The 287,130-nt window shown below is 42.0% G+C and overlaps 2 protein-coding genes across 5 annotated transcripts; both read left to right on the plus strand.

The window, feature by feature from the left end:
• Nucleotides 1-7,239: 7,239 nt before the first annotated feature.
• FRMPD4 (FERM and PDZ domain containing 4) lies at nt 7,240-184,237 on the plus strand. 2 transcript variants are annotated; one of them, XM_036839955.1, is made up of 16 exons: nt 7,240-7,355; nt 88,898-89,058; nt 93,578-93,680; nt 138,004-138,049; nt 146,355-146,459; nt 149,023-149,130; nt 153,763-153,894; nt 158,489-158,608; nt 164,563-164,699; nt 168,058-168,184; nt 170,650-170,739; nt 171,447-171,629; nt 173,674-173,812; nt 178,215-179,282; nt 179,645-180,934; nt 182,543-184,237. In XM_036839955.1, the coding sequence occupies exons 1-16, from the start codon at nt 7,318-7,320 to the stop codon at nt 183,865-183,867; spliced, it is 5,172 nt and encodes a 1,723-aa protein (XP_036695850.1). In that variant the 5' UTR covers nt 7,240-7,317; the 3' UTR covers nt 183,868-184,237. The 2 variants fall into 2 exon arrangements, with proteins under 2 accessions (XP_036695850.1, XP_036695849.1); XM_036839954.1 differs by having other exon boundaries at nt 182,538-182,621.
• Nucleotides 184,238-238,309: 54,072 nt separating this feature from the next.
• Nucleotides 238,310-276,528, plus strand: PRPS2 (phosphoribosyl pyrophosphate synthetase 2). 3 transcript variants are annotated; one of them, XM_036839900.1, is made up of 8 exons: nt 238,310-238,550; nt 243,825-244,008; nt 251,798-251,896; nt 252,916-253,040; nt 259,010-259,183; nt 260,108-260,267; nt 261,917-262,023; nt 276,510-276,528. In XM_036839900.1, the coding sequence occupies exons 1-7, from the start codon at nt 238,429-238,431 to the stop codon at nt 262,007-262,009; spliced, it is 957 nt and encodes a 318-aa protein (XP_036695795.1). In that variant the 5' UTR covers nt 238,310-238,428; the 3' UTR covers nt 262,010-262,023; nt 276,510-276,528. The 3 variants fall into 3 exon arrangements, with proteins under 3 accessions (XP_036695795.1, XP_036695794.1, XP_036695793.1); XM_036839899.1 differs by lacking the exon at nt 276,510-276,528 and adding an exon at nt 264,043-264,512; XM_036839898.1 differs by lacking the exon at nt 276,510-276,528 and having other exon boundaries at nt 261,917-262,993.
• The last annotated feature ends 10,602 nt before the right edge of the window (nt 276,529-287,130 follow it).

Here is a 287,130-nt window from a genome sequence, read left to right on the forward strand (position 1 = left end):
CGGCATGATTAACTGGAACCAAAAGGCTGGGGGGCGGGATGATGTCAGTCTGTTCCTCACTGATCCATGGGGACAAGAAACCTTGAAGAGCAGGAACCCCTCCAGCCCCCGTGGGGCCCACCAGGTAGGTCACCAAAGGAACAAGGCTGCCACCAAATTTGGAGTTTTTAAAATTCATCCAAAATCATCTTTTGTTCATTTTTCTCGCTCCCTCTCTGCTTCCTTTACCTCAACCCACATTGCACGTCAACCTTGAAGGTCACCTGCTTGCATCATGCTCTGTGAAGTTCGGAATTCTGTAGGTTTTCGGGTACTGTAACCCTGCCACCATTTAGAGCAAAATAAATGAGGAAGTGCTTAAAGTCTTGTAATACCATATTTAGCACTCTATAACTTGGGTTATTCTGAAAATCATCTTTGTGAGTCCAAAGAGATAAGGATAATCAAATTCTGGGTCACATTTTATTTTACTGGATTTGTATAGAGTCATTCTATATCGGGGATGAATAACTGAATAGCTGTGGCTTAGGTTTTCTCATACATGAAACGGACCTGAAAATTCATTTCTCAACACCAAGTTCAGAGGACGCAGTTTCATCCTGGCTACTGGTCCTAAGTATTACCAGGTATACGAGGAAGCCCATGAGTTGAAGTTACACTTAATTATGGTACCGTGTGACTTAGAGGGAATTTGAATCAGGAAGCCTCGGGGTTCAGTCCTGGATACCCTTTGCATCAGACGAGTTTGGGTGGCCTCTGCCCTTGTCTGCCCGTTTCCATCCCTCGTACATTCTATGTGAAACACGGTGTTTGTCTCCCAACAAGATCACGGTGCCTATTTCCCCCAGTGAAGAAAAGCTGGTAACTCCACCAAACGCTGGGCAAGTTATACCTTCTCTCTACGCCTTAGTTTCTTCCTCTTTATAATGGAAACACTAATGCTTTATCAGGCATTCTGTTGCATGCTGAGACAGGCTTGTGAATATCTAAAGAAATAATGTATATAGAAGTGCTGTTTAAACTATTTGGTCAAATACAAAAGTTATTTCCATTACTATTATGACTGCCACTTATAACACAACATACCATTTGATGAGACTATTCTAGATGAGTCAAGCACTGCAGGACTTTACGTATCTCATCTATGCATAACATCACCGTGCGGTGGGTGTTACTATTTCCATTTCACATGGAAAACCAAAACCCGGAAAGGCCAAGTAATTCACCCAAAGCCATGAAGCTATTAAGTGACTGTGAATTCTGATGTAAAGATGGATTCTCTCCGATGTAAAGATGCATTCTACTTATCGTAATTAGGCTTTAAGTGGAAACATTGAGAAGGCTTTTTTTTCCCCGCTGAAGTGTATTGAGCACCTACATATGTCAAGAACCGTGCTAAGATCTGTACATTCATCACTTTGTTTATTCTTGACGACAACTCTATGAGCTAAGCAGGGGCACATTTGTCATTTGTGACGGGGCCGTCCTGTGCATTGTAGGCCTCTACCCACTAGATACCAGGAGTACCGCTTCCCCTGGTTATGACGACCAAAAGTGTCTCCAGATGTTGCCACGTGTCTCGGGAGGGAATCATTGAGTGAGACCAATTCTATTTTACATGTGAAGACAATAAGACCCAAAGAATTGAGAGTCCAGAGTCACAAAGCTAGTAAATGGCAGCATTTGAGTCTGTCTGACTTGGGAGTTGGGAACCGGGCCTCGCATTCCTTCTCCCCTAGCATCCCGTTTTCTGATACTGAGGTGTGTTCCTAGCGGCCTGCAGGTGGTTTCTAATAAACTGCCACTCCTAGAGAAGATTTGCCGTCAAGATTTGGCCCAGGATTTAGAGGCATGCACACAGGAAGTGACCATGGGTTGCTTCCTCAAACGGTCTCAGTATAAATAGTTCTGCACCTTTGCCTGTGACCTTCATAGCTGCTCTCACTTCTTATGAAATATAAAGATCTTTTTTGTCCAAGACAGTTTCAGTCTGTTGCAAATATAACAGAAAGTTGCAAACCAGTTCAGTCAGTTGTTGGGAGTTTCTGGAGTGACTTAAATAGCCCTGCCAATGTAGGTCGCTATTTTTAAGGCTGAGCTAAGCGTTTGAAAGTGGTTCACACAGCCATGATCTCAGGTTGAAGTCACAGAACATGAGAGTTGCAAGGAATCTCAAAGCCTGGCCTGAGACACGTGGAAATTGACCCTCGGCACCATGGATCCACACACAGGATTCCTGGTTAAAAAACACAACAAAACAAAACAAATTTCTGATATTTTCTTCTACTTCTGCTGAACTCATCCACTTCTTAACTTACAGGAAGGTGTAACTGTTTGTTGCTTCAGCCCCTTCCTACCCTGCTCTGGCCAGACTGGAAAAAAGTAGATGACTGAGCCTTTCACCCTTCTGCTGTTTTGAGAATGGATGAAGCTATTTATACTTGTGTAACCACCCCAAGTCTTATATTCTCTTGAGGGTTAGGTAGAGATTTACTTAGCAAAGAATTTATAGCACATACTATAATACTCTGAGCCGGGCAGCATACTGAAATCTTTACAAAATGCATTTTGTCACCCCAAGATGCGGTCCTCTTACCACCATTTTACAGAGGAGGAGCTGGATTGAGGGGTTTAGAGAGGTTGAGTAACTCACTGGAGATTATGAAAAATAAATGCCTGAATTGAAGAGAGTCTGATTGCAACTCGGTGCTTCTCAAACTCAAGTGGGCACCGGCATAGCCTGGAGGCTGGTTAAACACAAACTGCTGAGTCAGCCCCACCCCCAGAATTTCGGGTTTAGTAGGTCTTGGATGGTGCCCAAGAATTTGCATTTCTAACAAATTCACGGGTGATGCCGCTAGTGGCCCACAGACCACGCTTGGCAAACCTCCTGCTCCAGCCTGCGTGCTCTTGACCGCCACACCCTGCCTCTCCTACCTCTAGTGAGCTAAAAAAAATGGTAGAATGACTGAGCCGTAGCAGCCATCTCGGGGTATAAAATCCTGATGCCTGGGCCTCATCCGCAGATATTCTGACTCGAATGGCTTGGCCTTGGTCCCAGGCATCTGTCGTTTACAAGTTCCCCCATGTGGTTCCAATGTGTGGTGAGGCTTCACAAACTTTGCTGATTTAGGCAGCACTTAGCAAACTTTAGTGGGTATATGAATCACCTAGGGCTGTTGACTGAATGCAGATTTTACATTTCACACAGACACCCAGGAGAAACCCATGCTGCTGGACTTCAGCCCAAACTTTGAGTAGCAAGGACTAGTATTTCCCACACCTCATGCTTGCCAGGTAAAATATAGGATGCCTGGTTCAATTTGAATTTTCGATAAATAGCAAATAATTATTTTTTAGTATAACTATGTCCCAAATGTTGCATAGGATGTACTTATACTAAAAATTATTTGAAATTCAATTTAAGTGTGCATTCTATATTTTGTTTTGCTTTTTGCTGAATCTAGCAACCCTACTTTAAGGTAAGAGTCATCGGGACTACTTGTTTCAACACACACACACACACACACACACACTCACACACTCACACACACACACACACACACACTCACTCATGGATTCCTGGTTGTAATTCAGACCTGCTGAATCATAATTTCTAGAGCCTGGTAGTCGTTAACAAAAACTGCAAGATGGGTTCTTGTCAGCTCAATTTGGGAAATACAGAAAATGCTGGATTTTGACCACTTGTAATCCTCATGCACCCCTAGACATATATTAGGAGGTTGTTGTTTGGTTTGAATCTAGTCAAGTAGCTGAGGGTACTTCTTTTCACATTTTAGACTCATTGGTAGCAGTATTCAGTCCTGCTACTAAGGTAAAGGCAAATCAGAAAGATTCTAGGCTGTGATATTTTAGCCTCTTAGATACTCTCAGAGAATCTGGGTGCTCGTTTATTTGAGGGGCTGGAGTAGGGTTTGCAGATAAAATACGGGATACCCCGTTAAATTTGAATTTCAGATAAATGATGAATAATTTTTTTAGTGTAAGTATTCCTCAATATTATATGAGATACACTGATACTAAAAAATTGATATTTGTGTGAAATTCACATTTAACTGGGTGTCCCGTGTTTGTAGTTGCTAAATCTGGTAAACCCTAGGCTAGAGGGGTCCTTTCAAATAATCTCCATGGGGCCAACCTGCATGCCGGCAGCTGAGCAGAGCTGCAGGGTTCCTATTTACAGGACAGTCTTCAGCCTCCACAGAGGGAGTCAAGAGAACCTTTGAGGCTAATAGGTCTTTGGACAAGAAAAGTAAGACCTCATTCAAAGAGGAGAAACTTGAAGAGGCCTCAGCCCCTGGGAAGGATGCCCAGGAACTCAGAGTGGACTCTTTCTGAAATGGGAAATAAAGGGCATGCATCTCACACTGGGACACAGGGTCAGTGTTACAGCCAGAAGTGAGGAGTTCTGCACAGGACTGTATTTTTATAGCAGCACCTGGTCCATCCTGAGGATAATCTCTGCATCTGAGGAGGCTCTAAAGCAAAAGGCCCAGAAGACTCTACATTTATGTGCACTGGCCCTGCCGCTGCTCTCCAGGGGCCAGCTCTTTGCACTCCTGGTAGAAAAAAACTCTCTTTCAGTAGCACTGGGGTGGGGGGCAATTGGGAGTGGTAGACCCTTTGGTGCAGCCACAGAGGTGGGAGCCAGGAAAGGAGGTCCCCGGAGCATCTTCCCAGTGGAGAGCAACTGCCTGCTTCCAAGGTTGTATATTGGGGTGGACTTCCAGTAACCACACCACACAGACATAGGAGCCAAACCCCTCCTTAATTTTGACCTTCGTCTTTGATTTGAGGATGTATGGTTAGATACTTAGAAAAGAGGTTTTTTGTTTTTTGTTTTCCTACTGGCACTTTAATTTGCTTTTAATTTTAATTTGCTAAGTTCTACGAATGTCATTCCGACCCATGTATTTTATGTCAACATATTAACAGGCAAACATGTAGTCGTGTCTGATTCTAATTATTCAATGATTTGTTTTATAGCAGTTGATGTCCCTTGCCCCGAATTAACTCAGTGAGTGTTTTTTCCAGTATTAGCACTGTATTTGGTGTTTTATGACAAAAGGCTTTATTTGAAAACATCTCGCTGAACTGTTGTTTTTTTACTATTTCCTGAACATACCTTACGGGACAATGTAGTTTATAATAAAATTCAGGCTCCCTCTTGCTCATTATTATAACCCTGTATTTTACATGTAAATTATATTAGGAGGCCAGCATATTTCTTTTAGTGATTTAGACTTCAGGGGGAAAAAAGAGAATGAAAGGAAAGAAAAGAGAAAAGAAAAGCAGACAGTTTATTTGTTTTTAATAAGTTCGCCCCCTCTGGGAAAGATGAACATTCTGATACTGGACGTAATTTACTAATCCGGAATAAATTGTTGCATTCTCTATATAGGCCTCCTTTCACTTACAGGAATATTCTGTGCGTCACCTCTTACTGTACTTTCGCTTTTGCTTTTGCAAAACTTTTTAACAACAGTATACACTGTGTTCATACCTCGAAGGGCTTGGTCCAAATGCGTCCTCTGCTGCTGTGGAGAAATTGGCGGGCTTTTTGTAGAACCTCAGGGGGACCAAGCCATGGGCTCTCACTGAAGGCAAGCAGCTCGCTCTTCAAACACCACCAGAGGAAACTGCCACTGCTGGCTTGGGTGCAGAGAAGAGGAACAAAAACTTGGCATGTCTGTTCGTGTAATAGTCCACGGGTGGGAATTAGCCCTGTGGTGGGCCTCTAAGTTGGCGGGACCTGTGTTAAATTTGTGAACTCTTTTGCTCCCCACGCTTTCTGAAGGATGTGGGAAAACTGAAAGGAAGTTAAAGAAAGGCAACGGAGGTCATTAAAATTCTGCAAACTAGTTCCTCTCCAGGAAACTTACAGGAAATGGGGCTGGTTTCCGTTGAGGAGAAGCATCGGTTCATGGTCAGCTGTGTGAGTTGGGTGAGGGTGGAGGTCGGGGGTGAGATGCCCTGCATCCTGGGAAGTTAAAAGCCTCCCCTCCTCACAGACAGGTTGACACCCCTGATTTGGATGTTTGCTGCAGGAGGGCTGCCATGGACAGTTGTATAAGCTGTGCATGTTATGCCTGGTGCAGGGGGAGGGGCGCCTCTTTCTAAGGGCTCCCAGGTTCACTATTGAGATGCTGACTGAGGCCCTAGAAGTGTCCTCACTGCTCCCCGAACACACACATACACACTTTGGTTCCTGTCTGCAATTTGGAACCACCTAGAACATCTAACAGGCCATCCGGATTGGGGAGCTTCACTTGGAGCCAAAGGACAAATGATGAAGGATGTTGGTTGATCCTAAAATGGTAGCATGTATTTCCTTCCCACGGTTGAGCTTTAAAGGAGTCTTTGGTGCTCATGAGAGGACAGTGGAATTTCTGCAGGTCCCAGGCAGCAGAGCAGCGGCCAAGATTCAACAATGTTCCAGAAACTGGGCTTAGGCCTCTGGATGGGAATTGTCACTGTGCAATGCTGCCCATCACAGCTGCTTGTCACGTGAAGTCACTTCCTTTTTCCTCTTGCTCTTGGAAAGGCAGGCTTCTAGAAAATTCTCCTTAACCTACTCTTTCATTTTGCTGACGAGTCACATTTCAGGTATGGACTAGAAACTGTAAAAGTTAATGTGTGGATTTTCATTGCAACATAAATGGAGAGTTTGTCTAAGGTTTTATGACCAGTCACCTTGACTGGAGTGTGGTTAATATGAGTGGAAATTTTGTATTTTGGTCACAGGAGTCCAGAAAACTGAGGCTTGGGGTTATTTGTTTAAGATCCATAAAAACAGGAATTTATTTTCATTTGTGCATTTATATTGTGGTGTGATATCTGTTTATATGCCAAACCGTCCTAATGTCTGGTCCCAGGAATGCCTAGTGCCATGGGAAGTGTGCTAAACGTTTGTTCAGAATTGGCTTGTGTGTCCTCAGGAAAGTTACTTAAGCTTTGTGAGCCATTCATTGTTTCCTCATCTGTAAAACAAGATGAGTATACTTAGCTCACAGGGCAGCTGGGAACAGCTAGCAAGATACTATAAAGAAAGATACTGAGCGTGGTACCTGACACAAAAACATTCTAATCGTTCATTTTGTCAGCTGAGGACACAGCCCGTAATGGAGAGGGGCAAGTCCTGTGCCCCTTCTGGGGTTTGTCTCAGAAGAAGTGTTCCAGAGTCAGGTGTAATGATGCTTTGCTTTTCTTTTTTCCAGCCACAGGACAAAGTCTTCAGGCTGGCCACCTCCCTCGGGAACCTGGGGCTTGAACCAGGTGCCGCCCTATGGATGGGAGATGACGGCAAACCGGGATGGACGAGACTGCTTCATCAAGTAGGTTGAACACATGGCATGAACAGTTTAATCTTTGGCTTTGGGGATGTCTCTGTTTTGACCCTTGGCCCAGGAGAATTAGCATACTTAAACTGGGGACTCCTAGGCACTTGGAGGCCATGACTCAAGCAGGTGATCCCCTGGGCCTTCCATATCTTGTGACATGAGGTTGCTTTGTTCTTGGACACGCGCCATCTTAGGCTAACAATTCCCAGGGTATCAGGTACTCCTGGGCCAGAACAAACATGTATGTTACTGAGTCCGAGGCCAGTTGTACTGATTGTCTGAGGCTAGTAACTAAAGTTTGACATGGAGGAGGGTCATTTGGAAAGCCTTGTAGAAATGATTAAGACAGGAATGTTACTGGCTCATCTGCAACTAGAAAAATCAGCTGAAAGGATTATGTGCATTACAGGTTGTACTATAAATTGGTCCCACTAACATTGGCTGAGGTTTTGGATTTTTTGTGGTGCTCTGTTTTTTTTTAAATTGTGGTAAAATATATATTACATAATGGTTATGTTATTTATGTTATATATATAATGGTTATGTTATCTATAACATAATGGTAAATTTTATGTACCATCTTAACTGCCTTTAGGTGTACAATTCAGTGACATTAACTACATTCACAATGGTTTTTTTTTGTTTTGTTTTGTTTTTTAATTTTATTTATTTATTTATTTATTTATTTATGGCTGTGTTGGGTCTTCGTCTCTGTGCGAGGGCTTTCTCTAGTTGTGGCAAGTGGGGGCCACTCCTCATCGCGGTGCATGGGCCTCTCACTATCACGGCCCCTCCTGTTGCGGAGCACAGGCTCCAGACATGCAGGCTCAGTAATTGTGGCTCACGGGCACAGCCGCTCCGCGGCATGTGGGATCTTCCCAGACCAGGGCTCGAACCCGTGTCCCCTGCATTGGCAGGCAGATTCTCAACCACTGCGCCACCAGGGAAGCCCCCATTCACAATGTTTTGCAACTCTCACCACTTTCATCTTCCAGACCTTTTTCATCTTCTGCAACAGAAACTCTGTCTCCATTAAACAACAGTTTCCCACTCCCCCTCCCTCCAGCCCCTGGTACATCATATAAGTGAAATCATACAGTATTTGTACTTTTTTATCTGGCTTATTTTACTTAGCATAATGTCCTCAAGGTTCACCCATGTTGTAGAACATATATGAATTTCATTCCTTTTAAGGCTGAATAATATTTCATTGTGTGGATAGATCACTTTTTTTAATCCATTTATCTGTCAGGGGACGTTTGAGTTGTTTCCACCTTTTTGCTCTTGTGAATAATGCTGCTGTGAACGTTGGTATACAAGTATCTGTTTGCATCCCTGCTTTTAATTCTTTTGGGTATATACCTGGCAGTGGAATTGCTGGATCATATGGTACTTTGATGTTTACTTTTTTCAAGAATGACCAAACTGTTTTTCACAGAGGCTGTAGTGCTCTGGTTTTTTGCAGTTGTATGAAAAAAGTGCTTATATCGCACCTCTCAAAACAGCAAGAGTTCACTCTGTTTGCTTCTCCAAAGTGAAATGTTCTTAATTATGAGAAGTTAGTGAAATAGGTTTGAAATCAGGAAGCATGGTTGGCCTACCCTAATACAAGTGAGCAGAGGTTGGAGGCCAAGGGGGGAGAAATCTTTCAATACCTTTGTTGGAATATTCTTTGTTCCAACCAGGCTGACTATGGACTGATTAGCAAATATAGGATCTACGTGATGTAGGGTATCATTTTTATAAAAATAGAAATATCTGCCAAGATTGATTTTTGAGTATTTGGTCTTTTGGACAGCCCAGCACCTCTAAGTTAGGACTGTTGGAAAGTAGCTAGGGAAAAAAAAAACTCAACGTGAGGGTTCTCAGTGGTTTCCTAGTCTCTGCAGCCGAGATCTCTCCCCTTCCTAGATTTGCAGAGGGGAGAGGACCTCTCTTAAGAGTACAGTTGGTGGCTGAGGGGCTTGTTTCCTGGGTCCATCCTGGAAAGATTAAAGTTGACCTTGAATCTGATCCACTCCAGGGAGCCTGTGCGAAGTGACGCTCTGGCTCTTCAAGGCTTTCCTGGGGATGTGCTCATAGAGAAACTATGGTGGAAATCTTGGCAGTGGGGACGGAATCTCTCAGAAAGCTCAAAGACACGAAAAGGCCAACGGTTTGTTTACATCCTAGATTCTGATTCGTTAATTTTACTTTATTATTGTTATTTTTAAATTAATTAATTAATTAATTTTTAGCTGTGTTGGATCTTCGTTGCTGTGTGCGGGCTTTCTCTAGTTGCGGTGAGCAGGGGCTACTCTTCATTGCGGTGCGTGGGCTTTTCATGTCGTGGCTTCTCTTGTTGCAGAGCACGGGCTCTAGGCATGCAGGCTTCAGTAGTTGTGGCACGTGGGCTCAGTAGTTGTGGCTCGCGGGCTCTAGAGCGCAGGCTCAGTAGTTGTGGCGCACGGGCTTAGTTGCTCCGTGGCATGTGGGATCTTCCTGGGCCAGGGCTTGAACCTGTGTCCCTTGCATTGGCAGGCGGATTCTTAACCAATGCGCCACCAGGGAAGCCCTGATTCATTAATTTTAATAGTTTGCCTAAGTCCCTCATAATGGTAGAAAGATGATATTATTTGATATTATATTGTGCCATCTATTTTGTAACATGGTTATGAATTTACGTAATTGGCACAGTTGAGGTGGCCTAGATGTTTTAACTCAAAACAATAAAAATTTCTGCCAAAGAAATGTAGTTTTGAAAGACATGGATTATGAACTTAGGAAGGTACAGCTCAGACTTCTCTGATTAAGATGGATTTTTCCTTGTCCTTGGTTGGATTGAGGTTCCTGTGTATTCCAAGCCATTTGATCAATAGCCAGAAACCCAAACTATGGCCTATTGTTTAGAGATTCGGGGATCCCCAGCTAGCTCTACAGATACGCATTTCCATCAATGTCATTGACATTTTTAAGGGCCAGCCCAGGTGTCAATTTAACATTTACACTGGCCCGATGCCAGCTGTTGCAACATGAAAGAGCAGATCAGCAACTTAATAGAGAAACCTGCACTGATTACTAAACAGCAAGTTTTAAAACAAAGTCACTGGTGTCACTTTTTAAAATCCGTGGAGCTTTTTTACTTGAAAAGTAAATTTCCACAGTCCTCTCAGAGACACTGTTTTAAGATGTCAAGAATGGTACTTCTTTTGAAAGTGCTTATTGTTTCTTTGTCACTAATGAGTTTTATAAATAATTGAGAATCATTCTGATTTTTTCTCTTACCTACTGAGCGATGTCCGTTACAAAGAGATACTCTAATTACCAAAGTTTCCAGGGAGCCTGGTTTGCAGTATGGAGTATATCTCTACTCATTAGTTTTAGAAGTTAAAAGAACAATTTGAAAATTAATCTGTGGTTAGTAATTAGCACCTTTGCATTTAATTTCCCACTCTTTTACATTTTCTCTTTGAAAGAGATGTCTTCTTTTTTTATTTTGTCTTAAGATCTAAATGATAACTCACATCAGACAATTCTTTCTGATGGAGGTACAACTACTTTTAAGTGATGGACGAAGCTATGGGAGGAACCAGGGTTCGCCTATTCAGAGTTAGAGTCTCAGAGTTGATAATGAGATAATTCTATTGTTATGAATCTTTCAGAATACGGCCCAGGGTAGTTCAAAATGTGTTCAAATTTCATCTTTCCTCTCCTATCCACAGTTATTCAGAGTAGGGCTGGATAACCTGTCTTCTATTGAGTTACTAATCCATAGGGTTAAAAAAAATTTAAATGCCATCATGCACGTGTTAATGTACATTTGTATAATTTTGTATAGTCTGCAGACTAGTGGTTCTCAACCTTGGCTACACATTGGAATAGCCCAAGGAGCAGTAAAATATCCCGATGGCTGGGTGTCTCAGTCCATTTGGGCTGCTATAATAAAATACCAGAGACTGGTGGCTTAAACACAGAAATTTATTTCTCATAGTTCTGGAGGATGTGAAGTCCAAGATCACGGTGCTCTCGTGGTCGGGTTCTTGGTGAGGGCCCTCTTCCTGGTTTGGAGAGAGCTGCCTTCTTGCTTTATCCTCACATAAAGAGAGGATAGGAGAAAGAGAAATCAGCTCTCTATGTCTCTTCTTATAAAAATACTAATCTCATTATGAGGGCTCCACTCTCATGACCTAATTACCTCCCAAAAGGCCCCACCTCCTAATACCATCACATTGGGGATTAGGGTTTTAACATAAGAATTTGGTGGAACACAAACATTCGGTCCATAGCACTGGATCTGGGATAGAGCCTAGGAATAGAGTTTCAGAGACTTCTCAGCTGATTCTAATGAACAGCTACGGCGGCTGCTCTAAAGCACTTTTTTTGCATTAATGTGGAATAATTACCCCATTTTCTAGACGCTAAAACTGAATCTCGGACTAATCAAAAGGCTTTCCCAAAGTTTACACACGTGTACCAAGTCGCAAACTACTGCTTGTTCAAATACACTGGATTCTCCATTAAGAAAGGACAAGTTTTGTTGGTATTCTTAGAGAAATACAAATTACAGTTTTCTGAGGAGCAAAGAACATTGTGTAAGAAACATGACAGATGCAAAATAAAAATTTCTCGGTCCTTGTTATTACCAGTTAAGAGAGCAGAAGAGGGGAAGGGAGAGAAGCAGATGGGAAGAGAGAAACTACCAAGAGAAGAGTCTCGGGAAAGAGTGTCCTGGTGAGAAATGGCTAATAGAGGGAGCAATGGATGGCCAGAGAAATTAAGAGAAATAGAGAAAGTGAGGTACTCTGAGATGGTTCTTATAATAATAGCATCAATAAATAATAGATGTAGGTGGATATAGATATAGTTGTAGATATGAGTAGAGATACAGATGTAGATAAAGTTATGGAGTATAATTACATAGATATTGATACAGATATAGATGGCTATAAATATACAGAGTTGTAGATATAGATATCAATGGATATAGAATACAGATAGAGATGGATAGACAGACCAGTGACCATACAACCAGCTTTGCCCAGGAGGGTCCTGGTTTATGGGTATTGTTCTCACATAATTACTCATGGCACCTCCCTTTGCTCTCAGAGTGTTCTGATTTAGACAACATAAGGTAACTCTATATATCACACTACCAACGTTTAGAAAATTCTTGCAAGACGTAAGGTTGCATTTAATCTTGATAACTGTCCTGTGAGGTAGTTAAAGCACATAGAGGAATCTCCTTCTTGCAGAAGAAGCTGAGGTTCACAGGGGTTGGTATCTCCACGTCCTTATGGCTAGTCAGACCCATGTTTGCATCACACCGTCAGACTCAGGCCTCGGTTCTTTTGGCTCTATTATGGAGCTTAATCCATAGTAAGCTTTGATCACCACCCCTAGGATTCCCCAGCCCAATCAATGTATGCTCAGCTCGGCTCATCTCCACCTGTGTCTGCCATACCCTCCCCCCTCAGCATCCTTAGAAATGGCCTGGGCAGCCTGGTTGTCTGGCCATCGCAAAAGCACTCCTTGGTTACACCTAACGTGTGTTCCCCCCAACATTTATTGAGCACTGCTAAATGATGAAGTTACCAAAATGAGCAAGATACAGTCTTACCTTCCAGGATCTTAGAGTGTGGTGGAAGTGATGTATGAAATAATACAGTATGCTGTAGATACAGGGGAAGGCCCCAAGGAGGAGACAATCCTATCCTTTGGGAGTGGGCGTGAGGATGCAGGCCGTTGCCATGGGCCTCACACTACAGAGAGGCCAACCATTATTCTCAACCAAGCGATGTCTCTTTTAAGCTCTTTATAGACACGTAGTATGTTTCATAGTCAGAGAATAGGGAGCGCTGTGAGTTCCTTATTTTCCATTTTTGAGTTAAATGGAGTAATACATGCTTATTTAACTGTGGAGGTGGGTAGAGTTAATGCAAAAATAATGTGCTTTGTAAATCTGGAAATTCGGTTTTTGTAAATTGAAGAAAAATTTAAACGTGAGCAAAATAAATATCAAAACACTAGCTGGCAAGATACATGATTAAGATGAGCCACGTTGGAGTCTGGGGAAAGGGATGGGGATGGGTAGTGGGAGAGGAGGCTGGAGGGTCATTTCCAAACCACATGTCCTCATTTTTCAAGTTCTAAAATTAAGAGGCTTTTTTGTTTATTTTCTTTTTTGGCCTGCTGGTTTTCTGGCTACTTTCACCCTGTAAGTCCACAAATGTAGTCCTGCGTGCGTATTGGACAAGACACACTGTTCTATTATTCTACCAGCAATTCCCATGGGGGGCAATTAAACCAAGTCACTGTCTTCTTAATGCAGAAGAATTCAGTTCTGAAACCTGAATATTGGGGATTAGTAATGAGATGTGGAAACTTCCACTTTGTTTTCCAGTATGGCCTTGGCCCAACTTGGGAGATGTTTAGCCATTGCTATCTGCCAGTCAATTCAGTGGCAGATTCAGTCAATGTGAAATGTGTTTTTGGCTCATCTATCTCCAGAAAAGAATAATCTGAAGAAATACAAGCACTGTATGTGCCTTTTTATTAACCAGAAGATAGTCAAGTCAGCGTGACAGGATTCTGTCATCATGAAAATTACAAATGACAAAACCTTACCTCATCCTAAAATGTGAGCCTCTAAGTATTCCCTCCAGGCTTTATCTAGTCCAATTGAAATGTCCCAAAGAGGAAAGAAGCAATTGATTATTTTCAAATATTGTTTGGTAGTTCTAGGGCTAGTCTTTGCTACTTTTTTCTTGATTTTTACCCCAAAATTTCATAAGAGAGTCTTACTGTTATTCTGTGGATGAGTCCAGTAATCAGTTATTCTGTGATGACTGCCCTTGAACTTTTCCTTCTTTAAAAATTAAAAAAAAGTAAGTCAAGAAGAGTTAAGTTGTAAAGTTGGATGTGGATATTGTGATTGTACCACCCAACCCCTGGGTTAATTTCATATTTGAAGCAGATGTCAATTTCCTGCTTTATCAAGCTTACATTTTTAATTTAAATTCAACAAAGGACAAACGAATCTGAGAGATGACTCAAATTGTTACCCTTTGTTTCTGGTAATAAAATGCAGAGCCACGTTGTAGAAATCAACAGTTGTGACAATAAAGGCAATAGGAGAGATCTATTTGAGGTGGGTTGCTTTGTTATTTTGTGTGGTTTTAAATATCCAAAGAGTTAAGAACTAGCATTAGATTAGAGAAGAGGCAGTCTGCCTCATTTTTTGTGTTTTTGATGAAGAATTCTTAGATAAAATGTTTTGCTTCCAAGTGCACACAGTGAATTCTGCATAAAATGCAAATAATTGCCTCATTGCAAGAGCAAATGCCATTTAGGTAAATGAGTTCCTTAGGATCCCAAGCATCCAGTCAAGGGAGGGAGGTATATTATAATTTTGGAATTGGAGGAACAAAGTAAATGTGATAGTATCATTACATGAAATGAAAGGTAATTATGTCATGTCAACGCAAAAGCTTCCCAGGCTGAACATTAGGGGCTGTTTATTCCCTTCATTGAAGCAGATTTGTTTTCTTTCAAATCTGACAAAGCACCTCTCCGCTGAGTTAATAATCACTGCTCCCAGCTGGAAGGTAAGTTTGCAGAGCTGATGGAAGGGCTTTTAACAGGAAAGCTCTGAAATGACACCATCATTCCAGATCTAACTTAGCATATGGCACACAGAGCTGTGCTCAGCAGACTTCTCCCTTATTGGAGGTGGTTTCATTTTCCCTGCACATTTGTTTTTGAAACTTTGCTGGTGGACTTAATCTGGCCATCGTTCTAGGACAAATCCCTAATACACTTGGCTTATTTGTCCAGCAGGCCAAGGTATCTGAAGGGATTGTAATTATCTGAAGTTCCTTGGGCCACTTGATTCCGGCGGATTTGGGACATGCACATTCAGGCGGAGCTGTAGACAGCAGGTTAGCTGCTGGACGGGGTGGGTTCTGTCTTCTCCTGAGCTTTTATGTAGCCCCTGGGGATGTACATGAGGTGGGTCACAGAGTCCATTTGGAATCACAGGAACAGCCAGCCTGTGAAAATGAGAAGCACCTGGATGACCAGGTTTCCATCACAGCCTGTAATTAAAATACTAGCTTGGGGCTGCCTACCACCCCTTGGTTCCTTTGAGTGGCCTTTGCATGTCTTCCTTCTGGATTGAGCCAGCCCTTGCAGAGAGCAATTTTGATATGATCACCTAAGGCTGGGGCACAGGCAGGAAATTCTGGCCTGTCCCAAATGCCAAGTGGGGCCTGTGGGTATTACTGCCAAGTAAATTGGCTGAACTGAAGAAGACAAGGAATCACCTTTGTGGCAGGTGTCTTTTCATTACTGTCTGCACTGCTACCTAAGAGGAGTCGCAGAGGGCTGTGACAGAGCGCCTTACTGTGGTCCAGCAGGGGGTAGGAGACAGCAGTTCCCTCCCAAGCCCTGTCCTCTGTTCCCTTGCAAAGCTTGAGTACAACCTTGCTATCAATAGCCACTTTCTAGGGAAGAGTCTCTTCAATTGCAAGGATGAGGGATGGTGGTACTTTCTGTGTCAGTGGACGCTCAGATGAGCATGAGTCAAGAGTAGCCGTGTCCCATAGCTGTGTCACAGGCTGCACCACTCAGTCGTTGCCGGAATGCAGGTTTGGTGGTAGCAGTTCCAATGTGGAAGGCCGGGAGAGACTCTCAAATCTGTTGGATATTAAAGGATACGGCTAAATATGCAGGGCCAGCTACTGAATTTTTGGTACCCATTCCAGAATGAAAATGCAGGCCCCTTGTTCAAAAAGCAGGATAAAAGTGCTCATAAAGGTACTAAAATGTAAAGATTTTCCCTTTCTTCTTGTCTCTCTGTCAACATGTCATAGTCTTTTATATGTTATTGAATGCCATTCTAAGTAATGAAAAACTAAATTTTTCAATTATTAGCATGAATGTTACCAATCATTTATATATTGTGCAACGTGGGTTTTAGATGCAAATATAAGAGCATGTAACTCATATGAGGGATTGCCGAAATTACACAATTGTGTTTCATAGGTTACACATGTATATGTATTTCATTCTGAACAGAAAAGTAGAAAAGAGGAAAACAGAAAACAGAAAAGAGGAAAATTTGCCTCTAGCTATTGGGTCCCCCAAAAGCAATCTCCATGCCCTGTCAAGGATGGCTTTTGTCACCCTAAGATATACACTTCCCCCCCTCCCCTACCCCCAGCCCTTACTTCTCTAGGCCAGATCAGCAAACCTTTTCTATAAGAGGTCAAACAGCAAATTATTTTAGTCTTTGGAGGCCGTGTGGTTTCTCTTGCAAATCAACACAATGCAGCTCTGCCACTGTAGTGAGAAAGAAGCCACAGGAAATGTGTAAACGAATGGACATGGTTGTGTTCCAATAAAACTTTACTTACAAAAATTGCCTGGGGGCTGGATTTGGCTTGTGGGCTGTAATAGTTTGCCAAACCTTGCTCTAGAGCATCATGCGTTTGACCCCATTCTCATGTTTTTAATTCAATAATTAATAAATTTTCAAAACCCTCCCGTGGAATGGGGAGCTGCCACTTATTTCATATATGAAAGAAATTAGAAAAGAAGCCTTTTCTGAGGTTGCACTCTGAGTCATGCAGGGAGTTAAAAAAGGACTCCAGAGCCCCATTTTTTCCCTAGCTCTTGCCAGAAAGCTCTATGATGTATCTGTTGTCAGTAAGAGTTCTTGTACCGCTCTGACATTCATGACCTACCTCTAAAAGGTATTCTAGGAATAGCATTGTTAAAATCTATGAGAAAAGTAGAACTTTTATTATGTGAGTATCACGATTCCCCGCCCCCCACCTTCAGCCAACACCTTCGTGGGAGGAGGATGGAGGGACAGGAAATGACAGCATTATGAAGCCCAGTCACAATGGAATGCTAAATGCAAGTACAAATAATTATTAGGGAGGTGAAAATTACATAGCAACTTGCTCATACTAATGGTCTACGGAGAAACAGCCCCATTGTACTTTCAAAACGTTAATTGTCCATAATGTTTTAAAGAAATTCTACTCATTATCTTTTTGGAATTTTATAAAGCTCCCATATAAAGGTCCCCAATTTATTTTTGTTCTGTTCTACGCGGTTCTCTTGGCTTCCATGACATCATCCCCCTTCCTTTGTTCCAAACTCACTGAAGATTCCTTCTCATGTCTCCTCAGCTGGTTCTTTTTTAGCTCAACATTCAAACTTCAGTTTCTCACATATTCAAGCCTATATTTCTACGTAGAACCCACAAAAGATAAAAAAGGATTCATGAACTTAAATATGTTGATACCATTTGGTTTGAATCCAAAAATTGCTGGAGATGCATGACTGTTCCACTACAGGAGATAAAAGAGGTCAACAGGGGTTGCTGTGCACTGCCCAGAGTATTGTCTGGGCAATAGCAGGTGGTCAATAAATGTTTGTTCAATAAATATTTAGATGTGTGTATGTATGAGTAGGTGGATAGATGCATTATTGGATGGATGAATAGACCTTTTCCTAAAGCATTATATATTCAGTACATTGTTAGGAAAGATGCTGATATACAAGTCAGTGAGTGAAAATTATTTCTCTTTAACTTATTGATATAGAAATTTCACTACCAAAATTTGGTCTTATTCTAAAGTTCATCAAGGCCTTGTCAATGATCCATATCTTAGTGTGGCTGTTTATAAGAGCTCCAAAATTCAGGATATAATGAAGGTACCTTTCTGGGGTAGTTTGATTGCAGTGTTTCCCAGCAACAGGTGGCACAGAATCATAAAGCACAGAAATTAAAGAGTAAAACCACTTGGGCTAGGATTCTAGCTCTTAGTACTAGCTGTGTGATGCTGGGTAATCATTTGGACACTATGGGCCTCACTTTTCTCATTATAAAATGATCTATACTAGAAAACTGTGTCAGCTGGGAATCTTGTGAGTTACAAGAAACAGAACATTCTTAACCAGTTTATCTTAAACAATAAAAAGAATATCTTTTTGGTTTATGTACCTAAAAAATAGTGGTAAAACTGTCATAGCATAAGGAGACATGACAACATTATAATCAATGTGACAAATAGGATTATAGGATTGGATAACCCAGAAGTAGATAAATTCCTAAAAACATACAAACTTACCAAGACTGAATCATGAAGAAATAGAAAATCTAAACAGAGCAATAACTAGTAAGGAAATTGAATCAGTAATCAGAAACCTCCTCAAAGTGAAAAGCCCGGGACTAAATGGCTTTACTGGAGAGTGCTACCAAACATGTAAAGAATTAATCCTCCTCAAAGTCTTCCAGAAAATTAAAGAGGAGGTAACAATTCCCAGCTCATTCTATAGAGAATTCCTGCAACTCAACAACAAAAAAATCAAATAACTAAATTTTTTAAATGGACAAAGGACTTGAGTAGACATTTCTCCAAAGATGATATACAAATGGCCAACAAGCATATTAAAAGATGTTCAACATTACTAATCATCAAGGAAATGCAAATCAAAGCCACTATGAGATAATTAGGATGCCTACTCTCAAAAAATGGTGGCCTCATAGACTGTGGAGAAAAGGGAACTTTTATGCATTTCTGGCAGTATTGTAAAATAATACAACCACTATGGAGAACAGCATGATGGTTTCTCCAAAAGCTAAACATAAAACTACCATATGATCCACCAATCCCATGTCTGGATATGTATCCAAAAGAATTGAAAGTAGAGTCTCAAAGAGCTATTTGCCCACCCATGTTCATAGCAGCAGTATTCACAATAGCCAAGAGATGGAAACAACCCAAATGTGCATTGACAGGTAGATGGATAAACAAAATATGGTAAATAAATACAATGGAATACTAGGCAGCCTTAAAAAGGATGGTAGTCCTGTGACATGCTACAACATGGATGAACCTTGAGAAAATACTCTATGTGAAGTGAGCCAGTCACCAAAGGATAGATACTGTATGATTCTATTTATATGAGGTATGCAGAGTAGTCAAATTCATAGATATAGGAAGTAGAATGGTGGTTACCAAGGTCTTGGGGGAGGGGACAAAGGAGAGTTGTTGTTTAATGAGTATAAAGTTTTAGTTTTGCAGGGTTAAAAGGTCCTAGAGATTTGTTTCACAACAATGTAAGCATATAAAACACTAGTGAACTGTAGACTTCAAAATGGTTAAGATGGTAAATTATATGTGTTTTTTACCACCATTTTATAAATACACAGAATGCCAGGGCCAGCTTCAAAAGAGGTTTAAAGAGCGTCTCAGAGTCGTCAGAGCTCTGCTCCATCTCTCTGGGCTCCCTCTGTTCTGCCTTCCTCCTCAAGTTTCGTTCTTCATGGCTGCAGCCCTTCCCATCCTCACACTCACCATCCAGAAGAGAGAGAAGCTGTGTCCCAGCATTCTCAGATTCAGCCCCTGGGTTCTCACTGAATAGACTGGAGGCCACACAACCACACCTGAACCAATCGTAATGGCCAGGGGGCATGGGAGGTGCTGATTGGCTTACACCAAACAGAGCCTACCCCCAAAGTGTGAGTTGAATCATTTTCATTCCTACCTGGACCACTTGGGAGAGAGATGGTTTCCCAACAGGACTAGGAGTCAACAAAGTTTTTTTGTAAAGGGGCCATATAGGAAATAGTTTCGGCTTGATGGGTCATATGGCTTCCATTGCGACTATTCAACTCTGGCATCATGGCATAAAAGCAGCCATAGACTTTATTTTTTATTGTGTGTGTGTGTGTGTGTGTGTGTGTGTGTGTGTGTGTGTGTGTGTGTGTGTATTTATTAGTTTATTGTCTGGGTCCCCAGTTGGGTGGCAAATTTCATGACAGTAAGGAAAGCGTCTGTCTTGCTCCCTGATGTATTCCCAGCATCTAGCCCAGGACCCAAATGGAGTAGGTGCTCAGTTGACACATGTGGAATGAGTGAATAAAGGAGATTTATTCATCCACTCTGTGAGGCTGATGCCATTAGCTCAGAGTAGTTTGGTGACTTACCAAGCAGTCATAGACGTTAAATGAATGAGCATGGCTGTGTTCCAATAAAACTTCGCAGACACTGAAACTTGAATTTCATATAATTTTCATGTATCATGAAATATTATATTTATGTTGATTTTTTTTTATTTTTTTGATGTGGACCATTTTTAAAGTCTTTATTGAATTTGTTACAATATTGCTTCTGTTTTATGTTTTGGTTTTTTGGCCCCAAGGCATATGGGATCTTAGCTCCCCGACCAGGGATCGAACCCGCACCCACTGCGTTGGAAGGCAAAGTCTTAACCACTGGACCGCCGGGGAAGTCCCTGTTGATTTTTTTAAATCATTTAAAAACATAAAATCATCTTAGCTCACAGAGGCTGGTAGGATTTGGCCCACAGGCTGTAGTTTGCAGGTGTTGTTCAAAATAATCTCTCTTAGCTCAGTGATGATTTTTCTTCATAATTTTACCTGGGTCACCTTCACTCCTCTTTTCTGTAATACCTGTAATGAGATGACCCTCGGCTCAAAATCCTCAACCTGTCTTGCAAAAAGGCATTTGGAAAGCCATGCAGTCTCTTTTTCTTTTTCTGTGGGTCCTAGTGGTCATAATACCTTGCTTGCCATAGAATACTTGGGACATACAGGACAGTATACTGTTAAATATTCAAGATAATTACCCTTTCCCTCCACCATTATTAGAAATTAAAGATGCCTTCACATCTGCAGTACAATTTGTAGAGTTGGGTTAAAACTCCGTCATGTTGCTAAGCAATTATTTTCCTATTTTTATTCACCTTTAGCTCTGCCTCTTTTTTTCTAGGTTAAATATTTATTAGACTAGAACTGTCTCCAGGATGATGTATTTCTTAAAGGCTTTATTTTCTAGTCATTGGTCAGAGTGCTATTATGTAAATTATTGAAGTAAGTATTAAAAATGTGGGTTTGAAGATCTCCAGGGTCAGAGGGTGACCCTGGGGAGGGAGGGATGGGAAATAGAACTGAACAATAAGGGAGCAAAGGGAAGATAAAGTCAAGGAAGCTTTTAAATTCCTACAAGGAGAGGGTTTGACTGGATCTCTGGAGGAAGATGAAAAGAAAACAGGCTTGGGAGAAAGTAAAATGCATTGGAATAGCACGGGGCTGTAGGAAGGCAGTGATCTGTTTTATAACTAAAATGGGCAACTATGGAATGATCTGTTCAAATGTATTTTGGCAGCCTTTGAATTATAGTCCAAATACCTTTAGCGCATATAATAACTTTTAAAATGTGTTCATTGTTTGCTTGTGATCTGCCTACTTCTAAAAAAAACGTCTGAGCCTCATATAGCCTGTGCAGCTCTTGTGTGAATAACAAATGGTACCCGCTTCGGGCTGTTGTTTCCCGGCCAGTGGCATCTTTGTGCTGGGTTTCAAGGGTCTCAGAGCTCCGTGAGGCAGCTAAGTTTCAACCCCCATTTGGCGCTTTCACCAGGTCCCCCCTACAGCCATTTGCAGTGGCCTGGGTCTGAAGTGGTTTTTGATAAAAGACACCTGATTGGGTGGCAGTGCATTTGAATAATTGTTCCCCAGGTGGAATTTCCAAACACGGTCTAAGGACGATTTAGGAGAGAGGGCTGTGAGGGACCAGGGTAATTCACCTGCATTGACACTAATGCATACATCAAATTCAGGGCTCATTTGTCTAATTCTTCACAAAACGAAATTATTCTAATACTGGCAGGCTAAAATTATAAACTCTAGAATTTTATTGTAGCCATTGGTTTAATGGAAGGATTTCCAAATGTACAATTCCCTCCTTTTATGCTGTCTTGAGCCACACTCAAGGTTCAGAAGGGAGGGTTCCCTTTGGTCCTCCTTCCGAGCGGGTCCATTTTGCCTTTGCTGTTTGTTTGTTTTCTCTAGGGTCTTGTTGTTGTTTTGTTTCTTTTCCTTTCTTTTGTTTTCTAAATTGGAGGACTACCACATGGCAAACTGCTCACACAGCTTTGAGCTTTAAATCTGCCTTCTAATAATAGCAGCCCCTTCCCCAAATATCTTACTTCCTTATTCCCTTTTAATTCATAGTTTATAATCTGCTCATGACCAGGAAACCAGTTTACTGGGGGAGTTTATCCCAGTTTACTGAGATAAAAGTTAATCAACTCTAAGCAAGGGCCTCATGTTCTCTCATGAAACATACGAACCTAAGTTTTAGTGCTCAGGTTGTGTGATACCTCCTTGAGATGCTCAAACACTCTTTTGGTTAAGATTACCCATATCCCTTCTAACACTTGATTGTTGTGTTCCGTATGGGTGCGTTTACAGGAAAGTGTCCTCCAAATAATGTTATAATGGAGGGTTTTTATTACCTGTAGAATAAAAGCTAAGGTACAGGAAAGCCAGGTGGTTAAGAGTGTGAGCTCTGGATCTACGCTGCCTAGAGTTGAATCTTCTGTGTCATTCCCCAGTCACATGATGGAGGGCAAGATGCCTAACCTTTTGTGCCTTCTTTTACTCATCTGTAAAATGAGCACAAGAGTAGCACCTACTCCATTGAATTGAACAAGGGTTAAATGATTTATTCATGTAAAGTGCTGAGAACAGGAAGTACTTAAGTTAATTATTTTATTTATTATTATTATTATAATTATTAGGAAGAGAAGGAGGAGGAGAACAAGTTCGGAAGCAAGCTCTCCAAACAGACTTCAAATTAAATATCATCAGTGGGACTGGTGCATAGAAACAGATGTATATTTTCCATCCCTCATACCTGTCACTTTGAAATGTACAAAGTTCTAGGTGTGGCAGTGTATTAGGTGTATTAGTCAGGGTTCTACAGAGAAACAGAACCAATAGGGTATATAGAGTAATATGTAAGAAGAGATTTATTACAAGGAATTGACTCACAGAATTATGGAGGCTGTCCGAGGACAGGAGAAGAAATGGATATTCCCTCTCAAGCAGAAAGAGCAAATTCACCCCTTCTCTTCCTGTTTGTTCTGTTCAGACCCTCAATGGATTGAATGTTGCCCACATTCATTGGTGATGGTGATTGATTTTACTGGGTCTGCCAATTCAAATGCTAATATCTTCTGGAAACGCCTCCACAGACACACCCAGAAATAATGTTTTACCAACTATGTGACCATCCCTTAGACTCGTCAAGTTGACACATAAAATGAACAGAGCTGAGAGGAGAAATGGACAGCAATTCAATGTTAGTAGGGAGCTACAATGCCCCACCTTCATCAGTGAATGGATCATCCAGACAGGATCACTGGGGAAAACAACAGACTTAACTAACACCGTGAACCACATGGACCTAGCAGACACGTGCAGAGTGTTCCGTCCAGCAGCATCAGAGCGCGTGTTCTTCTCGGGCACACATGGAGCATTCTCTAGGATAGGTCATATGGTGGCCTGTGGAACAGGTCTTGACAAATTTGGGAAGATTGAAAACATATCAAATGTCTTTTCCAACCACATTGGTATGAAATCAGTAGCAGTAGAAAAATGGGAAAATTCACGTATGTGTGGAAATTGGACAACATGTTCCTGGACAGCCAATGAGGGAGGAAATAAAGAAGATCAGGGAGTATAGTGAGCATGGATATATACAACTATAAGAGATGTTTTTATTCTACTTTGTTGAGGTGTAACTTACACACCATGAAAGTCACTTGTTTTGAGTGTACAATTCAGTGCCTTTTAGTAAATTCACAGTTGTGTAACTGTCACCAGTATCTTTTTCTAGAACATTTTTATCACTCCCAGCATAATTTTGTGCCCATTTGCAGTCGCTCCCTGTTCTCACCCCCCAACCCTGGGTATCTACTAATCTGCTTTCTGTCTCTATGGATTTGCTTATTCTGGACACATCATATAAGTGAAATCATATAATATTTGGTCTCTTGCAGCTGGATTCTTTTACTCAGCATAATGTTTTCAAGTTTCATCTATATTGTAGCATGTATCAGTAGTTCACGCCTTTTATGGTTGAATCCCATTTCATCGTATGGATATATCACATTTTAGTTATCTGTTCATCAGATGGTCGACATTTGCGTTATTTCCACTGCTTGAACACTCCTGTGAAAATCTTTCTGTGTGAACATATGATTTTATTTCTCCTGGGTAGATACTCAGGGGTGGCATTACTGGATCATATGGTAACTCTGCGTTTAACTTTTAAAGAAATTGCCAACTGTTTTCCATTTTCCATTCCCACCAGCAATGTATAAGTGTTCCAGTTTCTCCGCATCCTCATCAATACTTGTGATTATCTGTCTTTAATTGCATTCCCCTAATGGCTAATGATATTGAGGGTCTTTCCATATGCTTATTGACCACGTATCTATCTTGTCTGGAGAAATATCTATTCAAATCTTTTGCCCATTTTTAAATGGCATCATTTATCTTCTTAATAATTTGTAAGAGTTATATATTCTGGATAAAACATCCCTTATTTATTTCCTGAAACATTTTGTAGTACATGTTTTTCTGTCTGAGAGTGCTACAGAAGAGGTAGTTTAATGTTCTGGGGCCTTCGAGGTGCCTTGTCGCAGAAGCAGCCCTGATTAGCAATTCCCACAAGCATATAGCCCTCTGCAGGCTACCCTGCTGGGTCACTTCCCTCTGTGTGACCAATTCATCAAAGTGTAGTTTGTCTGTGTCAGTCTCCCAACAGCGAGAGCTGGGTCTGACATTAGCAGTCATGTGCCCTGAATTGTAATTTTGAGCACCTTTGGTCTTAATGTTTGCTCCTGAAATCTAGAGCAGCCAGAGTGAGTGACAGGAGCCTATACTGAGATCCTATCCTGGTGTATGATTCTTCATACAATCCCAAGTTTGCCTCTTGGTTCACAAAGAGCCCCTTGGGGCAAGTGGCAGTGTTAGCTGTTGAGGTGAGGTGTGCAGAAACTGCTGACTCAGAGAAGTCCATTTCGAAAGGGCTTGAGCGTAACCCTAATGTCACTCACACTCCTCTTGAGCGTAACCCTAATGTCACTCACACGCCTCAGATGTCTCCCTCTGGACCCTTTTCCCTGGCCCTCCAGCGCCAACCTTCATAACACACTCTCTGTATCTTCCTCCTGCGTGAGCAGCAGCCGTATGGTGGTCAAATGAGCCTTAGACGTGCCTTTGACAACATTGTGGAAATTGTAACCAATGAAGCACCTTGTGTTTTCAAGAGAGATCATCTATGGGTGACAATAGAAAGGTTTTAAATTTCCAGGAGAGGTTATCATATGAGAAAGCAGTCTAATTTTCTGTTGAGCCAAAAAGATTTCTTATGCTTTAAAATAATATTGTTGCCTTGTACATCAGCATACATATTAAGAAGAATTACTCACAGGTGGCACTTCTAAAATTCTTCATCTTTCACAACACATTAGGTTGTTAGTGCAGCTCCTGAGATTCAGTCCTAGAATTAGATGTCAAAAAATATGGAAGAATGGTTTTTCTGATCTACAGTCTGTCTTCATCTGCTACATCCAGTCAGCTTCATGCGTTATCATATAACCAAGATCAAATTTTGGAAAGCTGGGAAGAAATAGTCAAGCAAACCCTGAAGAAAAGACTGGCCTTAGTTGATCATTTTGTCTTTTAAATTGTAAACTCATAATTGGTACATCTCTTGAGGGATTAATATCCGTTGAATAACTACAGTGGTCCTGGATACCTCATGGTGCTTTATTAAAGCTGTTAGTGATTTTTCACTTGCTGGAAGATGACATGCTAGTGGCACCTCTCTGGCTGAGTCCTCGCCTAGAGAACTCACTAGAGGTGTTTCCACTTATGTCACCTTGTGTTTAGCTTCATTTCTTCCTTTGTTAATGTTTACCTTAATGGTACTACTTCTGTTACTGTAAATGATCCTTGTTAATCCTTGGGCTTAGGACTTGCAATATTAATTGGCCCTTACCCAACATCAGAGATCTGAGTTACAGTTTGGTTTTTGTCTTCCTTCTTTGTGAAGTACAAGGAAAACACCATGCCCTTGGAATCTGAGTGTTGTTTTGTTTGTAGTTAGTTGGTTGAATTTCCCTTGCATTTCTGAGAACTCTTCCACTCAAGAAAAATAGCCTTCTCCCATTTTAACTATCTCCTGTAGGACAGTCAGATGTAGATGAAAGCCTAATCTTCACTGGGTCAATACACCTGGAATACCTATGCAAAGATTGGTTCCAAACTGTCTAGAATGTATCACCACAATGCTTTGCTATATTTATTTGTTCTACTGGTCAACTTTCTTACAGGGTTGAGATGCCATGGTTGGGATTTTTCCTAAGGTGTTAGATGAGGCTTCTCAAATTTTCATTCCAAAGAAATTTTAAAGCATAGGAAATCTCTTTGTCTTAGTGGGAAAATCAAAATGTTTTCTCATGTTATAACTTGTGGCATTTAACAACTTTTCGTTGTTACCCATCAACCTATCAGTCAACAGGAATTTATTGGGCAATTACCATATGCCAAAGGATGTGTTAGGTACCTCAAGAAGTAGGAAAAAATACAAAATGTGGCGCTGGTTTCAAGGAGCTTAAATTTGTTCATCTCTTTACTTATTCATTCATTCAACTAATGTTTACTAAACACCTAGCGTGTGCCAGACACATAATCTAGTTGAGGCAAAATAATCACAGCAATTATATCTAAGAGCAGTGCAGGAGGGTATCAGAGAGAGGACAGAGCCTCCAGGAGGAAGTAGCGGACAGAGCTAAGATGTCTCATCTCCCTCACAGTAATAAATCTTCTGGTGGCTTCTTTCACTTCTGATATGATTGCAAAGCCTCCATGACCTGACCCAGACTGCACTGGGCTCCTCATATTAGAAACACTTACCAAGGTGAGAAGAAAGATAGCAAGTGTTTCTAAGTGGAAGATTCCTCTTTGAAGTATCCTGACCTTTGTTCCAAGGGATTATTCTTTATAGCATGGATGCATTATGTATAAAAATCCAGCATTAGGAGTCCTTAACTAATCTCACCTTAAAAAGACTCTTTTTCATACTCATTTTTAACCGAGCATCCAGGATCATCCATAAGTATTCTTTCTTTTTTTTTTTAAAAAATTTATTTATTTTATTTATTTTATTTTTGACTGTGTTGGGTCTTCGTTGCTGCACGTGGGCTTTCTCTAACTGTGGCGAGCGGGGGCTACTCTTCGTTGCGGTGCCCGGGCTTCTCATTGCAGTGGCTTCTCTTGTTGCGGAGCACAGGCTCTAGATGTACAGGCTTCAGTAGTTGTGGCTCGCGGGTTCTAGAGTGCAGACTCAGTAGTTGTGGTCCACGGGCTTAGTTGCTCCGCGGCATGTGGGATCTTCCCGGACCAGGGCTCGAACCCGTGTCCCCTGCATTGGCAGGTGGATTCTTAATCACTGCGCCACCAGGGAAGCCCTTCGTAAGTATTCTTGAGTCATTATTATTTATCAACCCACCCAGCTCACTGTATTAGTTATCTATTGCTACAGTAACAAATTACCCCAAAACTTAGTGGCTTAAAACAACACGCATTTCTTATCTCACAATTTCTGTGGGTCAGGAATTTAAACATGACTAAGGTAGGTCCTCTGCCCCAGAATCTCTCAAAAGGCTGCAGTCAAAGGGTTGGCTGGGGCTAGGGGTCTCATTTGAAAGTTAGACTGGGGAAGGATGCACTTCCAAGCTCGTTCAGTGGTTATTGGCAGGATTCAGCTCCTCCAGGTTTGATGGACTGAAGGTTTCAGTTCCTCATTGGCTGTTTGCCTGAGACTATCCTCAGCTCCTTGCCATGTGGGCCTCCCTAGCAGAGCTGCTCACTTCATCAAAACAGGCAATCCAAGAAGTCCATAGAGACAGTCTGCTAGCAAGATGGAAACCATACTTTTTACAAGCTAATCACAAAAGTGATATCTCCTCAGCATTGCCATATTCTATCAGTTACAAGCAAGTTGCCCAAAGGGAGATTACACAAGGCAGCTAATATCAGGAGACAGGGATCATTGGGGGCCATCTTAGAAGCTGGATTCATAATTATTTTATTCATCAAACATTTATCAGTTATCATGTTTTCACTAGAGTACAACTGTGTTGATAAGTGGCCCTTGTCTTTCAGGTGCTCACAATGAGCTTGGGAACATGAGTACATCAACCTTTAACTCTAATTTGACATAGAAAATCTTATAGTACAGTCAGATTCAAAACCCAATGAGAATATGGAAAAGAGGGATGTCTTTGTTCATGATGGATCCCCCAATGGGAATGCCACTTTCTCTCACAGTTAAAAATAAACATAATGTCACTTCTTCTCTGGAACTTTCTCTGACGCTCAGAGAAAGTTCTTTTTCCCCAACTTAATTCCCAGAAAAGGTGACATTTGAGTTGAATCTTAAGAAAAGAAGTAAGTAGGAGTGGCTTTCCAAGTGTAAAACACAGCGTAATGAAAAGCATAGGGATGTGATGCTGTGTGATATATTCCAGGAGCTATGGCTAGAATGTTGGAGATGTGGTCAGGGATGGGGAATCGTCGTGGGAGGAAATGAGTCTAGAAAGATGAATTGGAGTCATATTAGGCAAAGGAATTTGAATGCTATACCACAGAGCTTGGGCTTTACCATTTGGTAATTAGAGAGCCACTGAAGATCTCTGATTAGTACAGTAATGTGGTGAAATACATGCCTTAGAAAGGAACTATGGAAGCAGGTAGAGAATTTGCTGGAGATATTAGATAGAGGCTAAGATAATATTTCAAGGAGAGTTGATAATGATGTAAAATAAGATATAGGGAAAAGAAGGCCATGGTGATGGAAAGTTCAAAATCAAGATGTTTTCGGGGTAGAATTGACAGGATTATCAGAGCCAGGTAAGATCTGAGAAATGAGGGAGGGATATGGAAGAGCCAAGGATTTCTCTGTAATTTCTATCTCAAGAGAATAAAAGCCTCTTAATAGAGGGACAATGTCTTATTTAACTTTAGAATCTCAATATTTTAATGGTGCCAGGTACTTGATGGTTGGCCCTTAATGGATTGACGAATGAGTGAATGGATGGATGGATGGATGGATGGAAGGATGGTAGGTGGATGTGTGGGTGTGGGTGGATAGGTGGATGAGCGGTTGGATATGTGGATGGTGTTGTTAAACATGCAAGGGAATGCAGGATAGAAATCAGTTTGGGACAGAGGAGAGAATGGGTAGAAGGAAGTCATAAGACCCTCAGATGGCTAAGGTGACAGTACAAAGAGGAAAGCAAGTAGAAAATTCACTCGGGTTTTTTTAATGATAATCCACGGCTTTGATGGTTTTTGTCAGCAGTTTGTTATTCCACCTGCTTTAACAAATTTTAGGAAAGAATAGTTTCTTTAGAGAACAGAACTCGTTGTGCAAGTCATATCAACATTTTGGAAACCTATTAGATTTCTCAGCGTTTTATCCTAAAACATTGTGCAAAGCAACTACTAGTCTGGCTATTGAAGCCATTTAGCATCCCTTCAATTGTAGTAAGGGATGTGGGAATATTTAAAAAAAAGTTCCCAGAAACTCAAATCAAAAAGTAACTTCTTTTCAGATCCTACATTAACCTTACCTTTAACTTTCTATCAATGGTACAATCATACTTCTTGGCAATTCTCAGGTTTCTTGGACTTCAGATTTTCTGAAGCAGTGCTTCTCAAACTTTAAAGCGGACCACCTGGAGATCTAGTTAAAATGTGGATTCTGACTGAGGCCTGGGGTGGGGCTTGAGAGTCTCTATTTCTAATGAGGTTCCAGGCAATTCTGCTGACCCATGGACCACACTTTGAATGGCAAGGCTGTTCAGGTGTCATTCAGTATCGGTGACTTGGCTGATATCTCTGTTGTTGACACAGTCACGTTGTCAGCCGCCTATCAATCCAGAATTTCATTTACCTCCTGCCCTTGTTCGTGGCACCCCGGGTGACGTTTTATTGCCTTTCCCTTCCATAATGCTTCCAACTCCTCCGACTCAGTAGTAGTATGGGAGGAGAGGCCAGCCTGCTGTCCCCCCTCCTCCAGACCCCTGATGAAACCATCAGAGCTGGCCTGCTCACCGCGCCCCTGCGTCCCTCTCCCTCCTTAGCTCAGTGCTTTAGTTACATCCTCAGATTTAATCTTTAGTCTCGGGTTCCTTAAAGCCTTCAAACGTCCACCATCAGTAAAGGTTCACAGGTCAGGGATCAAGTCCAATTTTTGAGTAGGAACTTCAGATCTGATAATCGGCAGTGTGTGGGAGGGCAGCAATGTATGTAACAAAAACAAATGAGAAAAGCAGTCAACGTGGGTCACTGGGGGATGATGGCTTAGCTAGAAACAAGGCGACCCAAATCCCAAGCCTTCTGCTAAGCAACTGCCTCACCTTGAGGAAACCGCTTACCCTACCTGAGTCACCGTTTGCTGTAATATAGTACATTAAATTAAATGATCTCTATCATCTGTTAAAATTAATTATGTACAGGCTGACTTATTAGTGTCATTTCTTCATTATATGTCTCAACTAGAAGACAGGTTCCCAACACAAGGTTCATGGATCTCCAAGAACTCTGTGGCCAGAATTCACACACTCCATGAACCTTCACTGGGGCGAGGGGCTGGGGATGGCAAGGGGTGGAATTACGTTTTTACTTTCACTGACCTCTGACTGTCAGTGAGCATTTTCTTCAGTCAGGAATATAAACAGACTAGAGTAGTATTTGCAGTGCCTGTGACTTGGTCACCAATAGAAACCACAAATATATCTGATGTCACATTAGAGTTTTTGTAAATATCAAAATGTCATGATGCTCACCACTGCTTCAAAGTTTGGGTGCTTCTTAGACCCTCCAGTATATCTTCTCATTGAACCTGCTAACGAAGAAGCACATCTATTAATAGGGCAGTGGTTGTCTGTAAGGGAAGATCTTGCCCCACAGGGCACATCTGACAATATATGGAGACACTTTTGGTTGTCGCAACTGGGAGGGGACCTGCTAAACGTCCTAGAGTGCACAGGACAGTCCCCTCCCCCAAGAAAGAATTCTCCAGTTCAAAATTTAAATAGTGCTGAGACTGAGACTGAGAAGCCTGCTACAGCCATTTTTTAAATATATTTTTGATAGCCATATTTTAGTATAATTAATTTCCTTTGTAATTTTGTATATTTTATGTATTTACAAACTTTGTTCTTAGAAGGGATCCCATAGCCTTGCTAGACTGTCAGAGGGGTCCATGGCCAAAAAACGTGTTTAAAAATTCCAGTATGAGGAAGAGGTAGTAAAGGTGATCGGAACTGAGATCTTTTGGTTTGTAGACCAGGAAACTGAAGTCAACTACCTGACCCCCCCAAGGCAACATGACATCATGGAATCAGACAAGGGTCAAGTGCCTGTTCCACCCTTAATGCTTATAGGACTTTGGCCAGATCATTTACCTTTTCCTTGTCTTATTACATTTGGTCTTCTATGAAAAGTACCAGAGATTTGGTGGCTTGAACAACGGAAATGTATAATCTCACAGAGCCGGAGACTGGGAAGTCCACGATCAAGGTACTGGCAGATTCGGTGTCTGGTGAGGACCTATTTTCTGGTTCATACACAGCACCTTCTCACTGTGTCCTCACATAGTGGAAGGAAGGAGTCAGCTCTCTGGGGTCTCTTTTATAAGAGCACGAATCCCAATCATGAGGGCAATACCTTCCTGACCTAATCGCCTCCCAAAGGCCCTGTCTCCTAATACCATCACCTTGGCGGTTAGGATTTCAACATATGAATTTTGGGGAACACAAACATTCAGACCATAGCAACTTGAAATCAGTTTTCTCAACTGCAAGATGGGTAAAATTGTCCTTCACCTACAGCAGGAGTCAGCAAACTGTGGCCCAAGGGCCCAGTCCAGCCTGTAGCCTCTTTTTGGCAGTAAAAGTTATCTTGCAACACAGCCATGCCCATTTGTTTACACATTGTCCATCTCTGCTTTCGCTGTATAATGGCCAGATTTTGGTTACAACATGGCCATACAGCCCACAATGTCCAAAATATTTACTCTCCGGCCTTTCACAGAAAACGTTTGTTGAATCCTGACTCAGAGTGTACCTGTGAGGATAAGAGACACAAAGTGTGAAGATTTAGCTCATTGCCTGGTCCAGGCTGAGCCACCTGATAGGATCGTTGTCCCCTTTCACTTCTCGGTATAAGGCCTCTGTGCCTCTAAGGGCATCATCTTTTATTTCCAGAAAAGACTCTTTAGGGGGTTGTTTTGTTTAAATAATTATCATTCAGTGCTTTACAGTTTAAACTTCAAACTAATTTCCCTCTGGCTTTTGAGTTGAGTTTCTAAGTAGAGTATAGGATATTTGAGCAATCAGTTTTTAGCAGCCTTTAAACAATATTGGTCCAATTTATTCACTTCGGTATTTAAATATCTTCAATAAGTTAAGGAATTTAATTTTACATATACTTATATATATATTTATATATATTAATTATATATATATTCTATTTACTCTTTAAATACATGCATTATCTGAATTTATTAACAAAACCTTCCTGGGTTCAAAATAAATCTTACAAAGCTAATAAACTAAACTTATCAATATGGTGAAACAGAGGTGTTTTTTTAAAAATTTTGAATATGCATATAAATTTATTTAGATTTCAACCTAAAATAAAAAAGCTAAACCAGTCATTCAATTGTATACTTTAGCTGGGAGTTACAACTATCAGCTTAATAAGCCAAATTCTCTTAACTATTACAAGACCAGACAATACCACATGCGTCCAGATGCCTTAACCAAGAAATAGTGATAATATGGTGGTTTCGAATCTCTCAGTTATTTCTGCTCTCAATTCTAAAGCCTCTCAGGGCTGAAAGATGCTCAGGCACTCAGGAAGTCAAATGCAGTGTCAGTTACTGAGATGACTTTTGACCAGAGATTCTAACTGGGGTGTTGAAACTTGGAATAGACATCCAAGGTGATTTTTCTCACACTCACTGTCATTTTAGCCCTTGAGATCTGGGGGTGGCCTTCTCAGCATGCTGGAGGTTTTGGACCGCCAGCAGTATCAGCCAGGAACTCACCAAGTCCTTCTCAGGAGCCTTAATGGGTTGCCCCGCGCTATACGGCGAGCTGCCGTTGGTTGCTAGCGTGCGGTCAGGTAGCCCAGCTCCCTGCAGTTGAGTTATATAAGATAACTAGTCCTTTCTTCAGAAACACTGCAACCACCGCCCCCTCCCCCGACCCATCGTTCATCACATGACTGGATTTTGCATAGTTTTGCCTCTATGGAAGTATAAATACCCTTTCTGTGTAATTTTAACGTTTTTGAACTTGGTAAAATATTGCTTCTTTCATATTCTCAGGACACAGCCTGTTCTTGGATATTGAAATCTGATCCGATTGAATTCTCTGCCTACCTGTCTGGCCTGTCACCACAAGTTGTAAGGCTCTTTTATTAGCACACAAAATCACAGACTTTTGTTGATTCTAGAGGTGTTCTCCCCAGATCCTTCAAACTCAGCCATTCCCCCTGGTTCAGCTGCAGAATAAGTGCTTTTTCTCATTTCTGTCTCCCTGTCATCAGGACCAAAGTATAAGATACATCAAAGCCTTCCTGGATGGTGGGTGCCCTAGGGCAGTCGCAGTGAACAACATTCAAAAACCCCTGAGATTTCCAAGATTAATTCAAATGGGCCTAACTCCCTTGGAAACTGTGTGGCATGAGTTGCCCTGCCGGGGAGGAGGGAGGAGTGGTGGGGGGAGGAGCGAGGAGCGGTGGGGGGAGGAGTGGGGGGGGAGAGCGGTGGGGGGAGGAGTGGGGGGGGAGTGAGTGATAATGAAAGAGTTGTCCAAATTTTGGCATATCGTTTCCTAATGAAGTTTAGTTGTATCGTAGTCATCATTTACTGAAATATATTGTATCCCAAACTGTGAGAGTTTTATTTCTTCCCAACTGTCTTTATTCCTGTTCTCTCAGTAGCCCACAAGGCAGCTCTGTTGTAGTCTGTTCTTATGGCTAGAATGTTTCCCAGTTATTGGTTTGTAAGCCAGAAGGTGGAATATGGAATGTACTTTGCCATAGAAATAATGTTAAAAGTGGTGGCAAAATTCCAGACTAGCCCACAAAAAGTATTTGGTTACCATATAATTTAGCTGCAGTTGGGAATACAGGGATTTTTCCCCATTTTTCCCATGCAACAGTATGTTATGATCCATTAATTTCAACTCTGCTACCCCAGGGGGGAGAAGTGGCAGATGGGTCCACCCAGCAAACGCCATGGAGCTGGGTCCAGCTGAACCTTGACCTGCCCCTGACCACGTCCTCCACTAAAACACTGGTACCTGACTTGTATGATCGTGGTGGAGTTTACATGTAAATATGGCAAGACCAGTGATTAAAAACAGTTCATATTCTTCAATTAAAAAAAAAAAACAAACAGTTAGGGGCTTCCCTGGTTGCGCAGTGGTTAAAAATCTGCCTGCCAATGCAGGGGACACGGGTTCGAGCCCGGGAAGATCCCACATGCTGCGGAGCAACTAAGCCCGTGAGCCACAACTACTGAGCCTGCACTCTAGAGCCCGCGAGCCACAACTACTGAGCCCACGTGCCACAACTGAAGCCCACACGCCTAGAGCCCGTGCTCCGCAGCAAGGGAAGCCACCACAATGAGAAGCCCGCGCACTGCAACGGAGAGTAGCCCCCGCTCGCCGCAACTAGAGAAAGCCCGTGTGCAGCAACGAAGACACAACACAGCCAAAAATAAAAATAAATTTTAAAAAAAGTTAATATTTATTAAATGTTTATTTCGTATCCTTCATTGATCAAGTCACCCTCACAACAGTCCTCCAAAGTAGTGATACTTCCCCAGTGATGGTAAGTGGCTTGCCCAAGGTCATACAGCTTGCAAATGGCAGAACTAATTCAAACCCAGGTCGTCTGATTGCAGAAGCCGTGCTCTGGATCCCTGCAGTGCAGGGGCCTACAAACGACATCCCACCATCTGTTACTGTAGGTGTGCAAGCTAAGAATGGTTTTACCATTTTTAAAGGGTTGGGAGGGAGTGAAGAAGAATATTTTGATAAGAAATTTAAATTCCAGCGTCTATAAATAAGGTCTTACGGGAACACAGCCACACCTGTTTGTGTGCTTATTGTCTATAGCTGCTTTGGGGCCAGGATGACAGAGTTGAGTGGTTGTGACCCTATGCTCCGCAAAGCTTAAAATACTTACAATCTGGCCCTTTTCAGGAAGTTGGCTGATCTCCGCTTTAGTGCTCAAAAAGCTGTCAGGTCCAGTGTCTATCTTACTGTAAATCCTCAGTAAATGTTGGCATTTGGAAAAACAAATTCGTCTTCCTCCCAGTGCTGGGGCTGGTGCTATAACTCCGGGGTTCCTGCTGCAAAGTCAAGGTTCTCCCATTCAGAGGATGCCAGACAGCCCAGTCTCCAATTTCAGGACCCCTGTGACAGTGCTTGCTTATAAGCCCCCAGCAGCCAGCTAGGTCAGGGCTCTATCAAAGGCTTTGTCCTGGGGGCTTTGCTTGTGTACACGCGGAGGCCAGAATGGCAGCAGTTCCCAAGGTATTCACTAGTGACATGTCAGTGATGAGGACTCCAGATAGACCAACAGCATCTTCCTGGGACACTGGAAGGGCTCGAAATCCAGCAGCCTGGAGGGGCTGAAGGTATCAACGGCAAGGGACACTTGGGACCCATTCCTAACCAGAGTGTTCCTCCCCAGCCTGTAGGGATTGCTTCTCTACAATCGAGGAATTTGACATCTAGCAGAAGAGGTATGTACAGGTGAGAGGCTCTTGCACAGGTGTACTAGGAGATTGCACAAAAATATTCAGAGCAGTGTTCCCATAGCAAAAACCTGGGGACCACCCAAATGCTGATGGGCGGGAGAATAAATCAATAAATAAATGAGGCTAATTCCGTTGTCTTCTTCAAATCTTTACTCAAGTGATACATTACCAAAGAGACCTACCCTGTCACACACACACACACACACACACACACACACACACAGAAAGAGGGAAAGGAACTAGCTAAAGGTGCACTATCAAATACATGACTCCTGTGCTCATTCCCTCTGGAGGCCTCTGGAGCCAGGGGAGAACAAACCTCACAGTTGTCCAACCAAGGGGCAGGCATGCAGGGCTTTTGTCATTGATTGAAGGTTGACTCCCAGGGAGCATTAACACTTTGACACCTTTTTGTACTGTTCTCAGGCCAAGGTGCCCCTGTTTCCAAAATAAAAGCCCTCCGGCAGAAAGCTTTAGGTGTGTAGGGTGAGTGCCCAGGGACCCTGGGTGGCGCATCAACAGTGATGGCCACCTTCCAGCCTGAGGCCGTGTTGACTGCCCCCTTCACCTCTGTTCAACAAGCTCTCTGAAATGTAACACACGAAGATTTCATGGCAGATGTAACTTGCCTCAACCAAAAATATCTTGATGAAATAACACTAACTGCCTGAGCTTTGTGTATTGCCACTCTCTGCTGGGCTCCCCCTCTTCCCAGATAAACTTTTTCAAAGTGCTAATCAAATAAATGGTTGAAGTCACTTACATAGAGTAAGCCGATTATCAAGGGTTTTGAAAATTTTGTGGCCTAAAATTATTGTTCTGATATTATATGAATAAAATATATAAAATATTACAACTAAAAGAAAAAATAATTCATTCCCTTTGGCCCAGTAGTACTACTCCAAGGGATATATCCTCTCGGTATAATCAAGAATGTAAAAATGATTTATGTATAAAACTAAATTATTGGAATATTTTTAATAATAGAGAAAACTGAAAGCAAACTTAATACCTAACTTTATAGTAAACATTAAATAGTGTGGTAGACCTGTTACAAGCTGGTTTTCAACCATTGAAATTATTCTTATAAAGAATTTTAAATTTTGTGACAAAATACTTATGACATTAGGAAGTATGATCCCACTAATTTATACAAAATGTTTAAACAGAGAAAATAATGGGAAAATACTCTAACAAATTTTAATTAGGCTGTAGGAAAATGAGTGATTTTTTTTTTTAAATCTATATTTTCTACCTTCTCTGCAATGGTCAAGTACAGTTTTTGCGATAACAAAGCCAACTCTAAAAATTAAGTAAGTTGGCACAGGATAGGCTAATTTGTCAAAAAATAAATAGACCTTTAATGAAAGATTTTAGGATCAGAGGTTCTGACTGCATTATGTCCATTTTAATGACTTCTGGATGTAAATCACTGTTGAGTACTTAAAAATAAGACCCATAATTATGATCTTCATATATTTCTCAGCATCTTTATTTTCCATATATTTGTGAATTCTAAAATAGGGGAAAATACAGACCTTAAAATTCTGTTTGTTGTATCACTAATTGCTTCTCAATGTGTATATCCTCAAGTGAAAGTTTGCCCCATGGGTTATACTGCCCTACTACATTACTCTTATTGAAATGCAAGGTGTCTGCAAGGTATCGCTTTACTAAATTGTAACTAAAGATGAAGGGATCTCATTGATATCTGGGCATTGTAAGATGGGGAAAAAATGAGTTTAAATGGAAAGGGTGCTTTATAACCTTTAAAATGATTACAACGAGGGCCTTCTTTTTCTAGTGTACAAATCCAGCTTTCTGCATTATGCTTTCACACCTTAACGCCAGTCAATCATTGCAACCTGGTGGTTTAACACTTTCTGAATCTGAGGCTCAGAAAAGCTTACTTGTTCAAAGTCATGTAGCTGCTAAATGCTAGAGTCTGGCATTATATCTCATTCTATGGAAAACGTGATTCTCAACATGCCAATATGGTGATCAGACAGAATTCTACCCACTCCTGTCTCTTGGTTCTCATTAGAGGTTGTCACTAATTCATGACATCCCTGTCAGCTTTTTCTCCACCTCTCTGTGGCCTGCTTGAATGAGAAATAATATACTGGTAACTAGTAAGGAGCTAGGCAACTAGTCTAGAGCATGGCAGTCAACAATTGAAGGCATGGTAGACAAGCTTAGGTCTTTTGTCTGTTTGGGCCAGGCAGAAGGTGTATGCTTTAATTGTGTCAGGCCAGGCATGGGTTGGGGAAGGCTGGTTTAAAAAAAAAAAAAAAAAAAAAAAGGCAAATAAGGCCTAGACAGCTAGGGGGCTTGACCCTTCATCATGATTTTTCAAGGAGACAGCTCAGAACCATGGACAGTTCCCACAAGAGTAAATGTTTCTGAAGCACACTTTGGCTCCTTCAGAGTCCCAGGTTGATTTTTTTGCAGCACTTGTACTTCTTTGAAAAACTTCCTGTTCTCTCCTGTGTCCTCAGGGATCTTCTGTGCAGCATTGGGAGAATGCTGTCACCAGCAAAATAAGCTTTCTTCTGAAGATGTCCACACACATAAGATTTCCCAGATTATTAGATAGAAAAGCCATCACTTCTAGCCAGTACAACAAAGGATTCCATCAGTTGGGATGGGGGGATGGCATATGGTCCCCCCAGAGCTCTCCTCCCCTGGGTCAGCTCAGAAGTACTAACAACCCAGCCTAATTCCAAGTTTTTGAGAAGAAAAACTGTGATTTATTTCACAAATCTGATTCCTACAATATGCACATTCAAAAATTCTCTACTTCTTATATCAATATTAATTGTTTTTAATTTCCCATAAAATTAGATTACTCAAATTGTAGATACTTTTCATTTATCTTGTATTGCTGATATTAATGTGCCTTTTCTCAATTCTTAAAATGAGTGTATATTTTGTATAAGGTTTCTAAGACAAAAGCCCAGAGTGTATCTTCATAAATGGATTTATTTTTTACTCTAAATTTGCCAACTTTTGCATCTGGTTCAGAAAATGGAAGTTCTGAATCGGAGCTACAAAAAGATTTAATGTGCATCATGCTGCTGAATCTAATTACCTGTCGTTGGCAGTATCCAGGCACCAACAGACCAGCATTATCCTAAATGTTTTACTGAACACTAGTCCAACAAAAAACTGTGAAAGGAAATGATTCCAAGGAAGACAAGTTTGGAAAACTCTGCCTTACTTTTTGCCTTTTTTTTTTTTTTTTTTGAGAATGACAGTGCTCATTAGCATGATATATTCTGAGTGAAGAAGGCATTTTCATGCTGTTCAGCCCATCATTTTCCAAATTCTTTGAACCACAGAACCCCTGCCTTTATTTTAGAAGTAATCTCCCTGATATATTATTTACTATAGAACACTTCTAGATGTAGTCCATTTACAGGGGCCACCACTGAGGGGACTAATGCATCTCATACATAAAATTAGTTAGTGAGATTTATATCTCCGAACCTGAGGAGCTATGATTTTTTTTTGTTATCATAGCTTAAATATTTACACATGTGATAGGGCAATTTTAGTGAGAATCAAAAGATATAATTTATGTCTTTCTTAAATAGAGCACTTTGGACCTTGGAGAAATGCTTTTCTAACAGGAAAGTAACAAGCTATAACTACATATTGGACAGTGGCTGGCGTGTAGTAGAGGCTTCAGATTCATGCGTTTTTCAAACCATAATTAAAACCTATAAAATTGATAAACAGTAAGTTCTGTTAATATTCTAGAGTAGAGTTCTATGTTAGGTGTGGGAAATAACCAAGCCAAAGTGTTAAAAAAAATTCCTGTACTGAAATGATGTGTAATGACCTAAAGGTTTTAGCATCTTCTCTGAAGAATAAAAGTCTCATGAATATTTAAAAAACTGAAGAAGAGCATTATATCTGATATCTTTCCCCAGAAAAGAGGGGAATGATTTATTTTGCATTCACTGAGGTGTACTATTGAATATTTCAGAGTAGCATGTCAAGTGCAAGATCCATAGTACCGTGTTAGCAGCTTCAACTTTGAAAGCAGTTTTCCAACTCATTTATTAAAGAGGATTCATTTTCTAAGGCAAATGATGTAGCAAAAACAACTGTTCTCTGTATATACACAGCACTTTTTTTCCTTTGGGACTTTGGGTGCAGAAGATTGATTTAATAATATTCCTCATCTCATAGAACATTAATCATTTTTGATCCATATAAGTCTCCCTCCTGATACAAATATATATCTGTGTTTATATTCTCTCTTTGAAAGCTTAAGTATATATGAATATAGTACATATATTCTAATACATTAATATATTCCCTTTTATATTATATCAATATATGAATATATATATGGTACACCTATATCTCATGTACATATGTATTTATGTGAATATATGTATATATATACATATTTCATTTTATTCTGTCCTAGGAAAACACTAGAAATGTTTAGTCAAATTTCTGTGCTTTAAATTTACTTGAAATGTTTCCTTTCTTTGCACATATGCCACCAACTTAATTCGCAGATTCCTTTGTTTCATTTTGCTTTTATTTATAAAAATTCCTTTTTAAGTGTAATCTTGTTCTATAACTGTTTAAAATGTTTACCTGGTTCCAAAGTGATATCTACAAAATAAGATGTATACAGAGACGATGAAATCTCCTCCCTGTTCTCTCCACCTTGTTTAGCCTCTTCCTCATAGGTCCTATTTTACTTTATTTTTTTTCTAGTTTTTATTCTATCCTCCCGTTGTTTTTAAACATAAGCGGACATATGTATTCGTATGTCTATATGAAAATACATAGAGTGTACAAAGGATGCTTTGCTCCACCATGTTTTTCACTTCGCAATATATTCTGGAGATCACTTTCTAGAGATCTCTAGGCACAGTCCTCACTCCATTTTGCAGCTACAGAGAATACTGATGTACATTTGGGTTGTCTCTTGTCTCATGCTACTACAAATAGTGCCGTGCAACCCTAACTTTGTGAGATCCATCCATATTCAAAGGTATATCTAGTCCACTGCTTTTAACTGCAGCAACGTACTCCATGTAGTGTAGACACCACGTTTTGCCTCTCCTCCGGTCCCTTCCCCTCAACACTAGCCTTCAACCCCCTGCCACTTACCCAGGTCCCCAGGTCCGCACCCTAACCCTCCAAAGCTGTAGGTGGCATTTGTCTGTACAGGCCCAGGTCCTGCTAGATCGTATAAAAGACCAGCTCCATTAAAACTGGAGTCTTAGTTGTGTCTATAATCTTGCCCAGCTTCCTCATGAAGAAGCATTTCAGGAGAAACTTCTGTGTAATTAAAGTGTTCAAAGTAGCTGCTCGTCTCATAAATGGTCTGAGTTTATCTTATAGACAACGTGAGTTATGTACATAGCTAGATTTCCCTCAGCATTTGCTTCCAGAAAGTTTAGTACCTAATTTATGACGCACTTATAGCAAGTATATAAACCTACATGTTATACTTTTTTCTTGTTTTTTTAAAATGATTTTTGAAAAAGATCAACATTATGGTAGATATCTTTTTTTTATTATTATTAAAGATCAAGTCATTCTAGTTCTACAAAGCTGAAGTCTTGCTGCCACACACCTATTTTGTATCTATTCTATGTCAGCATTCTAGAAGGACACATGCAAACACACCATGTTATTTCACTTAACAGGATGTTTACAAACATCAGTGCCTTTGAAAAATGTTTCTGACTGCAGCTTTCCAACAGTCTCTAAAGCATATTCTTTACCGTGATGACATATTGAGGGGATTCCAGAAATAGTGACCTGACCCAAGAAGCTCTGGGTTCAGGGGTTTGATATGGGAAGATATGAGCCACGGAAGGCAGAGCCTTGCTTTGTAACTTTATATCTCAGGGGGGCAATAAAACAGAAGTAGTTATCTTTGGGTTTCTTTCTTTATTGTGAGTATGTGCTTACATTTGTATATTTGTAAATCAAAAGACATATTAAGAGACATATAAACAGATTTCAAAATTTGGCAAGGAGTCAACTCTGCTATAAAGAATGCATTCCTTGTAAGAGAAAAACATTATTTATATGTACGTGTATGTATATTTATATTTAATATTATGCTTTGTGTTTATTTTCATATCAAAAATATGATAGAGGAAAATCTGTCTATGTGTAATATAGTGTTTTATACAGACTTTTGTCATATACAAACATTATCTAGCATCATTGCTAAAATACCATATCTATGGAAGATTTCCAAAGGCTGTCTAGGTCATCATTTTTTTCAGATCATCATTTTTTTCAGAAGGTAGCCATGACCTGTTTGTGACTCATGAAATCAATTCATTAAGTCACAACCGGCCTTTAAAAACATGACTTAGATTAAAATAGAAAAAAAAAAAATAGAGTACATTGTTCGTAGTATCAATATTGTTTTGGAAAACTTTTGTTTCACTATAAATAAATATATACGGATACATGCATACTAGGTCAGAAAAGAAAATGTATTTCTTCTTGTGTTCTTGAGAGTGGCAATCAGGAAAGTCAGGAGGCCCCCCACTCTGGGTGGCTGTGTGAGTCCCACCCACCCCACTCCCTGACAGGCATGCTCTGCTTCGTCTCAGTGTGGGCTGTTTTCTCTCAGGACCAGAGCTCCATCCAAAATATCCAACATCCTCTTCCCTCTTCTTCTTACTACTTTTCCTCTTTCTTTCAAAAGTTGTGACTTACCACTCTTGATTTGGGGTAAGAACAGATGATCTTCTCATCCTGTCAATGAGCCTTCACCTCCATCTTCAACTCCCATATAACTGGTGAGTCATAGAGGTCAGAGTGGATTTGGGGCCCTTTGGGTCTTTTCTACTGTGTTTATCAGTCCACACAACAAAAAGCTCCTTTTTCCGCCTTCTGTTACGGAACTCAGGTTCAACTACTCATCACTCAAAAGCCAATAAATCTAGAGGCAAGTGTCAATAGAAAGGAAAATTGCTTTAATCAGAAAAGCCAGCAATCTGGGGAGAAGGTAGACTCATGTCCCTAGAGCAACTCCTAACATTCTGCTCAGCCAGGACAGTTTTTAAAAGGAAAAAGGGGGAAAGAATCTCAGTGAATCATCAAGGCAGGAGGTTGGATTCTGCATCGTTCTCCATTGCGTGCAGACTGGCTGACTCTTTCTTCAGATGTTATCTTGCCTGCGTGATCTGCCTGCAGGATTGCTAAGGGGACTGTTGTGGGTAGAGATCTAATCATTCTTTAACTACTTAATTCTTCATTCTTACTTCTTTTAATCTATGAAAAGAAATGGCAAGGCATGGTGTGCATTCAGGAGAACATAAGTCAGGAGTTTAAATTGCCTAGTGATCTCTTTCCTATAATTAGGTTCTTTCAAGGGTAGAGGGGAACAGAAATGGGCAAACAGGAAAGGGGCAAAAGAGCTGCTTTTACTTTCTGATTTAAATCCGGTTTTATGGTATTATGAATGTCAGGAGACTTCATTATAATATTATATATTTTTTGAGATTGGATATACAACTTCAGTAAAATATATATCACTCCTTTCTTAAAAGTCAATTTGAAATATATTGGAAAAATATGTTGTGTATGGCTTCAGACAAACTGATAGATTCAGAGGCATTCCTCTCGTAGGGGAGGAAATATCATGTTCCCTGTACCCTCCTAGGTCCTTGGCTGAGACCCCCTGTGATAAAACACAGATTTACAGGAGAAAAACAGAAGTTTAGTAACATGTATATCTCCTGTATACATGGGAAATACCCAGGAAAACTGAGTAGAACTCCCCAAGTAGCCCAAGCCATCACCTTCCATGCCATCTAAAGATAAAGACCAAAAAAAAAAAAAAAAAAAAGTTGAGGATGGGGGAAGGCCAGTTGTGGGAGGTGACCAGGAAGAGCACAGTAAACATGGGTAAGATTGTTATGCAGACTGAAGTCCTAGCCTTCTGGTTCAGGAGTTCCTGTGATTTAGAGTCACCCTGTTCATCCTGGTACAGAGAGGCGGGCAAGCTTACAAGTGGAGATTTCCCTTTTAAAGGTAAATGTCTCTTACAAAAGAGTAACTTCTGCTCTGTTTTCAGAGCTTTTCTTTGTCTGCTCTTTCTCAAAAATAATCCTTATGCCAAAGAAGCATATTTTGGGGTGGCATATTCTGCTCCCCTTTGTTAAAAGTTAAACTGAGGCATATTAAAATTTTTAAGAGTCCGTTTGAGCAAAACTCAATTCAAATCGGGCAACGCCAGGTCAGAAGTTCCTAGGAGCGCGCCATAGCCAGGAGCCAGGGTCAAAACTTACATAGAGAACATCCAAAAGCAGAGCAAGGAAATTATTGATTGGCTATAGCTTAAAGACTAGGTGACTGTTTGTGATTGGTTGTCCTTAGGTTTTGATTTTGTAAACTTGAGGCATTTACAGGCTTAGATTTTGCTTTGCCTACATTGGCCTCTACCTCATTAGAGCCACTTCCGTCTAATGGCCTCCTTGTTTCATTAATTTAACACCTTCTAGGGACTTCCCTGGTGGTCCAGTGGTTAAGACTTCACCTTCCAATGCAGGGGTACGGGTTTAATCCCTGGTCGGGGAGCTAAGATCCCACATGCCTCACGGCCAAAAAACCAAAACATAAAAAACAGAAGCAATATTGTAACAAATTCAATAAAGACTTCAAAAATGGTCCACGTCAAAAAAAAAAATTTAACACCTTCTATCTCATGAACCAGGCATTTTACCTGTTTAGCAGGCTAGACTTGGGAGGAGAAGACAGTAAATAGTTACTGTAAGTCTTCTGTAGATCCAGTTCTATAACACAGAGTGAACTCATCTAATTTTAACAGCATCTTCTGGGTTAGGCATCATTTGTGCCCCCCCCCTTTTTTTAAATTAATTAATTAATTTATTTATTTTTGGCTGTGTTGGGTCTTCATTTCTGTGTGAGGGATTTCTCTAGTTGCGGCGAGCGGGGTCCACTCTTCATCGCGGTGCGCGGGCCTCTCACTATCGTGGCCTCTCCTGTTGCGGAGCACAGGCTCCGGACGCACAGGCTCAGTAGTTGTGGCTCACGGGCTTAGTTGCTCCGCGGCATGTGGGATCTTCCCAGACCAGGGCTCGAACCCGTGTCCCCTGCATTAGCAGGCAGATTCTCAGCCACTGCGCCACCAGGGAAGCCCCCCCCCCTTTTTTTTAAGGAATGAGACAACAGGACTCAGAGATGAAGTCAGTTGAAGTCTCATATGGTTAGTATATGGTAAAAACAAGATTTGATTCTAAGTCTGAAGGATTCCAAAATTCCAGTCTCTTGCAATTAGAGATGAACAGTACATCAGGCTTTGCACATTCTTCCCCAAAGTCACCAACTAAACCATTCGTGCATGATAATAACGGCCACCATTTGTACATCCCTTTATGGGATGCAATGAACCTGTTTGTCTTTCATTTGATATTCACAAGGTTGATTGCTCATGCAAAGCTGTCATATGCTTTCCCCTTATAAAAAGTTGGGGGTACATTATGTGGAATTGAAAAAGAATAGGGTCCTGCCAAACAAGTCATTGATAAAAAAGGAACAAGAAAAGAAAACGACCTAGAGACATCTAGATGACTGAAGGTGTTCTTTTGTAAACAACACACTAACAGTGCGTATTATCTATCTCTGCAACTGTAAGGTTATAGTGAAAACCAGATATTGTGTGCTTTTCATTTAAGACATATCCTCAGGAAAAGTGCTCTGTCTTTAAAATATAAACTGTATTTGCTAAATGATATCTATTATAGCACAATAGATACCAACTTTTTTCAAAAGTCATTTTGTTTTAAAAAGGAGATAGCAGAGAAAAAGCACAGAACTGTTTGTCCCTACACATAAGAAGGCTGAGCAAGAGCAGTGTCTTTCAGTAAATAGCAGCCTTAGTGACTAAATGGGCTTATTCGCAGAAGGAAAACATTAAAATAGCCTCCAAGAATAAAAAGGCCAAGTTCAGGGCATGGTACTATTTTATAGGTGTTATGCTTGAATCTTATACTTGCATCCAGATTTGAACAAGGAGGAATCAGTTAAATGTCAGAATTTCCAATTTTGAAACTGCCCAAAATGGCCTATCCATTACCCAAGATAATTCTTAAGCACAGAAAGGTTATTTGGGCTCCACATCCTCTACCGTGCCACACTTAGGCTGAGAAATCTTTTATTGGTTAATTGGCTCATTAATAAGCATACCTTCTAGCAAATCCATAGTGCTTCTGAGAAAACAAAAGCACAAGAGAACTATTGGAGGAAGGGAAAGAATTATTATAGAAAGGATTATTTAATTGGGAAAAGTTAACCAGAAAATGGGAGATTTGGGAAAGCAGCGAAAGAACTTTTTAGTTAGGGCACAATGGTACACTATGTCGAAGTCTTCATGTAACTCATTTAAGAAAGACTGTACCTTCCTCAAATAAGCATTTAGTTATAGAAACTTGTATGGTGTGGGGGGCTTGTGACTTGCTCGGTCATGTTACCGAGTCCAAGTTCGCTCTGCTTCCTGCACAACAGGCCAATGAAGTGGAGACGAGGGGTCGATGCAAGGAAGACGACTTTAATCCGGAAAGCTGGCAGACCGAGAAGATGGCAGACTAGAGTTTCTGAAAAACCATCTTATCAGGGTTTGGATGCCAGTTTCTTTTATAGCACAGAGAGGGGAAGGAGATGAGGAAGTAAAGTAAAAAGTCCATAAATCTTGCAAATATCCCCAGGAACGGCCAGCCTCGGGGAGGGGATGTGTTAATTTCTTCCTTCTTGCAGTCATCCACAGGTGGGCAGAGTCCGGATATACAAAGGCACTTGGTTTAACATTCAGGGGCAGGGTTCCCTGAGGCAGGCCATTATGTATGATTATAATAACAAAAGCAACGAAAAGCAAAGGTTAAAGTCAAAGAAACAGATCGAACATGGAGTCCGATTTAGCTCTTCCCTGTTACAGTTGAGCAATTATTTTAAATTGTAAATTTAAGGAAGAGAAAATTGATGTCTACAAATTAGGTTTTGTTCTCTGAAGAGTAAAAATGTCTACTCTGTTTTCAATACGCCCTCCCTGTTTCAGTCCAGGAAAAATCCAATATATACTTGAGAAAAAAAAAAGAAGAGTTTTCTTTTGCAAAATGCTTTGCAGTTACAGAGTGCATTCAAATTTATTGAGTTTAAGAAATGACAGAATTTATTTAGTAATAATTCATGATACTTTTTTCAAAATCTACTGAAGAAAATATCGATTTAACTCTCACGGTAAAATTTCAGACTGTACACACACAATTGGGAACTGTTCCCCTTTGAATATAGAAGTCTATGACTCCATAATTAATATTTTTCCCCTTGTCAAAACCTATATTCAAATATATATGTCTGTTTTCTTATCTGAAGTTCATTTCTCTTAGAAATACCAAAACCACAGAGTTGCAAACCCAGAGGTTTGCAAAAATGAATAGCCTTGATTGATGGAGGGAAAAGGAAATCAGAAAGAGAGAATTTAGAAGGTAGCCAAAAAAAAAAAAAAACAGTCACCTGAGGGACCTCAAAGGAGGGTACTTTTTATTTTTTTATTTACTTTTTTTTTTTCTTGAAGTATATTTGATTTACACTGTTGTGTCAAAAGAGGGTTATTGACAAGGCTTTATAGCAATTTGACTCCATAACGACTCAATTCTAAGAAAAAAAAGTAAATAGTTCATGATTTCTTTAAAAATACAAAAGAGCAATGGTATACCGTTTGGAAATTACTACTAGCAAAACAGGAAAATAAAATGAAAATTTGGAGCTAAATAAATTGTTTCATTAGCTGCAAATGTTGATTATGTCCAGTGAGTCTCAGTAGATTATTGTTGCAACTTTATAAACCTGGCATGGCATGTGTCTGAACAATAATTGGTGTGTATATATATTTTTGCCACTTCTTAGCATCTGAGAGTAGGTGTTTTCCCTAGTGTTTGCATCTTCCCTCATCTTTTTAAACAGCTTTAAAATTAATTTCTCAGTCAAATGGAAATTGTGAATATTACTCACCTACTTTTCACGGGCCTTGAGGAAGTCAGCAAGTATGAATATCTAAAAATCTCTTTAAATATTTCTACTTTTTCAATGAATTGAAGACTGAAAAAATTCAATATATCATTCACAATTGAAACAATTTTTTAAAAATACATCAATCGGTTAAAACATATTTTCCCATTGAATCCCATGTTCCCCTTGGATGTATATCTTTAGAAAAGTTTTTTAGCTACAAGTCATAATAAATTACAAACTACAAAAATCTTGTATTTCAGCTCAGAGAATTTTCTGCCTCTGTGAAGTTATATTATATATTGTCAACACATTTATCTGTATTTAATTTTCTTGCAGGGTGCTGAATGAGCAATCAGTTCACATGATATTTTTGACACAATCATGTGCTATTCTAGGTCCTATGAAATATATTTTTAAATAACCTTTGGGGACTTCCCTGGTGGCGCGGTGGTTAAGAATCTGCCTGCCAATGCAGGGGACACGGGTTCGAGTCCTGGTCTGGGAAGATCCCACATGTCACGGAGCAACTAAGCCCGTGCGCCACAACTACTGAGCCTGCGCTCTAGAGCCCATGAGTCACAACTACTGAGCCTGTGCTCTAGAGCCCGCGAGCCACAACTACTGAGCCCTCATTCCACAACTTCTGAGCCCGCGTGCCTAGAGCCCGTGCTCCCCGACAAGAGAAGCCACCGCAATGAAGAGTAGCCCCTGCTCGCCGCAACTAGAGAAAGCCCGCGCGCAGCAACGAAGACCCAACTCAGCCAAAAATAAATAAATAAAATGTTTTTTTAATTTCTAAAAAAAATAATAAAAATAACCTTTGTTCTCAAAATGCTTAAAATCTAGTTATCCTAAACATAAATTAGCAACGTAAAGTAGTGTGTGATGCATACCAAGTGAAGAAGATTGGCAAAGTGTTATGGGAGTTTGAAGAAAAGATAATATTTATCTGTTCCAGGGCCCATCCTCCCAACAACCCTGAAACGTAATTTTGTTAGTCAAGACTCTTCTGGTTGCAAGTGACGGAAACTCCAACTCAAACTGGTTTGAGAACAAAGATGGCTTTGTTGGCTTATATTCAGGGGTAGAGCTGCATCCAAGGACTCCAACATGTTCTGCTCTCAAAATTCAGTCATTTCTTGCTCTTTCTCATAGGCCTGTTTTCCTCTGGGCTGGCTTCATTTTCAGGCAGATTCTCTTGGCCACCAGCAGTCTCAGGCTCACCTCTTACAAGCTTTCGGACTGGTAGCAAGAGTGCTTATCTTTCCTAGTAGTCCCTCCCACACAAAGTACAGGTCTAACAGTCATCTCTATTGCTTGTGTGTCTGTTCCTGAACCATTCACTGTGGCTGGAAGTATGAGATGTAGGGCTAGCTTCATGGGTGTGTGATCTGCGCAATCTCACAGGACCCTGCACATAGAAGGCTCCCATGCTTGTTTTAATCCTCTGCTGCCGTCACTTTGAAATTCCTAATTTTTGAACAAGGGGTCCTGCATTTTCATTTTTCACTGCATCCCACAAATTAGGTAGCCAGTCCTGATGGAATATGATCATTGGCCAGACCTAAGTCATATGTCTACCACAGGAGCCAGGTTATTGGGGCCACCTCAGTATGGACATGGGCTGGGGGGCGAGGTGAATGGCTGGCTCCTCAAAAGAAAACTGAGAAGGAGAAGTGTCCCTGGCAAAATCAGTAGCTATTTACTGCATAAACATTATTGTTATCGCCATTGCTCAAAATCATATATCTCCTCATGGCGGGGTCTAAGCAAACCCACCATCTACTCCAAAGAATGGACTCCTAAAAATCATGCCATGCTACTAGTTTATATTTGCCTGAAGTGTGTCATGGAAGAAAAGGAGAGTTCCAAGGGGAAAAAACTACCACGCCAAAGCTGACGATGCTATGAATAAGCTGCTGAGATAGAAATGCCTTGAGATAGCTCGAGGAACAGTGAGTGCAAGAGTCTAATATCAACTTCATAGCATTGCTGGAGTTTATGGTTGTGGCGGTGACTTTGAGGCCGGAACATTGGGCAATGTCCCTGATAAACTGCCAGCTTGGGTAGGATTAGAGCTGGAGTGAGCGGAGCCTGCAGGCACTGGGACAAGGCAGAGGGAATTTGGTTGTGACCCTGCAGACCATGTACTTTCAGCGGAGGCTGATGTCACCCCTAACTGGGCAAAAATTGCTTCGTAGGGGACAAGTTTCGTTTTACTCTTTATGTATGAAGCATATATATAACTATAGTACATAAGCATCTATATGGTAAATCTTTGATGTTGAAATTTCATGGCATATGGGGGGGGTTCTATTAGGAAAAAAGGTCTAAAAGTCTCCTTAGGGATGATAATGAAATTAAGGTTGGAAAACATTGCCTTAGAGCACAAGTTATTAATTTGGGTCTGATACCCTTTTGGAGAATCTGATGGCAGTACTGAACCTGCCCCTAGACTGTGCATACGTAGAATTTTGCATATTACTGTATAGGCTCATGCACTCGCCACTAAGGCTATAGGCGCTGGGTTGGTTTGAGGTTAAGCCTGGTGAACCTCAAAGTCTTTGAGCAGAAAGTGGCGCTTTCATGGTTCTCACAGCATTCCCTTGCAGCACGGTTTTTGAACCTGAGGAAGTGGTGTTTGAAAGATGAACATTGGGGTGATCCACAGTACAGATCAAAAGTAAGGGGAAGCTAGGAGGACTTGCTAAATGGCACATTATATTTGAAAAGAAAAATCAAGACATAATGCCATAGGTCTGTGAAGGTCTCTTACACTAAAAGCTCTCGTTGACTCTATGACGATTAGATGTTAAGTAGCCGTCAAGCCAGAGGTTGAGTAGACATCCCCAGTTGTAGTAAGTATGTAGAAACTGGGGAGATATATTTTTCTCTGATAGACATCAACCAACTCACGTCTACAGATCCCAGTCCCACATTCATTTATCAAATATCCAGTTCAGTCTCTTTAGGTAAGCGAAACAAAGTTGTTCACGGGACTCCACTTCATTTTCCATTAATTTAATATATGTGATTTAGGCTTAAAAACCTACCTCCTGCTTAGATGAACCTGTGTATGGGGGCAGAGTGGGCTGCTTGGAATATAAATCTTTCTGTAACCTGAAAATATTATTTTCTTACGGTTCTTTCTACTAACTCAAATGATGCAGTGAACCCTTCTGAATGTTCTCCATTGTGATATCCAGGAAATTGACCCATATTGCTGGTTTCTGATACTGGCCATAGGCAAACATATCTCTGGCCCCGTTTTCTTCATCTGGACAATTATGAAAATACTTGAAGTCTAACTACCTCAGAGACTTCTTTCTTGATCTCTGAGGAACTCAGTGTGAAGTCATTTTAACTCCTTGGGAGGAAAAAATGTGCAAAAGAAGTACAAAGTGTTATGATTAAATCCTTCATTCTTTTCAGATGGTGTTAGTTGAAAGAGGAAACAAAATGAAACACAGGAAATTGAGTTGAAAATTCACATAAACACACGCCCCATGAACTGCCCTTGCATGCTGAGACCCAGAGCAAAGCCCCATTGAAAGAACAGATTTGACTAAAAGCTGTCATGAGGCTTGTCTGGGCAGAAGTAAATCTTGATCTCTTTTCTCTTTGCATTCAATAAGGAAAAGACATTTCCCAGGTGAAACCTTGGAGCTTAGTATGTTTGGTGTTTCTCATCAGGGGTGAGATCCAAAATATTTTAACAACGTTCATAGTATGGGCACAGACAAATCAGGGAGATAACAGCCAAAAATAACAGGTATCACCAAACCAGTGGGTGCTTATGGAAACATAGCCCTGGTTTCCTTGGAGTCTTGGTGCTCAGGGTTGAGTCTGAAATTGTGAAAGGTCTGAAATGTTTCTCTCAGTCTAACACATCAGCCTGTTATAGTTGGATGTATGTAAGTGTACACACACACACACACACACGCCAGACCTCTGAATCAGAGACAGACTGCTCACAGAGAAGCTTTTCCCAAAGCCCCACTTCTTTCCAGGGCAAACCAGTGCAAGCCAGATGTGCCTACCTGTATATCCGGGCTTTGCATCACAGGAGAGGACCTCCACAATTATGAAACCCAGAGCTTATATAGGACCTTCTGCCACATGTATCCAATCCTGCCCTCTGGAGAGAGAGAGGATGACATTGCTTTGAAATGGGAACAAGTCCTCTCTGGGGAGGAGAGGGGAAGGTCTCTACCTCAGCACCCTGGAATGTAGGCACAGGGCTCCAGGGAGACACAAGACTCTATCACCACCAAGGCCTCAGTCTTGAAGGTTGCTATTCTGTCATCCTTTAACCCAGGTGCCAGTGCTGACCATGGGGAAACATGGAAATATTCATGGAGCATTATTTGTTGGCACACAAATTTAGCTGTCCAATGGAAATCTCGGGGAACTTGGCTTTCTCCTAAATGCTGTCTGGTCTGGAATACTTCCCCAGTAATTCTGACCCCATCGTGTCCCGACAATGGTGTTGTGAACCACTGCTGCAAACTGCATTTTTAAGTAACGTTAGATGTGGTTAAGATCTGAGTTGTAATACGGAGGTATCTTCAAGATGCTTGTTGGATGATACTGTGTTGTCTGGGCATCACACTTGCCCTACATGAGATTTACTCTCCAGATTCGAGTAAGTGTGCTGCTTCAAACATTTACAAAACCGGAGATTAATTGGATGATAGTTTTTTGAAATCTAAATGGCTCAGATTTCTATTTTATGGTAACACAACGACAAATGATGGAACATGGGCTGGTAGAGTTTATTCCATCTGACAAAAAGGAATTCTTCAGCCAGATGTTACTGTGTGCAGACACTGTTTAATTCTAAGTATTCATGCTATATAAGTACAAAATTTTTCCCCAACAGGCTCGTCTCAGAACCTGCAGTTGCACAATTTAGTATTCATTTTCACTAAGTAGGTACTTACGGAATATATTAAGTGAGTTTTGTATTTAATAAGTCATTGTACTTGGAATCAGTAAGTAAGATCAACTTTCAGGTTAAGGCACATGACTCCTATTAAGGTCCCTCTTATACTGAGTTATCCCATTTTCCAATAAAAGGAAGCAGGGCTCCTTGGAGAAATGGCTGGTTTGGGGATCAGAATGGGAAAGTACAGCCTATAGAATCTTGTAGTGCTAGAAAGTAAGAAAATGTTAAAAGAGAAAAAAAAAAAAATAAGGACAAGTCAGAGGGACACAGAAGCCAACCTAAAAGAGCACCCATTGGCCAAACCTGGAAAATTTGAGCAACAGAATAATCACATGGTATTGGGTTTTGTTTTAGTGGGGGGGTTTCTTTGTTTTAACTTTACTGATGTAGAGTTGACTTACAATGTTGTGTTAATTTCTGCTGGACAGCAAACTGACTCAGTTATACACATATATATTATTTTTCATATTCTTTTCCATTATTGGATATATCAGGATATTGAATTTAGTTCCCTGTGCTATACAGTAGGACCTTGTTGTTTATCCAATCACATAGTACTGTGTTACAACCCAATGTAAATCTCGAATAGATGTGAGTCCATTTATTTATTTAATAAATAAATTAATGAGAGAGAGGAGACAAATCTTCCTTACAGAAGAATTCCAAATAATTGATGGAAATACTTCTTCCCTCCAGGAGGGAGAGCTTAGCGGCCACCCCCTCTTCCTTGAGTGTCAGCTCAAAGAATAGAGTACGTGAAGGGGTAAAAAATAATAATAACTTGCCAGCGGAGAAAGTTGGCAAGCACCACCTTGGCCAGGTGATCAAGGTTAACGTCACCAGTGATAAGCCATTTTGAGAGCATGTACTGCTGATATAACGTAATAAGAGAGGCACATCACCTCAGTGACATTCTTTCCCCAAATCTATAACCTAGTCTCATCATGAGGAACATGTCAGACGAGCCCAGTTTGAGAGACATTCTATCAAATACCCAACCAGTACTCCTCACAGCTGTCAAGGTCATGAAAAATAAGGACAGACTGGGAAACTGTCACATATAAGAGAAGAGTAAAGAGACATGACAACTGAAATGCATCCTAACCAGAAAGAGGACGTTAATGGAAAAACTGATGAAATCCAAATACGATCTGGGGTTTAGTTCATGCGTATGTACCGTTGTTGGGTTTTTACTTCGGGAAAACTGGGTGAGTGGTAAACAGAAACTCTGTTATCCTTGTGACTTTTCTACAAATCTAAAACATTTCCAAAATTAAAAATGTATTAAAAGAATGAAGTGAAGCTTTGCCCCATTAATTCTGAAACACAGTTTTCTTCATCATATCAGTCATTCCACGGGCAGAGCACTGAGCAGTTGGAGGCAATGAGGGTGTATGAACCGCGGGGGCCTCGGAAACAGTTCCAAATGTAGAGCCATCAACAGAGGAGGAGCTCTGGACCACCTAGAAGGCAGGGACTGAAAACTGTGTCTTCTGTAGCACGACCCAGTGTCTTACACTATAGAACTCAATTATCGTCCAGTAAGGGGTAATATGAATACAGTGGGCCCTTGAAAAGGGAAGGGAATGGAATGCGGCAAAAGCAGGAAAAGATTTGTCACTGGCTTCAGGTTTGAGTCTTTGCTGGTCCTAGACCACCTCCAACCTCCAGCAAACCCTAGGGATGACTCAGGCCTCCCAAACAATTTGAAAATTCTTGATACCATGCATTTTGTTTTCTGTTTATGATTTCTAATCTTACTGTTACCGGAAAACTGAGTTCGCCTCTTGGTGGGTTATCAAGCCAAAAGATTCAACCAAGCCAAAGATCGGAAGAAGTAAGGGTTTATTACTTGCAGCAAGTAAGGAGAACACCAGGGATCTTTCCCAAAGCTGTGTCTCCCCAAACAGCAAAATTAGGGAAGTTTTAAGCTAAGGGTACATGCATATTCATGAAGGGGCTTGAGCAGAGCAGAATTCAGCATAGAATTGGGGCAAAGGTTGACAGAGTCCAAGCTTTAGTTGATTGAAGTCACAAGGGTCAGAAAAGGTCAACATCATCATTCCTTAGGTGATCTGGTGGTTGAGCCCTAGAAGGGGGGTTGAATTCTGCAAAACTCTGTCAATAAAGTGCTTCAGGCTAATCTTTACCATTGAAACAGAGCTGGGAGTCTTTACAGCTGATTCATTATCTTTGCTGTTGTTACTTCTCTTGCCTGGTAGCAGTGTTCATTCCTGCATTCTTTTGTTTTCTTAAGACCATTAATTAGACCTGTTCAAGGACTAGCATTGTGGCCAGGCTTAGATCACAAAATGGCTTAGGCCAAAAATGGCTTCTCTTATGTCAAGAACGCCATGCCTGCTTCTCTTTCTCTGGGGGACCCCTAGCCTATCTGCTTACATTGCCACCGTGACTGCCTCCTGAATACTTAATATGCTTGAATTGTTCTTACAAAAGAGTTCACTTCATAATATCACAAACAACACAATATCATAATTTTAAATATATGGATTTTCTAGTGTACGATTATTTTCATCAAGCTGACAGGAATGAAATGACGGAAAAATAAATATTTTCCCATTTAACTTAAAGAAATCAAACAAAAATGGAGCACTGAAATGAACTGCCTTGAATTTCTAAAACTTGGAGATTAAAATGGGTAAGAAATTGTATATCCAAAGTCTTTCACCTTTCTCTTGAGGTGGAGGGTGGGATTTTTACATAGCAGATGGTATCAATAACTGCCCACTGTTCTTTGGATTTAGGAATTATGATTCTTTGGGCAACACTTTTGTTTGAGGAGTGTTTGGGGATCATTTAGAAAGTAGCAAAAAATAGTTTCCCCAAGATCTCACACACCAGACTGGCCCTCACAACTTAGCTCTGAGTGATGAGCAAGCCACCTTTCTTTTCACACTTGCAATATAAGCATACTCTATTCTTATCTTCGCTATAACCCAAAGATCAGTGATGGAAAATAGGAATTAATGCTGATTTTCTTCATTCTGTTTCAGTATATTCTTCCCGCAAAGATAGGTAAGCCATTATCCATTTCCTTCTTTGTCCTAGTTTTAAAAGGAAGTACTTTTTTTTTTTCCTCTTCCCTCAGCTGGTTTCCATCATGCACAGCTAAATTCTGAACTGCCACAGATTTCCATTGTCTGAGCTATTACAGTAAATCACTGTGTTCTTACCGTTCTGGATTTCTGAGGAAGGTGGACTTATACTACTGCCGCCTTCAAGGGCAACAGATTTGCACAATACCAACCAGGAGCCCTCCACTACTGGCTGTCCCAGAGCCATTTGGGTTTAAGATAAGATAAGGGTTTTATTTGAAGGGAAATACCTATGTCCCCTTGTGATGTTTCTGTGACATAGAATTGATTTTTCTGAGAAAATAATACCTCAAAATCCTAGCTCTCTTTAACCATTCATTCATGCACACGTGCATTCATCCATTCTTTAAACATTTAGGGGCTACTGTGTGCTAGGTAGTAGGATTAAAAAATCCAGTAGGATTTTCCAGGGTAGAGGAAACCCTACCCTGAAGACGGTAAGTGGAAAAGAATAGCTTTATTGCTTTGCCAGGCAAAGGCGGACACAGCGGGCTCCTACCCTGAAAAACTGTGTGTCCCAGCCCGGGAGAATTTGGTGAGGAGTTTTATAGCAATGGTTCAAGGGCAGGGTTGCTCTTAAGGATCAGGGTGTGTGCAGGGGCTGCGCTCCTTTCATCTGGCCTCAGGTGGTCTCCTGATGAGCTTCTTGAGGCTATCAAACCATGACCTTCTCTCTGGAATGAAGAATGGGAACATCTTCCATTTGTTGGAAGTTTTAGTTTGTTGGGTTTTAGTTCTGTAGAAGAGCTTAAAGATATTGTTATGTGCATCCCTTGAGGTGGAACCAGGACCCTGCCCCAAGGGTGCACTATTGTTTCTTGACTACTCCTCTCTTGTCTCTGCAGCTCCTCCCTTCCCTGATTAGCAACTGTTTGTAAGGCTTCCTTGCCCAGGAGCCCCATAGGGTTCTGCTTAGTTTCACCATGACAGGGCTTAGGTGTTCCCTGTGCTAGGATTGGTGGCCCCTTTGGGACAGTTCTGAAGGGCCTACTTTGCTACACAGAAGACACTGGACTTTTTATCCTCTGTGGCTTGTGAAAGATCGGACACTTTTAACCAGTAATGTTACATGGAGAGTCTCAGTTTATAATAATATCTGCCTACTCTTGACTGTTTCAAGAATGACCTAATTATGTATATTTTAAGTTATCAACATTGCTAGAAAGATTGTCTAAAAATCTAGTCATGACAGCCACAAAATTGAGAGGCTTCTTTGCTGCCCCCCAGAGACCACCAGGACATAGTGGTTTTGAAAAAATAGCCTTGAATCTGCACACACACTTTATTTTTGTTTAGCAAGAAAATATTAGCAGTAGGAAAAGTTGAAGATAAGCACACCAGTGTATAGCAACTAAAATGATAAATGGTTACAGAAAGGTACTATATGATATTGGTAATTCCTTGCATCTCGAAGTCTTTTAACTTTTAGTTCTGTAGTTCAATAATTTTTCAGCATGCTTCATTTACCTAAGAGACTCGGCATGCTTTATAAGCCTTAAGCTAGCAATAACTATTGTGAATAACAATCAAATAGATTAAGGCTCAATACCAAAAGAATCCCTCCTACTAAATGGCATAAAATAATCTCTCTCCCTTCCCCACATCCTTTCCTTTCCTCATCTAAATCCAACAACTCGTATGTAGTTCTGTGGTTTTGCCCCCCCACCCCAAGCTGACAGGTTAAAACCAGGTATCTTTTAAAAACAGTAAGTTTAAATTGCTTTAGTTACCCTCTGTTTTGAGTGTTTGCCTTATACTCTTAATTCATGTTTATGTTTTGTATCACTTTAAAAATTGAATAGCACTTTGTAGTTGGCCAAGCATTTTTACATTGTTATCTCATTTGGGTACATGTAAATTTCCCAAGCGTTGCCTGGAGGTGAAGCCACTTGCCCTAAGATTTTAGCCCAGGGCCTCTCCCATACAAATCCCCCACACACACACCCTTCCCACCAGCCCCTTAGGGCAGCGTCCATTTGGTAATCTCTTTGAAAAGGTACAACTCCTCTCTCTCTCTGAGCTTTACAGATTAAACAGGTTCCTACTTTTCAGCTTTTTCTCCCCAGAACCACAGTACAAAACATAGAAGTACTGTTATCTCAGTAAATAAAAATAAGCACCATTTGTGTTTTCCATGTCTCTAAGTAATCTATTATATATCCAAACCTCAACTTTGAGTACAAGATTCTCTACCCAGCGGTTAAGCCTGACCTTAATTTATTGAACTATTGAGCTCTCTTCTCCCACAATGAATAATTCAGTCTTCAGCCAGGCAATGCTCTGTGAAATAATTAAATGAAAACTACACAAATGATCACAACAAGAAAACCCTTGCACAGAAAACATATTTATGCTAGTTGCCGATAGGTGTTGCTACGGCAACGGTTTTTTTTTTTTAATTTTTGAACCTTTAGCACACTAAGTGAAATATGGACTGTGTGTAATTTTTTTAAGTGTGCATTTACATGAAATTGAACTTGACAATGGCTTAATGGGAACGAAACAAGGGTGGGTTTTCTTCTCTCCTTTTCTGACTGTTTCTCCTTCCTCCTGAGAGCCATTTCAGGCTTCGTATTGTGATGAACTGTGTCTTAGTGATTGGAGACTATAGCTCAGAACAGCAATTCTGTGCCATAATTATAGCTGATAAATTTTAATTCCACTTTGTAATTGCCCATAATCAGGCCATGTTCTGGCTTTTCTGGAGTGCTCCATTAGAGGCCCATGGCCTTCTCTTTCTTACCTTTCCAGCAGAAGCTTCTATTCCTGACTCATCACCATCTGAACAATTGTGTGTATAGTTACATGATTTGATACGTATTCCTAGATTTGGAGGACTTTGAAAAGGGATTGCCTAATTACTATTGTTCACTCGATGAAAAATTTTGAAGCTCTAAAGCTATGGTCTGTTCATCATGAGGTCACCGAAGCTTTAATTTGCTTCAAAAAGAGTTATTTTGTGTGGTCAGCAGTGAACATTGGTATAAAATAATCGTGATTCTATTTCTATTTCTTTTCAACAAAGGGGATATTTTATAAATTGAAGAAAATAGCAAGAAAAAATCGATATGATTTATTGGATTTTTCACTTGACATATATAAAATTCTGAAGTGACGTGCTTTGCCTTAAAAAGACAGGGTTTCTCCAGGTGTGTTCCTCAAGTACTCCTGCTCAAAGGGCTCCCTAAAGAAAGGAGTCCCTGGTCCCCAAGTGCCAGGCATTGCATTTGAAAATGGTTGAGGGAAGTATCAATTGATATTGACCATTGCATGCCTACAGTTTGGTCTAGATTTTTAAAACCTCTGGTGACTTTTGCAACAACAAGGAAACACTCTGTGCGGTTTACTTTTACTTTTTTCAAGCTTGGTTAACCCATGGCCTCCCAGATAACGGGAGTCCCTCTTTTCAAGTGACATATGTTAAACTGAGCGTATAATTCCCTCAACCATTTTCAAATCTTATTATAAACACATTAAGATAATCATGTTAGGGTTCTAAAAACTCCTTAAGAGATATGATTGAAGGAGAAGTGATTAGGGTCCCATTTAGAATAGATGCTGCCTTTAGAAAAAGACACATTCTAAGATCTGAAAATTAATGTCATTCTTTAGAGCAGGGGTTTTCAGCTGCGACACTATTTTTTTTAAATATTTATTTATTTATTTATGGCTGCGTCGGGTCTCAGTTGCGGTACGCGGGATCTTTCATTGAGGCGTGTGGGCTTCTCTCTAGTTGCAGCGTGTGAGCTTCTCTCTAGTTGCGGTGCGTGGGCTTCTCTCTAGTTGTGGCGTGCGGGTTTTCTCTCTCTAGTTGTGGCACGTGGACTCCAGAGCACGTGGGCTCTGTAGTTTTGCAACATGCGGCTCTCTAGTTGAGGCGCGAGGGCTCAGTAGTTGTGGCGTGCAGGCTTAGTTGCCCCGCGGCATGTGGGATCTTAGTTCCCCAACCAGGGATCGAACCCGCATCCCCTGCATTGGAAGGCGGATTCTTTACCACTGGACCACCAGGGAAGTCCCAGCTGCGACACTATTGACACCTGAGGCCAGATGTTTCTGCCGTGGGCTCTGTCCAGCAGCATCTGTGACCTCTACCCACTAGATGCCGGTAGCATTCCCCACCCCCAGTGTGACAACCAGAAATGTCTCCAGACATTGCCAAAGGTCTTCTAGGGAGCAAAATTACTCCCTTTGAGAACCATTGTGTTCAAGCTTCCTAACAGTGAGTAGCTAACAATTCATTTTCTACATGAAATATTAAAAGTTGTTCAAAATTTGACTCCCAGCAGCATCTGATATTCAAGGTGGAACAAAATAAGACATTTGAAATTAGTTGCTTAATACAGTTGAATGGCAAGGCCAGGAAACTTTCAAGGCAGACACTGATGAAGTGCTTTGACTTTGTACCTTTAAAGCGTAATAGCGCTCTCCCTGTTTTACTTATTAAAAGGGACCTTAAAAGGAAATTGGCTTTTATTCCTAGGTCACTAGTTAATCACTGCTTAAAAACTCTTCTAGCTTGAAAACTCTCAGAACAAAATGAAGGATAAGAAGGAGACCAGACCCATGTAGAAGGAATCGTGGGGAGAGAAGGCAGAACAGACAGAGACTGCCTGGGAGACCAGAGCCCCCAAACTGTTGCTGCCTCTTACTATATATTTCAAAGACTAAATTCACTTAAAGTGGTAATATTTTGGAATCATAGAATAAAACTTCACTTTTTCTCTGGCTTCAGCCCCAGCACACATTCTCTGCAGCCCATTAGTTTATTTGTCATTTATCAAGGGACCATCTAGTACTAACTCCCTGATGAAACATGTATTCGAGCAGCTGTCCTCAAAGTGAGGACCCCAGGGAGTGCCGAAGGCCCATCATGGGGTGCGTGATATCAAAACTGTTTTTGTAGTACTACTAAGACATTAGTAGCCCTTTTCAGTCTCATCCTGTCACAAGGATACAGAGGCATTTTCTGGATGTGTGATCTCACAAGAGATTGAATGCAGAAGCAGATATGAGAATCCAGCCATCTTCTGTAAGCCAGGCATTAAAGAGATTTGTGAAAATGGAAAGCAATACCACTCTCCTCATGAATTGTTCTTGTTTGGGAAAATATAGTTATATTTTATAAATGTGTTGTTTGTGTTACAATATAATGGGTATATTATTATTCTTTTATTGAATTAATAAGTAGTTTTTTAATTTCTCAGTTTTTATTTCCAACGTGGTCAACATCAATTGACATTAACCCATCGAAACAAAAGCTTTTTGAGGTTGCCAATAATTCTGAAGCATGTAAAGGGGTCCTGAGACCAAGAGTTTAAGAAGTGCTGTAGTAGAGATGAGAATATTCTGTTGGGTGCGCTGGGACGTGGAAAGATCAGACTAAACTCAAAGAAACCTACAGCACAGAGGAGCATTTTAAATACACATTGAAAGGTAGCTAGAAGTCTCAGAGCCGGGATTCATTAACATCTTCAACCCAATAAAATGCCACATTAAAAATTAGGTTTCTCTTCTGACACCCTTCTATCTCCTGAGGGTACTCATTAAACAGGAAAATCTATCAAGACAAGTCTCCCTTTCTGACAGCTTTTATATCAATATTCACTTTCTAATAACTCATAAGAGTTATAAAGAGAAGCTCTGATTTCACAAGAGCTCGGCTGTCTGGCTCTCCTCCCGACCAGATCCATCGTTCCCTGCTGGAAACGACATATCAAGGGGGTCCCTCCAGGGGTGCCCTTCATCGAGAACCTAATTAATGTGCATGATTATTTGAATGCTGAAAGCGTACTGGTTCATCAGAATTGCCTCTCAGTCTTCCATGAATCTGGCAGGTCAGCTATCCTCTTGTTTTCCTCATTTGTTGAGTCAGTTGTAAAAGCCATCCAAGACACTTTCTCTTGATGGGCCAAAAAAAAGCAATTAATTTTTCTAAGTAAAGACCTATTTTTTCAGAACCATAGCTCATCTCTCTGTGCCCCTCTTTATTACTCAGTCCGGATAAAGTTGAGGCCCAGGTAGATGAGCTTAAATCCTTTACCTTGGAGCATGTCAATAACATTCGTAGAATCAAACTATGTTAGAGTTTCAAGAAACCTTTTAACATGGAATCCAGTGGTTCTTAACTTCCCCCTTGGGAATCCATTGACAGCAAGTAACCCCTTCCCCCCAGGAAGATGCATTAGATTAGCTGTCCAAAGAAGTCCCTGCCCTAATCCCCCAGAACATGTAAATATGTTACATGAAATGAGAAAGGGGAATTCAGGTTGCAGATAGAATTGAGGGTGCTGATGAGCTGACCTGGAGACAGGGAGAATAGCCTGGGTCACCCAGGTATGTCCAATGTAACCACAAGACTCCTTAAATGTGCAAGAGGGAAGCAGAAGGGTTAGTGATACAATGTGAAGACGACTTGACCAGCCATTTTCAGCTTTGAAGATGGAAGGAGGCCACAAGCCAAGGAATGCAGGCAGTTTCTAGAAGCTGGAAAAGACAAGGAAACAGATTGTCCCCTAGCCTTCAGAAAGGAACCAGCACTGCAGACCCTTTGATTTTAGCCCAGTGGGATGCATTTCAGACTTCTGACATCCAGAAGTATAAAATAACAAGTATGTGTGACTTTAAGCCACTAAATTTATGGCAGTTTGTCACGGCAGCAGTAGGAAACTAAACAGTGCACATCTATGCTTATAGACCCAGCTTCGTGCCGAATTCTGGGGAGAACTGACCCCAGATATGTTCCCAAATCTCATTTAATGGATGGCAGTAGACCCCAAACCCCTAACTTCCAGTCACCAATGCTCTTTCTTTCTAAAAGTAAAACATTTACCTTCTCACTCACCGCCAAGTTCAGAGTGAAAATGAGGGCTTTGACTTCAACTTGGATGGAGTTTTTTTCTTTTTTTTTTTTTTTTTTTTTTTTTCTTTTTTTTTTTTTTTTTTTTTTTTTTTAAAGCTTTTTGTTTTTTTTTTTTTTTTACTTTTTTTTGGGGGTTTATTTAATTTATTTATTTATTTATGGCTGTGTTGGGTCTTCGTTTCTGTGCGAGGGCTTCCTCTAGTTGTGGCAAGCGGGGGGGCCACTCTTCATCGCGGTGCGCGGGCCTCTCACTATCGTGGCCTCTCTTGTTGCGGAGCACAGGCTCCAGACGCGCAGGCTCAGTAGTTGTGGCTCACGGGCCCAGCTGCTCCGCGGCATGTGGGATCTTCCCAGACCAGGGCTCGAACCCGTGTCCCCTGCATTGGCAGGCAGATTCTCAACCACTGCGCCACCAGGGAAGCCCTGGAGTTTTTTCTTAATGCAATCAAAATAAGGAAAGGAGAGTCAATCCACACATCTAATTAATCATTCTTAAGTTGAGGAAGAAAAGCAAAACAAGATTCTTGCTCTGAACAGAGCCCCCCATTAATGCAGATTCCTGGTACGTGTCTGGGTCTGCGAGGTGACAGGAGGCGGTCCGTCTGTCTGGGGGAATCTCTGTTTATACCACGCCACATCCTCAGCTGCTTAAGGCCTTCAGGCTAAATCTGTGAAACTAGAAACCTGTCAGTCCCTTCCTGCACTTTGGTGGCACCCTCAGGCTCTCTTCCTTGGGAAGTCAAGCAAGAAAAACAAATCCGTTGTCCGGGTTATAGGATGAAGTGATTGGAGGGCGCCTTCTCCGTGGTGTCCATGGGACCCTGTGATGGAGCTCTTTCCATACCCTGGCTCTCTCCAACCCACTGCTATGGGTGTTGGGTCTGAAAGTTTAGAAATCAGCTTCAGCGCATTGTTTGGAAACTGAGAAGGAAACTAAGATCGTTTCATTTGGTGAATTCACCACTTTGTAGCCACTTTCTGTCTGTAGTAGGTAAATGTGTAGGAGTGGGCATTCACTCTGAGGCCAGTTTAATGAGCTCTGTCTGTCACCTGGACTGGCCAGAGGTCTCTGAGGGGCCAAGGATGGCCTGAATTCCATGGTAGCTGTCACTTTAAGCCTCTGATCCTTGTGAAATCGTCAATCCTTAGCCTTGTCTTAAGACACCTACTGAACTCTAAACCCCTTGGAGAACAGAACCACATCTCGGTCATCATCCTTCTCTTCCCACAGAAGCAGAAGCCTCATACTTAGTGCGTGCTCAGTAGGTGTTTATTAGCTACTGGGGAGAGATGACAGTTTGGTTTTAATGCACAACAGTTTATTCATTCCAGGCATTGTGGTAGGTGCTCTGGATTTCTAAAATAAATCACCAAAAAACAACCTTCTCTTCCAGAGAGGCCTACACTTCAGTGGAAGAGAGAAGACCTTTATTCAGACAGCTGTCATGTGAGCAAAATATGCTAAGTGCAAAATATGCTAAGTGCAGTGGGAGAAGTAGAAACAAAGTGAGGGGGGCTTGCGGAGTGGGGAGGCATTCTTTTTAGAGTGAGGCTTAGGAAGGCTTTGGGGAAGAGGCTCCGTTTGAGATGGGTGTTGGCGGTCTGTGGGAGTTTATTTCAGATGAAGATGGTGGAAGAGACGTTCCACAAGAGGGCTGTGTGGACAGAGAGATGAGAGAGTATGGAGAGCCTGAAACCATCAAATTTCACCAAAGCTGAGGCGCTAGGATGGGCGAGGAAGAGGGAGTCATTAGTCATTTAAACCCAGTACCACATAGGAGAGCTGCTTGGGTGGGAGTGAGGGCTACCCACTCTCTGGCATTGCTGATGAGATGAGATTGCGTTGAGATCCGCCCAGGATGTGCCTTAGTGGCTCGTGTTGTGTGGTTTTATCCACTGCGTGAAGTGGGTAATTAGCAGATCTAAGTTGGGGCATAGCTTTTTGAGATGATCATCATATTGAACTGACAGAATCACACAAAATCCCAAACTGATATAAAAATAGTTATAGATATAAAATCTCTATGTATCTATGAGTTGATCATATAATTGTAAATATGTTTATACCTAGTATGTATTCAGAAATTCAGAAATACATACATACATACATACATACATATAGAGAGTGTGTATGTTTGTTGTCACTGTTTCTTGATTTTTTTTTTTTTTCTATTATCTCCCCCACCGAAGGGAGCCTTTTTAGACAATTTTTCCCTAATTGCCCCTCAATGAAATTTTAATACCATGGACACTTATACTTTATATAAGTTTATATACTACATGTATATTGGTGCTTTATATATAAAAAGAGTAAGGTTTTTGTGCCTTTTCCCCCCAAGAACCAGTTTTCACCCTCTTGGAAGTGATATCACCCCTACGGAGAATTCATGATATATATGTATATGGCCATGTGTCTATGCATACGTGTGTCACCTTGCTGCACGAAAGAATTAGGATGTCAAATCAGATGTTATTTATTCATTCACAATGAATTCCACCTTCCAAGGAATGAATATCCCCAGCTTTCATCCAGGTACCAGGAAAACTGAAGTAATAGATAGGGGGAGAAAAACTGCTTGAAGAGTATTGACTCAAGTAAAATAAAATAAATTGGATAGTCATGGAAATATTTTATCTAATGTATAGAAATGCCTGATGAGCTATCCCTCAGTCTAACACATAAAACCTTACTTTAGTGAAAAAATATATCTAACTCTATAATAGATAAAATATTGCCGTCTCTTTGGCAATGCTGAATGAAGTCTCAAAATCTGTTTTTTCCATCCTGCTTTATTTAAACACCCTTCAGACCACCCTTCCACCCTTTTACGATAATACAAAAATTGTCTCATACTTGCTACAGTGCACTTGAGTAGTTGATAGCCCTTGAGAAGCATCTTAGTTTTCTTAATTGGATTAGACTGCAGAACCTAGTCTCATCAGGGATACATTTCAAAGCCATCTACTAAGGAGAGTTACTTCAGCAGATCTATTATGTGTTGTTTCAAGTAGTTCCAGCTTCAGGAGCGACCTCTTTCTGACCTTGCCTCCAAATCCTTGTGGTCCCCCAGTGGAGCCCAGGTGCAGTGATGGTGAGTCGGGGAGTAGAATGGGCATGCTCTGTCCCACCTGGCAGCTGAGGTTTAGCTCTACGTCTTCATCCTTATATAACGATGCTTTTGATATTTCATTTTTTAAATTTCATGGATTTTGTAGACAGAAATCAGTTTTCAACCCATCAAGCCCCCTCACACTGCAGGCTGTGACCGTCCTCCTCTTCTAGGTTGCCAGAGCCAAGAGTTGACGAAAAACTGGAGAACCAGCTTTGGCCAGATACTCAAAGAGCTAAAAATCCACTTGGAAGCTAAGCCCAGTCACTTAGAACCTCTGCCAACCAGCTGGTTCCAGGCAGTCATCTTTCAGTCTCAACCTCTCCTAAAGCTTGGTCTTTGCTGTCATTTAACCCAGGAAGTATGGATCCAATGCCAAGGAGATAGTTTCCTATGGTTCCTCACATAAAGTGACATCTTTGGGATCTGACATTTGCATCTTGGTCTCTTACCATGCCCTTAGTATTTACTGCAGAGTTGAACGTTCATCAGTGCTGGGTGGTGCCTGCAAGTTTGATCTGGATCAGTGGCCAATCTTTTTTAATTGAGCTATTGAAACTATTAAACAGACCTTGTAGACATAGACTTTAGCTGTCACTTGCTGTCTCAATGATACAAAGAACTACAAGGACGAAAAGCTAATTCCACAGCAAGGAGTCCGCTGCTCAGAATCACAAACATGATTTATCAGGCCAGGAACCTGCCCAAACATTATTGCAAAACCTTCCACTACCAGGTCGCACTCATTATATCGTCTTTTCTTTCGGATTCTTCCTTCATAGATACCCTACTCCCTCCTTCTTCTCCCACTCCCTTCCTTGGGAAAGATCATGTGCATAATGGTTCAGGAAATTTAATGCTTGTACGTTGCAAGGGAGCTGTCATTTCTTTTTAATATTATCCTTCCTCCCAGGCAAAGCCCCATAGGAGCCCAGAAGGGAAATTAAGGGAGAAAATTAGTCCCTCAAAAGGAAATATTTCAATGCATTTTTTTTTTATTGTCGTAAAATACGCATAACCTAAAATTTACCATTAGTGACATTTAGTACATTCATAACGTGTACAACTAAGATTCTGCACCGCGTTCCACTGTGTGGGAGTTCTCCCCGCACAGCGAGTAATTCTCCGACACCAGCTGGATATTTCATTTGAACCTTTTGTTGTCTAGTGATAATATTTGTGAAATTGGGCAGCGCAGTTATCTTTCCAGAGATCAAGCCACCATCCACTCAGCAGCTCCTTCCCGAATTCTCAGAATTCCAGGAAAACCCTGTGGGGACAGAAGCCCAGGCACACAGGTGTGAACAATCTCAGGTTTTAATATATCTGAACTTGAATACAGAAAGGGTTGCGTTCCGCTTTGCAGTAATAGTCACACACAGAAAATATTTATCTTTTCACGCAGCATAGGTAAGCTAAAAAGTATTAGCAATTATATTATTATTATCTATAAACCCCTAAATTCAATATGAGCCGAGAACAAGTGCTCAAACCCTTTGCCTACCCAAGCTCCATTTTTGTGCAATTTTACCCCATGAAACCCTTTCCGAGACATGGCTATCAAAAGTGAGTCATGGCCTTTTCATGCTTAATTTGCTTCTTAATTGTGCATGATTTTATGCTCATAAAAGAATACTGATAGGCGTTAACATTTCAAAGGCAACACTTTTCAGAAAAGGAGAGGTAGAATGATCTCCAGATATTTCTACCAAACCCACAGTTTTCAGGGCTCAATTTGAGACATAATGAAAGTCTACTTTGCATAATTATCATATGAAACGATCTATAATTAAATGATGAGATGTGGTTGTGCTCCAGTGTGTAGACCGGGCTTTATGTGAACTGAAAGCATAGAGGTTTATTTCTTTGCTTTAACTTTGATCTGGTGTTTGTAGGGGTTATACAAACAAGCAATTCATTTCCGACAGTTTAAATTCCCATGGGAATTTTTTTTTTTTTTTTTTAATTTCAGGAGAGAAGGCAATGTCTTGAAGAGTAACAGGAAACTTTAATATGATTGCCTCTTCCATGGTCATAGACAGTGCTCACAAACTTTCAAAAGTGCCAATTATCAACAATTACATTTTGAGTTTTGTCTTAAAAATATTTTTAACAGCTTTTTAAATATTTTTAATAGCTTTTCGCAGACCTGTATGAAAAGACCTGTTATTCATCATGAAATTCTAAAGCCTGAAAGGAGCCTTGCAAAAATTTCTAACCTTAATTCATAATCTTGATGGATAGCTTCTCTATTCTTCTAACTAGATAAAACCAAGTTGACTATACCAAGTTTAAAACTAAAACCATGGTTCTAAAATTTCAAATGGGGCATGACATCTCTGGAGTTCTTTGTGAAACCCCATGAAACATTGGTACATGAAACTTAAAATAACTGAACAGATATGTTGGGCTACATTATATTTGTATTTTCCAAGTATTCTTTGCACACCAACTCTATGCTCTCTACTGTGGCAGAGACTGAAAATGAAGAGATATTACACAGTCTTCCAGGGGTTCAGAATTCAGCAGTATTCGATTCTAAAATTGCCAAAAGGAGGCACTTATCAGTGATTCACCTGGAGAGATACTGGATTAAAGCTTCAATTTTAAGTGCATTTCATCCATTGACCTTTCCTGTCCTAAGGATTGGGAAAAGGCTACCATTGTTTAATCTTAGTGGAGCATTTGTGCTTTTGACATGACTTTGAGAATCAAGAGAGAGGATTCCTTCTAGGTGCTAAATGAAGGAAGTGTTCATCTTTAAGGTGTCCCTAATGATAGTTTGGAAAATTATGCTCTATTGTCTTTGTAAATGTGGTGATTTCCCATGTATATCTAGATCTAGGCCCAGCAAACTATGGCCCATAGGCCAAATCTGACCCTCTGCCTGTTTTTATAAATAAAGTATTATTGAAACACAGTCATACACATTCTTTATACATTTGTCCCTGGCTGTTTTTGTGCTCTGGTGGCAGAGTTGAGTAGTTGTGATGGAGACTATATGACCTGCAAAGTCTAAAATATTTACTCTCTGGGGCTTTACAGAAAAAATCTGCCAACTCCTGATCTAAATAATATGCTTATACAGGTATTTGTAGGATTACCAACTTCAGACCCTATCTGCTGTTGCATACTCTGCCAGAGAAGAGCTAGGTCACACTGTCCCCCACCTCTTCACACACCTCTTTTTCCAGTGTAGTTCTACCACTGATTTTAAGTGATTGATTATACTTTTATTTCTTTTTCCTTCTACTGAAAACAGCATGTTCTGATGCTAGTAATTTTCATTTAGTAGATGAAAATAGAATCCATGCACTCTTCCTGCTTACTTCTCCTAGCCCTCCCTTTTGTCTTCCATATTTTGTCTTTAATAATACAAAGGTTGGAAACATTTACAATTGTCCTGTAACCATTAATGAGTCTTTTGGGCCTTATCTATAGGTTGATTCTAAATTTTAAAACTCAGTGAAGAGTTTTAGGGCTTCCCTGGTGGCGCAGTGGTTAAGAATCCACCTGCCAACGCAGGGGACATGGGTTCGAGCCCTGGTCCGGGAAGATCCCACATGCCGCGGAGCAACTAAGCCCGTGTGCCACAACTACTGAGCCTGCGCTCTAGAGCCCGTGAGCCACAACTACTGAGCCCGCGAGCCACAGCTGCTGAAGCCCGCGCGCCTAGAGCCCGTGCTTCTCAACAAGAGAAGCCACCGCAATGAGAAGCCTGTGCACGGCAACGCAAAGTAGCCCCCGCTCACCACAACTAGAGAAAGCCTGCGCGCAGCAACAAAGACCCAATGCAGCCAAAAATAAATAATAAATAAATAAATTTTTTTAAAAACTCAATGAAGAGTTTTAATTTTTATCACTAAGAAAATATTATTCATTGTTTAGCTAATTATTGCAGGTTATATTGCAACTATTTTACAATTTTTTGTTTTTCTAGCAGTCTCTGACTTTTTTTCATTTCCCCTCTTGCATGTCCTGCCTTAAATACTTTGTCCTTCTCAAGAGTAGAGTCAGATCTCTGAAACCACCTTCTTTCCCATTCAACTCCTTCCTCAGTTTCTCCTCCTGCTCTAATCTGGATTGGTGACTTCCTAGGCCATTACAGAACGTCATTCTATGACTTTTCTTCTTTCTTATCCCATGTAGCAGCCATGGTTTCCTTGATCCCATGTCTTTCTCTCTCTCGATTTTGTTGGAGCACATCTTCAGATAACTTGCTTAGAAAAGATGTGTGGGAAGTAAACTTCCTAAATCTTAGCATGTCTGGAAATATCTTTATTTTGCCTTCTCACTTGACATAGAAATCTAGGTTGAAAATGATTTTCCCACCGAAGATTTAAGTCAGGTTACATTGCCTTCACGCCTCCAGTCCTGCAGTCAGATAATGATCTGGTTCTCATTCCATTATCCTCAATGTGTCTTTTCTCTCTGTGGCTCTAAAGATAATTTTTTTATCCTTGGTATATTAAAATTTCATTGTGATGCATCCAGCTGTGAAGGTGCTTTTATTGTCAGGCTAAGGGCTCTCAGGCTAAATGAACTATTCAGATTCATTTATTCGATAATTCCTTTCTCCCATTTGTCTTTTCTATTTTGGAATTTCTTTTTTTTTTTTTAACATTTAGAGAAGAGTTAACACCTATTTTCGAAATTCTTATCATTCGTATATTGCATCTTCTGAATTGATCATCTGTAATTTTTTTCTTCTCTCTTCTATTTCCAACACTTTGTCATTTTGTTCCATTTTCTGTAAGATTTTTTAAAAAAATTCATCCTTCAAGCTTTCTATTGAATTGACTATGAAATTACATATTCAATTTCTAAGAAAACTCCTTTATTCTCATGTTTCTTTCTATTTTTTCTCCCCAGTGAAGTGCTGCAGTGCATATCCTTGGGCACATAGCTCTACCCAGTTACTGTATAGGATACAGGCCTAGAAATGAGATTGCTAAGACACATATTATATGCATTTAAATTTTGAAAGCTTATGATGGCCCTTCAGAAACAGGTTGTACCACCTTACAGTTTACTTCAGGGGGGAAAAAAGTGGTATATCATTATTTTACTTTGCATTTATTGGTGAGAATGAGTGTCTTTCAGAACCTTATTGGCCATTTACATTATTTTTATCTATGTGCCTGTTCATATACTTCACCATTTTTTAAAATTGGGTTATTATCTTTTCTTTTTGAATTGTACAAGCTCTTTTTCTATTATGTATATTATATATTTTTCTGTCCTATATGTTGCAAATGTTTTCTTCCAGTGCATTGTCTTATAAATTTGCTTATGTTTTTACCTTTTTAAATTACAATGTAGTTGAACCTGTTTGTCTTTTCCTCTGTAGCTTCTAGATTTCACGTTTTTTACTTAGAAACGCCCTTCCTACCCCGACTCTAAATGTGTTCTTTAGTATTTTCTTCTAGTACTTTCATAGCTTAAATGTTACTGCTCTGTTCCTCAGTGTCCTCAACTATGATTGATAAGAATACTCCACATCTGGTAGGTTTGTTGTGAAAATAAATGTGCTAATACATATATATAATCGAGAACGGTGTTTGGCAAGCTCAGTGCATGTTAGCAGCACGTGCTGCTGTAATGGTACTGGTTCTCTTCTTCAGGGCCTAGCACAGTGCCTGATTTTAAAAATAATGACTTAAAAGTTAGATAAATAATTGTAAATTATTGAAGAGAATGGAAACCACTTGCGAGGAAGAGAGAAGAGCATAAAGTTTTAATGCCCTTTTTTAAAAGCAGAGAGGGATTGGGGCAAAATCTCCCAGAGTTTTATCCTGGGTCTTTGATTTCTTTCCCCTATGGCTTGTGTGGCCCAGAGAATAAGTGTCACACTAATAAAGGTTGAAAGTAGTTTTCAGTTAAATTGAATTAAATGAATACTATTGTGACAATTAGGCATGCATAAAATTGCTAAATATATGTCATTGAAAATGCCTATGTTCCATATTTTGTTAAACATCAATTATGATCATAAGAAATCTGCATCTGGTAAAATGGATACTGCTGACACATGTTAATTATTCTGGAAAGTAATTGAGCTCTTTAAAAATTTCAATATGCCATTAAGCATGCATGGCCTCTGAAAGCTTGAGATATTTTGAGCTTATTCCAATGAATCTAACAACATAAAATGAAGTAAAATTTTCCCAGAAGTTCTCTTAGTGAGACAAAAGGCAAACGCAAATGGCCACAGCGAAAGGTCTATAAAGTAAACTTGGCTTGGACTCCAGTTGTTCAGGTAGGAATGTTCCCAAGTCCCAGCAGCTCCAGTCTGTGTGGGAGCAACACAGGAAATTAAAATAAAGCAATGAAGAGCTGTTTCCTTTGTCCACAAGATGTTGGTACATCAGTTATCAACAGTGCAACAGAAGAGTTTTAAAACATGTGCCTCTAATCTATATGTTTTCCAGTCCTTGAAAGAGGTCTGGATTCATACCCACGTAATGGCAAATGTCTATTCAAGTCATCAAATTGTTTGTCATCAAGAATTGCTATTGCCTCCCATAAATGCTTCTCCATCTGGGAACTCAGGTTCTCAAGAAAGTCACTGGGAATCAAGATAATATAACAGAGGCCGGCATTCCCGCCATCTGCGCAGTGAGTGGGGAGCTGCAAGGTACAAGATATATGGAGGTTGGCTGGCTGTTTCATCTCTTGAGCTCTCTTCCTGGATGTCTCCCACTAAGCCAGGGCTTTTCTTTTTTTTTTTAAATTAATTTATATTTATTTATTTTTTTTGGTTGCATTGGGTCTTTATTGCTGCGCGTGGGCTTTCTCTAGTTGCGGCGAGCGCGAGCTACTCTTCGTTGCGGTGCGCAGGCTTCTCATTGCGGTGGCTTCTCTTGTTGTGGAGCACAGGCTCTAGGCACGTGGACTTCAGTAGTTGTGGCATGCAGGCTCAGTCCTTGTGGCTCACGGGCTGTAGAGCGCAGGCTCAGTCGTTGTGGCGCACGGGCTTAGTTGCTCCACGGCATGTGGGATCTTCCTGGACCAGGGCTCAAACCCTTGTCCCCTGCATTGGCAGGCGGGTTCTTAACCACTGCGCCACCAGGGAAGCCCCAAGCCAGGCCTTTTCAAAGTGTAATCCTAAACCGTGCACCAGAATCACCTGGAGTGCCTTTTAAAAACACAGATTCCTGTGTGATACTAGATTTTAAAGTATGATTTAGGTTATCATCTAAGTTGGGTCCGAAAACTAAAATATTTTTAAGCAAATAGCATCAAAGTAGATATCATGGAAAATATCAGAACATTGTTACACTTTCTTTAATTATTTTAACTTTAATGTTTTTGTTTCCAAATGGAGACAGGTGGTGGGAAATTCATTATCTTGGAAGATAGTGATCATTCTACTCTCAGTGACTATTGTCTTCCACCTACTGAAATGGAAGGGCTTCCCTGCTTGAATGGGGTCTGAGCAATGAAATACTCTGGTTTCCTCCCAGCGCTTTTCCCTGAGGTTGAACTTGCTCACCGGCACTTCTAGTCTAGCTGGAGTGCTCTCTTGAAACCACAGGACTACCTAACAAATGTCATGGGAGGACCATTGACATGATCTGAAGATCCATGTGCCTGGGTCCTACCCAATAGCTCCAAAGTCAGGGTTGAGAATAAAAAAGCTTGGGCTTACTGCTAAATTGTTTTCTAATGTGGTTGTACCAATGAATTCTCCAGAAATTTCCCTAGTGGTATTTGAAGTACTCTATAGCCTTCTCTCGAATTCAATTCCCATTAACTTACACTCACCCAGATCTCACACTGTTCATATTGATTATTGCCAAACAGAGCATATGATTCCGAATGTTTATTATGTGGCTACCTGCCTAGATTACCTGTCTTTTAAATTTTTAATCAGCAGTAAATCTCAATCTAAGGTTGAGTGTTCTTGGGAATAATGCATATCTAGAGTTGTCGGTGAGAGGCGAGGTTGAGAGCTACAGGCTCTGCTCAGCATCTCAATCAACCCAAGGATGTGACTTGACTATTATTGCCTCTGACACATTAGAGTGTCATTAACATAAAAGTCATCTCTTAAACACATTGAATTGAACTCAATTAATGTAATTGATTACCAGCCTAGCTGTAGGGATTTTGCAGCTTTAAGGAAACTGACAAACATTTTGCCCTTTTAGATCCTACAATTAGATTCACGAGGCACAGTCAATAAGCATCTTGCAGGCGCTAAATTCATCATCTAACGCAGACAAAAATCTCTCTGAGTAGATGAACTGGATGAAAGACTAATTGTTGAAATGGTTTTCATTGGTGGTATTGACAAATATTACTGAGTCCTTGAAGGATAAATTTGATCATGAATTAGTGGAATCTATTTTGGATGTTAATTTATACAAGCCCTAATAGATCCTTGATTTATTGTATCTCATTTGCTAAAACTGAAAGCATGACTGGAAAAATGTATCAGTCTGGGTTCTGTTTAAACTCTGTGGTCCTTTGAACTATAACCTTCAAAGTGAATAATAGTCTGATTCATAAATAAAATTAATAATATGTGGGTTCAAGTTAATATTTAAGGACTATGTTTACCTTTTTCTCTAAGATATCCTACTCTTCGTCTTCTAGACTATGGAGAGAATTTCAGGATTTTTTTTTTTTTTTTTTTTTTTTTGAATTTCAAGATTTTTATTCCCTCAACTCATTGCATACTAGATGCTAATCATATGATAGATTTTAGAGCCTCTGACCTTTCCAGGAAGGATGTGCTCTTGTGTACATAAAGGGTGTATGGCTGATATTGGACAGCATTCCAACACGGCTAGTAGTTTTCCTCTCTAACCTCCTTTCTCCTTGATACTGTGCTCTCTCCTAAACACTCTGCCCCATTACCCAACAAGCAACACTTAACAGTTGTCCCAACACCAGATTCTTTTATGCGTCTATGGCTTTGCTTACTCTTCCCTTGGATTGGAGTATAACTCCCTTCCCTTTGGTAGTTACCGCTTCACATCTCTAGACTCACGTCATGGGCATCTTCTGTGTGAAGTCTTTCCTGGTCCCCATTCACTGCCCTTGGGTTAGACTGACGACCCCCATGGATTGTACCCTCACAGTATGGGGTGAACCCTTCCATCACATTTGCCTCTAGCAATCTGTTATACTCAGATGTTTATATATCTGGCACCTCTTAGGGGTTTGGAGTTTCTTTGAGGGTGGGGAATTTCTCTGAAGGCATAGAACCAAGGAGAACTTCACAGTTCTCCTTGCTCACTAAAGCTTCCTTGAATAAAGGAACGAATGCGTGATTAAAACGATGGCCTGGAGACTCCTCTCTCAAGGTCGTTATACATCTGTTTATTCTGCCTGGGATGTTTTTCTTATGGGTATCCCCCCAGCTTAGTTTCTCACTTCATTCAGATCTCAAAAATAGCCTCCTTAGAGAGGCCTCCACTCCCATCTTGTTAAAACAATCCACTCCCTCTTTCACTCTCTATCCTGCTGTATTTTTCTTCATAAAAACTACCAGGCCCTGACAATATGTGAAATAGTTCATGTTTATTTGATTTTTATTGTATCAATCCTTCCATTAGAAGAGGGGTTAACAATTTTTTTCTGAAAAGGACCAGATAGTAAATATTTTAGACTTTGTGGGCCAGTCTCTCTCATAACTACTGAACTCTGTCATTATAGCATGGAAACAGCTGCAGTGCATAAATAAATGGGTGTGGCTGTGTTCCAATAAAACTTTATTTACAAAAGCAGGCAGAGATCAGATTTGGCCCATGGGCTATTGTTTGCCGATACCTGAACTATAATATAAGCTTGTTGGGCTGAAACATAGCCACATCCTGGGCACGAGGCAGATAGAAAGCTTTTATTAAATAGTTGTTGAATAAATGGTCGATACATTTGATCCACCATAAATAACAAAAGGGACTGATTTTGACTGAATTTGAAAAGTCGGTTTCTGCCAACTTGAAAGAAAATGGTACACGAAATCTTCAAATGAGCATGTCAACTCTTCTAAAACATAAAAGCATTAGCCAAGATCTCATCCAGCTCTCAAATTCAGTGATATTCTCTTCTTGCAAATTTGACTGTATGTAATGTCAACCAAAGATAAAAGTTTACTAAGAATACTTTGACAGAGAGACAAAGAAAGCATGCCTCAATTAAGATAAAAAGAGTTCGCATCTCATTTAAATTAGGCAAATAGAAATGGATTCCACAGTGGTCAATACATGAATTCAAAGTCTTCACTGTCTTTAAAGGTTTATATGTGGAAAATATGTTTCATTCAGAAAGAAATGTTTTTTTCATAGGTATTTTGGGGAGGGTTTTTGTTGTTTTTGTTTGTTTTTGAGAACCATTGGTGTAAATTTAAGTATGGTTGATGCATTATAAATAAATATTAGTTGGATAATTGATCTCAATGCTGCTCTCAGTGCAGACGTATTTATTATCTCTTGGCTAAGAATCAAAAAAGAAGCTAGAATTATATTTTTCACTGGAAGCCAGCTCAAGGAGACTCCATCTGTGCCGTCCAAGGGGCAGGGTTTGTTTCCTGGGACTTACAAGGTTGCTTCATGGAAGAGAGAGGCACGGTGCCTGGCTCTGGCAGGAAATGGATGAGTGTGGGCTCAGACAGGGAAAGCAGCAAGTCCCGTGGAGGCACCCAGGCACTAGCAGCAGCTGGGACCCGTTAGCACCACTAGGCTCAAGGGGCCTGATGTGACTGGAACGGTGATCAGTGGATGAAGTCACTTCAGACCTGCACCAAACCAAGGAGGGAGTCGGAGGATGAAATACCCTGATCTCTTTCTCCTCCTCACCTCACATTCCCCTGCCAGCACCTCCCATTGGTTGAACCCAATGGAAGCCAGAGGGCAGCGGGCCCACATGTTGCCACCCACAGGATCAAAGCTCCCAACATACAGGACACGTAGAAAAGGAGCCAGGCGTGGATCTAGGGGGTGCGGAAGTGAGGTTCAGTTCTCTTGTTATGGGGCTTAGAACAAGGGAAACATAAGCAAACAAAACCAACCCAAAACAGAAAAGATGTGTAACCTTGGGCAGTTATGTAGTTTTATGTCTAAGAAAACTAAATACTCTAGGTAGGGGGTAGGAATAATTATTTTAATGAAGAAAAGATTAAGAGATCACAAGTTTTTAATTAACACAGGACTGTTAGCTTAAACCTTTGATACTGTGATTTCCTTACCAATGCCATTTAACTTCCATCAGAAGTTCTTAGTCGTCAAAGTGAGCCCTTACCACTTAATCACTTTTTGAAATCTTTTGTGTAAAGATTAGAAGATCATGAAATTTATAAAGTGCGCCTAATCGTCTCTCTAAAAATACCTCTTTTATAAAGATCAATTCATGTTTTAAAATATTATCTTAGATTAGGGTTTCTGTAACACACACTCTTAGAGTTTGAATTTATAAGAACCATGGGATTGTTTTCACTTTCTAAGTATAAAATTATAATATAAATTTTCAAAGAATATGCGTAGATCACAGGGATATACAACAGCCCCTTGGGATGGGGAGGAGACCTCCTGTGTCTTCACCCCTCCCCCCTCCAAGTACTGCACTAAAATATGGGTAGAATCCAATTTGATGGAAAAAAACTCTCAGACCTAAAGTGATAATTTTAACATGTTTGAGAAAGGCTTTGCTCATTGTTATCAAGTCTTTTGTTCAAAAATATATTTTCCTATAGGTCCAAAAAAAAAAAAAAAAAAAAGGGTAATCAATCAAGAAGAAAAAGTCTGCCCAGCCATGCAATACTTTATGCTCTGTAAGCAACAGATATCCATGAAATCTTAGATGTGTGGTGGTTGGATTTCCAAACCCCAGAGGGTTCAGTCTAGTGGAGCCCACAGCAAGAGCACATGTAAGAACCATCAATTTGTCTGTCCCTTAGTCACTCAAACCTGGGGCCACTCTCTCATCTTGGTGGCTGGGGTAGGATGAGATAAGCAGGATGGAAAGGCACCATTTCCCATCAGCAGCACTCTAACTTCATTTTTAGGTTTCTGAAAATGCCACTGAATATTTCTAAATGTGAAAGCTGGACTTTTCAAGTGTTGTGATGAGCTCTGTGATATCAGCGACTCTGTCCATCATGTTTGAGTGTATAAAACATCCTTTGGGCCCACACCATAAGTCAGGAACCCCCTAGATCATACAGAACAGAAATGTCCACATTTGGTGCTTTTGTATGCCTATTAGTAAAAAAATTTTAAACACGTGCCCCCTTAATATATATTCACTTATTCATACTATATATATATAAAATATATGTGGCTGTAAAGAATAGATGTTAAAATGAGTTGAAGGTGAAATATACATTTTAATCACTTGTAAACATTTTTGCTATCACTGCTGCATTAACAATTATATGATATTTTAAGTGACAGCAGAGTTATTGAGGGTGCTTATTTATTTTTGAGCATCTTGGTTTACCACTTCATGGATAAATTTTGAAGGTCTGGTTGCAAGTTCATCTTATTTCTTTACTTGGTTTCAGTCATTGTCGTTGGAGAAAAAGGGAACTGCAGAAACATATGAAGAGGCAAATGGACAAAGTGTTTCACCAGCTTGCTTTATTAGATCAGGAAATACTGTTTTTCAATTCCATCCATGCAAGGGATTTTGTTGAAATTCAGCTGGAGAGTTTCCGTATTCCTTGATGTCCTTCAACTGTTCTCACAAACCAAATCGAAGATGTTGCCATTTATCATATTTAACGAATGAGTCCACAATTCGCTGAAATGCTTTATTTGCAGGTTTTTTAAAACAGGTTAGAAAAATTCACTTTCAAGTTTTCAAAGGCTGCTGTTTTGATAGATACAGATTTGTATAATTTTCAGTAAAACAAGCACATAATGGTAGAATCATTTCCAAACATCTGTTTCCCTATATTCTTACCACAATCCAAGTTTCTTTTACAAAATAAGTTACTTTCTCATTCATTATTATAATATCTCCTTTACTCTGAAGAGAGGACTCTTTTAGTTCATTGTTACCAGGTAGCCAACAACCCCTGTGTAGGACAAAAGATTGTCATAGTCACTCTACTGTACTTTAATGGTTTTGTTTCGAAAGCAGCCATGTTGTTGACATGCTAAAGCACTTCACTTTCTTTGGTGCCAAAGCTTGCATTGAATTCTTTCAAGCGGGCACTCATCTCTAAATTTACCCTGGAACCTTGTTTTGTTGTAGTCAAAGCTGCTACTCCATCATTTTATACTTTTCTATGTTTGTCCCAGTATCTCAGTATCTTGTAGGGCTCGACAACCAGAGTGTTGTTCTTGTTCAGAGTGTTCTTTTATATTATCATATAAAATTTAGAATTCTCTTTGTTGGATTCTTTAAAAGGACTGTTGATATATCTTTATTAGATGGCATTAAATCTATATATTAATTTGAAAAGAACTGAAAATTTTTATATTTAGTCTACCCATTAAGGAAAAATTCCATTTCTTTCAAGTCCTCCTAAAATTCTCTAACAGGATTCCTCCAAACATTTTGTGGTTTCTAAGTTTAAGCATTCTGGATTATCTTGGCTTTTTAAGTACTATGTAAGTTTCCAAGCTTGACTAAACAGTTCTTAATTTTTAAATGCTCCTGACATGTTGTGGGAATTGACTGACAATGGCCTGTGGAATTGATTAGTGAAGGTTAAGTTCCTCTGAACCCATAACCTGCATATTCACGAAGGCAAAAAGCCTGAGACTCACTGTGTTATGTGACCTGGAAACACATCATGTCCAGTTATCTATGTTTATATTAAATTTAACTCATCTTCAGTGGTGGGATTTGGTTGGGCTCTTTTGATCCTAAAGGACAGAGGCTTGCTGGGATTTGTTTAAAAAAAAAGGAGCGGGGAGGGGGAAGGGGGGAGTTGAGTATAAAAATACATACTTTAGATCCTAAGAGAGATGGAATCTCCTGGACGTATGAGAATGGAAATGCCGCGTGGCTGAGCCTCCTAGCCTCATGGGAAGCAGCTCTAGGAGGTAGTTCGAGATTCAGAGAAGCTTCAGGACCCTCATTAGCAGGACTTCCTGGATCTCCTTGCGTGACGTCACTCCACAGTATGGTTTCTCTCCAAGTGGCGTCACTTCTCTTCCAGCTCCCTTTTCTCCTTTCCTTCAAAGACGCTGTTTATTCAGAGTTTCTGTTTTCTCACAGAGCCAATATAAATCTTACCCTTAAACTCGTGTGTGAGTGTCATCATATTACATTTCAGCTGTTTGGCAATTGGAATATAATCATGTCGAATATTCAGAAGTCCTCGGAATCTCTGCAGAACAGAAATTCAAACAGGCCTTTGTGTTCTTCAGTCCTAAGATACCGGAGTCTGAGCCTGCATGGTCCCCTGAAGTTCACTGACTTTGCCATTTCTTTAGGTTCAGCCTGTGCATCTTGCTGCTTTGCTAGACTTACCACCAAGCTCTCTCTCCTGAACTTTCTGCCACCTCACAGGGGTCCTCTGCCCTTGACTCCTAAGCCAAGTTGCTCAGATTTTCACGAAACAAGTCAGGAGAGAGGCTTTCTGCCATCAGCTTTTTCTCTGGGCCCTGGTAAATGCATCTTCCCTGAGGCAAGGGTCTGAACGAAGCCTGTCTACCTTACTAGACCTGGGAGAGGAAGAAACTCAATGAGAACAAAGCAAAAATTCTTTTCAATATGTTATTTTGTCACACACATCATTGTAATTTTGACTTGCTGGAAACCTATCTTGGGGTCTAATCTACCTCATGATCCCTCTCAGTTGTGACCTATCAACCTCAGTAATTCACACTTCCGCTTTCTTTTTCCTTCCTACTTACATTCTTATTCTGGGGAGCTCTAGTTTGTCTCGCTCAGCACTTTTGCTCAGAGCCTCTTTCTTTCTTTTTTTTTTAAAAATAAATTTATTTATTTATTTATTTTTGGCTGTGTTGGGTCTTCGTTTCTGCACGTGGGCTTTCTCTAGCTGCTGCGAGCAGGAGCTACTCTTCGTTGCGGTACGCAGGCTTCTCATTGCCGTGGCTTCTCTTGTTGCGGAGCACAGGCTCTAGGCACGCAGGCTTCAGTAGTTGCGGCATGCGGGCTCAGTAGTTGCGGCACGCGGGCTCAGTAGTTGTGGCACACGGGCTTAGTTGCTCCATGGCATGTGGGATCTTCCCGGACCAGGGCTCAAACCCGTGTCCCCTTCATTGGCAGGTGGATTCTTAACTACTGTGCCACCAGGGAAGTCCAGAGCCTTTCTTATTAAGCCCCCTCACAGGCCACAACAGGGCTTTTGAATTGTTGGCTTGGGAGCCACGACTACCTAAGTCCAGTTCAGAGATATGAGAAAGTCATGAAGAATAGGTCATGAGGTGCCTGTGGCTGCCATGTCAACGGGGATAATAAGGGGAGAAGTTTCCTTTGGAAGTGTCGATAGTGTTTTTGTAAAATGTAGCACATTTAGCCATAAATGGTGTAGAGAATAGGGGTGGTAGAGAGAATCCTTTGGGGATGTGGCATTTCAGGGTTTTTAAGTACTATTGAAAACACTAATTACAGATTGTATGAGTGAGCTTTTGGTGCATAACAAACATCCCCCAAATTCAGTGTCATGAAACAATCATCATTTGTTACCCCTCGTTCAGCTGGCTCATCTAGGCTGAGGTGCTGGACAGCTCTGCTCCACTTGGCTCCTCACTGAGTTGCCGGCTCTGGTCTGTTCTGCATGTGTCCATTCCAGAGCCCAAGCTGAAAGGGTGGCAGCTGCCTTGGGAAGGTCTTCTCATGGTGACAAGAGAAAAGCAAGAGCTCGTGCCCAGCTAAACAAGTGTGTTTTGCTTGTCACATCTGGGCTCAGCCATGTCACATGCTTTGGGCAATGAGATGTTAGCAGAGTCAAGGGGTGGAGAAGTACGTACTGTGTCCAGTGGGAAGGCACTGAAAAGCAGGGTGGTGTCCAGTGGCAAATCACATCCTGGGAAGCAAACGAAGAATAACTTAGTCTGTGACCCACACCAGGGCTACCAAGATGAGGCTATTATATATTGATGCTTAATGCTCTCATGGAATCACAGCTGCCCATCCCTGAAAGATCACACCAACAATGACCTTCTCAAGCAGAACTGAGGCATGTATGTTTATTTATACTCCTTTTCATTCCAGTCTTAACTACCCAGGGGTCCCACCTGCCACCATCTTCCTAGATTCTTTAACTCCACACCAAAGGGAATGGCTTCTAAATTTGGTTCTTCCTTCCAGAATCTTTCTACTCAGCACATATTCCAAAAAAGGACCTCACTGGCTCTAATGAGTGCATGGTAAACTGAAATTACTTTAGGTTTTCTTACAGGGCACATTTCACTAGTCAAAGTAATTCTTTGTGATACATTGGATGTATCAGTCTTTTATTTCTGCTGAGGAAGAAAGGCTCCCAGAGTTCAAAGAAAGCCCTTTCCTTTTGTCGTGGGGAGTTAGGCAGCAGGGTTCCCATCATTCCTTTTGAAATGAATCTTTCAGAAATAGCAAGATTGCTCATTCGATCTCAATGGACACATTTTCCATCTCAATTAATGCACTCTGGATTTTTAGGTCAGAGATTTCTGGCCGATCTATGTGTATTTGTTGGAGGAGGTTGGGGCAGGGGCTGAAAGTTTGTGTAGTTCATCAGCTGTATTCTTCAAGGCTCAGCATCAGAATTCACTGAAGCATGTTCAGCAGGTAAAAAGATGTTGCTTTTTCAGCTCATTATAAAAGTACTCAAATCTTTATAAAAAATATTGCAAGGAGAGAGCCAAAAGGTACTTGCCTAACACAAAGAACAGAATGATGTTTCATGGGGGAACATTTTAGTGTGGATCCTTTCTTACTGGAAAAGAGACAGGGGTTGATTATTATTAGATAATGTATTCTGAAAATATAACCTGTTTAGCAAGAATATGATAATGCCCTTGGAAGGTTATCCTCAAAGTGCAAGCAAAACAAAAAGAATTTAAAAATCATAAACAAAAAAGAAAATACTAGAACAGGCAACAACCACATCATATGCACGTGCTTGTAAGTTTCAGACCTTGTTGGGGTGGGAAAGTGACATGGACCAAGGGCAGATTCTCTGTTGACACAGAGGACGGCAGCATCTGAGGTGAAAGGGCCTGCTCCTGGGTCTCACTCCCTAAAACGGATTTAGTGCTTCTCACTTTCCCCATGACCCAGGCTCATTCCCCAGCCCTAGACTCCAAGGTCACTTAATAGTCTTTGAAACGTGGCGGAGGAAAACTTACTAACCGTGATTCAGTTGCTAGAGAAGCCTAGATTTTATTCTTCTGTATTCTGGTACTGTTTTGCCTCGTGCATATCAATATATATTTGTGTTTCCTGTGTCATTGCATTTGACGTGATTCTTCAGATTGAAGTCTCAGAGCTTACCCAGGATTTGTGAGGCATCTCACCGAGAGTTGGGCTATAGGCAATTGAAACGTTGAGTTTGTCTTCATATTTTAAGATTGAATGAGTTCATAATGTCTGAAACATATGCCTTTCTGTTCATTGCCCTCAAGAGATGAAAATAACAGCTAATGCTTTTTGAGTGCTTCCTACATGCCAGAGAGTTTGCTACGTGCTTGACATTTATTCATTCATTTAATTTTCACAATGATCTTATGAGGTTGTTTCCATTATTATCACCACTTTGCAGATGAGGAAACTGAGGTGCAGGATGATGAAGTTATTTGTCCACATCACACTGCTGGGAAGTGGTGGGACCAGGATTCGAACCCAGAGAGTCTGGCTTCACAGTCTCATTCCAGACTACCACACCAGTTCTCGTGTTGGCCCCATACCTGGGCATTTGTGTGTTTCCTGTACAAACCGTGAAGCATTAGCTCCAGAGAAAATGTCTCCTGCAATTTGGATCCATCGGGACACGGGACTTGCATTAGATAATGTGCTTAAAGGTCCATCTCCCTGGGACCATCCTGTGTGTGCAGGAAGAAGGTTCCAGAGTAGGAGTCCCACCCCTGCTCTGTCAGAGTGGCTTCCAAATATGTTAAAAGCCCAATGATTTCTTGCCATATCTGCCCTCACCCTGGTCCAAGCCACCATGATATTTTGTCAGGATTGATGCAGTGGGCCCTGAAATGCCCTCCCTGCTTACCAGTGCTCCCTCCTGTCTGTTCTCAGTATGGCAGCTATCACATCACTTCTCCACTCAGAACCTTCAAACAGCTTCCTGTTTCACTCACAACAAAACACAAAGTCCTTCTAAGAGCCTGGGTCATCTTCAGCCCCTCATCACTTCTTTACCACTCCCCTCACTGTCTCCACCCTCCCGCCACCACCGGCTGCCCGGCCGTCCCTTAGGCATGCTCTCACAGGCATAGCTCACCTCAGGACCTTTGCACTGCCGAAATGCCCCTCCCCCCAGACATTTCCTGACCCCTAGCATGATCTCACAGTTCCCTCGCCTGGCAGCTCTCCAGCCTTCCTCCCTGCATTGTATTTCTCCTTAGTACTTAAAATGACCTGATATGCCATACGTTTTACCAATTCATTAGGTTATTCCCTGCCTCTGCACACTGGAGTGAATATTTTATTTTTTTATTCTGCTTTCGTTCCTGTTGTACCCCCAGAACTGAGAAGCCAGTGGGCGTTCAATAAACATTTGTTGACTAAATGAATAAATGAATGCATTATAGAGTTGTTTTGGAGAATTAAATGAACTAACATATGGATAGCATCTCGAAAAAGGCTTAGCATGAAGTTAGTGTTCAATAAATGTCAGGTATTAATAAAATAATATTGTAATACTCATTAAGTGAATGATGAATTAAAAATTGGAGACTATTACTTTATCATGTAGTGGAAAGAGGATAATCTATCTAGAGATACTTTAAATATTTTAACTTACATTTGCAATGGATGCTAGGGGAGGTAGTCAGGGACATCAGTCAAGTCCCCTTTTCCTATTGTCCAGAAGGCACTAGAACACACCCTTCCCTGGGCAGGTGAATGATCCCCAAACATTGCTGCACTTTGGAATCACCTGGGAAGTCTTTTTAAAAAATTGATCCAGGGGCCCCTCTGGTGGCGCAGTGGTTAAGAATCCGCCTACCAATGCAAGGGACACGGGTTTGAGCCCTGGTCCAGGAAGATCCCACATGCTGCGGAGCAACTAAGCCTGTGCGCCACAACTACTGAGCCTGCGCTCTAGAGCCCGCGAGCCACAACTGCTGAAGCCCACGTGCCACGACTACTGAAGCCCGCACTCCTAGAGCCTGTGCTCTGCAACAAGAGAAGCCACCGCAGTGAGAAGCCCTGGCTCGCCGCAACTAGAGAAAGCCCGCGCGCAGCAACGAAGACCCATGCAGCCTAAAATTAATTAATTAATTAATTTTTTAAAAAATTGATCCTGGCTCCCACCCCTAGATAGTCTCATGTGATTGGTCTAGGATGAAACCTGGGCGTTAGGGCTTTTTAAAGCTCTCCAGGTGATTCTAATATGCAGTAAAGTTTGGGAACCACTCCTGGAAGCTTTTCACAGTATTGGCAGCAGCATGGGGACTCATCTTCCCAGTCCCGCTCTACAGCTGGAACTGAGAGTTTGATTCTCTGTAAGGCAACTCCTACTACCATTAGCAAGTCACGTCACCTCTACAACCTTCATCATTCAGAATGCCTTCTGTGGATTCTGGTGCAAACTCAGAGCTCAAGGCCAAAAACATGTGGATTTCCCCTCCCTTTTTTCCTTTGTTCGCTCTGGGGATAAAAGGAGAGACTCATTTCCAAATGCAGCTAGAGTACAGCACACTCTTGTTACTGAGTCCAAGCTCGCACTGCTCGCCACACGACAGGCCAGTAGATCAAGAGAGGAGTTGCTGAGGCAGGGAATAGCAACTTTATCTGGAAAGCCAGCAGACCGAGGAGATGGTGGACTACTGTCCCAAAGAACTATCTTACTGGAGTTAGAATTCTTTTGTACGAAAGGCGGAGGGGGTGTGTCTGGTTATTGCAAACTTCTTGGTGCCGGAATCCTTTGTTCTTATATTGGTCTGGTCACAATGTTCCTATAAACCTCCAACAAGGCATTTGTTGTTTTCTGTTCTGCAACTTTTAATCTGTATATAAAGGGGAAAGTGTTGTACCTTTAAAGGTCAGAGCCTTGAGAATGGGCTATCCTGTATATTTCAGGCTGTAGGCAGCATTCTTTTACAAAGGCGCAGAGGCAGCATGACTAAGCACAGACAACAGAGCACAAGGGTTAGAGCTGAAGGAATAGCTCCAACATAGAGTCAGCTTGTTCTTCTCTGTTACACGCTGAGATGGAGCCGTCTTACAGAGGACACAAGAGAACCGAACAGTGGCCACAACCCCCCAGGTAGCCCCACTCTCTCCCAGGCACACACAGCCGGGCCTGTTTCAGGCCTGTGAGAGATCAATGTGGAGGGTCAAGTTCCACACAGCAGGGCCCGCCGTAGGAGTATGAGAGGTCCTCCTGGTGTCCTAGTTCCCAGCCCTGACTTCCCCACCCGTTCCCTGTGTCTCAGTCCCTCCCGCCCAGGGCCCCATGTGCAGCTCCTACCCTGGACACTGGGGCTCACCCTATATAGGTTCTGCTGGTTTAATCAGGGTTTTGAATTCTTTCCTTCAGACTGCCAGGCCTCTCCATGTGACCTTCTGCCCACCTGAGGTCTGCCCACCTGCCTTCGTCCCAAGTGCGTGCCCCACCATGGTAGCCATGTCTACTCTCTGGGTCCAGACAAACGTCTACAGTTTCACAGAAGACAGCCCCTGCCCCCTTGGCCCTATAACACCACCACTCTGAACCTGGATGTTTCTAGAATGGTGGTGAGACATTGGGGATACCACCCTACCAAGGCCAGCTTCATGGGCTTGTGACCCATGCAGTCACAGAAGGCCCTGGGCTGGGTTTCACCTTCTGCCGTCTTGAAGTTCTTAATCATGTTGGAAGGAGGGCCCCTGCATTCTCATTTTGTACTGTCCTTGCAAATTATGTAGCTGGTCAAGCACGTGACACAGAATCAGAAGACCTGGTGTGAATCGCACCTGGCTTACACCTGAGAAGCGTGTGACCTTGGCCCAGTTATTCTTCCTCTCTGGGCATTTACAAAGAGGAGGTGGGCGGGGTCAAACTCCCTCTATCTCAGCGGCTGTGAAGATGAAACACGATAACAGATGAGTGTCAGCACGTGGCGCACAATGGGTTCCTTAGCAACTAACACTTCTCTTTTTCCTAGTGTTCCAGATCACAAACTGCTAAATCAAAAAGACATTTCCTTCCTTTCTGTTTCAAAGGGATTTTAAACTTTTATTTTCCTAGCCAGCGATATATGCCAAAAGGACAGATTTAGCGGGTTTTCAATTATTTTTCTTAACTCTTACTCATTACACTGAAGGACAGTAGGATTCCTCCTTCTCTGTCCTTCTTGATTACATTTGAACGATACGTTGTCCAGATGGCATATGGAGTAGCATCTTTCAAGGTATTTTAAAATGATCTTCTTTTACTTATTGAAGAAGATTAGTGGGAAAAAATTGAATTAAGGCCGTGTCATTGAAATAATCTTGGCTTACATATTTAAGGAGATTTCTAGTGTTCAAACTAATAACTCTTCCCCAAAAGAAGTCTGCCTTGGGTGATGTGCATGAGTGAAGACTTCATTGAGAGTCACCGAAGTTGATTTTCAACCCAACTCTCTGGCATACCAACCATGGGCCCTGAGTAACAATAAGCCACTGTTTTGATCTCAGTTTCCTCCTTGGCAAAATGCAGATAATAATACCTGCTCCGCTCCTTCATTCTCAAGGTTGTTTTGTGGATCAAATGAGCTATTCGTGGAAGCATTTTGAAAATTTTTGAATGCTGTACATTTTTCAAGTTTGATTATCGATAAGACTTCTGAAGTTTAAGTGTTAACAAAAAGATTCATTTAAATCATTTGAAAGTCTCTCTGGAACAGAAATGCCAAGAGTTAGTTCTTCAACTTCTTTGGAAAGGGGGACTGTATTTGACACCAGGATAACCTATTGCCACCAAAACGATCCCCATCACTTCAATTTCACTGGAGCCAAAAGCCGTATGCATTACCCACTAAATGTCCAGAACCCTCTGAGGTTCTTTCTCAGCACATCAGTTATAATTTGATAGTTTTCCACAAAGAAATATCTTTTTCTCTATTTAATTCAATTATTTATTGAGAATCCACTACATGCCAGGCACTGTTCTAGGCACCTGGGATAAATCAGTGAATCAAACAAAATTCCTTGCCATCACAGAGCTTACATTCTAGTATGGAGAGCAGAACAATGAAAATAAGCATCAAAATAAGTAGGTTCCACAGCTCTTTGGCAAGTGATTAGTTCTATGGGAAAAAAAAAAGTAGACGAGGGTGAAGGGATCTGGTTGTGGGGAGGCAAGGCTGTGATTTTAAAGTGTGTGACCAGAATAGTCCTCTTTCAGAAGCTCGCATTTGAGCAAAGACTTGAGAGAGGTGAGGGTGGGTCATACACACATCTGCAGGACAAGCATTTCAGGTTGGGGGAACAGCCAGTACGAAGGCCTCAAGCAGAAGTGGGCCTAGACTTTTCAAGGAAGAAGGCAGCCATGTGAGAAGCCTGACAGTGGGTCTCCCCACATCCTCCCCACTCTCTACCAAACAGAGAATAGAAGGTTTTACAACTAGAGAGGATGCGGTCGCCGGGCCATTGCCAAACACGTACACTGATGCCGAGTTTCTCTTTTGTGTGCTTTTCCCACAGTCACATGACACAGGCAATCGCATTTGACGACCCTCGGTTGGAGAGCTGCCAAATCATCCCTCCGGCTCCTCGGAGGGTGGAGATGAGGAGGGACCCTGTGCTGGGGTTTGGTTTCGTGGCAGGGAGTGAAAAGCCAGTGGTCGTCCGCTCAGTAACACCAGGTAAGCGCCCAACCCCAAGGCTCCGTCTCCGGGACCACCCACCACGCCCTGCCAGCATGACCACTGTTCCATTTCACAAGCTTAATACTGTTCTGTTTCAGGCTATGAAGTCTAATTGAGTTTTCCCATCACCTGGGTAGAGCCAGACCACCAGAGGGACAGAAATGGCTCTGCAAACGAGGTTTTAAACTTCCAAATCCATCATATCGCCAGACTTAGGAAAACACTGACCCATCATTCGTAACCATGGAAATGACCCACTTCTTAATGTATGAATGCACACGTTAAGAGGCAGGCACGGTGCTGTTTTCAGTAAGCTCCCGACGAGCTCCTTATGAAAAAGCAGAAGGTTGTGTTTAAGTTTCTCTAGGATTTAGATCAGCGGTCCCCAACCTTTTTGGCACCAGGGACTGGTTTCGTGGAAGGCAGTTTTTCCACGGACGGGGCGGGGGATGGTTCAGGCGGTCATGTGAGCCATGCTTCAGGCGGTAACGCGAGCGATGGGGAGCGATGCGGAGTGGCAGATGACGCTTCACTCGCTAGCCCGCCGCTCACCTCCTACTGTGCGGCCCGGTTCCTAACAGGCCGCGGACCGGTACCAGTCTGCAGCCCGGGGCTTGGGGACCCCTGATTTAGATCATTGGGGTGGTTGAATTCTTTTACAAAGAGGTGCTCCCCTCCCTTCCCACTAGAGGTAGAATGTATTTCGCCACCCCATTGCTCTTGGGCCGGACCCGGTGACTGACTTTGGCCCATGGCATATTAGCAAAGATGACATGAGCAAAGGCTTGTAATATGCTTGTGGAGTTGAGCTCCTTTCTTGGGTTTCTGCCACGGCCATAAGAAGAGTTTCCCTGAAGTGGCTGTTACCCCTTCACAGCCCGAGCCCCAAAATGAACACGTGGGGCAACCAGCCTGCAGCCTAGAGCTAAGTACAGGCTGACCCTCAGTGTACAGCACAACTGCCCAGCCAAGCCTGCCTTGATCAGCCAATCCACAGTCATTCCAAAGACCCAGAAGCATGAGAGGAAACCCTACTGGGTTTTGGGGGTGTCTTGTTATACAGTAAATGCTGCCTGTTACAGTGTGTGGCAAATCTCTTAAATTCTACCATACGGTCAGGTAATTAATGCACTTGGTCTCAGTCATTCTCAGTATATAAATGTTCCACTATCCACACAGCTGAATATACTGGACTATGGTGCCATTGCCTGACGTGGGCCACCTTTGCCTTCCAGAAACAATGCTCTAATATTTATTCATTATATGTATTTATATACTTATTTTAATGGACTTGTACTGGATTTTTTTTCAGACAAAAGGAAAGTATCTTCTGTGCTGTCTTTCTCCAGGATTTTGCAAATCAGTAACAGAGTTCAAAAGTAAAATGCTGTAGTCAAGAGCGCAGACTATGGCATCAGACCTCCTGGGTTTGATGGACTTGAATCGTGCCTCTGCTCCTTATTAGGTTTTTTTTAGCTTCCGCGATAACCCCCTACATGTCAGTTTGATGTAACTTCTCTATAGCCTTTGGATAATGAGGATCATAGTGTCTACCTTCTAGGGCTAAGGGAGGGAATGAAATGCATTGGAAGGGTGCCAGGTACATAGTTAGTCCAGGAATGTTTATTATTATTATTATTATTATTATTATTATTATTATTATTATTAAACTCTAAAATATTTGGCCAGTTGAGTCTGTCAATTAAGGGAAATGAAAGCCAACTAGTGAGCTAGTATAGATTATTAAAGTTGATTCCATTTTTCCTCATTTTGACACACTCTGCCCCAAGGCAAGCACTGCAAATACAGTCAACCCCTTTAGACTTGTGCAGAAAAGAATAACTTCCCTGTTCACTCCTACCACTGCCTCACCACACAACTTCTTACTTTGTCTGCTGAGCTTTTTATTTCATTAGCTATAGATCATAGTTGTTGAACTCAATGCAACTGAGAATTTTATTCTCAAAAATAAAAGAGATTTGTTGTTTTTTATAACAATGAAATAATCCATATGCTTTCCTGAAAAAGGAAAAGAATGTAGACAGTATAGAGGATAGAGTTTTTAAAAAAATCACCTGAGTTCCTACTATTGAGAGTTAACCATTATTAACATATATAGAGAGAGCATATATATAGTGGACAATTCTGTGCATACATTTGCATATATTATGTATCATATATATATATAATGTATTACATGTATATATATGTATATGTGTGCGTACACGTATTTTTTTCCTAAATGGTGTCCCATTTAGCATGCAGTTTTGTAACAGTGGGACACTTTAACGTCTCTGGTTATGGGATTCTCCAAAGTGTGTGTCCTCCCCAGAGCTAACTGGAGATTTGGGTCTGGTTTTTCGCTTTCTTGTATTTATCGCCTTACTGTTCCTTCATCCTTTTCCCTTCCTTGCCCTCAACTTTCCTTAGAGTCAGACTCTCTCACCTACTGTTCGACAATTTTGAGAAGAATAGAAAAAGTGCAAACTAAGGTCAAAGAGCACTGTTTCCAGTCATGTTTATGAGTGAAAATGCTGGTCACATAAACTGTGTCTATCATAAAATGACTCTACTGAGTGATTCCAATGATAAGTGATTCCAATGGTAAGACCAGATTTTTCTATAGTAGACAAGCCAGCTTTCAGAGTAAAGGGCATGGGCGTTCTCTGAAGTGTGCCCCTGTTTCATGTTCTGGAAGGAACTGTGTGTTGCTTCCTCCCATAATTCTTGCTCAAACGAGAGTATTTCCATTTGATCAGAAGCATAGGTCAAATGTAAGACTAAGCCCTGTTCATCTGCACATGGTTTTCTCATCAGAGTACTAGTTAACGTCAGTCTCCAAACAGTTAGTTCAGAGATTTTTCTGTATTTGACTAGCATCTGACGTCTAACCATTTCTTTGACTGAATTTGAGTCATTGCTCATATGTAATCCAATCGTCATCAAAACTCCCTCAAGTGATTTTCAGAATTCCTTATGTGTGCAAACACTGAATCTCAGTTCCCTCATCTTGAAATGAATATGAGTTCCATATTCTGGCTGTGAAGTGTTCGTTTCAATTACTAAATGAAGTAAAAGTGATAATATTTGAAAGATAACATTTCAACTGCACCTATTATCCAGATAGACCTCTGGAAATAAAATTAAAATCCCAGTACCGTATAGCACCAGATCAATATTTGGGGAGTAATTCCATTAGACATGTGAAGATAATCAGTATTATCGAAGTATTTGTTTTTAGGTCTTATTTAATATAGATGTGTGCTTCATGCAGCTGTGTCTTTATGTGTCAAGAGACCTGGCAGTGACCAGTTTTTGAGTTACAGGAGCAAGTTCAAAAGAGATGTTGGCCACCTTGAACTTGGAAGTGTCCACAGACCTAAGCTGACATCCAGTTCAACCCTTCCAGGCAATTCTTGCCCCTGTGTGAGCCTCAGCTATGTCATTATATGGAAGGGATTATAGCATTTAGAGAGGTTACTAGTTAGAACACTTAGCCTGTTGCCTGGTACACAATAAGTGCTCAACAAATATTCGTTCTCTACCTCCTCCTTGGAAAAACATTTGGAAGAGGCTGTGACGGATCAAGACAAAAACATGAGTCCTCTGTGGTCACACATGAGCCCCGCCACAAACATCCCAGCACGGTCCAAACCACAGAAATGACCAAACGCCCTCATCTCCTAGCTGACACAGGGGACTGCTGCTTCTTTACCAATGCCAGCTTCCTTCCTCCCACCTTTTAGGCAAGAATTATTAAGATGCTCATGATAGAATTACCCCCACTTGCTGAGAGCAAAGCCCCACTTTCTTGAACCCTCCTCCCAAAGCATGTAACTCAAGACCCAATCCTACAAGTCCTTCCTAGCACCCTCGTGTTCAGCTGCCTTACGGGCCGCCACAGAGTGCCATTTCCCTCGTTGTACAGAGTAAGTAAATACAACTGTGTGCAAATCCAGGTGTGCTCAGGTGGTCGCGACTCTGGCTGCCGGGGATCAACCCAACTGACTGGCTACCTGTCGGGGGAATACCTTCTTCTAAGGGTCCCGATACTCAGGGTGTGGTCAGCTGGCTGGCAGCCTCAGCAGCCCCTGGGATCTTGTGAGACATGCAACATGTCACCCCGCACCCCTCCTCACCTACGGAATCAGTCTGCAGGGCAACAGGGTCCCAGGTGATTGATTCATAAGCCTGTTAAAGTATGGGAAGCATTGCCAGTCTCAACCTTACCTGAGAAGTTTGAGAGGAATGTTGATGCCTGAGTCCTACCTCCGGAGCTTCTGATGTCATTGGCCAGGGTGCAGCCTGGGCCCCAGGAGCTTCTCCAAAGCTCGCCCCTCCCCGGTTCTGTCTAGCGTCGAGAAGGACGATGGAGAGAACACCCATTCTCTGGGTGGCTTTTGCTTTTGCTGATAGCGCCCATTGCTCACAAGGAATCACGACAGGGAGAGGAGGCTACAGATGGATGGATGACCAGTGGTCTTCTCACCTGCTCTTCGCTCTCATTTGTCTCCAGGTGGCCCCTCCGAAGGCAAGCTGATCCCGGGAGATCAGATTGTAATGATCAACGATGAGCCAGTTAGTGCCGCGCCGAGGGAACGGGTCATCGACCTGGTCAGGTAGGCGACTCACTCACCGGGGCCCCGTCCGGCGGCTGCGCAGCTCTGAGACCTCACCCCACAGAGGAAGGGCTTCCCATGGGCCACTTCGGGGCAGGAACCCCAGCTGACACGTTCACCTTGAAAATGCTGTTGGCACTGCCCTCTGATGTAAAAATCCAGGCTAAGTAAACAGAGACACCCACTTGCCCGCTCTGTTAACATTCCAGGTGCATAGGCTGAATGAAATAGTCCAATTTCCATTGCTCCATCCAAGGGTTGCGTTTTGGTTTCCTTCCAAAATTACTAACACATTGATATTCCATAATCAAGGAGATCAGCATGCAGTACTTTTCTAAACATTATCCCATGGATACACAAACATACAGTTCACCGATTTTTCATACTTGACTGATTCATTACTGAATTTTGAAATCTTCAACAAAGGAAAAAGGATCGTCAGGTCAAAAGTAGGACAGTTTTGAAAATGTGCTTGGTTTATTGGTTTAGTTTCAGCATAGATGCACATCATTTGTTATGTGATATTCTTACGAGGGCGCCAGAAATGTATTTTATGTGATGGTAAAATATTGGTCAAGAATCTTCTTCGAAGCCCACCAGAGTTATACCCCCATGGTGAATTGAGGGCAAAAGGGGTCTTTAGAAGTTTTCCAAATGAAGCTGTGTCTGTTAGATGAGTGGACCCCCTCGTGCTGCGGGGCACTGGGGGATACTGACTGGCTTGCGTGACATTTGTCTTTTATAAACGGATCTTTTGAGGCGAGATGGAATCAGAAGTTAAGGCTCTCAGAACACTTCAAACCGAGAACGGGATCTTCGAACATTTATGCTCTCTCATAACAAAAGGTACATCTGTACCCTGAGAGATGCAAAAAGTAGAGTATTTCTGGGGTTTTCTGGAGAAAGTTGCTTTCCCAAGCCTAGTTCAGCTTCTGCTTTACACTGAAGTGCTGGATGGTCACACCTCTTGGGAAGAGCTGGGACGAGGGTGAGAAGACAGAGAAGTAGAAATAGAGAAGGCTTATTTTTAGGGTAACCGACCATCCCAGTTTTAGCAGGGAAGGGCCCACATCCTGAGACGGCCCTCCGTCCCCAGATGGTTGGCCTGGTCACCCTACTTTAGTGTAGGCTCCAGAGAGTGGAGCCTTCGCAGCTGGCTGGCAAAGTGCCTGTCCTCACTGGGGCGTCCAAATCTCTAAAGGAAGTGCCTACATGGGAGCGGGTACTGCGCCTCGTGTTGGGCACCCGGGGGCACTCACTGCCATTCTTCCTGGGGACCAGGAAGACCAGGGTCAGGAGCGATGCCGCATTTTGTGCCCTTGGGAGGGAGCTGCAGTGCGACCATTTGGAACCACTTCTCTCTTGAGATGCGTGTGGATGTCAGCGGGAACGCACCTTGTGTGGGCGGGCTCTGAGCCTTATGTGGGCTTGCATCCTGGAGCGCCACGCTGGGGCTGATGACAGGTTGCACGGTCATCGTGTTGTCCCCTAGGCGCGCACTTCTGTGATCAGTCCTGTTGATTTCTGTGCTCAGAGGATGACAGAAGAAATAAACTATCTCTGTTTGTGTTTGCTGTGACTGAATTGCTGGCTGCAGGGCAGAAATGGAGAAAAAGCCATCTAAGCATGTGATCATGTCCTAGCCATCCTTCCAGGGCATTTAGAAAGATTTTTTTTTCCAAAAAAGATTTTCCCTTCTGGTTTAATGCATCGTGGAAGAAAATGGCATCTCTGTAAACAAAAGTCTCTATCGGACGTTTTATGTAATGGAGCTCAATGAAGATTTGTTGGATAGATGAACCAATTAAAAGAAGGGAGAGTAGACAACAGCTTGTGGTCCAAATCCAGCCTGCCTGCCACCTGTTTCGGACAGCCCAGGAGCTAAGAATGGTTTTTGCAATTTTTAAAGAGTTGGGCAAAAAATAAGAGAATATTTTGTGACACAGAGAAATCATATGAAATTCAAATTTCAGAGCCCATAAATAAAATTTTCTTGGAATCCAGCCACACCTGTTCATTTACATATGATCTAAGAAGGCCTTCTCCCTGCCGTAGCAGAGCTGCGTACTCCCGGCAGAGAACTGGGGCCCGCAGAGATGAAAATATTGACTATCTGGCCTTGCCTGAAAAGGTATGCTAACCCCCGCTTTAGGAAATATTAAGGTAACCAATCACATTTTCTTTGGTTAAGTCAGATTTAGATTAAAACCCCAAATCATATACGCAGAGAATTTCTCTCCGGATGGGGTTGTGATTAAAACAAGATTCCCACATACTTGATGACAGGGTTGTGTTTGAAATGGGTTGGCGTGGAAATCATGCATCGTTTTTAAGCGGGTACAGAAAACCCTCTTGCCCTTGTCACAACCCATCCCCTCCCCATCCCCGGAGTGGGGGAGAGAGAGCTGAGCTCTCTCTGGGTGAACTGTGGCTTCTCTGATTAGCATTGGCTGTCGCCTCCCTTCACGTCCCCAGTACCTACATGCTGGCTCTTCTGTGAGGCTCATCTGTGGGTTCTTTGGTGGCAGGAGAGGAGGGCACCCTCTTGGCACTAGCTTTCCTACAAGACCTCTTGGGTACGGCACCAGCCAGACCGGCTATTCTTCAAGATGTCTACTTGACCTCATCCTGGAGGGGAGGACGTGAACTCTCACGGCCTTGCGGCCTTCTCACAGCTCCATGGTTCTCCCCAACCCTTTCCAGAAGGAGAGGGGGAGAGGAGGAGGTGGCTGGCAGTAGCTCACCACTTTGGGCCTCCTCTTGGAAAGTTCTGGCGAATCCCATGTGTTTGCAGTTGACTTTAGAATGTGGTCTGAGTGTCCCTTGGCTGGTGGCTCACTGCTGGATGACAAGGACACAGTTTGAATCAGGAATGACGCTTGATGTTGTAGAATCAGGTGACCTGGATCCCGAGTTCCGTGAGAGCAGAGACCTTGTCTGTGTTGTCCTCTGCCATGTCCCCACAGCCTGGCCCAACGCCAGGCCCATAGCAGGTGCCCACTAGCGATGTGCTGGGAGGGAGTGTGCTCTGAAGAGCGCTCTTCGGAAACGACCGGTTTAGATGGTTTTCCCCAAGCCCTCCTGCAGCTCTTCTGTGAGCTTGAACGTCAGCTAATGAATCCATCCCTCCGAAAAACATTCATTTTATTCACCGATTTATCACACGTTCTCCGGCACCTACTATAGATGCAGGCCACCAAGCTAGGCACCCCATCCACGGGGACAGGTGAGCCAAAGCCTTCAGGGAGCTTACGTGACACCTGTTCAGGTGGGACCTCTCAAGACAGACAAGCCCCCCATTGGCCACTTGAGGGAATTGTCAGATTTGAAAGGATTTTGCTGGTGATAAAAACACATCGGCCCAGATGCTACTGAGATGGTGAACACGTCATCCTAAAACTTACTCCCTTTTAATCTCAAGGCAATAAATTTATCTTTACAAAAGTAACAGGGTACTTTATTTAACCAAATAAATCTAAGCCCAGTGATACAGTGCAATTCACAGAGGTGAAATGCAGCTGGTTGTGGAGTTATTGTGTTGAAGAGCAGATACCTTCAAATTCATTAAACCAGAATTTTGAAATAATGTATTTCTTCTCACTAATGAAAAAGTTCATCCATTAGAAAATTTTCCTGTGCCTTCCCATCAGTTTAGTCATCTATCTGCCATATGTATGCTAACCTGAAAATTCAGCTCTTGTAAAATAATCTCTTTTTTATTAGGCTTCTCAGCCAATATTAACATCTGTATCTTACACAAGATAAATTCCCTTTCTGTTTGATAAAATATCTCATTTTCTTAGCCACTGAGGAAATTTGGGAAAACACTCATCATTTTAATAACACTATAAAATTCTCTCTTTAAAAATTGGCATCCATTTACTTGCCTACGTGGTTTGGTCTTATTTTGTTCTTTTTTTTTCCCATTGCCACATTTGCTCATGGATCATTTTTTGTTTCCAGATACATTTATGTTTCTTTGTGGATTATTTTTCTTATCATTTGGCTGCTCTATTGTAAAATTTTTTTTTTCTTGAGAAAATGAAAGAGTTTCTTGGAGACCAATTTACTGCTATAGTAACCACATTTGGGTTTTTTCATGTATCCTCAAAAAGAGCTATAATTGCTGCACTGAAATTAGATGAGTTCCGTTCATTTCATAGTTTTCTAGATTTTTAACTCTAACTCATACTTTGTAGTGGTGGAGGAGTGAAATCTTTGAAGAATTCATGCCCTTTGCAAATTACCATATCTTTCTTCTTTAGAAGTATCCAGGGATAATTTCCCGTGGCTTTTCACAACTAGACAAATTAACTTAAAACAGTCTCCAAAATTTTATTTTTAAAAACAATGGCGTATAATTGCTCATAGACATTATGAATCACGCTCCATCCCCCAAGGCTAGCCAATCCAATTAAATTCATTTTTTATATTAATTTCTTTAATTAATTTACAGTGCTCACAATTAGTGAGCATTAACAAGTAGCAAGTGTCATGTAGAGTACTGGGAATGTATAAATACCTAAAACATGATTCCTGCCCTCAAGGAGGAGACTTCCAGTTAATTGCACCATATTTGGGGGGCGGGTGGTGTTGGGTGGGAATGTTTGGTAGGGGTGGGCAAGAGCGCGCAGGGATGTAGTGATGTGGTAAAGGGTAGCCGTTGGCCCAGCGTGGAAGGGCAGGTTTATGCATGGAGAGAGGCTCGTAAAATAGATCTTCCCCTTGTCTCTGGGAGCCCCAGACCCTCCTGAAGGACACTCCCTTTCCAGCTGGCAGACATGGAAATATCCATTGCCCAGATGCCGTCCTGGACCACAGTCTCAAAATTTCCTCCCGCCGTCCCTCAATCACCTCATCAAGGCAGCAGCAGAAATCTGGCTCACGTTAGACGGGAGGTGCTAGTCTCTTGGGATTTGGGAGCCCCTTGAGAATCTGATAAACACCATGGACTTATACCTCCACCCAGAAAAATCCACATGTATACATAGTCTTGCATATATCAGAATGTTCCTTGACCCCCCTGAGGCCAACCCCAGTTTTAGAGCCCTAGCAGCTGACTCTGGAAATGCTGGCTCCCTTTCCATTGTAGCAGTAGAAGCTGAGGGCTGCCCACCCCATAATAAGAAGGCCCAAGGCTTGAACTGGAAACTAGTTCCGCCTTCTCCCCTCCTCTGAAATGGGGCAGCTAACTATTCCTCCGTCTGTCTTCTCTTACCACCTAAGCTGACTATTCCAGCTGATCTAATTAATGAGCAGTGCTATAGCTATGGCCCCATCTACACAAGGTTGCCCACATCTCTCACCCCTTCTCTACTAATAACCTGGAATTGGAGAGCTTTTCTGGGGAGCAGTAGGGTTCCTCCGATAAGAAAGTAACTATAAGAAATAAAAATAGATGATAAGTTACTAATCACTACTTAAATTCACAGAGGATAAGAACACTAGTTTTTAGTAACATTCCTTTTACCTAAGTAACTAATATACATAAACACATGCCAACCAATGTCAAATATTCATTTTAAGACCAGGAAGATTATTCGGGAGGACTTGTATTTTCCTGGAACACTTACATCCCTACAAAAGCAATGAGCCAACTCACTTCTACAATCAAGATCAAAGCTTTGCGTATAACTGTTAAGGGTAACTTTTTGACACTTAAAAATATATATTATTATAATATGTAATATAATATAAACTAATATAAATATAATAATTGTTATTATCCCAACTAATAATGATGATGAGAGTTAACATGTCTTAAGTCCTTGTTCTATGCTAAACCTTCTGCTAAACACTCTTCCTTAGTGTTAAGACCAGCTACACTTATGTGGTGCTTACCATGCCCTGTCCTGAGTACTTTCTGTGTATTAAAACTCATTCGATCCTCACAATGGTGAACGGGTACAGTGCTTACCCATTTACTCTAATTTAAAGATGGGAAAATTGAGGCACAGGGAGGGTAAGGGATGTTCCCAAGATCCCATGGCTAGTAAGAGGTGGAGGGAAACCCAATCTGGCTCCTGAGTGAATGCTCTTAACCCACTCATCATGCGTAGTCCTCACAACAGCGAGCAAGTACTGTTAATTGTACTCACATAACAGAGTGGAAACTGAGGCTTAGAGAGGTTGAAGGACTTGCTCAACCTGGGCACTTGCTCAGGGCCTGGAGGGGGGCATGCAGTGGGAGTTGAAGAAAGCCAATACAACTTACTGGGACCAAGCTGGCTATCTGGCATATCAAGTCCTTACTTGGTGGGCCCAGCAAACAACAGAGCTGGAAATGAGCTCTAGAACCTGGGTCTTAGTGCCTTCACCCCATAGACAGCTCCAGTCCAATTTTGGATTAGACAAAAATAGCCTGTCTCCTATTCCAGGTTGGCCAAACATTTGCCTTGATTTTAGTAGGAAGCACTCAGGAGTACCTGCTCGTTGAGGTCAGCGGGAGCCTGGCAAGCTTAAGAGTGAAATAAGCCATTTAGAAGGGACCCATCTAACAATGAGATCTGTCTTTTTGTCAGTCCCTCCTCATCAGAATGATAATGGAAAGTCAAATCAGATCATGTTCCAGGAGCACTGTGTCTGCAGAAGAATATATTCAGAAGGTCACCTTCCTGTCTAATTTCAGCTGGGCTTAGATGCCTCACGGTGCTGCGTAGTAAAAAAACAAAGCAAAAACATCTACTGAGCATCCTGCACATAAAATATGCATGATGATGTATGATATAATAAAGCCTTATTATAGTAAAACCAGCAAGCACTTTCGGTGGAAACACAAAGGAGCAGCCCCTTGGTATGCTGACACTACAGATTGTGGTCTCACCTAATACACACTTGCAGTGTACACATTTTCTGACAATTGGAAATTACAGAGCCTGGGGAGAAAGAAGTCGGCGATTCTAGAAGATGGAAAGTGTGGGAAAACGTTCTAATATGGATAGTGTAGAAAAAAGGATTTGAGTCCATAGTTCATAAAGGTTATAATGACATATGATGAAAATGAATGAGAAAAATGACTTCACCCAGATTGTTTTAATGTCCCTTAGATTTTCATAACCATCTCCCACTCTCTCATTAAATCTCTCCATTACTGTAGATACTTTTATGCGACTCATGTATGGAAAATAAATGTTGGAGATGGAAGAACCAGAAAAAAATTTAAACTAGGGCATGTTTTCAGTTATCTCATATGGTTTACACTACCGCATGTTTTACCTTGTATTAACTTAACAAGTACCTTACTTGTATTAAGAAAAAAAATGAAGATAATTATTGGCCTTATGCCATGTTCCTTTAGAACTACAAATTTATAAAGTCTTCCATGCCCTTTGTATAAGTAGCTGAAAAGAAAAAAAAATTATCTTGGTGAGCCTGTGATCAGAACATGCTTGGGATCAAGGTATAAGCCTCATTCCCTAGAGATTTCAGTAGAGGGTCTCAGGTACTCAAAGCCAGATCCTGTTTTTTTTGTTTGTTTGTTTGTTTGTTTTTTAATTATTTATTTATTAATTTTGGCTGTGTTGGGTCTTCGTTGCTGCGTGAGGGCTTTCTCTAGTTGGGGCGAGGAGGGGCTACTCTTCCTTGTGGTGCACGGGCTTCTCATTGCGGTGGCTTCTCTTGTTCTGGAGCACGGGCTCTAGGCACACAGGCTTCAGTAGTTGCAGCACTCGGGCTCAGTAGTTGTGGCTCACGGGCTCTAGAGTGCAGGCTCAGTAGTTGTGGTGCACGGGCTTAGTTGCTCCGCGGCATGTGGGAACTTCCCGGACCAGGGATCGAACCCGTGTCCCCTGCATTGGCAGGCGGATTCTTAACCACTGTGCCACCAGGGAAGCCCCCAGATCCTGTTTTTACAGGCAACACAGTGGAGGGTGTGGTTGGCAAGAATCTCAGGCCACACACTCAGATGTGCAAGAAGTGTATTGTTATTTATCTGTTATCTGTAATAATCCAGATTTTATTTCAAATCCTGATCCTAATGTATGGTCAATTCATCCCATTTTCCATGGTGCTGAGTCTACATTTGGGGGGAGGGGGTGTAATGGGAGGAGGCACTGGGAGAGGTGAAGTGTGTCCCCTCTTTGGCCACATCATCCATCTCACTAGAATTCGCTGAGATATCTTTGTGCCCATCTGGTTGGCTTTTGATCACTCACGTAGGCAGGGAGCTACTGTGTCATTCCTTGTCCACTGCTGTCAACCCTTCTGAAGCCATGTCTCTGTCATCTTGGGTGCACTTGCCCCTCCTGAGCCATACTGGGACACTGAATAATTCCAGGGCTAATTCCCTCCGGGATCTTGTCACCTTCCGGGTTCTGACTAGGAAAGAAGACACCGTCGTTGTGCTCTTTAATCCCACAAGGCTTTGTGGAGGTTCCTAAGTGACTTTTCCCAGAGGATCAGCTTCTCAAAAGAGGGGGAGCACGCCTGTCCTTTCCCAGGCACCCACAAGTTGGTGCTCTTCTGCTCGCCCCAAGACTCTCTCCATCTCCCCCAGCCTCTCACTAGTCCCCGTTCTGGAGAGGAGGGAGCTTCACTCTCATTTATCGAATATCCTTCCTAGCCCTGAGCTCCTGGAACCTATGTATTTCTCTACTTTCTTCTGTAACAACCCTGTCCTACAGTGATGAGTGTTTTGTGGTCTGGCTGACCAAATGGTCAAAGAAATAGAGCTGACCAAGCAGAACAAAGAAATGGGCATGGAGGTGAACAGCGGTGAATATTTCAAAATATTGTCCTGCTACCCATTGAGAAGACATGTGGTGTAGAAATCAGAAAAATCTGAATTCAAGTTCTGCCTCTGCATTAGATTAACTGTGTGACCTTGGGCAACGACTTAATTTCTATAACCCTCAGTTTCTTGACCTATAAAATGAAGACCTACCTCATAGCACTGTTGTGAGAGTTCAGTAAACCACAGTGAGTAAAGCTCTTAGCAGGGTAAGAGCACATGAGGAACTCTTCATAAATCTGAGTTACTGTTGTCTTTGTCCGGGTCTCCATCAGCATCATCGCTTAGAATTTGCACTTCTAAGGCTTTGTCTAAGGGTCGAAGGAGGTAATGTACAGGGGAGCGCTTTGTGACTTGTCACCAGCTGGTCTCTGTGTGTCAGATGCCGTCATTGCTGCTCCTGGGAGATTGGAGCACAAACCCGGAAGTCACCCAAAACCAGAGAGGATCCTGGGTAGAAATCTCATCTTTTAGGTTAAAGATAACTTGGGGAACAATTAAAAGCCCTGAAACTCAGGGTTTGCAAAGGCAGCCAGGGCTCATCCCTGGGGTGCTAGAACCCAGCAGTGATTGGCAGTGAACTTGACTTGGGGGGACCACACAGGTGTGCAGCAGTGGGATGAAATGTGCAGTGTGTTGTGGTGGGAACAAGAGTGTTGTGTCAGAGGGGCACAGGGGATATGGAAAGATGCAGGGCTATTGGCGTGTGCCCTCCTGAGGTTGACATTAGGTTAGGAATGACCTAAATCAGGAGTCAGCAAACTTTTTCTGGAAAGGACCAGATAGTAAATATTTTAGGCTTTGCAGGTCATGGTCTCTGTCACAATTCAACTCTGCTGTTGTGGCATATAAGCAGCCATAAATAATATGTAAACAAACAGGCATGGCTGTGTTCCAATAAAACTTTATTTACACAAACAAGAGTGTGGGCCGGATTTAGCCCATAGGCTGTTGTTTGCCGACCCCTGACTTAAACCAGTGAAACTGAAAGAGACTTGATCTGAAGATAAGAGGACATAGAGGCAGAGAAATAAAGCAGAGGGTGCTGGACATTTTTTCTTTTTTTTTTTGCCAGCAATAATAATAAAGATAAAGCAAATGATATGAACTTCCTGGGCACCTAAAATCCTTTTTTGGATGGTAGAGAGAAGGGAAAAAAATAATGAGACAAACAAATAGATAAACATCAAAGACTTCTGTGATGCTTTTCCCGATCCTCCCTAATCACCCCCCAAAGTAGTTAATTACTCTCATGTCTTGATGCACTGAGGGGTGTGTGTGTGTGTGTGTATTTTTTTTTGGGGAGGGGGGCTGCACCACACAGCTTTAGGATCTTAGTTCCCCAGCCAGGGATTGAACCCAGACCCTCAGCAGTGAGAGCGCAGAGTCCTAACCACTGGACCGCCAGGGAATTCCCCTGTACATATATTTTTATTATAATCTGTACCACACAGTGTTACCGTTATATGTAAACTTGTCTTTGTCACAAGTCTGTGTGTTTTTTTTTAATATAAATTTATTTATTTATGTTTGGCTGCATTGGGTCTTCGTTGCTGCACGCGGGCTTTCTCTAGTTGTGGCAAGCGGGGGCTACTCTTCGTTGCGGTGCGTGGGCTTGTCATTGCGGTGGCTTCTCTTGTTGTGGAGCACGGGCTCTAGGTGCGTGGGCTTCCGTAATTGTGGCACATGGGCTCAGTAGTTGTGGCTCACGGGCTTAGTTGCTCTGCGGCATGTGGCATCTTCCCGGACCAGGGCTCGAACCCGTGTCCCCTACATTGGCAGGCGGATTCTTAACCACTGCGCCACTAGGGAAGTCCCAGTCTGTGTTTCTTAATGACAGGGACCAGGATTAAGATAGCACTAGCTGCTGTAACAAATACAAACCCATACAAAGGTTCAGTCACAATAGGAATTTATTTGTCAATCACATAAATTCCTGATGGAATGGGTACTCCTGATTGCTGGATAGCTCTCCTTAAGGGGGTAATCTGGGGACCTAACTCAGACCCTCTCCCTTTTGTGACTCTGCCATCTTCAACACCTAGCTCCTGGTTTGTCCCCGTCAAAATGCAGAAAGGGAAGAGGCTGGAAGGGCCATGGAAGATTTCTTCAGGTCAGGCCCGGAAGGGGGTACAGACAGCACTTCTGCTCCCCCTCCTATGGCAAGAAGGCAGCCACATGGATGAATCTGCCTACACACATTTCAAGCCAGAAGCAGGTCCGTTGCTTGTCTCATGCTTTTGCGTACTGTGTTGATTTTAGCCTTGACACATCATATGTTCCAAACATCTCCGTCACTCCATCAGTAGCATTTACTGTATCATCTCTGTCTGCCTCACTTCTACTGACTTCACTGTTCTCAGTCTCCTCACGTCACCTTAGTCTCCGTTCACAGATTTGAAAGAAGGTATTTGGTAAGTGGTTTAAATTCTCCTTTTGGAATAAACCTGCCCCCCATGTCTTAATCAAGTGTCACATCATATACCGAACATAACCAGAATCACATTTATGTCCACACTTAAGATGATCTCTAGTTTTACGTTAAACTCAATAACTTGTCTTTCCTCTGGGAAAATCAGTGTTTGCTGCCCTTCTGTATGGGATTCTAAGGGTTGTATTTATGCCCTCTGTGATCGTTTACGTATGAACTTGAAGATAAACATCCTTCTCCTTTTGTAACTGAATCAGCATCCATGCTGTGTACTATCACTGTGCCCCCTTCTTGTCCTTAAGATGCAGAGAGTGTGGTAGTGCAAAACAGACCTGCACCTGGGAGAGAGAAGATCGTGGTTCTACACCAGGCGTCTCCCAACCAGCTCTGTCAATATGAGCGTGTAACAGCTTGAGAGTCCTCACCCCTCAAAAGGTGGGGATGGGGAACCATAGGCGTTCCATCTGAGACCATTTTTCATTGTACAGCTCTCTCTGTCTTTGAATGGCAGGACATTTAACCTCTGTGGCCTTATCCCCTGAATCCTGGTGGTGCTCCCCAGTCACTGGATGCCCTACCCCACTGAGGAGCACTGGAGATGACTGACATGAGATGCTTCCAGCTTAAGCGTACTGTGACCAGTAGTCAGCACATCTTACCTTTTTCTCAAGGGGGTGCAATTTTCAAATTCCTGCAGGTGAATGGTTCCAGTGGGTGGAAGGTTCCAAGATGGCAGAATACCCATGAGATGATTGAGAAGAGAGGAGAGAGGTAATGAGGCAAGTCCTGTCCCTGTTCCCAAGCGACAGAGCAGGGAGCAGGGACCAGGGAGGTAGCAATTATCAAGATCCACTCCTCTCCCTGCTGGGAACCCAGCTGGTGTGGTAGCAGAGACCCCCATGTTCATAAATAAAATGGTAGGACAGTGGATTTTAGTTATAAATAGGATCTATAAAAATGTACTGGCTTAAAATCTGAGGCAGAAAAGGATTCTTTGAACAAGTAAGATACAGAGATAGATTTTGTACTCCCTTGACACTCTTTTGCTACCTTGTTTTTTCGTGCAAACAGAAGCTGCTGAAAGAGGCACTTGAACTGAAATTTTTTAAAAAAAAAAAGGAAAAGGGAAAGCAACCACCATTTACTAAGCCCTTTTCTGGGCCACGTGCACAAATCCTGGCACACCTCTGTGACTGGGGGTAATTGGACTCAATTTATGGTTAAGGAAACAGGACTAGACAAGTGCTAACTGAATGCAAGGCTCTGTACTCTACTAGAAGGTTCTGTAATTTGGTCAAGGTCAGTTGAGCAGTGCTTGATAAAGCCAGGAAGTCAGCCCAGTGTCCACTCCCTGTTGCCGCTTGTTGTCTAAGGGACCCTTAGACACCCAGCAGGCCAGTGTGCGGCGGATGCGTGGATTCAGCCACCAGAGGACCTCTGCCGAATGGTGAGAGCTGAATAACACCCCCAGGACCCTTGCATGGCCCAGGCGAGAGGGGAGCTCTCCCAAGACAAAACTGAGAATGTTTCCCACCAGCCAACTGGGCAGGAGTTCAGAGTAAAGGTACGTTATTTAGAAATACAAAGAAATGGGATATTTCTTACAACTAGTGTAGACTACCTAGTCTTTTGTTTTAATGTTGGATAAAATGCAGAAGCAAGGAAAATGGGCACTTTCTTTAGTGCCATTTTTCCACTCTGAAATACTTTTCAATTCCACATACAAACATATGAGCTCATGTCTCTCAAATTGGCCTTAATTTCAACACCTTTGCTTGTTATTAGTATTCTATGTGTTTTAAATCAGTCTTTAATAAGTGTGCCAAATTATATACCACCATGTAGTAGACATTAAAAAGCAGTCAAGAAGCCATTTGATAACAGCTTAAAAGATAAAATATAGACTCATTTTCTCCATGTGATATATATGGTTAGACAGAAAAGTACCCCAAAACTGTAGATCTTGTCATTTAGACAGAAGCAATTGTAATGTGTTATGATTCCAAATAGGATTTCACTTTTATTTCAACATCTTTGCTTTTTTGTATTCTGAGAATCTCCAGCCTAAACAACCAAGGTGAAATTTGTTACCGATTCTAGGTCAAATGTTAAAGGACCTTGAAAACAAAAGGTTTGTTAATTTTTCCCCCATGTGAGAACTTACCACTGTTAAACATCCTTCTTTCCCTTTTAGCTCCTTGCTGCTGTTTTATTTATATTTTTATGCACAAAATAGTCTACATCTCTGTGTCTAATAAATGGGATTGCTTTGTGAGCTGAGCATTCTTGGATTTTTCCAAGTAGCACGTCAGAGCTGAGTTTTCATCACATGCTCCAAAACCCTACCCCAGGGTGTTTTCATTTATATTTAATGTTAAGTGAAGGATATTAGAGGTGGAACAAACTGTTCTTCAGTGAACCCAATCAACAACATCAGCTTACTCTGAATTCCGGAAATAACATTTGGAATGTTCTTTCTGATAGAGCACTTCAGGGTATTTGGGTAACTTAGAGCTTGGTAATTTTAAAACTGAATAGCTAAACACAGTAACAAAGGAAACCTCTTTTGGGATTTATAATAAAAAATACCACGTTTGGAGAAAGCTTCCAAAAGTGCGAAGATTTAAAAAAAAAAAAAACAACGCACATTTCTCACCCTTTAATTTCCTGTGTGTATTATGTTTCTTAAACACTGTGAGGTACCAGTTTCCATTATTTGGCAAAGCAATAAAATATGTGGGAGGGCCTTAAAAGTAGCCTTCCCCTGTAATTTATTTTCTTTCCCCGTGAAGTCCCTCTCCTTAGGCCCTCAAATATACAGTATGTCCTGAAGGCAGCATAGCTGTGATTAATAAGAGCCTTTCAGGTAGAAGTGAAATGTAGTTCAAACTGGCTTAAACAAAAAAAGGGAATCTGCCGGCTGGTGGAACGCCAAAGGATGTGGGGTGCAGGTGCTCAGGCACAAGGGCATTGGGAATCCCTCGCCCTCCATCTCTTGGCTCCGCCCACTTCCTGCCCTGGCTTCTTTCTCTGGAGCGCTCTCTCCCAGTAGTGGTAAGGCTAAACCACAGCTCTAGCCTTGCATGCCACTAGCCTAACAACCCAAGTGGGTGAAAGACCACCATTTCCTACTAACTCCACCCACACTTCCCAGACGGGACTTCCGCTGGCCAGGTATGGTGACACTCCACCCCTAAACAAGCGATTGGCGCTCAGGGAGTGGACTCTGCCTTGGCTGGGGGGCGCTGGGGGAGAGGGGCTAGGTCCACGTCGTGCAGTGGAGATGGGATCAGCCCCGCCTGGATTATCCGTACCTAAGAGTGGGGAGGTTGGTTCTGCAAAGGAAATCTGGTGGCTATTACCAAAAGAATGGAAACAACTGCCACTACAGCTAGTCACTCATGGCTGCAGGTTGTTCTGGACACATTTTATTGTGGAAAATTTTGAACAGGATCCTACGTGTAGAGAATAGCATAGTGAACCCGTGTTCCCATCACCCAGCTTCAGTAGCCATCAACTCATGGCCAGTCATCCATACCCAAGACACTTGCCCACCCTTGGATGACATTGAAGCAAGTTGCAGACATTGCATCATTTCATCTATAATAATGCAGTATGTGTCTCTAAGGAATAGCATTCTTCATAAAAAATAAAATCCCACAATAGCATTATCACACCTTACAAATTAACAGTATTTTCTGAATCAAATATCCAGTCAGTACTCAAATATCTTCCGTGGTCTCATAAAATAATTTCTTATTGCAGTATATTTGAATCAAGATCCATATAAAGTCCATATTCTATGATTTGTCAGTATGTCTTTTAAGACTCTTTTAATCTGTAGTTTTTCCTTCCATCTCTTTTTATTGTCTTTCAAAATAATTTATGTATATTTAAAGAAACAAATTTTTTGTCCTGTAGAGATTCCCAGAGGCTGAATTTTGCTGACTGTGTCACTGAGTGTCATGTCACATGATCTGTCCTCCGATGTTTCCTATAAGAATCTGATCTGCTGTCTTATGGAGGATGCTGTGTATTTTCTTTTTTTTTTTTTTTAACATCTTTATTGGAGTATAATTGCTTTACAATGGTGTGTTAGTTTCTGCTGTATAACAAAGTGAATCAGCTATACATATACATATATCCCCATATCCCCTCCCTCTTGCGTCTCCCTCCCACCCTCCCTATCCCACTCCTCTAGGTGGTCACAAAGCACTGAGCTGATCTCCCTGTGCTATGCGGCTGCTTCCCACTAGCTAGCTATTTTACATTTGATAGTGTATATATGTCCATGCCGCTCTCTCACTTTGTCCCGATGCTGTGTATTTTCATCCTCTAGAGGTGCATGGTGTCCGATTGTATCTCTTTCTGTGATGTAAGCAACCGTTGATAATCTTTGCCGAGATCTGTCAATTCATGAATGATTAGAAAAAGGTGATACTCTAATTCCATCATTTCTTCTTCAGTTATGAGCTGAATAACTCTAAAGAGAAAGTATTTGGCTACCCTGAGGAATAGTTCATATGAAAGGCAGGACAACCAGTTGATTCTGTCCCGTTATTTACCACTTTTCAAAACCAGTTTTCAAAACAGTTAGTTGTTTCATTGGCATTCCCAAAAACCAGGTTGTTGTTGTTGTTTTTTTAAAGTATCATTATGAACTCATAGATTTAAGTATATTTGATTATTTAAATCCACTGATATTTTTCTTCTTCTTGAAGCTCAGTTTGTCTCCTCTTTGGTAAGTGAGAGCCTATTCCAGAGTGCTATTGAGTCCTCTCAATAGGACCCTAATAGTCTCTTTTAGTGTTTTGACTGTCCGATAAGACAAGATACTCAAGGTCCTGCTTGTGTGTTTGTTGCTCCACATCTGAAATCTGTCATTTCTCCAAGGAGCTGTGACTCCTTCTAGTGGGAAACTATATTTAGTAATCTGAGTGCTACTGTGCTCATTGACAGAACGAAGACATTTGTGTACATTTTTCCAAGATAAAATACATCATGAGCTCATACCAACATGTCTGTTTCAAATTCAGGACAAAAGGTTTTTATGTAACCTCATCTGTCTTAAATCTTTGTCTCCTTTTTCTCAAACTGTGTGTCCCAATTCTCATCATCATTTCTCCACACACCAGCCTCAGAATGACAGCACTACTGCAAATAACCTGATTACCGAACACATTTTAAGATATTTTTATTGCAGTCCTATTTGTCTTTATGGCATATCCCACATGGACGTTCAAAATACTGTTTTAAAATCATTTGAGATAGTTCCTCTCTGTGTCATTCTTCCTCTAACTGGATTCACAGGTACAATTATTTCATTTTACTTACAATTGTTAGGGATGGCTCTTTTGTTTGATTTTGTTTGAAAATTATGTATAACTATAACCATGACACCAACTGGATACACAGGCTCTTTATTTCATTTAGCAAGCAATTTTTAGGGATTTTCTTTAACTTTGTTTTATAATTATGTGTATTTGCATGATTCCCAAGTTAAATCTACAAAATGTATATTCAAAGAAGTACGTGTAAATTCTGCCTCCGTTCCCTCCTCCCTGTTTCCTTCCACATATGTAACACTTATTTTTAAATTTTATTTTGTGTTTCGTTCTTGCATTGTTTAATATGAGCACATACTCTATCTCCATTCTTAGAAACGGTAGTAAACTAGACACACTTTTATTCACTTTGCTTTTTTCACTTAGCTCTGTCTCCTACCAATTGCTACATCATATCATCATGTTTTTACACACACACACACACACACACAGTAATTAGGAAGATGTATATTTTTGTTCTAATGGCTGTCATTAGACTAATGCCTTTGTGTAATAGCCTAGTTCCCCATCACCACCACCTACTCACCTTTTAAATTTTCTGGCTATTGTCTATTGCTTTCTTGCTATGAACATTATTGAAATTAGCTAAGTAACGTCTTCTTTGCCTTTTTGCTCTCTCCCTGGACATTTGATTTGAACTAATATCGTTATACTCATAATTCATGTTAATGCCTATAAGACCTACCTCTGCTCTTCATAAACTTTCTAATTTCTCCCCCCATTTGTTGTGGATCGATGTGCTACATCCACCTTATCAGAATAGAGCCAATGTGGATGGTACCTCTCGCTCTTATAGGATCAGAGTGGCAGTCATACAGGGAACTGTGTGCTTGTGCCTCACTGCTCTGCCTTGGTGGCTGTCACCCTGTTTATGAGCGGTGTCTGCAGCACATTCCCCCTGGAGGTGGATCTCCAACTTCTCATGAGGACCTGTAGGCACTCCGGGGTATTTCTGGTCTCCGAGTCATCAGCGCCCCTTTCCCTTCCCTCCGTTATCTCCCACAGAGATGCCTTGGTGGTTTATCTCCACCAGCTCCTATTTGGCGCTCATAGAGATATCTCCCCACCTAGTTGTGCTGGGGTTGTTGTCCCTGGGTTTGGCTTTGCCATCCTCATTGCTTTCTCTCTTATTATGGCAGAACTCAAGGATGTTCAAAATCTATTTTAGCAACTTGACATAATCCTCCAGTGGCTACAAATTTTATCAAAAGTTTTAATTTTAGAAAAGTACATATAAACATTCAGTATCTCTTATGGTCATATAATACTTTCATTTGAGTAATTCTCTAGCAGACCTAGCAGACAAATATAAACAAATAGTAATTCTCCCAGGCTCAGGTAAAATCCTGCTTTCTTTTTTTTTTTTTTTTAAAGATTGATTGATTGATTGATTGATTGATTGATTGCTATGTTGGGTCTTCGTTTCTGTGCGAGGGCTTTCTCTAGTTGCGGCAAGCGGGGGCCTCTCACTATCGCGGCCTCTCTTGTTGCGGAGCACAGGCTCCAGACGCGCAGGCTCAGTAGTTGTGGCTCACGGGCCCAGTTGCTCCGCGGCATGTGGGATCCTCCCAGACCAGGGCTCGAACCCGTGTCCCCTGCATTGGCAGGCAGATTCTCAACCACTGCGCCACCAGGGAAGCCCCTGCTTTCTTTTTAATAAAGAGGAAATAATCATATATTATGGAAAAATACAACATAGCTGCTCTGTTGAAAACAGAATGTTTATTTTTTTTCTCTTGGATGTGAATAGCAGACCACTTTTTATGATACATTTGTGAGTTGCTATATGAAGTTCAAATGTTGAGAATGTTACACTTGTGGACATCAAAGCCTAGGTTTAAAAAATTGACTTCCTGCAAAGTAAAGTATCGTAAAGTAGTGTGGGAAATACTTGACCCACTGAAGGTATTGCTGCTGCCAGGCTTATTTTCATGCTGTATGTTCTTCCATGATTAATATATATGAGTAAAGGGTACCATTCACCTTCACGAAACGGTGGACTCACAGGAAAGGTTTTCTTTATGCTCTAACTGAGGCTATAGAGGCTCAAGGAATGTATTTTCCCAGAGCCAGTAACTAGCAGAGCCCAGGGTCGAACATGGATGCCACGTGAACCGATTGAGAACCGTTGTACCAGACCACGCAGAAACCATGTAGCACCGTTTCCAACACAAGAAGGGATTCTCACCATTACCACCAGAGAAGCAAACCTAGACTTTTCATTTGCTTAAAGGATAGTGAGGAGAGGAGACAGCAGGAGAAGGTATTACAAGGCTTGTGTAGCGTCAACATTGCGATTCAGTAGATCTCATTTTTTTCTGCTAAGTTTTACAAGCTATAATTCAGAGAGGCACCAGGGCGGTATCTGCCCACCTCTGGATTGAAAAAGAGACACAGAATCAAGGCTATTTTAGGCATCTGTCAGGCTGTAATTACCTCTTTGCTCAGAGAAATCTTTATGTAAGACTAATGCAGATTGGCATTTCTTCGGTTTAAAGGAACATTTCCAGTCATTCTTTTGAAAGAATGATCCTTGTTAATGATGGTTATTTCAGTATGTTTTGATGGTGAGAAAACGTTCCCAGCATGACCTTGCCGTGGAGATTTTGCTTTTAATCTGGTCTGTTTCTGGTTTACTTGCAAAGCTCCAAATACTTTGCGCTTTCTTCTCCTGCTCTTTCTAGTTCAGAAATTGTCGAATGGCATTTATCTAAACTTTTCAAGTAAGCCGGACTTGTCTACTATGTATACCTTCCACAAAAAGTTCACCCAAAGTTTGACCACTAAGACGTGGGATTGAAATGACAGTTTATAGAGAAAGTACCAGGTTTTCATCATTAAGCACTTGTTCACTGTCTCAGGTTGGGCTCCCAGAAGCTGACCCTGAGATGAGAATCCATGTGCAAGTGACCTAAAGGGAAGAGTTCCCAGGAAAAATAGTTAGGGGAGTGGGAAAGTAAGACCTGGAAGAAAAGGAAGCCAAACAAAGATGCCGCATCAGGCAGAGTCCCAGGTGGATAACTTTGGCTCATTCCACAAGGGAGTTCTGGGCAGTGCCTAGGTCACACCTAATAGTTGTCCCATCAGAGGCAGACAGATAGAACATTTGTGATTCTACTCCACCACAGGACAAGTCACTGTTTAGGGACTGCCCATTGGGAAATGTAAATTCCCAGGTACTTTTAGCTCACCACGCTCCCTCCATGCTCCCGGGCAATGACGACTCAGTAGCCTGAGGGTATTTCTTGAACAAAGAGTCAAGTCCAGGTGCTGGATGTTGGGAGTGAAAGCCCTTGGGATCCGGATGTGTGCTCTGTGTATACTGATTGCCTCTGGTGCTTTCATCCTCCTTGCACTTGATTTATTCCTGCTGCTTCCATCAGCACATCCTAGAGGTCCCAAGGACACCTTAAGCAGACAAAGGTGCATAAGAAGTTCAAGTTCTGTTGTGTTCTCTGGAAACACATCAAATCAAATATCGGAGACCACCTGTACCTACTCCAGCATTCATTTCTAGCCCAACATTCCACATTCACTGACAGTTATCTGTAGAATAAAGTGAATTAATTTAACTATATTTGAGTGAATTAATTGAACTATAAAAATATCTGCTATAAAAAGAAAACCATGCTTTTCTAATCTTTAAAAGTGTATCTGTGTAAAAGAGAACCAAATGCAAGGGAAATGTCTGAGTCCAGGCACTTCCCTGGATGCTTCACATATTTAATCAACACAGCAATCCTCTAAGGCAAGTACTGTCGCTGCCATTTTAGAGGTGAGGAAACTAAGACTCAAAGAGATGAAATGTATTCATTCAGTAAATATTTATTAGGCACCCACTGTGTGCGAGGCATGGCAGTAGGTGCTGGTTATGGGGTGGCAACCTGGTCCCTTCCCTCCTCAAGCACGTGGTCTGGTGAGGAAGATGGACAGTAAGAGGTGAAACAAACAAACACATAGATAATTACAAATGATGTCATGTGCCATGAAGGAAAAGAACAGGACACTGTAAGGGAGAATGACGGCATAGGAATAGGAGACTCAGGGAAATCCTCAATGAGGCTGTGACATTTAAGTTGTGACTGAGAGGGTGGGAAAAGTCAACCAGGCAAAGAGTGGAGGGAGGGAAAGAGCTTAGAGTGTTTGGAGAAGAGAAATAAGAACATCGTGGCTGTCCTTGGCCCACAGAGGGAAAAGTGGTGTGAAAAGACAGAGAGAGAGACAGGAACTGGGTGGGTGATGGAGGGTCTTCTAGAGTAGGAGTTGGCAAATTGTGGCCCACGGGCCAAATCTGGCCTGTTTGCTGTTTTTGTTTGCTTGTTTGTTTGTTTTTAAATTTTTTATCGAAGTATAGTTGATTTACAATGTTGTGTTAGTTTCTGGTGTACAACAAAGTGATTCAGTTTATATATATATATATCTCCTTTTCCAGATTCTTTTCCCTTATAGGTTATTACAGAGTATTGAGTAGAGTTCCCTGTGCTATACAGTAGGTCCTTGTTGTTTATTTATTTTATATATAGTAGTGTGTATCTGCTAATCCCAAACTTCTAATTTATCCCTCCCCCACCCCCTTTCCCCTTAGGTAACCGTAAGTTTGTTTCTAAGTCTGTGAGTCTGTTTCTGCTTCGTAAATCAGTTCATTTGTGTCATATTTTAGATTCCACATATCAGTGATATCATATGGTATTTGTCTTTTTCTGACTTACTTCCCTGTAAGTAAGTAAGTAAGTAAATCTGGACCCTTGCCTGTTTTTGTAAATCAAGTTTTATTGGAACATAGCCACACATGTGCATTTACATATTGTCTGTGGTTACTTCTGTGCTACAACTGCAGGGGGGCGTAGTAACAAGAGACCACCTGGCCCACAAAGCTTAAACCGTTGACTATCTGGCCCTTTCCAAAAAAGGTATGCTGACCCTTGATCTAGACCATGAAAAGAAGTCTGGATTTTATTCTACGAAAAAGAGGAAACCATTGGCAAGTTTTAAACAGTAGAGTCAGATCATCCAACTTGCATTTTAAAGTATCACTCTGGCTGCACTTCATGGAGAATGGAATAAGGGAGACAAGGATGGAAACAGAGAAGCCATTAGAAGTTCTTGGAAGAGACCAGGTGAGAAGTAACAGCCAGAGGACTGGGCCAGAGTCATCCTGGGAGTAGAGCAAAGTGTGTCACAGAGGAAGGATCACTAGGACTCGGCAGTGTATTTGATGCGGAGATGGAGGAGCAGTGAGGCATACAGTATAAGTCCCCTAAAGTTTCAAGCTTTTGCTCTGGGTCAGTGATGGTGCCAGTCAATGAGATGAGCCAACTGGAGTCGGCGGAAATAATTTCAGTGAGTAGAAAAGCTTAAGTTGCTCAGAGTTGTCTGTTACTAAGTCATGGACTCTGCACTGGAGACCATGTCATCATGCTGTCGGGATAAACAGTATGGCCTCCCATAGTAATCATCACATGGGTTTAACTCTCAATTGAATTAGTGCCTTTCACACAAAACCACCAACAGTAAATCTTTGCACACCAATATGTGGGGCAATTGTGTAATCAGGCCACAAAAAAAGGTCAAAATGATCTGTTTCAGGAAGATATGCCTGCAGTTGTGTAGCCTGGTTCCTTATATTTGACAAAGTTTATACTTAATTAGTATTATGCATAAAAATGAGCTAATTTTGAGCTTCATCTTATAAGAAACCTGTCTCAGGCCACTGATTAAAATCTTTCCGATGTGAATTAAATGTGTATCTACATACACCATACAGAGAGCAGTGCTGGGGACATACAGTATAGGATTCAAAATAGTTGTGGGGCTCTTGCTGTCGCCCTAACATTTATTTTGTCTCAGGTATCCATGGGGGACCCACTCACCAACATTTCTCAGATCCTGATTCGAAATCAGGAGATTCTAGAACTGCGCTTAGCCATAGACTGGACGGCAGTGCTCTGAGGGGCCCAGGCTTGAACGAGACCTCCCACACCTGGCTCATCTTCGCATCTAGGTAGCTGAGAGGGCAGCAAGGGGCTTCCCCTGGTGCCCTCGCTACTCCACTCAGGCAGAATGGAATCTTTTTTTTTTTTTTTTTAATTTATTTTGTTTATTTATTTCTTTCTTTATTTATTAATTTATTGGCTGCATCAGGTCTTCATTGCTGTGCGCGGGCTTTCCCTAGTTGCAGGGAGTGGAGGCTACTCTTCGTTGCAGTGCACGGGCTTCTCGTTGCGGTGGCTTCTCTTGTTGCAGAGCATGGGCTCTAGGCGCACGGGCTTCAGTAGTTGTGGCGTGCGGGCTCAGTAGTTGTGGCTCGCGGGTTCTAGAGCGCAGGCTCAGTAGTTGTGGCGCCCGGGCTTAGTTGCTCCATGGCATGTGGGATCTTCCCGGACCAGGGCTCGAACCCATGTCCCCTGCATTGGCAGGAGGATTCTTAACTACTGTGCCACCAGGGAAGCCCCAGAATGGAATCTTAAGCCGCAGCCACCCCCCACCCAAGTCTCCTCAAGCAGCAGACCCGGCCCAGGTTAGGATCTGGCACAACTTGGAAGGTGAAGGGTGACCCAGCTAGCCACATTTCAAACTGAAGCTCGAAGTACCATTCCTGTTTAATCATTTTCTGCGATCTACATGGAGGGCTCTTATTTCCCTTTCTTTAAATGAACAGCAGTTCATCTACACGGAGAAACTACACGTGAATGAGAGCAAAGCATGTAAAGGGTGAGTTATTAACTATGCAAATCGACTACTTCAGCTGTTCTGTTCACACTTCCCCTAACAGTGCTATACGGCATATGTTTAAAGACATATTATATGAGTTTAAAAGGAGCCATTAAGGTCTCATCTGGGCAAAGAAAATGCTTTTTTTGTTGCAGGGGTGGGCTGCACCGTGTCTTTGCTGCGGCGCATGGGCTTCTCTAGTTGTGGCGCACGGGCTCTAGAGCACACGGGCCCAGTAGTTGCGGCTTCTCTCCAGTTGTGGCGCATGGGCTTAGGTGCCCCCATCATGTGGGATCTTAGTTCCCCGACCAGGGATCAAACCCACGTCCCCTGCATTGGAAGGCGGATTCTTAACCGCTGGACCACCAGGGAGGTCCCCGAAAATGCATTTTTTAAAAGAAATCCTAATGTGTGTTTATATAATCATGTCTTGTGGTAATTTTAATGTTGCTACTGTTCATCAAATATGAAAAACAAGGCTTTATAATATTATCAAAATAATATTCACATAGTAATAGTCTCCTACCTAGTTTATATTTCCTGCTAATCCCTTACCATTGTTTCCAACATATTATGATCCATTCAGACCTTGCTGTATTTTGTTTCATATTGTTTTTCTATGCATAGTATTTTTGTATTAGGCATCAAGTAACTTTGAAAACTCTCGCTCTTTAACTCAATTTTTATATTCACCTTTTCTTATCCCCTCACCACCCTATGGGACTTTTTTACTATTTTGCCTAGTTGAATATTGATCCCCCTTGGACATTAATGAAACTCAAGAAAAAAAAATACTTAGTGTAAGAGACAAAAATTTGTTCATATTTTTAAAAGATTGTTGCATATATTTTTCATTTGCATCCTTTTTAATTCACTCTGGTTCTGGACATGAAGTTAAGCTTCCATTTGGTGGCAGGAATGGAAAATATGGGATGATTAAAAATGGAGATCACCAACCTATACCCTCTCTGTTCTTCATAGCCTTGAAAGTAGAAAGAAGAAAAGGCAATGGTACTACAAAAACTCTAATCTGTTATTATTTGGGGACATGTGGAGGGAAATAACCTAAGCTATGCTCTTAGGTTCTATAGCAAGGAAATGATTCCACCCACTACTTCTATTTGCTTTTTTTTTCTTTGTTCTTAACCCCAATGGATATCTGCTTTTGAAAAGTTATCTTTATATGATTCTTCATGTAGTAATTGGAGAGCTTTTGTGAGTGAAACACTTTCTTCATATAGTCAGCCCAAGTGCACCCTATAAACCCTATTAATACAAAGTAGAAAGGTCTCAGAATTCAGTTGCAAGGTTACTGTGGTCCAAGTTCACGTTCAAAGCAGTATTTCCCAATAGACAGGAAAACGGGATTTCTCTAAGCCTTGCCATGGAGAAATTATAGCCATTGATTAGAGTAAATTGTTTTCCTAGGTTGAGGCTAAATTCAAGCATGGAAGGCACACTTCAAAAATTTAATAGAAGTCCCACAACCTCTTCCCATCAATGAAAATATGATCGTGGTCGACTGAAAATCTGTCAACTCTCAGAGGATTAGGGCATTGCTAGGTTTCATAAGATTTGGGGTGTTGTCTTCACGTAGCTGTGTTTGGGCTATGTACCTATTCTTCCTTAACCTGATTCTTCCTCCTGGTAAGAAGGTACATTTTGTCCTGTAGCTGTTTACAAGCTGTCTCTGTGCGTGCCATCTTTGAATCACAGCTTCTTTAATGGCATCATCGCTATTCCTTGCCAGGGTTAGAAATAACATTTCTCTATTTTATACTTTCCCCCCTCCCCTAACATGCATGTAAAAGTTATCAACTGGAGCAAGAGTTCAGAGCTCTTACCATTGCCTTCTTATTTTTTTCTAATCCTTCCTTGGTTGACTTTTTTTTTTATTGAAGTATAGTTGATTTACAATGCTGTGTTAGTTTCAGGTGCTGTGTTAGTTTCAGGTGTACAGCAAAGTGATTCAGTTACACACACACACATATGTATTATAGGTTATTACAAGATATTGAATATAGTTCCCTGTGCTATACAGTAGGTCCTTGTTGTTTACCTATTTTATATATAGTAGTGTGTATCCGTTAATCCCAAACTCTTAATTGACCACTCCCTGCCCCCGCTTTCCCCTTTGGTAACCATAAGTTTGTTTTCTAAGTCTGTGAGTCTATTTCTCTTTTGTAAATAAGTTCACTTGTATCATTTTTTTAGATTCCACGTATAAGTGATATCATATGATATTTGTCTTTCTCTGTCTGACTTACTTCACTTAGTATGATCATCTCTAGGTCCATCCATGTTGCTGCAAATGACATTATTTCGTTCTTTTTTGTGGCTGAGTAGTATTCCGTTGTGTATATATACAACGTCTTCTTTATCATTTATCTGTCAATGGACATTTAGGTTGCTTCCATGACCTGGCTATTGTAAAAAGTGCTGCTATGAACATGGGGGTGCATGTATCTTTTTGAATTAGAGCTGTCTCTGGATATATGCCCAGGAGTGGGATTGCAGGATCATATGGCAACTCTATTTTTAGTTTTTTAAGGAATCTCCGTACTGTTCTCCACAGTACCACAGCCTGATTATTGATATTCAAGTACAAGTTCAATCCCAGCAGAGCTCTGCAGAGTGTCAGTTCTGATGCATGTGGGTTGGGAGGTAGTGGCTGTGATCACTAACTGCTAGGAACACCTGGGAGCCCCAGCTACTTCTGGCACCAGAACAACCTCATTTGTAGTTTCCATTTCACTAATTCCATCTGTGCCTTTTACCTTTTCATTCGTAGACATCATCCAGAAGGTGAGGCCTCTGGACACAGGTTTCCTTCAAATCGTTTTTGTATCTCCCTTCCTCTTCGGCTCCATCTCCACATCTTTAGTTTAAGCCATCATTCTGCCTTACCTGGGATATGACAATGACTTTATCACTGAGTCACCTTCTCCCCGACACCCCTGACATTTGCCTGCACTGTTGGCTGGGGAACCTTTCAAAATAAAACTGATTCTATCAGCCCCCAACTTAAAGCAGCCACCTCAGGGTCACAGCCATCTGAGATCAAGTGCACACTGCTTACATAGATTCAAGACCCTCTGTGATGGGGCCCACACTCCTGGTCAGCCTCATGCCCTGCCTGTCCTCTACTGTGGCCTTACCAGACTTCCAGCAGCCCCCGAGTGCACGGTTTTCTCTGGACTTGTTATTCCTGCGGCCCGAAAGTTCCTTCATTTCCTTACCCACCTGATAAACTCCTCCATCCCTCAAGACCAGTTGAAGCATCTCCTAGTTTGCAAATTCTTCCCTGGGAAGGGTTGACCGCCTCCCCCTTCATGCCGCCATGTACCCATATATGCTTCTACATGACACCTTCATTGCAATGATATTAATCTTTCAGTCTAGATTGTGGACTTCTTGAGGACAAGGAACCTGTTATGTTCTTCATTTCCCTATAGCCTAGCGTGGTCCCAGGTACCTAAATGTTTGAATGAAAAGAAAAGTGAATGAATGAATAAATGGATGAATGAGATCCCGATTTGGCTGCTTGGTTTTGAAAACCTTTATTCCGTGTCTGGCTTCTTTCTGAAAAAATGAATGGGTTTCCTAAATTCTAATAGTAGCAACAGGCATTTTAGAGCTTTCTTTGCTGTAAGACACCCACTAAAAACACAAACTGCACTCATACATTTAAACTTTCATCTGTAACTCCCGTTGGTTTCCTGTGCACAGGATACTTTCCGCTGGCTCTTACCATTTGACAGCATCGTCTCCCTCTGTAATGACTCCCCTACTGAAGAGTGGTTCTCTCTAGGATTCTTTGCATCAACAGGGTCTTGCTCAGCTCTCCCCAGCCTTCCTTTTCACCTCCTCTCTCTCTCAAGAACCACCCACCCATCTTGTGTGCTAGTTACGCTTAGAAATACACTCTTCCCTAACCAGACCCAAAGCATTCCTACCTGTAGAACTGTTTGCACCTTCAGTGCTCCTGGGAACCCCTTTCCTTGTCAAGCTCTTACCCATCCATCCAGATCCAGCTCCAAAGCTGCCTTCCCTGTGGCTCTCCACCATTTGTCCTCCTATTTCCCACAAGCTGGAGTTGCTCTTTCCCCATTCTGTGTTTCCAGGACATCGACAGAAGCTCTGCTTTACAGCTGTCAAATCCTGCCCTGCTGGGTATGGTGGTCAAATTGCTTAGCCTCTCTGCACCACAGTTTAGTCAATTACCAAATGGAGGAAGTGATACTTACCTGTCAGTGGCATTATGGAGATTAAAAGACATAATATGGGAACATGCTCTGCAGCCTGTCAAGACGAACACAGCATGTATCTTTAGTGGGCAGCTCAAATGAGCCAACAGAGAAAGGCAAAACTTTGGGATGTGGGCGCTCTGATTACTGATAATGACTTTCCCAAGGACAAAGGGAAAGAACATTGGCGCAGGTGGCCTGGGTTGGATTCCTGGCTGTACCTCGAGTGAGCTGTGTGGCCTCGGACAAGATGCTTAACCTCTTTGAAGAGAGCCTGTTTTCTCACATGTAAAGTGGAAATAATGAAACCTACCTTGCAGAGTGCTTTTAAAGATTAGAGAGGACGAGGGTCAAGCAGCCCAGCAGAGGCCTGGTGCAGTCGGTGATAAATAATAAATGGGAGCTGACATAGCTCTGATGACTTGAATTCAAATGGTTTCCGATGTTCCCTTATCGTCTCCCACGCGAACCATACCGATGAGGACGCACACCCGGGCAACAGACAGTGTTACGTGACTTGACAAGGCCTGAGAGAGAGCGATCGTCAGACCCGGGAGACTGAAATCCATCCTGGGAGGCTGCCGACCTAGACAGGTGTCAAGATCCTGCTTTAGAAACCTGCTTTGTAAAGCGTCACACTCCCAGGCTCCCCAGACTCATGGCTGACAGCAGTTTAGAGCATCCTGTCTGCTCCTGCAGGAGTTATTCTCGGATCCTCAGGGATGATGAGCTCAGACAGAAGCTCCGAGAACATGCAACGTGCACGGGGCGGGGAGGGGGGGAGCAATTCTTTACACAGCAGTGAAATGAGCCGACTCCATCACTGGGCTAGACTCTCCTCTGTATCTTCTGGAATGTTCTCCCTCAGGGCTCTGGAGATAGGAATTACTCATAATAACAATCATGGTTTAATAACAACAGCGGGCAGCAGCGTTTGCGAAGACGTGTGGGTCAAGGCGTCTTTCATCCCTCATCCTACTTCATCCTGCCACTTGTGACTGGTCTGCCCAGTGTGGAGCCTGCCGCTGTGTCTCTAGCAAAGACCCTCCTCCTGCAGCAGGAGTAGATGTGCTTTGATAAATTAGGATTTTTTTTTTAATTATTTCTGGCTCCTGGGCTCAAAGTATTTTAATTTCCAGAGCCTCTGTATCTTCATCTCTAAATGAGAACAATAACACCGAATCCCTAACATATCTGAAGGAGTACATGAGAAATATTGGGTGTGAAGTGCTTTACACAGTTCCTAGCATACAGTAGGTGTGAAATAAATGATCACTGGTTGGCCCCATGTAGATCCTGACCATGCATATTGAAACGTTCTGATAAAAGCAGTCCGAGCCATGTGACTCCAGGTAGCCAAGCAAGCTATTTCTCCCCTTTCCCAATTTTCTTTTCTGTCCCCTCTTTTCTTTAAGGAAAAGCAGAGTCTTTCCTTCCTCCCGCCCCTGCAGAGCTGTCCGTGGATGTTGAAAGGTTACCGTAGACATCAGTAGGCCTGGAAACAGATGGGGTAATCTGGGAAGACTTGAAAGGAGTGATTCCTGGAGAGTGTCCTGAAGAAAGAGGCTGGGGTACCATTTGTTGTGGAAGAAGAGGGTGCAGGAAGTTTTAGGTGAATGACATTGAACGAAACAGCTTGATTAATATAGGGGACTCATCCACCGGATGGGTAAACAGCTTTGAGTCTCTAGGAGAAACCCATGTCATTTGAGGTCCGGTCCAGTTTCTGCATCTTCTGGATGAGAATACAGGTGGCCAGAGGTGGAAGGGGCTTGCCCAGGCCACTCCCAGCCAGCTAGGGCATCCTCTGCTCAAATGCCTGAGCCCCAGGTGCTTCCATAGAATGACAATCCCAGACAGGCAGGGATTCTTTTCTTTGTTCACTGGTGTATCCATATGGCCTAGAACAGTCTTTGATGCATAGTAGGGCATTGTCAAACATTTGTTTAACGAAGTCCAGTGGTCTTTAAGACTGAAATATAAGTGGAGTATCCCCTACTGGGAGAAGAAGATTGGGAATCTTATTTGAATCTGAGATGCTATTGGAAATTTTGAGAAGGGAAATGGTGTGATCAACATAATACCTCAGTAAGATGGTTCAAGATTGCTTCCAAATAGACCAAGGAGAAAGGAAACAAGAGCATTCTATTTCTTGATTAAAAAGTCATTTTCCCCAAATACGGTTATTGAATGAATTTATTTTTTTACCTTTTTTTAAACCATTTTTTAAATTGAAGTATAGTTCATTTACAATGTTGTGTTAGTTTCAGGTATACAGCAAAGTGATTCAGTTACATATATATATAAATATGTATATGTGTGTATGTATATTCTTTTTCAGATTCTTTTCCATCATAGGTTATTATTGAATGAATTTTTCAATTTTATTTATTTATTTTTATTTATTTTTGCTTGCGTTGGGTCTTCGTTGCTGCACGCGGGCTTTCTCTAGTTGCGGCGAGCGGGGGGCTACTCTTCGTTGCGGTGTGCGGGCATCTCATCGCGGTGGCTTTTCTTTGTTGCGGAGCTTGGGCTCTAGGTGCACGGGCTTCAGTAGTTGTGGCTCACGGGCTCTAGAGCGCAGGCTCATTAGTTGGGGCGCACGGGCTTAGTTGCTCCACGGCATGTGGGATCTTCCCGGACCAGGGCTCGAACCCGTGTCCCCTGCATTGGCAGGCGGATTCTTAACCACTGCGCCACCAGGGAAGTCCCTGAATGAATTAATTTGAAAAACAGTTCATGCCCTGGTTGTGAAAAACATAAGCTTCTCGTTACCATCTCACATGGCAAAGTCAGCCATCCCCATGGAGTCCAAGATAGGAATTTAACTTCTCTTGCCGTTCATTGCAACAAGCTGCTCTTCAGCCTTGCCTTCTGAAATGCTCAGTTTCAAACAACAGTTGCACATACTGGCCTTTGCACACTAACTGTCCTCGAGCACCCAGTATCCGTATCTGCCCTCGGGACCCGGCATTTATAGTTCCCTGGGGAGAATATTCTCAGTCAGTGCTAAAAACACAGGGCACAATGATGGAAGTGAAGGCAGCAGCCCTTTCAACAAGATAGAGAAGATGCTCTTAGAAAAATGGGCATAAAATCTAGATACTTCCTGGCCAGGAGCAAGAGGGGGGGAAAGAATCTCGCAATCACCCCCCCTCCTACGTAGCTGTGCGACTAGGTGGATGAAGATTATTAAAGCCAAAGCTATGGCCAAGTAGTACTTCTGTCACTTGCTTCTTTAAATTATTTTTTCTCCCTTTCCTCCCTCAATCCCTGCTCTCATCCACCCACTAGGATCTTTTTTTTTTTTTCTTTTCTTTTTTTTTTTGGCAGTCTTTAAGGAAAAGCAGTTAAAAGAAAAAGAACTGGAATTTACATAACACCTTTCTTCCAAGATACTAAAAGCAGTTCCCCCATCTATAATTTGTCCTCACAACAATCCTCTGAACAGGCCTATTATTATGATTATTACCGTTATGATTGTTATTATTATATCCATTTTTCAATCACATCGCTTGCTGCTGAGACTTTTGGCTACCACCTCATTTATTGAACAATCTCATGCCCCTCAGCCTATGTATAAAAAAGGTTTCAACTGCCACCTCCCACTTGTGATTGTGCCACGTATTCCATCACAGTCTCTGGCCCTTTGTTTAATTTTATCGTTTAAAAATATATTAAATTCTTGTATTGAGCGAGCACTGCAGAGCTGGTGAGCGGAAGGTGGAGTCAGCGCTGAAAGAGAGCAGAATCGAACATAAATATCTTCGGAACTAAGAGGGAAATGGAAAGCAGCTCTCAAGGCAAATTGACTTGAATTGCGTAAGAATGTGATTTTTTTTTTCAAGAATTGTCTCGGGATATGAACTACACTTTCTAACAGCTTCAACTTGGCAGATGACACTACCTGTCTCTTTCTAGTCTCTTCCAAGCTTGCAGGCTCCAAATTTGTGTTGGCTTCAAATTTTCTAATGTTTTCAAAGTGTTTCCAGCTTACCGAATTCCTCTGATCATCTTACATAACCCATGACAGCAGCGCCTCCATGACAATGACCCCGAGATGGCATAAGGCACTGGTAAATGGTCTCTTGTAATTGCCCCAACAGTCTGTTCCTTCCATGGCCCAGCCCCCAATTTATTTTTAACATGGAGAGATTTCATTTAGCAAACCAGATGTTGAGTCTGATATTTTCCCCCCTTTCTTCTTCTCTTACTCATATTCATTGTCCCATCAAACTCTCATTCTTCTCTCTACATAATAGCTATCATACTATTAGATAGAGGCTGTATCAGTCAGCTATTGCTTCATAACAAATAACCACAAGATCTCAGTGTCTTATAACAACAAACGTTTCTATTTTTTTATTGTGGTAAAATATATATAATGTAAAATTTGCCACGTTAACCACTTTTAAGTGTACAGTTCAGAGGTATTCATTATTCTCACAGTGTTGTGTAACCATCACTACTACTCATTTCCAAAACTTTCATCACCCCAAACAGAAACTCTGGACCCGTTAGGCAAAAACTCTCCATTCCTCTCCACTCTTAGCCCCTGGTCACCTCAGTCTACTTTCTGCCTGTATGAAACTGCCTATTCCAGTTATTTCACAAAAGTGGAATCATATAATATTTGTCCTTTGTGTCTGGAAGTAAGCATTTCTTTCTCATGCATCTGAAAACTGGTTGGGGAGGGCCTGCCTGGAAGAGGCAGGATCAGTTCAGGACTACACCGCAAGTCTCTCATCCTCTTTGGACCGGGGGCTAGCTTGGGTATGGTATGCACATGGCAATGGAGAGCATGAGTAGGCAAGCAGGAACACGCAAGGCCTCTAAAAGTGTAGGCTCTGACCTGGCATTCTGTACCTCCTTCCGTTGGCCAAAGCCAGGCATTGGCCAAGCCCAAAGTCTAGGGTCAGGGAAGTAAATGCTACCACTTTCCAACCATGTGACTTTATTAAAAGTGCTGTAACCTTTCTGAGCCTCATTTCCTTATCAGCAAAGTGAGGATAATAGTATTACCTAGCTCCTAGGGTGTTGTGATTATTACTGAATTGCTCTACATTTGCAATATAAAATTGCAAACAATATTATTGTCATTCTTAAAACGTGAAGAATAGAAAAGCAACAAAATCCAATAAACCTTTGTTCTCTAAGTTAGACGAGGATGCTGGACACCTTCATGGAAACTCAAAATTGGATTTAGAATTGCAGACTAAGGCTTATTGGAATTTGATGAAGCAGTAGCAATCATTTTATCCATTGGTTTTCCTATTGCTTTTAGCAGTAGAACCCTTTCTTCAACAGAAACCTAACCCACAGTCCCAATGCATAAAGCAGTGGAGGATTTCTGGTTGAAAAGACACAGGAGTGTCCAGAGCTCTTCCCACTGACACGTGTCCCTGTCTCAGAAGGATTGCATGGAGCACAGTTTGGAAACCACTACTTTAGTCCAAGCTCCCTCCTCTTCCAGATGAAAGAAGTGAAGCCTGGTGGGGTGATGCGATTTGCCCCAAATCATATGAGAAATAGAAGCTTCTTATAAGTACTAATAATACTCATCACCCTTAGAAGCATTACCAGGGCTGCCGAAATGCCACTCTGGTGCCTTCTAAGTTTTGTGCTTGTAGACCCGTATCAGAATTTCCACAGAACAACTTAACAATTAAGGACATTGGATTTAGAATCTATGTTCTGGTTCTGCCGGTTACTGAGTGTGTGAACTGGGACCTTTTAAGTGATCTCTCTGAACCTCAGCTTTCTCATCTCTAAAATGGACATGACAACACCTTCTTTACTGGGTTATTGGGAAGCTTGAATTAGGGAACACAAGTAACATAAGTAGTACAATGTTTGGCATGTGGTAATCATTTCGGACATAGCTCTTAATTTAGTTCTTATTTTATGATTGTTGGTGTTATTCAAAGTTTTTGCCAGTTTTCTATGCACTTGGGCACAGTGAATACATTTGGGGAAATACTGAAACAGTATTACTTACAATCTTTAGAAACCATATTATTTTAGAAAAATATAGTATTTCTTAATTTGAGGGATAAACTAGAAAAATTTGTTTTCAAGAGACTGGGCTGCTGCAAGGTTTGTACAACGTAATTTCTTGTCCCTGGACACCATTTCTATCTCTGTTTGCCTTCCAACAATCGGATCCAGCTGGCCAAACTGCCCCCTTCCTTTAGAATAAGATAGGCATCATGCTAAAATTTTGGAGGAGGATCATCTTGGTAGTCCTTGGGGAAATATCTCTAGCTAAGCATCTAGAAGAGCATCGTCCAACAGATCATTCTGCAGTGATGGAATATGATAGCCTGTAATTGTGGCGATTGAGCACTTAAAATGTGGCTGGTGTAACAGAGGAATTGGATTTTAATTTTATTTTATTTTACTTAGTGAATTTAAATGTAAATAGCCATTGGTTTAGAGAGTTCTTCAGATGTTCTGAGCCAACTAGAATGCTTTTGGAAATTTTGGTATTGGACTCTTCAAGTAACACATCCCTGAAGATATAGACCGGCAGAAAGAGGATGGGAAGAATGCTTTCATACTGGAAGCAAGTCAAGCAGCCAGAAATGAATGAGAGGATGTAGATTAACCCTCTCCTTTCCAAAGACGTCATGGTGAGCTGTTACGAACCTCTCACCAGGACTTTGGGACTCCCAATACTTTTAATAGAGTTTGTACTATTTAGCCTGGGCCTGTTGCATGTTGCATGCTTGTGCCTTCTTGCACCCCTCACTCAGCTGACAAAGCTTTAACTACTTCTTAAGTAACTTTAAGACATTCTTCTCCAAACCCTCCTTTGTGAGACATAAATTGATCGCTTATTCAAAGTGATGTCTTTCAGTCATAATGGCACTTTCTCCACATGCCCTCAAGAGTATGTGTGTAGATGGCAGCATGTATTGATGGATCGCAGCTTGTTCCAATAGCCGGCAGAATAGAAGGAGCTCAGTCAGACACTGAGAAAGAGTAAAAGAATAAGGTAAAGGAAGACAATTAGAACCAATAGAATTAAAGAGATACAGATATCACGAGATCTGGAAGGAATGACGTAGCCACATAAAACAGGGTGTTGGCCTGAACACACGCATACCCTATGACCCGGCAGTTCCACTCCTAGGAATATGCCAAACAATAATGCATACATATATTCACCAAAAGACACATACAAGACTGATGTTAATGGCAATGCAACTCTTTACAGCCTCCAATTGAAAATCACCCAAATGTCCATCAGTGGTAAAATGGATAAGGAAATTGTGGTACATTCACACAATGGCACGTGACGACTTAGATGTATCTCAGACACAACGCTGAGTAAAAGAAGAAAGGAAAACAAATAGTTTATGTGATTATATTAATATAAGTTCCCAGTGGGGATCAAACTATTCTATGGTGTCAGAAGCCAGGATGGTGGTTATCCTTGGGGGCAGGGGGGTTACATCTTATGTAGCCCGGGGTTTCTCAGTCTCAGCATTGCTGACATTTGGGCAGAAAATTCTTTGTTTTGGGGGTCTGTCCTGTGCGTTGTAGGATATTTAGCAGCATACCTGCCCTCTACCCACTAGATGCCAGCAACAGCCACCCTCCAATTGTGCCAAACAAAAATGTCTCCAGCCATTGCTAAATACCCCCTACGGGGCAAAATCATTCCCCATTGAAAATCACTGCTGTATCCCAAATGCCTTTCACCTGCTAGATACTCAATAAATACTTATTGAAGGAATGTATGAGGCAAGAGCTGTTTAGTATCACACAGGTGTATAAAATAATTTAATTTTTATCCCAAGAGATCCTGCTGCCCTTTATGAATCTTAAATATAAGTACCAGTTTCATCCATTAGTTAAAGATTAAGTAATTCAAAGGCCAAAGGCAATATTCATTCAGCAAAAAATGAATTAAATGGACAAAAAATTTAGGTCAAACCAAAAACAAATATTATATGCCAATAAAACTCTCTTAGTAGCAGTTTCTAAGTCAGAGTGCCTAACCTGGAATTTTACTGCAAAGGTTTAAAAAATACAATAAAATAAAGGGCTTGAAATGAGACAATTTCATTAAAATGTTAATTTTGATAATCACTGCATCATTTATATGGATTTTAACCGAATAGCTTAATATTCTTCACAAAGAAAACCACAGCCTAAGCCTTAAATGCATTCAGTAAAATGTGAATTAGACTTTTCAAAGAACTTTGGTCTCTCCCTAGGTTTATATTCAAGTCATTGGTTGTATGTAAGCTATTTAATTCTACACCTAAAATTACAATGTGCTTTAATCCTTTCTCTGCAAAGTTCAAATACATACCCCACAAGGCACCGCCAATTGTGCCCTTAAAATTCTTCTTTGTAGTGAAGCATTTTTGATCCAAGACTCTGAGCGGGTCTTTTCCTCTCCCTTAAGTTTGTAGCTCTTTTCCCCGTCACCCCAATCTCCAAAAGCCCATAATTAATGTTACAGCTGTGCTAGCCCCACCTCCGGCAGTTAGAGCGTCCTTTTCCACACTTCCACATGTTTGTATGACAGGTATTTTTTTTAAAGTGTGGGTATCCATTCCAGTATCCTGGGGAATCATAAGGCTGGATACTTTCCCTTCCTCAATAAGGGAGACATGTTCAGTTTCAAAACCATTTGACTCCTTCGATTGCCTGTTTTTAAAAAACATAATTTTCAGACTCTTTACGGACAGATGATGTTGCAGTTTTCTACTGCCACCCAACAAATGTCATGGCCTAACCAAACAGTTTCTTATCTCATGAGGCTGTGGGTTGACTGGACTCATTCACATGGTTCTCACTGCTGTCGCTCTTGTGGCTGCAGTTCAATGACAGCTGGAGCTGGAGCTGGAGCCGTATAAAGGCTTATTTGGACTGGATATCCAAGGTGGCTTTTTCACGCACGTGTTGTCGCCTGGACTTAGACAGCTGACGCCACTGCAGCTGGCCAGGCCAATCTCCCTCTCCCCGTGCTGCTTCTCCCCAGGGCCAGCTTCCTCACAACATGGGGCTCACAGGGTTGTTGGACTTAAATGGCAGCTGGCTTCTTGCAGAGTGAACGTTCCAAGATACCCATGTGGACACTGCAAGGCTTCTAGATTTCTTCTAACCAAGGCCTGGAAGTCATGCAGTGTCACTTCTACAATATTCTGTTTGTCAAAAGTAAGTCACAGAACTAGTCCAGATTCAGCAGGAGAAGACTACACAAAGATGTGAGTACCAAAAGGTATAATTCATTGAGGGCCATCTTTGGAGCCTCTGTATCACAGATGGGAAAAGATGAACAGTACGATCATACAGTTGTTCAGGGTGAACTCTTTAACATATTACTTAGTAAGTAATAAATTCTCCTTTCCTTAAATTCTCATCATTTTCTCTTTGGCTACCAAACTTGTCTCACTTCAGATCTGTTAGTATTTGCTTAACATATTTAGGTGCTCTGATATTAGGTGCATATATATTTATAATTATTATATCTTCTTAATGAATTGACCCTTTTATCATTATAGTAACCTTCTTTGTTTCTTGTTACCATTTTGGACTTAAAGTCTATTTTGTCTGATATGAGTATACCTACCCTGCTCTCTTTTGGTTTCTACTTGCACGGAATATCGTTTTCCCTTCCTTTACTTTGAGCCTATGTGTGTCCTTCAAGCTGAAGTTCATCTCTTGTAGGCAGCATATAGTTGCATCAGCAGTATCACCCCTCACTCAAGGGGAAAATGGTAGTGGGAGAGACCTCGTCTGTCCAATAGGTAGAAGGCAAGCCAGTGCTCCTGGACAAGTGAATTCTTTGATTCATCTCCTCTGTCTTTGTTGCCCTGATGACTATGATGGCTTCATTATGCCCATTTTCTTTCTCAGCATCCCTTGAACCTAAGTGAAAAATGACAAATAACCCTGTTCCTCTTCTTTGCAGTTATCGAAGCAAAGTAAGGTTCAGCAACAATGGGGAGAGTGCAAATGTTTCATGAAGTCCATGACAGATCACACTTAGCCGTAATGTGTTGACCTTGTTTGCATGCTTGATTGTGTGTTAGCTGTTTCCATTCTCTCCAGCTAACGGCTACAGTACCTGTTAGGAATTGATACAGTGGATAATTGCAGTCTCTGTTTAGAACAGTGGAAAGGTCAACTGCATTAAACCTCCATTTCAAGTAGTCCTGTGGTGACTTTTCTAAAAAGGAGGGGCAACATTCTTTCCTCCAGCTTTGCCAGCAGTTGGCTAGGCTGACTTTATATTATGGCTCGGCATCAGAAATCTCTGTGTTCTTTTCACATCTCCAGGTTCAGGTAGGAAGAGAAAATAGAAGGCGTCCCAGTGGCTTCATAATACCCTACAATTGCAGAAAGGTTCTACTGAGCAAAGAGTCATTGGAGAAATGCTGTTAATCTGTTCTTATTTACATAAACAGCGGCTGTCCACCAGCAGAGAGTTTAAGGGCTGAAATGCACCAGCTTGCAGAAAAGAATATTTTTCTAATCTCTTCGAAGAACTCTGAAGTTCAGTTAGAAGAAAGACCCTTATGTGTGCACGCATTTGCCTTAGAAGTGGGAGTTCAAACACCCTTTCACTGTGCCTTACCACCTTTCTTTCCAAATAAAAATACCACACATCAGTCTTTCGAGTTTTGTTAGGATGTCATTTTACAGTTCACAAAATTCTTTCATATATCGCCTTAAATTACCTCTTTATTTTGCCTTTTAAAAGCCTAACCTTTCAGCCTTCATGAATTGATTCCTTCTACTTGTGAAGTTTAAAATCGTTTCGTTAACTTGTTTGGAGTTTTTTTAAAGCAAGACTCTTGAATTTTGACGTAAAATATATTCTTTATATTTTAGCGTTTTTTTGTTTATGCTTCATTCTGTTCTGTTTTCCCAGTCTCTAAGGAAATCTCATTGCTCTTCACAACGTAAATTCATATTGATCTCTGAGTTACTGAAGGGAATCTGTTTAGTCGGTCTAGAAGGGAAGTATACAATAGCGCATGCCAATGTGATTATGTATTGCAATATTAAGATCATATAAAGGGCTTCCCTGGTGGCGCAGTGGTTAAGAATCTGCCTGCCAATGCAGGAGACATGGGTTCGAGCCCTCATCTGGGAAGATCCCACGTGCCGCGGAGCGGCTAGGCCTGTGTGCCACAAGTACTGAGCCTGCGCTCTAGAGCCCGTGTGCCACATGTACTGAGCCTGCGTGACACAACTACTGAAGCCCGCGCACCTGGAGCCCGTGCTCCTCAACAAGAGAAGCCACTGCAATGAGAAGCCCACGCACCGCAACAAGGAGTAGCCCTCGCTCGCCGCAACTAGAGAAAAGCCCACGCACAGCAACAAAGACCCAATGCAGCTATAAATAAATAAATAAATAAATAAATAAATAAATTTATTTATTTATTAAAAAAAAAAGATCATGTAAATATGAAGTGGGAAAGTCAGTTTAAGAAAGGTGCCAAGCTATCCTGCTCTAAGAGAAAGCAAACACCAACTTTAGCTTCATTGTTGAAAGGGATTTTAATACTGAAAGCCTCGTTAGAATCTGAGGTTATTCATTTGCCACAACAGAATCCCATCCAATGAAATTTTAAAATGGGATGTGGTGCCGAAGGATGCCCTGCAAGCCCTGATGCTGGGTGTCCCAAACATGTTTCAAGGGACTTACCATCAAAAAATAAAAGACTTTTGTTAAAGGAATGAAGAGAGAGGAATTCAAGGCAAATTTGATAGGAGTGGTTTAGGGTAGGTTAGACTGTATCTTCCTCTGCAGGTCAGCACTGTGATACAGGGATTAAAATGATGTTTTTCTCAAATTAAACCATTTAAAAAATATTGGCACTCTAATTTGAAATTGCTCTTTAAAAGTAGAAAATTCACTTGGCATTTATTATGAAATAATACTTCTCTAAATGTGCTTCCAACTGGATTTTTTTTCAAGTCCCTAGCTGTTTTAAGGCCTCATAAAAAGAAGTTATCTGATTACTTGAATGTGCCATCTTTCATTCTGAATTCTAATCTTCCTGTTGAGGCTCTTTTTAAATGGCTTAGGTCTTCTTTTTTTCCTCCTAGGATCTTAGGGTTAGGAATTCTAAGGAATCCAAAACATTATGGAGTTAATTGTTCTCGTCTGGCAGGTTATAATTAAATAATTATAGGCAAGAGAAAATGGAAGAAAAACATATCCCCAGTCCTAATGTTAAATAACATATTGGAATGTTTTATTTCAATTCAGATAACTTCATTTACTCCTTAAGTGGTAAAATTAAAATCAAGATAGGTTATGTTTCAGGCAAGTTACAGGGAATTACTATAGACACAAAGAATTTAAATGCTGTAAATATAATAGACGTATTTTGAAAAATGGTTCCCATTTTCAAATTAAACAAGGTATACTGATCAATGCTTCTTCCTGACATTCTTGACAGAAAAAAATTCTGTGTAAGGTGAAGTCATGGGTGGACACTACTTTTGAGATACTTGTAGGTTAATTGGCTATGATCCTTTCTTTGTTGGTGTGGCAGACAGAATCTAAGATGGCCCCATGGATGATCCCTGCCTCCTGATGTTCATAACTTTGTGTATTTCCTTCTCTTTTAATATGGGTGGGACCTGTGACTTGCTTCTAACCAACAGAATATGGCAAAGGTGATGGAATATCACTTCCATGATTATGATTGTGTTACCTAAGATTATACGTTCCATCCATCTTGCCAAAGGAGTCCCTCTCCTTTGATCGTTTTTTAAAGCAAGTTGCCATGTTGAGGGGGCACATGTGGCAAGGAACTGAGGATGACCTCTAGCCAACTGCCAGCAAGGAACTGAGGCCCTTGGTCCAACAATCCCAAAAGGAATTTAATCCTGCCAAAAACCACAGGAAATGGATCCTTCCCAACTGAGCTTTCAGATGAGACCTCAGCCCTGGGCAACACTTGATTGTGGTCTCATCAGAGAACTTGAAAAAGATGACCAAGTTAAATCATACTCATCTGTCTGCTTCATAGAACGTGTGGGATAATAAATGTGTGTTGTTTTAAGCTGCTAAGTTTATGGTAATTTGTTATGCAGCACTAAATAACTAAAGAAGCTAGCTTCTGTGATAGGACAGAGTAATGATCCCCTAAAGACGTCCACATCCTAATCCCCAGAGCCTGTAACTTTGCAGGTGTGATTCAGTTAAGGATAGAGCAATTTTCCTAGATTATCCAGCTGGACGCAATGTAATCACAAGGGCCCATATAGGTGAAAGAGGAAGGCAGGAGAGTCAGGGAGAAATTTGAAGATGCTACTTTGCCTGGGTTTTGAAGATGGAGGAAGGGGCCATGAACCAAGGAATACAGGAAGTCTTCAGAATCTGGAAAGGGTTCCAGAATGAATGCAGCCCTATTGACACCTTGATTTTAGCCTAGAGAGGCCCATTTCAGACTTTTGACCACCAGACTTGTAAGATAACAAATCTGTGCTGTTTTAAGCCACTAAGTTGTGGCAATTTATTACAGCAACAGTAGGAAGCTAATGCACTCCATGCTTATTTTGTTAGCATCTAAGATGAATAATGAGTCCTCCTCCAGGGGCTTGTCTGCTCCTAACAGACTGCACTGGAGCTGTGAATATTTTCTTCTTTTTCCAGAAATGAACAAATAAATACGGTGCCATTGAGCATTGCTCTAGGGAAAATGAGCATTTTTTCCACAGCCTTGTGGGCACATCCATCCTACCACCTCATACCCCTCATTCTTGCATTTACCTTTTTACTGTTTCTTCTTCAGGTTCTAAGCACGGACTGTCTTAGTCAAGGATTGTTTGGACTCAAATAATGTGATCTATTCAAGTCAGTTTAAGTAAAGAGAAATTGGGGATAAGTGTAGCAAGTAGGTCTCAGAGGAAGGAATCGTAAAGCAACTGTTCTTTTCCCCCATTGCCCATTCAGAAGAGCTCTCCAGGGCCAGGTCTTCATTAAAATCTCAGGCAGGTCTGCAAATGTATTGAGCAGGTTCAGAAAGTTTCTCCAGTCACTTGGACACTTGTAATCACAACAACCTGTAATCTGTAATTAAAATGTTCAATTGTCATGTAATAGTCAAAACTGCCAACTCCACAGAATTTCTCCCTTGCCCCTATTTCCGGCCTGGGAAGCCTGCACTGGGTTAAGGGGCATTCCCCAACATTCTTGTCTAGCTTTGGCTCCTTCCACATTGAAATGAGGCCAGGACAGTGAGGTAAAAAGCAGGTAAGTTCTCACTCGATTGGCACCAAGGTAATCCGACATTGGTTTCCTCTGTCCATGGAAGATCATGTAGGTTGACTTGTGGACACATTTGTAGATTTCTGGAAGACTTCTCTTTTGAGTTGTTCCAACTGCAGTTCCCTTGAGTCAGATGGTACCCAACGGCTGGCTATGTCCAGCACTGCTTAGCTTCTACATCTTTCTACTAAGGCCCTCCTGCCCCTGGAAGAAGCTCAGTTGAGCAATGCCTTCATTAAATGACCCCAGGGCACCATTTCTACCGTGTCGTCCAGATATCGTCCACAGGAATTGCACACTTAAGGCCTGTCTCAGTGGAAGGGTAATAATTTTGCAAATATAGCCTCTGCTCTTTGGGCATGTGCTGCTTCCAGAGGCCTCTCCCTGTTACCATTTTTTAAAATTAAGTCATGATTAAGACCCCAAGATGAATAAGAGTCCCAAACTGTGGTTTTTAATACCCCCTTTGAAAGTATGTAGCACCCTGTTTTGGCATGTAGGGGTGATTGGCATGAGGCCTCAGTCATTGTAGCGCCCTGTAACATATGAACACTTGTAGCTTCTATCTTTCTTTCCCTCTAGGATTGGAATCCTAAGGGACCCAAAGCATTGTGGCTTTAATTCTTCTTGTCTGGCAAGTAATAATTAAGTACTTGTAGATGAGAGAAAAGAGAGATAAAAGCCCATTCCCAGGACTGATGATAGATATAATACTGAGATATTTTACATTAGCTGTTTTACTGATGTAAAATGGTGCGCAAACAGCCCTCAGGAATGGTGGGAACCAGGCCCGCTCAGGGGACCCCTGGCATCTGTAACCTTTACTCTTTCTTATTCAGTCATGAATGTGACTCGGCTCCCAACTCTCTTTGTCTGTGTCTCTTAGTTCTGCTTCTGGAGAGGGGACATCTGATGGCCTCATTCCAGCACTCGGGTCCAATCAGCTGTGCCCTGACGATGAGTTCTGGGCCCATTGCCTGCTGCTGAGGGCTCTGGGGGCAGCCTTGGGTAGAGCAGGCCAGGCAGGACAAACAGGCCCACACCGCGGCTGCCACACTCTGATTCCTCCTGCCGCATCATTCCACGACACTCCATCCCTACATTCACACGCCCACCCTCCTAGAGCTGGACGCCCACCTTGCCTCCACTGCTTCACTTCCATGCCTTCCACGGCAGGGAACATCTTCATCCTCATTCCCTTAAAGGCTAGTGGCAGAATTTCTTTGTGATGTAAACCAGAGTGGAATGCCCGGGTCATAGTGCTCGTGGCGCTGAAGTTTGCCTAGGGGTGCCAGATTGCTCCCCAGAACTGCTACACGGGGCTCCATGGCCACCAGCAAAGCAAGATCATTCATCCCATCCACTGGGAATTCTCATTTGATTACACTGTCGCGCTATTAGTGCTTCTAATGGGAACACTGTCTGCCACTCCAATTATTGGGGCTTTCTGCCAGCCCTTGGCAACTAAGAATTGATGGGATCAGACGGGCCCTCCCCACCATCACCATCAGTTCTGATTCAATTCTTCCTCCAGCTCTTGAATTCTAGTCCTCTTTCTCCTCTCCATTGATTTCTCTTCTTCGCTGCCCTGACTCCTTCGGTCAGGGGCCACCCCTACCGCCGCTGGGGCAAGTCACATGGTCCTCCCCAGGCAAGGGGCTTATAGTAAGGGGCTGAAGAGCACTTAATGCTAGAAGTGCAATTTGTCGTGGCTTCTCCAAGAGAACAGCACTGCCACAGATCCCCTTCGCTTTAGTCATTTGGGCAGGAAATCACAAAAGCAGGTAATTAATTACCTCCTAAAGTAAAAAAAGTCAGCTCCCCCTCAACAAAATGGCAAGTGACCTTTCTCCTACTCAGGATAAAAAAGGAACAAAGGAAGGAAGGAAGAAAAACTATTATAACCCATAATATGATTTTTCCCCAAGGGTTCGAGTTATTTGAAAGGTTTGGGTTACTTGGGGGAAATTAAATAAACCATTAGATTACACTGTTCTGCTTTTGGCCACACAGTGTTCCCTATGGTGAACAGTATTTCCCAATGAGCGCCCATCTGAAATGTTTATCGGCCCAAGGTCGTAGGCATTGTTACTGCAGCCTTAGAAAGCCACATGGTATGGGAAGTCACATTTGCTGGGATACTGTTTTTACATAAGAAACCTACAGTGACATTTTTCTTTCATGATGCTAAGAAGATACTGACATTCAATGAATTGATAGAATTTTTAAAAATCTATCCCCTTCCAGAAAATTACACAGACATTTTAAGCGGCTAAAGGAAAATCGGAAGGGGAGAATCAATTTTGAGAGACCGAGTTGATGCTTTTAAAATCCAATCTTCCCTCAGCGAGTTTTATTTTAGGGCTCTGCTGTTTGGTGTCGCAGATAATATCACCCAATATAAACCGAATAGGAAGCTTTCCACTGGCTGAACATTTGATTCCAGTTTTCTCTGTGGTCTGAAAGCCCACTTGTGAGCCTTTTGATTCTCTGCCCTGGGAGCCCAAGGAACATTCGCCAACATCACACATTTTGTTTTAAAAGAGCACCGTCACCGCTAGAGTCCAGGCTTTGTGCATATCATAAATATTTTTTTTCTCTCTCTTACAGAAGCTGCAAAGAATCGATACTCCTCACTGTCATTCAGCCTTACCCTGTAAGTGTCCTGTGAGTAAAAGTGCCTGTGTGTGATCTCAGATTTCCAGTCTCCTCCTCCCACTCCACTCCAGTGACTAACAGCAGAGAGAAATAACATGCATTCACAGTACCAGTTCCAAGATCTTGGTTATTTGTATTTTTGTACTCCAAGATAGCAGATCCTTCATTGGAGAGAAAAGAAAGTGATGCATTTCCTAAGTAACTTGAAAATCAGCTTTTCAGTCCTATGTGCCTCTCACATCTAGAAATGACACAAAACTCAAGAATTTCCTTGTGATTCTTAAGTTTCCAGCTTAAGCATCACAAGTCTAAAGGGAATATCTAATTGTAGGAAGTTGAAGCATGATTGTTTCTCTTACCCCCATCTAAATGATTTGGTGGAGACATTGGACATTTCAGCGGCCTTGTCAGGAAGGCGGGGAGTGATTAAAATCGTACTGCTTTCAGTTCCCATGATTTTTTTAAAAACAACTTTATTATGGTGTAATTCGCATATCGTAAAATTCACCCATTTCAAGTGTACAAGTCCATTATCTTTATAAAGTCTACTGAGGTGCGCAACCATCACCACCATCCAGTTTGAGAACACGTCCATCACCCCAACTGGATTCCTCATTCCCATTTACAATGAATTCCTTTTCCTACCCTCAGTCCCAAGCAGCCACTAATTTACTATTTATTTATTTCTATAGATTTGCCATTGCTTGTGAATTTCATACATGGTCAGTGAACTAAAAAATACTGAGGCAAATTCCTTCAGATTTTTCCCCAAACATTTACTGTCAATATCTTGTGTGGCCTTCACATGGAGCGGCAGAGATTCCAACCTACTTATGCTTTTATTTTCTTCCCCATGGAGATTTCTACATCAATTCAGAGGCTCTGGCATTTGCCAGTCTCCATCTTCTGATCAAACTCTTCATCTCCCCTGTCCTGGAATTTTCCTGCTAAGCGCTATGGGCTAGTCATTTTAGGCAGGAAAAAAATATGTGTTCAAGCTTGTGATAAGATCACAAATTGAACTAACCAAGACCACGAGTTATGCCATGTAGGGTCATTACTACATATATTAAAAGCACGGTTTAATATTGAATGTTACTTTTAGTCCCAACTCTTTGACACAGCTACACACACACACACGTTTGGATTTGAAATCTAAGGAGACAGCAGGAGGTAAAAGAACCAAGACTTGCGATCTAGTTCCCAGCAGTATAAAAGGCGACTCCCACACCTGCTCTGGACCCCGATTTCCTCATCTGTGTAAGGAGGAGGTCAGGTGGCATCCCGTCCAAGGGCCTTCCTGCTTCACCACCTCGTGACCTGGCGATTCTTTCCATATGAAGTACAGCTCATCTGTTTTTAGATTGTTTCATTTAACCCAGTTGTCACTCACACCTACTTCAAATCTATCCACACTTATTCATTTCTTTGCAATGAACAAATGCATTTGGGTAAAGCCAATGTGAGTGTCTAACATACGCAAGTGATGGACCAACTATAAATTCCTGGCGGAACTACAAGCTTTCATTGTCTTTCCTGAATTCTCTCTTCCTACTTTATAACCTATTAGTAATGCAAGATCAGAACCATTTTACTCCACACCAGGTTATTTTTCCAACATGGGGTCGCATGTTACCCCCAAACAGTAAATTTAGAGGAGTTTTGCATTTAAGTTAAGGGTTTTGTCTTGTTGCTTTGCTTGCTTTTTTTGCCATTTGAGTCTGCATGACTTGTTATTCATATGAATACTCATTACTATCCGTGAATCATGGAACTTCCTTTTAACAGATAACCTGGAATTTTCTAGGAGTTCAACTGGCTCCTGCTTTTGTGCTATATTGAAAGTCAGCATTCAGGAGTGTTGCTTGTTCTTATGGCCAACGGTTGCACCTCTGTTCCCCAGAGTCACTCTCTCCCGACCAGTCATCGTAGATGAATTCTCAACTTTGACCAGCCCTCCTTCCTGAAATGCCCATCACGTACTCCACCCGCCACCTCCTTGGCTCACCAAATCCTTCTCACCTTTCAAGTCTCAGCACAAATTCTAAATGCTACCCCAGAGTTTCTCAACATCAGCACTGTTGGGTTTGGTGACAACCAAAATGTCTCCAGACATTCTCAAATGTTCCCTGGGGACCAAAATCACCCCCACTTGGGAACCAGTGTCCCACACCTAAAGTCTTCCCTTCTTGATCCAGTCCAAAGTGACTTTTTCCTCCTCTGAATTATAAGAGTTGAAACCCCAAAGTTACTTAAATAGATACATTAAATGGAGAGAGGGGTGCACATGGGAAAGGAGACTGTGAAGTTTTACTTATATTTTTGTGTTTGGATTTTCCTACAAGCAAATGGCTTTTTTTTAAAGGTTTTATGTATTTGCTGAACGTTCTTTTGGCAACCAGAATTGACATACAGAAACAGAGGACCCACCAGACCAAAAGAAAGTCTATAAATTCTACTTTTATTACAGACAATAGCATTCAGCATTTTAATTTCTTTGCAACTTACTGGTCAGCATTTTTTTATGTTGTGTTTTTTCTGCATAATAAGATCTGGTCAAGACAGAGAGCCGATGTTTACACCTTTCTGCCATACTCCATGTGTCCCCAGGGCACCCCAACATGACCCAGCCACAGAAATCAATCTCCAGTGAGGCCCAGGTCAAGGGAGCTTGGGAGAAAAGTCTTAGAATTCCCAAAACTCTTTGATAAGAAATAATTCTTAACAGGTTTTTGCCTTCTTATTTTAAGTATTGTGGAGGACTCTCTCTCCACCATTTTTACTTTATTTCTTAGAGAAAAATTGTGGAAGTGCAGAAGGAAATACAGAAGCAGAAAAATATGTGTTGGTAATACTTATCCTCAGAGACAACCAGTGTAAACATTTTGGCCTTTTTCTTTCCAGTCTTTTTGTTCTAATGCCTCGTCAGCAGTTGAGATCATATTACATGTACACTTTTATTCTGCATCTTTTACTTAGTATATCAAGCATTTTCCCGTGTCATCAAGGATTCTATATAAGCATTATATACATGGCTGTAAAACATTACATTGAAGCAAGATTTCCTTAATCAACACCCATCATTAAGCCCACGGTCTCTAATGTGTTTCTATTATAAATAATTCTGCAAAGAACATCTTTGTGTGTAAGTCTTTATCTGTATTTAATAGCTTTTCCTCAGGATTGAATTTTAGAAGAGGAATTTTTGGGTTACTCATGGATTTTATTTGTTTTTTTCTGACACACCATCTTCTTCCCTTATACTGTTACCATTTTTATTCCAGATCTTTCTTGGCCAGCTGCTTCCCTCTTTCCTTTCCATAGTTCCCAAGTCTAGAACTTTCAGAGCTTTCCAGTCCAACGTTACCTGAGACAGAGAGTATTTAAAGAGTCTCTGTAACCTCTCCTCATACAACCCCAAGTCAGTGGGACTTGGGCTAAGTCACTCTCAGTTCTGGCATCCCTGAGCTACCATGATTCACCTTCCCTCAGGTTTCTTCTAGGCCAAAGAATTGAGAGACCTGCTTGCCTGCCTCTCACTTCCTGTCTACCTTCCACTGTGTTCCACGTACCTGAGGGAGACTACACACCTCCTCATGGAAGCTCCAGCATAGTAGGTGTTATCAGAACCCAGAACATATCGCCTTGGCATGTGTCATGCTGAGCACGCCGGCCCAATTTCCAGCTGAGAGCACCAGTGATTCTTTGCCTGTGGGTTTTTTCTGGCCACAGGGCCATGCTCATGGAGCAGGCCAGAAGTGCTCTTTGAGCACTCCACTAGGAATTCTCACTCTCAGAAGAGCAGCCACTTCATCACTGATAGACAGGAGCTGGTGGATAAATACCCCAGCTCCCTCTCTCCTCAGTCAGTGTAACCCTGAGGCATACAGCCTGCCTTGTTTCCCAGACATTCCCAGCAGGGTTAACCGCCAGTTGCTCACAGTGGTGCCTGACTTAACAATGAATGCTTCTTTGGCTTCCTCACCCTCCCTGTCTCCCTTCCCCTGCTCCCTGGGAGCATCTCCCAAATCAGCTACCTGCTTGTGAATCCTGCTCTTAGGGTCTGCTTTGGGGGAAGTCCAAACTAACTCATCCGGTGATAACTGTTGGCTAGTTAGTCCTCACTAAGTATGTACTCAGTGCCTACTATATAAGTGTCCTTTAGAGCTACAGGGATGGCAAATTCAAGACCTTACACTTCAGCTTCAGAAATTTATCTCTTTTTTTTTTAACATCTTTATTAGAGTATAATTGCTTTACAATGGTGTGTTAGTTTCTGCTTTATAACAAAGTGAATCAGTTATACATATACATATGTCCCCATATCTCTTCCCTCTTGCGTCTCCCTCCCTCCCACCCTCCATATCCGACCCCTCTAGGTGGTCACAAAGCACCCAGCTGATCTCCCTGTGCTATGCGGCTGCTTCCCACTAGCTATCTATTTTACGTTTGGTAGTGTATATATGTCCATGCCACTCTCTCACTTTGTCCCAGCTTACCCTTCCCCCTCCCCATATCCTCAAGTCCATTCTCTAGTAGGTCTGCATCTTTATTCCCGTCTTGCCCCTAGGTTCTTCATGACCTTTTTTTTTTAAGATTCCATATATATGTGTTACCATACGGTATTTGTTTTTCTCTTTCTGACTTACTTCATTCTGTATGACAGACTCTAGGTCCATCCACCTCACTACAAATAACTCAGTTTCGTTTCTTTTTATGGCTGAGTAATATTCCATTGTATATATGTGCCACATCTTCTTTATCCATTCATCTGTGGATGGACACTTAGGTTGCCTCCATGTCCTGGCTATTGTAAATAGAGCTGCAATGAACATTTTGGTACATGACTCTTTTTAAATTATGGTTTTCTCAGGGTATATGCCCAGTAATGGGATTGCTGGGTCGTATGGTAGCATATACCCTGAGAAATTTATCTTATGTATGTAGTTTTGTTTCAAACTAAGTTCTAATGACTCCTAAGAGCATCAGGAGCATGTCAGCCATCTATCGTGGCCATCTTAGCAACAGCGAATTTGGAAAGAGGTGCAGGGGTTGATTAGAGGCCTTTTAATCTTAAAATTAATTAACAGCCGGAAAATCTGATTATTCGAAATAGTAATTATTTGTCATTTCCACCACAGGATATGAAGTGCTTGTGATCAGCACCTATTAGTCGGCAGGTTGCCAGGAATTAATTTATCAGGTTTTTGGGTGGTACACATTGTATATTTTTTAGCCACAAAGAGAGATCTGAGTCAAAACTGCAGTCATGACTGGTTTGCATACCCCATGTACCAGAGGTAACTCCAGCCAGTGGAAGAAGCCATTACTTTACTGCTTCTAATTCAGTAACCTTCAGACTTGTAGAGCTAATGTTTTTATCACCACAAAGTAATTTTTAAAATGTATATCCATTATATGAAATAGTCACAAATCCAGAACAAGAAAAATGCAACTTGTATGGATTCTTAGACTCTTATCCCAGGTCTGTTGACTTCAAAATATGTATAAAATAATATTTACTTAACTACCTTGGCTATCTAGTTTTCTTTCTGGTTTTCCTAGATTACCAGGTTTGTCATTAGGGCATGGGAAATAAATTCAGGAATGAGGCTCCAAGAAATGGGCATGCAATAGCTATAGACAGAAGAGACAAGCATCCCCGGCTTGACCAGTTCTGCTCTATGGGACCACTTTAGGGGCAAATAACCCTATGTACTTCCATAGGAACATCACTGCATTCTAAGATTATACATCAAATGAGATGCATAGAAACTACATTCTGTTAAATATACTTTTTATTGAGGCAAGGAATTATGTAACATTTTAGAAAAATAAGGTAAAATATCACATTTAAAAATTCAGATGCATAGAGGAATAAACCTCAGTATCTGGCACACTGAACACATGTGAAATACATCATTCCCAAATAATGCTGGGGAAGTGGGGTGTTACTGCATTCAAATATCTCATCTAATTAGCAGTGTCTGTTCTGGGTAGCTTTATTACAGCCGCTTCACTTGAGCTAAACGCATTGTGCCAACGTAAATATCCCCTGCTTAAAATCATTACGGGAGAATAATGTTTTCCCTTCAGCTAAAAAATGTCATATCAAAAGCAAATGAACTCCCTACTGTATGATTTGTTCATTCATCATGACTAAGCTTGGCCTGTAATTACGGTACCGAAGAGAACATCCCTGTCCCATGACTTCGGCTTTGCAGTAGGACTTTTAAAAGTCACGTTGAGCATGTTCAAAGCTACTCTTTTGAGGAGCCATTCAGAGTTTTTCTGGTTTTTTGTTTCATTTTGTTTTTAAAGGGCAGCCGTTCTCTTAAAACATCTTGCATAAGTGGAAGAATTGAAGCTCTGGAGGCCAAAGCATCCATCTATACTGCCCTTAAGACCCAGGGGAACTTTTGAAATAACAGGATTTTCTGAGCATTAAGGCAGAACTCCACCCAGGAATACACAGCCACATGTTTTATCATCTGTTTTTCCAACAATGATTGTTTTATTATAACAGCATACACATAACGTAAATCTACCATTTTAACCATTTTTAAGTGTACAGTTCTGTGGCATTAAGTACATTCAGAATCTTATGCAACCATTGCCTCTATCAAGTTCCAGAACATTTTCATCACCCCAAAAGGAAACCCCATACCCATTAAACAGTCACTCCTCATTCTCCCCACCGCCCTCCCCAGCCCCTGGCAACCACTAATCTGCTTTCTGTCTCTATTCCATAGAGACAGAATTTTCCTATTCTGGACGTTTCATATAAGTGGAATCGACTCATACAATGTGTGGCCTTTTGTGTCTGGTTTCTTTCACTTATCATGATGTTTTCGAGGTTAATCCATGTTGTAGCATGTATCAGAACTTCATTCCTTTTGTGGCTGAATAGTATTCCATCGTACGGCTAGACCACATTTAACTTATCCATTCCATCGTATTGTTTTTAAACTGATCTCAAGTATACTTGTATTTGACAAAGATGGGAATCCTTTTATTTTTTTCATTTTACTTGAAATTCAAAGTATGGGACACCCTAACTGGCTTCTGTGCTTTGAGATTAATGCAATACACAGGAGGTTGAACCTCTGTGTTGATTCTAGAGTCAATTACCAGAATTCTTTACACAACAGCCTCAATCTCTTAGAACTGTATAGTATGAAAAACATTAGGTTGAACCATGTGCCGTTTCCAATATTTGACCATTTTAATCTATAAAATTGCAGTTGTATGATTCAAGTTAAATATTTACCGCTATATTAGGTTCAATAGAGAATGCAGTTCTTTTTCAAAATAAACAGATGGTGCCTGCAACATGGTAGGGAGCTCACCTACCATGTGAGTTCCCTTCCCCTCGGGCTTTGTTAAAACTATGCAATGAGGCTGATTCTCAGATGAAGGCAGTTGACCAAGATCACAGCCTCTAAGCAGGTTTTATCATTGTCCTTTCCATTTCTGAGGGAGACCAACTGAATCCCTCAGCCCCTCTTTCCAATGAAAGACAGTACAGAGGGCCTATAAGATGAGGCAGAACATGAAGTCGACCTTCTTTTTTCTTTTTGATATTATTTCTTATTTATTTATTTATTTTATTGAAGTATAGTCGATTTACAATGTTGTGTTAATTACTGCTGTACAGCAAAGTGATTCAGTTGAGTTTCACTTCTAAGTCAAGGTCTCCTCTCTACCTTTCACTTCTAAGTAAGGTCATAGGATCACAGGTTACCAGTAAGAGGCTGAAACTCAAGTTTTGGGCTCATAAAGCGTGGGAGCTTTGGCACGTGTGCGTGTGTGTACCCTTACCTGCTCACGTGCCCATATACCGTTAATGTGAAAAACAGTAGGATTATCAATCATTTTAGAACTATCAGTGGCTCTTCTCCACCTTGTTAAAATACATAACTAATGAGCAACTTGTCATAAGCCCAACATGAGATTTGGCTACCACCTCACCTTCTACATGGTACTCAAAGCTCTGTGTTGAAAGCAGGATTTATGTACTTCCACCACTGTCATTTTAAAAGGTCCTTGGAAATGTGCTCAGTAAGAACATGGAACATGCTGTTTATAGTTCTGGTCTGGTGGCTAAATCAAACTTATTGCTCGATGAACATAACAGGGTTTCAACTGCATCCATAATTTGTATTTAGTCCTTGAATTGGGCATGCACCAAACACTTTTTAGCAAAAATGTTAAATATCTGGGAGGATAAAGATGGAAAACAATTCTTACAAGGTTGGCCTTACATTACCAATAATCAGATCAAATGTTTTCTTATTTTCTAGTCTCCCAAATCAGCATTTATTAGTGCTGCAAAAAAGGCAAGGTTAAAGTCCAATCCAGTCAAAGTGCGATTCTCCGAGGAGGTCATCATCAACGGCCAAGTGTCGGTGAGTTGACAGACACCCGCTGGTGACTCAAAGAGAGGCCTTGAGGTAGGGGCTTTGCACTAAGCAGAGCCAGTCGCCCCGCTGGAATGATCAGTTCAGAACTGGTTGTTGGATTTCACAGGGGTGTCGAGTCTCAGGATTGTAGACGGCTTGAGAGATCGCCAGGCTGTGCCAGCTCTATTCCTTCTTACAAACCCAGAATACATAGTAGTCCGGTATTTCCTTGAATGCTTCCAGAGTTAGAGACTTCACTACTTTACAAAGGAGTTCGTTTTATTTGAGATCACTTGACATTGCCTTATGTTGAGTAGAATATGCCTCTTGGAAACTTTCACCTATTTCTCCCCATTCTGCCAACTACGCATTCTTCCATATAACAGCCCATTCTATATTTTGAGAAGGGTTTCCCCTGAGGTTTTCCTTATCCAAAATAAAATGTCTCTGTTCTTTCAACTAATCAAAATGGAAAGAAGTTAAAATGATGGGAAAAGTTTCCTATATGCAACCAAGAGTGAAGAAATACTGCCCAGACCTCCCTCCATAGGTCTTGATAGGAATCATGATTACTCAGGCACATAATTGATCTTCAAAATGAATGATGCAAACATTGATAGGATGCTTATTTTCAATTTTTTCCCCAAAAATATAGCCTAGTATTTTTAGTTTTTAGAAAGCTACCGTCCAGGGTGCTCATATTTTTTGGACCTTTGAAATGCCGCCTTTTGTTGTCGAGGTTTTGTTGTTTAAATAAGCTCAAAGAGATAAAAATCTCATCCATGATATACTTGCTATGGGCCACAGACTCTTCCTTGAGGGTGGTCCTGGATTTGAATTTGAAGATAGAGGCCTGCATATCCCGGGCAAGGCACTCATGGTGCCAAGTGTCTTCTGGCCAAAACTTGCTGACCTGCGTCTGCCCCACTCGGAATCCCCGGGCTTAACTGGCCAATCTATCAAACTGTTGTGGTGTTTGTGGGATGGGGCCTCAGGCTGTCACTGTGCTGCCCCATGTACATTTTAGCTGTGGCCTTGTCCTCCCAGTGGCCATCTCCCACCCCATCCCCTCTGCCCCCTTTCACACCACGGTCTGTTCTGTTCCTCTCGGTGAATCCCCAGCACTCTGGATGCAGAGTTACCATAATTATCATTTCATAGCAAGACTGTCCCAGTTTAAGGCTGTTCGTTCCAGTCCCAGAGGAATGACTATGACACAGAGGGTCGTGGGAAACTTACCTCATCTTTTCTCAAGCTTCTGAGCATGAGATTGGGCAATCAGTTTATGCATCTTTAGAGAGAATATGATTCCAGGAGCTGCTGTGGCAGCTTCCCTTTGTCCCTGAATAAAAAGCAGCTGGTGTGTGGGGACAGCTCTGGGGGTCGATCATCTCGTGCAGCCTCCGTGGCCTCACCACAGGCCTGAGCGTGGCAGGGACATTCGGTCTGCTGTCTGCCCCTCAGCCTCTGTGACCGGCCTCCTTGCCAGTCTCCTCTTGCTTTTCTGAGTCATTGTGTGGCCTTCCTTCTCGACTTGGAGCCACTCTTACTCAGTGAATTGGGCAGCAGGAAAGTCGTGTGTGAAGCCCTCAGGAGTAGAGAGGAGGGGAGGGGAGTCAGAGAAAGAAACAGGAAGCGAAAGGCATGAGCCTGTCACGGACATACTTAGGGACTGAATTCTCATGGACCAACTGTAGGACGTTAGCAAATCTCTGGCCATCTCGTCTCAGTTTCCTCATCTGTAAAACAAGGGACTTAGGCTTTCATGATTGCTGACTTCCCCTCCACTCCTGTGACTTCATGACCAACCACGTGTTCGTGGAACTCACCCAACTTGCCTTCCTGCTCCCCCTTTCATCTCTCCCTACTTCCAGTTAAAGAGAAAATTCAAAGGAATGTGTGTCTTTTGTTTACTTTTGGTTGCGCTTCAAGCATCTCTTTTTGACTTATTTTTAAGTTATGTGTTTGTTACAGACAGTGTTTTATTCTTTTAACACACTAACCCGTTCCTCATATATCCCCTTGGAGTTTGAGGAACATCTCTAAATGGGTTAAAAATCATTTCACAAAATTACTTTAAACCTGAAGCTTGTTAATGCTTGTGATTCGTCATCATGACCCCTGCCGACAGGCATCATGTGAGACATCATCATTGCTGGTCCTCTTTCTGTTTAAGACACGCTGCTCTGCTAAAGTCTGGCCTTGTGGTCCCAAACATTGTGGTCTAATTACAAAGGTATTATTTCTGTCATTGCGTTTTCCAGTGGGAAACCTTGATTTAAATTTAAAAAAAAAAACTCATCTGATCAATCTTCTGACGGGAAAAGGTCTTTTAGTTGATTCAGCTGAGTTATTTGTAGCTAGAAGAGAAGAATTCTGCTGTGAACAGCTGAACTCAGATATCACCAAAGGGATACTTTGGTTGGCCTTAGGGAGTTTGATTTTTTATTTTTTTATGCTGTGATTAGAATAAACTGCAGATATATGCTGCTTCTACAAAGGGCACAATCCTAATTCAACTGACTTACACCCCCTCTTCTTCTTTTTTTTTTTTTTTTTTGTTAAATAGGAAACTGTTAAGGATAATTCACTTCTTTTTATGCCAAATGTCCTGAAAGTCTATCTGGAAAATGGGCAGACCAAATCGTTTCGCTTTGACTGCACCACCTCCATAAAGGTAAGAGGACCCGCTGAACTGTGTACCTGTACACTGCCAGGTACGGCGTGGAAGTCCCACTGTGAGTCTTGTGCGGCTATACCTTCATTCAGAACTATCTGTTTATTTCTGAGATTTTTTTCGTTGTTTCCAAATAAGGTGTGTGAATACTTAAACACAAACCCAAACAAAAAATTTAAACTAACAAGGTTCTGCTCTGTGTGTGTGTGTGTGTGTTGCAAAACAATATAATATGCTACCAGTCATGAGATACTAGGGCTAGTCATTTTAATACAGCTGAAAATTAATTAAAATAGTGTGACTGTCACCAAGAAGGCTTGGCACCCTGCCCAAAGCCAGCATGATTTCTCAGCCATGGCAGCCACGGAGATGATTAAGATGTTAGATGTTAATTGAGTATCTGCTACTTTGGTGTCCAGCAAAAACAAGGGCTAGAATAATGTAAAGATAACATTTACTTTCAATTGCTCTAACCAGTTTCATGGAAATGATTCATAAAAAGGCAGAAATGAGGTGTACTTTTAGGAGGGGGGTGAAAAGGAAGAGTCACAAAGCAATCCTGTTATTTCAGAGCCACAGGTGAGTTCTCACCTGGTATAACAAAGCGTATGGGTTCTTTGCCCCCATGTTTCCTTCCTGGGGAAGAAAAGTGCATAGTCTCTATTTTATTGGACAAAGGTGTGTTCAGAAATTGATTGCGCCCTAATGTTCTATCAGCCTAAAATAGGCTTTCTTCAAATGGCACAGTAAAAAGGGTTTTATTGAGGTTAAAAAAAAAAAGGGTACCTAGTGATGATCTGTACAATAATGTATCAAGAGAATATCAACTTTGTATTAAAAAACATCTACCAATAGTCAACCTCTAATTCTCATTTTTTAAAAATTAATCAGCATAGGCCTTATGAGTGGAATTATGTCCGCCAAGGCCAACTCGCTGTGCATTTTTATTGCCATGATACCACAAGCAGCTTGTTCTGAATTGCTTGAAACAGGTAGTGATTTAGCAGGTAATAGAGCAGACAATATTAGATTGATGAGGGAGCATTTAAATCATTCCAGATGAAATATTAACTTCCTTTGTACAAGACTGCTAATTTTAAGTGGTGATGACTGAAAAAGCCCTTTTCCTTTAGTCCTACTCAAAATCAATTTATAGTGAGATGTTACTCCAAGTATTGATCAACTAACTTAGGGGTCGGCACACTTTTCCTGGAAAGGCCTGGAGAGTAAATATTTTAGGCTTTGTGGGCCATTTGCTCTCTGTTGCAACTACTCAACTCAGTTCTTGTCTCATGAAAGCAGCCGGAGACAGGTGGGTTCAGGAGGTCCTTAAGATCACCCTCAGCTTTAATAATTCACTCGAAGCACTCACAGAACGCAGCAAATTGGTATCCTTGCAGTTACAGTTTATTATGGCGAAGGGCTACGGATTAGAATCAACATGGGGAAAAGGCGCTCAGAGCGACGGAGAGCAGGCAGAGATCTCCCAGTCATCCCCCCCCCCACCCCGGGGAGTCATGCCGTCAGTGCTTATTTCTCCCAGCACTGATGTGTGACAGTGTGCACGGGGTACTGCCAACCAGGGAAGCTCGCCCGAGCCTTGGTGTCCAGAATTTTTATTGGGGGTTGTCCACTTAGACACAGCTGCCCACCTGTGTGGCTGACCTTAGCACCCTGCCCCTCCAGAGGTGAGCTGAGACCACGTGGTCCACGGTCCCCACCATGAATCCCATCGTTAGCGTAGACTATCCAGTGTAGCCCAAGACACCCCGCCCGCCGCCCCCCGCCCCCACCCACCCCCGACTCAGTGAACAAAGGCACCTCTATCAGGCAGGACGCTCCAAGGGCTTAGAGGTTACCTCCCAAGAGCCAGGGGCAAAGAGGCAAACCTTTCTTCAGGCAAGACTCATCCTTTACTATACAGATAATATGTAAATGAATGGCCATGGCCAGATTTGAAACGATGGGGCCAGGCTCTAGTTTGAAGACCCCTGACCTAACCCAAAAGAGCTACATTGTTTCAACTCCGATACTGTGGCTTGTTCTGTGATACCAACTGGTCAGAAAAGTTCCTTGCCATTGGAGCCCTTACCCATCTGAAGATATAGGTAAAGACTTGAATGCATTTCTTAACAGAAATAAATCTAAATTTAAAAGAGAGCCCTGTTGTTAATTCCCTCTGGCCTCTTTATTATAGGAACCCACCCCAGACTAAGTTTGATTTCCCTGAGGATGGCAGATGACAATGAGAAGATGGGGAGCAATGCACAGAGTTCACATCAAATTAAAGCTATCTTAGCTTGTGCCTAACAGCCTCATTATCACAGTAGATGCAGACTGGGTGGCGTAAAGTGGAAATAGTATAGGTATGAAAGGGATATGACGCTGTTTAATAAAAATTGCCAAAATTCTTGCTTACAGAGTCACAATAGGGAAACACTATTGCTATCACATGCCCTCCCTGGTGATTCAGGAGAATGTTTCATAAAATACGTGTTGCCACACAGAGGCTGGTTTTCTTTTCTCTTTTCTGGGTCTTGAGCAAAAATTATGAAACAGAATCTTTTTATGAAATTCAGTATAGTCACGGAATTTCTGTTGAATGATTTTTTCGGTGGTGGGTAGGTATGGGGATCTTTGTTTTAAAGGAGCCAGAAGAAATTGAAAATGGTCCACGGGGAAGAATCAAAACCCCAGAAAGAGCAATTAGAAAAAAACTTCTATGTATGGCGGGGTTTCTCTCCCTTGACATTGTCGATCCTTTGGACCAGAAAATGCCTTGATGTCGGTAGCACCCCCAGCCCCGTAGTGACAACCAAAAGCGTCTCCAGAAATCGCCAAATGTTGCTCTGTGGGATTTTAGCGTCTGAGTATTAATTATCCTTGAAGAGAGATCATTTCCTAGTTTTCAAGTACATGAAAAAGTAATGGTTGACGATGTTTGTTTACATTGCAGTCCACTTGTGCTTGTGTATAGAACACCTTTCTGGTCATAAATGTTTAATCCTGTGAAGGATTGCTGACAAAGCTTGCTCATTCTACCTTCCCCGGAGACTTAAAATAAAAGCTAATATATGTATATCATCATTGTCGACAAAAATAATCCATAAACAATCAATAATAAGAATAGAAAAGAGTTTTATTTCAGCCAAACTGAGGACTATAGCCTGGAAGCCAGCTTCCCAGATTACTCTGAGAAACTGCTCCAGAAAAGCATGGTTTTCGAGCACAGTTTTATATCTTGTCAGAAAAAAAGGACATTAAACAAGTAAGGAATACATTTCTTCAGGATTTCAAAAAAACTAGACCAGCGTGTACACAGCAAGTCAATATGACCTTGGCACCTGGGAAGGGAGTCTTATCATCGAAGCAGGACCGGCATTGGTGTCCCAGGAAGGGAGCCATTTAATCTTTATTTTTAACGTGGACATTCTTGACTTCTGGTCAGTGTGCCCTTTTCTTTAATAATTAAGGCAGATGTGCAATGTTTGATAGGCCACAAACAGACTGTTCAAATTAGCATAAAATTCAAGTTAACTTGGGGCTTCCCTGGTGGCACAGTGGGTAAGACTCCGGGCTCCCAATGCAGGGGGCCCGGGTTTCATCCCTGGTCGGGGAACTAGATCCCACATGCATGCCGCAACTATGAGCCCGTATGCCGCAACTAAGACCTGGTGCAGCCAAAAAAAAAAAAAAAAAATTCAAGTTAACTCATGCATAAGTCAGAATGACTTCCCCATACCTCATTATGTGAAAATTTCTTTTATCAATATGGTGCCCTAACTGTGTGCCAAGCAGTGCTGTAATAAATGCTGTCTGTGTATGAACTCATTTAGTCCTGGTATCTATTCTGAGGCAGGTATTATTATTATCCCCGGTTGACAGGGACACTAAGGTCCCTAGAAGTTAAGTAACTTGCCTTAAGCTGCCAGCTAATACAAAGTAGATCCAGGGCAGAAACCAGACTGTTTCCAGAGCCCACGTTCCTCACCGCTACCACGTGCTCTTACAGAGGAGTAGGCGAGGGGTCGGCAAACTTTTTCTGTAAAGGGCCAGATAGCAGATAGAATAATTTAGGCATCACAGGCCACACAGCCTCCATTGCCACCAAGTTCAGGTCTGCGCATGCAGAGCACGAAAGCAGCCAATACATAAACAGATGAGCAAGACCGGGTTCCAATAAAACCTATTTTACAAAAACAGGTGGTGGACTGGATTTGGCATGCAGGCCGAGCCCTGGGGTAGACCACTTTCAGAGGTGGTTTAATTGCCACCCCATTTAGAAGGAGGGGAACTGAGCCGACTACACTGCACAATCTGTTGCTAGGCTCTATAAAGTGATTCGGTTACATATATATTCAGACTCTTTTCCCTTATAGGTTATTACAAAATATTGAGTATAGTTCCCTGTGCTATACAGTAGGTCCTTGTTGGTTATTTTATACATAGTGGTGTGTGTATGTTAATCCCAAACTCTTAATTTATCCCTCCCCTCTTTCCCTTTTGATAACCATAAGTTTGTTTTCTATGTCTGTGGGTCCATTTCTGTTTTGTATATAAGTTCATTTACATATGGAATCTACAAAAGGGCTGCCTTGATTTTGATCACATCTTGTCTGTTTCCTCTGTAAGGATGTCATCCTAACCCTTCAAGAGAAACTCTCCATCAAAGGCATCGAACACTTCTCCCTCATGCTGGAGCAGAGGATGGAAGGGGCCGGAACGAAGCTGCTCTTGCTGCATGAACAGGAGACCCTAACTCAGGTGTGTGAATTATGCCCCCAGTGCCCGTGCCGCCCCTGGGAGCAGAGGCTGCCCTGCCCGGAGCTCCCCTGTCCTTGAATCCTTTAAATACCTTCCCCGCAGCCCTGGGCAGCCCCACTATAGGAAGCACTGGCATTCACAACGGATTTGACACCTCAAGGTGATGTTTCCCTTTTGTCAATTTTTCATAGACTGTCAGTTGATCTCACAAACAGAATTGTCAAAGACTCAGCAGTGACTCATTGGGGATATGGCTCTGCAGAATTATATTTTATGTTATGGTAATGACTTGTTCACCTGTTTTGATAGTTGATCTCTAGAAACTATTAAAAAGAAATGCTTTCTGCGATTATTTAAATTAAGCCAAAATCATATTTCGTTCTTTTAAGTTCCGGGTACCTACCTCAGACTGTTTTTGGAAGCCTGAAATCCCTGCCCCATTGTGCCCACTGTAAATATGTGGCCCACCAATGTGTCCCAGCTCCTGGTCACCAAGATGCCACCCCCATCTGTTCTCTGGGGAGACAAGCGGGTTGCTTGGCTGCTGAATTCAGCACAGCGCCCTGACTTTCCTTGTGATTCCACACAAGCAGGGTCTTTGTTGGATGTATAAGGGATTTCAACAAATTCCTCTTATGTAGGAGAGTTCACTGAAGAGGGGACGTTATGGAGGGGGGCATGAGGGGACACCGGGAGGAGAGGCAGGGAGTCGAGTCGCCCCCAGACGGATGGAGTAGCAGAAAGTGTCATCACGCTCAATTGCCTTTTGGTTGTCGCACAGTTAAAAGCTACACTCAGGTCCCACAGATATCCCTGCCTCTCTCAATTTAGTAAAACTGGATGCAATGAATTCGTTACAAAGTTATCATTTGTGTTCATTTATATTCCTCTCTCTAAACTTGACCTTTTATTTTTATCATGTTTAAATCTACCTCTGGATATTTTAAATCACATCTAATTGTTTATTATTTTAACCTGTGCCAAAACACGCTTGGAAACAGATGAGTTGTTTATTCTTTGTTATAGGGGAACAACCCCTGATACACAGAATCCCGCATGTGAACGGTCAGTGTTTGGCTCTGAGTTCCTCCAGAAGCCAACCTTGAGACAAGGATTTGGATGTCAGTGGTTTATTTGGGAGACGATATCGGGAAATACTGGGAGAGCAATGGGAGGGGAAATGGGAAAATGGGGGCGCCAATAGTGTGTAATCAAGCCAGTTTCCACTGTGGGCACGTGGAGCGCAATCCTGCTGGGGACACAGGGAACCAGCAGAGAACGTGCCTCCGAGGTACCCCACCCGAGGGGCAAGGGGGCTGGGGCTTTGTACGCTAACATCCCGTCCATAGTTGGGGGTGGGCTGCTCCTTAAGGACAGCTGCTCCCTGGCTGTGCTGGGTTGCCCTGTGCTGGCAGATGGTCACAGGTGTCTGCAGTAAATAGCCTTCAGCTTGGAGCAGTAAATGCCAGGGGGATGTGGGCAGACAGCCAGTTACTATGAGTCTAATGAAACCACCCACAACTTTTTGATATTTCTATTTCTACTTTCGCCCTGAACTTCTACCTACCACCCAGCCTTTATGGGAAAGCTTCATGCTGATTTAGCTGGACAGAGGTTCTTTCAAAGTCTCTTCTGATGCTAGGTAACCATAACTTCTCATTCCGGATTGATTTCCAAGTTTTAGACTTCTTTTAAAACATTAGAGGAGGAGTTTCAACCCCAGGCTTTCTCTTCCATCAGGACTTCTGGCGCTGGCCACCCTCCTACTCCACCGGCAGCAAGGTCAAAACTCCTTTTCCCTAAGGGCCAAGAATAAAGCGCAGGTCTTTTTGCTTTACCTCCTCCGTTATCTCCTAATCAGAGCTTAATTTACTCTCCCCTACTGGCCTTTTTAATTAGCGTGCTGGCAAAGCCGACCTGCAATACTTTTCCCAGGAGACCCTGGCTACAGGCTCCTGCTGCAAAGCCTGCCGGGAGTTGTAGTCCCTCGGGTCCAGGCCACGCGTGGGAATGCGTGGGGCTGGGTGAGGCGGGGATGGGGGCTTGGTGTGGTAGGACTCATAAAGGGCCGAAAATAAATGTAATGATGCCTTCAAAAAAAAAAACATTAGAGGGATTCCCTGGCACTCCAGTGGTTAGGACTCAGCACTTTTACTGCAGTGGCCCGGCTTCAATCCCTGGTCAGGGAACCGGGGCGGCTTCACCAAAAAAAACCCAAAAAACAAAACAAAACAAAAAACTTAGAAGGAAACAAAAAGCCTCTAACAATGCTTCTTCCCTTATCTTTCTAGAAGAGGCTTTGTTTTCTCTTTAATCAGAACTACAAGCAAAGTGCTAAAACTCAAGTATTATCTCTAGAAAACTGATTGTTTAAATATCCTGAAACAAACCAGCTATATGCCTTTGAATTCAATACATATGAAAATTTTGACCCATGAAATATTTATAAGCATGATAGAATTGGGGAGTAAGTATAAGGAATTTGTCCAATAACAAAAATTATTTTAAAACATTTAACTGTGATGAAAACCCCCAAGGAACTTTTAAGCGACTCTACCTGAATTTCTGGCAGTTTGACACTAAACTTCTGTCTAGAAAGTAACATTGTTGTTACATACTACTTAAAGTTTCCAAGAAATTGTTTTGTTGCTTGTTTTAGAGACTGTAATTCTCCTGGACTGCCATTTCTAATGAGTCTAAAGCACGTTTTTGCATTACATTCATTTATTTCCCAAAACTAGTGTAACCTGCTAATGATAAAAATAAACTCAAGGAGGCTTATGGAAAATTCAGGACAGATTCTAACCTGTAATTAAAGGAGCTGGAGACATGATGATCTCTGACTTTCTGACATCAGACAGGACCTTCTGACAAAACACCATTATGTCACTGTGACACTCAACAGCAGCCCTGCCAGCACCCCAGGTCTCTTAGAGCCCCGCATCCTTCTTCCTGGTTTGCTTTACCATCAGCCAGTGATGAGCAGCCCGGATCCCATGGGCTCCTGACTTCACTCAGCTTTGCAATCCTGCCCACAGCCAGAAAGCTGGTTCAGTGTTACTGCTTCTCAGGATGCCCAGTATACCTTTAAACGTGGGATGTGTAGTCCCCTTGAAATTCTTCTGTATAACAAAGTTAGCAATGGGAACTCTCAGAATGTGTGTGTGTGTGCATGCGCACTCAGATAACTCAATAAAGCTATTACTATTTTATTTTGATTATTATTATTATTATTTTTGACTGTACTGCGTGGCTTGTGGGATCTCAGTTCCCTAACCAGGGACTGAACCCGGGCCACAGCAGTGAGAGCCCAGGATCCTAACCACTAGGCCACCAGGCAACTCCCTATTTTGAACTTTTAAATTGCAGTTCACAAACATTTTTATTTTGCCACGTTTGTCCCCTGCATAAAAGTAGTTACAAGTACATGAAACTGCATGCAAGCGCATTAAAAAGTACATCCAAGTGCACAAAACTACAAGTGGAACAACTGTGTGGGTTCCTGCTGCAGGGTTTTAGTTTCATCGCACTGACCTCTTTAAGGGAAATTGAAGAGCTTTTTACCTTCTTTCTTTTTTTAATCTTTTTTTGTTTGTTATTTTTTTACTTTTTTTCTTTTACCTTCTTTCTTGAAGTCCAGTGTCTTTCATTCATTCAGCTGTGTATGAAGCACCTACCGTTCATTGATCGATTCCTTTTTGTTGCAAAAAGAATTAAGAAACTAAGACCTAGTAGTTGGCACATACCATGCTGGGGAAAAGGAAGGCAACTCAAAATGATCCATGGTCCTTAACCCTGAAGGACCCGTGGTGTATTCTAAGCCCCTTTGAACAATTTGGACAAATCATGATAGCAGAAGTTTGGGTACTTTGGAAACCTGTGGACTCCAAATTTAGTGAACGGGCCAGAACTTCTGTCCTCCTGCTTTCCAGTTGGATGTCATCCAAGTTGCCACTGTCGTGCTTTCATTGCTACCGTCCTTCTGGAGTCTAATTGAGGAAAAAACCCACAGTAGTGTTACACAGTAATAAACTGTAGTGGCCAGTCTCTGCGCTCCTACCCCCGGGTCCCCTTCTGCGCCCCCTACCCCCAGCCTCGCTTGAGTGTGTGACTGTCACAACAGCCAGCATCTGCAGATCTTCTTCAGAGGACCGCCCTCAGACTGCTGGTGCCCATCCTGTCCGTACCTGGAAATTCACATCCCCCTGGGACAGCCCGAAACCAATGACTTACCTGTGATCCCAGAGGCTCCGTGGTGTAAGTTTCCCACCAGAGTCTCCCTCAGGACAGCCTGTAGCCACCCCTGCTGGGCTGACCTGAGCAGGTTCCTCTCCTGTCTGACCTGCTTCGCTCCCTCACTGGCCTCTCCTGGGAGCAGTTCCTTATTGAAGTCCCTCATTTCCGGGACTGCTTTGGGGGAACGTGACCTGGGTCACAGGTATGTGCAGTGTTCAGGAAATGAGTATGTATGACAAGTACTAAAAGAACCTCAACCGCTTCCTTCCTCAGTGTCCAAAGAAAGCTGCCTTTGCTTCTGCCCCTCAGCCCTTTCTGCCAGCACTGAAGGATTCTTGTCATTGGTCTGCTCCTCTAGGTGACCCAGAGGCCCAGCTCGCATAAGATGAGATGTCTTTTCCGAATTAGCTTCGTCCCAAAGGATCCAATTGACCTTTTAAGGCGAGACCCAGTTGCTTTCGAGTATCTGTATGTTCAGGTACGTGAGAACCAGGGCACGTTTCATATTAACACTGTGGGATGGATTAACTGTGGGGTTCTCCCCCCTGAATTCTTTCATTTGGGATCTTCTCTCTCTTCGTCCCTCACCCCAAGCTCAGTGTATTATAAAAGGATTCCATGGTGCTTTTTTCTTATTGGACTATAGTTGATTTACAATATCATGTTAGTTTCAGGTGTACAGCACAGCAATTCAGTTATACATACATACATATACATATATTCTTCAGATTCTCTTCCCCTATAGGTGATTACAAAATATTGAGTGAGGTTCCATGGTGCTTTTTAAATTTTCAGTTTTGATTTTGAAATAATTTCAGCCTTATGAAAAAGATTCAAGAGTAGTAAATGAGCTCTTTGATATCCTTTACCCAGATTCACCAGTTGTTACCATTTTACTACATTTACCCTATCTTTAGCGTGTGCACACGTCCTCCCCTTCCCCCGTCACACACGATTTTTTTCCTAAACCATATGAATGTCAGGTACCAAAACCATGCTCATTTACCCCGAAATACGTCAGTATATTTTCTAGCAATGAGAACATTTTCTAATATAATCATTATACAATTAACCAAATCAGGAAATTTAACACTGATCCATTTCCATTATTGGATCTACAGTCTGTATCCAAATTTTGCCCATTGTCCCAAAAAGGTCCTTTATATCAATTTTTTCTAGGATAGGATCCACTCCAGGATCTCATTTTGCATTTAGTTGGCATGTCACTTTAGTCTTCTTCAGTCTGGAGCATGCCTCAGCCTTTCTTTGACTTTCACAACCTTGACAGTTTTGCGGAGTGCTGATCAGTTATTTTGTAGAAACCTCTCGATTTGGGTTTCTCTGGGGTTTTCTCATGATCAGATTGAGGCTCTGCACTGGGGGCAGAACAACAACATGAATGACTCCATGCCCTCCTTAGTGCATCGTATCAGGAGGCATGTGATGTCATTTTGTCCCCTTCGTGGTAAGGTTCACACTGACTCTTGTCAACATTCATATTAATTGATGTTCTCCAGAAGTTACCACTTTTCCTTTTATAGTTAATAAGTAATTTGTGGAAAGTCACTTTGCAACTCTCATTATCCTTTTACCTGTTCACTTTAGTATTCGTTGATGATTCTTGCCCAAATATTATTGCGATGGTTGAAAATGATGATTTGTCTAATTCCGTTATTTCTTCTTCAGTTATTTGTTGGCATTCTCCTGTAAGAAAGAGTTTTCCCTTCTCCTTTATTTACTTATTTTGTTCATTCATTTATTTGGTGCTTAGATTGTTCTGAAATATCATGATATTCATTGTAATGGAATTGTTCATTTCAAGGCAGTAAAACTTTAAGAAGATATATCTTTTTGCAGACTGTCTATATCTGATTCTGGGATATAATTTTCAAAAAAACAAGACTTCCAGAAATGAGACTCTTTGCTGTTTATCCCAAAGGGAATTTATCTGCTTGATATTTAGGCGATATTCCTATATTTCTCTATAACTGCTTCCCATTACTCTTACTTAAATTCCCAATATAATCACATTAAACAGTAAGAACCCACTTACCTAATGCTTAAGCATCTACATTAGAATTACTCAAAGAGGTTGTAAACCTTAATGTAACCTTCCACCGCAAAGAAAGGAGAAAACGCAAGAGTGAGGCCAAAAACAATGCTCTCTTTGGCTGGGGGATATCTGTATAAGCCAAAGGTTGCTGGAGCCCTAAGTAAGAAATAAAAAGCAAAGAACGTAGGAAAAAGAAAAATAAAAGAAACATTTGTTAACTCTGGGTAGTTGATATACTGGTATTTGTTTTACTATTCTCAGTATTTTCTTGTATATTTCAAAGCTTTTGTAATCTTTAAAAAGTTGGGTGTGAAAAGAAAACAGATAGAAGATGGCAGAGAGATGTAGACAAGATAGATGTCAGAAATTAGGAACAGTGACATAAATTAAATGGCAATAAGCCCTGGAGAACAGAAATTAAGTGGGAGGAGAAAGAAGCAGAACATACTAGAACATTCCAGCAGATGGGGGCACTCAGGGAAAGGCCTGTTAAATGTTCCCCACCTCAGTGGTCTTTGGAGGAGACTGTGGTGTGGTATTTACAGCTCAGAAGGATGATTACTGTTTATGAAGATAACCCGGAGTCATCAGAAAAAGGCAAATCCTGCTCCATATACCCTGTTTATCAAATAAAGAAATGTGCAGTGCACTTCACTCCATTTTCTACCCAGAACAATGAACTTAAATGTTAAACTTTGGTTACCTGGGTTACAATATCCCCTCTTCCCCAGAGGCCAGGTAACCCAGACCTGACTGCACGGGACAGCTTGATTCTCAGCTGATCTATTACTGCATCTTCCCATATTCCTTCTGAGAACCAACTCGGGGCTCTGCCACGGCAACTCATGTCACGTGCTATGTTTTTAGCTTGTTAGTTGCAAATAAGTAGTTACAGGTGCCGATCAGTACGTGGCTGTAGAACGTGAGATGCATTCAGTTGTCATTCTCTATAATTATATACTCATCCCATTAACAAGATGATGCTTTAAAGCCATTTACTTGGCTTCTGTTTGCAACATCACAAGTCCATTGCATTTCTAAAAGAAGGGCCCGGTTGCGTTTGTCTTGGCGAGGGGAGAGCTTTTAAGTAGCCCAGAAGTACTGCTAAGCACTTAAGGTGTTTGCTCAAATCTAATGCAGTTCATGGGAATCTTTCTTATTCAAAAGACACATCTTTTCTACCTGTGGGACTGTCCTGAGAACAGGAAAACCTGTCTGGGGCTCTTGCCCTGGGACTAGCTGAAGACCGAAGACACTTCCGCTTTCCCCCCTTGGGTGTTGCACAGGTGGTGGATTAGCTATCCCTTCAAGGAGTAGCCAGCGCTGGGGGGGGAAGGGGGGAGCCATGTTATGGTGGGCGATAGAGGCCAAAATTAATCTACCATCATCTCATATATCCTCCACTGAGAATAGGAAATGAAAATTTCTTGGACTCAGACCCTCTGTTTCAAAATGCCTTGTATCACAGAACGTGCAGTATGTCTAAAATTACATATCTGTGTAGCATATGTCAGTGGGCCTGCGAATGGTGCTGTGTCCGAGTGTTGATTTTAAGGTACTAAAAAGATGCAATAAAATTAGCCTAGAGAACAAGAGAGGAAACAGAAACAATGTCTATCATGTTACACAGAGAAAAATCAATTCAGCCTAGTGGGCTCTTAATGAGGGCAGTGACCATTAACAAGCCATGACAACGACCACAGAGGTTTCGGTAGTGATAATATATAAGAATCTCCTAGCCATTAATGGACCATGAAGTGTTTCACAGATTTCAGCATATATAATAACAGTAAACCCTAATAATCCAGACTGTTCTATTTCATAATTATAATAAGCTATGCTGACATTTAGCTGTCCACTGTCTATTAAAACAAAGATGGTTAAACCAATTGGTAAACAGGATGATAAGGCTACAAAATGTTTTCAAACACTTAAGCAGTATTGGTTTCCTTTTTAATATCTCACATGTTCATTATAAATGAACTTTTGTAGGTCTAAAGCGGAGTCTGTCGAGACCTCTGTTTAGCAAAACAATGACCGCCATTTGTGTGTATAACTATATTTTAAATAATGTACTTGAGAGTAATAAATGCATAATTTGTACCAAAAATATGTATAAGTCAGACATCACACTAGTTCTCCGGGATCAGTCTGAACTAATTATATAATGTAATTAAGTGACTAATCACCTTGACAAAAGAATCCACTCAGAAGTCTGGTTAAATACAGGGTATAACAGGAGTGGGAAAAAACAACCGCAGTCACAACTCAGAGGACAAGTGATAGTGATGACTCACCTTTATAAAGCACATTCCATTTTATGAAACATCCTTGCAGGTATGCTAGCAATCTTGAGAGTTAGCTGTTGTTAGCCCATTTTTTTTTCAGATAAGAAAACTGAGACTCGAGAGATGAAGTGCCACATCCAAGGTCAGTTGATTGGTAGTTGACAGAGCCTAGGATCCAACTTGGAGCTTTTGTCTCTAAATTCTATGCTAAAATCCTGTTTCAAATCTGTCATGCAGTAGCAGTCCTAGAAGAAAGTGATCTATCAAAATGGTTTTATCAAAAAACTGGTTCTTCGAGTGCGTGTTATGGCCTGGCACTTTGCCAAGAGACTTGCTCACCCGCATCCCTCACGAGACTATAAAAGGACCCTATCTGGACCCTCAAACCCCTGGTATCCCATTGTGGACAACCCTGGGCTCTTGGAAATAACTGAAGACTAGCAAATAAATAAATCCAAGACTAGCAAAACAAAATGGCAGCTTCCCTCAGAGCCACCCTGTCTCCTGCCTCTAATCAGACCCACTTCCAACAGGAGTACAGTGCAATCCAGATAGATGTGGGATTTTAAGGAAAAGCGAAGGTGGAAAACCATGTGAAGGATGGAGGGAAGGGAATGTGGCTTCACTTTTGGGGGTGAGGGATGGGCTGCGAGGCAGGCACCCAGAGCAGGCAGGTAGGGTCCCAGGGGGACGTATCCGAAGGGCAAATACTGTATGCAGAAACCGTATGGGGTACATGTTCCCATTTAGTAGAATCAATACATGAAGTGGTCGTAAAGGTACTTATCTCAGAAAGGAGCCAAACAAATCCTGATACAGTTTTTCATTTGAAATCTTTTGGGGACAAGGCAGAGAATAAAGAAGGGAGAAAGAGGCTAAATATATCTTCTAGCCCAAGAGCCTAGTTTCCAATAACGAAAATAAGTAAACACACATGCAGAATATACTTAAGCAGCACCGTGCTTCCCATCAACGTTCGGCTCAGTGTTTGCTCCGTGCAGGAGTGAGAATGGCGCCCTCAGACCCTTCACTTGTGGTCCTGGAGGGCTTGACACGTTACAATACCCTCTCAGCCCCTCTTCAATCTGATGCTCACCCCAAACCCTGTGAGGTAGGTGTCACCCTTTTACACATGAACAAACTAAAGCCGAGAGACTCCCTCAAAGTCTCAGTGGGGGCAGTCACCACTGGAACGGACTGACGATTTCAAGAGCCACCCTCCACTGAGTGCGCCAAGGCGCTGTGACAAAGCGTGCATCTCACCTCATCCTCACCACCCTGTCCACTCCGGCCAAGTCGTTGGTATGAATCCCCATTGCACAGATGAGTAAACTGAGGCTGCAAGAGCGAAGTAAACTGCTTGAAGGTTATGCACAGAGGTAGCCATTGGTAAAGCCAGGACCCCGAGGCAGGTGTAGGTCCAGAGCTGCTGCTTTCCATCACCTTGCTCATTCTTCCTCCCCGAAGCCACTCTGGATGATAGCAAGAGGGTGACATTGATGATGACAGCTCTAAACATGTGTGAGCGCTTCCAGTTTACCAGATGGAATTCTGAGGGCTTGTTAACTCATTTAATCCTTGTCACAACCCTGCGAATGGGAAGTATTATCCCCAACTTACAGAAGGGGAAACCGAGGCACAGAACAATTAAGGGCCTTGCCCAAGGTCACATGATGTAAGTAGAGAAAGAGGATTCTTTCCTCTTAAAGTGGAAAAAGAGGATTGGAACCCAGGATTCCAATCCCGGCAGCCTAGCTACAGAAGCCACATCATGCTACTAGAGCTTCACGTGTTCAGTCATGGCACCTGTGTTTGGAAATTCCATTCCTAATTTCCTCATTATTTTTACAAAAAGCTAAATATTTAAATAGCAGCTCGCTCGTGATGAATGTTAAACGTTTGTGTGGTCTCTGTGTTTGTGCGTGCTCTTAAATACTGACTCGGTTCTAAGCAGCGGTGAAAATGTTTCCACATTTAGCCCCTTGCCTTGGAAGTGAAGGTGGGACAGTGGGGAAACGCCTGTCACCTGTCCCTCTAAGGCAACGCAGTGCATCCTTTGACAAGCTGCGCCCTCTGCTGGTCTCTTTTCAGAGTTGTAACGATGTCGTTCAGGAGCGGTTTGGGCCGGAGCTGAAATATGACATCGCCCTGCGGCTGGCGGCGTTGCAAATGTACATTGCAACCGTGACCACCAAGCAAACGCAGAAAATCTCCCTCAAGTACATTGAGTAAGTGTTGACTCTCGGAGCCATTTCGGAGACAAAGATGCTGCCTCCTTAATGCCTAAGGGTATTTTTGATGTGTGTGTCTATTTCCAAAATTGATGTTGTTTGTGGCAGAGCATTTGTTAACCAGAGGCAAAATATATGAATATTCTGTTCATTTTCGGTGGAAGAGACCATTTCTTACATAGTCCACCTTTAGAGAATTGTGGTTAAATTGAGGGTCACATTTAAAATGAAGCATACATTTTTAAATTCCTAAATGAACTTGGTTCTAAACCAAGCTTTGGTCTCGGCACTCTTCAGACGTTAAGCTGTTTGATTCCCAAAACCTCCCTATGAAATCAGTAGGATTGACAGATGAGCAAGCCGAGGCACAGACGGTTAAATAACTTGCCTAAGTCACACTGGCTATTAACTAGAGGGGGTAGGATTCGAACAGAGGCGGTGGGACTCCACATCGGGCTATAGTTTGTGTGATCATTTGAAGACCTGTGTTTAGAAAACGGTGTGCATAACCACAGATTACTTTTAGACGATCAAAATGCAGTATAAAAAGTAATTCTTTGAGTCCTAATCAGGAAGGATGGTAGTTGTAATAAAGAGCTATGACAGCGTGGGAAAGGATGCCACACAAACTTTGTTTCATGAATCAAATGCTGTTTGGAAAATAAATGCCTTCTCTTGCTGAATATGGCATTTACAACAGCAGTGTACTACCTCTTTAGCCGGAAAAGATCCCCTCTTCTTAGAAAAAAGCAGTTTATGTTGCCTTCAGTTGACGAGCTTATATAAGAGTCATCCTTTAAAAGAGAACCCTCTATCTCCCAATCTGTATGCTTCCTGCTGGAAGGTGATCCAGTAGCCTAAAGCAGCCACCATTTTTTTAATCCTGGCAGCTCTAATGCTAAGAAAAAAAGAATACTCATGTTTCAAAGTTTATGGTGGGGCTGAACATGTAACACTACAGGCCTTAGCGTCTGCTCCGTCTCCACCTCCAAGTGGCGTATGGCTGATTGAAACTCCACATCCCACAGAAGCTTCCCATGGGCTGCCTGTAAAGCCTTTCTGGGTTCCACAGCGCCAGGTCGACCCCCACGGAGTAAAATGGCTTCTTCTCAATGGGTTTGCGAGCCTGCGTTTGGGAAGATGAGAGCTCCAGGTTTGCGAGCCTGCGTTTGGGAAGATGAGAAGATGGGAAGATGAGAGCTCCAGGTTGCTGACTCCCAGCGCCCCTGATCTTGCCACCCTCGGTTCTCCTGTCACTGCCTAGGGACAGATCCTTGTGTGCAGCTTGAGAACCCCAGGCCTTCCAATCTCAGTCCACTCCTTTTTGCAGATGGTTTGTCTCTTCCTCTCTTGCCACACATGCCAGGACTGGAGCCCGAGAGAGATTCGGCTCACAAAGAGGTCTCGCGCTTGAGTGGATCCATTCACACCCTCATCCGTTCCCCTTTCTGAGGTTCTTAGGAACAGATGAAACTGGATCCCACTTGAAAAGGTGGCCTGCACAACTTGAGATGATTTTCAGACAACCGAAATGCATTTCTGTTCCTACTTTCTGTACCCACATTTTACCAGGTTGAGCATGGTACAATCAAAAACTTCCAGAGATAACTAACTTGCCTAAGAACCTTGCAGAGTCTATGATGATTAATTAATGTTCTCATTCATTCATTCATTCACCCAACAAATGTTCATTGAGCATTTTATGTGATACAGTAATTCCCCTACATGCGAATGAGTTCCGTTCCGAGAGCGCATTGGTAAGTCCAGTTTGTTCCTAAGTCCAACAAAGTTAGGCTAGGTACCCAACTAACATAATCGGCTATATAGTACTGTATTATAATAGGCTTATAATACTTTTCACACAAACAATACATAAAAAACAAACAAACACAAACACAAAAATAAGGACAACATTTTTAATCTTACAGTACAGTACCTTGAAAAGTACAGTAGTACAGTACAACAGCTGGTGTACTTTTGGGGCTGGCATCTAGTGAACAGGCAAGAAGAGTTACTGACTGGAGGAGGGAGAGGAAGTAGGAGATGGTAGAGCTGAAGGATCATCAGCAGTAGGACACAGAGGGCAAGCTGCAGTTTCACTCATGCCTGACGATGCGAACGCACGTTCGCATCTTTGCAAGTTTGCAACTTGAAGGTTCGTATGTAGGGGACTTACTGTATTTATACTAAGAGAAAAGAAAATATTGTAAATTATAATCTTAACCTTTGAAGAATTTGTGATCTGATTATAAAGACAAGACAGAGAATGAAAAGTAATGATGTAAAATAATGATACAAGTAGAATTACAGGGTAGCCCATAAGGAGTGCCAAATGATGGGTGAAAATAATAAGTACAAGTTGAGGAGAAGGAGAAGGAAGAAAACAGTGATCACAAAAAACACCATCTTAACTAGTGAAAAGGGTGTGAATGGTCAAGTGGGGGAAAGCTGTCTTCCTACCCTTCTTTAGAGAGGAGCTGGAGCTGGAGAGATAACCAGAACCTTCTCGAAAGTCTTCACATAATTTAGAAGATACTGGTTGGGCACATGACCAATCAGGATAAATTTCCTAGAATTCAAAATATGGAACCTTCCTAGGATAGGGTTGTAGTCATTGTTGGGAACATGGGCTCTTGGCAAGAATATACTAACCCAGGCCCATTTGTTTGTTTTTTTCCTTGTATATCCACACCTATGAGTGATGTTTGCATCTCCCTGTCAGTACCAGACATGCTTAAGGGTCCTGAACCCTACCCTGACTCCATACCAGCAACCCCCTCCCCTCCTCAGCAAGAAATGTTGACGGAAGGAGTTAGATAGATACTATCTGGGTGGGAGAAAAGAGAATTGTGTGTTTCTGGAGAAATCGCCATTGATGAGGGAAATGGGGAGGAAAGAATGGTTTGGGAGCATGAAGGAGCTATATTCGTCCTTCTAAGAGAGGACAGAAAGACAGAGCATGGGCAGACAGGGAGAGGTGGCAATGGGAATAAACAAAGGGATGGAGAGAAATTGGTGTTGGAAGTACAAACTCAGATATGTGAATGAACTCTAAGAGACTCAGAGGTGGGTTGGATAAAGTGTCTGTTCAGTTTCCATTGGTACCAAATGCCTCGTTAGCCTTCTCTCTGGAGAGTGAAGAATATATTTCTTTTAAAATGCAAACATATGGATTAATGATCAAATAGTATGTTTCCTGAGTATAAATTAAAAGTTGCTTCCCTAATTGGGGACTTGTCTCCATTCCCTGCCTTACCAAGAGTTCATTTGTTCCAACAAACATCAGAGTGCCATTTTGTCTTAGATACCTAATCATCACAAGAATGTGAAATTAAAGATATGCTCTTTATTGCAGAAAAGAATGGGGATTAGAGACCTTTCTTCCCTCTGCTGTGCTGCAAAGCATGAAAGAGAAGAACATAAAGAAAGCACTTTCACACCTTGTCAAAGCAAATCAAAACTTGGTACCACCCGGTAAAAAGGTATCACATTTGCATCTTAATAGAAAATGGATTTTAAAAAGAGAGGCTTGCATACATTTTTTTAAATGTTTAAAATTAGCCCATGAATAAAATACTTAGCACCAGATTTGCAGAGGATGTAACACTATATAACCTTCTTTTTTTTAACTATTAACATGTTTCTAAGACTAAATGAAAGCTAAGTATTCTAATGGAGGCCTATTTATTCCTTGCAAGCTATAGACTCCTTATTGTACGGACTGTGTGTGCGTTCACGTGTGCATGCAGGAGAACCTTGCAAAGCCTCTGAGACCTTGGGATTAGAGGATAGAATTGCACAATATTTTCTTATTTTCATCATCTTTTCGCTTACCACTCAGACCAGCTTAAGTGCACAGCAGCTACTAAGGGTCCCTGCAGACTAGATGCCACATGAATTAAACCAAGGTTTCTCTACCTTGGCTCTATTGACATTGGGGACCAGATCATTCTTTGTTGGCGAAGAAGGGCTGTCCTGTGCGCTGTGTGATATTTAGCAGCGTCGCTGTCCTCTACCCATGAGGTGTCAGTAGCACCCACCCCTTCAATCATGACAAACTAAAACATCTCTGGATTTTGCCAAAATCACCCCCAATTGACAACCACTGAATTAAATCTTACTTTTAGAGAGAAGATAAACTTTGTTCTGTCATTCACCATCATTAGTGTTAAAATCTCCTTTTTTTTAATCAAGTAAAAGAGACACAAAGGACATTTTAAAATATACTGTTGGTCAGAATAGAGAGTTATGTTTATTGGTAATAAAAGCAAAGGGTTTCAGGAACCAGAAAGAGAAGGAGCCTTAAAATCCAGGACCTATAAAATTGGAGGCAGTCTGACAGCCCAAGAACAGTTTCTCAATGACATCAGCCGTAGAAACGTGTGTGACTCTAATACAAATCATTTGTGTGGGTAGTTCTTTGGTCTTAGTATCTGATTTTAAGTCCTTTTTACTGACTAACACATACTTATTTCTGCTCCCCCCTCACCCCCAATGACTTTTTTAAACGTGTGATCAACTTTGACACACTATCAGCCACCTTTGACTTACTTCCCAGTTTCTGTAAGCATTCAGCTTATGGAAATATAGCAGGATGTCATGGGTCAAGATGTTCTAAGTATCAGTTCTGACTTGCCCAAAGCTACTTTCTTTTAATTGACTTGGTGTGATTTTCTTCCAAGCCTGGCCCACTGGTTTTGTAATAATTTGGAAAACTGCTCTAAGATCAGTCCATCTATCACTGTCCTTCTATAAAGGTCTTTTTTTTTTTCTAGTTAAGAGTGAGTGGTTTGATTTCAAATCAATTTGCAAAGTGCTTTGGATTTTTGAAAGAAGTCGGCTGGGTGATTGGTTCTAAACTACAATTATATAAAGGATAGCACATTGAGGTACGGTTGACAAATGAGTTGGCAAGTTATCTGCAATTGAAAACAGAGTTTTACAGTCCTTGCTACTTGATGTTCTACACCTCGTTGGAAAATTTCACCCCTAACAAACTTTCCTGGCACATTTGGTATGAAACGTGGACTTTTTTTTCTTTCTTTCATTTTTTTTTAATTAAAAAAAATTTGTTTTGAAGGATAGTCGATTTAAAGTGTTTCAGGTGTACAGCAAAGTGATTCAATTATACATATATGTGTGTGTGTATATATATATGTATATATTCTTTTTCAGATTCTTTTCCATTATGGTTTATTATAAGATATTGAGTACAGTTCCCTGTGCTATACAGTAGGACCTTGTTGTTTATCTATTTCATGTTTAGTAGTTTTGTATAATATTTTAGATTGAAACGTGGACTTTTTTCAATCAAGTACTTTTTTAGGATATGGGAATCTGCATTTTTAAGTCTTTATAAAGATCAATTTTACCTGGATAAAATTTCATTTGTCAATCATTCATGAAACTCAATAGATTCTTAGAATTGAATCAATAGATTCTTGGAATTGAATTCTTGGAATCATTTCTTGGAATTGACTTAGATAGTGAGTTCAAACGTTTCCACAATGATCGGTGCTCAGAAAGTTCACTTTCCCTAAAAACTTGCAAAGACTGGAAGAAACAAGATGGGAGTGAAGGGCCCATTTAAAAGGCTTTCTATGGATTGCAGGTGTGTATTCAAAACAGCTCCCACAAACTCTGCAGGCAGCCATTGCAGTGGAGAGTTCTATCATCTCATTCTGACTTGTTGAATGCTCTGGCCCAGCAAATCCATATTTTTCCCCCAAAACGAAAAGATTTAAATCTAGATGTCCTGTTGCGGCCCTTGATCAGGAAACCAAATACAGAGCAGTTTACTTTCATTCCTCGCGAAGAGCCCTTGTCACACCCCATCTGTTGGCAGTAGAAGCATCCTTCTCATTTGCCCTTGTTTTCGGCTGGCGTCCAGCAGGAACACAGTCACACCCGATGGAGTGAACACCTGAGGTTTCTTTTCTCTCCTCAGCTCTCCGCACTGCAAGCCAAGGTCCATTATCTCAAGTTCCTCAGTGACCTTCGACTGTATGGGGGCCGTGTGTTCAAGGCAACATTAGTGGTAATTTCTTTTCCTTGCTTTTTCATGGAAGCCACAGAGGCCTGCAAAATGTCACTGTCTAGGCTGTCTTGAATGAGCTGTCTTTGATGACAAAAGCAAATCAGCTGTGAATCTTTTCCAGCCCTTATTTCTAATTGACTGCACCCCAGTCTGAAAATATCAGAAGAAATGTTAAGCTAGATAACGCCACTGCAGAATGCCCTAGAAAAAGAAATGTGAAGAGCCGAGAGAATGCGCTCTCACAGTGGCCTCCTTTTAAATCACTGGGCCAGAATGATTTCAAAAAGAGGAAAAAAATCCTCATTTCTAAAAGCTTCTCATGATAATGAATATATGTGCTATGATAGCATTTACTTTCTACATTATTCATAATTTATCAGAGCCTCGCTGCAATCATATATCTGGTTCTTCTGATTGGATGATTTAGTACAATGTAACCCAGGAATACTTTCTAAAGAAAATGTGATCTTATAAAAACAGACTCTCAGGTTCAACTTTGCCTGGTGCTTCAGAGGTCTAGTATTTTTATTTAATTTTATTTATTTATTTATTGGACGCACTACGCGACTTGCGGGATCTTAGTTCCCCGACCAGGGATTGAACCCGGGGCCCCGGGGCAGTGAAAGTGCGGAGTCCTAACCACTGGACCTCCAGGGAATTCCCAGAGGTCTAGTATTTTTAATATTTTGTCGACGTCTCTTTCTCAGCAGGCCGAGAAACGCTCAGAAGTGACCCTCCTGGTGGGGCCCCGCTACGGCATAAGCCATGTCATAAACACCAAAACCAATCTGGTGGCTCTTTTAGCTGACTTCAGCCACGTCAATAGGATTGAGATGTTTACTGAAGAGGAGAGCTTGGTGAGGGTGGAGCTCCATGTGCTGGACGTGAAGGTGAGTCTTTCAGACACTGACACGTGGCCTTGAACATGGCCTTGCTTCCTGATAATGCTGCTGATGTTTATAAAGCAGGCAAAATTGCAACACGTGCAGCGCATGGAAGGCGCAACGGGTGCAGAAGTCCACCCATCTAAGGTGTGAGGGCTCCAGTCCTCACTAGATAGCTCTGTGATTGGGGGACAAGTCACTCTCTTTCTCTGGGCTCCATCTCTTCATCTCTACGTGAGAAAGCAGGCGAGTTCATTTCTAAAGTCCCTTCTGGCTCCAGAGTGCATGAACCATACATGGAGAGTAGAGGACACGTCTCCCGACTTACTTTCTAGAATCTGTGGCTCTTGTATAGAGTCAGGGAGATTTTTCCCAACTTTGTTCAGAACCCCCTTTCCCTTTTGTTAGGTTGCATCCGTATGTGCTTATTCTTTTGGAAAAACAGTATTTTAGTCAATCTGTCTTTTCATGCTCTAGCAATTAGTGCCGGCTGAACATCTGGCCCCTTTAATATCACGGCCATTTCATTTGAAACAACTATCTGAGATTGTCCTCAGAGGGCAGACATTTCCTCCCCAAACAGAAGTTGACAGGAAGTAATCCAGGTCCCCTGTCCCCACCTTCTTGCCCCAGTTTGTAATAGATGAGTCATTGGATTTTGGCAGCGTTAATGTATCTGATGTTTCTATAGAGAAAAGGCACTGGATCCAAAGAGAGACAGTGAGTCCACAGAGGAAACAGGGTGAACCAGGAGGGGTGCTGTGAGAACTACCCCTAACCCGCTCCCAGCCTCAGGCCCACCAGGGCGTGGGAGGGGCGGATTAAGAGTAAAGGAGGATGTGGGAAAGGGCTTCTGCACAGCAAAAGGGGAGACTCGGTGTGCTGTGCAGCAGGAAGAGACGAGCGTGAAAGGGCGAGCACGGAGCTCAGGCGCGCTGGCCTGAGCGTTTCATAGGCTGAATCCAGGGCGCTGCCCTTGACTTCATGGCAAAGAAAGTCCAAGAGGAGACTTGGCGTGCCTGTCCCGGTCCATAACCGAAGATGCTGAGAACAATAGCCTGTCATGGAAAACAGGCGGAAGAAAGGGTATATCGGGTGCAGTCATCACAGACCTGATAACAGGGATAATCTATCACCAACAGAAATGGGTGACAAGACCCTATGGATGGTTTCCTGCCTACTGAAAAGAATTGTGGGGTGGCTTGGAGGGAGACCACAGTTGAAATGGAAGGAAAAGGCAGCACATCAAGTAGTATAGGGGCTTTGGATGGAAATTAGGTTTCACCAGCCAAGGCCAGGGTGGTACCCCTGGCAGTGAAAGCAAGAGGCCTGTCGTCTCGCTGTTTCTGTGCCTCTCTGGGTGTCTGCTTGTTCTTTGCTCCCTTAATTCCCTCTCACTTTCTCTCTCTTTCAACAAGAACACACCAGCAAGTCCACCCTTCCTTACTCAACGAGGATAATTGCTTCCCTATATGTCCAAGATCCACGTCCAGTTATATGGTAACCTCATAGTTTCCAGAAAGTTCTGGCAGGGCCTTTTCTCAACTCCCATGTCTGTTTTGCCCTCCTCTGAATTTACATTTTCTTCTAGAAGCATCATTTTCCTGGATCTCTTTGACACTTTTCATTCAGTCTTAGCAGTAATTTCCACTTGATTTTTGCTTCACTTCAACATGAATTTTCACCACGAACCCAAACTTAATCTTCCTGTGATTTTTTTTCAGATGGCGGGTTCACAACTAGTAACTGACTCCTTAACTATGACTTTTAAAAATATTAACTATTTGGAACAAAGCCAGTCTTTTTTTTTTAAATCCAATATGACTTGAGAAAGATTCCAAATGTCTAGGCTTTCAAAATGTTGTCACCTGAACGTTTTTCAGTCAGGCTCTCTGTTATACCTGACCTTTCCCCGTTTGTGTTTCTTCAATGAAACAGTCGCTCCAAAACTCCGTTTGTTCACATTTCATAAGCACAAACGTAGCCGTTGTCCCTTGAGGGAGGTTATAAAGGAGGGATGGTTTTAACCAAAACATTCTCTTTTGTGTAGCCCATCACGCTCTTGATGGAATCTTCCGATGCCATGAACCTGGCCTGCTTAACGGCTGGATACTACCGGCTGCTTGTGGATTCCAGGAGATCGATATTTAACATGGCCAACAAGAAAAACGCAGGGACCCAGGAGACAGGTATTCTCTTCCTAAACTCACGAGGCACCGACCTCCCTTCCCCACGCCACCGACAACAATAATAAGGATATTTCTTGAAAAGTTAAAATTGTACACATAAAAACATATAGTGTCCAAATGTAACACAAAACCCTCCAATTACTTCTGATATGGTCTAGTTTTTTTTAACGAAGATGTTGATTTTTCCATCATATTTTACACGTCACTTGGCAATGTTGGGTGCATGCTTCCAAAGCAGTGATTTAATTATTGTGAAGGGTGTAGGCCTCAGCCTTTACGGCTAAGTTTTTACTGCCTCATTCTTCTAGAGGTGAGTCAGGGCACAGAGAACTAAGGATGGAATGCCCAGTAGAGCTTGTGAGCCCCCAGCTTTAGGGCTGGTCCCTAGTTAAGGTTCCAGGATTCTGGGAGCCTTACAACAGGAAGACTTGAGAGTTTCCCAGCCCTTGTACTTCGGACTCTAGAAGGGACCCTGGAAGCCATCTTAGCTTTTTAGCAGAAGCATCAAAATGGCAAAGATCAAATAATTCATCTCAGCAACTTGACAGGGAGAAATAGCTCCAAAGTGAGGATAAGGAGGGCTGCAGCTGTTAAACTGATAGTTTCTTTGAGGGTGGATGGTTTTTATTTATTTTAGAACTTTTTTTTTTTGAAATTTATTTTATGGAAGTATAGTTGATTTACAATGTGTTCATTTCTGCTGTACAGCAAAGTGATTCAGTCATACACAGATATACATTCTTTTTCATAATCTTTTCCATTATGGTTTATCACAGGATATAGAATATAGTTCCCTGTTCTATACAGTAAGACCTTGTTGTTTATCCATTCTATATATAATAGCTTGCATGTTCTAGAACCTTTTTCTTCAGTGTTTGAACTTTTTCCTCCATCTATAGTGGACCCTCAGGAGATATGGCTGATGGACAGACCCTACCATTCAAGCCAGAGCTACTGACCCATGAAAAAAGTATAATCAGGGGCTCCATAATTAGGGTTTCTTTTAAAAGAAAGGGAAATTCTTAAGAACAAATTTTATTGTCACTGTTACTGAGAGAAAAGGGGGAAAGGAAAAAGAAGGGAAGGAAGATCCCCTCGTTTTAAACTTAGCAGAAAACAGAAATTATTCCATGAATATATAGTAATATGTAGCTGGGCACACAGACAGACTGGCATGCAGTTTATTGTGACGGTTGGTTAAGTAGAAACAGTTGCCGTCAAAGGGTAAAGGAAAACCAGAGAGAAAGAGAGGTGAGCAAGGCCTGCTGGAAGGCAGCTGGGACTTGCGGCTAGATTTCATCCCACCCCACCTCGAAGTGTCTGTTGTTTCTAAGAGACACAAATGATTAAAAATAAGTAGGTTCAAAAAGGAGGTGGTAAATATTTTTACGACCACATGTTTTCATTGAGCGAGGAGATTTAGAGCAAATGAACGCTGACGCTTGAAATTCTGAAGAGCAGTTCCGCAATTTAACACAATCCTTTCACATTGGAAAATCTTAAATCTTAAAATCGTAAAATTTCTTGTGAAAATCAAACCTTTTCCCCATGGACTGTTAAGTTTGTATGGGTGCAAGAAGAAAGCCAAACCTACCGTTCTACAAATGGTTACAGAACCGAGGGGCCTCAGTTCTGTCCACTTTATAGTGACTCACAATGTGATGTTGAACAAAGTTTCAAGAGGCAAAAACGTAGTTCCAGAAAGTATTATATTATTGTGGAGAAAGACTAGAACTTCATCCTTTCGGTAATTTCTCTCGGTTCGACAGTGAGAATGAGGGCGAGGGCACATGTTCCAAATAGCACACGCAAGCGGGCGGGCGTGTGTGCGTGTGCGTGTTTAATAAGGGAGGATGAGTGAGAGAGATGGCACACGCCAAAAAAGCAACTGGTTGACCCAAGCAGAGCTGCAGCTCGGGACTTAGGATCCTCTAATGGCTGAAAGGGCTCCCTTCTCCTCAGAAATCCCCCCGAGATCTCCTGAGACTCAAAAACTATACAGAGCAAAGTCTGTTGAGGCCAGCTCGTCCCTAGAAGGAGACATCCTTCTGTGTTTCCAAAACCATTCCAGAAGCCAAATCAGTACACCCTCCTGGAAGGAAGCCAAGAGTGAGTATGTATTTTCTTCTTGTCTCAAATTGATCAAAGACCTTCATCAAGATCTCTAACCAGGAACAGTAAGCCCCTATTTCTTCTTCACTATCTTGAAAATTAACCCTTCAAGTACTTTCAGAATCCCTGAACCCACATAGCTAAGCATCTCTGAGCCTTAGGAAAGTCTATTAACTTGCTTTTAGCCTGCTGACCTATTCAGATTTCTTGTTGGTCTAAACCAGGGGTGGGCAAAGTATGGCCCATGGATCAAATCTTGCTCTTGTGAATAAAGTTTCATTGAAACTTGTACATTGTATTAGGTTCCTAGGGCAGCCGTAACAAAGTATCACAAGCTTGGGGACAACATAACAGAAACTTGTGCTCTCACAGTTTGGGGGGCTAGAGGTCCAAAATCGAGGCATTGGCAGGGCCACGCTCCCTCCAGAGGTTCCAGGGAGAATCTTTCCTTGCCTCTTCCTGTTCCTAGTGGCCATCAGCATTCCTTGTAGCTGCATGACTCTAGTCTCTGCCTCTGTCTTCTCACGGTCTTCCCTCCTTCTCTGTGTGGCCCAAATCTCCCTCTGCTTTTCTCTTGTAAGGGCACTTTCCATTGGATTTTAGGGCCCCACCCAGATAATTCAGGGTGATCTCATCTCAAGATCCTTAATTATATCTGCAAAGACTCTTTCCAAATAAAGTCACATTCTTAGCTTTTGAGGGGGTCACCATTCAAGTCACCACATCCACTTGCTTATGTGTCATCTGTGGCTCCTTTCGTGTTATAACAGCAGAGTTGAGTAGTTGCTCAACTGAGCTGTTGGCCCACAAAACCTAAAATATTTACTATCTGGCCCTCCCTTTACAGAGAAAATTTGCCAACCCCTGGTTTAAACCCAGAGCTGTCTCACGACTTTGCTGAACCACTCTCCCTCCTCCCAACAATCCACACTCCTCACATACACACACACACACACTCACTCACACAGAGCCAGTCATAATCCATGCCATTGTTAATAAAACAGTGCTGAACCCCGACAGGTGTATTTGTTATAAGGTAGCACGTAAGTATGGCTGGTGTGTAACTCAGTGTCTTCAAAATTTTATCTTTACCTGCTATTCATAAAAATATATGTATTGAGTAAGATGACTCGGAACATTGTGCAGCATTGAGTCCATTGTATATTTGGGAGAGAGCCAAAACCTCTTCAGTAAAACTGGTTTTTTTCCCGTATCTCTTGTATATCTGATTTCAGTATTATTCAAACTTGGGCCAGAGGGCAATTTGAGGAAACAAATGGGACAATTTGTGACCCTAACACTTCCTCAAAATGTCACCTCTGGAATTGACAAAGCAGTATTGACACAATGACTCGCTGCCCTGTCTTGGTAAATATCAGAGCAGAATCTCCGCAGCCGAATTCTCTATTGGAAGACCCTTGAAGATCAAAGAAAACAATGGTATTTAAATTAGAGTTTTGCAATTTTAATTCTTGAAGAACATCAAACAAATCTTCAGGAGTTTTCACGATACAAGTAAAAATGGAAATTCATCAAAGTATTAACTATGCGTAGAAATAGCAGAGAGGGTACATTACCTGTGAATGCTCCACCTTCTGTGTCCTACCTGTGTGTGCGTGTGTGCTTACAGGCATGCGTACTGGCATTTATGCGTAAAAAATATGCGCACCCACAAGGACAGGAAAAGGCTAAAGAGAGAAGTTTTGGTGCCACCATTGCAATATGTAGTATTAGTTTTTATTAATATACATTATATGTATATATTTATTATTACCTTATCATTACAATATTTCCTAAAACATGTGGTAGAAGTATGAGGCTCCTTGACCTTCTCTTAACTCGATGAGGAAAAAGTCCAGCATCTCCCTGTACTAACCGGGAAATGTTAGATCTCACAAAGAAAAGGGCAATCTGTTTTCTGGAATAACAGCCTATTGGACTATCGCCTTTAAGGAATTTTAAAGGCATGTTGTATATTCACATTTATAGACATAAACGAGGCCTTTTAATGCTAGAACCAGAGATCAGATGGAAGTAAACTGTAGTTCCCTACTCTCGGATGGTATTCTATTTTATCAAATAGCAATTCTATTTTCTGCAGTATCAATTCTCCTAACCAAGAAATCCTTGCACCTGAAGCCTAAATCGACCGCTACCGTATTTGGAAAGCTGAATAACAACCGTATTCACAAAAGTGGTGCTACAAGCCATTAAGTTAAGAAACAGAGAGAAGGCCCCCCAGAAACCAGACAGCACAGTAATGTGTCTTTGCATGACTCTTTCTCTTTAGGAACTGAAAATAAAGGAAAGCATAACCTCCTTGGCCCAGATTGGAACTGTATACCCCAAGTGACCACATTCATTGGCGAAGGGGAGCAAGAAGCGCAGATAACATATATAGATGCAAAGCAGAAGGCAGTTGAGATTCCGGATGGCACCTTGTGTCCAAAAGACCACCACCGGCACTTGTATATGGACAACACCTATAGCGCAGACGAGCTCAGCCAGCAGCTGACCCAGCCGGGAGATGCTCCGTGCAAGGCCGACTACAGAAGTCTAGCTCAGCGGTCCCTGTTGACTCTCTCAGGACCAGAAGCTCTAAAGAAAGCACAGGAGCCTCCAAGAGGAGCTAAAGTGTCCTTTATTTTTGGAGATCTCGCCTTGGATGATGGTATCACTCCCCCGACTCTCGGCTATGAAAGACTACTGGACCAGAGTCCGGAACTGCTGGAGAAGCAGAGGAATCTGTACATCAGCGGTGCCAATGACACGAAGAGCCTGGATCTCACTCCAGACGCAGAGAGCATCCAGTTCGTGGCCAATTCTGTGTATGCAAACATAGGCGACGTGAAGAACTTCGAGGCCGCCCAGGGCATAGAGGAGCCCCTCTTACACGACATCTGTTATGCAGAGAACACCGATGACGCGGAGGACGAGGACGAGGTGAGCTGTGAGGAGGACCTCGTGGTGGGAGAGATGAACCAGCCAGCCATCCTCAACCTGTCTGGCTCAAGCGATGACATCATTGACCTCACGTCCCTGCCCCCTCCCGAAGGGGACGACAATGAGGATGACTTCCTGTTGCGTTCCTTGAACATGGCTATCGCCGCGCCTCCGCCTGGCTTCAGAGATAGTTCCGACGAGGAGGACTCTCAGAGCCAGGCCGCTTCCTTCCTGGAGGACAAGGAGGCAGGTGACACCCTGCAGAACGACGAGATCCCCGTGTCCCTTATCGACACTGTGCCCACCAGCGCCGAGGGCAAGTGTGAGAAGGGCCTGGATAACGCCGTCGTTTCCACGCTGGACGCTCTAGAAGCTCTGTCCGTGTCAGAAGATCAGCAGACCAGTGACAATTCAGGTTCTTTCACGATTGTTACATTTATTCACTGATAGCCATATCATTTCATCCTTTCAAGCCATCCGCCCTTGGAGTCCTGTCATGTGTCCTTCATGTCACGCATGTCCCGTTTCCTAAACGTGCTGAAACTACCATCGTGGGGTTTTTGTGTGTGTGGTGTCCTTGGTGGTTTTTTTTTTAAAACACGTGGCACGTTTTTTCCCCCCTATTTCCGGAACAGCTGTGCAATAAACTCAGAGTCCTTACTGAAAAGGGAAAAACTTGGTATTTTTTGTTTTAATAATAGTGAGTCCCATTTTCTTACATGTCTCCTAGTGCCTGTGACGCATCCATTAACCGGTTCTTGTTTTTACGGCCTGCAGGTGTAGCCATCTTGCGGGCTTATAGTCCTGAGTCCTCCTCAGACTCGGGCAATGAAACTAACTCTTCTGAAATGACGGAGAGTTCTGAACTGGCCACGGCCCAGAAGCAGTCAGAGAACCTCTCCCGCATGTTCTTGGCCACTCACGAAGGCTACCACCCCCTTGCGGAAGAGCAGACAGAGTTCCCCACCTCCAAAAGCCCAGCTGGGGCCTTGCCTCCAAAGGCCTCCCACGCCCTCCCTGCCCGTCCGGTGAGCGACCTCCCGCCCAAAGTTGTGCCTTCCAAGCAGATACTTCACTCGGACCACATGGAGATGGAGCCCGAAACCATGGAGACTAAGTCAGTCACTGACTATTTTGGCAAACTGCACATTGGGCCGATGGCATATTCCTGCACCAGCAAAAGGAAAAGCCAGCCGGCCGATGGGGAGGGGAAAGCATCCCTTAATGGGAGCATGCCAGGGAAGAAACAGCAGGGGACCAAAACGGCAGAGGCGGAGGAGGACGCCAAAGGTAAATTTGCTAGTGTGTCTTCAAGGGACAGTCAACACCTGAGCACTTTTAACCTGGAGAGAACTGCCTTTCGCAAGGACAGCCAAAGATGGTACGTGGCCACTGAGGGGGCTATGGCTGAAAAAAGTGGGTTGGAAGCAGCAACAGGGATAACCTTTCCCAGAGCTTTGGCCATGGGAACCACAGAGACCGAAGGGAAGGACGATGGGGCTCCTGATGGAGAAGCCATTGAGGTTTCAGGACTTGGCCAGCGGGACCACTTCTTAACAGAGGTGACCTGTGTGTCTTCAGCCAAAGACTTGGGTAACCCGGACGATGCTGACCCGTCCACCTGTGACCATCCTTCCAAGCTCCCCGAGGCGGAGGAGAGCGTGGGCCGCCTTTGTGACTACCACTTGGCCAAGCGGATGTCGTCGTTGCAGAGCGAGGGCCATTTTTCTCTACAGAGCTCTCAAGGCTCCTCGGTGGACGCGGGCTGTGGCACGGGTAGCAGCGGCAGCACCTGTGCCACTCCGGTGGAGTCTCCGCTCTGCCCCTCCATGGGGAAGCACCTGATTCCTGAGGCTTCCGGGAAAGGCGTGAGCTACATCCCTTCCGAGGAGAGAGCCACCGGGCTTCCCAACCACGGAGCCGCCTTTAAGGAATTACACCCACAGACAGAAGGGATGTGTCCGCGGATGACGGTGCCTGCCCTGCACACGGCCATTAATGCCGAACCCCTGTTTGGCACTTTGAGAGACGGATGTCATCGACTCCCCAAGATTAAGGAAACCACAGGTACAGCAATGATGGATTTAGCGCTCTGCGTTACCCGCCAGGAGCACATAAACCAAATTTACAACAAACCCTAAAAACAGAAAGTCTGGAAGAAAAGGAAAAGGGTTTTTTAAAATGGCTGCAGAACTGTGGCCAGGTTAAGTGTCAATCATCGTTCCCCCAGTGTTGAATAAATACTGAAGTTTCTAGGTCTGGACGGTAGTGGAAATGGCATTTTTGGCCTTTAGCTTCCTGCTCTGTCTTGCTTTTACAATTTGATGGAGCAGCATTTTTTCCCTAAATTCTAAATGTAGACTTTCAGCAGCGCCCAGTGCAACTTTTAGTTCTAAGATCGTATTGCCTAGATTCGCAAAAGTTTGATTTCCTTCTCAAGACATCGGATTTCTCATTTTGCCATTTTCTTTTCGAGAGGCAAGGAAGGAAGTTAGAGCAGGGGATCTGGGAGGTGGGAGAGATTGGGGAAGATCCTTTGCCTCTCAGCAATACTTCCAGAGCCCTCCCTACTCTCCTAGACGAGGATTCTGAAGTGTCTGGCCTACCGCAGTGTCTAGAAGGTTTGGGGGGGATGCACGATGAGGTGCTTTATTTTCCCCAAAATAATAAAATATAGACGCAGGTAGAAGCACGAACACAGCCACCTTCTGTGCCCGCCTTCACCATTCTGCCACCCAGTGGGCACCTATCCGTCTCCGAGATCCACTTGGCCGGCCATCGTGTGGCAAAAGCAGACACTATTTCATACTTTCCAATTTCAAATTATATCCTCAGTAGCGTCTTTTCCATATAGGTCAATAGATGTTAGTGAGACCTTATATTGGTTAATTTCCATTCCCGCCGTTTTAAGATTATCGCCTTTCTCAAAACTCACCACTGGCTTCACCTGCCTTGGGAAACCCGTCTATGAATGTTACTAAACTCACCTCTCAACTAGCATCTTTACCTCTAAACTCATTAAAGGACACTTTGCAGTTTACAAAGAGCTTTCACCTAACTTACCTCTTGCTTCTCACAAAAATTCTGTGAGGTGGAGATTATTGTCCTCACATGACAACTTTTCTGGGACTTTCCCCAGTGTCTCAACTTCAAACCCTGTACCAGGCAAATCTCATGGGGTCCTCTTTAAAAGGTGAATATACCTAATTTGCATTAATTAAATTAGGTCACTTCTTTTTAAGAAGGTAACCAATGCCGGGATTAACCTAACTCCTTGAAATGGAACTTAAATGTCATAAATATGTTTGAATAATCTATATGTAAGATGTGTGTTTGCTCATTATGTGTCTAAGCTTTAATAGATAAATATTGGGAACAAGGCAATTCATAAAATTCCACTGTCTCCCTCAATATATTTGTGATTTCTAGACAACGCCAAATGAATCAATAGTTTCAGGAATAAGAGATTCTAGTATTTCTTAAACTATATTAAAATTAAAATCTATTAAAAGATTTCAGGAGGCCGTCTTTGGAAAGCAGGTCGACCCTGGCAGGTGGCAGCTCTTCTAGAGTACATCCTTGGGAGATGACAGACATCACATAGAGATTTAGTAAAAATGACCACCCATGAGGTGCTTAATGATTCTCTCTGTTTTCCTACTACCCCTAGTGTAGCTTTGACAGAGCCTGGGAAGGAGAGACGAGGAGGCATGCCTTCAGCTTGGTCTCAACATCCTAAAGCTGATCCCACCCTGCTACCATCAAACATTCACTCGGAATCAAAGGTGCCAATTCCAAATCAAGACCCTACTGATTTCTCCCAAGCAAACCAGGCCTACGGAGAGGCTGTGAGCTGGTGGCCACTGGATCTGAGAGGGGGGAGCCTCAGGACACCCCCCAGCCAGAGGGCTCTGAGACGTAGCAGCAGTATCCTCTCGGGATCTGTAAGTTTGGAGACCTTCCGGGAGAGAAGCAAAGGTGCAGTCAGCTTAAAGCGTCCAGGTATCACAGAAGCACAGGAGGCCAGTTCAGAAAGGCGAGCAGAACTCCCCCTAGGGAAGAAGCTCACCAAAAGTTTTTCCCAAAGCTCGATGCACTTTAGCTCTGAGGGGAAAGTTCACAAAAGGTCCCCAGCGGCTCACAAAAACTCAAAGCTGTATAGGACATTGCCCTTGCGGAAGCTGGAAGGCAGCAGTTGGAGATGCCGGGGACCTTTCAGCTACTGCTTCCTGAACCGAGGGCAGGATGAAGATGGTGACGAGGATGAGGAGGAGGCAGAGGCCACCCTCCAAGTCTCTTGCCTCTTTCAACCACAGATGGCTCAAGCCATGCCGGACCCAACCAGCCCACCCCTGGCTGTCGGAATTCAGAAGAAAGGAGGGGAGCTGTCCAGAGGTTCAGTGCTGAAGGTCTGGGCCGAAGACTTGAGTGGCCCAGATGATGTGGACTTCAGCAACCTGGCTTTTGATGCCCGGATTGCAAGGATAAATGCCCTTAAGGAGAGCGCATATGCAATGCCCGATGGGTTCCTCGCAGCCCAGAATGATGCCAATGAGCTGCTCTGCCTTGTCAGGGCGACCAAGGGGAAGAAAGAGGAGTCACGCCTTGAAGCGTATGACCTAACGCTTTCTCAGTACAAGCAGCTGTTATCCATTGAGTCCAGACAGTTGGGAAGTGCCTGCAGGAAAATGGCAATGGCCGAGAAAAGTCCAGAGGAGATGCTCCTAGCTATGACTTCCAGCTTTCAAGTGCTCTGTTGCCTAACAGAGGCCTGCATGCGGTTAGTTAAAGTTGTGAACTCAGAGACACAGCGGCAGGAAATTGTAGCGAAGATCGATGAGGTGGTCATAAACTACATCTGTCTCCTGAAAGCTGCCGAGGCAGCCACCGGAAAGACCACTGGGGATCCCAATGTTGGACTCTCAATGCGACATTCAACCACCATGGCCGCTCTCGTAAGCACACTAACACGTTCTCTCAAGATGCTTTTAAATAAATAAAGTATGAAAGTCACATCATAATCTACCTTTGCAAAGCCATACATGAACTTTTATTTACTTTATGTGTACGATGAACAGATGTCTCCTTTCTTCTCTCTGTATATTTTGTTATTTTATATGAAATAGGAGATAAAAGTCACATTGATGAAAAGTTGAAATGTACTAATCCAGATGTATTCTGTTTATATTATACATATATATACATGTAAAAGAAATATACAAGAAAGTGGTGATCTTTGGCTATTTTTCATATAGTCGAAACTCCAGGTATGTGATGTGAAACTTTAAATTCTGCTGTGTTGGAGCAAAACAATGAATCCTATCCCCTTTCCTTCCAAGTGGATACTTGGAGACCATATCATTCATATTTAGAAGTAAAAAAAAGAAAAGAAAAGAAAAGAAAAATCACCATGTATATAAAACAGTACTTATGTTTTAAAACTATGATTTTTAAGCATTGGAAATAGCAAAAAGACATTTAAAATTCAAAAAGCTATTATGAATTATTAGAGAATATATATAATAAATTAATTTTTTGCTCATAGTGTTTGGTTATCTGATGCTTTTTTCCAGGAATCCTACATATTTCATTTTGGCTTACGCCATTTGGGCTAGAAATGGGGTGGGAGTGGATTCTATTGTGTCAACACAAATGCTCTTCATGATGTTTCCAGAATTAAAATACTTCCCAAATAGAAGAACAGAGGGAATGAGGGGCAGGTTCCTGGGTGATACCTACTTAGGGACTATCTAATTGCATGCAAGGAAAGGAATTAATAATACCAAAATTAAATTGTTTGATGAAAAGAGAGATCTGCTTTGACTCAATGTCAAAATATACAAACCAAAGACACCGTCTCTCTAGAATTCCCTTCAGGGTGACAGAACATTTAGTAAAGTATTTGCAAAATTATGAAAAGGAACATTTAATGATACTCACAAGTAAATGCAGATCCAGTAACGTAAAGCAAAGAGCTTCGTGCATCACCTCTACGGGAGCCAATGCTCCCAACCAAATTTGCAATGACAACCTAACACCGCTGGGACAGAATTTCAAATCTGGAATGTTCCAGAAAATCAGGGAAAGATAGTTACTCTAATATGGAAGCCATACCTAAATAAATAATGAAAGTATTTATGAAATGTTCTAATCTGGATTGACTGATAGAAATATGAAAGCTGGGGGGGAAAAAAAAAGAGTGGTAAACTTGACTGCTTTAAGTGAACCTGACAGAATGCAAAGAAGTTTTTAGAACCATCGTCTCTCTAAAAATGTATCTTTGGGTCAAAGCAAAAGGATGCAAAGTCTGCAATTGTAAAATAAAGTTGATATGTACATATGTACTTCGTGGCTCTTTTAGTGCTCAAGCTACACACACTCCTATTTATGTAGGTGGCTTCTTAGAATATGACAGGAGTGTGCCCAGTGCAAATATTTCCATTTCTGTAGGCATAACACAGTCCCTAGTTGCTGTCTCTCTCGTCAGTTGTTCCATAGAGACTCAATAACAAAAGCCACACATATTTATAGGTGGTAGCAAACAAAAGGAGTTTAGACGTGTTATTATAATGTTTAAATAATAAAACATTATTTGATTACAATTATAAATATTGGTGTTTGATAGTGAGAAATATTAATGATGTTTACTGTGAAAATTTTTGGTAAATATTCTGTATACGAAAATACATATTAATAGGATTGTGTTCTATGTCAGACATTGTGCTAAACATATCATATATCTTATCTCATTTAATCATCACGACGATCTTATGGTTTGGACACTATCATTAATTTCCTATGGAGGCAATATAGTTTCGTAGTTAAGGACATGTGGTTTGGGGTCAGAAACTTCTTGATTTAAATTTGGACTCTGCCGTTTTCTAGCCCTTTATCAATTTTCCTCAGTCTCAAGTTCCTTCTAGTAAAATGGAAGTCAATAATAAGATCTATTTCCATAGGATTGTCATGAGTTTTAAGTAAAATTATGTATAGAAAGTTCTTACTGCAATACCTGGCAAAGAGTAAGTACTCAGTGTTAGATATTATTATCATCATAAGCATTACGTTAAATATATTGCCCACGGTAATATGTAGGGGCTGTTTGTTTTATATACGTATTGTATCCTGACTCTGTGCAGAATACATGAGTGTATTGCATATGTATAAGAGAAATATACGAGGAAGTGATGATCCTTGTTCGATCACATGTACAGTTAGAACACCACCCCAGTCCATTTCAGTTCTTCGCGAGGCCTCAGTGAAATAGCTCTGGGTCTTTCTAACCAATCTCCCATTACCTTTGGGTGCTCCAATACATTTCTGTTTCTTATAAACAAACTCTTTGCTACTTAGAAAACCTCAAGAGCCCCCCAATCGCTAAATGTGCTGCTCCTAAGTGGGGTCCAGGTCCACTAGAGTGTAGGAAGAATGTATTAGAATGATACTTGTGTTTATTTTTATCTAGCCTTTTTTATGTTTGTGTATGTTTTATAATGGCATAAGAGTACAGTGGTATATGTACATCATTTTAAATAAATCAATTAATTAATAAGCATATGCCTGATGCATGTGTGCAATAATATTGTCGCAGGTAGGGTTGCACTCACTAAAGTTCGGAGACCACTAAAGCAGAGAATGAAACTTCCTTGTCCCTGAGGTCCTTTACATTTAGTCCCCAGCCTATTTTTCCAGGTGTACCACCTATCATTTTTATTCATCCTTTATTATAAAACTTTCAAACATATACAAAGATAGGCACGATAATATAATGAATCAATATGTACTGATCACACACCCATTCATGTCCAATCTTTTCTCTGTTTCTAGGCACCTCCTTCCAAACTGTATGTAGAAGCAAATCCCAGACATCATAGCACTTAATCCATGAATATTTCGGTAAGCACTTCCTATAGATAAGAATTTTAAAACATAATCATAAGCCATTTTCACGCTTTTTAAAATTAATATTTCCCTAATATTACCAAATAAATATGTTACAGAAATAAATGATGAAGAAAGTGAAAATTCCTATAAACCCAACCCCCAAAGACAGTCATTGTCAACAATTTGGGGCATCTGCTTTCAGCTTTTTCTATATCTGTGCTATTGTTATTATTATTGTAGGTGTTTAGGAGTTTCACCTTTGACTCAGAGAGTTAGTCTGAACACATTTGCCCTTCTCCTGAGTCTCAGTTTCACCATACTTTATGTAAGTGGATTGGCCGGAGGGGTCTGATTGACATGGAAAGACAGAAGGGTCAGATGAACCACCGCCACAGTATTAGGCTTCTAGTAAAATCCAGCAACTAATGCAGTTGCCTTAGACATTAAAATGACACAGACCCCTCAGCCCAGCTGATATTAGTCTAATGACAAAAGAAATTATGTTTCAGAAAAAAAGAAAACTGACAATATTGAAATGACCAGCTACAGCAACATTACAATAGATTGATTCCTTTTGCTATGAATCTCATCTTTCATTATAATTTGTCTTAGGAAAGACAATTTTCATTTCTGTTCCTCTTCTATATATTTCTAAATGTCAGTTATTCTCTGAATGTTATTTCTGAGCTACTCAAGATGTCACACTAATTTATTCCTCCTGGATTACTCTCCATTTGGCAATGGAAAAGTTTGTTCTCTTGGACTGATTATCACCATTCATAATTGTGTTAACTGTTTTTGAAATTGAGAAGAAAGCAAATTAGCTATGTTCAGGTGATTCCTCACCTCTTCCAAATATTTAGGAATCTTCACAGGGATCAAAATACATGGATATTATTACATTATTTCTCCTCTAACCAGATTTTATCTCTGCTGTGAAAGTGGTTGATTTGGGGTGTGTGTGTGTGTGTGCGTGAGTGTGTTGGGTGTATAGAGGTGCAGGACAGGTGTTTGAGTAGATAGGTGTGTGTGTCTGTCTGTGAGAATAGTTTTCAGTTTGGTTTTATGGATTTCAGTGCAGGTTTCCCCTCTGGCATTCCAAAAACTATGATAAAACTTTCAAGTCAGATTACAGAAATAGCTTCTCAGCTTTGAAAGATCAAAGAGTTGGAATCTTACCTTTTGAACTGAATTTTTATTCATAACTTGAACATCACTCAGTTGGACACTTTTTATTCTGCCTATTCCTTAGCCTACTCCTCTCACTTTTTCATTTCAAAAATTGGAAAGTAACCTTTAGAAACTATTAAAATTTTTTCATTTTTATTTTATTTTCTTAACATCTTTATTGGAGTATAATTGCTTTACAATGGTGTGTTTCTGCTTTATAACAAAGTGAATCAGCTATACATATACATATATCCCCATATCTCCTCCCTCTTGCGTCTCCCTCCCACCCTCCCTATCCCATCCCTCCAGGTGGTCACAAAGCACCGAGCTGATCTCCCTGTGCTATGCAGCTGCTTCCCACTAGCTGTCTATTTTACATTGGGTAGTGTATATATGTCCATGCCACTCTCTCACTTCATCCCAGCTTACCCTTCCCCCTCCCTGTGTCCTCAAGTCCATTCTCTACGTCTGCGTCTTTATTCCTGTCCCGCCCCTAGGTTCTTCAGAACCTTTTTTTTTTTTTTAGATTCCATATATATGTGTTAGCATATGGTATTTGTTTTTCTCTTTCTGACTTACTTCACTCTGTATGACAGACTCTAGGTCCATCCACCTCACTACAAATAACTCAATTTTGTTTCTTTTTATGCCTGAGTAACATTCCATTGTATATATGTGCCACATCTTCTTTATCCATTCATCTTAATTTAAAAAATAAATAAATTTCGAAGCCTGTACATAGGAAATCCATGGAAGAACAATCCATGTCTTTATCAACTGTTTCTGCTGCAGAAAATAATGGAATTAATTGAATCCTGCTTAGCTGAGGGAAATAGATAACCAATTATCACAAGTAGCTTATTTCACCATTCAACTTGAAATTAACCTGCTGCCTTCGGGTGAACTTTTCCTAATCTTTCCACCATATTTATAATTGCATCTCAATTTTATGTTACACGTTAATTTTAAAGCATTAAAATAAAAATATATATATATATTAAATAAATATATATATATATATATATATTTTTTTTTTTTTTTTTTTTTTTTTTTTGGCTGTGACACAAGGCTTGAGGGATCTTAGTTCCCCAACCAGGGACTGAACCCGGGCCCTCGGCAGTGAAAGCGCGGAGTCCTAACCACGGGACCGCCAGGGAATTCCCCTCATTTTCCACTCTATAGTCTAAACCAAAATTCTGGTCCAGGATGCCGTTTGCGCTATCATCACGTACAACGTTAGGCGGAATTAGCTTCTTCTGTTTTCCTTTTGAATTAGTACCCTTTGCACATCTTTCCCTTTGACTAAATGACTTATGACTTCTTTCCGTCACCCCCTCCCAGGATGAGTCCATTCATTCGTTCAAATAGCTATTAACAACATCCTAATCTGGGCAAACACTGTGCTAGGTGCCAGAGGCAGGGTACAGTGATGAATATGATTGACATGGTCCCTGCCAAAAAGGGAGTGCCCATTCTAGAATGGATAATGCTTTGTTATTCCTTAAGAAAGGAGGGGTTCGAAGGAAGTATAGGCAGTCTTCACTTTGCATGATGGTGCAGGACTGTAAAGATGACCATGCAAGCCCAAAATGTGTAAAGTGATCTTAATAATCAGAAAAAATTACAGTTGTTCCGTGACTTACAAAGATTTTTGTCAAAATATCATTCTCTTACTATCATTTATAAATGTATAGGGATATGAAAAATATAGTAAAATGCCTATTTATTTAGTACCTGTACACAGTAATTTAAAACATTGGAAACTTTGAGAATTAAAATGGGTCATTTTGTAAAACCTTATAGAGTAGTTTGAACAGTGCTTGCCTTTTCTGCATCATGTAACTTACAGTATGGAATGAGCATCTATTCTATGCTTTGGCAAATTTTCTTACTCCTTTCTAAATGTGGATCGGCTTCCAATATTTTATCATTGGGGCTTTCAATGTTATGCAATATCTCTAAGAGTTCCTTAATGTGAGTGTTTTTTCCCTAGTGTCACTTCCTCGGGGACAGCTTCATCCTTTTCATCACAACCACTCCCCTTATTTATGTCACTAAGTTCGCCTTCACTGCATCCCTCTGGCCTGTATGTCTACAATCTCAAACGAGGGCAGTGATAACATTCGCACAGTCACCTACTTCTTCTATTACTCCGTTTACATTTGATTTTAATTTCACTTCCAGAGTAACCACTTTTTTTTTTTTTTAATTTATTTATTTATTTATTTTTGGCTGTGTTGGGTCTTCGTTTCTGTGCGAGGGCTTTCTCCAGTTGCGGTGAGCGGGGGCCACTCTTCATCGCGGTGCGCGGGCCTCTCACTGTCGCGGCCTCTCCCGTTGCGGAGCACAGGCTCCAGACGCACAGGCTCAGTAATTGTGGCTCACGGGCCTAGTTGCTCCGCGGCATGTGGGATCTTCCCAGACCAGGGCTCGAACCCGTGTCCCCTGCATTGGCAGGCAGATTCTCAACCACTGCGCCACCAGGGAAGCCCCAGAGTAACCACTTTTTACTTCTTTGTTATGCTCTCGTCCTTATTGGCCAGTTCCCTCTTTCAATCATCCATTTTTTATAAAACGTTATATGGCTTTATCACTCAGGATAAAGGGAGGAGGCACGACGACGTGCTTTGCTGTCTGTGCATGAACTGAATAGCAGGTGCTCAGTGACCAATCACTGGCAGACTTTGAAAGAAGTGATATGATTGGTCACTGATCATCATGCACACCTTTTACTTATATAGTGATTTTTGGATTAAGGAGCTAGTAGCCACTTTGCTATAAAGCAGAAACCAACACACCATTGTAAAGCAATTATACTCCGATAAAGAGGTTACAAAAAAACAGGAAAAAAAGCTAGTAGCAAAATTTGTACTTTATGCAGTTATTCACAGTTAACATACCATGGCAACCGAAGTTTAAACCGTGTCGTTGGGGGACTGGTGTTTAGCTCAACAGTGTTAATGGAGATTCACGTATATCAGACCCATGCAGAGTGAGGACTGCCTGTACTCAGGTGTTTAAAGGGTCTGAAGCCCGTGGTGAAAATGGCTAAACGGGTAGCATTCAGCGCTGTCCAGTAGAACTTTCCGCAATAATGGAAATTTTCTAAATCGTTGGTGTACAATATGGTAGCAAATAGCCATATGTGGCTATTGAGTACTTTCCATGTGGCAACTGAATTTTTAACTTTATACAATTTAATGAATTTAAATTTAAACACCCATCTGTGGCTAGTGGCTACCCTGTTGGATAATGAAGCTCTAGTAGGCAAGCAGACAGAAAGGTAAAAAATAAACAGAATAATGACAGATGGCAGCAAATTCTAAGAGGGAAACGGGTAGGCTGCTGGGGAAGGTTTGTCTAGATTTGGGGGGAAGGAGCTAACTCTGATCAGTTAGTACACATGACACCCATTTCACACAGGCCCTGCTAGAGACATGTAAATGGTGTATGTAATGGAAACAGTAGCAGATGAAGACTATCCCTCGTTAGACCACAAGTTCTGACCGAAATCCTTTCCTCAACCCCAGGTAAGCCCTAAGTAAAAAAGACACCTGAGTGCCCCTGAACAATGCCAACACACACAGAGACTCAAACAACACTTGTTCTTAGCCTTTGGATGCCTTAGATGATGATGTGTGATTTGCATGGATGACTGTTTCTTCCCCAAGATCTGAAAATCTGCTGCAAATTTTGACTACACATTAGTTGGTGATGATTAATATAGGCATTGGCGTATGGGAAGCATTGTGTCAGATACTGACCTAACAATCAGCATGTGCATTCTGTTCCCTAAAATATGTCCCTCCTGAAAACACACTCTGATGCCACACCAGCCCTCAGTCCAGAGCTGGAACTTTCCTCTGCTTTTCCCCATCTTTCCACCAGTTCTTGGGCCCAACTTCCTTCTTGGTTGGGTTCCAAGCCTCATCCCAAGGCCACTCAGATGTGGCCCAATCCATTCTGAGGTCTAAAATATATACAGAGTAGAAAGGAATAAAGGAAGGTGTGAGCTCAGAGTTTGATGAAAGCCAATTTAAATTTAATCTCCACTATCTATTATTTCCTGCCTTTGTCCTCTTTGCCCTCTTTGTCTCCCCTGACACTCCCACTCCACCCTTCTGTATTAGTTTTCTATTGCTGTGTAACAAATTAACACAAACTTAGCAGCTTACAATAACACATATTTATTATCTCACAGTTCTGGAGGTCAGGAGTCCAGGCACAGCTTAACTGGCCCTCTGCCCAGGCTCTCAAAAGGTTGCAAACAAGGTTGTGGCTGGGCTGCATCCTCATCTGAAGGCTTGGCTAGTGGTGACTCTGTTTCCAAGCTCATTCAGATTGTTAGAATAATTCATTTTCTTGTTTTGCTGGCTGGAGACCAGAGGCTGCCGTGAGGTCAGAGAGCCTGCCCACAGTCCCATGGCACAGGGCCAGCTCCAATATGGCTGCTTGTTTTATCAAGCCTGCAAAGCGAATCTCTGACCTCAGGGTTAAGTAAGGTCCCCCCAGGAGAAACTCCCCTTTGATCAACTCAGAATTAATTGATTGGGGACCTTAAGTACATCTCCAAAATTACTTCACCACTGCCATATTCTATTGGTTAGAAGCATGTCCCAGGTCTTGCCCACACTCAACAGGAGAGGGCCGTATGGGGCACGAACAGCAGGGGGCAGGAATCATGGGGACCACCTTGGGGTCTGTCAGCCATGCCATCCAAGGCTTTTCCTTCAGCTACAAACTCAACAGATCACATATTCCTCTGAACAGAAGAAATATTGTAGACACTTGAAATACAAACTTGAAAGGCTTTCAGGACCCGGAGCTCTGACATAAGTCATCAGAGGCCACGTGGACAGCCTTTGGCCTTCTCTGTCCTGGCCCTGGCCCATTCTCTAGATATGGCCCATTCTCTAGTTTCCATGTTAATATGCCAAATTTCTCTGGGGCTGGAAACTCCAATAATTATGATGTACTGACCTGTGCATCAGTGGTAGGTCCATAGGTAAACTTTCTGTGGCAATATGACTTTTTTCATTGCACTCATTTTACAGTCAAATATGACTTTGAGGTCAGGTTACATCGAACAATTAAACTGGCAGATGAACTGTAAAACATGCTGAACTTTAACCAACATAACCATGGCTTTCTCAAGTATTTAGGGGAAGGGGGATGAATGGCCCCAGGTCACTTGCTCCTAAGCTATTCATCTGGAAGTGGAGCCCACACATTGAAGTTCAACTGCCCTCCATGACCACTTGGAACTCCTGGCCAGGGTACCCTGAAAGGATGCTGTTTCCTCCCTGTGGGCTTCAGCAGAGATGAATATGGAGCAGGGCTCATTTCTTTCTAGATTCTGTGACCCTTTATTCTCTCCCTTTATTTTCCAAAGCTATGTAAAGCTATATTGTTGCATCAGACTATACTGAAGTACTCCGTCATACTCCCTGGATTTCTGAGAAAGCTGTGACAAGGCAAACACACACACACACACACACACACACACCTGTGCACGTGCCTGTGATGTAAATAAATGTAGTGTCACATAACCCAGAAATACATGCATGGACCAGATTTGTCTTTTCTGCTTCCATTCTGCCTCTGTCCCTCACTACTGAAAATTTGGTTCCAGTCTGTTACTGGTACGATTATAATGACATTGATAATAACAACACCTAATATTTAATCAGGCAAATGTGCCAGGTACTATGCCAAATGACTTTCATGCATAATTATTGCATCTATTTCCTAGAACAACCTCTGAGAAATTACTATTATCATCCCTTTTTTATTTTTCTTTTTTTTGCTACATTCCCCATGTGGTACAATATATCTTGTAGCTTATTTTACACCTAATGGTTTGTACCTCTCGAGGTGTCATCCTTTTTTTAAGAAAGAAAACTGAGGCTAGAGACTCCAAATATAGCTTGCCCCAAATCATGGATGTTAGTCAGAATCAAGATTTGAACTCAGGAATTGCAATTTTGTTCATCAGTTTTTGGCCAAGTAGATAGCTTGATTGTTTTTAATCAAATAAATACAGCATTATTTTTTGAAAGCTTAAATTCCACCAAAGAACTTAGGGAGAAAAAGCAAGCATCTCCTATCCCAAACTCTGCATCCTTGGTCCCAGTTCCAAGAGACAACCCATTTCACCAGTTTCTATTTTTAGTTCTTCTAGTGGTTTTCTCCTTAATTCTAAATAATATAATTTGTTGACTTACCAACTTTTTTTTTTTTTGCCACGCCATGTGGATGACTTACCGACTTTGGACAATTTCTACCAATCACCTCTTGAAAGATAAGGAATTTACTTATTTATGTTACCCCTCACCTTTCCTTCTTCTCCCCTAACCAATGTCTAATAGGGATATTATTATTGTGTCTATTCTTCATTATCTATTTAACTTTAAATATTATAGTTACATCTCTGCTTCTTGTTCAATCATCTTTAGACAGTCTCTGTTGATTCCTTATCGACGTGGAATGGACCTAATTATTCCCGCAGTCGATCTTTCTTTCCACCTCCCCACTTCTGCACTCCTTCCTCCTATCTTAGGCCATCAGTACCATCACACTGACATCATTCACACTGTTATGAGAAGCAATGTTTGCTGCAGTGTTTAGGGATCAATACTTTGTCAACCACTGCAGCCTGGAAAAACAGCATGGTCAACTGCTTTTGCAAAAACCATGACGTTATCCAGAGCTCTTCTAGAAGGTGAAACAGAGAACCCTATACGTGGAAGGAAAGAAGAACTGTGAATTCATTACACCTTAAATCGGTGGTTCTCAAAGTGTGCGGCCCCTGAACCAGAGGCAGCAAGCAGTATCACCCACTGGAAACTTAGAGATGCAGATTCCTGCGCTCCACCCAGACCTGCTGACTCCCGCTCTGGGGGCAGCCCACCAATCTGATTGAACAAGCCGCCAGATAGTTCTAATGCGTGTTCAAGTTTGAAAATCCCTGTATTAAATGATTACCAACAGATAGAATTTAAGAAGCACGACTCTTTTCTGCACTAAACCTTGTCCTGTGACTGAACCTGAAATGACTTAAAATGTGTTTAAATATTGAAATACAGAGAGGCTCTGATTAATATTTCCAAAAGAGATGACTACAGACTGCATACATATTTAAGAGAGCTCTCACGAGATTGGATTTTCAACATCAGGAGACGTCAAGGGAAGAAGTTTCATAAGACAAGAGAAAGTAGACAGAACACAATTTGAATTGCACTCAACCTGGAGAAGTTCTGTAGCAGCCAGAATATTCATAGATATGCCGAACAGAAGTTCAGTGTGATTCCTTCATGGAGTCCCTTTAACTAAAGCTGATCCCTCCTTCTTAGAAGGGCAAGTGTGTCTTACTGTTTCCTCCCAGTCAAGGTTGGTAACATTTTCATTTCTGTCATTAAAATGAAGTCATTCACGCTTTGACTTCGGTTGGATCTGCAATTTGCAAGCCAGTAACCAGCGTTTGTATCGTGATGATTATTGTGCTAAGAGGATTCCTTTTATCCACACTCAATATCGTGGCTCCCAAGTCATTTGAAAGAATGTTCAAAGCATCAAAATAAGATAGACTGTCTTTCCTTAAATAGCATTGATTTTTCAAAATCATGTCATATTTAGGTTCCTCTGTATTTACTTCCTAGGTTTTTAAAATACTTACCCTGAAGTTTCTATAGGTTTTCCTTTTTTCTTACTGATAGAATTAAAATGTGCTGTTCTGAATATCTAGCACTGCGTTAAAAAAACACCCCAAAATGTAGGAGCTTAAAGAACTATTAGCATCTCTCCTGGGTCTGGGGATAGGCTCAGCTGGGTGATTCTCACTTGCAATCTCTCATGCAGTTGCATTCAGGTGGTGACTGAGGCCAGAGTCACCTGAGGCTTGACAGGGCTTCAGGATGACTTCTTATGTGGCTAGCATCTGGCTGGGAGCTCACTGGAGGCTGTCAAACAGGGTCTTCATGGGGCCGCTCCATGAGGCTGGGGCTCCTCACAGCACAGCAATCTCGAGATAGCAGCACCTCTTACACGGCGGTTGGCTTCCAGGATGGAGCATCTCAAGAGCAAGGGTCCCAAGAGAACCGGGCAGAAGCTTCAGTTCTTATGACCTAGTCTGGAATGTCACTCAGTAACTTTCTATTGGTCAACTGAGTCACCAGACCAGACCAGAATCAAGAAGAGAATTAGACTGCACCTCTCAGTTGGAGGAGTGACAAAGAGTCTGCCGCCATGTTTAATCTGTCCCGTGTGCTTCCACCAAAGCCTTAACACGGTCCGGCATCTCAATCGTGTTATCTGTTCCATGGAATAAGCCCTTCCTGGAGGCATCCCCCCTGCCAGAGCCATTTGACTTCCTTTTCTAGTATAAACCTGTTTTTATCTGAATAAATACCATCCTAGGACTTCCCTTCCCAGCTTTCTTAGAAGGGACTCCACAGTTTCCTGTATCCAGTATTGCCTAGAGGAATTTTCCCGTAAAGATTACATGGAATGTAACCTTTCCGAATCTTGCATGTCTGAAAATACCTTTACTTTGCCCTTTTGCTTAACTGATCATTTGGCTGCATATGGGATTCCAGGTTCAAAGTGACATCCCTTGGATTGATGTCATTGTCCCACTGTCTTTTAAAGTCAGTTTGCTAAATGTTCTCCTCGTTCCTTTAGCGTATCCCCCATCGCCTTGCAGATCCATTTCTTCTGTTTACTTGCAGTGCGAATTTCACAAGGTTGTGTCTAGGTCTGGAATTTTCTTTCATTCATTCTGCTTGGAATTTAGTGCCTCTTTTCCTGCTGAGAGTTCACGCCTTTCTTCAATTCTAGATTGTTTCCCTTCTATTATTTCTGTTTTTCCTCTCAGTTTTCTCTCTAGCCATTATCTAGTGTTCAGTGAACAGAGCAAACCATTCACAGATATTTGTTCAGAGATATCAGCTACATTGTTTTCATGAACTTCTTTATAATGCACTACAGAGCGCTGGTTTGACATTTTTCTGATTTGGTTACAATGTGGGCAATGGACTATGTGGAGGTCATGGGTGAATAGTTCATGACCTGGCCGTGATCTACGTGTGCATGACTACATGTGTGGGTAGCTTTGTTTCTCTACTTTAGCAAACATCGATTTGTATTGTGATTTTTGTATGACACACCTGAAGCATACATTATTATCTAGAATGTTCTGCAGTCAATTCCTATGTACCTGCCACCCAGATTTGTCAGATCCTAGCAACTTACCATATGGCTTTGGATCTTTGTTGTAAAGAAATAAACATCAGAGACAGTTGGAATACTCTGAGTAACCTTCCCCAGTCTCATGTGTCTCTCTCCCTCCTCAGATATCATCAAGCCTGATTTTGCTTTTGTATCCGTCCGTCCCATGCAGTTCTTCATATATTTACCACATGATTACATGTCCTTAAAAATGTGTAATATTGTTTGACATGCTTTTAAACTTTATGTAAACGGTATCATACTGTACATACCCTTCCACACTTTGATTTTGTTGTTCAACATCAGTTTCTAAAAGATCTATGCCTTTTAGAGAGAGAGCTTTCATTCATTTACCCTCATTGCTTTACAGTCATCTATTGCATATTAGAATTTAGATACTGCTGTTAATGGACATTTAGGTTGTTGACGATTTTTTGCTATTAAAAACACTGCTGCAATGAACATTCTTGTACCTGTCTCTTTGTGCATACGTGTTGTGATTTTTCTCAGGAGGTATGCTCAAGTGTGGAATTTGAGAAATGGATAGGTATTCTTCAACTTTGCCAGATATTGATTCCCTCCTAGGCAGGCCCAACGATCCATGGCGATTGCAAGAGCAAGATAAGCAATCGAGCGTCAGGCTGTGTAAGATGCTCCGCATCTGCTTTCTCCAGTTCTGCTCGGTTCCTGAGTGTCTGAGGTTTCCTTCTAAGCAGGCTACCAAAGCAGGCTGGCTGGTTTCTTAGGGAGAGAGAGATAAGCAGAGAGATACAGAGATAGAGATGAGAGAGATAGAAATGCGAGAGATAGAGATCAAAGACAGAAAGAGAGATTGATTGCTCTCTCTGCAATAAATTATATATTCCCCAACACTAACCAAACCAAAGGACCCAGAAGTACTCTTGAGTAACTAGGCTCATGTTAAACCTTCTATAAGTTGTTCTGTTCCTCTTCATGACAGCATGACTACAATGTAGAAAAATGTTGGTCGTGGGTGTTTACTGACAGTTACACACACAACCTGGATAAATCAAACAGACCAAGAGGTGGGAGAGGGAAGGGGAGGGGGAAGGAAAGGAATGGAAGAAATTAAATGATCAATTCAGGAGGCCCATCGTCTGAATAACACGTCTTCTGGTAAGTTCAAAGAAAAATGTAGTGTTGTTTTGTTTGCATGTATCATGACTTAATAAAAATGGTACTGTACTATAGATCTCATTCTAATTATCTTGATCTTTATTTTCATATTATTATTATTATTATTATTATTATTGAAAGATCTCTCCCATGTTGCTATGTGTACTCTTTGGTCAGATCCTGGTTTCTTTCTTTTCTTTTCTTTATTTATTTTTGGCTGCACTGGGTCTTCTTTGCTGCGCACGGGCTTTCTCTAGTTGAGGAGAGCAGGGGCTACTCTTCGTTGCGGTGTGCAGGCTTCTCATTGCAGTGGCTTCTCTTGTTGCGGAGCACAGGCTCTAAGCGTGCGGGCTTCAGTAGTTGCAGCACGCAGGCTGAGTAGTTGTGGCTCATGGGCTCTAGAGTGCAGGCTCAGTAGTTGTGACGCACGGGCTTAGTTGCTCCGCGGCATGTGGGATCTTCCCGGACCAGGGCTCGAACCCGTGTCCCCTGCATTGGCAGGTGGATTCTTAACCACTGTGCCACCAGGGAGGCCCCCCTGGTTTCTTATTGCTGTAAAATATTCCACAGCGTACATCCACCACCTTTACTTGTCCATTTCACCAGGGGTGGACACCTAATGACCTTCGGCTCTCTCCTACAAACAAAGCTGAGACAAATATCATCATACATCCTCCTGTGTGACAACAACAGCAGCACACACCCACACAGAGAGACACAGAAATGCTGGATTATAAGGTATGTGTATACTTAATGTGACCAAGATGGTGGCACCTGTCTACACACCCACAAGACGTTGATTCATGTACCCCATCAACAATGTGCATTGTCCAGCTTTCTGACTTTGCCTTTTTTGTGGATTTATCTTTCTTTATTGTTTTAATTTGCATTCTCTGATTTCTAGAGTTTGAGCCTCTCTTCATAGCGTTGTTGACCATTTGGGTTCTTTTTCCTTTAATTTCCTTTTCATGTTTTTTGCCCAATTTTCAATCGAGTATTTTGGGGTTTTTTTTAATGTTGATTTGCAGATGTTTCTTATGCATTTAGATGTAAAGCCCTCATTGGTTTGGGACATTGCCAATATCTTCTCCCAATCCATCATTTGTAATCTTCGTCCATAGTTTCCTTTAAAAACAGAAAAGCTTAGTATGGAAATAACCAAGCCCACCAATCTTTAATCTTATGATGTACGCCTTGAGGGTTTTGTTTAGAAGTCCTTCCTCAATTCTTCATGAGAAATGTATCCTCCCACATTCTCTTCTATTTGCTTTGTAGTTTCACCATTCATATTTAGTGTTTTTTTTTTACATTTGCTAACATATACTTTTATTTTATTTATTTATTTTTTAAATTGAAGTATAGTTGATTTACAATGTTGTGTTAGTTTCAGGGTACAGCAAAGTGATTCAGTGATATATATCTATATTTTATATATATATATATATATAAATATTATATATATTCTTTTTCAGATTCTTTCCCATTGTAGGTTATTGCAAGATATTGAATGTAGTTCCCTGTGCCATACAGTAGGTCCTTGTTGTTTATCTATTTTATATACAGTAGCATGTATCTGTTAATCCCAAACTCCTAATTTATCTCTCCCCTCCATATTTAGTTTTTAATCCACCTGAAATCTACTTTTTTTTTAATATGAAGTGAAGTAGGAAATCCGCTTTTATTTTTCTCCATGGGTGTAGACAATTTCCTCAGCATCAAATCTCTGATCAGACCCTGTGGAACAAGCAGCATATTTTGAGGCATAGAATGACAAAGGGTGGACAGACTGGGGACGGTGATTTGTATCACATCAAAGTTATATACATTCTGCCCCTGGTTCACTTGGGACTCCTCAGGGGGAACACCCTTGGCCATGACACAGATTCTATTGTGGTGATGTGGCATGGGGAAAGGCTGAGGTGCTCTCCACCAGCTCATAGGGAGCAGATCACAACAAGGCCAAACTGAGGCAGAAGAACGTGGCAGGTGTCACACATTCTGGGCAGACCTGTTGGTGAACTTTTATGAGGTACCATCAAGAACTCCCAGGAAAAACTGGATGAGACATTAACAGGAAAGAAAAATCTTACATTACTAGGTGGGCATAAGAGCAGCCAAGCCATGGTTAATTTCCATTAAGTTGATCCCTTTTATAACCACCCAGCTGATGGGGTCAGGGGAAATTGAGCAATATATGTAAATTGCATTCTCTAGTGTGTGATGGGGTGAAAGTACCATTTTATTTTCAGCTTCATTAAATAAGAATTACATTCCTGGGAGTAAATTGCAGTTTGAATGGAAAAAAATTTTATTTTTGAAACCTAGCCTGTATATGTCACCCATTCATGTTATAAGTAAAGGATTACTCTATATTTTAGAATTATTTTTCTATTATACAATATTCATACTGTTAAAGGCAAATGGATGTGAGATAAGACATTATAATTATAACACTTAATCATGTAAAAATATCACTAAATCACACTTGAACGTATCTTAAATGAAAAAGCATAATGGAAAGAATAACTAAATCCAGGAAGACATTTTTATCTGTCTTTGAGAATATAGAGCAGAAGACAGAGCAGTGGTCGTAAGTGCCTGAGGCAACCCAGGAATAGGTACAGATTAAAAGTATAACAATGATTGATTTTTGAGAAATACTTCTTGAATTTGTAATTACAGTTTTAAGTGACCTTTTCCAAGGAAAATAGCTGTCCATCTTGAAGTCTTTCCTCTGCTTTGTCCGACTAATGAAGTCCTACTTGTTTTTCCAGTCACACCTCAGAGGTCACCTCCCCAGGCAGCCCTCCGTGATTGCACCTCCAACCCTACTCAAGAGCAACCCTTCCTTTTCTGAGCTCCCTGTGTCTTGTTAATGCTTCTCTTACTGCCTTACGCACACGGTATTAGTTTTTTGGTTTTGTTTTTCAATCTGTTCTGCTTAGTGAAGTACCTGCATCTTATTCACATTTGTATTCCTGGTGCTTAGAAGAATACGTGACACACAGCAAGCACCAAATAAATGTCTTTTTAAAAAATGAACTGAAATGCCAAGGGCTTTTTTTTTTTTTTTTTTTTGTATTACCACAGTGATGAAACAGTTCCAGGGGGCAGGGGGAAAGTTGTATTTTTTTTTTTAAACTTTTAATACAATCTGATTTGTGACCACATTAAAACTCACAGAATTATACAACCTGAACTTTGGAAATGGATGTTATCTAGCCCAGCAGCTCTCCAACTTCAACGTGCATATGAATCACCTGGGCATTTTTTAAATACAGATCCTGATTTAGGAGGTCTGGGGCAGGCTGAGATGCTGCAGTTCTAACAAGCTCCCAGCTAGTGTGATGTTTTTCACCCACCAGCCATGCAAGCAGCAAGACCCTAGTCCCTGCTACTAACCAAATGCATGAAATATAGCTACAACATTTGGACAACTGATCAACAAGCAAACAAATGTGAAAGTAAGTGTTCCTAAACTTCTCTAAGATGGTGGTTCTCTAACTTTAGCTCCATCAGTATCACCTGTAGGACCCACCCCCCCAGTGTTCTCTATTCAGCCGGTCTGGGGTGGGGTTAGGGAATTTGCATTTCTACCAAGTTCCCAAGTGGGGCTGACACCGCTAGTCCGGGGTCCACACTTTGGGAACCATTGCTCTAAGAGTCACCTTGAAACAATCATAATCAATGACCAATTCCCTCATGATTGCCAGAGTCCAAACGTTCCCCCAGGTGATATGAGAGGATCAAACCGGAGCACCTTGGAACCATCTGCCACATGAGAGTGAGTTGGTAGCCCATTATATTTGAGATTTGTCCTCACGTTGGTAAGGAGGGAGGAGCATTGGATCAGGCGTACAAAGACCTGGCTTCCAATTCTGCGTCTTGAAGCTGTGATTTACATCCCCTTGGGTCATTTCTGAACCTCTTCAAGCCTCAATTTCTCTGCCTGAACTTCGCAACTCAGATGAAGTAGGCCCAGCTCACTGACCTTCCGGATCCCCCCCCCCAAGGCAAGTCTGACCTCCCATCTCACTGGACCTTTGTCTTTTACTCATGCGCTGCAATGGTATGTCTTTATTGCATTAAGACTCTTGAGTTCCTTGAGGCCAGAGATGAGTTATAGTTTCTCAAGCAACCAGAGATACCCCTGGCAAAGAGCAGATACTCATTAAATGTTTATTATTGAATGAATAAAAGTAATAAACCCTGGGCTCCAAATAGCCCTTTAGGCCCTGGCTTTCTGCTAATTCTCTAATTTTAGCTGCTTTGAAGTATCATTAGAATAGAATACCCTTCCAGGTAGCGCTGAGAACAGAGACGCATAATTCAATGCTTAATATGACTCTCCAGGGACAAATCCCCGGCTAGGCTGCTGAGCTATAAATGATTTTTTTTTTAATTTTCAGATTTAATGTTACGTAGAATTATTCTTGCAGGTAAGTGTTTTTACTGCTGCTCTTTATCACAAGCTTTATTAAGGAAAGTTTTCCTGTAGGGCCTTGCTTTTATAGATAAACCGGGTCTTTTATCACTGTAAAAGTTTTCATTAATAAAAGAAATCTTTTTGTACTTAGGTGTTTATTTTGTAGATTTTAGAAGTTATTTTTGAGTTAGAAACACTTTTCCAGTTAATACAATAAAAAATCTGTATTTCCCTTTTTCCTAGCTCTGTCACATCCCAGCCTTGACTTCAGGTGAGTCGCCTAATGTCTATGCGCCTCAGTTTTCTTATCTGTAAGATGGGGATAAAACAGCTGCTATCATATAGTTTTCATAAGAAATACATGAGTTCATAGATGTCTTTAGGAGACTGTCTGACCTATAATAAGCCCTAATAAACGTTAGCCATTACTGGTTTTTTTTTGCAGTTTTATTGAGATATAATTGACATACAGCACTGTATAAGTTTAAGGCATAAAGCATAATGATTGACTTAAGTACATCATGAAATGATGACCACAATAAGTTAAGTGAATATCTATCATCTCCTATAGATACAAAAATTAAAAAAAGGAAAAGTTTTTTTCTGTGTGGTGAAACTTTTAGGGTTTACTCTCTTAACAAATGTCATATATAACATAAAGCAATGTTAATTATATTAATCATGTTATATATTACATCCTTAGTACTTATTTATTTTATAACTGAAAGTTTGCACCCTTTGACCACCTTCCACTAATTCTCCTTCCCCCTGGCCCATGCCTCTGGTAACCACAAATCTAATCACTTTTTCTATGAGTTTGTTTGTTTGTTTGTCTTTGAAGTATAATTGACCTATAACACTATATTAATTCCTGGTGTACAATATACTGACTTAGTACTTCTATACATTACAAAATGATCACCACTATACTCTAGTTACCATCTGTCACCATACAAAAATATTAGATTGTTATTGACTATATTTTTCCATGCTGTACATTTTATGCCTGTGACTAATTTATTTTGTTTTTTGGGTTTTTTTTTACTGTTTATTTATTTATTTATTTTTCCTTATTAGTCATCCATTTTATACACATCAGTGTATCCATGTCAATCCCAATCTCCCAATTCATCCCACCACCACCACCACCACCCCCTGCCGCTTTCCCCCCTTGCTGTCCATATGTTTGTTCTCTACATCTGTGTCTCTATTTCTGCTCTGCAAACCGGTTCATCTGTACCATTTTCTAGGTTCCACATATATGCATTAATATACGATATTTGTTTTTCTCTTTCTGACTTACTTCACTCTGTATGACAGTCTCTGGATCCATCCACGTCTCTACAAATGACCCAATTTCGTTCCTTTTTATGGCTGAGTAATATTCCATTGTATATATGTACCACATCTTCTTTATCCATTCGTCTGTCGATGGGCATTTGGGTTGCTTCCATGACCTGGCTATTGTAAATAGTGCTGCAATGAACATTGGGGTGCATGTGTATTTTTGAATTATGGTTTTCTCTGGGTATAGGCCCAGTAGTGGGATTGCTGGGTCATATGGTAATTCTATTTTTAGTTCTTTAAGGAACCTCCATACTGTTCTCCATAGTGGCTGTATCAATTTACATTCCCACCAACAGTGCAAGAGGGTTCCCTTTTCTCCACACCCTCTCCAGCATTTGTTGTTTGTAGATTTTCTGGTGATGCCCATTCTAACTGGCGTGAGGTGATACCTCATTGTAGTTTTGATTTGCATTTCTCTAATAATTAGTGATGTTGAGCAGCTTTTCATCTGCTTCTTGGCCATCTGTATGTCTTCTTTGGAGAAATGTCTACTTAGGTCTTCAGCCCATTTTTGGATTGGGTTGTTTGTTTTTTTAATATTGAGCTGCATGAGCTGTTTATATATTTTGGAGATTAATCCTTTGTCCAATGATTCATTTGCAAATATTTTCTCCCATTCTGAGGGTTGTCTTTTCATCTTGTTTATGGTTTCCTTTGCTGTGCAAAAGCTTTTAAGTTTCATTAGATCCCATTTGTTTATTTTTGTTTTTATTTCCATTACTCTAGGAGGTGGATCAAAAAAGATCTTGCTGTGATTTATGTCAAAGAGTGTTCTTCCTATGTTTTCCTCTAAGAGTTTTATAGTGTCCAGTCTTACATTTAGGTCTCTAATCCATTTTGAGTTTATTTTTGTGTACAGTGTTAGGGAGTGTTCTAATTTCATTCTTTTACATGTAGCTGTCCAGTTTTCCCAGCACCACTTATTGAAGAGACTGTCTTTTCTCCATTGTATATCCTTGCCTCATTTGTCATAGATTAGTTGACCATAGGTGTGTGGGTTTATCTCTGGGCTTTCTATCCTGTTCCATTGATCTATGTTTCTATTTTTGTGCCAGTACCATATTGTCTTGATTACTGTAGCTTTGTAGTATAGTCTGAAGTCAGGGAGTCTGATTCCTCCAGCTCCATTTTTTTCCTTCAAGACTGATTTGGCTATTCGGGGTCTTTTGTGTCTCCATACAAATTTTAAGATTTTTTGTTCTGGTTCTGTAAAAAATGCCATTGGTAATTTGATAGGGATTGCATTGAATCTGTAGATTGCTTTGGGTAGTATAGTCATTTTCACAATATTGATTCTTCCAATCAAAGAACATGGTATGTCTCTCCATCTGTTGGTATCATCTTTAATTTCTTTCATCAGTGTCTTATAGTTTTCTGCATACAGGTCTTTTGTCTCCCTAGGTAGGTTTATTCCTAGGTATTTTATTCTTTTTGTTGCAATGGTAAATGGGAGTGTTTCCTTAATTTCTCTTTCAGATTTTTGATCATTAGGGTATAAGAATGCAAGAGATTTCTGTGCATTAATTTTGTATCCTGCAACTTTACCAAATTCATTGATTAGCTCTAGTAGTTTTCTGGTGGCATCTTTAGGATTCTCTATGTATAGTATCATGTCATCTGCAAACAGTGACAGTTTTACTTCTTCTTTTCCGATTTGGATTCCTTTTATTTCTTTTTCTTCTCTGATTGCCGTGGCTAGGACTTCCAAAACTATGTTGAATAATAGTGGTGAGAGTGGACATCCTTGTCTTGTTCCTGATCTTAAAGGAAATGCTTTCAGTTTTTCACCATTGAGAATGATGTTTGCTGTGGGTTTGTCATATATGGCCTTTATTATGTTGAAGTAGGTTCCCTCTATGCCCACTTTCTGGAGAGTTTTTATCATAAATGGTGTTGAATTTTGTCAAAAGCTTTTTCTGCATCTATTGAGATGATCATATGGTTTTTATTCTTCAATTTGTTAATATAGTGTATCACATTGGTTGATTTGCATATATTGAAGAATCCTTGCATCTCTGGGATAAATCCCACTTGATCATGGTGTATGATCCTTTTAATGTGTTGTTGGATTCTGTTTGCTAGTATTTTGTTGAGGATTTTTGCATCTATATTCATCAGTGATATTGGTCAGTAATTTTCTTTTTTTGTAGTATCTTTGTCTGGTTTTGGTATCAGGGTGATGGTGGCCTCATAGAATGAGTTTTGGAGTGTTCCTTCCTCTGCAATTTTTTGGAAGAGTTTGAGAAGGATGGGTGTTAGCTCTTCTCTAAATGTTTGATAGAATTCACCTGTGAAGCCATCTGGTCCTGGACTTTTGTTTGTTGGAAGATTTTTAATCACAGTTTCAATTTCATTACTTGTGATTGGTCTGTTCATATTTTCTATTTCTTCCTGGTTCAGTCTTGGAAGGTTATACCTTTCTAAGAATTTATCCATTTCTTCCAGGTTGTCCATTTTATTGGCATAGAGTTGCTTGTAGTAGTCTCTTAGGATGATTTGTATTTCTGTGGTGTCTTTTGTAACTTCTCCTTTTTAATTTCTAATTTTATTGATTTGAGTCCTCTCCCTCTTTTTCTTGATGAGTCTGGCTAATGGTTTATCAATTTTGTTTATCTTCTCAAAGAACCAGCTTTTAGTTTTATTGATCTTTGCTATTGTTTTCTTTGTTTCTATTTCATTTATTTCTGCTCTGATCTTTATGATTTCTTTCCTTCTGCTAACTTTGGGTTTTGTTTGTTATTCTTTCTCTAGTTCCTTTAGTTGTAAGGTTAGATTGTTTATTTGAGTTGTTTCTTGAGGTAGGCTTGTATAGCTATAAACTTCCCTCTTAGAACCGCTTTTCCTTCATCCCATAGATTTTGGGTCATCGTATTTTCATTGTCATTTTTCTCTAGGTATTTTTTGATTTCCTCTTTGATTTCTTCAGTGATCTCTTGGTTATTTAGTAGCATATTGTTTAGCCTCCATGTGTTTGTGTTTTTTACATTTTTTTCCCTGTAATTGATTTCTAATCTCATAGCATTGTGGTCAGAAAAATGCTTGACATGATTTCAATTTTCTTAAATTTATTGAGGCTTGATTTGTGACCCAAGATGTGATCTGTCCTGGAGAATGTTCCGTGCGCACTTGAGAAGAAAGTGTAATCTGCTGTTTTTGGATGGAATGTCCTATAAATATCAATTAAATCTATCTGGTCTATTGTGTCATTTAAAGCTTGTGTTTCCTTATTAATTTTCTGTTTGGATTATGTGTCCATTGGTGTAAGTGAGGTGTTAAAGTCCCCCGCTATTACTGTGTTACTGTCGATTTCCTCTTTTAGAGCTGTTAGCAGTTGCCTTATGTGTTGAGGTGCTCCTATGTTGGGTGCATATATATTTATAATTGTTATATCTTCTTGGATTGATCCCTTAATCATTACATAGTGTCCTTCCTTGTCTCTTGTAACATTCTTTATTTGAAAGTCTATTTTATCTGATATCTGAGTATTGCTACTCCAGCTTTCTTTTGATTTCCATTTGCATGGAATATATTTTTCCATCCCCCCACTTTCAGTCTGTATGTGTCCCTAGGTCTGAAGTGGGTCTGTTGTAGACAGCATATATATGGTTCTTGTTTTTGTATCCATTCAGCAAGCCTGTATCTTTTGGTTGGAGCATTTAATCCATTCACATTTAAGGTAATTATTGATATATATGTTCCTATGACCATCTTCTTAATTGTTTTGGGTTTGTTTTTGTAGGTCCTTTTCTTCTCTTGTGTTTCCCACTTAGAGAAGTTCCTTTAGAATTTGTTGTAGAGCTGGTTTGGTGGTGCTGAATTCTCTTAGCTTTTGCTTGTCTGTAAAGCTTTTGATTTCTTCCTTGAATGTGAATGAGATCCTTGCCGGGTAGAGTAATCTTGGTTGTAGGTTCTTCCCTTTCATCACTTTAAGTATATCATGCCACTCCCTTCTGGCTTGTAGAGTTTCTGCTGAGAAATCAGCTGTTAACCTTATGGGAGTCCCCTTGTATGTTATTTGTCATTTTTCCCTTGCTGCTTTCAATGATTTTTCTTTGTCTTTAATTTTTGCCAGTTTGATTACTATGTGTCTCGGCATGTTTCTCCTTGGGTTTATCCTGTATGGAATTCTCTGTGCTTCCTGGACTTGGGTGGCTATTTCCTTTCCCATGTTAGGGAAGTTTTCAACTATAATCTCTTCAAATATTTTCTCAGGTCCTTTCTGTCTCTCTCTTCTCCTTCTGGGACCCCTATAATGCGAATTTTGTTGCATTTAATGTTGTCCCAGAGGTCTCTTAGGCTGTTTTCATTTCTTTTCATTCTTTTTTCTTTATTCTATTCCACAGCAGCGAATTCCACCATTCTGTCTTCCAGATCACTTATCCGTTCTTCTGCCTCAGTTATTCTGCTATTGATTCCTTCTAGCGTATTTTTCATTTCAGTTATTGTATTGTTCATCTCTGTTTGTTCTTTAATTCTTCTAGATGTTTGTTAAACATTTCTTGCATCTTCTCAATCTTTGCCTCCATTCTTTTTCCGAGGTCCTGGATCATCTTCACTATCATTATTCTGAATTCTTTTTCTGGAAGGTTGCCTATCTCCATTTCACTTAGTTGTTTTTCTGGGGTTTTATCTTGTTCCTTCATCTGGTACATAGCCCTCTGCCTTTTCATCATGTCTATCTTTCTGTGAATGTGGTTTTTGTTCCACAGGCTGCAGGATTGTAGTTCTTCTTGCTTCTGCTGTCTGCCCTCTGGTGGATGAGGCTATCTAAGAGGCTTGTGGAAGTTTCCTGATGGGAGGGACTGGTGGTGGGTAGAGCTGGCTGTTGCTCTAGTTGGCAGAGCTCAGTAAAACTTTAATCGGCTTGTCTGCTGATCGGTGGGGCTGGGTTCCCTCCCTGTTGGTTGTTTGGCCTGAGGTGACCCAACACTGGAGCCTACCCGGGCTCTTTGGTGGGGCTAATGGCGGACACTGGGAGGGCTCACACCAAGGAGTACTCCCCAGACCTTCTGCTGCCAGTGTCCTTGTCCCTTGGTGAGCCACAGCTGCCCCCCGCCTCCGCAGGAGACCCTCCAACACTAGCAGGTAGGTCTGGTTCAGTCTCCTATGGGGTCAGTGCTCCTTCCCCTGGGTCCTGATGCGCACACTACTTTGTGTGTGCCCTCGAAGAGTGGAGTCTCTGTTTCCCCCAGTCCTGTAGAAGTCCTGCAATCAAATCCCGCTAGCCTTCAAAGTTTGATTCTCTAGGAATTCCTCCTCCCGTTGCCAGACCCCCAGGTTGGGAAGCCTGACGTGGGGCTCAGAACCTTCACTCCAGTGGGTGGACTTCTGTGGTATAAGTGTTCTCCAGTCTGTGAGCCACCTACCCACCAGTTATGGGATTTGATTTTACTGTGATTGCGCCCCTCCTACCGTCTCATTGCGGCTTCTCCTTTGTCTTTGCATGTGGGGTATCTTTTTTGGTGAGTTCCAGAGTCCTCCTGTCGATGATTGTTCAGTAGTTAGTTGTGATTGTGGTGTTCTCGAAAGAGGGAGTCCATTATTGTTTTAAGATGAAGTAAAATGAATACATTCGCAAGAATATGTGGGCTTTTTTTTTTAATTGAAATATGGTTGATTTACAATGTTGTGTTAATTTCTACTGCACAGCAAAGTGATTCAGTTATACATATATATACATTCTTTGTTATATTCTTTTCCATTATAGTTTATCACAGGGTATTGAATATAGTTCCTTGTACAGAAACCTTGTTGTTTATCCATTCCATATATAATAGTTTGCATCTGCTAATCCCAAACTCCCAATCCTTCTCTCCCCCCTGCTCCACCTTGGCAACCACAAGTCTGTTCTCTATGTCTGTGAGTCTGTTTCTGTTTCATAGGTATGTTCATTTGTGTCGTATTTTAGATTCCACATATAAGTGATATCATATGATATTTGTCTTTCTCTGTCTGACTCACTTCCGTTAGTATGATAATCTCTAGGTCCATCCCTGTTGCTGCAAATGGCATTATTTCATTTTTTTTATGGCTGAGTAATATTCCATTGTATACATGTACCACATCTTGTTTATGCATTCATCTGTCCATGGACACTTAGGTTGATTCCATGTCCTGGCTATTGTGAATAGTGCTGCAGTGAACATTGGGGTGCATGTATCTTTTTGAATTAGAGTTTTCTGCAGATATATGCCCAGGAGTGGGATGGCAGGATCATATGGTAGGTCTATGTTTAGTTTTTTTAAGGAATCTCCAGACTGTTCTCCATAGTGGCTGTGCAACTTACATTCCCACCCACAGTGTCGGAGGGCTCCCTTTTCTCCACACCCTCTCCTCCAGGCACGTTTTAAAACCACCACCTGTCAGTCATTTTTGTTGTAAATTACTGCTTGGTTGTCCCAACAGGACAAGGATACAATTGCTGGAAAGATCCCAGTAATTCCTTCAGTGTAGCTGCAGGATATAAAGGATCCATGAGTGTTCTGGCCACAGAAGGAGCCCAGGTGCACCCCTAATGGGAGGGACAGGCCTCACTGAGCTCCCCAGTCCCCCAAGCTATCCAGCTGATCAAAGAGAGTAGCTCATCTCGGCCTTCCAGAAGTTCATGTTTGCTGTTCCCACAGCTCCAGCTGGCACCCCCATGACACCAAATGCTCTGGAGCCCTGCCCAAGCTGACCTGCTGTCAGGTGCAAGCTGATAACGGCCCCCGCATATTGCTTTTTCCTCGTGTTCATGGCGAGCCAGAGTGATCAAAGGTCACTTTTCCAGCCTCGCTTCTGTGCGTTGACCCTGGCCTCGGGGCTGCCTGTGGCCCTTCACGCACCTTATCTCTAATCTATACCTGGCCTGTTTCCCAAGATTCTGAGGCTGCTCACGTGATCAAGCCAAAGGCATAGTGGGGTCAGTCGAAAATAAAGGGCCCCATGGGAGGGGGACAAAGGGAGTCCGAATTCACGTGCAGCTCTAAGCTTCTGGATGGTGGAGCCAGAAAGGCAAATCTCAGCTTATGTTAGGTTTTTGGGTTTATTTAATTGAAGTATAGTTGATTTACAATGTTGTGTTAGTATCAGGTGTACAGCAAAGTGATTCAGTTATATATATATATATAACTGAATATATATATATGTTCAGATTCTTTTGATCCTTTAGAAGTATTAAGCCTGTACTATGCCCTGTTAGGCTGTCTCCTCCAATATTGTATGTCTTAAGTGAGTCTTAGGTTCCTTCTCTGAAAAGTGTATTGAGTATCTATCTTCAGTATGTCAAACACTGTGCCAGGTGCTAAAGTAGCTGTCAGTTTATCCTGCAGTCCTCTAAGACAGGACTTTTCCAACTGGAGTGTGCAACACGATCCCTGAGGAGTTGTTAGGACGCTGGGTCCCAGCCCCAAGGTTTCTGATTCACTAGGCCTGGGGGTGGGGCGTGGTGAAGAATTTGCATCTCTAACAAGTTCCCAGGTGATACTGATACTGCTGGTCCAGGGCCCACGCTTTAAGGACCAGAAAAGGTAAGTATTCTAAAATATGGTTTTCTGTTTGTTACAGGCTTTAGATGTGAGATTTGAGAGAGAAAGAGGGGTTTATAGCATGCACATCCATCTGAGAAAGATTAAGAGTCAGGCTTTATTTCCAGCTACATGGAATAGCAATTCACTCTATGAAAAGTGTGGGAAATAGGAGGCCCAATTTAAGGAGGAGCAGTAATTTTTCTCAACCAAGAACTTGGGATCTTTTTGAAAGATATATAAGGCCTTAAAGTTGCTGCCAAACAGCATGGAAGGGATGCTATTTGGGCTGGAGATCATTTGAAACATCTGTTGCCTTCTATGGCTTGGTCCACATAAGAACCTCCGTGTCGCCTCTATGGATATTCTAGCTTTATGAAGCACGTCACCTTGATGAACTTGTGAGAATAAATTAAGTGCAAAATGCGCTCGCGTGGGCTAAATGAACTGGTCATTTAGATGGAGCATCACAGTGCTTTTTTGCCGTATGTTCTGCAGATCGTGACCATGAATCCGTCATTTGCTATGTAGACTTCACAGAAACGCCTTCAACCACAATGAGACATCATCTCACACCTGTTGGAATGGCCATTATCAAAGAGACAATAGGGCTTCCCTGGTGGCGCAGTGGTTGAGAATCTGCCTGCCAAGGCAGGGGACACAGGTTCAAGCCCTGGTCTGGGAAGATCCCACATCCCGCAGAGCAACTAGGCCCGTGAGCCACAACTACTGAGCCTTCGCATCTGGAGCCTGTGCTCCGCGACAAGAGAGGCTGCGATAGTGAGAGGCCTGCGCACCGTGATGAAGAGTGGCCCCCGCTTGCCGCAACTAGAGAAAGCCCTTGCACAGAAATGAAGACCCAACACAGCCAAAAATAAATAAATAAATAAATAAAATTAAAAAAAAAAAAAAGACAATAAATAACCAAGTGTTGACCAGGAGGTGGAGAAAAGGGAACTCTCGTGCACTGTTGGTGGAAATGTAAATTGGTGCAGCCACTATGGAAAACAGTATGGAGATTCCTCCAAAAATTAAAAATACAACCAATATGATCCAGAAAATCCACTCCTGGGGATTTATCCAAAGAAAATGAAAACACTAATTCGAAAAGATATATGCACCCCTATTGCAGCATTATTTATAATAGCCAAGATATGGAAGCAACCTCAGTGCCCATCAAAAGATGAATGGATAAAGGAATTGTGATCTATCTATCCATCTATATCTATATGCATATATAATGGAATATTACTCAGCCATAAAAAAGAATATAATCTTGCCATTTGTGACAACACGGATGGACCTAGAGGTTATGCTAAGTGAAATAAATCAGACAGAAAAAGACAAATACTGTATGATTTCACTTATATGTGAAATCTAAAAAACAAATGAACAAATATAACAAAACAGAAAGAGTTATAGATACAGAGAATGAACACGTCATCACCTGAGGGAATGGGGGGGAGGGTGAAGGAAAGAAATAGGTGAGGTAGATTAAGAAATATAAACTTTTGGTTGCAAAATAAATGAGTCAAGGGTATGAAAGGTACAGTGTGGGGAATATAGTCAATAACTACATAATATCTTTGTATGGTGACATATCATAAGTATGCTTATTATGGTGGTCATTTTGAAATGCATGGAGATATCAAATCACTACGTTGTGCACCAAGAAATAACACTGTAGGTCAATTATACTCTGACAACAAACAAACAAACATACTATAGGAAAAGAAGTCGGATTTTTGGTTACCACAGACAGGGGTTAGGGGGAGGGGAAACTGGATGAAGGTGGTGAAAAGATACAAACTTTCAGTTATAAGATACATAATAAGGAATAAGGAATATACTGTACAACATGATAAATATAATTAACCCTGCTGATTGATATATTTGAAAGTTGTTAAGAGAGGAAATCCTAAGAGTTCTCATCACAAGGAAAAATAATATTTCTATTTCTATAATTTTGTACATATATGAGATGACGGATGGTCACTAAACTTACTGTGGTAATCACTTCATGATGTACGTAAGTCAAGTCACTATGCTGTACACCTTACATTTATACAGCGCTGCATATCAATCATATCTCGGTACAATTATATCACTTATGTCTCAATAAAACTAGAAGGAAAAAAAGAGACACAAGGAGTTTGGGGAAAGGGGAGCCTCGCAGTTCTGGGACGCTGTTCCTTGGAGTCATATTGAATTCTATTATTTTGTGCAAATAGAGCCTCTGGGTATTGTGCAGCTTGATGGCTCTGGGCTCCTGCATCAGAAGAACTTGGTCTGAAATGTTAACTCTGGCAGTCCAGTGGTTAGGACTCGGTGCTCTCACTGCCAGGGCCCGGGTTCAATCCCTGGTTGGGGAGCTAAGATCCCACAGGCTGCACAGTGCAGCCAAAAAAAAATGCTAACTCGGCCAAAAAAAAAAAAAAAAAGAAGAAGAAAGTTATTCAAATACAGACTTGTTACTAACTTTAAAAGTTTTAATATATTTTTTAGAATGCTTAAAATGGAATACTATAGCTAATTTGACTTATTTTCAAAGGACGCTGTGTATGTTTTGAAAAATCAGATTTTCACATTATTAATTTCTTTTGGTCTCTGCTGAAACACACAAAAATCAATTCAATGACCGGGATTTCCAGTTAAACGTGGTCCTTTAAAATGAAGCACTGTTCCATTCCAAACCCCCCTTAAGCGAAGAATAGGTTTGGTTTTTTTTCATTCTTACTGAGATATAATTGACATCTATAACATTATATTGATATTAGTTTAAGGTGTACGACATAATGATTCATGTTGCCTGCATTCCTTGGCTCATGGACCTGCAACACCCCAACCTCTGCTTCCATTGTCACATCTCCCCTGACTCTGGCTTTCCTGGTTGCCTCCTTCACCTGTAAGGACCCTTGTGAATACATCAGGCCCACCTGGGTAATCCAGGAGAATATCTCCATCTCAAAATCCTTAACTTAATTGCATGTGCAAAGTCCCCCTTTGCTATGTAAAGTAATATATTCTCGGTTCGGGTTCCGGAGATTAGGGCAGGGATACCTGTGGAGGCCATTATTCTGCTCACCACAGGGGACCCCATCGCTCTCAATGACACCCATGGTTGACAAGCCCCACTCACTGCACAGAGCTTCTTTTCTTCTCTTTGGTGCCTTGTCTCAAATATTAGCAGACAGTTTAGATAGCTGAACCTGTTTCCTCATCTCCAGCAGCTTGGGACGGTTGTTAAGATTGAGTTAATATTCTTAAAGCACTTAAAAGAGTTTTTGCACTTACTATAGTAAGTGCTCTAAAGATGTTTGATTTTATTATTTGATATTATTATCAGTGAAGGAAAACTTCTAATGTGAAAATTAGAGAACAAAACAATTAGACAGAAAAAAAGTAACCGGGGAGAAAGACTACACAGGAAGATAAAAACACACCAACAGATCTACCATTCGTAGAGCCTCAGAGAGATCAGAGGAGATATTACATCCATGAAATGAGAAGTGGACACTGTCAAAATGAAGGGAAGCAATCAGAAAACAAGAGCATGTTTTGGAAATTTAAAATATCGGTCTGCAGCACATGAAATTGCCATTTTTAAAGATTGAAAGTCATCAAAAATTTGGCAATTTCATATAGTTCAACCTAATATAAACACAGAAATGAAAAACTCAGTAGAGGAAACACAGAAATGAAATATAAACACAGAAATGAAAAACTCAGTAGAGGAAAACATTGAAGAAAGCTCTCAGATATTAGAGCAAAAAGATAAAGAAATGGAAAATAAAAAGATATAAAAAGTATCTCTCCAGGAGGTCCAACAACCAAATGAGAGAAGTTCCAGAAAGAGAAAGCAGAAAAAAATGGAGGGAAGGAAATCATTATAGAAGTAATTTAAGAAACTGCTCCAGGGCTTCCCTGGTGGTGCAGTGGTTAAGAATCCACCTGCCAATGCAGGGGACACGGGTTCGAGCCCTGGTCTGGGAAGATCCCACGTGCCGCGGAGCAACTAAGCCCGTGCGCCACAACTACTGAGCCTGTGCTCTAGAGCCTGCGAGCCACAACTACTGAGCCCGCGTGCCACAACTACTGAAGCCCGCGTGCCTAGAGCCCGTGCTCCGCAACAAGAGAAGCCACTGCAATGAGAAGCCCGCGCACCGCAGCAAAGAGTAGCCCCCGCTTGCCGCAACTAGAGAAAGCCTGCGTGCAGCAACGAAGACCCAACGCAGCAATAAATTAATGAATGAATGAATGAGTGAATGAATTTTAAAAAAGAAACTGCTCCAGAATTGAAGGCCATAAATGAAAGGATCCACTGAGGAACTGGTACAATGGTGGAAAAAGAACCACGCTACAACCCATGCTAGGATCAAAGAGAAACTCACAGAAGCTTCCAGAGAGGGAAAGTGAAGAAAGAAAGAACCTCATACAAAAACTTCTCGACGGAAACAATGGAAGCTAGGAGTATATCAAACAGAGCCTTTAAAATGAGAGAAAACAATTTCCAGTCAAGAATTCTACATCCAGCCAAGTTTGAATTTAAGTGTGAATGTACGCTCAAGACATTTTCAGACTTGCAGAACCGCAAAAATATATTTCCCAGGCCCCATTTCTCGGGAAGCTAGTGGAAGAAAGTCTCTCCCTAAATGAGGGAGCAAGTCCAAAAGAAAGAGAAAGAGGATGTGGTTCCAGGAAAATTCTAGAACTAGTGATAAAGGTGGGGCTGGTGACAGGAAGACTGGGCTTAAGAGAAAAGCAAATGTATTTTTAAACAATATTTTACATATACTGGAAATAACCAAGCAAATCCTCTGGAGCGGGGAGCCTCAAGCTTTAAGTAAATCACCTGGACGGCTTATTGAACCAGCACAAGCTTCCTGGGCAGAGCTTGCTCTGTATCCGTATTACTGAGAGATACAGAGGTTAATTAGGGAGAAAAAAGGAAGGGTTGAAAGTGGCTGTATCTGGGGAAGAAACACTGGAGCTGCAGGAGGGGGGGATTGGGGAGCACAGGGGTGTGCAGGGTAGGAAACTGCACAGACAAGCACTGTGGGCCCTGGCAGGAAAGTATTTGGCCCTTTAAACCAGGGGTCAGCAATTATGGCCGGCGAGCCAGCTGCCTATTCTTACAAACAAAGTTTTATTGGCACCTATTTTCTCTGGCCGCTTCCCCACCACAGGGGCAGAGTTAAGTAGCTGGGTTAGTCCCTGTGGCCCGCAGAGCCTTAAATATGCCCTATCTTGCCCTTTGCAGAACAATTTGCCAACCCCTGTTTTAAACCATCAGTGTTTAACTGATAAAAAGTAAAACTCAATTGAAAAAAAAAGCAAAACCAAAAGATGAATGACTGGAGAATCATAACACGTTCGTGCTGGAAGAGATTACAGTACTTGCAACTGCCTTGGTTTCCAAGTGAGAAGACTTAGCTTCTGGGAGGCGAAACAGTTCATCCAGGGTCCGGGGTAGTGGGAAATCTAGGAGAATTCTCCAGGTCACTGATTCTCCTCTCAATCCATACCCACCGCCAAGCTGCTATCTCCCTCTAATCTATGGCTGTATTCAAGTGGCTCTCCATCTAAGTAAGTCATAAAAAGTTACTAAAGTAAGGTATTCATGAATTAAAATTAGCATGTGACTAGGGTTCACCAAGAGTTCTAATTTAGCATTCTACAATGAAAGCTGTGAACCGTACAGCTTGCATAGAGCTGAAATTCCCAAACTTTTCAGGAAGAACATTGATCTGAGCACACAATCAATGTTGCCCTGAATGTGATTTTCTTTGCTTTCCGTTGTAAAGTATTACTCTAGCTTGTCAGTTACTTCGTCCACCCAAGTATATATATGCTGATGAGAGACCTATCATTTTCCCAGAGTGAGGTTTAAGGTGCCTAAGCTTGAGAGTCCAAATAGGAATCATCCACTTGCTTTTTCCCCCCAACTCTTGTGAATTTGTTTTTAATTGAGATATAGTCATCCACATGCTTTGTTGTAAGCTAAATCGCTGTAACAAGTAGATCCAAAATGTAATGTAATGACTCACACTCAGAGAAGTTTCTGATTCACAGAACACTTGAAGGGATAGGAGTTGAGGGGGGTGCAGTGTACAGGGTTAGTGGGGAGAAGGAAGAGAGGGGCTCTGCTCCACAGAGTCATTCAGGGACCCAGGCTGACGGCAGCTCCCCCGTCTTCAACACTTGGCTTCCCAGCATGCTCTATCATCATCATTCCAGCCAGCAGGACGCGAGGAAGGCCGTGGAGGAGTACTTGAGGTTCACTGTCGCTTCGGCTCAAGTTCCACTGGCTAGAACTCAGCCACGTGCCCGCACCTCACAGCAAAGGCCACTGGGAGATTTACAGGTATCTGAAAAAAATCAGGAAACCTCTGATGAACTTATTTTTTTTTTTTTTTAAGATGGAAGTCAACATTTTTTTTTTAAAGATTTAATTCTTTTTATTTATTTATTTATGGCTGTGTTGGGTCTTCGTTTCTGTGCGAGGGCTTTCTCTAGGTGCGGCGAGCGGGGGCCACTCTTCATCGTGGTGCGCGCGCCTCTCACTATCGCGGCCTCTCTTGTTGCGGAGCACAGGCTCCAGACGCGCAGGCTCAGCAATTGTGGCTCACGGGCCCAGTTGCTCCATGGCATGTGGGATCTTCCCAGACCAGGGCTCGAACCCGTGTGCCCTGCATTGGCAGGCAGATTCTCAACCACTGCGCCACCAGGGAAGCCCGAACTTATTTTAAAACAATATTTTATATGCATTTTCAAATAACATGCTCAAACTGTTTTTGTTCCAACTTCCAAACACCTTTTCATATGTGTGGTATGGCCAGGGCCCCGGGAAGGATTAGGCAGATTTTGGTGGTCTTCACCGTTCCTATTACTAAAGAAGAGGTTTATAGCCAAAAATGCTTATAAAGCAACATTCTCTTGTTACCACTTATGTCTTTTCTCCATTGAAAGTGGGAACGAGTCAGATGGGTGTCCTACAGGCATCTTTTGTCCCACCGAACTGTATCAAAACCACTTTGAGTCATTGCTAGAGAAGAGCGGTTCCAATTTATAACTTGGGGGCTGAAAATTAGGGGGCGGGGATTTTAGTTAAGGCATAAAAAGGACATAGTCTCCACAAGGGGTCAAGCTTAGGGAGAGGGCCTAGCTGACCTGAGGCTACAGAAACGGAAGCAGAAAAAGCCATATTCACCTGAAGAACTGACAAGGAAATGTCTAGGATGATGGATTGAAATCCCTTTATCTTACATACCTATCAGAGTTCAAACCCGGAGACAATCCTCATCCCAGCTAAAGCGGCACCTCGGCCCCAGCCAGCGCACCTGGTTGCCTCGGCTCGTACAGGCCTGTGGCTCCCTCCACTGGGGTCAGCAGCATACCCACGTTTCCGTCCTCGTTCCACCAGTCGCATCGTTGCCTGGAAGAAACTATGGATTGGGAAAAGGTAAAAACTCCCTTTTCTTGGGCTTGCATACATTGGCCTGGGATTGGCGTAATCCACGTGGTCCACCGTTTAGTTTGCACACCCCGCCATTCTGATCACCAGGAGAGATGGAGCTCCCAGCAGGAGGAGAGGACGGGGAGGCACACACCCAGGTGGGGTCCGGCTGTACCTGATGGGAGCAGAGCCCCCCAAACGTATGGGGGAAAGGGAAGTCTAGAGGCCTGAAAGGTAAACTGCATTTCCCTTAAAACACCACCTAAGCTTGTCCCATCCTCACCTAGGGTCCATTGATTTGTTTTTGTAGTAAGAATGCTCTGATTTACTGTGGGCTTTGGGCTTAAGATTCCTGCCATCTAGTGGCCAAAGTAATAGCACATCTTCTCCCTTGAGCATGCCATTATTTGTGATGTGATTCTTGAAATGCGAGGTGTAAGTGCCTTATGCAGAGCAGATGGTCAAAAATATTTGATAGAAAAATGAAATGTAGTTCAGCCAAAAGTTTCAAGATGGTACATGGAACATGCAAGGAAAGGAAAGAAAAGAGACATCAGAAAAATTGATGGCTAAGCTCTCTGTCAAGTGTGCTGTAATCCAGCAAGGGTATCCCCTAAGAAGTCCTCAGGCAGGGAAGCACCCTGAGTTATTCTGTGCACCTTCATCATTGTTGTCATAGTTACCCATGCAAAAGGGACCAATGACAGGTTTGCCTGGAGAAAGGGGGAGAAGTGGACTGTGGCAGTGGGTTCTGACATTTGTCAAGCCAGATGGTGGGAGCTCGGGTGAGGCTGGAAGCTAAGTTCGCAGAGCAAACCTGTTCCTCTTCCCTACTTGTCTGCACATTAACATCACCTGGGGTCTTTAAAAAATTCCAAAGCCCAGGCTACATCCCAGACCAGGGAAATCTCCATCTCTGGGAGGGACCCAGGCATCAGAATTTTTGAAGTTCCCCCAGGGGTTCCCATGTGCAGGCACCCATAGGGACCACTAGCCTGTGGGTACTTAGCCTGTAGTTCCACGCAATGGTGTCTTATGTGAGCATGACACTTCACTGTTGGCAAGAGCATTCGGCATAGATTATCTCATCTAATCCGTGTGTAGTAAGCACAGGCTTCTCCTTGGCTGCTCTAAGTTTCCGTATAGGAGCCTCTTGTTTCCTTGACGCAGCACAAGCTACTAGCAGAGGTAGCACTGTGACGACTGAGAGTGTGAGGGTCTGAGTGGGATCTTGGATGTGTGAGTGGAAAGGGCAAAGGGCTCCACTCACAGAGCCGGAGCCACGCATTTCAATGGTCTTCATTTTAAGCAAATTGAATGTCGAAAAATATGTATTTTTCTTTTTTTAGAAATAAATTTATTTATTTTTGGCTGCATTGGGTCTTCGTTGCTGCACACGGGCTCTCTCTAGCTGTGGTGAGCGGGGGGCCACCCCTCGCCGCTGCGCCCGGGCCCCTCACTGTGGTGGCCTCTCCCGCTGCGGAGCACGGGCTCCAGGCGCAGGGGCTTCAGTAGTTGTGGCATGTGGGCTCAGTAGCTGTGGCTCGCGGGCGCTAGAGCGCAGGCTCAGTAGTTGTGGCGCACGGGCCCAGCTGCTCTGCGGCATGTGGGATCTTCCCGGACCAGGGCTCGAACCCGTGTCCCCTGCATTGGCAGGTGGACTCTCAACCACTGCGCCACCAGGGAAGCCCCTGTATTTTTCTAATTACATGAGATGATTATTTACTGCGTGAAAGGCTTCCTCTTTATAGAAAAAATTGCCACAGAATTTCTTAAGATAACAAAGCCCTTTTCTGTATTTTCAGTTATTTAGTTTAAAAACCCAATTCTACAGTCACCTTTTCAGCATCATTTTTAATTTAAAGCTAAGCCCTCTGAAATATTGTCCAAGTCATTGGCTCTTTATTTGTATACTTGTCCATCCAGCAGACAGTAAAAAAGAAAGAGAAACTTTGCAAAGCCCCTTGGGGGTTCCCCTTTCTCAGGGTTGCCATGTATGGGTGCACAGGTTGTGCACTGCACAACTCCAGAAGCCATGTGGGCAGTGATGTGAATCACAGCCCCTCCTTGTTTCTGTAACAGGGTGGGGCTGCTCTGATATTAGATCTTGCAGAAGAAATAGAAATGCCTGCCTTGACTTGTGTTTCTGGCATGAGAGCCGGTAACCCACCAGCTCAGTCTTCGAGTCCTCACAGCCAAACCTAATGGTTGTCACTTCTAAGCCAGTGCCGCTTCTCCTGGGATGGCTTCATACTGGTTCTAGGTCATTTCTCCAGACATATGAAGAACATCTGTTTTTTTCTTTCTTTCTTTTTAAAAATACTTTCTCTGAGAACATTTTTTTTTTTAAAAAAAGGCTTGTTTCAGCTCATCCATATTCAAAAGAACTTCGTGCCTGTACTCTTAACATGAACAGCTCTGCTAATGGAAAGATCTTGTTTATTCCCCTGAGCATCCACACTGACCCTTTCTCAACCTTCAGCATCATTCTCGCCTTTATTTTTCTGTGCAAAGACTGATTCTGCTTATTTTCAAATACATGTTTGATCTCTTCGCAAATATATTATCAGTTTTGTGTTTCAAATGACCTTTGAAGTATGTTTATGTGTGAGCATAAGCCTCCTTCAGTTGGGGATCACCCAGCATTTCCTGGGAGGGAAGGGAATGAACCTTTCTTGCTGCCTTGGATTGTCTGTCCTCGTGTATAACAGCTCGTAAAATTGATGGATTAAGAACAGAGCAGCTGAGCTTTTCCAGCTTCTAGCCAGGTGGTCCTTTCACTTCTTCCTACAACCAGATCTTTAGTAAATGTCAAAACGCTTCTTTCAGAATCGTGAGTCTGGGGATCGGCCCTCACCCCTCCAGCGTTGCTCGGGGGGGTCACATACACTACTTTGCCTTCTTGGCTTCCTTTGCCCACCCGGAAGTTCTGAGCTGTTTTGGGTTTCAAATGTTCTCTTTGATATTGGCTTTCTAACGTAATTCTTCCAAATCCACTTGCTGTTTTTAATCTTGTATTAGTATGTTCAGTTTTCATCTTTCTGTGCTGCCCCAGATCCCTTTAGGAAGGGGGATAGACTAAACAAGCATATGAATTGGAAATATGCATTTACTGTATTTCCAGCTCTGAGCCTTTGAGATCTGGTCAGGAGGCAGGCGCCAGGGAAACCAGAGGCCAGGGGACCCGTGAACCCAGCTTCCTGCTCATGGAAATGGCAGGGGTGACTAGGGCTGGGGACACAAAAATGCTTTTGTGCTCCTTTTTCTTAACAGGTAGGAAGCACGGAACATAAAGCCGTAGCAGTGGGCAGGGATGGTGTGTGCAGTAGTTCACTGGACAGGCTCGGGAGAGCGGATACACGTGAGTTCAAATCCCAGCTCTGTCGCTTGCCAGCTGTCCATCACATGACCTCCTCTCTCTGCCCTGCAGTTTATGCATCTGTAAAATAGGGATAGTAACTCACATTTCTTCTGCTCTTGTGAGGATTAGTTGAGATAATGAATGCAAACACTTAGCACAGTGCTTGGAGAATGCGTAATATGGGCTTAATATACATGAAAGCCAAATATGATAAGTATAGTTTTATAATTTTGTTTCCAGAAGATAGCTGGATAACAGTTTGTGACTGGCGATTTTATTCTTCATCATTCAAAATAACAGGCACAATTCAAACTGTTCTCCTTTATGAAAAAGTATGGGAGCCGTGGAAAGGAAAACTTCTAGGGAAAACCTTGTTTCTCTCTTCAGAAGTCTCCCCAGTATTTTTCTAAATTTTTCTATCTTTGTAACTGTAGTCAAACACTCGTTTATTAAGACAGTTAAAGGTCTGATTTGCATACAGTAATCTTTAATTCAAGACAGTAAGAAGCTATTCCTTTGGAGTTTTTTCCCCCAAATTTAAAAATTAACGATATATGATCTTAGTAGACATATCACTAAAATAACCAAGAAGTGAAATATTTGTGAACTTCCTTTACTGTTAGAAAGACAAGTTCACTGGAAGTCATGCTAAAATAGTAAGTTCTAGTTCCTTCCCTTCAACATGCTTCTCCATGAGACCAGTATACTTTCCATATTTTAGGTTTTCCAAATTATACAGAAAATGCACAATAAAAATGGAAAATTATTACCAAAACAATGATGATACAATAAGAAGGCCTTTCTCTGGAAGAAATTGAAAATATAAACATATTTCTAAAATAAGGATTATTTGGGGAATTAAACTAAAATTGCAAACCTCAAGCTACATATGCATACAATTCAAATGGAAAAATGAATTGCCAACCAACAGTATCTGAAACAAAAATCTAAAATTCGGCAATGCCACTGCTACCTATTTTCTTAGGGCTGCATTATTCGTTTTAAAATTGGGATGTTATTTAATTCTCTAAAAGTACCGGGCAGGGCGCAGGTCTTTTGCCATAAGGAGTGCAGTCTGGGTCTCCGTTCCCCCATCTCAGGCCTGACTGCCAGGCTCTGCTGAGGCTGGTGCAGAATCCCCTGCTTAAGAACAGCCTCCAACTTAAGGCAATGTTGGTGCAGACCTATTCGATATGCTCTTTGGGTTTTTTTTTCTTCAACAGTGAAAGCACTTTCACTGTCTACGAGGATAATTAAATTTCTCCAAATGCAGGCTCGTCCTGAGCTGCAGGCCCAAGATTATTGGAGCCAGACAGCTATTTGCCCTCTAATTTACATGGGTCCTAAGGCTTAGAGGTAGACAAGCTAAATCAGCCGCCTGCAAGAGCCAAGACAGCAAAGGAAATGTGTGACTAGGGCTGGGCGGAATGACAAACAGAGGCACAAAGAGACGAAAAGTGACAGCCGACATTTGGCCTCCGTGGGGATAAAACAGAGCCTGCTGGGACGTGGCAGAGAGGAGATTGCTGTCCCCCAAAAGGGGACAGCCTCGACTTGGGGACAAACAACTGTGGCTCAACACAAAAGCAGGGCCATTGCTGCCAGATCTCCTGATTTTTCAAGTGAAGTCAAAGATCTGGCTTTTAGATGAAATCTCCTCTATTTTAAAAGTCAGCAACTTGTTCAAGTGAAAGGCAACAATGCAGAGACATTGCTACGATGACCAAAGAAAACAGAACCGCAGGACACTGGTTTCCTAACTGTGGCCTAGAGTATGAAGTTTTCTTCCAGGTTGCATTTTGCCTTGAAATAGAAATTGAGGCAATCGCTATTCTTTCAAAAACTCTTCTCTATAAGAAATATTAAAGAAAAAAAAAAACTACCTACTGTATAGCACAGGGAACTATACTCAATATTTTGTAATAACCTATAATGGAAAAGAATCTGAGAAAGAACATATATATATATATATATATATATATATATATATATATATATGTCTAACCGAATCACTTTGCTGTACACCTGAAACTAACAGAACATTGTAAATCAACTATACTTCAATTGAAAAGAAAAGAAAAGGAAAAAAACCACGCTAAATGCAATGTGATGTCCTGGATCAGATCCTGGAACAGAAGAAAATAACCAAAAACATAATGGTAAAGTAGTGAAATCAAATCAGATATGGAGTTTAGTTAGTAGCATTGAAGCGCTGTTAATTTCTTAGTTTTAACAAGTGGGCCCTGGTTTGTGAGATTTGAACATGAGTGGAGACTCAATGAAGGGTTTGTAGGAACTCTATATGCTAGCTCAGCAACTTTTCTGTATATCTAAAATGATTCCACAACACAGAGTTTATTTAAAAATAAACTACAGTTGACCCTTGAACAACGCACGGGGGTTAGTGGCCAGACCTTTCTCGCAGTGGTAAATCTGCGTATAACTTATAGCTGGCCATTTAGCCCTCCAGATCTGAGATTCATTTCTATCCACGATTCAATCAACCCCTTACTCTGGTACTTACTATTGAAAAAAAATCTGCTTATAAGTGGACCCGTACAGTTCAAACCCATACTGGTTGAAGAGTCAACTGTATATAAAAGAACATGTGTAAAATAGGTCCAATCAACTACTTCATAAAACGCACATTGAACAAGCAAGTTGTCCATGAACATTACTGTAGTAAGTGGCGCAAGTGAGAAATAAGGTCTAATATACAACTGAGTTCAGGTGTGGGGAGGATGAAAGCAAAAATTCCAGAAAGAACAAGATATCTTAAGACAACTGGGTAAACCAATGTCGGTAGATCAGAGAGTCTGTTAGGGCAGCTTGTAGGTGACAAGTTTGGAAGAAAATGAGAGCATACTGGTATAGACCTGAATTCCGTGTTGGCACAGCAGACAGTGGCATCACTCATTTAATTTCTCTTAAGATATTGTTTTATAATCACAGGAAGGCTTCTGTATTCATCTCTGGTCTACCAGTTTCCTAGCTTCTGATTTTCAATGGGTTTTTCTTCACCAAGTTAATGAAACAGAAGGTGTGTACTAGTAAAGATTAAGCACAAATAAAGGGCCAGAAGAAAAGGAAAGAGCTATAGCTGTAAGACGCAGCTACACACACATACATGGCCATCTAGTCTATAAATCCTCCTCGAGCAGGATTTCTCAGCCTCGGCGATCTCGGCATTTTGGTCTGGATACTTCTTTGTGGCGGGCTGTCTTGTGCATTGTAAGATGTTTAGCTGTGTCCCTGGTCTCTGCTCACAAGATGCCAGCATTAGCCCCCAAGATGAGACAAACAGAAATGTCTCCAGACATTGTCACATGTCCCCTAGTGGGCAAATGTGTCCCTGATTGAGAACCACTGGCCAAGATAAAAGCGTATTTATCAGAGAGTGTACTCTAGAGTACTGGCATTCAAGTTGTTAGAACTGCCAGGTGGAATCACATGAAATAGCTGTTTTTGTAGGTCATAAATGGTTCAGTATCGGTCATTTCATGTTTCAACCTGAAATTGTTGTATTTCTCTACTAACTGGTAAACAGCAAGATAGCAGCTGCTATGACTAGTAAGAATAATTAATAACGTGCATTCTAATATAAACTTAGTGCCAGGTTTTGCCATGTCATCGAATGTCATGATAACCAATCATTGGGGAGGCTGCATGACTTGGTAAATTAATAGAGAGATTAAATATGTTACTATCCGAGCTAGAAAAAGTAGCTGGAAAATGTTATTAATTTGCTATTGGTTCATCAAAAGTTGAAAGTGAATTAAGCACTGAGAATAATATGGTTGCTATTAACATACATTCTCTGCTGATTAGATACGAAATCACCAGACAGTACGGCTCTCTGGCAGATTTGAAGGCAGGTGGGGGGGGGCAGTGCCAGTGTACGGTGCCCAGCAGGCTGGAGCAGGGGGCGTTGGTGGCCCCATGTCTGAAGAACCATAGTTCTCACGTTTCGTAGTTCTCTCATAGTTTCCACGCCATGTAGAAAGCTCTGGTACCCACAGGCTGAGCCAGCTGAGGTCTGGAGTACCTAGCCTGGTGGCCCCTGGGCTGCAACAAATCCAACAGCTGCCATTGGGGCCCTAGTGACATCCATATAAGGGGGGCATCATTGGATGAGTTAGATGTGGTTCCTTGTGTCAAATCACAGCTCAGACGGGGGCGTTGTTTAGCTGGTCATAGCTGCATCAAACAAAAGATCATGTGGACAATTTCTACAAATCAGGAATGATTTGGAAAGTATTAGAAAATTAAGGAGCAATATGGTACCCCTTAGATTACTTGGTAAGCAGTCTTGGATGATACAGCTTAGTTTATTTAGAGACTAAAAGGGAACATACTTATAATTTTATTTCCGTATGATTTTTATATTAATTTTATTCCCGTTGCAGTCGTAAAATACATTCATTTCACCAGTGGCCTGGCATCAGATATTTAGCATCCCACTGGTTCCCAAAGGACATCTCACCCTATCCAATATCGAAGAGTGAGCAATTATCTTCTGTGTTTCAATGTTTAAAAAAAAAAAATCAAACTTATACCCAGAAAACAGGGAGTTCAAATCCTTGCCCACCACTAACCTTGGCTGCCTTACTTTTTCTATATTAAACTGATAGGATTTATACTTGATGCTTTGTGTTTCACACAAGATGGGTGTTTATTAAATGTATTTTATTGACTTAATTTAAAGCACCTGCAATTCAAGGGTCTAAATATTCCAGGGGTGTGTGCTGGAACTAAAATTCCTGATCGTGGCTCTTGCATGATAGTGTAACCTTGAAGGAGTGCCAATGGAGTTTAATAATTGACTAAGAGTGGCTTTTTCCCCAAAGACGCTTGAGCTGAAGCTTTTTCAAGCCTGAATAAGGTCACATTATTCCTCTTTTAAAAGATCAAGAAAATCATATCACGCTTCTGAGAAGTGATAGGTAGGTAGTTGTTATCATACGTTGGCATTCAGGGAAATGAACATTTTTTTTTTGTTAAAAAGCTGTGCTTGTAAATCAGATTCTTATATATGATAAACCTTCAGAAAGTACATGCTGAACTCGTTGACATACTTTAGAATTTTATTTTGGAGAAAAAGAAAAAGGTTTCCAAAAGTATTCATTTTATCTGTTTTTAAAAATAAACACTATTTTCAAAAATAAACACTTTTAAAATGAATACAAAGAAAACACTGTTTTCAACATTTCCCCAGTACCTTTGCTAAATTCATTAGGTGGCGTAAACAGTTTGTATCTTTTTAAATGACTCCTCTGAGAAATGGTGTTACATCACAGCCCTAATGGCGTGAATGATGGCAGGAAAAGAGGATGGCGGTCCACAGAACGAGGCCAAGAACAAAACGACCGCAACTAAGAGCAGATGCACCATTAAACTGGGTGCTATTTTTGCATTCACTACCAATTCCTCCAAGGAAACGTGTCTCAATATTCTGGGGAAAGAGAAGAAAAGGATGGGGCAATTCAGAATCCAGAGGGACAAAAAGTCAATGATAGAACTGGAAAGATGAAGGGTGTGTTTGTGTGTGTGTGTGTGTCCAGAAAAACATGTTTTGTTGAGTTATTCCTCATGGCTCTAAGAAGTTTCTAGGGGTCACTTGATACTAATTCCTATTTTATCGCTGGAGTGTTTATGAGAGTGGCTCTGTCTGCACAGCATAAAGAGAAGTGGATCTTTAGGAAGATGCCAAATGATGAAGGGACTTTTGGTTGCTGTCTATGTTGATCATGTCAATTGCAAAATAATCACATTTTCACTTAACCATGTGTTTGCTCTCTCCACACGCAAATTTAAGGAGTATTGGTTGGAGAATATTTCTGATTTTTAAGTTCTTCCCTGCCTGTCTTCTTTATTCCCCCAAAAAAGAAAAACAAAAATGATGAGAATCTGCCAAGCAATGTACTAGATGAAGGATTGTCAAACTCCTTATAGCCTGGGGGCCAAATCTAACCTGCCCCCCGTTTCTTCACAGCCTTTGAGCTAAGAATGGTTTTTACATTTTTAAATATGGAGGGGAAAAAATAATATTTCATGACACACAAAAGTTAAATTGCAGTGTCTATAAATGAAGTTTTATTGAAACACAGCCACGTGCATTTATTTACATGTGTGGCTGCTTTTGTGCTACAACTGCAGACTTGAGTAGTTGTAACAGAGACCCTATGGTCATAAAGCTGAGAATATTTACCATCTGGCCAACCCCTGTGCTAGACTCTGAGGATAAATCTGTGACCAAGACTGACCCAATCCCTGACTGTGTTACTTACAGTCTAGTCAATAGGTAATATGCAGCTAAAAGCAGCAAGATGATAATTACAGATTAAGGTAAATGCTATGAAGGCAGTCAACACAGGGAGCAAGGAGGTAAAGAAAAAGTGGAGCGGGAGTGAGGGGAGGAAAGAGAATTGTGGTTTGTGGGGAGATTAAAGAAGTGACATTTATAAACTGAGGCCAGGACATCAAAGGAGCCAAGCCTGTGATGGAGGAGTCAGTGGAAAGAGCTTCCTGAGAGAGGAAGGCACATATGCAAAGGTCCTGTGGCCAGGAGGGCTGTTTGTGTTGTAGGAAGGAGACAAGAGAAGCTGAAGTTCAGTGAGGGCACATGAAGTTGGAGGGTTAAGCAGGGCCAAATTCCAAGCACAGTGAGAAGCCATTGACAGGTTGTAAGCAGGAGAGTGACGTGATATAATTAGCTTTGATTTAAAAAAAAAAAATCAGGCTTCCCTGGTGGCGCAGTGGTTGAGAGTCTGCCTGCTAATGCAGGGGACACGGGTTCGAGCCCTGGTCTGGGAGGATCCCACATGCCGCGGAGCAACTAGGCCCGTGAGCCACAACTACTGAGCCTGCGCGTCTGGAGCCTGTGCTCCGCAACAAGAGAGGCCACGATAGTGAGAGGCCCGCGCACCGCGATGAAGAGTGGCCCCCGCTTGCCGCAGCTAGAGATAAGCCCTCGCACAGAAACGAAGACCCAACACAGCCAAATAAATAAATAAATAAATAAATAATAATTAAAGGTGCTAATAATTAAAAAAAAAAAATCATTCTGATTGTTGCGTGGAAAGGGACTGGAGAGGCAAAGATCTTGGGACCAAATATCACGCAGGAGGCCAAGGCCGGGGCTGACTGGTGGCCATGGAGACGGACAGAAGTGAACAGACTTGAGGCTGAGACTTTGCAAACAGAACTAACAGCCTCGGCACATGAAAAGTAATGGGAAGATCAGAACCAAGGGCTGGGGGGTGGGGGAAAGGGGAAGATATTGGCCACAGGAACATGCTTTCAGCTGTAAGATTCATAAGCTCTGGGCATCTAATGTGCAGCATGGTGATTATAGCTAATAATACTGTATTATATTTTTGAAAATTGCTAAGAAAGTGGATCTTAGTTGTTCTCACCACAAGAAGGAAATCGTAATTATGTGCTGAAGGTGTTAGCCGACACTATGGTGGTGATCATTTTGTAATATATAAGTGTATCAAATCAACACATCGTACACTCTAAGCTTACACAAGGTATATGCCAATTATACCTCAATAAAGCTGGGCAGGCTGGAGCGGGGGGAGAAGAAGACCTCTCATTGAAGAGGCCCAGCTTTTTCTGTAAAGGACCAAAGAGTAAATATTTAGGCCTTAAAGCCACATGATCTCTGCCACAACTCCTCAACTCTGTCCTTGTGGCACAGAGCAGCCATAGACAACATGTCAATGAAAATTTTCATCTGCATGTGAGTGTGTAAAGCTTTCTTAATGAAACAGGCTGTGAACAGAATTTGGCCTTGGTTTGCCCACCCATTATAGAGTTGGATGTTCAAGCCTAGCCCTCAGGAGAGAGGTCTGAGCTGGAGATATGAGCATGTAAATCATCAGGATTTACCAGGTCATGGGCCTGGATGTTGGCAAAGAGAGCTTGTAGAAAGATCAAAGAAGACAAGAGAGGCCGAGGCATTCCAACAACATCCCAAGAAACGTTGGGTGGGCGGGATAATCTTTATCACGATTGTGTTACTGTGATACTTTAGAAGCGAGAAATATTATCATAAGGAAGAAGTACCCTTTTTATACATCACATGGATCTAAAATGGAAAGCCTTCTTCAATTGCTCCCACTTACATGGTGGAATGATGTAAGAGGCGGTGGGTGCAGTAGTAAAAGCTGCTTGGCTCCACTACATAGCTGTGTGACTTTCAGCAAGTTACCTAACTGCTCTGTTTCCCAGTTTCTTTACCTGTGAAACGGCGATGAGAGTCATAAGACCAAGCTCATAGGGTTGATGTGAAGGCCCGCAGTGTAGTAAGTGTTACATGCACATATGACGTTATTATTCCTTCTCTCTGTGGCCACCTTATTCTAGAAAGGGTTTGCAGCAAGTTGCTTTTTTGGTCCTTACTTTAGAGCCTTCACTTCTCTGTTTGGCTCACACGAAAATGAAGCTCAATTCAACTTAACTGACTTTGTGTGGCTCCTCTCGTCAGAATGCTCCCCCACCTTCTCACAATCCCGAAAACCCTCTATCCCCTTGAAGAACCTTCTGGCGCCACCATTATAAAACTTCCTCACGCTTCCATCTTTGCCCTGGTTGGGAATTCCTGTGCCACTTAACTTGCTGGACTCCTCTGCTTGAATTATGTATGCCGTATCCAGCTCTCTTAGATTCACTGAGGGCACCAGAGTCTTTATCTTTGATCTAATTTCCAACTCATGTGACTGATCCAACCCACATGAAAAGGAAATTCCCCTGGGCAGCCTCAGATTATATGTAATTACCCGAGAAATCGGCTAATTCCACCTTCACCTTGCCTCTCAAGAAAGCGAACTCTTTTAATGACCAATTTTCATGGAAAGGAATTAGTTTAATATTCATCTTCATTGGGTCCACGTGAGGTTGACTTCTGGTTTTCATTTTATTGCCTATTGTTATGAACTTGTTGTTTTTCAGATATTTTGTACATTTCAGGCCATTATCAGTCCATGAATTTTGCTGTTCACGCTATCCCACTTTTGATGAGAAGTAACCACTTCAAGCCGGCTCCCTGATCCTGCAGACATAGTCTTCCCCGTCTTGGAAAGCGCTGACGCAGGGTGTCTTGGGTCATGTTGTCCATCCCCTGCCCCAGACCTTGGACCTGCCAGATCTCCAAGGACCCTGGTTCCTTTCAGTGGGAGATAGCATTTATACCAAACTCCGTACTCTGAAAACTGGTCATTAAAAGAAAGAAAATGAAATTTTGTCCTGATTTTCTAGTACAAACTATATTTTAGGGTAACCACGTATAGCTGTAGAAGATGAAGGGATGCTCTTCTTTACTGGAGAATTCCAGTGAATATTTGTAGACAGGAAGGGATGATAGAATTAGAAAATCAGCATTTGCGAGGGTAGAAAAGAGCCTTACAATGAAGGAATCAGACCATCACCACCTTAAATCAGTATCATCCTCAATATCCCCAATAGCAGGACAACCTGACATAATATATTAGATGTGATCATGGTATTGGAGTCATAAAGAAATGTCCTTATCTTTAAAAATATGTCTTATTGAGATGTAATTCACATACTATTCAATTTATTCATGTAAGGTATAAAATTCCATGGCTTTTAGTATATTCACAGAGTTGTGCATCCATCTCCATAATCAGTTTTAGAACATTTTCATTACCCCCAAAGAAACCCCACACGCCTTAGCCATCACCCCCTAGACCCTCCATCCTCCCATCCCCCAGCCCTAGGTAACCCTTAATTTACTTGTCTATGGATTTGCCTATTCTGGACATGGAATCGTGCAATATGTGGTCCTTTGTGTCTGGCTTCTTTCACTTAGCATACTGTTTTCGAGGTTCATCCATGTCACAGCACGTATCAGAACTTCATTCCTTTTTATGGCTGAATAATATCCCACTGTATGGACCGATCACGTTTTGTTTATCCACTCATCAGTTGATAGACATCTGGGTTGTTTTCGTCTTTTGGGTATTGGGAACAGTGCTGCTATAAACACTCATGTAAACTATTTCTCTGAGTACTTGTTTTCAGTTCTTTTGGCTACATACTTAGGAGTAGAATCGCTGGGTCAGGTGGTAATTCTGTGTTTAACTGAGGAACTGCCAGATTGTTTTCCAAAGAAGCTGCACCATTTTACATTCCTACCAGCAGTATGCGAGGGTTCCAATTTCTCCACATTCTCACCAACACTTGTCATTATCTGTCTTCTTGACTATAGCCAACCTAATGGGTGGGAAGTGGTATCATTATGCTTTTCATTTGCCTTTCCCTGATGGCTGACCATCTTTTCATGTATTTATTAGCCATTTGTATATTTTCTTTGGAAAAATATCTATTCAGATCCTTGGCCTACTTTTTTTTTCCATTCTTTTAATGGACTTGACTTTTTTAGAGCAGTTTTGGGTTCACAGTAAAATCAAGTGGAAAGTACAGAGTTCCTGCATACCTCCACATACGCATAGCCTCTTCCAACTATCAACGTTCTGTACCAGAGTACTACATTTGTTACAACTGATGGTAGCCTCTTCAACTGTCAACGTTCTGTACCAGAGTACTACATTTGTTACAACTGATGATAGCCCCTTCCAACTATCAACATTCTGTACCAGAGTACTACATTTGTTACAACTGATGATAGCCCCTTCCAACTATCAACGTTCTGTACCAGAGTACTACATTTGTTACAACTGATGGTAGCCTCTTCAACTATCAACGTTCTGTACCAGAGTACTACATTTGTTACAACTGATGATAGCCTCTTCCAACTACCAACATTCTGTACCAGAGTGCTACATTTGTTACAATTGATGAACCAACAGTGACGCATCATCATCAACCAAAGTCAATAATTTACATTAGGGTTCACTCTGTGGGTTTGGTCAAACGTATAGACATGTATCTACCATTATAGTATCATACAAAATAGTTTCACTGCCTCAAAAATCCTCTGTGCTCTACTTATTCATCCCTCCCTCCCCCTAACCCCTGGCAACCACTGATCATTTTACTGTCTCCGTAGTTTTGCCTTTTCCAGAATATCATACAGATGGAATCATACACTATGTAGCCTTTTCCGTCTCTTTTAATTAGTAATGCACATTTGAGGTTCCTTTGTGTCTTTTCATGGCTTGAGAGCTCACTTCTTTGTATCACTGAATAATATTCCACTGTCTGTATCACTGGAATAATATTCCACTGTCTGGATGAAGCACAGTTTATGTGTCCATTCACCTACTGAAGGACATCTTGGTTGCTTCCAAGTTTTGGCAGCTATGAATAAAGCTGCTGTAAACGTCCATGTGCAGGTTCCTTTGCCCGTTTTTGAATTATTTGTCTTTTTATTGAGTTGTGGTCATGTTTATACATTCTAGATACAAGTCCTTCATCAGATATATGAATTGCAAACATTTTCTCCCATGCTTTGGGTTGCCTTTTCATTTTCTTGATGGTATCCTTCGAAGCACAAAAGTTTTTAATTTTGATGGCCAGCTTATCTATTTTTGTTGTTGCTGTTGCTTGTGCTTTTTGTGTCATAATAAAGAAATCATTGCCTAATCCAAGGCCATGAAGATTTATACCTATGTTTTCTTGTGAGAATTTTATAGTTTTAGCTCTTATATTTAGGGCTTTGATCCATTTTGAGTTAATTTTTATACATTATGTGATATCCATATCTTTTTATAGATGCAGACTAAATAATTTTCAGGTGAATATACGATGACTGTAATTTAGAACACTTCAGAAAACATCAGATGAAGCAAATATAGCAAAATTGTGACAGCTGCCAAATCTAGGTGATCGGTTTATGGGTGTTCATTTTACTCTCCTCTCTGTTTAAAAATTATTTTTCTTTAAATAATAGAAAGTAAAAGATATAGAAATAAAAATCGGAAAAATACTTGATTATGAGTGAAAATGCCACTAATTGAAGAATAAACTTGCATCCATTTTAACTTATAATTTAAATTATTTATAAACATTAGCATTTTATAATTAGTTGTAAAGTGTCAGACTCCTAATAAAAACACCTGATAGAATGCATGCATCAGGGTGTCTTGGCATTGCTCTTAGGAACCAGTGTTCTAGAGCTTCTCACTCTAATATGGTAACTACCAGTCACATGCGGATGTTGAACACTTGAACTATGGTAAGTCTAAATTGAGATGCGCTGTAGGTGTAAAGTATACATCGTACTTCAAACACTTGGTATGAAAAAGCTGGAAAATATCTAATGAATAATCTTAATATTGATTACAAGTAGGAGTAATAATATTTTGGGATATATTGGGTTAAAATGTGTTATTAAGATAACTTCACTGGTTTCTTTTTACTCTTTTTAAATATGGCTACTAAACATGTAAATTACATACATGGCTTGTATTATAGTTCTTTTGGACAGCACTGTTCCAGAGAACAAAGGGCTGAGCTAGAAGGTCTGCATTCTAATCCCCTTATTGCCTTTTACTAGCCATGTGACTTTGGGCCATTTCTTCCATTTCTCAGCCCTAGGATAGTTGAAAATAAATTCATTCAGAAAATATTTAGAGCTCTCACTATACAGAAAGAACCTGGCTAAATGATGCGGGGAATACAAGATGTGAAGCTGTTCACAAACTCAAATGAGTGCTTTCCCATTTCAGCCCTATCCATGAGTCAATGAAGACAGAAGTCAACAATGGAAATATCTTATCATTTTAATTTTCTCCACTAACATTTTATCTTAAAATAATGAATATTTTACAATATGTTCGTGGTCTAAGATTTTATGTACACATAGTAGATGTTCTTTTCATCCTCTGGGTCTTGAGTCTTTGAATGTGTGTTCCATTTTCTTGGGGCCTTCCTCAACTCCACATTCTGTCCAAGAAGTCAGTGCACTGGGGTAGACAGCTGGTGGACTGGTGGACCTAATATTCATGCCCTTATGTTGTCCCATACCACTTTGACGCTGGTCTTGGCCACGTGACTTGCTTTGGCCAATGGGACATTAGCAAACAGGATAAAAGCAGAGGCTGGATAAGCTCTTGCTCATTGAGGCTTATCTTCTTGGAACCCTGCAGCCATGCTGTGAGGAAGCCCAAGCAGCTCTAAGGAAAGGCTCACATGGAGGAAGAAAGGGTCAGTGGTTTGTTCAGACAAGTGGTTCTTAACCTGGGGTGATTTTACTCCTTAGGGGACATTTAGCAATGTCTGGAGACACTTTTGGTTGTCACAACTGGTGGGGAGGTGCTACTGGTAGAGGCCAGGAATGCTGCTAAACATCCTACAAGCAACAGGACAGGGCCCACAACAAAGAATTACCCAGCCCAAATCTCAGTAGTGCCAAGGCTGAGAGACCCGCTGTAGACCAAGGTCCCCACAACCTGGGTGCTATGGATCAAGGATAAAGGCGCTTGGGAGAGAAAGTGTTCACACTTAAATAAAGATCAGCTTTCTGGACAGTCTGCTACTCATGGTGATTTTAGATGACTCTCATCCATCCCAGTGGGATATTTCCCCTTGTTTACCCTCAGCATTTAAGCATAGTAACTCATCAAAGTGTTGTACCGACAACCATTTTATTAGTTGCCCCAACCCAGATATTGCTTCTCCCTGGTAGTATTGAAGTCATGGTTTGTGACAATTCAATCATAGCTTCCAAGTGCCCGACCATAAACAGACTTGGAGGACAGGGGCTTTAACTTCTACTGTTTTATAGAGTCCATCCGTTTTGTTATCAAAGAACTGCAGCCCCACCATGCCAACAAGAAGCCACTTTCCCTCTGAGAAGAATGTGTATATATTTTGTCTATGAGAGAAATTTTAAGGACATAAAAATTATAGTAATACTGTTGGTAGTAAATTTTATTAGGAGAGTTTAAAATAATTACATTGGCAGACTCATTCAATAAAAATTTTAAACATATGTTTGAGTATGAGTATAAATCTCATTGCTATGGTAATTATCCATAGAATACATAGATAAGGCATTGCAAGAAGGGTTTTTTCCCCCCAAAATTAATAGAGCACATATACATCTCCAGGCGGAATGAAAAAGGGGCAGAGGTGCTGCCATAATTAACGCTTTGGACAATTTTTTGGTAAGCAGGCAGATGCAGGAGTTTAAAAGAAACACGTGATGTGCTAGGCAGTCTAATTTGCAAAGTACATGGACCCAGATGAAAAATTCCAATGATATGAATAATCCCAACAATCCCCCAAATCCCAAAAATATGAAGTCAGATTAGAGCAGGCTACAGCCCACCTGCGAGTGGCCTTCTCTTGATGGAGAGCCAATTCTTGGCAACATTAGGTAAAACCCAGCCATTTATCCAACCTGTTTAATCTGTTTTCACTGAGGAACGTTAAACTGTGACCAGCATCATCAACACGCGAGTCCTCCACCCCCATGTAACACATTCCCTTCCCCGACATTTGGTTTGTGCCCAGAGGTTGGTTTGGGAGTGTATTTGCTTCTTGAGAAAGACTTTTTGCTCCTGTCTGCAGGGAGGGAAGGGAAGGCGGGGCCTCCAGGGATGTGGAGGGCTTCAGCTGGGGGCCACCTGGGCGGACTGCGTTCCTGGGGTCAGGCCTTTGAGAGAGCGACAGGCAGGAGGTTGCGAAGCTGGCACAAGGACCACCACATCTACCTAAAAATGAGGAATCTGGAGGGGCCTTTGTTCGATCGCACATCACGTCGAGAGCAACCTTGCCCCCTCCACCTGGGGTCAGGGCTCAGATGGTCACTGGCGCTGTGAATTTTTCAAGAACCCTGGACAGTTCTTTTCTTTGACTAAGCACTGGATGGTAAATAATTTAGGCTTTGAGGGCCAAGAGGCAAAATGGAGAGGATATTACGTAGGTACTTATATAACAAGAGAGAAGAAAATTCACAATGTTTTTATTGATGAAATCCAAACTGTAATAATAGAGTACAATTTTTTGCAGTACACACCCACTAATGAGAGGAAAGGAGTTCCTTTCTGAAGGGGATAATATGTCTCTTAATTGGGGTTCAATGGTATTGTAGCTATTATCACATACATACACAAATGTTCAAGTGTAAAATAATGCTTAGCTCTATGGTGCAAACAGGCAGCATGTGGATCTGGCCTGCAGGCCAGTTTGCAGACCCTTGTGATCTGCACCAGTGATCTGCAGTGGGTTTGGGGGTATTCCAGGTTGGGGGGTCGCTCCTGGTTGCGAGGCACCTTCATCGCCCTTCCCTCACCCTCCCTCTGTGCCCAGTTAATCTGGTTCATTGACTCTCCCCCGCGAAGCAGGACAGAAAGGTCAAGATTAGGGCCTGGAGCTCTCCCACGGAGCCAGGCCCCCCAGGGTTTCTCATCCTACCGCCCTCGGTGTGTAGCAGCCCCCGCCTCGCAGCACCCGCCTCGCAGCACCCTCGGGCTCTTCCTCCAATCCTCCTGCCCCTCCCTCTCTCGCTCCTCCAGCTACTCCTCCCGCCCCCATCCTCTCCAACATCCCTTCCCCTCCCGCCCCCGCTTCCTCCCTTTCCCTTCCAGCTCCTTCTCCCCCGCGCCGCTCCCTCAGTTCCTCCTCCTCCAGCTCCTCCTCCGGGTCCTGTTGCGGCACTTTCCCACTCCACCTCCGCCTCCAGCTCCTCCTGCCTCAGATCCGCCTCCTCCAGCTCCTCCTACCCGGCTCGCGGCTGCGTCTTCCCGCTCTTCCCACCCCGCAGCTCCTCCTCCCTCAGCTCCGCCCCTCCAGCTCCGCCTCCGGGAGCCGCGGCTGCGCTTTGCCGCGCCTCCGCCCCCTCCAGCTCCTCCTCCGGGAGCCGCGGCTGCGCTTTCCCACTCTTCCCACCCCGCAGCTCCTCCTCCCTCAGCTCCACCGCCTCCAGCTCCTCCTCCTCCAGTCCCGTCCCTCCCGCTCCGCCTCTCCCAGCTCCGCCCCTCCAGCTCCGCCCCCTCCAGCTCCTCTTAGCTCCGCTCCTGCCGGTGTCCGCCAGTCGCGCTTTCCAGCTCTCGCCGCCGGCTGCCGTGTTACCGCCGCCTCCGCCGCCCCGCGCCGCTTGGAGCCCCGCGCCTGACCATGCCCAACATCGTGCTCTTCAGCGGCAGCTCGCACCAGGACCTGTCCCAGCGCGTGGCCGACCGGCTGGGCCTGGAGCTGGGCAAGGTGGTCACCAAGAAGTTCAGCAACCAGGAGACCAGGTGGGGGCCGGGCCGGGGAGGGCGCTGGGCGCGCGGCTGCGGTGCCGGGCCGGCGCCGGCGCTTACCTGGGACCCCCTCCGCGGCTGCACGCTCCCCCTTCCGGGGCGGGACGGCCACTACGCGGCCTCCGCGCCACCGCCGTGGCGTCCGGGAGAAGCCGAAGAGGGCGGCCCCAGCCCGGAAGAGCGACCTCCGGGCGGTCACAGGGCACGGGAGGAGGTGGGCGCAGCTGGCGGGAACCGCGGGGCACGCGGGGCACGCGGGGAGGGACGGGCCTGGGCGTGCTCGCCCCGAGGTCCGCGTTCCTGCCTGGCCGATCCCAAACCACGGGCGCGCGAGGGAACGTCCCGCCCACGTCCCCAGCCCCGGCTGCGCGCTGGATTCGCCTGGGGCCGTTGAAAGTGCCTCTTACCCGCCCTGCCCCAGAGATTCCGGTCCGAGGGCTGCGGGGTCGGCTTTTTAAAAGCTCCCAGGTGACAGTGCTGAGCTGCCAGAGTGCAGACTTCTGAGTTCTCCAGAGGCTGTGGTCCTGCAAAGGGTTTAAAGAACCTGAGAACTCCAGGGCTCACGTGCTGGGATCCCCTGTGCTAACTTTTCTGCTTCAGAGATGATGGACCTTTTCTTTTCAGCTTCTTCGTCGTCCTGGGACTCTGCTGTGTCCCGCAGGAAGGCCATGGCTTGAATGTAACTGCTGCCCATGTCTCAGGTCCACAGGAAGCGGTCGCCTCTGTTCAGTGAAGTCAGGCTGGTGGCCTCCTCTGAAGCTGGACCAGCGTCTCCTTTTTTTCCACTTGCCTGAGTCCACGCAGCTCTTGACTAATTTCAAGTTGGTCCCATTTCTCCCCCCCTCCTTAAATATCTTCCACTGTACTCACTTACTGATCTTTTTTTTTTTTTTTTTTTTTTGAGTTACCGATCATTTTGATATCTTTGGCAAAGATTCAGTTCAGCCAACATTTCCAACAAGCGGTGCTGGAACAATTGTTGGCAGCTGCAAAAAAAACCCAAAAAAAGTCCATCCATACTTCCCACCATTTCAAAAATGAACTTGAAATGGATCGCAGGCCTAAATGTAAAACCTAGAACTAGAAATTTCTAGGAGAAAACATCGGAGAAGAAGCTTGATGCCCTTGAGGTGGGCAAAGATTGCTTAGATACCGAGGGGTTATTATTATTACATAGAGAGAAGGTGGAGGTTGTTGTTTTCAGCTTGTTAGGCTACGGGAAACCCTTCTTCCAGGTGGGAAATCACCACTGCACAACCCTGATGATAATATAAGTGAAGAAACATTTGTGAATGAGTATCAGGTGGTGTTAATGCACGAGTCCTTCAGCTAAAGAATTCCACTTGGCAGAGTTTTATCCAGAGGTCTCAGAGGAAGTCCAGGGCTCTGGAGAAGGATAGTGTATTCAGGTTTGAATGCCACAATATCTGGCAGTCCTGATTAAGTTGCAGTAGCTTTCAGAAGAATGGGATGATAGTTTGTCTCCCGGAGGCGGTGTCATATAAGTCAAGGAAAAATTTTTATTTGGTTTTGAGTATTTTATAACTACCACTCAATAATTAGAAATCATGAGGTGTCAGAAACCACTCAGCATGAAGTCTGGGAATTGCTGTATAGTTACATTTTATGTTTTTAATATCTAGGCTATAAAAGGTTAACTTCCTGACTTTTCTCTTTCCCATGAACTGTCTAGGCCCAGAGGTTGATTTTTTTATAAAGAGGACTCCCTGTACCAGATACTGCACTAGAGATCCGGTTTTTACCGTGTGGTCCTAGAGGTGAGAAGCAGAAGGGCAAAAGGAAGAGAGAATTGATACAATTCATGTTCAGGGGCCCCTTCCTGACTCTCTCCCTGAACCAAGACCAGAAATCTGGTTTGGCGCCTGGTCCTGAACTCCTCCCGTTACCCATTTTAAAAACACTATCTAATTGGACACAGAGCCTCATGATTTTACCTTCTCGTCTCTAAATTATTTAAGCTCTGCAGGAAGACATTGGCTTCAGCTTTACAATTGATCACTGAAGTGCCACAGTGATGTCCTAGGACAGCACTGATGATGGTGTCTGAAAGTCTGTTGTAACCCGTTATGTTGGTCAGTTGACATGCCCAGAGCAGCCAGCTGGATCCTGAGACCCAAAGTTCTGGTTATCTGTTGTGTAACAAGTCACCCCAGAGCTTAATGGCTTGAAACTAATTGTTTATTTGACTCTCAGACCTGCATTTGGGCAGGGCTGAGCAAGGAAGGCTTGTTTCTGCCGTGTGTGGTGGCATCTGGGGCTGGAGGGTCCACTTCTAAGCTGGCTCACTCACATGGCTGGTAAGTTGGCACTAGCTTTGGCCTGGGAGCTTGGTTAGGAAGCTCAGCACCTCTCCCCACAGGGCTGCTGGAGCTTCCTTATTAGAGCATGGAAACTGGGGTCCAAGCACAAGGATTCCAAAACACAGGAAGTGGCAGCTCTCAGTCTGTTAAGGCCTGGGCCCCAAAGTCAGTGCATCGTCACTTCTGTCACACTGTGTTGTCAAGCACGGAGTCCTCCCAGATCCGGGGGAAGAGGCCATAGACTGTACTTCTTGATGGGAAAAGCGTTAGTCTGTGGCCGTCTTTTAATTACCACACCCATTCGTTGTTGGCTCAGATAAACTCATCAACCTTCTTATTTCAGGGTCAGTAAAGAACAGTGGACGCTGCCGCCTGGCCACAGTTTTTAAAAGGCCTAGAGTAAAGATCAGTCGTGACCATCTTTACGAGTAGAAGCAGGAATAGCTTTGGGGAGAAGTTGCCATGGTGATTGTATATATTTTCTGTCTTCCCCTGGACCGCTAGTCATATGGGGATTGAGGTTCCTTAGAAGAAAATAGGCTAAAGAAGCTGAAATTCGGGGATTAAACAGTCATAACACCAGGAGTTGTTGGCAAACCTTTTCTGTAGGAGGCCAGACAACATTTTAGGCTTCGTGGACCCATGGTGGCTCCAGCTGCTGTTGCATCTTACAGTTGTGTAGGTTAGAAGTCCATCACGGGTCAGTGTTCCTTTCTGGAGGCTCTTGGGGAGAATCCATTCCTTGCTTTCCCAGCTCTCAGGGGCTGCCTACTTTCCTTGGCTCTTGGCCCGTTCTTCCATCTTCAGGGCCAGCCACATAGCACGTCTCTGACCCTACGTCAGTCCTCACATCTCTTTCTCTGACCTCTTCTCTCTCCCTCTTGCATTTTTAAGGACCCTTGTAATCACATTGGGCCAACTAGAATAATCGAGGGTAATCTCCCTGTTTTAGGGTCACCTGACTAGTAGCCTTAATTCCATCTGCCACCTTGCTTCCCCTTTGCCCTATAAACGAACATATGTATTCAAAGGTTCTGGGGATTAGGACATAGACGTCTTTGGGAGGCCATTATTCTGCCCACCCCATTCTCAGCTCACGGGCTATAGATTATTGACCCCTGAGCTCTGTGATACTGTGATTTCCAGGTTGACTTCACCTCACAGTTGATGTGACGTTCACGAAGGCATTACACTTAGCTCCCTAGTACTCGAGTTTGGAGGGAGCATGTAGAATTCGGTCTGTCACATGCTCTTCCCGAGGTTGGCATTGTACTCTTTCCATCCATGGCAGAGCACGTGCGGGGTTAAGTCCCACTGTTATCAAAACTCATTTTCAGATCCTGTCAACTTGAAAAATGGCATTTTTGTCTTCTAATTATTCTATTTAAAGTTGGGTAGAAGCTTCTGTTGATTCAGATAGACCGCTTGCTATATGGTATTCAAAATGCCATTTGTATTTACATTTTCTTTAGAAATAATTAGCTCTTTTAATAAAACAATACCATTGGGTATAATGGGTTTCTGATTGCAAGAGACGGGATACAGGTAATTGTGTATGTATGCCAGTGTTGTGCTGACTCGTTCTCTTGTTGAACCCCCAGAATCCTATACCTGAAATACAGAAACTTTCTGGTAGGCAATTTTCAAAGACTTTAGCTCCTATTTGCTCTTTCTCAAGAAGCTACTGGAGGATGCCCATCCGTAAAACAAGGAAGTGCACCCAGAAAGGGCACAGAAAATGGGAAATCGAGGGCAGGAGAGGGGTGGAGGGAATCCCAGGAGACAGCTGTGCACAGGTGGAAAGAGAGCCAGCTCAGGGAGAGACTCGGGCAGGCCGAGGAATGGAGATCGCGCTCGAGGCCTTTGACATTGACGTTGTGGGATTTAGTTTGTTAGCCAAGTGTTGAGGCTGCCATTTGTATTCAGTACTTGGAAAACTTAGTAGATGAAGAGGTTGGATAATTTCCTCCAGGGTAAACAGACCCCCAAAAGTTGTGCATAGAAGGGAAATACAAACTTGGTTTTCAGTTTACTGTATGACTCAGCTCTGAATGGCACTGACACAGTTAAAATGTAGCTCTCACATTTAGTTGGAAGATGCTGATCTATGTCAGGAGGATGGCAAGATGAGATGGCAAGACTGCACACGGGTGCGGGTGATGGGATGGGGAGGAGATAGAGGTAAATCCTCCTCCTCCGTAGTGAGAAGTCAACACGTGATGCCTAAGATGAAAAATCCAGATGAAGCAATACAAACGTAAGGGAGGGACTTTGAAGGTAAATATCTAAAGACCATATCAAGAGTTGAAATTGGCTGCCTCTGGGCTGTTTATTTGTTTTAAGCCTTACAGAACGATTGGAGTTTTTTAAGCAATGTGTATGTGTAACGTCAACGAAAGTGAAAAACTAAAATACAGTACTGAGCCAAAAAGAGTTAATGTAACAGGCCTGAGACAATTTCTAAAGAGCATATGGGATCCCCTCATATATGAAAAAGGTCCCTTTGCAAGGTGGCCCTTGGCTGGCTTCTGGGAGCTTAGCTTTCGTGAGGTTTCCCGCCATTCCCTGTGGGAATAGCTCACTGTTGAACAGCGTAAACCACGTGGTTAACACCGAGTCCCTGGCCCGCAGTAAAAACCCCAGGCGCTGAGTCTCTGATGAGCTTCCCCGGGAGTCAGTGCTTCACGTGTGTTGTCACAGCTCGCTGCCGGGGGAATTCACACGTCCTCTGTGACTCCACGAGAGTAAGGACTCTTGGAAGCTTGTGCCTGGTCTCCCCAGACCTCGCCCGTGTGACTTGTCCCTTCGCTGATTTTGCTCTGTCTCCTCTCGGTGGAAGCAGTCATACCCTCGAGGACCACCGCCTGCCAAGTCCTAGGGGATCACAACCCTGGGGGTGGCCACAGGGATGCTTTCCTGTTAACGGGTGGCATCTTCCTTCCCCTAGCGTCGAGATTGGCGAAAGTGTGAGGGGAGAAGATGTGTACATCATCCAGAGTGGCTGCGGAGAAATCAACGACAACCTGATGGAACTCCTCATCATGATCAACGCCTGCAAGATCGCGTCGTCCTCCAGGGTGACCGCCGTGATCCCGTGCTTCCCCTACGCCCGCCAAGACAAAAAGGACAAGGTATGGGGGCGGGGCTCCGTTGGAGGAACCTGCTCTGCCTTAACGGCTACATTTATTTTCTCACTGTGTACCTCTGAATCCCCGGGAAATGTCTGCTCTCTACTGTCAGGATGGAGTAAATATGCCTTCTCTGGTTGGCTTTACCAAAGGTTTGTCTTTGGACCAGCCATCACGTTAATATTTGTACGTGTAGAAACAGATAAAGTGTATTTTTGCAGGTATGAAAATACCATTACTATAATATGAAATTATTATACTTTACATATAATGAAAGTGGATGAAATTGTTGTGTACCTTTGTGGTGGGGGATAGAACTAAACACAAACACGCACACACATTACTATAGTCCTTGTGATGAAATTATTCTGTATCTTTGTGGTGGTGGATAGAACTACACACACACACACACACACACACACACACACACGTGACTATAAAACACTGGGGGAAGTCCTGAGCAGACCACTGGATTGTATCCATGTCAGGATCCCAGTTGTGATATCCTACCTTAGTTTTGCAAAATGGTACCGTGAGAAACTGAGGCAAGGTTGCACCATCTCAGCATTGTTTCTTACAGCTGCATATGAGTCTACAGTTATCTCAAGATACCAAGTTTAATTTATACCATTATCTCTTTTTAACCTTGCAAGAAGAATGAAGTTAATATTGTTGAATTATTCTTTTTGTAACACTAGCACTGTAGGAGGCTTTGTGAGTTTCTAGAAAAACTGAAGAAGATACGGCCTCTGCCTTCACGAAGAATCAGAGAAGTTGGAGTTGGAGGGGAACTTGAAAGGGGATTGTATTACTTTGCTGGGCCTGCGAAAACAAATGAGCACAAACTAGGAGGCTTACTTAGAATGACAGAAATGTGCTCTCTCACAGTCCTGGAGGCCAGACGTCAGAGGTCAAGGTGCCAGCAGGCTGCACGCCCTCTGAAGACTCTGGGGGAACCTTCTTTGCCTCTTCCTGTTTCTTTTGGCTCCTGGCATTCCTTGGCTTCTGGTAGCATCATTTCCATCTCTGCCTGTCTTCACATGGCTGCCTTCCTGTGTCTCTGTGTGTCCTTTCGTCTTTTATAAAAGGACAGTTATTGGATTTAGGGCCCGCCCTAATCCAGAATGACCTCATCTTGATCTTCACCTTAGTTACATCTGCAAAGACCCGATTTCCAAATGAAGTCACAGTCTGAGGTTCTGGGTGGACGTGAGTTTTGGGGATACCATTCAACTCTCTATGGGGAGCAACTCTTAAGCTGTTGTCCGCCTTGTATTTTATGAATAGGTGGTCGGTTCCGCGGCAGTCCTTTCAGTTCCATATAACATAAATCCATAAAACATATATTTATGGACATTGAAATGTGAATTTCAGATAATTGCCACATGCCATGAAATGTTGGGGTGTGTGTTGGCGGGGGCTGTGTGTGTGTCTGTCACTTTGTGACTTGGCTTTAGCTTGTGAGCTGCCCAAACCTGAGGTCCCACCTGTTCCTGTGAAGCATATGACCTCCCACTTGTCATTTATGGAGCTGCTTTTATTCTAAACTTGATTTGCAAGTTTTATGTGTGTTTTTAGCTGCTAAATTTCAATTTACTTCTTTTGTCCCATCAGTGTAGTCTGTCGTCTTAGCTCTTCCTCCCATTTGTGTGTTTCCATGGGCTTGTTCAGCATCTTCATTCTTGTCTGTGTCATAGGGAAGCTCATATTATTCTGCTACCATTTCTTTTCCATGTAACAGGAGGTTTAGTAAATTCTGTATTCTGTCATTTGTCATCAGATTTTCCTTTTATTTCTAGTAGCTTTTGCACTTGGCACTAAGATATTTGATACATTGCTGCTTCTTCGGTAAATTACTCCTTTTATTATTACTTGGCCCTTTCCCACTGTGTAACGATTTGGAACCCTAACTTGTTTTTTGGGTTTTTTTGGGGGGTTTTGTTTTTTTCTTTTTTTTTTTAACCCTAACTTTCTTTTTAACTGATAGAAATATTGAGGCACTTGCATTTTTTGTTTGCAAGTATCTGATTGGCAGTTACCTCTTGTTCCAAGATTGTATTTTCAAACTTTGTTTCTTATGTTTAATCATAATGAAGTCTTTGTCGCATAGAGAAACTAGCATGGTCTGCATGCCTGGTGTCCTTCCCCCACACAGGGGATGTGACGGCACTCCTGGCCTCTGGCCTCTACTTGCCAGCATTGCCCTCTGTCACCACGCTGACGGAGAGCCCTCCAGAGCTCTTGAAGCCCCAGTGGGCTTAACTGTTGTCTGGAACTGTGTTGTTCAACTGTCTCTTGATCCATGTTCCTATTGTTGGACATTGAGATGGGTTTTCTTTTGGGGGCCATTTTGAGTACCAGTTTCTTTCCTTCCTTTCACTGTTCCTTAGTCACTTTGCTGTAAGTGTGTTTCTTGGAAACGACATGGTAGCTGCTTTTCGTTTTTACCCCGATCAGACAGTTCTACGACTTTCTGAACTTAACCGCTGACGGAAGAGATAAGCTGGCCAACGTCAGCAACACAGAAGCAAGGCCATGATAGCAGTTGAGAGACGGCGCCAGTAGCAGCAGAGGGAATCTGGAGTTCAGAAATGGTGCGCCTTATTGTTGGAGAAAGCTGATAGCAAAAAAGGAATCACAGAGGCCTCTGTTAGTTTCCGATTGCTGCTGTAGTAAACTACTATCAACTGGGTGGCTTCAAACAACAGAAATGGATTCTCTCATAGTTGTGGAGGCCAGAAGTTGAAAATCAAGGTGCGGCAGGGCCATGCTTCGTCTGGAGGCTCTAGGGAAGGATCCTTCCTGGCCTCTTCCAGCTGCTGGCAGCTGCCACGTTGCTTGGCTTGAGGCCGTATCCCTCTGACCTCCGCTTCCATCTTCACGTGGGCTTCTCTTGCCTCTGTCGGATCTCCCTCTTTAAGGATACATACAGTAGCATCCAGGGCCCTCTGGGATAATCTCCCCATCTCAGAATCCTTAGTAAAACCACATCTGCAAGGGCCTCTTTCCAAATAAAGTGACAGTCACACAGGCTCCAGGGGTTAGGACCTGAGATCTTTGGGGCCACCATTCAGCCCACTCCAGGGGGCCTTGACAGGTCACTGATGTGTGAATAAGTGGGTATTTAGGGACAGTTCAAGCTCTGAGATAGTGTCATTATTACATCATTTATCATCTAAGTCAGGCTACTTGAGAGATGAAAGGGGATTCTGTGAATAATGATGCCAGGAAACAAGTGTTCACCCAACTGTCCCAGGTGAGTCTGACTCTTGGCCACCCTTTGTATAGCCTGGCTCTTTGGGACTGACCTTGGAGGCAGCCAGGACATGTCGATTGTTCTGGCACTATCGTTTCTGACCTATCTCTAGTCAAGCTGACTCTTGTTGCAGTAAGGAGAGAGACTGTTTCTCTCACCATGCTGGTCGAAAGGGAAATCTTTAATTTTGTCTATTATTTGAGGTGTGCTTTTGGACTTTTTAAATTGCTGCTAATAACTTTTCTAACTATTCATTTCTTTACTTCGACCAACTGGGCTGGCTTTGTATCAGGAAACTTTTGAAGTGAGGGTAACAAAGGATTTAGTAAGCACTTAAGAGAAATGGCCTGAGCCTATATGTAATTCATATACCAGCCAGGGTGAGTGATGAGGAGACCCAGGGTGATGGGGGAAAACACTTCTCCCCGCTTTTGGCTTCACTTAGGTAGGCTAAAGGCCACGTAGTGTTTGAATGTGATGGGAAGTCGTCGGCCACACTTGTTCTACGGGCTCAGAAAGAAATTCTCCTCCTCAGCCACTGGAGGAGCCCTGGGGAGCCCCACAGACTTGTCCTTTCCTTCCCATAGGACTGTACTGTCTATGGCGTCTAAGACACAATGGAATTCTGTGCAGTCGATCTATTTAGAGTTACCTGCAAAGAAGCGCAGAAAAAGCTAGAGCCTTTTAACCAGATTCAAAGCTCGTTTCATTATTTTTAACCTCACTGCTTGTTTTTAAGCAAGTGCTGCACATCTGTCAAATTTTATTTTTGCTTTTATTTGTATGTGCAAGAAACCAGGGGCAAGTTCTGACAGTGAAGGAAAGGTTTCATGATGACACATCAGCACAATGTAATACTAACATGGAAGAAAGATAACAATATAGTATTCATTGTAAAAAGTGTGGTGCAGGGTGGTCTGAGTTCTGGGGTAAGACTTTGGAGTCAGGTGGACTTGGGTTTGACCTTTAGTGCCATTATTTACTCTTGTTCTGTTGTGTCTTTAGTTTCCTCCTCTGGAAGTTAAGGATGGTATTTGGTACTATTTATAAAGTGCTTGGCACACAAGTGGGCAGACTTTCCCAAAAGAACCAGGTGTCAGATTGTTGAGGCTTTGTGTACCACTGGGACTCTGTTGAAATTGCTCCACTTCACCATTTGGTGTGAAAACAGCCATATTTAATATGTAAGCGAAGGGGTATGGCTGTGTTCCAATAAAACTTTATTTATGGACATTGAAATATGAATTTCACATACTTTTCAAGTGTCACAAAATATTGCTTTTGATTGGTTTTCAACCACTTTAAAACCTAAAAACCATTCTTAGCTCACAGGTTGTGAAGAAACAGAGCATGGGCTGTCTTGGCCCATGGGCACCAGTCCCCTGACCTCTGCTATAGCGGGTGCTCAATAATTGCTAGTTTCCTTCCCTGCTAAAAATCGTATGATGTGGGCACAGCTGGAAATAATTACTTTTGAGGGGGTAGAAGACTTGGAGCTTTTTTTTTCTTTTCCCCAAATTTTCAAGGTTATGTTCTATTTTCAATGATCAAATAGTTTCTTTTGATTTCTTAACTGGAAAATTTGAGGACAGTTGTGCTGACACAAATTTCTACAGTCTTGTCAATTTTTAAAGCCTGCGAAGTTTACACTTTTTAGCAGGGCAGCAGCCGATACGTTAAATAAAATCTGGGCTCTCTGGAGAGACTTTGTCCAGCTTGGTCTGGCTCACAAAATATTTGACCTTTATCCATTTTTCATTAGAGGAGTCGAACGTTTTATCTTCGGTTGCTGTACCTTGACTACCTTTGTTGAAATGTCATACAAATTTTTCTCTGTCTTGGCTCTAAAGTCAATTGAAACTTGTGAATCATTTTTCCTGCAAGATGCAGTTGGGGGTTGAGGCAAATTGTGAAAGACGGTCCAAAAACCAAATTTGAAAACAGAGTTTGAAGAAGAAGATCAGAAAGTATGAATTTAAAAATTACCCCTGGGACTTCCCTGGTGGCACAGTGGTTAAGAACCCGCCTGCCAATGCAGGGGACACGGGTTCGAGCCCTGGTCCAGGAAGATCCCACATGCCACAGAGCAACTAAGCCCGTGCGCCACAACTACTGAAGCCCGTGCGCCATAACTACTGAAGCCCACGCGCCTAGAGCCCGTGCTCCGCAACAAGAGAAGCCACTGCAATGAGAAGCCCGCGCACCACAACGAAGAGTAGCCCCCGCTCGCCGCAACTAGAGAAAACCCGCATGCAGCAACGAAGACCCAACACAGCCAAAACTAACTAACTAAATAAATTTATTAAAAAAAAAAAAATTACCTCTGTGCTTTGGCTCTCAGAAGTAAGAAATGCTCAACGCCATGGAGAGGACGCCATGGAGAGCGGAGGACTCTTTTTGTAGGTTATCAGCTTAGAGGAAGAGCCCCAAATTGATGAGCATTGTGAGTCAGATTCCCAGCTATCGATTTGTTCTTTCAGTTATCTTGGAATTTTGTTAGGCTAAATAATTCTCACAGTTAGTGAGGTGAGTGACTAAGCCTCGGAAACTTGGTGTTACAGAGATCCTGTTATTAAATATTTATCGAAGAACTGTCGTATGCAAGGTACAGAGCTGGGACTGCAGGTGATGTGGAAATCTCCAAAACCAATTCTTTGCCCTTGAGGGACGCATAGTCTAGTTGTGAATTATGCATCCTATGTAAAATATCTTCTGATGTCAGTCTTTAAGCAGGCGGCATAAGGTGGTCCCATATGGTGGGGACCAAATGCTGTGTCCCTTTAGAAGGGATAGATCATTTCTCTCGAGATTTCTCGGAGTACCTTAAAGTTTGGAGATTGGAACCAGATCTGGAGGATCAAACACATCAGGTCTGCAGAGATGCGGGTGGAATAAGGCTAAGGTGGGTGTGCAGGTGTAGATGGCAAGGCTTAGAGTGTTGTCCGGAAGAGGGAGAGAGCGGGCCCAGTCCCCACTGCGGGGAGGACCCCTCCTGGAGGCACAGGGATGGGGGTGGGGCAGACCAGGTCTCAGTAGCTAGAGCCGCACAGGCAGGAGGGCTTTTTATCCCAAAGGCAATGTGGACCAGAGCAGGGGAGCTAACACGATGAAAACGTGACGTAGTTGAGCAGGTTGAACAATTTTTAAAAAATTAGAAAACTGTTTCCCCATAATCTCACTTTCTAGAAACATCTACTGGTAACATTTGGGCTGTTTCCTCTCATTCTTTGTGTGTGAAAAAAATGTGTGTGTGTGTGTGTGTGTGTGTGTGTGTATTATCATCAAGTAATAGGTTTCTTTTTTATAAAAGAATGGTGTTATTAGAGAAAATAAAAATAATCTGTTCACATTGTGATATAATTCCTGTGTGTTTTTACATGAATATACTGTGTGTGTGTGTGTGTGTGTGTGCGTGTGTCTGTGTATTTAACAGAGATCATTTGTTACTATTTTGAATGAAATCTTTTTTGTTTTCAGCTTTGAGATATAATTGACATGTGACATTGTGAGTTTGAATGAAATCTTCTGTTAAGCTTACATTTCCTTTTCTGTGCTGTATAGGAATAACACTGTTCACAGCAGAATGCTGAGCTCTCTCCCTAGGTCTCCTCACGCCTGTATAGTCCCTTGGGTTGTTTTGACGTGGACAGAGTTACTGTCTGTCATTTATGGTGTGGACCCTAAAGCTATGGAGAAGTTGGGTACCTTCAGAGAGGATACAGCGTCACGCTGCGTCCGTTTCTCTGAATATCAAATTATCCATCACCTTAAGGTGTTCTTTCTTGGATCTGGTTTTTGTCGAATTTGTAACAGCCTTCGCTCCCAGCTGTAGTGCAGAAACTCGTCTTTAAGGGCTGGCCTTGGCCTTCAGGGCTCTGCAGGATGCACCCCTGCCTCTCTCCCGGCATCCCCTCACACTCTGTCCTGGACCACTGCCTGTAGCGACGCTAGGATTCGTTCCGTCCCTGGATGTGATCTCTCGGCCTCCATGCCGTCACATGGGCTGCTCTTGCTGCAACACTGGTTTCCGCTTCTGCTGGCCTCGCCTTAAAAAGCACTTTCCTCAGAGGGGCCTCTGACAACCAGTGTCTTTTAACTTGGTGTCCTTCATGCTCTTGTCTGTCTGTCTGTCTCTCTCCCGGGACCTGTTATTCTGCACAGTTGTCACAATTGGAATTATATAAATTGTAATATTACATGTATTTATGATTAATTATTTGCTTCTTTGATATTTGTTTTCTATACCCAGTGTCAGGCACACTGTCTCACAGTAGTAGATGTAAATAATTAATATTTGGTGAATAAAACGGGATGAGTATCTTTTGCTATTATAAGCTATAACTTTCTTTATTAATAATGAAATCATTTAAATTACTAAGTTTAAATTATTGAAGTATTAATTTTGAATTATTAAGTTAATTTTCTTCACGTGTAATAAAGCATCTGTGATTCCTCTTTCTTCTATAAATCTTAGTGGGAGAAATCTGGAGGTCTCCATCTCTCCCCTGTTATAAAATCCGTGCCTTTATATTTTAGAGTCGTGCTCCGATTTCGGCGAAACTTGTGGCCAATATGCTCTCGGTCGCTGGGGCGGATCACATCATCACCATGGACCTGCATGCCTCTCAGATCCAGGTTCCAGCATTTTCTTTGTTGTCCTTGGTTATGGTGGGGGCTTAGTGCAAGTGGTTAAATCCTAACACCCTGTTAGTTAAATAATTTTTGAAGGAGGTGACACGACGTGTGTTTTTAAGTTTGTATATGGCAACTCTTGGATTTTCATCTTTTTTACTGAACTTAGAAATATATTTAATGTTGATATCGCCTGTCTCCAGCACCACCTTCCCTCTACTCACTTTTGGAGGAGCAGGAATGGCTTCTTGGTAGTAAACTATAATTCCATCTCAACTTCTGGAAAATAATTAGAATGGGAGAGTCGTAATGTAGGTTTTTTAAAACTCTTCATAACTTAGTTCCGTAATCTGGTAAACAGGCCAAATTACACTATGCATACTCTGTGATATAGTGAATGTTGACTTATTTGGCTTATAATAAGGTGTTTAAGAAACAGCAAACCTCTCACCCACTGATCTACAAAACCATTCTCCTATTCCTTAGGATAGAGCTGATCATAAGATAACGGACCATGTCCCCGTATTGAACTGAAATCTGCTTCTGGAACTTATCTGTCTTTTGATTTAATTCTGTTTGAATTAAGAAAAGGGAGTCTGCACAGACATAGAAAAACTGTTACCAAAGGGGAAAGGTGGGGGGGGGATAAATTAGGAGCTTGGGATGAACAGATACACACTACTGTATATAAAATAGGTAAACAACAAGGGCCTACTGTATAGCACAGGGAACTATATTCAGTATCTCGTATAATGGAAAAGAATCTGAAAAAGAATACATATATATATATATATATATATATATATATAAATAACTGAATCACTTTGCTGGACACCTGAAAGTAACACAACCTTGTCAGTCAACTATACTTCAATTTAAAAAAAAGAAATTAAAAAAAAAAAGAAAAAAAGGGGAGTCAGTTGAAAAGGCTTCTTTTGAATAAAAAATTCAAGTTTTATTTCATGAAAGAGAAGATCTTTTTAAAAACCCCGTGATAACGTGACACCCGCTTCTCCCCTTAGGGGTTCTTTGATATCCCTGTGGATAACTTGTACGCGGAGCCCGCAGTCCTGCAGTGGATTCGGGAGAACATCACCGAGTGGAGAAACTGCATCATTGTTTCACCTGACGCCGGGGGCGCCAAAAGGTACTGCACAGGCCCAGGCGGCACAAGGCGGATTTCGATTTGTGTGTTTGCCGACTGCTTTTTCCTTCCCGTATGTGTTAGATGAGGAAGCATGTCTTAAAGTACTGAACAGTTTATTTTGCAAATGAGCAAGTAAGTAGCCAACAGGCTTCACCTCCAGAGCAGAGAGCTGTCATCTTTAACATTTCAACACTCATGAAAGAAAAAAAAAATACACACCGACATTTGGTTTTAGCAAAGAATGTTTTGAGTTTTTTAAGTTTTCATTTCTGATTATAAAAGCAGTGAGCCTAATTGGAAAATAAGGCTTTTACTTAACAACACGATTGACCAAGCTAGTTCTTCTTACTACAAACACTTAGAAATGGAAGCCAAAATAGAAAAATTTTTAAATCCGTGTCCACAGAGCAGCCAGAAAGAAAGGGAGATGTCTGTGGCCAAGAAATAAAGAAGGCTGACAGCCACGCTCGGGGTGGCCTGGGGTATGGGTGTCAGATCCAGGAAGAGGCGGGTGGCTTGGGAGAGGCTCATGCCCTCATGGGGGCCTCCAGAGAGAAGGGAGATGGCAGGGAGACCCCTCCTTGCAACCTGGGGAGGAAAGCCAGTCTTTCCCGATGCTGGGAAAATTGACCCCAGGCCACAGAGCCACGGCCGAGGGAGAATTCCACAAGCCCAGCTGTTCAGTAAGCACTCCCCGCTGAAGACCACCTCATTGTGCCTGACGATCCCAGTTAGGAAGCCGAGGGGGCTCAGCCCACAGAGAGCCACAGCGCCTGCAGATAACAGGGCGGCGGGCAGCCAGCCCCGTGGGCTCACAGGATAGTTGCTAGGCTGTAAAAGGAGGATGTTGGACGGAAATTGACATGGCACTAAAAGTATCAGAGCGCAGGTGCAGTGAATGGCATAACTAACGGTACTGAGCAGCAAATCCAGGGGGCTTTGCAGAGACTCAGGGAATTAAAGAGCAATCAGTACAGACATTGAGGATCGGGGTGAAGATGATGGAACGCCGATGCAGAGTGCTTTACTGTGCGCCGCGACTCAGTGAGTCAGAGTCACCTTGTAGAACTGCGCAGCTGCTCTCTGTTGGGGGGAAAGAGCGGAATGGATGCTCTCTGTGGGGGGGAAAGAGCGGAATGGAGTTTTAATTCCCCGGGCAGGGGCCTCCGTCAGGGAGGGAGAGGTGAAAGAGAGCTCCGTCCACCAGTCCTGAGAGAAAGCAAGGAAGCTCGTAAGTCTGTGCACGCTAAAAACCTGCCACAAGAGAGCGGTGACCATCAAGCTTGGGGACATCTTTAAAATGCAAATGCCCATCCCTCATCCCCTCCATGGCCAAGCTAAGGACCTAGAATCGAACTTAAAAGCTCCCCTTCGGGTGCAAGCAGCCCCGAGTGTTGTCTGCGTAAGACGACAGGGGAATGTGAGCAACATTTTGGAGTAATTTCTCTTGGAAATGCTTGCAGTTACTTAGAAACTTACTGAAGTCACACACTGGAATCTGCAGGCGAATGCACTGGCCTGCTCGATGGTTAGAGGGGAACACGTGGGTTGAGAGCATGAGATGTAACTTGTTTTTAGTAACAGCTTTATTGAGATGTAAGTCACATACCTCCAATTCATCCGTTTAAGGTGCGCAGGTCAGTGGTTTTTGTGTATTCAGAGTTAGGCACCTGTCACCACTGTCTAATTCCAGGACATTTGCAGTCACTCCCCACTCCCTCTCCCTCCAGCCCGTGGCCACCACTCATCTCCACTGTGTCTAGGGAATTGTCTCCCTGGGCGGTTCATATGGATGGATCATAAAATAAGTGGCTTTCGTGTCAGGCATATTTCTTTTTTTGACCAGAACAACTTAGTTTGATTGCTAACAGGCCAAAAGAATAATAGATTCCACAAACTTGTGTGGCCTTGTCTTTTCCCATCCCAACCCTATTTTTTATATATAGGGTGATGTCTCCCATTTTCTTCTTGAGGGGCCTCTATTCTTCCCAAAGTCAGAATTATGCTTTTCAAACATATACCCTCCTTTTTATTTCACACAGATGATAATATGCTGCACATACTTCTTTGCTGTGTTTTTTTAAAAGCGTGTTCCGCCTTAGCAACAGTTCCGCAGCTGTGCAGTAGGTCTGCTTTCTTGGTTTTCGCAGCTGGGTGATAGTCCCTTGGGTGCGGATGTAGTGATTCCTTTAACCAGTCTCTCGTTCCTCTTTAGTAGGTGCTGTTGTTTATGTTCTTAGGCACATTCCTGCAGCACGACACTCACTTCCACATTTCATATACTTGTACAAGTAGGATGCGTTCTTAGAACTGCTGTTGCCAAGTCCAGGGGCATGAGCTATTTAGGTTTTGATGCACAGGGTCAAAATTTGGTCTTTGAAAGAAGATAGACCATTGGGATTAGCAGATAAAACTACTATATATAAAATAGATAAACAACAAGGATCTACTGTATAGCAGAGGAAACTATATTCAGTATCTTGTAACAAACCATAATGGAAAAGAATCGGAAAAAGAGTATATAAATATATATATATGTATAACTGAATCACTTTGCTGTACACCAGAAGCTAACACAACATTGGAAATCAACTATACTTCAACTAAAAAAAAAGAAGATAGACCAGTTGACATTCCCAAGTATGGATGCCAGTGACTTTGTACACAGGCTTGCTTACACAGCAGATGATCGGACTTCTTTTACTTTACAGATCGGCTGAGTGATACGTGGCATCTCCTCCTGTAAATTCCAGTTGCGTGCATAAGGTTGAGCGCTCCTTCTAGCACGTTTATATTTTGTTCATACCTTTTGCATGTTCTGTCAGCTGGAGGCCTCTTCCTCTGGCTTGTTAGGAGTTCTGTGCAGGCAGGAAGTGACATCTTTGCTTCTCGTGTGTAGCAAATAAGTCCCCAAGTTTTTCACTTCTTCCCTTTTTGTATTTTTCTTCTCTGCAAGACTTTTAAAACATTCTTATGTACTCACATTTATCTCTGTTTCACATTATGGCTTCTGGGTTTATGAAGGATCACCCTTAACATTTTTCTTCTCCCATGATTTCATATGTTTTAAGGGTTGCTTTTTTCCTTTTTAATGTTTTGATTTTTCTTCCATCTGAAATCTGTTTTGGAATAAAGAGTGAATTAAGAATCCAACTCCCCCTGTCCCCAGCTATCTGAATTGTCCCCAAAACTATTCAGTAATCAATTTTTCTCACACTGATTTGAAATACCATCTTTTATTATATACCAGGTTCCCCCATCTACTTGCCAGCTCCTGCTGAAAAAATGCAGAGTCAGCTAGCCAGAGGAAATGGCCAGCAGCAAGATGCTGTTTTTGTTCAGATCTCCTTTAGAGTAGTTCCGCTCCGATCGCCCCTGCTCCCTCTCTGCCGGGAAAGGCAAGCTTTTTAGGGGCGTGCATTTCAGATTTGTTGTCACCTCCATTCCTCCCCAGTTTTTGCTACACATCCTTGTCATCCTCATATCCTGGAGTAAGCTGTTCCCCAACCGACAAAATAGCCTCGCAGGTAACGCATGATACATACAGTTGACGTTATCTGTGGCTTCTTTGTTTGATGCAAGAAGTCGTATTTCACCAAGAAAAATAGATATCTATCTGACCAATTGGAACTTGTTGTCGTAGAAAAAACTTTGAGGCTTGATTTGTTCCAGGTACAACTTAGTATCTCCACAAAACTTAATATCGCCACAAGAGGTCACTTGTGGGTAGAAAAAAATAAACCTTAGGAAACACACCACTGTTGAGATAGTCAATATTAACGTAAAACTGGTCTGGGAAGTTGGTGAAACGAAATAATTCAGATTTGACTTTTTTCGCTTTTCTTTTAAAGAGAATATAATAGTGTATCCAGAAGAAATGGAAATCAAACTATGTATTATTTTTGTCCTAGCTTTTTCCACCCAAGATTTCTGTATGATGCACTGTCTCAACATCGTATGTTAGGAATAGGTATTAAGTCTAAGTTATACACCAGGAAAAGAAGAGTTGGAACCTGCGGAGAAATAGGAATGTTCTCGCAACCCAGGGGGCTTTTTGCAGGGATATTTTCCTTTATTCTCTGCTTCTGATGTTACCATTGGGTACCTGAAGTGGCTGGAGCTCCCCCACTCATGTTCCACGCCTGTCCCCACCCCCCAAAACCGCATAGCTCAGCTTCTTTCCCACGCAGGCCTCTGCGCCCCCTGCTGGTGTGTTTGTGTACAGGCTTAGGAGAGCGGATCACATGGCAGAACGCAGGTTATGCTTGGACTTGAGTTGCTTCAGAACTTCAGCCCCAAATGGTGGCGCTTCCCCACCGTACCGGGATCTTCCTGGTCCTTACAAATAAACAAAATTTTAATATATACGCACATACATAAGGTGTTCAAGAGTCTTTTCTTGGGAAAACCTGTCTTGTGTTCCGAGAAACTAGCTTTCCTTAATGGGAGTTTAAATGGCTTATCTTTTATGAATTGGCATATAGATAGTAGTATATGTTTTAGGGCGATTATGGGGCAAAATTTTGGTCAGCATTCAAATTCTATTTTTTATATATATATATATGCCACAATTTAAAAAAATACTGGTTGTTGAATGTTCTCAGAAACAAGCAGGGGTAACCTGTGGTACACAGTCCCCTTCATGCTGCCCTCTTGGCCCCAGAAAGTGGGTTCCTCTCAGCGACTTGGCCACACTCGGCTTGATCAGAGCACCCATGGGGCGCCACTCTTGGTTGCCAGCTGAGGAGGACGCAGTGAATGGGACCAGGACTTAAAAAGCGTCCAGAGCTTGTATCCTCCAGGCACTGCATACTAAATTAGGGTGTGTGAGTGTATATGTTTTGGTTCCTCAATAAAAAGTTTTTCAGCTGAATTGCATCATGAGTGACCGTCATTTCAAAAAGTGAAACAGGAAAATCTTCATGTCACCTTATGTCTATGGAGTTATTTTGCGCTAAGTTTCATCATTGAAATCTCTTCTTCACAGGAAAAATCTAGAATGTTCCGGGCTCACCAGCAAGCCTGGCCTGCCACTTTCTCCTCCTTTTGCCAGTTCAGGCCTTTCAGAGCTGATGACTTTTGAGCATTTGACCTAGTTGCACAGAGGCCTGGTCTGTGATTACCATCTCTGGAGGCCTCGAGTCCAGTGAAGCCCCTTGTCCTAAGCGTACAGATTACATGGCTACGCTCACCAGGACTTTGTCCCCACTGGCCGCTCCCTACACCGAGCAGTTAGTACTTTCTAAATAACTTGCTTTTAGTTGTGCCCCTGACTTTAAAAGGTACCCACGAACACTAACCTGTTGAGTGTCAGCTTCTTAGCCAGGAGTTATAGCCCATGGTCAAGGCGCCCTGGCTTTCTTCCCCAGCTGCCACAAACGCAAGGCCACATCCTAGCATGTTTCTCCCCTTGGGTTGCTTAATACATATCCCAGACCAGGCCTGGCTTTGCAAGGAGGCCTGATTCTTGCATTATCTTGACTATGGCTGGTCACGACAGTCCTAAAATACAGCTATGAAGAACACGATTTGTTTTGGATTGACAGTGTTTGATGTATCTGTCTGTGTCTTTTTTTTTTTTTAATGAATCTAGAGTTTTTTAATATTCTGGGAATACGCTTTCAGAATTAGTCTAATTTTTTTCCCTATATATATTTTTTAACTTTTTATTTTATATTGGAGTATAGTTGGTTAACAATGTTGTGTTAGTTTCAGGTGTACAGCAAAGTGATTCAGTTATACATATACATGTATCTATTCTTTTTCAAATTCTTCTCCCATCTAGGTTGTTACATAATACTGAACAGAGTTCCCTGTGCTATACAGTAGGTCCTTGTTGGTTATCTATTTTAAATATAGCAGTGTGGACATGTCAATCCCCAACTCCCAATCTATCCTCCCTGCCGCCTTCCCCCCTGGTAACCATAAGCTTGTTCTCTGAGTCTGTGACTGTCTGTGTCTTTGAGCAGGGTCACGTCAATCGCAGACAGGTTGAATGTGGAATTTGCCTTGATTCACAAGGAGAGGAAGAAGGCCAATGAAGTGGACCGGATGGTGCTGGTGGGCGACGTGAAGGACCGCGTGGCCATCCTTGTGGATGACATGGCCGACACATGTGGCACCATCTGCCACGCTGCGGACAAGTATGCGCGTGCTTTGCGACCACTGAGGAGAGGGGTGGGGCATCTCATTAAGAAAGGAAGAATGTCAGCTGTTAAAAACTAGGCTCACTTTTCCTAATTATTACTGATAGCTTAGTAGTAGTTTTTCAGACCAAAGTCAATTCTAGGCCTATTTTTTTTTTTCTCGGTAGGGAAAAAACTGTGGCCCTTTATGGCCTGGTTTTCATTTTCAAGGTTGAACTTTCAGTGTGTTTTTAAAAAAGTTCAGAGAAGGTGCTTCTCCTGAAACTGAGCACAGGAGGAAAAAGACAGTCTTTCGGCCTCTTCAGGCCCTCGCTTCCTTGGCTCGCCTTCGCTCCAGCCTTCTCAGCCGTTGGCTTCCAGGGACTTGGAGCTGCGCTGTCCCGCGTGGGAGCCGCCCCCCAGCCGTGCACGGCTGCAGAACGCGTGGACTGTGGCCCGTCTGACTTGAGATGCGCTGGGAGGGTAGAATGCACAGCAGGTTTCAGAGACAGAACGGAACAAAGAGTGTATAATACCTCAGTTTTGTGTACTGATTGTATGGCAACATGGTGACATTTTGGCTTTACTCTTTTAAACCTGGGCAGTTTTGTTCCCTGGGTGACATTTGACAATATCTGGAGACAGTTTTGGTTGTGACAACTGAGGGGAGGGGCGTTGCTGTTGGGTAGAGGCCAGGGATGTGCTGCACAGCAAAGAATTATCCGGGCCCGACGTCAAGGCTGATAATCCCCAATTTAAGGGAATGTAAAGTGTTTGGCCAGCACATACCTTAAAAGATCCTGTTTTAGACTGATAAATGTGAGTGAAATTGGTTTCCTGTTTTCCTTTATGGAACACACTGTTGCTTTTAAATTCACACTAAGGGGAGAATATTTCAAGAATATTTGTGTGCACTTAATTTTTTTCTCTTTTATTTTATAGGCTACTCTCGGCCGGAGCCACCAAAGTTTATGCTATCCTTACCCATGGGATCTTCTCTGGGCCAGCTATTTCCAGAATAAATAATGCCGCCTTTGAGGCTGTTGTTGTGACAAACACTATTCCCCAAGAGGACAAAATGAAACACTGCTCCAAGATTCAGGTACTGGCTACACTGCAGGCAGAGCCAAGCAGGGAGGCAACTAGCATCTTGCGTGTGTGACCACTTGCTAAGCAGATGTCAGTAGAGGTTGTAGCTTCCCGTAATGGGAAGGTATGATAACATGTTAGATGTCTGGGAAAGGCTGGGGCCAGCAGAGGTCAAAGTTATAAATAGTAAGTGAATAAAGCCAAAGTAAAGAACATTAAGAAATAGGCTGTGCTAAAGCTAAACAGAGTTACCACATGACCCCCCTGGTCCATCTCTAGGGTTATTCCTCCAAATCTGAAAACGGCTGTTCAAACAAAACCTTATGCACGAGTATTCACAGCAGGCCTTATTCACGGTAGCCAAAAGGTGGAAATGACCAAATGTCCACTGACAGTTGAATGGTTAACCGTAGTGTGGCCTCTTCATACGATGAAATATTCCTCAGCCTTAAAAAGGAAGGAGACTTTGATACGTGCAACAGCATCGATGAACCTTGAAAGCGGTATGCTAAGAGAAAGAAACCAGTCACAAAAGGACAAATATTGTGTGATGTGTGAACTAGATTCCACTTTCCTGAGGGCCCTAGAGTAGTCAGGTTCATAGAAAGGGGAAGTAGAGTGGTGGTGACCAGGAGCGGGGGATAGGGAGTTAGTGTTTAATGGTGCAGGGTTTCCGTTTGGGACGATGAAAAAGTTTGGGAAATGGTTACACACCACTGGGAATGTAATTAATGCCACTGAGTTCTATACTTAAAAATGGTTAAAATGGCAACTTTTGTGGTACATGTATTTTGCCACAGGTTTTTAAAATGGGGGAGGAAAACAAAGAAGCAGCTTGGCTGTGCCAGGGGTCTCCGAGCTTTACTCCTTCTCTCCCCTCCTGACTCGGGAGGCCCCCAGAGAGTTGGCAGTGATCACTTTACACCAACTGGCCTGAAATAAGTTGAAGGGGTTTGAGTCCTCGTTTTGCCTCTATGTCTTGGTGAACCTTGGCAAGTCCTTTCAGAGTGATCCGCTTCGTGATTTCTCATCCATCGGAGAGCAACACAGTTCATTCGGCACCAGGAGATTCATTAGAAAATGGTCAAAATAGCTATGCCTTAGATTTTCATGTCTGATTCTCAGTAGCTGAGAGTCAGCAAATTAAGGCCCCCGGGCCCAATCCAGCCCACCATCTGTTTTTGTAAATAAAGTTTTACTGAAACACAGCCATGCCCATTCATTTATGTATTGTCTGTGGCTGTTCTCAGGCTGACCCCGGAGTTAGATGATTACAGCTGTGCTGTCAGACGTTACAGTTTCTGTGTTTTCAGAAACCAAGAGAGAGAAAAACCTTCCACATAATGATTGAGTAAATTTAATTTTAAAACAACAAGCACCCAAAGTAAAGGATGTGTCTGGTTAACAGCGGCCCTGAAAAGCCTTTGAAGTATCTGCACTGAAAAATCTCACTTCCAGGATCCCGTACAGGATAGTAATTTGAAGACAGACCCAAAACTATCTGTCCTCTCAGAAGAAATGGCTGCGGGGAGGTTCGATAGTGGCACATCTTATGTGCTGGAGAGAGCGTTTCTAGGCTTTCTGGCTTCTAAGTTTCTAATTAAACATGACTGAGATGTCCCACTTTCCTCTCCTCTTTTCTGTCTTTTCATTGGTGTTTAGGTTATTGACATTTCAATGATCTTGGCCGAGGCGATTCGAAGGACCCACAACGGTGAATCTGTGTCTTACCTGTTCAGCCACGTCCCACTGTAAATCCAGGATGTGAGGTGTGGAAGCAAGCCTGCTCTGGCTTCTGACTTGCGTGCATTTGTCTGATTTATTAGCTTTAGGACTAAGCAGTTATATTAATGCAAAAGCATCAGGTCTTTGTATACTCCGAGGTCCACTGGTTTTCCCCCTCTTAAAGCTCTCGACCATTTATTTTCAGTTTGGTGGGGAGGGCAGTGGTTATTTGATCTTTAAGTGAGCAGTCTTAAATGAGAAATGTTTTTGTTATCTTGATTTGTTCTGATAGGTGACCTTTTTTTCCTTTGTTCTGTCACTGCTTTGAGGCCACAACTTTCAAGTTTATAATTCCATTGTGGAAGTTCATAGTTTATGTATTTCAGGGTTACCAAAGGTCACCTCAGATTAAAGCCTCTGTGTAAATATAGAATGATAATGCCTATGGACATTTGGGTGAAACCCTGTAGAGAATTAGCCTTTTGCTTCTAAGTGAACCTTAGAGAATTTATAATACCCTGAGTTTTGAGTATTTGTTTTAGTGAGCAGGTTTCCAATAAGCCATTTTGGTTATTATGCTTAATTTGGACCAAATTTTATGTAGCTGAAGATGGCCACTGACACGTTTATTTCTGGTAAACATTAGACATATCAGAGGCAATGTAGTTCAGTATTTTTTTATTACCACTTCTAAAAATCGTAACTGTCACTTCTCTGAAATACCTTGTTCTAAAATTCCAAAATTATGTTCAGCAATAGAGCTGACTGAGAAACTGTTTTGAGGTAGTCTGCAAGTTCAGTGTCACATCCGTGCTGTGTCCATCCCAGATACACCTCATGTCCTGCCATCTTTTTTTTAATGTCCTGTTTTTAGCTCTAGCTTTTACTTTGCCTTTTTTCCAAGAGTTTCATGTTGTGGATTTCCATCACAACAAAGACTTCTTCCCTAAGTCCCCTCACATTTACTAGTCTGATCTCTGTTTTGCTTTTGACATGAGAAAAAGGTGAATTGTTTGTGGGTGCCTCCAAATACATATTTAAATATTATTTCCTTAGTGTTGATCTCATGGTCTTTTGCCTTTTGTAATCACAAGTAGCAAGCCTCCTAGGCAACAGATTATTTTAACTAAAGCTGTTACATGAAAAATGTGGGTGAGAAAGGCCTACAAAAAAAGGACAAATAAGGAAACATTAGTTGCTCCATGAAGTTAATGTTCAAATGGTGGCCCAGGAGTGATGGTGGAGGGAAGATAGCTTTATCCACAGGTGGCTTTTGATGACTCCTGAGTGAGGTGCCCCCATCCCCGGTGGCAGGCGGCAAGCATCAACTCTGAATTTTCCTAAGTGCGCGTTGGTGGACAACCAACTGAGTGCTTCCGCCCCCAAAGAAGAAAATGTGCCTGCACAGACAAAGCCCAGGAATAATAAATAACAATCTCCTCCTTCTGCTGAATCTCAAAACTTGAAGAGAAGAAAGTCTCTGATCTAAATTCTGTGGGTGGAAAAATGGAATCTGTTTAAGTTGTTAACAAATCTGAATAGCAATCTTTAAGGTTTCAAACTTCACTACAGCAGAGGGTGAATCAAAGTTTAAAAGTATCGTTTTAGTCATTGCAGAGACTAGCATTTTGCTGTACCTTAAGAGGGCTTTTGAGAAAAAATCATAGCGTAGCCTGGTTAGGGTCAGCTATGCAATACGATGGACTCTATCTAGACAAGAGTTGATTTGAGATATGTAAAGAGCCTGTTTAGATGTATGTAATCTTTATTTTTGACAAATGAGTGATATCTGTATTTCTTGAAATTTCTATGCATAGAGAAATGAAAATGTAGTTATGAACGCACGCAGGTAGACAGCTTGGCATCCCAGTGTAGACATGTTGACAATGACTAAAACCAGTTGATTTAAAGGTAGTCATTTCGTCCAAGATTTAAGAGTCTAACACAGAGCTAGTTTTAAAATAATGATCTTCAGATAAAGATATAAAAATCGGTATTGTCATTCTCTGAATTAAGAATTGATTGTTTCTATGGTTATTTATCTCCACTTTTGTATTTTAAAATACTTCTGGTACATCTATCAACTAAATAGACTAGACGTAGCCCTGCGCAGCAGCAATGTAGACCTTAACTATTTTGATGGTCCAGTTCAAAAAAGATGATGAAGACGGCCTTGAGAGCAGCTTAATCCCAGAACTTGTGCGTCCCTTGCTGCTTATGTGGAAACATTTCAGTGAAACCACCAAATACATTGGTCCTGTCTGACTCTGCTGCATGGCGGTTGACTTGGAGTACATCTAGCCAAAAAGGGGAGCCAGAGAAATATGAATATACCAAAGTTGCTCAGTTTCCAACTTAAATTACATTAACCAACTTAAAGAGATTCGTATTATAACTTTCCTTTGGTAGATATGATGTCAAATAGATTCCGGAACTACATCATTTGCAGTGCTTGTATTGGTTTAGAATATAGGATACAAAGATCTTCCAACACTGTACTAAAAACGTTTCAATAAAATCATGCTCCTTCTTTCTTTCATACTTTGTATCATCATTGTGGAGTAATATGTTTTGATGGAGTGATGTGTTTTGATGGGTACCTTGAAGTGTTTGCTACATCATGGCTGTAGCCCAGCATATAAAGTTACAGAAAAGCCAGAAGTTCGTTGAAGTCAGCTCTTCTCCATTCTGAAGGTGTTTCTGAAGAACTGATGAGCAGTCTCCTTGCCCCAAAGCATAATATCTGGGCCACGTAAGAATTCTAGACGTTGCCTATAAAATTGAAGATTGCACTGTGTGTTTATACATCAGAGTAGTCGTGTTCAATATCCATAGGTTGGAATGGACCAAACTTAAATGTAAGCCCCATAGAAGTTTTTCAAATGCTTTGATTTCAGAAGCACCAGGAAGAGTTTGAGTTTCCCGCTCCCATAAAACAACTGTCACCTATTCTGTGATACTTTAAGTTACTCTCGTGGGGACGAAGTAAAAAAATTGGTTTTGGCCACACCGTGCGTGCAGTGTGTGGGATCTTAGTTCCCTGACCAGGGATCACACCCGCGCCCCCTGCAGTGGAAGTGCAGGGTCTTAACCACTGGACCACCAGGGAAGTCCTGGACAAAGTAAACTTCTAATTACGGTTCTCCCAGGAAAGCTCAGCTTTAAAGTGTGGGTAATGCTGAGAGTGGCAACAGTTTGTCTTAAAAAGTCCCAGTGAAATACAAAGAACTAAAACCAAGTCAGCTGGAGAAGATCACAGTTTTAAGACAAAACAGGATAAAATGTAATAGAAGGGAGGAAGAAAATGGAGAGATGGAAACACCAAAATCACTTCACCAACTTTACAGTTTCACCTCATGAATGCTGTCACACATGCCTCCTTGGAAGTGTTTGATTTCATATGGCAGGTCCTCCCCAACCCACCAGCTGGCCTACTGGCTGGACGGGCTAATAAGCATCCAAGGGGAAGATGCGATACTAAGAGGTTCAGAGGGTCGAATGAGGCTGGGGAGGTGAGACAGGGCTTTGTGAAGGGACTGCTGTTACCGATGGTACTTCACAGCAGAATTTTCCAGAACCACTGGCTGTACTCCAGCATGGACTGAAGCAGGACAGCACAGGGTGTCTGGTACTTATTATGTTAGAGTGAGGATAGCCAGTGAAGATGGAAGTTGGGCTGAAAGGTACTGCCTTATCCTTTGTGTACATTGCATGCAGAAGTTGACAGAGTGGATCCTTTTCGCTGCAGATCTTCACCTAATTGGTTTATCTCCTGCACCCCAGGAACACAGCCCTCCACCTTTTCCCTTGCTTTCCAAGTCCACGTTCTGGATTGGTTTGACGTATTGTCACCTCTGAGCTCTTGTTTTCTCTCCTGAAAGAGCGTGGTGCTCAGAAACAGACTCCACCACTTACTAGAGTTAAGACAACGACAACAACAAACCCTCTTTGGGCTAGTTGCTTACCCCCTCTGTGCCTCAGTTTCCTTGCATGTGAAATGGGATAATAGTACCTCTCTCAGAAGATGTGATGAGGAGTAAACGAGATGATATCTGTAAAGAGCTTAGAACCGATGGTTTTGTACATTAACCTCAGTTTTTAGAACAGGCATCTTATTTCTTCCCTTTGAGAGAATCGAAGTATGAAGAAGCAAGATTTTCATGCACTGTCTAGATGCTAGTCCATGTGCCTGTGAGCTAGTCACAAACACGATCCACTCACCCAGGGGTACATTGTCCTGGCACGTGACCGTCTCCACCAAGGGTAGCATTTGGTGATGACAAATGGTTGCATGTTGAAGACACTTTGCTGGGCTGTAGAAATGACAGGAATGGATGACGTGGTAATGGAGATGGTGACCAATTGAGGCTGTTTACAGCAACCTGATTCCATTCACTATCACAACATTAAAAAAAAGCAGTGCCCAATACAAACAGCAGTTTTCACTGTTCTAACGGCTAAGTCCTGTGGTCAGAAGAAAACCCAGCTGAACTCATTCCACAAGAGCAATAGAAAGAGACTGGCAGAGCAAAAAATGTAATGCAGTGGAAAGTGCCCTAAATTGGGGCTGTGGCGATCTAGGGTCTGGTTCCTGACATGCTACCAGCAAGCTGTGTGACCTGGGGAAAATATCTATACCACTCTGAGTCTGAGTATCTTTGTGAAAAAGAAGGGGTAGATGATTGCTAAAGTCCCCAGCAGTTTGAACAGGCCCTGACCTCTATGCTAGATTTAGTTGGACTACTTCTAACTGAAGGCTGTGGTCCTAATGTGGCAAAGATGGTTCCTTCTCCATCAGGTGAACAACTTGTTTGGGCTTGCAGGGGACTTTCTCAGTGCTACCTCTGGAAGTCTTGCATCCCAGGAAAGCCTGCAGTCCTGGGCACGCCAGGGTGCTCGGTCACTCTCATTCTCTTTCTTCTAACGTGGATAGTTCTGGATCCCCAGCACCACCTTGGCTAAGGAATCTCACAAGCATGGCTCTGATCTTGTGCCAGTTGCAACACAAAGGAGGCTATATGACAAGCCCAACAATGTGCCAACGACCTGTGGCGTCACAGTTTTTAAAAAATCCATTGTCAATTAACTGTAGAAGCTGAAGGCTGTAGTCACAAATAAAAGAGGGAAAAGGGGGGACACCTTTAGGAAACGCATTCAAGACCTGGCTTGACTGCCAGTCCTTTGGCAGAGCTGCCTTTAAAGCCATAAGTGGTCTTTAGAGACCCCGGGGAACAGTCCAGGCAGAAGGCAGAGTGCCCTAAATATTTGCTGATGGACGTTGCCCTTCTGTGCTTTGAGGGATTCTTAGGTCTGTGAGCACTTGACCTTCAGTGTCTGAGGATGCATGATTCTCTGATTTTCCCTATGCAGAGAGTGTTAAATCTACTATCTTCTTGCCTCGAAGCTAAGACTGACCATGAGTTACAGAAAAATTGTGAGGACTTAGACCGAACTTGTGTCACTTTGTCAAATCATCAGAGGGATTCTTTGGGGGCACATTTTAGTGTATGTTTGCTATAGAATGAACTCAGGAAGTGCCACTGACAGTATACTTGTCTGAAGAACCAAGGAAGGACCCGAAACTTCCTGAAGCCTCAGAATATCCTGTTTTTAGGACCAGGGCTGTAGAGCAGCCTCCTGAAGTATTGAAAGGGACAGACCCCTCTCGGCAGTAACTGTGCATTCATTTCCCCACTGACGGCTTTCATAGCCTTACAAAGAGCAACACTTCAATGAAGACACAATTCATGAACAGTGTCCTATGAATAAAAGGGCTTCCCTGTTGGCGCAGTGGTTAAGAATCCACCTGCCAATGCAGGGGACACGGGTTCGAGCCCTGGTCCGGGAAGATCCCACATGCTGTGGAGCCACTAAGCCCGTGCGCCACAACTACTGAGCCTGCGCTCTAGAGCCCACGAGCCACAGCTACTGAGCCCATGTGCCACAACTACTGAAGCCCACGTGCCTAGAGCCCGTGCTCCACAACAAGAGAAGCCACCGCAATGAGAAGCCCGTGTACCGTAGCGGAGTGGCCCCCGCTCGACACAACCAAAGAAAGCCTGCGTGCAGCAATGAAGACCCAATGCAGCCAAAAATAAATAAATAAATAATTTTTTAAAAGATTAAAAAAAATAAAAGAGCACATGGAGGAAAACCATGGCACAAGAAGGCTGGTTTTTGGTGAGTCAGTAATTTCTTACTGACTTGCATTGGTGCGGCCGTAAATGCGGTCTCGACCCTTGTCATTTGGAGGTGTTTTGTTTTATGTGTGCAAGTTATAGGAACTATAATTCATCTGAGAAATACCTCTTGCTCCTCTGTCTTTTGACTCTAATGAACATTTTGGCTCAGACAGATGTCAAATGGAGGATTTGTATCTGTAGTCTTCTGGGCTGCCTTGATGATTTCTTCCACGGGCAAAGTGAAGGAGGGGGTCTCACACTCACTCACCCATTCGTTTTTTTTTTTTTTTTTTTTTTTTCACACACACTGTATTTTATTTTTACAAGAGATAAATAGACTGACACCAAGCATTGTACATGGATGACCACAACAAAAGCAACAATGATTGCAATTACCAAACATGAAACACACTCATACTATGTCATAATATTGACATTCAGTAATCCTCCACTGTAACAGCTCCTTTACTTTGCAGTGAAAATTGATTTGTATATTCTTTGCCTCTGAGTCCTTATGGGATTTTTTTTTTTAATTCAGACAGAAAGTCACAAAAATTATACTCATCCTCATCAGTTCACTCAGTCCCATGTAATTAATTTTTTTTTTCATCTTGATCTTTTGTTAGCACTTTTATGAGTTCATCAGTTTTTCATTACAGTTCTGAAAATGCTTATTCATTCAGTTCAGCAGTACAGTCAGTTACCAGAAACCTGTACTTGTCAGTCTTTTCCATGAATTTCTTGAAGATGAAACCCTTTTATAGGAACATATTTGCAAAATCATCAGAGTACACCCAGAACTGTCTGTAAATGACAAAAGACTTAAAAATGACCACAGTTAAAGATTTGATGAAAGTTCATAATAATGCAGTTGACAAGAAAATTAGTTATTTCTGAGATATACATTTTAAAGTAATAACTAGGATTATTACTTATAACATTATACCAGAACATATAAGATTTTTAGAAATTTCATGCAATGTCTGAAACATTTATATTAACATATTTCCATACATATTTCCATACAAATACAAATATAAGATTTTTAGAAATTTCATGTAATGTCTGAAACATTTATATTAACTTATTTCCATACATATTTCCATACAAATACAAATATAAGATTTTTAGAAATTTCATGTAATGTCTGAAACATTTATATTAACATATTTCCATACAAATAACCCAATGAAAGTTTAGTATTAGTTGTTTTGTTTGTTTTTTTATACTGCAGGTTCTTATTAGGCATCAATTTTATACACATCAGTGTATACATGTCAATCCCAATCGCCCAATTCAGCACACCACCATCCCCACCTCACCGCAGTTTTCCCCCCTTGGTGTCCATATGTCCATTCTCTACATCTGTGTCTCAACTTCTGCCCTGCAAACTGGCTCATCTGTACCATTTTTCTAGGTTCCACATACATGCATTAATATACGATATTTGTTTTTGTCTTTCTGACTTACTTCACTCTGTATGACAGTCTATAGATCCATCCACATCTCAACAAATGACTCAATTTCGTTCCTTTTTATGGCTGAGTAATATTCCATTGTATATATGTACCACAACTTCTTTATCCATTCGTCTGTTGATGGGCATTTAGGTTGCTTCCGTGACCTGGCTATTGTAAATAGTGCTGCAATGAACATTCGGGTGCATGTGTCTTTTTGAATTACGGTTTTCTCTGGGTATATGCCCAGTAGTGGGATTGCTGGGTCATATGGTAATTCTATTTTTAGTTTTTTAAGGAACCTCCATATTGTTCTCCATAGTGGCTGTATCAATTTACATTCCCACCAACAGTGCAAGAGGGTTCCCTTTTCTCCACACCCTCTCCAGCATTTGTTGTTTGTAGATTTTCTGATGATGCCCATTCTAACAGGAGTGAGGTGATACCTCGTTGTTTTGATTTGCATTTCTCTAATAATTAGTGATGTTGAGCATCTTTTCATGTGCTTCGTGGCCGTCTGTATGTCTTCTTTGGAGAAATGTCTATTTAGGTCTTCTGCCCATTTTTGTATTGGGGTGTTTGTTTCTTTGATATTGAGCTGAATGAGCTGTTTATATATTTTGGAGATTAATCCTTTGTCCGTTGATTCATTTGCAAATATTTTCTCCCATTCTGAGGGTTGTCTTTTTGTCTTGTTTATGGTTTCCTTCGCTGTGCAAAAGCTTTGAAGTTTCATTAGGTCCCACTTGTTTATTTTTGTTTTTATTTCCATTACTCTAGGAGGTGGATCAAAAAAGATCTTGCTGTGATTTATGTCAAAGAGTGTTCTTCCTATGTTTTCCTCTAAGAGTTTTATAGTGTCCAGTCTTATATTTAGGTCTCTAATCCATTTTGAGTTTATTTTTGTGTATGGTGTTAGGGAGTATTCTAATTTCATTCTTTTACATGTAGCTGTCCAGTTTTCCCAGCACCACTTATTGAAGAGACTGTCTTTTCTCCATTGTATATCTTTGCCTCCTTTGTCATAGATTAGTTGACCATAGGTGCGTGGGTTAATCTCTGGGCTTTCTATCTTGTTCCATTGATCTATGTTTCTGTTTTTGTGCCAGTACCATATTGTCTTGATTACTGTAGCTTTGTAGTATAGTCTGAAGTCTGGGAGTCTGATTCCTCCAGCTCCATTTTTTTGCCTCAAGACTGCTTTGGCTATTCGGGGTCTTTTGTGTCTCCATACAAATTTTAAGATGATTTGTTCTAGCTCCGTAAAAAATGCCATTGGTAATTTGATAGGGATTGCATTGAATCTGTAGATTGCTTTGGGTAGTATACTCATTTTCACAATGTTGATTCTTCCAATCCAAGAACATGGTATATCTCTCCATCTGTTGGTATCATCTTTAATTTCTTTCATCAGTGTCTTATAGTTTTCTGCATACAGGTCTTTCGTCTCCCTAGGTAGGTTTATTCCTAGGTATTTTATTCTTTTTGTTGCAATGGTAAATGGGAGTGTTTCCATAATTTCTCTTTCAGATTTTTCATCATTAGTGTATAGGAATGCAAGAGATTTCTGTGCATTAATTTTGTATCCTGCAACTTTACTATAATCATTAATTAGCTCTATCAGTTTTCTGGTGGCAGTTTTAGGATTCTCTATGTATAGTATCATGTCATCTGCAAACAGTGACAGTTTTACTTCTTCCTTTCCAATTTGTATTCCTTTTATTTCTTTTTCTTCTCTGATTGCCGTGGCTAGGACTTCCAGAACTATGTTGAATAATAGTGGTGAGAGTGGACATCCTTGTCTCGTTCCCGATCTTAGAGGAAATGCTTTCAGTTTTTCACCATTGAGAATGATGTTTGCTGTGGGTTTGTCATATATGGCCTTTATTATGTTGAGGTAGGTTCCCTCTATGCCCACTTTCTGGAGAGTTTTTATCATAAATGGGTGTTGAATTTTGTCAAAAGCTTTTTCTGCATCTATTGAGATGATCATATGGTTTTTATTCTTCAATTTGTTAATATGGTGTATCACATTGATTGATTTGCGTATATTGAAGAATCCTTGCATCCCTGGGATAAATCCCACTTGATCGTGGTGTATGATCCTTTTAATGTGTTGTTGGATTCTGTTTGCTAGTATTTTGTTGAGGATTTTTGCATCTATATTCATCAGTGATATTGGTCTGTAATTTTCTTTTTTTGTAGTATCTTTGTCTGGTTTTGGTATCAGGGTGATGGTGGCCTCATAGAATGAGTTTGGGAGTGTTCCTTCCTCTGCAATCTTTTGGAAGAGTTTGAGAAGGATGGGTGTTAGCTCTTCTCTAAATGTTTGATAGAATTCACCTGTGAAGCCATCTGGTCCTGGACTTTTGTTTGTTGGAAGATTTTTAATCACAGTTTCAATTTCATTACTTGTGATTGGTCTGTTCATATTTTCTGTTTCTTCCTGGTTCAGTCTTGGAAGGTTATACCTTTCTAAGAATTTGTCCATTTCTTCCAGGTTGTCCATTTTATTGGCATAAAGTTGCTTGTAGTAGTCTCTTAGGATGCTTTGTATTTCTGCGGTGTCTGTTGTAACTTCTCCTTTTTCATTTCTGATTTTATTGATTTGAGTCCTCTCCCTCTTTTTCTTGATGAGTCTGGCTAATGGCTTATCAATTTTGTTTACCTTCTCAAAGAACCAACTTTTAGTTTTATTGATCTTTGCTATTGTTTTCTTTGTTTCTATTTCATTTATTTCTGCTCTGATCTTTATGATTTCTTTCCTTCTGCTAACTTTGGGTTTTGTTTCTTCTTCTTTCTCTAGTTTCTTTAGGTGTAAGATTAGATTGTTTACTTGAGATTTTTCTTGTTTCTTTAGGTAGGCTTGTATAGCTATAAACTTCCCTCTTAGAACCACTTTTGCTGCATCCCATAGGTTTTGGGTCGTCGTGTTTTCATTGTCATTTGTCTCTAGGTATTTTTTGATTTCCTCTTTGATTTCTTCAGTGATCTCTTGGTTATTTAGTAACGTATTGTTTAACCTCCATGTGTTTGTCTTTTTTACGTTTTTTTCCCTGTAATTCATTTCTAATCTCATAGCGTTGTGGTCAGAAAAGATGCTTGATATGATTTCAATTTTCTTAAATTTACTGAGGCTTGATTTGTGACCCAAGATGTGATCTATCCTGGAGAATGTTCCGTGCGCACTTGAGAAGAACGTGTAATCTGCTGTTTTTGGATGGAATGTCCTATATATATCAATTAAATCTATCTGGTCTATTATGTCATTTAAAGCTTCTGTTTCCTTATTTATTTTCATTTTGGATGATCTGTCCATTGGTGTAAGTGAAGTGTTAAGGTCCCCCACTATTACTGTGTTACTGTCGATTTCCTCTTTTATAGCTGTTAGCAGTTGCCTTATGTATTGTGGTGCTCCTATGTTGGGTGCATATATATTTATAATTGTTATATCTTCTTCATGGATTGATCCCTGGATCATTATGTAGTGTCCTTCCTTGTCTCTTGTAACATTCTTTATTTTAAAGTCTATTTTATCTGATATGAGTATAGCTACTCCAGCTTTCTTTTGATTTCCATTTGCATGGAATATCTTTTTCCATCCCCTCACTTTCAGTCTGTATGTGTCCCTAGGTCTAAAGTGGGTCTCTTGTAGACAGCATATATATGGGTCTTGTTTTTGTATCCATTCAGCCAGTCTATGTCTTTTGGTTGGGGCATTTAATCCATTCACGTTTAAAGTAATTATCGATATGTATGTTCCTATGACCATTTTCTTAATTGTTTTGGGTTTGTTTTTGTAGGTCCTTTTCTTTTCTTGTGTTTCCCACTTAGAGAAGTTCCTTTAGCATTTGTTGTAGAGCTGGTTTGGTGGTGCTGAATTCTCTTAGCTTTTGCTTGTCTGTAAAGCTTTTGATTTCTCCATCAAATCTAAATGAGATCCTTGCCGGGTAGAGTAATCTTGGTTGTAGGTTCTTCCCTTTCATCACTTTAAGTATATCATGCCACTCCCTTCTGGCTTGCAGAGTTTCTGCTGAGAAATCAGCTGTTAACCTTATGGGAGTTCCCTTGTATGTTATTTGTCGTTTTTCCCTTGCTGCTTTGAATAATTTTTCTTTGTCTTTAATTTTTGCCACTTTGATTACTATGTGTCTCGGCGTGTTTCTCCTTGGGTTTATCCTGTATGGGACTCTCTGCGCTTCCTGGACTTGGGTGGCTATTTCCTTTCCCATGTTAGGGAAGTTTTCGACTATAATCTCTTCAAATATTTTCTCTGGTCCTTTCTCTCTCTCTTCTCCTTCTGGGACCCCTATAATGCGAATGTTGTTGCGTTTAATGTTGTCCCAGAGGTCTCTTAGGCTGTCTTCATTTCTTTTTTTTTTTTTATTTTTTTATTTTATTTATTTATTTATTTATTTATTTTTATTTATTTTTTTTTTGTCTTCATTTCTTTTCATTCTTTTGTCTTTAGTCTGTTCCGCAGCAGTGAATTCCACCATTCTGTCTTCCAGGTCACTTATCCGGTCTTCTGCCTCAGTTATTCTGCTATTGATTCCTTCTAGTGTAGTTTTCATTTCAGTTATTGTATTGTTCATCTCTGTTTGTTTGTTCTTTAATTCTTCTAGGTCTTTGTTAATCATTTCTTGCATCTTCTCAATCTTTGCCTCCATTCTTATTCCGAGGTCCTGGATCATCTTCACTATCATTATTCTGAATTCTTTTTCTGGAAGGTTGCCTATCTCCACTTCATTTAGTTGTTTTTCTGGGGTTTTTTCTTGTTCCTTCATCTGGTACATAGCCCTCTGCCTTTTCATCTTCTCTATCTTTCTGTAACTGTGGTTTTTGGTCCACAGGCTGCAGGATTGTAGTTTTTCTTGCTTCTGTTGTCTGCCCTCTGGTGGTTGAGGCTATCTAAGAGGCTTGATGGGAGGCTCTGGTGGTGGGTAGAGCTGACTGTTGCTTTGGCGGTCAGAGCTCAGTAAAACCTTAATCCACTTGACTGTTGATGGGTGGGGCTGGGTTCCCTCCCTGTTGCTGTGGCGGTCAGAGCTCAGTAAAACCTTAATCCACTTGACTGTTGATGGGTGGGGCTGGGACCACCCATTCGTTCTTGATGGAGCAGTTACTAGGAGGCCGTTGTGTTAGGATGGGGCTCTGAGGTAAATACCAGATAAATGAAATACGTGACCAAGGCTTACGGCTTACATGTATTAAGCCATTAGCGTTTACGTGGATTGTTTTATACACAAGCATGTGATGTAGGCAACGTGGGAGGATGATTGCCCTGCCCTTGCAGACATGATCATTCATTCGGAGCAAGGGCAACAGTGCGAGGTTTTTGTTGTTTGTTTTTTTGTTTTGGGGTTTTTTTTTTAGTATTTTTGTTGGTGTATTTCTCTTTCAGTATTGTAAAAAAGAAAATCTACAGTCAGAATCATTTATGTCAAGTCTACCAAGACAGTCACGCTCAGCATTAAAATGTAAATAGAACAAAGGAGCGCTTGTTTAAAAGGTGCATGACTACATCTCTTCCAGCTTAAAAACCTGTTTAAGATACTCTATTGATTTCATAGCCATTTCTGGTGCGCTTCTGCTGTTAATCATTTTTTTCCTATGATTATTAGCTTCTTAAGTTTATTACATATTGTCCTCAGAGCCAATTTTATCTTCAATAAACGTTTCAAGGTCCCTGACGGAGGTGTTTCAGGATGGGGTTGGGGGAGGGAAGCTGGATGAAGGAGGGCGCAGCAGGCTTTCTCTGGGGCCAGACACCTCCCCTCGGGGAAAGAGCCCCTCCGCTCCTGCCCCCCTTTGCCCCTCTGGCCATTTTCTTTTGCCTCCCAGGATAATTTCTTTCTTTTTTTGGGGGGGGGGAATTGCACATATTTATTATTTATTAAAAATTTTTATTGGATTATAGTTGATTTACAATGTTGTGTTAGTTTCAGGTGTACAGCAAAGTGACTCAGTTATACAAATACACAGATCCACTCTTTATTTATTTATTTATTTATTTATGGCTGTGTTGGGTCTTTGTTTCTGTGCGAGGGTTTTCTCTAGTTGCGGCAGGTGGGGGCCACTCTTCATCGCGGTGCGCGGGCCTCTCACTATCGCGGCCTCTCTTGTTGCGGAGCACAGGCTCCAGACGCACAGGCTCAGTAGTTGTGGCTCACGGGCCCAGTTGCTCCACGGCACGTGGGATCTTCCCAGACCAGGGCTCAAACCCGTGTCCCCTGCATTGGCAGGCAGATTCTCAACCACTGCGCCACCAGGGAAGCCCCAGATCCACTCTTTTTGATTCTTTTCCCATATAGGCCATTACAGAGTACTGAGAAGAGTTCCCTGTGCTATACATTAGGTCCTTATTAATTATCTATTTTATATGTAATAGTGTGTATATCAGGATAATTTATTTCAGGGTTTCTCAAGCTCAGCACCATTGGCATTTTGCACTAGATAATTCCTTGTCGTGGGGCCATCCTGTGCATCGTGGGGTGTTCAGCAGCATCCTGGGCTTCTACTCTGTAGATGTCAGTAGTAGCCCGCCGCCTCTTCCCTGGGGGCCAAGACACACACACTTGTGACAACCCAAAAAATGTCTCCAGATACTGCCAAATATTCCCTGGGGGCAAAAATCGCCCCTGGTTGAGAACCATTGATTTATTTTAACCAGGACCTTCTTCCTTAATCCTCTTCCTGACGTTCAGGTCAGAATTCCAGAGGAGATCCATCCTGGCCCCTGGCCCCTGGTCCACTCTCAAGTAGAAAAGCATTTTAGAACGAAGTGGATAAGACAGTGGCAATCATAAGTCACTTTAAAAACGTAAACACCAGTGTTTGCTACGACATGAAATTTTACACCAAAATAATTGCATTATCCTTTTGATGCAGGGCTTCAAACACCGATCCCTACGTCTGCCATGAATTGGGGTGAGATCCCTACTGCACAGCCGCGGAACTGTTGCTAAGGCGGAACCCGCTTTTAAAAAAACACAGCAAAGAAGTATGTGCAGCATATTATCATGTGTGAAATAAAAAGGGGGATATATGTTTGAAAAGCATAATTCTGACTTTGGGAAGAATAGAGGCCCCTCAAGAAGGAAATGGGAGACATCACCCTATATATAAAAAATAGGGTTGGGATGGGAAAAGACAAGGCCACACAAGTTTGTGGAATCTATCATTCTTTTGGCTTGTTAGCTATCAAACTGAGTTGTTCTGGTCAAAAACAGAAATATGCCTGACACGAAAGCCACTTATTTTATGATCCATCCATATGCCTGACACGTTTTTTGTTTGAATCAAGAAACTGATTAAGGTAATCTTTAAGAGGTGACTGAATTTTAGTCTGACTTCAGCGGTGACATCCAGAGAGCAGAGATTCCCGTGCGCCTTGCAGGTGGTGGGTATCCTGGCCCTTCCGTGATTGAACTCTCATAAGATGGCCAGAGTCTAACATGGTCAAACCGTAGAGCAACTCACCTCTCTTGTCAAATGTCGTGGAATTGATAAGATTTCGGAGTTAGATGGAACATTTGAGACTCATTTTACAGATGAAACTAAGGCCCAAAGAGACAAAGTGACCGGCTCAGTTAAGGTCACACTGTTCCTTAGAAGAAACGCTGTGGGTGGTAAATGGGCCTCTTGCTTCTGCCACTGGAGGTGTTTCCTCTAGCCCAGGTGTTTCCTCCAACATTCTGATCACTATCTCAGGAGGGTGAAGGAGTTTATCATTAAGCCTCAGGGCAGTGAGAGAAAGCACAAATTATGGTGCGGTAACTTCCATCAACCTGGAATGCTTGCTTCTGCAGATTTGGTTGTTCGCTTTCCTTCTTCCAAAAAAAGGTCTTTCGTCGCACTCACGGCATTTGCCTGGTCCTTCTTCATAGTCATGCTAACGTGGGGAGATTTAAAATAACAACCCTGGGTCATGGGTGTTTTTAAGGTGACAGTAATTTTGTAGGGCAGTGGTTCTCAAAGTGTGGTCCTGGGCTAGCGGCATTGCCAGGGAACTTAGGAGAAATGCAGATTCTCGGGCCCCACCCCAGGCCTATTGGATCAGAAACTCTGGGTGTAGGGGTGTGGCAGGCACGGGGTTTGATACACTGAAGTTTGAGAACTACACTGTAAGGCTAAGTCCTCTAGTTTAGTAGTTGGCAAACTTGGTTGCATATGGGGCCACCTAAGGAGCTTTTTAAAATATTGCTGAAAATGAGATTAATTTTTAAAAATGTATAACTGTGTGGTGATGGATGTTGACTAGACTTATAGTGGTGATCATTTGGCAACATATACAGGTATTGAATCATTATGTTGTACACCTGAAACTAATAAATTCTATATGTCAATTACACCTCCGTTAAAGAAAATGAAATTGATGCCTGGGCCTTGCCCCCCAGAGATTCTGACTTAATTGGCCTGTGGAGCAACCAGGTATCAGGTTTATTAAAGACCCTCGATGACGTGATGCCACTGTGCAGCCAAGCTTGAACCATCCCTGATGGCTGAGTCCGTGCTGCGCGCCGAGCGCACGTGCCACCCCACCCCCACGCATCGCGCAGGGGACGATCCTTTCCTTCTTGAAGAAGATGGTTCTGACTCTAGTAAGTTACAATCAAGTTAATTACACTTAATTGTAATTCTTGTATTCAGCTGAAAAGTTATGCCTACTCTGCGGACATTTGGAGAGAATAGCAGCTTTCAGTTTATCTGAAGATTCAAATGTACCTAGATTAGAGATTTCTGATATTTGTTTTCACTTACCCAAAAACTATAATTGCCAGGCACTTAGTAACTTGGAACATTTGAGTTGTTTCTAATGCTTGGGTTTTATGGACAGAAAAAGACAATGTTTATTTTCTAGAAACACAAAGTATAAGATTCCATTGGTGAAAATAGAGTTATTACCAAAAAAATGTTAAAATTAACAATACTTAATCATTTGTAATAATGGGTTCAACACACACTCCTTAATGTCTAAGGAATTTCCAGTGATTTTATTAATATGGGAATCTCCTTTAAAAAAAGTGTTTTTAGGAGGGAAGCTGGAACCAAGAGAAAAATAATAGAAGCAGTTTTATTTAACACCGTATTTTTCAACACCGTCGATCAGTTAAACAACCGCAACAAAAAGTCAATTAAATCAAGGAGTCTATTTTTTTTTATTGAAGTGTAGTTGATTTACAATGTTGTGTTAGTTTCTGGTGTACAGCAAAATGGCTCAGTTTTATAGATGTGTGTGTATATGTATATATTCTTTTTCAGATTCTTTTCTATTATAGTTTATTACAAGATATTTATTACAGTTCCCTCTGCTATACAGTAGGACCTTGTTTATCTATTTTATATAAAGTAGTGTGTATCTGTTAAACCCAAACTCCTAATTTGTCCCTCCCCCCCTTCCCCTTTGGTAACCATAAGTTTGTTTTCTATGTCTGTGACTCCATTTCTGTTTTGTAAGTTCATTTGTATCATTTTTTTCGATTCCACATATAGTTGATGTCATATGATATTTGTCTTTGTCTGACTTCACTCAGTATGATAATCTCTAGGTCCATCCTTGTTGCTGCAAATGGCATTATTTCATTCTTTTATTTATGGCTGGGTAGTATTCCACTGTATATATGTACCACATCTTCCTTATCCACTCATCTGTTGATGGGCATTTAGGTTGCTTCCATGTCTTGGCTATTGTGAATAGTGCTGCTGTGAACAACATTGGGGTGCATGTATCTTTTCAAAGTATGGTTTTCTTCAGATACATGCCCAGGAGTGTGGTTGCTAGATCATGTGGTAGTTCTATTTTTAGTTTTTTAAGGAACCTCCATGCTGTCTTCCATAGTGGCTGCACCAATTTACATTCCCACCAACAGTATAGGAGGATTCCCTTTTCTCCACACCCAAGGACTCTTATTAAAAAAGGATCTATATGTGACTTAAATATTGTATTTTAACTTGAATTATACAGATGGACTTATTTGGGGAGACAGTTCTCCACGGGTCTCTTGCAGTTCTGTACATCTCATGAGCAGAGTCATTGAGAGCCTTGGTTCTGGATAATCTTTTCAAGGATGTTTATATAGCAAGCAGAAGATAGTGGATAGTTTTGGAAGACAGAGGTAGCGTCCCTGTCTGGGGCAGGTGGCAGGTTTGATTGCTGTCCGGTCTAATAATGACAGTGCCTCCCTCTGGGCAAAATTCAGTGAGGTTTGCTTGCAGCCCATTACAAATGTTTGGGTTCTCTAAACTCGGGGTTCCTCAGCTGTGATGCAAACCCACTTCATGCATAGCATCCACCCAGAGCCGCTCCGTGGCATTGGGGGGACAAAGGGAACCGGTACCTGCTGTGCCACGAGTGCTAAAGTCCTTTGTCCCTGACCCAGGAGTCTCTTGTATTCTATCAGCATCCAGGAACCTGTGGCAGATGAACTTGTTAGCTGGCAAGGATGGTACTATCTCAAACCTTTCACAGTGCCTGACAATTATATTCACCAATTATTTTTAGGTAGGGCCAAGGCCCCTTGAGTACAGGTCCAGGATTACCTGTCTTCCACAGACCGTACCTGGAATACATTAGCTATTATTTATCTTTATTTTTTTTAAATTTTAACTGGAGTGAGAACTTAAAAACATATGCACAACAATCTGAGTACAGACTCTCCAGATATTTTCCCCTTTTTATTTATCTCACCCAGATCTAACTTGATAGCTTATTTTTATTTATTTATTTATTTATTTATTTATTTTTGGCTGTGTTGGGTCTTGTTTTCTTATTTCTTTTTTTTTTTTTTAATTTTAGAGAAGGCTCTTTTATTTATTTATTTATTTTTATATTTATTTTTGGCTGTGTTGGGTCTTCGTTTCCGTGTGAGGGCTTTCTCTAGTTGCAGCAAGTGGGGGCCACTCTTCATCGTGGTGCGCGGGCCTCTCACTGTCGCGGCCTCTCTTGTTGCGGAGCACAGGCTCTAGACGCGCAGGCTCAGTAGCTGTGGCTCACGGGCCTAGTTGCTCCGCGACATGTGGGATCTTCCCAGACCAGGGCTCGAACCCGTGTCCCCTGTATTAGCAGGCAGATTCTCAACCACTGCGCCACCAGGAAAGCCCGGGTCTTGTTTTTGTATCCATTCAGCAAGCTTATGTCTTTTGGTTGGAGCATTTAATCCATTCACGTTTGAAGTAATTATCGATATGTACGTTCCTGTTACCATTTTCTTAATTGTTTGGGGTTTGTTTTTGTAGGTCCTTTTCTTCTCTTGTGTTTCCCACTTAGAGAAGTTCCTTTAGCATTTGTTGTAGAGCTGGTTTGGTGGTGCTGAATTCTCTTAGCTTTTGCTTGTCTGTAAAGCTTTTGATTTCTCCATCGAATCTGAATGAGATCCTTGCCGGGTAGAGTAATCTTGGTTGTAGGTTTTTCCCTTTCATCACTTTAAATATGTCATGCCACTCCCTTCTGGCATGTAGAGTTTCTGCTGAGAAATCAGCTGTTAACCTTATGGGAGTTCCCTTGTATGTTATTTGTCGTTTTTCCCTTGCTGCTTTCAGTAATTTTTCTTTGTCTTTAATTTTTGCCATTTTGATTACTATGTGTCTCGGCGTGTTTCTCCTTGGGTTTTTCCTGTATGGGACTCTCTGCACTTCCTGGACTTGGGTGGCTATTTCCTTTCCCATGTTAGGGAAGTTTTCGACTATGATCTCTTCAAATATTTTCTCTGGTCCTTTCTCTCTCTCTTCTCCTTCTGGGACCCCTATAATGAGAATGTTGTTGTGTTTAATGTTGTCCCAAAGGTCTCTTAGGCTGTCTGCATTTCTTTTCATTCTTTTTTCTTTATTCTGTTCTGCAGCAGCGAATTCCACCATTCTGTCTTCCAGGTCACTTATCCGTTCTTCTGCCTCAGTTATTCTGCTATTGATTCCTTCTAGTGTAGTTTTCATTTCAGTTATTGTATTGTTCATCTCTGTTTGTTTGTTCTTTAATTCTTCTAGGTCTTTGTTAAACACTTCTTGCATCTTCTCGATCTTTGCCTCCATTCTTTTTCCGAGGTCCTGGATCATCTTCACTATCATTATTCTGAATTCTTTTTCTGGAAGGTTGCCTATCTCCACTTCATTTAGTTGTTTTTCTGGGGTTTTATCTTGTTCCTTCATCTGGTACATAGCCCTCTGCCTTTTCATCTTGTCTGTCTTTCTGTGAATGTGGTTTTTGTTCCACAGGCTGCAGGATTGTAGTTCTTCTTGCTTCTGCTGTCTGCCCTTTCTCATTCAGTATTCTAATACATGACTTTTAGAGGCTGCATAGTATTCTAAAGTAAAATGTTTTGAATCCAGTATCCTTCAAAGAATCTGAAACAACAGATTTTGCCTTAAATACATGTCTCTTTACCTTTCTCTTGTATATATCACAAGTGGTAGACCATCACTTTGGTGGTTCTGAATGAACCATGCTTCCCAATATTCACGTTCTTGCGGAGTGCCTTTCCTTATTGACTCTGGGCTTGGCCAACAAGTAGGACATTAGCAAGGCTGATGCAAACAAGGCTTAGTAGTGCTTGCACACTGGGGCTTATCTGTATTGAAATGCTCACTCTTAGGATCTAATCACCATGAAAAGAAGCCCACTCTAGCCACATGGAAAGAAAAAGAGCAAGAAGTCACAGCCTCCCAACCATCCCCACCGCGGCACCAGACAGGTGAACAAAGCCGTCTGACTGCAACCTCATGGAAGACCCCAATTGAGACAAACAGAACAGCCCAGCAGAGCCCCAGCCAAATGACAGAATGGTGAACAAACATAACGGTTGCTGTTTTAAGCCGATACATTTTGGAGTGGTTTGTTACACAGCAATAAATCATTGAAACATGATAACTTTTAATATGAACAGTTACATCAAATATGGAAAATAAGCTCAAAAAGGACTTTTTGTTATTATCTGGTTGAATTGCTGAGGTCCTGGCTGATTAGATGACTTTCAGAAAGAACATGGGCAGTGGAGTCAAAAAAAACATGAATTGCAACCCGGTTTTGCATATTAGATATATGACTTCTTAGAGTATCAGCTTCCTCGGGGGCAAACCCGGTTTTAACAGTAGCTACCTCGGGACTTCCCTGATGGCACAGTGGTTAACAATCCGCCTGCCAATGCAGGAGACGCAGGTTCGTTTCATCCCTGGTCTGGGAAGATCCCACATGCCGCGGAGTAACTAAGCCTGTGCGCCACAGCTACTGAGCCTGCGCTCTAGAGCCTGTGCGCCACAACTACTGAGCCCGCGTGCCACAACTACTGAAGCCCGCGCACCGAGAGTCTGTGCTCCGCAACAAGAGAAGCCACTGCAATGAGAAGCCCATGCACCACAACGAAGAGTAGCCCCTGCTCGCCACAAGTGGAGAAAGCCCGCGTGCAGCAGTGAAGACCCAATGCAGAAATAAATAAATAGGTAGATAGATAAATAAATAACTAAAAACAATAGACACCTCACAGGTGTTTTATTCTTAGGCTTTGCGAGTGATGGAGCTTCTAACTCAATGGCGTGATAAACATGAAGGAATGTACGGGTGTGAGGTCACATTTTTATTACAAAGCCATGTCTCTCGTATCCCAAGCAGTTGTTCTTGCCACTATACCTCAGTCCTAATGAATCCACTTATGAGTCTACGAAAACCAAGTGGCAAGAGGGATTATCTTTGATGCCCACCTGGCAAAACTGCTTCTGATTTTCCAAGGCAGCAGGCAGAGCTGCTTAGCGACCATTACCTCCATAAATAACCTTTTCTCTTTTTAACTAAGTCATCCACTCCATTATTTGCATCAGGGCCTTTTTTCAAAGCATCTGACCCTTTGGACTCATCTGGTAAACTCTAATGTTTATGTGGGACCAGCCCTCAACACGAAAGAAGGTTTTTTTTTATATGAATTTGCATATCCTGTCAAGGACTTTTTCAGAACACTTTCATTTCAAGGTAAAATGAAACTTACAGGACTAAGCAGAGAAGTGCTTCACATTTCAGTTTAAAGGGGGGGGTAATAAAGATGTTAAAAAAAATAAAATAGAAATTTTAAAAAATTTAAAAAAGGGGGAATGAAACAAAAGACAAGGTTAATTATGACACTGGGGCTTTACAATGCTAAAAATATACTATATGCGAAGGAGCTATGGAGGCTGTGTTCTATTTCCACGTGTCCTTTACAAAGAGCAGGCTCATGGTATCTGCAAATTTCTTTTTTTTATTAGTTTTTATTGGGGTTTTATTAGTTTTATCGTTGCTTTACAATGTTGTGTTAGTTTGAAAATTTCTAGTAAAGAGTTTTATTTGAAAAACGTTCATGGTTGTATCTAACTGAAAGGGTTAACATTTCAGCCTTGTTATAAAAATACTATGATGCTTGTCCTTAAAGTTCTCTCTCCTTTTCCTCAAGCCAACCCTGACTTTCAGCATGCAAGAGTGGAAACAGCCAACAGAAATTGGGGAAGCAGTGGGGTCCTGTTTGTATTCACATGCTCGCCCAAATAGAGAAACGTTAAGACATTATACTTCCCCATGCTGGGAACACAGCATTAGCTGGACTAGAGCAATTTATTTAAGGGATTTATTTAGGTTCCCAACAGCTTTAGGAGAGTATGTATGATGCTAAGTTTCCACTCAACCCCTTTGATGTCTATGTCAGAGTCAGATGGCAGCACTGGGGCTCAAACCTGGGGTTTCTGTACCCAGCTGTATACTTGTTCACCCACCACTCTGGATGCCACTTAAGCCTGGACTTCCTTTTAATTTCAGAAACTTAATCTTAGGAGTCCTTCAATGTTTAATTCCCTAGATTAAAATATGACACTAAACTAGGACTGCCAGATAAAATACAGGATACCCAATTAAATTTGAACTTCAGACAAACAGCAAAGAATCTTTTAATATTGGCATGTCCCAACTTCCTAAATTTATCAACCCTCTACTAAACCTTAACTCCCCACCAAGGGCCCTTTCCATCTTCTTTGTTTCTATCTAAAAGGAAAAAAGAAATGCGGTGAGACTTAGAAAACCAAGTATGAGGTATCCCAGCCAATGAGAGGCCTGTCCTCCCAAGATGAATAGAAGCACTCTATCCTCTTCATCCAGTCATTTCTCTTGAGCTAACTAACCTGGGGGGGCCTGGGCCCACGACGTCACCCAGATGCGGGTAGCTCACGGGGGCCACGACTAGCTCTTCTTCTCAAAACTGACCTAAGTGATCAAATTATTCTTATTTTCATGATCACTTTCATTTTTATCATCATGAAGAATGATTTTTAAATACCAACTCTGGACGAGATGCTGGGGACAATGCATCCTTAACTCAAGGGGTCTGCAATATCATTGGGGACCTAGCAGATAGAATCAAAGATAAATAACAATACAAGAAAGCATAATCGTATCATAATCCCTCGGGATCTTACCATATAAAACCTGGGTGTGCCTCTACTGATCACACAGCCTCATCCCTCACTTTATAGATGAGTAAGCAGATTTATTTTTATGTAGTCACATTTTTTGATGTTTTCTTTCAGACTCTGGGGTCGTTGCTGTTGGTGTTCGTTTGTTGTTGTTGTCATACTTAGAATGACTTTCCCACTTCAAGATTATAAAAATATTTATCTGTGGTTTCTTCCAGTACTTTTAATGTTCAATGTCTTACATTTAAATTTTTGAGCCATTTGAAATTAATTTTGATGTAAGAAACAAGGTAAGACTACAGCTTAATTTTTTTCTAAACTTTAAGCCAGTTGCCCAACTTTATCTTAATAATTCCTTTTGCCATTGATGTGACTTTAATGTCCCATATGTGCTTTTTTTAAAAATTAATTAATTAATTTTTATTTTTGGCTGCCTTGGGTCTTTGTTGCTGCGCGCGGGCCGTCTGTCTAGTTGCGGCGAGCAGGGGCTACTCTTGGTTGCGGTGCGCAGGCTTCTCATTGCGGTGGCTTCTCTTGTTGCAGAGCACGCGCTCTAGGCGTGCGGGATTCAGTAGTTGTGGCACGTGGGCTCAGTAGTTGTAGCGCACGGGCTCTAGGCGCTCGGACTTCAGTAGTTGTGGCTCCCGGGCTCTAGAGCGCAGGCTCAGTAGTTGTGGTGCACGGGCTTAGTTGCTCCGCAGCACGTGGGATCTTCTCGGACCGCGGCTCGAACCCATGTCCCCTGCATTGGCAGGCAGATTCTTAACCACTGCGCCACCAGGGAAGTCCCTCCCATGTGTGCTTTTACTTAACTTTGCTATCTCCTCCTTTTCACTGATGTACTGGCACTATGCCATTGTAGGCAATGCAGCGTTTATGATGCATTTATAGATCGAGAAGAGAAATCCTCCCCTTGTTACTTTTTCATTCAGAAGTTACCTGACTATTCTCACCAGGGGTCTTAACCCAGTCAGATCCAATGCCTCATTTTTATGAGAGATATCTGGTCACGTACCCTTTACTATCCAGAGGAGATGACATTTATGGATAACATAACCCTAATCTTTGTGATAAATGAAAAATGCCCAGCTGTGACCTCTAGCCCTAATAACCATCTATTTCTCTTCATCTATTTACATCTTCTTTGCATCTTCCAGGGTCCTGACAGAAAACAAGTGGCACACTCAGAGTCAGAAATTGATGAGTTTAGCAAAGTGACTATTCATGACAGTGTGGACAGGATTTAGGGAAATCCCCAACCGTGGTGCAGCGTTTCAAGGGTTGAGTCTTCACAACCCCAGGCTTAAAGTGGCAAGGCGGAGGAACAGTTAGTGGAATTCAGGAAGAGTGGCCATGAGGGGAGCGTCCCCTGACAAGAGCATCGTTGCAGGGTGGCAGCCAGCCCACAGCATTGGAGAGGGAGGGAGCCCAGGGGTAAATACTCTGACCTTTCTCCCCATTGGCCAGACCCAACCGGAAGTCTGCCAGCTAGTGATGAAGTTTGTACAGCTCAGCCTCTTGGGACACAGAGCCGGGTGGGAAGGCATGGAGAGTGGATTTGAGGGGCAAATGCATAGCCAGCAGCCTACTAGGTAAGGCATCGTTGTACCCTGCCCGTCTACCACCTGCTTCGTTCCCAAGCGTTTCACGTCAGTTTTCTTCCCAAGTATTTCGTATTTTTGTTGCTGTTTTGCGTGGAATCTCTCCTATTATCCATCTGGATTAGTTATTGTTTATACGTGAGAAAGCTATTGATTTTTACATACTGTTTGCGTGGCAAAGTGGTTTGCTAAGAGGGCATTTGATTTTTGCTTGTGTGACTATCACTTACGTGGTATGTGACCTGAGGAAAGTCCAGTATCTTTTCTGCATTAATTCCATTATTTGTTTAAAAAAGAAAGGATAATAAGATATTTACTTCATTTTTTTAGTATTTGATGAGATCGTACATATTAGGCAGTTAAAACAGTGTCTGGTTCATAATAAACTCTCAGTACAGATCACTTTTTATTGTATCTAATAGTTTTTCAGCTGATCTGGGCACTACTGACTTTTCAGTTCAGTAGATTAACCCTGATGGCTGACGGCTGTC

This window comes from Balaenoptera musculus, chromosome X (genome assembly GCF_009873245.2).
Source record: "Balaenoptera musculus isolate JJ_BM4_2016_0621 chromosome X, mBalMus1.pri.v3, whole genome shotgun sequence".
NCBI lineage: Eukaryota > Metazoa > Chordata > Mammalia > Artiodactyla > Balaenopteridae > Balaenoptera > Balaenoptera musculus.

Excerpts from the sequence above, each read along its gene's own strand:
- FRMPD4 (XM_036839955.1), top strand. The coding sequence starts at position 7,318 with ATGACGGCAAACCGGGATGGACGAGACTGCTTCATCAA. Across the intron at positions 158,609-164,562 it reads TCGAGTATCTGTATGTTCAG|AGTTGTAACGATGTCGTTCA; the intron begins GTACGTGAGAAC and ends GTCTCTTTTCAG. Across the intron at positions 180,935-182,542 it reads CAAGATTAAGGAAACCACAG|CTTTGACAGAGCCTGGGAAG; the intron begins GTACAGCAATGA and ends CCCCTAGTGTAG.
- PRPS2 (XM_036839900.1), top strand. The coding sequence starts at position 238,429 with ATGCCCAACATCGTGCTCTTCAGCGGCAGCTCGCACCAGGACCTGTCC. Across the intron at positions 244,009-251,797 it reads GCCAAGACAAAAAGGACAAG|AGTCGTGCTCCGATTTCGGC; the intron begins GTATGGGGGCGG and ends TTTATATTTTAG. Across the intron at positions 253,041-259,009 it reads GACGCCGGGGGCGCCAAAAG|GGTCACGTCAATCGCAGACA; the intron begins GTACTGCACAGG and ends GTCTTTGAGCAG.